The sequence below is a fragment of the Plectropomus leopardus genome, chromosome 15, assembly GCF_008729295.1.
Source record: "Plectropomus leopardus isolate mb chromosome 15, YSFRI_Pleo_2.0, whole genome shotgun sequence".
NCBI classification, from domain to species: Eukaryota; Metazoa; Chordata; class Actinopteri; order Perciformes; family Serranidae; genus Plectropomus; species Plectropomus leopardus.
The window spans coordinates 14,366,012-14,606,742 of NC_056477.1; the positions used below are offsets into that span (position 1 = coordinate 14,366,012).

Sequence of the window (240,731 nt, forward strand, 5' to 3'; positions counted from 1 at the left end):
GAGGGACATCAAAGTGCAGCAGTATTTCATTATATGCAACAAAAACACACTGAACTTCTGTAACACACAGATTTTTCTGGTTTTCTTCAGTCAGTTTGAACTTTTATGTATCTTTTCTCATTAAGTAGGGGATGGTTATCATTTAAAGCTCATCTTAAGAAATGCTTTCCAACAGACGTCATCCATGATGTTCAAATATTCTATTAGTTTCAAGGCTGACTTAAAATACGAATATAGTTACACAAAGAAAGTTATGTAAAATTCAAACCAAACAGATAGATTAGCTAATAGAGGATTCATAGCACAGATTTATGACATTTAACCTCTGGGGACCTGGGGCCTGGGGACAGTCATGAGGGTGTCCTCCCCTATATGATAGTATAGTTGTATAGTATATTTCGACTGTCAATGAAATGTGAGGGCATGTGCATGTTACTCTCGTCATGCTCTGTACAGTTGTTAGCGACCTCTGTATCCTAAGTCGCACTGCACTAATCCCCAAAACAAGAGAACCATTCTTCAATACACAGCCCCCACAACAAGTTAGAGATTAGTCATGGCTGTAGATTAAGTGGACATGTTTCTCGCCTGCAGATTTGCATGTGAAATAAAAATAGAAGCCTGTGTGACATTTAAATAACATTAAGAAGAGAAGAATTAATTATTGGTATTTATTTAACTTTACTTAATTCCTATTTTAGTTTAGTCTTACAAATGTAATAAGTTATGGCTGCTCGTTAATGTTATTGAAATCCCTTTGATGACTGAGAGTTAGACATTATTAAAAGGAGCTGTGTACAACATTCAGAGCATTTATAAAGCAGCAAACAACTATTCGCTATGTAAAGATATGGTGGTTTAATTGCGTACTGGGCAGAGAATGAAGTCATGCTCTCGATGTGTGTATTTTAATCAGAGCTTCTCTGTTCTTTTTTGTGGTAGCTGTGCCACGCACATGCATGTTATTGTATGTGTGTGCATGTAAGTCCCAAAAAGGTTAAAAAGAGGAGAAGCCACATGGTCATATCACATCTTATCATTGGGCACTACATATTCGCAGTGAAATATGGTTTGTGGTTGCCGAAAGGCTCAATAGCATACTATATAGAGCATGGGGATGATTGATTTCTTTCACTGAAGCGTCCGCAGCTGTCCTTGGGGGGATTTAAATATTGGTTTTGAAATAGCCAACAATTACAGACCATAAATAAATGCTTTCTATGTGCAAATGTTCGATTGTATATTGGCCGCCACCCATTTGAGTGTACCCCAGGAAGCTAAAAAAAAAAAAAACGCATCCAAAGAGCACCTGAGTGGACATCATCCCCTTATTTCTAGCACTGGCTGTTTCCGCAGCTCCAGTTACATTGCACGTGTCATACTCCATAGCTCCCATGGGATCAAAGAGTGTGTCCCATCCTTCATTGAGTAGCCATGGTAAGTCGCTGCATGTGTGTCACAACTACTTGCTGTGCTCATACTGTGGTTACTGCTGACAGTGACAGTGGCGTCACAGAGGTGTAGCACCAACCCTCTAGTTTCCCTCCTGGTAACAATATTAGCTCTGTCAGCACTGTTACTCTTGTTATTGAGTGGGCACCGTTAGATGCTACCTGAATGCTGCACACAGCTTGTTTAATATATCTATTATACTTGTGCATATCACAATAATAAATAATACACAGATTCTTTTTTTTTCAATTATGTTTTCTTACAAACTTTAAAAGCGGCCTGGCTTTGACATTTCTTTGATTATATTGTCTAACTACAACACTAGACAATACACAATAGCATACTGGTTATCATATAATCAATATATTTGCAGTAGGTTTCAAAAACCAAGTAGTCCGCACTTATGGAATTGTGTTAATGTAGCATATGATTTAAGTATATAACAGTACGGTCAGGATCGTTATCAATATACTTCTCAGTTGATCAGATCTGAAGTCTGTTTCTAAATTAAATAGCATTACAAGTCTATGTTTAAAAAGGAAGGTGGATACTTTTTAAACGTATATGATACTGACTAGCATATCCAGCTTTATATGCGAGTGGTTTATGACATTATAATGTGAATCCTCAACTGCACAAACAGGCCCATTAACACCTTCACACTCCCATGAAAAAGGATAAATAGATTACATGTACAGTGAGTGTGAACTGTGTGAAATCCTGAAAGATTTGTTTGTTGTGAACACTATATGTTAGGGAGCCAAGTTGAAAATTATTTTCTACTGTTCAATGTGGGTATATATAGCTTTTGTATAGTAAATGGTCCCTACAAAACCTGTAAACTTTTCTTTAAATCAGTACATTTGCTGTTTGTAATTTACAGACAGTGATCCTCCACAGAATGATTAACCTAAAACAAAATCAATTTGCAAAGATGCAGTGATTCTGGGATGATTAATAAAGGACTCATTGTCTAAATTCTTTGTCTTTCTTCTATTATTCATGGTCAAAACAGCAAGAAATCCATCTCACATAAAATAATTACTGTAATGCTTGGAAAGCATTCAAGTATCTGTACTTTATAGAGTAATTCCTTTCTATGCTACTTTATACTTCTTCAAGAAATATTGTACTTTTTATTGCACTACATTTTTTTGGCATCTTAAGTTATTTTGCACATTCAGATTTTTAATACAAAATATAAACAAATACACTATCATTATAGATTAAGCTCCCCAGCAGTATATAAAACAGTTTAAATTAACCTCATCTTTATCAGCCGAAATATTAAATTGATGTGTACATTAGTGCATCAATGACTATAATACAAAAATATGATATACTGTAGATATTAACTAAAGTGGGCCGTTCTGTTTAAGGAGTACTTTTACTTTTAGTACCTAAAGTATGTTCTCATGTTAAAAGTAACATTTTCAAATGCATGCCTTTCACTTCTACCTGTGTTTCTACACTGTGGTGCTGCTATTTTTTGCTTAAGTTAACAGTTAACAGTTTTTCTGGATGCAAGTCAGTGTATTTACAGTGACGTAAACATTCAGCCAGCAGCACCACGAAGATAACACCCAGAGGTTACAGCATACAGTAGAAGCCCCCAGTTGGTGTTTCTAAGCAGATTAATTGACGACAGCCTGTCAGTGTTGTTGCGTAATTATGTGCTAATGACACATGTACTGTGGGCGAACCCAGCGCCTGTTGTCATCATTCTCATGTATTCCAGCTAATTCAGTGATCTGCAGGAAAAAAAACACTACGGATTAGACTTCTTCTTACATGTCATGAAATTCTTGAAATAAAGATTAAATGTGCTACATGCATCAGTCCTGAGAAGATTATTGTCATAATAATCAATATAAAACTTCCACCAGTGCCTTCATGACGTGAGCATCAAAGTCCCCAGACACTGACGGGCATATGGAGCCGTCATCTGGTGGGACGTTACTTCCTAAACCGCTGCAGGCCAACATGATCAACTGCCAACACGAAAGGATTTTTTTGTTTCAAGGAACATTATGCAATAAATAATTTTAAAAATACCTTATGCTTTAGAGAAAAGTTATTACTTTGCTGTAATAACAATCCTTTTTCTTTCTTCAGAGTGTTTATTATTATCATAAAGTGATTTGTCATTAAAGATTGTTCCTACAGATTATTCATTTAAACCACACTCACCAGAGATTTCTGTAAAAAAAAACTGCTGGATTATGTTAAACTTTGAATCCAAATGTCTGGCAGCAGACCACAGTTTGCTTTTTTTCTCTCCTCTCTTACAATCAAACATATTCAGGTACTTAGAGTTCACAGAGGATTAAGTCTGGTCAACCAATGAAGTTTTGAGAGGATTACACAGCAACCTGACCACAAGCGCAGCAGAGAGAGAATCACAGTCAGCGATGACTGTTTCCAGAAAGTTATATGAATCAGCATTCCCCCGAGCAATGAGGGAAAAAAATAATAATAACATGCGATCTGGTGGGGATGACTGTAACGCTGAATAATTTTGGGAGCCCAAATCAACAAGCAAGTGATTTTTGTAAAGTTGCTGCCCGCAGTATCAACTCTCCAGTAAATAAGTGAATCATCATTTAAAGATTAGGAGAATCAGATGACTCTGGAAAGAAATAAAATGCAGTTTACTTGTGCTCACGTAATTCTATGCTGTGTTACTTAACTGTTGCTAGTCTTATGGGTAGTTAACCAAAATGCATTTAAGATTTAGAGGATAGAATACTAACAGCACATTTAATTCACACACACTGTGGGAATGAAGTGAATATTTAACACAAATAAATACACCATTAAGCAATAACAGAATGTGTCTGACTGAAAAATTATGGCTTTTTTTGTTGTTGTTTTTTTGTAAAGAAATGTCAATGACAACAAAACCCCAGAAAATATGTGCTTGCAATGCTACAGCAAGAGCATGGATTTGGAAGATTTAAATAAATGGCTATTTGAATGAATGGCGACCAACTGTGTACTCCCTCTATGGCTGGGTATTGGTACTTGATACATTTAAGGTATTGACTAAAATCCCTCAGTACTAAACAGTATCAGAACATTTACAGTAAAACGATAGTTTGCATTCAATTCTTTTTTGCACCAGGGGTCTGATACCAGACCCTCCTGACTCCACGTGAAATTGGCTGTTCAGATGCTGCTCTTCCCCTCAGCAAATGTTCAGTTCATTGTCTATCTGATGAACACAAGCTAATCAAAGCAACAGTAATTAATATCCTATACTGAACCATTAAACGGTCCGAGGAAACACACACTGACACCAAAACAGCGTGACTCAGTTATTTAACTCATCATAACCGTTAGATGACATTAACCGTGTAATGTTTACAGTTAGCCCAGTCAGCTCACATTATGAACTCTCACAGCTACAGGTACAACCCATACATGTGTGAATTAAAGCACGGTGTATTTGAAAGAGTTGGCACTTCAGCACACTGACACGCCAGCAAAACATTTAGATGTATGGCTATACACTACAGGCAACTCCACATACATTATGGGTATTTAATTAAGTAATCTATTTTTTATATATTAGTACTTATGTTTAAATTTTATTGATATATTCCACACTTTTCTACTTCTTTTAAGACATTTGAATGGGAGCATCTGTAACTAAAGGCAATTTCCACTCGGGGATCAATAAAGTATTTCTGATTATGATTCTTATTCTTTTGGTACCAGCATCACTTTAAGGGTATTGGTATCATATTTTTTAAACAATACCCAGCCCTAATTCTCACTTTGTTACACACACAGTCCATAAATGAGACATAATTTATTTTGCATGAATTTTGTCTGTAGACATGCACACAAACCAAAAGTATGCAATTAAAGTAAACTAGGAGGAGAAGAATTTTTTTTGTCTTTAAAACAAGACCAAGAGTTTACAGCCATGCTAGTGGCTTTTGCTGCAGCTGTACTTTAATACTTATCTGCATAATAAAATGCCAACATTAATGGTGTTATGTTAATGCTTAGCAGATACGCTAAATGTAAGGTTTCTGTAAATTACTATTAAATCCATAGTACATCTGAGCCTGATGATCCAAACGTTTTGGTCTCTTTTTGCTCTGATATGTTATATAATTATCTCTATTATAAAATGAAAACTTTCTGTTACTGTTACTCAGCTAGATGACGTGAACATAAGCTTAGCGACATTCAAAAGATGTTACGTTAAGAGGAAAAAATGTACAAAAGGAAGAAATGCTGCAGCTATCCCCCAGTTTCCCCTGTGGCCTTATTCTAAATCCTCCTTGTGCACAGAATCTCTTTGCAGCTGCTCAGTGAGGGACTGAACAAAAACAGTCAGACCTCCAACCTGGAGCGCATAATTTTTTCAACATAACCACAGGTTCCCCTGAATCACCATCTTTGGTAGAATCAGACAGTGACTCTCCTCAGTGATTGAACTCAGAACCAGCTGCACACAAAAACAAGGTGCGATGTTGGCCTGTGGCCTCAGATCAACCACACATTCATCTTCTACATTAGTGATCTTGACTGTCAGATGTGAAGCCGATTATATAACCCCAGACCCATAAGACTGCGCGCACACACACACACACACACACACACACACACACACACACACACACACACACACACTCTTGTTGATCAGCCACAGGACAATCAATGGTAATGCTGACCACAGCTGCTCCTCCAATCAATTCACTGTACTTAAGACATCACACCATTTGTACACAGCGTGATTTACATGAAACAAACTGACAACAACACTGTATACACATCCAAACATAAGGCAGAAATCAAATACACACCTAAGACATAAAACATTAGAGAAAAACATATTTGTTTTAAAGAAAGAGTGTTTTTACAGGATTAGTGTTTCAGTTTAATCTGGATTAAAGTGGAGCCGTGCGTCACTGCCCTTTAGAAATCGCTGTTTGAATTAATTGAACCGCTCACTTTGAACAGTATAGTACACATACTGTATATGCCACACAAAGACATGGATCGATTTCTGAATGGGCCTACTGGGCACAGGCCCACGGGTCCAAAGTGTTAGCGGCACCCCTGGCCTTCACTTGCAAAATGTCACTCAAATGAACAAATACTGACCAGTAAGACACTAAAAATGAACACAAAGAGAGTAAAAGAAACTGCAAAGAGACACAAAATAACAAAGAAAAAACAAAAAATAAAATAAAAAAAACAAAGGCAAAACAAGCACAAGGAGACACACCATAACTACACAGTGACACAAAACGACTGCAAAGTCTGTGTGTTTCGCTCCTCTGTAAGAGAGGTTGTGTGGCCCTTTGCATATCTGTGCCCAAATTTTAACAATTTGCCCATGCACAGAGCAGTGTATGTCACAAAGATGGTCATCTTTAATGGTTCTACTGACGAGAGTGCCGACAGACCCAAAAGGGTTTACTTTTTGCCGTATCTCAGGGGTGCTTTATTCTATCATTACATTATTTTCATGATTTTGTCAATCAATTTGCTTATAATGACTTCATATCAGTTTTATGTTTCTGTTTTTTGTGCATTTTTAAAAGTACTAATTTATTGGGGTCCTGGGGTGAGTTATAATTATAAAATTCCCCAGTTAGCATTGACAGCAGCTGCACTATGCTTTGATTAAATGAATGGATTTCACACATGGGGATGATGTCACTTTTAATCCACTCAGCTACATGGATTATCCTATCAATCAACTTTTATTTTTTAAATGCAATGTATGTAATTCTGCTCTCCATTTCCATCTGCAATGAGTTGGTGAGTCCCCATACAGGACACTTGGTGTAAATAAACGCAGCTGATGTTTTCACTATCAAAAGGCCCAAGCTGATAATTTGATGGCGACTTTTAACTCCACTATATGTCCTAGATATCTTTAGCTTTTAGTTAATTCACTGCCAGCTTTGCCATCCCTAAAAATCGTAATCCAAAATGAAAACTTTTTTCAAGAACTCCTGATTTCTTTTCAACTGATAAAAAGCATGGCATATTTCCGACTGCAGATTTCTTCCAACACAAAACCCAAACTTCACCCTTCTTCACAATGAGAACTTTTACTGTGTTCTACTGACATTTGTTTACTTTAAGTGATGTAGGACCTTTGGTAAGTGTTATCTGTCTGTAAGTGATATCCCACTGTGGTATTGCTGCATTTACTCAAAGGCTGTACGTCTCCCACACATATCGACTACAGCTGAAATGCAAACCCAGTGAACTCTATTTGTCTGATAATTGAGGAATTTTTCATTAAACACCAAAGTGTCCTGCTTTCTGTGTCTCTACTGCAGCAGGCAACTTGTTATTTCATGAATGTTTGCTTGATCTACACTTTCCAGCCATTAACAGATTTCATTCAGATCCACCAAGGTCATTTTGTTATGCATTTGGCTGCAGTGGTTCAGAATTGTGTGTGTGTGTGTGTGTGGGTGTATGTGGCTGTTAGAAACTAATACTTTGGCAACTGCACAAGATTACATGGTGATCTTGGATCTCCTGAGCTACTTTCAAACCAGATCAGAGCAGAATCGCATAGAAAAAAAACAGCAAAAATAGATAAACAAATAAATAAAGTTGATCCCCTAACACAGCCAATCCAGTTATGCGGACTGTGCTGACTCCACCCTCGACAGCAGTCAAGAGGACACTGAACTAAAAACAGATTGTTTTCCCCAGAAAAAGAGATAACTGGCCAAAAAAAAAAAACCTAAACAAAGTTGACCACTGTCTTGTATTTGTTGATTCATTACTCTCTCTCTGTGTGTGTGTGTGTGTGTGTGTGTGTGTGTGTGTGTGTGTGTGTGTGTGTGTGTGTGTGTGTGTGTGTGTGTGTGTCTGTCTGTCTGTTGGGGTGAACCAGAAGCCAGTGCAGAGTTCCGGCCTTCATGACTTTGCTTAAGCTTTCCAGTTACAGTATGTTCACTGAGGGAAATAAATGTGATTATCAAAGCTGTTCTCTCACTAATGTGACATAACATTTCATCTAAAAATAGAAAAACACTGAGCCCCTTTTGGGTTACATTCCTGACATTTATTGCTTGGATTTAAACCGTCTACGTCAAACAAAGCTCTGGGAGGGGGTTGATCAAATGGCTGGATTTCTCTGATTTGTTTCAAAGACGCTGGAAATGAACGGTGTCCCTGTGGTGAAATGATTGCATTCACCTCAGGACTTATGGACAACTTCAGTCATATTCGTCGCTACCTCTATGAAGCTGTCTGACAGTCTCACATTTATATATATATATATATATCACAGAACTCTTATAAGAGGGCTTGATTTACTACCCAATAATTAATAATAATAATAATTTTCCAGTTTGGTTTTTGTTTTACTGGCTAATTGTGTGTGTGTGTGTGTGTGTGTGTGTGTGTGTGTGTGTGTGTGTTTGTGTCAACAAATGTAGAAAGACCAGTATAAAACAAACTAAAAGGGCTAAAAAAGACAATGTATTTCAGAGATACACAGGGTAGCATCAACAACCATCTACTCTACATTTTATTGTAAGTCTAATCAGAAAAGGTGATATGCCAAAATATCTCACCAGAAGAGAGATGCCAATCCTAACAGGGCTTAATGACAGTTTTATTTTGAAGAAACTCTTATCACTTGGTTTAAATCTTGAGTTATAACACTGCGGTCTAATTGAACACAGTGGCATTCTGTCTCTTTTATACCCCACCACAGCATGAGCAGAACTTTGTAAGGAGGTTTTAAACAACGTCTTGCATCAGAAACTTGGGTATTTCTCAACCTGGAGCCTATTTTTCCATGTTTTTGTGTCAAATTGACTTATGGGAATGATGACTTTTTAAAAACTGGTCTAAGAGTAAATGTCTATATGACTGTGAGTTAACTACCTTAATAAAGGTGTTGAATTTATTGCATATTCTGAACATTTTAAATCTTTCCGCTTTTTAATTAAAAAAAAAAACAACTAATACTGCGACGAATAAAAGTGAACAAAAACTAGACATTAAAACAATAAAAACTTAACTGAAACGAGCAAATTTCGTTTGGAAACAAAGTGAAACTAAACTGAATTGAAGATAAAAATGTAAAATAAAACTAAACAAAATCCAATTTAAAAGACAAAAGTATAATAACTCTGCAGCCATGAAGCTGAAATGTGATTGCAATAGTCTATATATTTATGTATAGATAGTTTTCCTTTAAGTAAGTTTGCTTTCAGTCTGCTCTTAAGGTGTTGTTCAGATGTTTTTTAAAAAACTGTTTTGTTATCGAATGTGGTTTTGTGATGTTTGTATCTATGTTTTTATTATGTGGTAATTTATATGTTATGAGTTTTAGTTAATGGGGATGGAAGCAATGGAGTTTACATTTGTTGTTATATATTTGTATCTCTGATCAGGTACTCCGTTGTTTCAGTTACTAGGCCTGGCTCTCTGTCTCTTATCCATGTACCTGCCCCTTGTGGCTAACTGAGAGTCTGCACCTGTATTTCTGGTATGTCTATTGTGAACCTGTGTCTATTGTGCAAAATCTAAGGGGTCCCCAGATAATCAAAGGGAGACAAAAGAGAAGAATATATAATAATGTTATACAAATTAATGTTTTTTGTTTTTTGTTTTTTTTCAATTTTTGCCTCTTTCTATGTTTTTCTTGTAAAGTATTTTAACTCTTTATGCCTCAAAAACCACTAACATAAAACAATCAGTTTCAGTTGAACTGCTCACAATTCTTGTCAGGAGGGGTCACAAGCAGAATCTACTTCATTTTGAGGGTTTACCAGAAAAAAAAGGCTGTCTTGCATATAAATGCCTTGCTGTTAAACAAGGCCTCGTGCCGATAAACGCAGCCTCTCCACAAGATACATAATATTGGCAGTGTAAAGTGGACATTGTTATGTGACAAGTATAAACAGGTAAAGCTGAAAACCAGTAAAGCAGCCCTTTAACTGTTATACAATGAAAATGTAGGGATATGAGGACATCTACTGGCTGAAGGAGGACACATGACGACCAAAGAGAAAACCAACAGGGAAATGATTGTGATTGTTAAGTAAAGCAACATGACCGAAACCAAAGATGTCAACACAAAAATCTTTGGTTAATGAATTACAGAAAACGTTATATTGATCACAACTAGCCTGACTCTCTCCAGCCTGATTGTATTCATAAAATCAATCGCCAATAAATTATGTTGTTGTGGAACAAATCAGCAGATTTTATTCTTTGTTTAGATATAGAATAAAATATTTAGGGGTAATTTGGTCCAGTAGGTTCCTTTTAATTTTTCAAAGCTTCCTTGACAAATTCATTCTTCCTCCACTAGATGTCAATACTGCTCTGTCTCAGGTTTTCGGTCTGATCATTAATCTGTAGCCCACTGCAAAAGCTGATCATTTAGTGTCATTAGTATATGTTATGTTAATAATTTTTATTTATTTATTCTGAAAACATACAGAAGCAGCTTAACCAACAAATGCAAAAAACAAGCTTTTTATTAATTCAGATTACTTAAACATTTCACAACCCCAATTTCCCTGCTTTAAAAATGTAACTATATCTTCTATATCTTGAAACAACGCTTCAAAAAATGTTGTCTTCAACTTAAATGGGTCAATTAAATTATCTAAAGACGCTGATGTGCATTTGAAATCAAATTTATTAACCCCGTTAGTAAATTGCTTTAGGGGAGTATAAATATTGGTGAGAGCTGCTGAAGCTTTTCTACACCGGAGGATGGCAGCGTCAAGCTATATTTAAATACCCAGTCCACGCGCTTCGTGTTGGTAAAAAAGCGGAACAATTGTGAACTCTTGAAGTTTTACTTAAAATATGATAGTAGGCTATATCTCTGGACGAAACTACAACGATATGTGTGTGACTTCGCAAGACTCTTTTAAATACTAAAGTTGTTTAAATAAAAAAGGAACAACAGGTCAACAGAATACATTTTTGTGCAAAAGAGCACATTTTGAAAGAAGAGTAAAAGGAAGCTGGCTAAAAAACTTGTTGGTTAATATTGTAGATCTGATAAGGATGAAATCATGTCAGTTGTGAGTACAGTTCGTTTTCCGAGATCTTTCAGACAAATGGAAAGCTTTTAATGCCACTGTGCAAGTACAGCGAAATTTAAAAGTGCTACTTCTGAATCAGTGCAAGTATTAAAAAATATAAACAACCGTGAAGATCTGATTCTGAAACGGTTCGTATAGAGTAGTAAAATGTTTCTTTTCCCTCTTTTGAAAAGCAAAATGATCGCAGAGAGCGAGAGAGAGAGAGAGAGAGGGAGACGGATCCTCCTTGTTGGATCCGACTTTCAGTTACACTTTAGCAGTGCAGTGTGTACGCGGGGGCTGAACCTAAACTCCCCTTGGCTCATCGCTGTCCGAAAAACACCCTTTAGATGCCAAACGCACCGACAGACTGTGTTAAATAATGAAAGCTAGAAGAATTAAAACATTTCACTTCAATTTCATCCCTTTTTAACCTCCTTAATGCGACATCGCCTCTCTGTGGAGCTGTCCACCGGAGTGTGGTGCTGAATCAGTTTTTATCAAGTTACACGGAAACCTGTGTGCATTGTTTTCTCTTTATAACAGCGGTTGTTCTAAATTCAAGTTTATTCATATTTTATTTTGTTACTGCGAGGAATTGCAGAGCTTTCGTAATTTATAGACACATCCACTTTCAGACTTAAATTATCAAATTCCACCTGAGCGTAATCAAGTGATGAGTATAGCATAAAGCGGCGCAAGCATCCTCGGCTCTGTCTTAAAGCAACTGGCTGGACATCAGCGCGCACCCGGGATTTTGTATTTAATTAGCACGAAAGATCTTCTGGAGAGCAGCAGGACTGTGCGTCACAGCCAGCAGCGAAGATGGGGGGGTGGAGGGGGGGCCTATGGGAGTCAACAAACTGCAGTGTGTGTATTCCTTCCACGGCCGACAAAACCAGTCCGGCTGATGTGAAATGATGACTTAGCTCACAGTGTTACAGGTGACTGGAGACAGCTAGGAGCGTCTTTGAGCCGAAGGGACGCGGCAGACGGACCAAAAACAGCAAGTGCGCTGATGAAGCCGGTACTGTGAGCTGTAGGTGAATCCCCCAACCTGCGAGTGCTGCCCGGGACCAGCGCGTCACCTGAATGACGGGATATGAGACAATGAAGCAACTAGGGACGACGGGGATAAAACGAGTCCAAGTCACGGGAGTGGAAAAGCGCGTGCAATGACGGACGGCGCAAGGGACAGAGAAGAGGTAACGCAGAGGGAAGTTATCTAGCTCATTAGTGAGGCTGGGAAAGAAAACTAAATAAAAGCCAGAACAGATGTGCCAAGCGTGTGTAATTCTGTAAACAAATCAACTGGGGGAAGCCGATTTTCTCACTGAAAAGACGAGACTTGAGCCGGAAAGGGAGAAAATCATGGAGCCGGAGGGGACCACAGAGGGACAAGCACCTAATTTGGCACAATCTGCCGCCTCCAAACTGTCCCAGATGGGCGAAAGAACTAAACAACTGGGCAATGTAATCCAAGACCCAGAGCGTCAGAAACGGATTATTCTAGTAATAGTCTGTATTGCACTTTTATTAGATAACATGCTTTACATGGTGATTGTGCCAATTATACCCGATTACCTTGAAGGGCTACAGAGAGAAGCGGATCATGCCCAAGTCGCTGCAGCGCACTCCAACTCCACTAACAGCACCATCCACAAAACACCAAAGGGGAACTTCGACCTACAGATTGGTGTCCTTTTTGCCTCCAAGGCAATCCTGCAGCTCCTGGTGAACCCTCTGAGTGGCACCTTTATAGACAGAGTCGGGTATGATATTCCACTTTTCATCGGTCTCAACGTCATGTTTCTGTCCACCCTAACTTTTGCTTTCGCTGAAAACTACGCGACTCTGTTCTTGGCGCGCAGCATGCAGGGCCTCGGCTCGGCTTTCGCGGACACAGCGGGGATCGCTCTGATCGCAGACAAGTTCACGGAGGAGACGGAGAGGAGCAAAGCGCTGGGTATTGCCTTAGCTTTCATTTCTTTTGGAAGTCTGGCGGCGCCCCCCTTTGGAGGGGTCCTCTATGAGTTCGCAGGGAAGCGAGTGCCCTTCCTGATCCTGGCCTGTATCTGCCTCACTGATGGCGTGCTGTGTCTGACTGTGCTGAAGCCCTTCTCGAACCGGGAGAGAGAAAACATGCCAGTGGGCACTCCCATATATAAATTGATGATGGATCCTTATATAGCTGTAGTGGCTGGTGCTCTGACAATTTGCAACATCCCTCTCGCCTTCCTTGAGCCCACCATCGCCAACTGGATGGAGGAAACCATGCATGCCAGCCAGTGGGAGATTGGCATGACATGGTTCCCTGCCTTCTTCCCTCACGTTTTAGGTGTTTATCTCACTGTCAAATTAGCAGCCAAGTACCCTCACCTTCAGTGGTTTTACGGGGCTATAGGTATGGTGTTCATAGGCGCAAGCTCGTGCACCGTGCCAGCCTGTAAAAACTTTGGAGAGCTCATGATCCCGCTGTGCGGAATCTGTTTTGGCATCGCCTTCGTAGACACGGCGCTCCTGCCAACACTGGGTTTTTTGGTGGATGTGCGACATGTGTCAGTGTATGGCAGCGTGTACGCCATCGCTGACATCTCCTACTGCGTGGCCTATGCCATGGGGCCCGTGGTGGCAGGACAGATAGTGCACGACCTGGGCTTTCCGCAGCTCAACTTAGGCATGGGCCTCGCAAATGTACTTTACGCACCGGCACTGCTTCTGCTGAAGAACGTAACGCAGATGAAGCCTTCATTCTCGGAGCGAAATATGCTCCTGGAGGATGGCCCAACGGGGCTGTATGACACGATAAAGATGGAGCAACGAGAGAAGAAGAGAAAGGGCTTGTGTACAACCATCGACGAGAATGGCATTGAAACTTTTGCGCAACGATCGTATTCAGAAGAGGAATCCTCAGGAGGAGAGTACGCGTAAAAGACATTTACCTGAGTGTGAAACTATAAAGTGCCCATGTAGAGTTGTGTGCATCTCATCCAATCCAATCAATTGCATAACACGATTAGGATTGTGTAACGACATAAATTATTTACTGCTCCTGGTGACAATTCCTTCGGGTGTTGTCAAGCCAAGCATCTTCAAGCTTTTGCAGTAGAAAGGCGCTCGCTCGTTCTTCTTAAAGTGAGATATCGTGAATGATTTGTTGAGATAAATGTCTATTCATTAACAGTATTTATCACTGTATCACACTCATATTCAGGGATTATGTGTAAATGTATTTTAACAAAAGAACAATTGTAACGTATGCGTCTTTCAATGTAACCTGTATTAATTTTTTTTTGCCAGAGTTGTGCTGCTAAACTCAATATGCAATACTGTGTGTGTCACACAACGCTGTTAGAGAGATACAACCGATGGAAATGAAGTAAAATCTGCGTCTTGTTGTCTGATTATTTTGTTTATTTTTGAATAATGTACTTCTGGAATGCATAGCCTCATTGTGTGATCTGCGACTGTATATACATGTATATTCATGTACATAATTAAATCAATATTATGTGAATGAGACCGTTTATGGAAATTATTTATTTAGACAATTTATAAAATTAAACATTTATTTTTCCTGAGTGAATGAATCAACACTAATAAAATTATTATGACAATACAGTGGTACTTTGGTAAATTATGGTTATATTAATACTTTTTAAAAACTAACGCATTAATTTAAATCTCGAATACTAAACCTGATAAGGCCTACACTGATGTATTTTGTGATAGTTATTCATTTTAAGGAAACTTCTCTGAACTAAATTTTTTTAAAAAAGTTTTGGAACAAATTATAATAGTAATTTCACGATTATCCGGAGCTTAATACTGTGTATAAACTCAACAGTTTGTCAAAGCACCCGCAGTCCTCTTAAATGCAAATCTTTGCATATAATATTAAATATAGCCTACACAACGCCAATTAAGTCCGTCAAGTGCACTGAGGTGGAAGAAATGTATGCGCACAAACTGCTCAACGCAAAGTGCTATAAATTCGGAAAGCCAAAGGAAGAAGTCCGTGTTGTTCGGCGCAGCGTGTGAGCATCTCAGGCTTTCAGTCGGTGTCTAAATAAGGTGGGCTGAAGATGCGAAGTGCCAAATAAACTTCTCGGCGAATAGCAGGACTTCTGGGAGGAGCCTGGCAGCCAGGAGGGTGAGGTACCCTGTCAGCATCTCTCCTGAGCCAGCGAGGGAGTTGCGCTCTTGCCATGCTGGGGATTCAAAGGTGCTCAAAATGACGAAAGGACCAAAGTGGTGAAATTTAAAAGAAATTCCGCCAGAAATGGATTCAAGTCTAAATGGATAAACTCGTTGCTTGAGACCCAGGACGGGTGGGATTGTTTTGTTTTTTTCCTCTACGGTGAGTAAAACATTTCATTTTATTGTGATGGTTTATTTCAGTTTGGTAAATATAATGTTATTTATGGCCACTTGTTGACATGAAATGCGCAATTTTGTAAAACAATTTTGAAAAGATTGTTGCATGTGAACATCTTCCAACGTGCGCATTCTTGTATTTTTTGGCATGAAAGTGACACATTTTATTTATGAAGCACCATTGTCCCAAGTATTCTTACAGTGGCGCAATGTTTAATGGCGACTGCTGTTCCTTAAACCGTCACAGAGACTGACAGTAATTTTTAAGCGTTTTTACTTTTAACTGGTTGCTGATATCATTTTATTTGTGGACACAGAGACTGTCTCAAAGGCTGCTCTTCTGCACCGTCAACATGCCAGTTCTGGACCAAGAGCCCTCCAAAGATTTAGGGGGCGGAGATGTAAATATATTTTTGATATCTACTAAATGTGTATAGAGTCTATTTTACTAGAATAAGCACAGGAGATTAGTTTGCAACGTCAAAAAAATCAAATTGAAGTAAAGAATATTATTAAAATTGAGACATGAGAGTGACTTAGGATATCAGTGTATGGTATTTTAAAAGAACAATTAATTTGCTTTAACATTACTTAATTTTTTTTGTTATTGTGAGTCAAGAGAAGTGAATTATTTTTAATTTTGGCAATACATTCTTAAATGAAAAAGTCCAACTAGAGTGAATTGTTAGTCATTCAAAATATCTTTCTAACAAATTATACTTATATAAAAGATATAATACATGTGACAGAGGAGAGTTATGAGTTTTCGCACGTTTAAAATTTAGTTTGTTCTTTCCTCACAATGCTCAGGGTCTTCCTAAGCTGCCACTTCCTGCCCTGAAAGACACACTGGACATGTACCTGAGATGCATGAAACACCTGCTCACAGAGGAACAGTTCAACAAGACCCAAAATGTGGTGAAGCAGTTTGGAGCCCCTGGAGGAGTGGGGGAGCTACTACAGAGCAAACTCATGGAGAGGAGGGAGAACAAGGCAAACTGGGTAAATAAAATTCAAACAGCTATGATGTGTGCAAGTCATTTAAAATCCCCAAATAAACTGTTTTCAGCTGGTGACACTATAAGCAGCACAATGAGATCCACTTGTTCATTTATTTTAAAGCTCAAAGTAAAAACATTAAGGGTCAACTGGTAATTTCATATTTTTTTATATGAATTTTATCTATAATTTATAAACACATCTAAACAGAATTTTGTGGGACCATATATCAAATTATAAATCTTTTTTTTTTTTTTTTTTTGTAGACCTACTGATATAAACAAAGCCTTAAAGCCAATCCCTGTATGTCTGACTTTAGGTGTATGAGTACTGGCTGAATGACATGTACCTGAACAACAGACTGGCTCTGCCTGTCAACTCCAGTCCTGTGATGGTCTTCCCACAGCAGAACTTCAGGGCTCCCATCGACTCTTTACGGTACGACACACTGCACAACAGAGACACATGAATCATGAAAATCATCACAGGACGGGATATGAAAGTATATTTTTGCCCAGCAGTGTCTCTTATCAACCATCGTCTACAACAAATACTGTAAATGAACAAACTAATTGCCATAAATTGTAAGAATCAAAGAGCCACTACTTGACACATCATTTCTGATTATTACAGTGTGGAGACTTGAGAAATGACAGTGAACTGTATAAATGACTCAGGCTGATCGATTATCGCAAATTGAACACTTCTTTGCTTCACATTGACAAATAGGGTCATTACCCAGAACACCTTGAGGGCTGACAGGCCAGGCTGCTGTTGGCAAGGTTAACAGGCAATGAGGGGTGTGGTTTGTTTAACATGGTATTGATCTCCTTAACTAGATGATTAACATACTGCATTTATACTTGAGTTTAAATAAAGAACAGGAGTAAATGCAGAGAGTTATAACCTCAAGTACACAGTATGAGGTTGACCCCAAGAATTTTCTAATGTGAAGTTTTTCTCTCCTAGGTTTGCTGCACACTTAATTTCTGGAGTTTTGGAGTACAAGACTCTTCTTGATTCGTAAGTTAATGTACAACTAGAGTTTGATGGTCTTCACATGTGGTTCATGTGTAAATAAAAGACCTGACAAAGTTGTGCATGTTTGTGTTTAGACATTCCCTGCCTGTGGACTATGCTCGGGGCCAGCTGGCTGGAACCCCTCTGTGTATGGAGCAGTACTATCGCCTGTTTACTTCCTACCGCCTACCGGGGCCTGACAGGGACACACTGGTGGCACAGGAGAGCAGCGTGATGCCAGAACCTGAACACATTATCGTGGCTTGTAAAAACCAGGTTAGACACAGCAAAAAAAAAAAGACAAGATGCCTTTACCTAGTTTGACCAAGATCAAATTACTTGTTCTTTCTGGGGCTTTCAATCACTACACATGGTCATCATCGGCAGATAGTTTGCCTAATTGTCATTGAGATGGATCAGTTGACGTGTGAGCTCAGCTCTTTCACAACCTCTCATCTGTGTTGCCTTATAATTTAAGATTGAAAATGAATTCTTAGGTTAAGAAATAGCAGTTTGACAAAACAATCCTAACTAAGGCAACACTTGCAGGCTTTTTTGGGAGGTTTCTACCATACAACATGAACTTCCACATTTTACCTTTGAGCTAACACAGATGAGAAGTCCTGAAAATGTCTGAATGTTTGATCACACGTCTTGCTCTTTGGACTTTGTTGTAGCAATGTTGACTTGCTTTCAACTCTCAGTAACTACTGTTGGCATAACTGATAGAAATAGTCATCAGAACTATTGAGACTAAAGCTGTAATACACCTTAATTATCCTTTAAGTCTCTGATGCACTTCACTAAGCGCATTCCACCAGATATTCCCCCATGTCCCTAAAACAATTCACCTATGTGCTTCAGCATGCAGTACAAATTTACAGCTAATATTAAGGATGAGTGCATTGAATCAGCTTGTTCTGAATGTGAAACTCTGTCTAGTTCTTTGTGTTGGATGTGGTGATCAACTTCCGCCGACTGAATGAAAGAGACCTGTTGACTCAGCTGGAGAAAATCGCCAGGATGGCCGACAGTGAAGAAGAGCGACTCCCACCTATTGGTCTCCTCACTTCAGATGGACGGACAGAGTGGGCCAAGTCTCGCGGTGTACTAATGAGAGGTATGAGACCAAGTCAGGTGGATCTCAATGTTTTCAAGTCTATCTGTCCCACTAAATTGACTTTTCTCTGCTGTATTATGCCCTAGAGTCTACTAACAGGGACTCTCTGGACATGATTGAGCGTTGTCTGTGTCTCGTGTGTCTGGATGACGCCACTGGGCCCGAGCAAAGTGACACAACACGTGCCATGTTGATGCTGCACGGCGGAGGAGTGGCCAAGAATGGAGGCAACCGATGGTACGACAAGCCAATGCAGGTTAGTGAGCACAGGAAGCTAATAAGGCTACTTTAATGTCTGTTTCTTTTACTTATTGCACAGTGTGCCCTGATTTTTTTAAAAGAAAGAAAGAATGAAGTGAGGATGAAGGGTATGTAGATTACTGAGGGATGCTCTATTTCCTTAATTAATGGGGGAAAGTGACATAGCTGAACAAATTTATGTTTCTCTTTCACAGTGCCAGTGGATGTAATTAGACAATCCCATGCCAAATTAACAATTTACATTTAAAGAAATTCTGACAGAAAGTGGACGTTCCCATTGGATTACAAGCTGTCAAACTGATGTCATTAGCATAGACTTTGATGGAGATGTTTTGATGAAGAATTCAGTTGGTTGGTTCTTCCCTAAATAATTTCTTCACTACAGGGTGTAACATGTGGATGACATGTATATGAAGGAACATGTAATTGCAGCACATAGCAGAATGCACAAGTATGGCAATGAAATTGAATCTTAGATAATCTAGCGTTGCAGTTAAACTCAAGAAAACCTCACTGACAATAGCAAGACTGTGTCAGTTTGTTGTAGGAGCGGACGGCTGCTGCGGAGTCGTGTGTGAACACTCGCCATTTGAGGGAATTGTCCTTGTGCAGTGCACAGAATATCTACTCAAATACATGTAAGAAATTAAATGTAAAATGTATGTTGTGATACTTGTTGGCACATGCTCAGAAAATCCAAATAAGACTATCCCACAAAACATGTCAAATTACATAATATTCCCATGTGACTTTAGGATTGGCAGCCCATCAAAGCTGGTCAGAGCTGCAAGTGTGAGTGAGCTGCCTGCACCACGCAGGCTCCGCTGGAAATGCACCCCAGAGATTCACAAACTGCTCGCTTCCTCTGCAGACAAACTACAGAGGTGTGTGCTTACGCTGATTTCTGTATGATCAAATAAATGGAAAAAATGCTTTTAGCTCATAGCAAGATTTATCTTTGTTTGCTCAGGCAGGTGAAAAATCTGGACATGAACGTCCACAAATTCCACAGTTACGGGAAAGAATTCATCAAGAAGCAGAAAATGAGTCCAGATGCCTACATCCAGGTCGCTCTTCAGCTGGCTTACTACCGGTAAGAAAAAGATGATTATAACAGGACTCTTTCTCATTCGCCACGATGACACAGAGCTAAAAGCAAGGTTTTCTCTTTGTGTGTCTCTCTAGATGTCACAGCAGACCAGTGGCAACCTATGAGAGTGCTTCCATACGACGTTTTCGGGAGGGCAGAGTGGACAACATCCGTTCAGCTACACCAGAAGCCCTGACGTTTGTCAAAGCAATGACTGATGGGAAACTGAGCACAAGTGTAAGATGTTAATCTTCAAATTAAATGAATGCTGCTGCAGAGTAAAACTTAGTTTGAAGAATTAAATTAGATTTTTACAGCTTTTTAGAGTGTTTATGTACTTAACCATAATAACTATGCTTACTGTAAATAAAAGGATTTAGTAGTTACTGATTCTCTGTTGTTTTCGTTTCAGGATGCAGAAAAGATGGAGATGTTACGAGGTGCAATAAGTGCACAGACAAAGTACACTATTCTGGTGACTATTCTCTCACCTTGTTAAGATTCATACTAAAATTTTGACTCTGCTTGTGAAAGAAAATATTATAACACATATACTTATTCTCCTCCCAAGGCTATTACAGGGATGGCAATAGACAATCACTTACTGGGACTACGTGAAATTGCACAAGAGCTGAAGATGGAGAAGCCGGAAATATTCAAAGACGAAGCCTATCTCATCAGTAATCAGTTCATTCTCTCTACAAGTCAGGTAATGATATCTGATTTTAAATGTTAAACTGAGGCTACATTTAACAGAAAATGTATTAAAGGGACAATCCACCAATTTTACACAGGTTTATTAGTCTCAAGGAGTGGTGTTCAGCCTGTGAGACAGTTGTATAACATCCTCTGTGGCTCTGCAGGGAGCTTCTAAAGTCTGAATGTCTGACATCAGCGTCACCGTCAGCGTCACAGTGGTTTTTGCTTGAGATGTAAAATTTGTAACAGAAAGCTTGAGCTCCAATTTGGAGGAGTGGGGTTTGAAAGAAGCCAGCTTTAAGATCTAAGAGGGCTCTAATGAAGGTAGAGGAGCAACATTTGATTACTGTCTATCAATTAATGTGCAGATTACTTTGTCGAATAATTGTTTGATCAATGAAAAATTATAGAAAAAATCACAATATCCCAGAGCACAAGGTGATGTTATTCAATGTCTTGCTTTGTTGTACCCACAGTATAGAATCCAAAAATAATCTATAATGTAAGAACAAGAATCTGAAACCATCACTTTTTTAGCATTTTTTCTGCTGCAACAAGCAGCTTTGTTGGCTGGTTAATAGTTAGTTAATAGGCATGTGTTTTCTTTTGATTAAATTATCAATTCATCATTTCATTTTTAAATGAAAGACACTGCTGGGGTGCATTAAGGTGAAGTGTTGAATCCAGCATTCTTGGAGCTTGACCCATAGTGACAAAAAGACAGGATGTCTCGGTCTCTGGTTTCGATTATTCTTTTCTGTTTCTTGTGAGTGGCCCAAGTTTATGAAAGTGCAATACTAAATCACTTCAGTATCCCTTTAATGTGCACTGTAAGCACATACCTATCTGGTTTCTACTAGTGGTTCTATACAGTAGAAACAAGAAAACAACACCAGAGAGATTAGTTTGTAATTAAATTCCTTTACTATAGTCAAAACTGCCCTTTGGTTTTTGTTTTTACAACTGGTGAACTCTCAATAATCTTGTCTCAACCTCACTACCTTCAGCAGTATTTGCTCACACTAGTAAGACTGTCAGTATTCAGTATTGGAGGATTTGTTCTTCCCTCAGGTTCCTACAACTGTTGAGATGTTCTGCTGCTACGGCCCCGTGGTTCCAAATGGATACGGAGCGTGCTACAACCCTCAGTCAGACCACATTATCTTCTCTGTGTCCAGTTTCTGCGAGAGCGCGCAGACGTGTTCGGCAGAATTTGTCAAGTCTCTGGAGCACGGACTCCTAGACATGAGGGATCTGTGCAATAAATGTAACTCCAGCTCCAATCCGAACCAGCAAAGACAGGGTCAGACGCTGGAGACGCACACACAAACAGACACAAACTGGCAGAGCAAAACACCGCAGAGACCAGTGGAACTGAGCAAGAACCAGCAAAAACTGCCACAGGTTCTGCTGAAGACACCAGAGCAGACTAAAGTGGAGGCTCAAACCCAGACGTCATCACAGGGAGAGGCACAAGCTCTGAAGAATGGACGTCAGTGGTAGGAAGTGAATATAGTGGTGGTGTAATTTTAAATGTGTGTAAAAATGTGTTCCTCGAGTCGTTCACAAAATATACACTGTAATTGTGAAACAAAATGTAACATAAAGCTGTTTGGTCGTACACTGTACTGTAAAATGTATGAAGTGCTTATGATAATCTAATGTACTTATTCTTAGAGAATATTAGAGGTGTTTGGTTCTTTTAGAGGACTCTTATTGTTGTAGTCACATATAAGAAATAATATCTAATACATGTCCACTGTATGAAGGTTTTAAAAAAAATCAAGCCAAATTTGAGCTTCTCATTGTTGTTTTGCACTAAATTGAGACAAATCAGCCAAAGAAATGAGTCAATTTCTCGTTTGTTGACGAGCAATCTGTGAGTCTGTGAATTATAAGAAATGGCTGATCATCTCACTATATACAAACTTGCAAATCGCATGCTGCTGTGATTTTCTGAAGATTAAGATACACTGTAAAACTAGAATCTTCTATGCAATTTGTGTTGTCTCATTAGTTGTGTCTCTTGTACCTATATGTATATATGTGGTATTACTTAAATGTCTGTTAAAAAAGTATCTTTTGATAAAACATTAAGGCATTAAGATTATAGTGTATTCTACATACTGGAAAAAACAACCGACCAAGAATTTAGAAGTTATACTGTTAAATTTACCGTTGAATGTTATATGTGATAAAAAAAACTGTGTATTTGTAAATTTGTGATCAGAATATATTTATTAATTTATTTATTTTTGTATCATATAAATTAATGTTCTACAAGGTAAATGTAAGCTTTAAAAGTAAGTATCTGAAACTTACCAACCAGAGGTGATCACTGTGTTTATTATTTTCTAAATATTGTATTTATAAAGGAACACTGAAGATTAAAAGAAAAAAAGTCAGATTATGACTTGTGTTCATTTTGCTGTTTAGTGTAGAGTTAGAGTAGATGAATATCAATATAATGTTTAAGCTTTATTTTTTTTTAAATTGACTCTAAATGTTTTGTGACTCACATATCCACTTACTGAAGCAACTGAGCTGTCACTACCTGCTCTGAATTTATGGACTAGTTACAAATCAGGATACATTTGATTGAAAAAAAAAATCCCATTACTAATTTTGATCAAGTTTGATGCCTTAAATTATGCATTCTTATTTCAGAATTATATATGTATCTTACAGCAACAGTGCTCCAGTGTTAACTGAAAGACTAATTCCAATTATAAGAACTTAGTTTTCTTAATGTAATTTAATTTTGTGACAAAGTATGTCATATTATAGTAGAGTCTTATTTTGTAATATGTGGTATTAAGTCAAATTTATAATAAAGTGTCTTGAATTTAAGAGGCTTTGTGTCATAATTATCAGAAACCTTTTCATTAAGTGGAATTAGCATCTTCTTAAATCTGTTATTAGCCCATCTATAACATAAAAAGTACCATCAGAGTACTGCGGTTTTCACAGACACTTAATATTTCATAATCATTTGGAAACGCCTTTTTTGAGTTATTATGAGCTAATGTGATGCTTATTCTGTAATTTAATGTATCTATATTAATATTAGATCATAAAGCCTTAACAGTTTAAAGTTTAATGAAGCCCTTTTAAGCAGTGGAGCACATGGGATTCCTGCACCCATTTAAAAGAAGAGGCCAAGTAAGCAACAGGCGTATTGTAGGTGACCGTTACCCGGGTTACCACAGCAAACAATGCCGAAAAACGCGCGTGTGGCACTTTGCTACGGACCTTATGAATCTAATGGAGTGGTAGAACACAGAACCTTCCGGCTGCAGGGTCTCCAGGGTATGTTTCTGTTCGAGTCCAGTTAAGAGACCCACATGTCGTCTGCTTTCATGACTTTTTAAAGTGAGCTCAAACATTGTCCGTCCAATATGTCTGCAGCCGCTCTGAGAGCGCGCGGGCACCAGTGCGTCTTGGAAGAGACGCGCGAGTGGAACATGGTGGAGCTCGTGGTCAACGGAGAGGTGGTGTTCAACTGTCACATAAAGCAGCTGGAGTTTGGTGAGTTTGGTTAGCTTTGACGGGACACTACGTGTGACGTTTTTGTGATGTCACTATGATGTTGATCTTCGTCAATGTTTATGCTTTTTTACCGAAGGTGGAGATGGAAAACTTGACCCTGTTTGCAAAGAAGCTGTAACAGCCGTGGAGAACGCTTACTGAAGATAACAAACAAACAAATGTTCGCCATTTTCTTATTCTTATCCAACCCCAAATACAGTTACTTTAGTATCTTTTGTCTTTTTTTTTAGACTTTGCTTTGCTTTCATGAATTCACAGGTGTGCTGATGGTGATTGGTTGACTGCATATACACTAGGTCTACACCACTGCTAAAGTTTTAGCCCTCAGAAATTTGCACAATAACTTTATCTAAGTTGATATTGCAGATCTAAGAAGGAATTTGCATCATTAGCGTGCACTGTGGTGAAACTTGCATCATTAACTAATCTTGTTGGCCATTATTTTTTAGAGGCGGCCTTTGTCAAAATTCATTTTTAAGACATTTATTATTGTTGCTCATATTTGGCCCATGGATGCATATTGTTTAATTAGCACAAAACTGCTGTCACACAGAAAAGTCTATAGTATAATTCCAGCACAGATTTAAAGTTTGATTACTGGGGAAATACAGGATGACATTTAGAGTCCACTGTGTGCACTATACTTAATGAAACTTGGAAGGGGACAGGGTACATACAATGAATGATGCACCAAAGGGGAAAGGTGTGGTATTGGCAGTCAATAGAAGCCTCAATAACAAATTTCTGCCCTTCTGTATTAGTTTACAGAACTTTTTCTGGCCACAAATGGAAAGTATGGAATAATGGTAAATAATGAGCTTGCAAACACACAGTAGTGCCGTGAGGACAGGTGCCAAAGTAAAAACAACAAAAAAAAAAAGCATCTGCAAAATGCAAAAAAAAAAAAAAAAAAAGCAACTTGTAAAGCATGCTCTGCAATTTGCAAAGTTTTCTATTTGTCAAGTACAGACAGTATATTTGTACACAGTAATCAACAGTGGAAATGCCTGTCTATCTTACATATGAGGTGTCTCATAGAGGGGGAATTTGTGGTATCACAGAATTTGAGCTCAACTGAAGCTGTTTAAATCATTCACTTTTGTATGCTGTCAAGCAACATCTACAGCCAAAAATCATGACCAAAGCATGTTCTTAAACTTATATATATTTTATTGCATATTTTATTATTCTCAGTGTAAGTGTGTGCTAATGCTTCAATTACCACACTAATATGTGGATATATTAAATTCATTAAAAAATCAACACACATAAACCTTTTTAAAGCAATTAGATATGTAAAATAATGTTTGTGCATAGCTTATTGTTAAATCTCCCAGCTAGAAGTGGAAAAGGTAAGCTACAGTGTGGTTGCTAAACAGGAAAGATCATTTAAGGGAACATTTCTAAGCACACTGGTAACTAATATCAGTTCTGTTAAATACCTGGGGATTTTCATGTGACTCCCAAGCATCAATATTGCTCTCAAATCATCCAAAGCTTTTGCCGTGTTTATGAGTGTGCATCCCTCAGCCACCGAAGAGGAAGCCGAGCCTTATGTCCTAAGAAGAAAACATGGCTGCGAGTCTCTGTGCCAGCTGGCTCATGTCTCCTGGTGAAGTGAAGTGTGACAATAAACACACACTCCTTCACTAACAGCTAAGGTAGCCAAAGCGAACACAGGCACTAAACCTACTGATGTGTTAAATTTCAAAACAGTCTTCATACCTGTGATATGTGCTTCACATTCATTGTTTAAATACACCAGTTAGTGTTTTGTGTGCGTCTCGTAGCTTCTGCTCTTCATCTACAAAAATCTATATAAATACAACTCTACTACAAATATATACGAGTATCCGGCATGGCAGCAATGGAGGTATCTGCAGTATTAAAGCTACTTTAATAACAGTGATTGTCACAAGTGCATCGTTGCTACTTCACCACACAACTAGGTGATAATTATATTACATATATTTAATGTTTGTGTAATATTTTCTTTTATTTTGAAGGTTTGGGAGGTGAAAAACGGTTTAGAGGCTTAAAAAACTTGTGTCTGTTTCTCTTTACACAAGTTTTTGTGGTGTATACATATTTATTCTGTTAAAGCCCTGATATAGGCCCTGCATTGAACAGTGTTAATTGAATTTGTGCTGATCCGGTAAAGCTGCTACTTATATCGGTCCAAAAACAACCGTATGGTGATCAAGGGTGATGTTGGGATGCATAAATAAGAATGGCAAGATTTCACTAGACTAGGGGCATGGACAGGCACAACAATTTGTGCGTGTTTCCCTTGTCACAGTGGAGGACAAGCCACATTTAAGATACTTGCAAGGCCCAGGAAGGACTAGTGCATTCAAAATTTTTGCCTTTTCTGTAGCTGTGCTACAAAATACTGCTCACATCATCATTATTGCAGGTCGTGGAAGACCAACAGTTATGACTGATCAGAATTGATCAATGGTCACTTAATCTGACACAAACAATTTCCCTCACAGGATTAATAAAGTATTTCTATTCTGCTCTATGCTATTATATAGTGACCATCTCAAGAGACATGAATATTGTGCTGTTTGAACCAGGTCAGTTAGTGTTGCCGATTTATCTTGTACTCATTAGGAGTTAAAATCACGTTAATTAAAAAGGCTTTGTTCCAGATTGTCACAAACCTAAAATTATTTGAAGAAAGACTTAATAAATAGACCATTATGTTTGGAGATGAAACTGCACCTCCAGTCTTGCTCCAATTCTCAACTACGAATCCTTCCCGTGGAAGGCGCTCAGGTTGAAAGCTGTGTCCATGAACCTCTTCAGCTCATTGAGGTGGGTCGACTTGTTCCCCGTCGCAGGAGCAGCCGCAGGGTCACGTCCCACATACCTGAAACAAACACAGCAGGTTTGTCACCAAAACCTCAAAACCAGGGGTCTTCAACTACATTTGATTACGGGCCAGAATTTTTCTAAGCAGACACTGTTGGGTCTTGACTTAAAAATAAATAAATAAAACAAATTTTAGATGAGAGCTATGAATTTATCCCAATTCTTACATGAAAATATACGTCTATGCCACATTCCATGCATTTATCAACCACCTGAACCCGACCTGCAATCAACCAGTTTTATGCATTATAGTAGCACAATTGTCAGGACAGGACGGGTTTCCATTAACCCTCAAATTGGCGCTCTGGTGAAACTGTGAATAAAAAATACTCCTAATGGAAACATCAATTTGAAAAAAATGATTTATACACACACACACACACATACATCTATATATATCTATATATATATACATATACAAATATACATATAACCAAAAACCCATATTTTGCAAAACTGCAATGGGGCATAATGCAACAGGAGCTGGAAGAGGTGTTATTGCATCGCACAACTCTTCAAAAGTTGAGCAGATCATCTGAACGTTTTGAATCCACAATTCCTCTGTGAGGTCTGCAGGCTGCCAGTTGTAGCTCTAAACAAATTGTTCCATTTTACCTCTGTCATGAACAAATCAGGTGACGAGTGAACAGAAACACTTACCAAATGGGCCTCCTGTTGGCCACCACTGTGAGAAAACGCGGCCGGACGTAATCATAGTAACCCATGTTCTTGTGTTCTTCCTGACACCAGACCAGCTCAGCATTGCTGTATTTTTCTGTCTCTGCTCTGACCAGGTCAAAGGGGAATGGAGAAATCTGAGGAGGGATGCCAAAAAATAAGTGGAAAAAGAAATTACATCATTGCATCACTTTCACTTCAAAATCCTCAGAGATTACACACCTGTTCAAGTCTGATGATGGCCATGTCTTTCTCCAGTTTTTGCCGTTTTCTCTCTTTAGCCAGTTCATAATAGACTTTGCCGGTGCAGAAAATCACCCTCTTCACTTGGGCTGGGTTCTGACTTGCAGGGCCCTCGTCTGGAATCAACCTCTTGAATTTAGTGCCTGCCAACATTTAATATGACATGTTACCTTTGTCCACTGCCAAATCCTTACGTCATATTTTACGGAGATAAAGTAAAACTCCACCTTCAGCGAGGTCGTCAAAACTGGACCTTGCATCAGGGTGCCTCAGCAAAGACTTTGGAGTAAAAATGATCAGCTGTGGAGACAGACAACAGATTGATTCCATCATCCGTAACTTCATTGTGCGCTTTCAAAAAACTCCAGAGAAAAAAAAGTTTTAATCTCTTTTCACGCTAATTTGTTGCCACCATATAGCACGCTACATCAGCACTGGGAAAACAAAACATTTCTTTATGAATCAAATAAATAAAATCCTTTGTGCTCAGCCGACCAAGTCCAGAAGTTTTCATAAAAAACAAACAATATTATCCCCTATTGGCCTTCCCGCTAATTTGCTCAGGAAGTCGTTTTCTCATGCTTCACAAAGCATTGCATTTATGTGCGACAGGGGATCAGTTAAGACATTCACCGTGGCTGAAAACTGAGATGCTGAAAAAAGAGCTGTGTGTATACAAAAAAAGGAGATATGTTTTACAGCCCAAAACTTTACACCCACACTAGACCTACTTTAAAGGTTTGAATCAGAAATGAATTATTTGTTCTGTAAATGAGTAGGTAAATACTATCAAAGGTTGTGTATTTCTCTGGACACTGATTACTTTCAAGCATGGTTTGTGATACAGTTTTATATCATAACAGTGATTTTGATAGTATGACTGTCACGATGAGCCAATGAACAACTGTGAAGACGTAACTGAAATTTGTGCCTCTCATGTTTTCATTTTTGAGACCTGGATTACATTCTAGTAAGAGATGTGACCTACTGTTTTCCCAAAGACAAATAAAAAGCACACAAATGATTTCTAATGTCAGCATGTAAATTAGAGTTTTAACGCTCTGGAAATGTCTACAAAACAAGCTGTCTCGTGACCGTCTGGACTTTCTATGGCTGCAGGCTTAGATGCGTACATTCAATGCAAAATTTCAAATGTAAAATCAATCATTAGAAGACAAGTGCAAACTGGAACAAAGTAAGACACACATAACATACAGTGAAGACGATGCCACACTTTACCGGTTTTCTGAATGGCAACAGAATCTGCCGTCTGAGCACATGACAATAGTTTGCAGGCGTGGAGCAGTTGACCACAATCCAGTTAGAGTCATATAGCTGCTGGACTTCAAAATCTCCACTGAACTCCTTTGTAAAAAAAAAACCAAAAACAATTACAAATGAATTATAAAGGTTATTGATTCTGAAAACAGAAATTTAACTTTGGACAAATTTACAGAGTTATAGTGTTGGTTGCAGCAATGTTTTTTCTTATTATTGGATGATAGATGTAGTACACTGTATCTCTCTCTCTCTCTCTCTCTCTCTCTCTCTCTCTCGCACGCACGCACGCGCGCACACACACGACAGGACAGAGAATGTTAATCCCTTAGTATGCGCCTACTAATAGCTTGATCAATATCCCATTTGAAGATGAATCTGGAGAGCTTCTGCTGATACAGCTGGCTATGGTTCCCTCCTTGAATGTTCCCTCACCCTTGGGACCTGAGTAACTGCTGAATACCAGCTCTTTGGAGGCCATAATGAAGAGACTTTTCAGCTCTGGAGAAATTGGCAATCATCACTTGAGCCATCTCTTAAGTGGTCATGACATCAGCATGGCCAATAAAACAGAAGGCTACAGGATGATAACTGCAGCACACGGCGTAACCGCTTAGATTTTCTGCATTAGGTAATGACGTTTCTTAATTTAGCAACCATTTGAGCAATTGTAAATTGCACATGTGAACATACAGGGAAGTGATCAGGATCATCTTTGCTCATTTGCAGGAAGCGTTCAGGTCGAGCTGATGAATGTTCTGGACCCTGAAGACAGAAGAGAACAAAAATGGACGAGGAGTCCCACTAAAACATAAATTCAAAATATATCCGAACTTAATTCTAAACACTATAGAGCAACACAGATGGATTTATTGCCCCATCTCACCATTCCCTCCATCCCATGTGGCAGCAGCAGGACAATCCCATTGTTGCGGACCCACTTGGCCTGCCCCGGGCAGATGAACTGGTCAATGATACACTGGGCTGTGTTGTGAAAGTCTCCAAACTGGGCCTCCCACAGGATCAGAGCATTCGGACTGGCCATGGCGAAGCCGAGCTCAAAACCTGAAGTCACAGTCATCATTGAAAGGAGCAACAAAATGACTTATGAACCACAGCAGGGAGACTCAACTTGCTTTGACCTCTGTCGGAGGTCAGAGGGATCCTCTTCTGGCACTTTTTTATGAACAAGATCTATTTTGTATGCACTCTTTGAGACCTTACTCACATTCAAAAGTATGACAAAAAATTCCCAGTGTGAATCAAATTATTTTCATTTTGAATTAGACAATTAGACCCCACTGCAGGCCGCAACTTAAGTATCACTGAATTATAGCATGCCATGCGGCTCAAGTGGCTTCTTACCAAGCACGCCATACTCTGACAAGGAGCTGTTGCAAACAGTGTAAGGAGCCTGGTTGGTCCACAGGTGGTTCATGGGAACACAGGTGCGTTTGTCCACCTCTTGGTCATGCAGAACATGATGACGGTGACTGAAAAAGGAAAGAGAGACGGATAAGCATGAAACTGGCTCATAGAAAAGAGACTAAAGATATGTTGATGGCTCTGAGTTTAAAGTGAGACAGAGCTGTATGTTGAACTAACAGGCGCACGGTTAAAAATTCCCACTGTTGTGCCAAGTCATCCATTTGTGTGCGGTACTTTAAAGGATTGTGAAGCACCAAAAATAAATCAACGTAATTACATCATCTAATGGAGGACATGCAGTATATCACATTTAGCTGAAATTAATGGACGAAGTGGGGTATAAATAAAAAACAATAACACAAACCCATTTAAGAGGCTGCAACTTATAATTAATTTCATTATTGATTAAAAAATTGATTATCTTTTTTTTACAAAACATTGCCAGATTTGAGAGGCTGGAACCAGTTAATGTTTGTCTTTTTTACATGATAAATAACTTAAATGGTCAATTATCAAAAAATGATTTAATAAATGATTTCACCTCTAGCTTTTACAGTAGAGTAGTGTTGTCATAGTACTACTTTTTCAAACTCTGATACAATGCCTTGAAAAATAGTGATATTCGATGCAATTTTTGATACAGGAAAAACTGACATTTAAGATATTGAATTAATTTTTTTTATTAAAAGATGAAGTACTGCTCCTAAGGGGCACTCTTGCAGTACTGTGCGCGGTCTTAAATGATGGTGTTGAAAACAACTGGATTTAAAAAAATGTTTTAACCCAGTGGATGCAGGGGATTGTAAACACACACAGTGCAGTGCATGTTTTGCTGCTCATAAAGGTAGTCAATGATGAGGACTCCCCCTCTCTCCTCATCTTCAGTCAGTGTGAGACCCAACAAGAGTTGATGGGAGCAAAGAGCCAAGCGTTAACAAGCTCTGCCAGTCCGCTCGCTCCCAGTGTAGGAATCAGTCTTCAAAACCAGCACGATCAGACAATCACTTAAACCCCTTTAACATCACTTTAATGACATCTCCACATACACAGAGACACACACAGTCAGAGAGGTTATGTAACGGTCAGGCGGAAGAACTGCAGGAAATAACCAAAATCTATTGATTATTATCTTGAATATGATATTACCACCGAGAAGACGAGCATGTTTTGAGTCCTTTGAATAATATCCATAATTATGGACTAATGAGGGCATATAATGTATGGCATAATTGTTTTGTTTGATCCTTGCTCCATATTCGTGTATACAATTTCTCTTCAAGAAATCCTTTGATGAATGAACAAAATCAAGAGCATCCAGCATTAATTGAGGTAACACACATAATTTCATTTTCTCACTCCAAAGAGGACCCAAAAACCTCACGAGAATGAGGTCTTTCTCCGGGATTGCCTCATAAATTGCGTGCCCACCTCTTTTTTCTTTCTTTCTGTCTTTACGCGCACACAAAAACACACACACTTCCTCTGCCTGGGGGCCCCATTAGTCAGGGAAAGGGGTGCACGGCGCACGCAACCTACCCAAACACGACGACTGAATCCATTAGCGCACGCTGTTACGTACATCACAGAAACGCAAGCAGGCCCACTCAACTGTAACATGCCAATATGCTCAGCTCCTAAGAACTGTGAAGGGAGACAGAGTTGTGGGGGATACAAAAAAGGGTAGCTGGGAGAAAAAGCAATAAGGGGTGATAAAGCCGATGAAGTATCACTGAAGTACGATGAGAAAAAACATGGACTCTTAAACTGACACAGAGGAGGATTTAAATACACAACAGGTGATACAGAGATGAAGGGTGGATATAGTGTTTGACTGCTGTCATTTTTTTTAGCCAGGCAAATTACCCTGCTGAAGGGGACAGCAGATAGGGAGAAGTAGATGTCAGTGGTAAATGTGCAGCTAAAGAAAAAGCCCTGTAGCCTCTGGTTAGTTAGTGTGATGTATGTCGCTTTGAGCTGAGAGGGAGGGGCAGGGGGGCTGGTGTCAGTGAAGATGGGCTGGTGGAGAAATGATAGGGGACAGACGAGACAGGCACAGTGAAAGGGGGAGCTGGTTTTGTTCATGTGTCACTCGTCCCTCCATACCATGACAACACCATGTGGGCTTCACAGTTCCCAGGAGACTGCGCTGACGTCTTCTGTCTGTCAGACTCCCTGTGCCACCCTCCCCACCCCCCCAATTACTTAATTCACTACATTTAGGTGACTGTTTCTTACTTTTCATCTCTGGTCAGGCAGGCTGACCCTGACAAACTCATCAAAATTGCCCGTTTGATGACAAAATACACCATTTGAGGAAATTTACAGCTGTATTAACACCAAATCAGGCGATGCGGCAAAAATGCCTCTCCTCTCATTTATTTTAATGTGCATAATGCATCGAGGCTGTTGTGGTATGGGCTGCATTAAAGAATTGCAGCAGCATGTGGCAAATAGTTGTAACAGAATTAACTTTTGGAGAAATGCTACCCGACATTAATCTGCGTTGGCCAATCATGTAACTTGCAGACAGTTTGTGTTTGTTGTGATTAAGTTTTGTCCCATTTCTTAATATCGTCTTTGTCGATTGTTGTCTTGTTCTATATAAACTCTTTTGGTTGTTTATGTGTTCCCGTACCTGTATTTTCTTGTTCTGTAATCACTTCACGATAGAAGCACGATAAATAAAACTTAACCAGCAACCAGACTGCCAGACTGCCAGACACCCACAGTACATGGGAACAATTAATACCCTCTCTTTATTGTTAAATATAATGAGTAAAAAACAAAAAAAAAGTCCGTATTAGCTGCTCGTGAGTACTATCCTTCAAAGGAGCACTTGCTTTCTTTGTTTTTGTGCACACGTGTGTCTTTTGTAGCATTAAAAAGAAATTCTACAGATCTATCAAACCAACATAAACAAACTTACTGAATACTAATACTCATTTGCTGAGACAGAGAGATTGGCTCTGCTGGTCTCCACCCTCCACTCCTCCACAAATGGGCAATTTATGTGACACTCCCAAACAACCACACAACCCTGCGGTTAATGTCCACAACATCTGATTTGATGTGAATGGAGCCTAAGAGTTATTGTATGGCTGGCTGACATAGTCAAAATGACTATTAGTATACTGAATATTTTTCCAAATTAATATACTCTATATCATGATATAGCAAATTTATGCAAAATGACATGTAAAACAAACACACACAAAAACTGATTTTCAAAAGGATGAACTGTGCTCCATTGTTAGAAAATTCAAAAAACAAAAACAAAAAAACCCCTTGCTATACACGTAAAAATTTGTCTCTTAATTTTCAATTTGGACAAGTCATTTGTTGAATTTAAAAAATGACATTGTAATTTAATCTCGCTATGATTGAGCTTTAAATTTGTTACCAATTTTATATAACTAAAGCACAGCCCTATATCATAGTAAGTAAAGATAGAGACAATCTGTGACTGAAAAAAGAACCCCAGTTCATTCACTGAGTGGAGAGACTGTGATTCCACAAGGGCTCCTAAGCTATAAAAATGAAGATGGTAAAAATTGATATTCTGTAAAAACCTTTCATTATTCAGTAACTACACCTGAAACTTACTATATACAACCACCTGATAGTACACAGTGGTGGCAGAGGGATTCCTGCTAGTGTCAGAGTATTGATACAAGAAGGCAGAGAGTTTTAAACAAAGACTCATACAGATCCTTTCAGAGGCAACATTGAGTTGTTTTGACATGGACTCACCTAAAGGTGCCTCGTTCTACATCCTGCCCGCTGAGTCGTACATGGGTGCCATCTCTGAGAAGGGAACCAAAGGCCATGTACTCTCCCAGAGCCCAGTCCATCTGCCGGTTTTTCACCAGGTCAGCGCGACCGCGCAGGATTCGAGACACACCTGGAGAACCCCCCCCAACCCCCAACCCCCACCACACACACAAGCACACACACACACACACACACAGAAGAGCAAATGAAACCAAGAGAGATCCTAGGAGAGCACTGGGGAAAGGAGTGTAAAACGCAATGGGCTGACATACTGTATTGTAAATAACATTAAAAACCCTTGTGGCAGTCTTAATTGTTATAACGTGAGCCAAATCAGCTGTGCGGGCCAAACACCTGCTGTTAGGAGAGCATGTGTTTACAGGTGAACTGCTTTAACTGACTTAATATCATCCCAGTAGACTAAAGAAGGTAATTGCAGCCCTGAAGTTGATGTGTTTTAAGGTTCTTTATCATATCTTTTAGCAGCATGTACCCCATCATGTGTGCTCTTCTGTGTGTAGATTTCTAGCACAGCATTTCTTCAGCATTACCATGACCGTTAGCCTGTCTCTCCTCTCTATTCCCCAACTCACCGGGGTGGATCTTAAAATCTTCCAGAGGCACTGAGCTGGCTGTCTGGCCAATGTGCTGCAGAACCTCCTCGTCCAGTCCTGTTGGGACATAGCTCATGCTCTTGGGCTCTCCCTGTGCTGTGAAAAAATCTACACAGAGAGAGACGGCATTACTCCAATAGCAACAGAAAGTATTCACACAAAAATTAATCAAAACAACAAAAACTGAACCTGAATTACTGGAAGGGACCATTTACCTGGCCATGGGGAGTCAAGCCAGTGTCGAATGTGTGAAATCTTTTCATCCTTGGAGCTGGTGTATGCCTCCTCACATATCTTGTCATATTTGGCAACTTCTTCCTGCAGCCACATTTGGTAATGTGTTATAGACACAATAAAAATGCCACATATTGACTGATGCAAAGTTTGTTTACTTCAATAAAGGACTACAGCTGACTAACCAAAACTGTGTGCAGCGAGAAAGAGAGAGAAATATTAGGGGAGGAGAGAAGCCTCCACCAGCAGTAATGGTTCTGCCTTGCTTTTTTACAAATGGGGCTTTTCCAAGAGTCCAGATAGCAGGCCACACAACAGAAAACAATGTCCATCAAAACTCAGGAAGTAGCACGCCAGAGAGGAGCTGCAGTATTTCTCTGACTGACATGTGGTATAAAAAAATGTTCAGAATGGATGTTACGATCAAAGTTTCTGTTTTGGATGAAGAACCTGAGCAATTCCATTGAATGGCACCAGAATCTGCGGTATACTTCAACTTCACTGAGCAATATATACTCTATGTGAGGGATTGTGAGGCTCGGTGATTGAACTGAGGCAGTAAATTGAAACTCAAATACACAGCAGTGCTGGCGCTACACATCTACTCGAAGGCTAGGGTAATATCTAAGTGTGATTTAATGCACATAGTCCAGCGAATGGTGATGCCAAATAAAACAGCATACAGTAGCAGCGACCAATATACAGTATATTTAACAAGAGCAAACAGCATTAGATCACAAACCTCAAATTCCTGCAGCGTCACCACTCCATCCGCAATGAGCCTGTCGGAGTACTTTTTCAGCACATGCTCCTGCCGACGGATCTGTTTGTACATCAGCGGCTGGGTGAACATGGGCTCATCCATCTCATTATGGCCAAACCGCCTGTAACAAACCTGTAAATACACACATAAAAGCCATGTCAAATTGTGGACTTATATTTGCTTTTCCTGTTAAGACTCATCTGTGACACACCAGGTCGATGACAACGTCCTTGTTGAAGGTGCTCCTCCACTCTGCAGCCACCCGGCACACATACATGACAGCCTCAGGGTCATCAGCGTTCACATGGAAGATGGGTGCATTGACAACTCGAGCCACATCAGTGGGGTAGGGCGAGGAGCGGGCCATTCGAGGGTCTGTGGTGAAGCCAATCTGAGAGGCAACAAAGATAACATTAAAGGCCTAGAACTACATGCAAAGTAGGAATGCACAATATCAGAGGCATGTCATCGGTATACACACATAAAGGCTTTAAAAAGAAACATTGGTATCGGCCTATTATTAACATTTCTGTGTCTGTTGATATGACGGGGCACTAAGATGGCGCTTTCATCACTTTAATTAGTTCAAATAGGTCAAATTTGCACTATTTTATTCTGTCTATTGTTAGTGTTGACTAAGGGAGAGCATCATCCAAGCCTGTTAAAGTAGGACTTGATAGTTTTACTTGAAAATGTTACAAAAAAATAAATATGGCAAGTTTTAAATTTAGAAAAACATCATTTGTCTACAAGTGGGCCATCACAATAAAAGTGGGCACAATAATATGTTTATTCCACAACAGGAATAATGTTCTCTGCAATCAGGTGTAAAAAAACATACGTATATCAGTATCGGCAAAAATCTAATATTGTGCATACCAATTGTAAAGTGATCTAAATGATGTCTAGTACAACAAAATGTGCACAATTGTGTTAAACAATTTGTTTAGAAGAGAAAACAAGTATGCACACATCCAAGCAAAATACAAACAAAGAATAACTCAAAGTAGGTCACAAAGGAGGTCTACACACGGTAAGTCTCAGGCACAAGTCCTGCTGCCTGAGGAAGATCTTGTAGATCAAAATGTTCTACAAGAAAAGAGAAATATACTATTTATTCGTAGCCTAACAGTGTGCAGACCTCCTTTGTGACTTGCAGTAAAACAAAAAAACTACCAGCTCATTTTGTTAGTTTACTTGGAATAATGATTTCAAACAACAGAATTATATAAAATAATAGCACCACAGTTATTATTATCGGTAGCTTCAGAAATAGTAATAGCACAAGTATTAATTATGGCAGTATTAGAAATGGCATTACTACCATAACATGAGTAATTACAAAATATATGCATTCTGGTTAGTGGTAAAAGTATCAGGTCACATGTTACAGTCTCTCCAATACCTGGTTGTTGACCACCACATGGATTGTACCATGTGTGGTGTAGGAGGGGAGCTCACTCAGGTGGAAAGTCTCATACACAACTCCTTGTCCAGCAAAAGCAGCATCACCATGAATCAAGATGGACATCACCTAGAAAAAAAATATCACACCATAGACACAGACACAATGTATCTCTATATTCACCAAACACAAAATTAGCCACCAGGCGCATGGGACAATAAGTGTTACCTTCTTTCCCAGACTGTCTCCTCTGTAGAACTGCTCAGCTTTGGCCTTGCCCTGAACCACTGGATCCACCGCCTCCAGGTGGGACGGGTTCGCCATGAGTGACAGTGTGATGTTATTGTCTGTCTCACGGTTTATCCTCTCGTGGTACATTCCCAGGTGGTATTTCACATCACCCGAACCCTACAGGTGGAGAGAAAGGTTATGTCATAAGGCATGAGTTGTATCTCCAAAATGCTTTCTTCTGACACTTTTCCACACTGCCAAACATCTGCAGATCACTCACCTCATCAGCTGCCTCTAATTTGGGGTCAAACTGACAGAAAATCTGATCAAGTTCTTTACGGATCACATTGGCCAAGACATTCAGTCGACCCCTGGAAGCAGAGTTTACAAATCAAATACAGAAGGACAAGAATTATCTGTATGTATAGATTAAGCTAAGAGGTGAGGAAATGTGTACCGATGAGGCATCCCCATGATCATGGACTCAATGCCGGCAGCGCTCGATGTGTCAATCATGGTTTTGAGAGCAGGGATGAGCACTTCACAGCCTTCTAGACCGAAACGTTTCTCTGATGACCACTTTCTTGCCAGAAAGTCCTCAAATCTAGACATTAAAAAGATAGCTAGAACTTAGTTAGAGAGAATGCTGTTTGGGACAACACAATGATGTTTTAGAGTAGTTTAAGAACTACTAAAACATTTAGCAAATGTATGTAATGTAAGTGCCAATAAGTTTTAATTGGGATGATAACACTGCAAAATCATAGAAAAAGCAAACATACAATAAAAAGAGCATGCATTCTAACAATGGGCAGATCACTACCAGGAACCTTCTCTAACCTCTGAGATCATTTATCAAAGATGCAAATTTGCTCACATGAAGAATAGGGTGTTTATTTTTCCAAATATATGCGTGTGCAAGAGTTTTGTTTATGTTAGGTGAGTCTCTGATGTGAGCTATAACTAAAAGTGAAGTATTGAGCTGTCATCAAAGTGTAAGTCAGTGGATGTCTATTTGTTGCTGACCTTGTGGATCTGATCAGGCGGGCCAGCAAAGTCCTCTTCTCAGCATTAGTGAACTGCATGATTCCTGGAGTCTCGAATTTCTGACGAATCCACTGACACTGGTCCACGTTGTTGATGAACATGAATTCGACTCCGATGTGACCACAATAGGATGTCTGAAAAAAAGAGATAAAATTTTAAAAAATATACATGGCATGGTGCAGTGGTATGGTTTCCCCCCTATCATTAGATACATGCATGGAAATAAATAAATACCTCTAGTCTGCGTATGATTTCTTTAAGAGGAAGAGTGGTGTCTCCTCCTCCAATGAAGGTTGTGGAGGGCAGCTGAAAGCTCCTATCCAAATCAGACTCGTCAAGACCGTAGAAACCTATGAAAACGTCATGTGAAACACAGGGAGATTTGCGTAAGACTTTGACGATAGGACAACTTCATGACCTACTGATTGACCCTGACCACATATTCCATGTCTTACCATTATCCCTCCCAATCTTGGCTATCAATAGTTACAGAAATGTTTATATTAATTCATATTCATCAAGCGCAATCATGTTTTTTACACTACCACTCTGTCGAGGAAGGAAGCTGGAAGCCTACAGAGAGGACTATATTAACGCAATTCAACTGTTTTATTCTAAAGATTCAAACCAAATCCTAAAAACCCTAAAAAAAAAATTTTTCAGCACAAAAAGATGTAGAAATGTCATCCTGAGCAGAGAATGACCCAAGCTTCTCCGTTCTTTGTTATTGTAGACAGTCCAGTTGCATGTGTGTGAGAGCCCCTGCCCTATTGGCGAGTTAATCGCTGACGCTCTGCAATGTGCTCACACAGCAATCATGGTCAGTTATCACTGATATCGGGACAACGTTGTCCTAGAAGCATAGCCCCCCTCTCCAGTTACCCCCAGGTTAACAACAGTCTCTGTCAAGCTCTGTCAGCACTGTTCCCGTTGTTGGCACTGTCTGCGCTATTTGCACTGTGTTACAGACTGTGTTTTTTTATTAAATAAAATAAAATTGCTTATGTTAGTTATCTCATTTATGTTTCAGTCTCTACTACATTGCTGTCACAAGTGTACAAGTACAAGTACAAATGCCATCCTTGGTTCCAGCTTCTCCTGAGCGAGGATTTGCTAATTTGATCCAGTTTACAACACAGTAAATTAAACACCTTTTAATGTTTTTTAGACTTTTGGTTGGACAAAATAAGTAATCTGAAAACATCCCCTTGGGCTCTGAGAAATTGGCCATTTTTCACAACTTTCTGACATTTCATAGACTAAATGATTAAGGCATTGATTAAAAAAAATAACCAACAGATTAATTGATTGTGAAAATACTGTAATTATTACCTGAAGCCCTTACTGAGACTGCAGTCTAATAGAAATTGTGCTCTAAATGCTTGTTGGGCTGTAGTTTTATGATGAATATGACAGTAGTGCTCCCTGCTAACTTAGAGAACTACATTGCAGGGACTTAACTTCAAGTGATCCAAGTAAATTTGTTTCTGATGGCAAAACATGAAAAATAAAGCTTGCTTATGAAACTTTTTTTTTTAAATCCAGGATGCATTTGTAGACAGTACAATAGTAGGACACGTGGAGACACAGCATCAGTATCGGCTGTCCCACATAAGTTTCGGTGCTGACAAAGCCCACCTGAGAGGGCTGGTCAGGCTCAAGATTGTAAGCAACATAAGAGGAGACAGGTGCAAATCATATTAGGAACACAGCAAAGACAAAGGGGGCCAAGAATAGACTCTCGTGCTATCAGCTGACCAAATAAGGGGGCATGGAGGTTGTCATTAGCTTTCATTAGGAAGCTTTGGCCCTGGTGACAATACATAATGCAGCGCTATGTCCTGCCACACTGATCACTGATAACAGCAGCCAACAGAAACAATGTCTCTCTCTCTCTCTCCTCTTCACTAGCTATTACTGTAGACTTCGATCGCTTTCTGTGGTCGTCCAGCATCCACCAATCCTCAGTTCACTAAATGAAATGGAGAATGACAAGAGCTTGGCCTGAGATTAATGACAGCATTAGGCTGACCAAAGCATATACAGACTTGGTGGAGAACGTGATGGGGCTTTTTATACTGAAATACCACTTACACTCTTGGGTCTAATCAGTTATGCAACCATGTGCGTGTTTAATGTGTGGATAGATGCACATGTACCGACTGTGCAAACCCTCAGAGGGAAACAGAAATGTTATTGAAATAAAGTGCAGGAAAAATACAAAGCAGATATTTTCATTATGAGGCAAATGAAGCTTTTGAAGTAAACGTACCACTAAGAAGAATATGCTTATGACTGAAAACCTTTAGCGAGACAAGTATCCTGAGGTAATTAGGAGGAAGTACTTCTATAGTAGGAATCTAATCAGCATATATACCGCCTGTGGGCTAACGCTATATACTTTGGTTAGGAAAAGGGGATAAAATAAGGAGTTCAATACAGAAATGTACAATTGCTGTGGACCTGCATTTAGATGATGAAATATTTTATTTTTAACAGATTTTTTTTAAATCATGCAGTCTGTTTCACATGGGTTTCGTGGAGCCTTTTTTTATGAAACTACCTGCAGTGTGAACATATGGCTATGTTCATATTGCAGGGCTTCATGCTCAATTTATTTCTCCATATCAGATCTTTCTGCCCAGACTATTTACATTTATGTTTAAAGTGAGTGATGTGTGCCCGCGCAGTGAAGTATGATATACAAAAAACCATGGATATATGGGGGAAAAAAACATGAATCCCAAAACGACTTTTTTCACATCTGTCACAAAAGTAGACTGGATAACCAGGACTGTGCAATTCATGAGAAAAGCATGAAATTTCCAACATAGTTTTCATGAAGAGGGAAATCAGATGAGGTCAAATCCAAGATGTCCGCCATGCCGAGGGGATTAATGTTGAAATGCATTGAATTTACAAGCCCAACAGTGTAGAAAAAAAACATTAAGGTGTCATTTCAAAGTATCTTGGGGATGCCCATAAAATTAAATAAAACAATCGAGCACAGATGAGTTCTTTGTTAAAAATATGGACCTGTTTTATGTTTTTATAACAGGAGGTACAGGGACAGGAAAGAGCACATTAATAATAATTAGAGCATTGCAATGTGAGGCATGGTGGTTTGAACTGACACTGTGTTGTCAGCCTGAGAACATGTGTCCGACATTTTTCCAACTGGCATTTCTGCACAAAAAATGTGCAGAAATGCCAGTCAGAGCAGTTAACAATAAACAAATGTCTTCAGGGTGTCAACATGGTGTCATTACTAACCTTGATACCTAATACTGTAGTGATCTTATTAAATGGCTATGTCCTGCATATGCACTACCTGTTATAGAAACATGAGAGTGTCTAGATTTTTTTACCACAAATCTTGCTGTGGACCAAATCTGACTGTAAAAAAACAGATTTCTGTGTCCACACTACCCTGAAAAAATCAGATCTGTGTCACGAGAGCAAACAAAAATCTGATGTGTGCCACATTTGCTTGTAATGTGAACTTAGCATGTAAAAATAAATGACTCAAGACATGAACAACTTAATTTATAATTAAGACCTCTGGTAGCTATTTGTGATGTGTGATGTGCTGGGTTGATTGCAGGGGTTGTGAGGCTCACCTAACTTATCGATGCTGGTGATCAGGTCGGAGGGAACGAAGGAGTCCAGGTCAGCCTCCAGGATTCCCAAAGGGTCTAACTGGGCAACATGGTGGCCACGAATCTACTCAAAGAGACAGTGGAGGAGAGGGGGGATAAGGAGAATCAGATAAAAACAAAACAAAGTGACAGGAGAGAATAAAATAAAGCAAGGGGCTTCCATCATAGTGTTGACTGTAAACAGCTGGAGAATAAGCTAACACTCAGTTGTAGGTCAACCTTTCTGAGAAAAGAGCCCCATGGGAGTGCTTTTATGTCTATGTACACACACACACTCACACACACATTCCCACCAGGACTGCAACCTGCTGGGAATAAAAGTGACGCCTTTGCCAAAAGACAGAATTTAATAAATCCCTTGGATAGTTCCTCGAATTAATTTGAGGGCAAGGGGAAATGTTACCACCTGTTTTGCTTAAGTAGTCTCTTTGATATTTCCAGTTTTCAAAAAGCAGCAGGGTAAGTAGGTTGGAGTTAATCTTGCAATTTGCATAACCTCGTGCAGTGACAAACAAATTGTATATTCCTTTTAATACAAGGACACACAGTGTAAACAGCTTTCACTGCCAGTTGCATCTGTTTTGGCAAGTCAAGAGGAGTTTGTTTGATGCATTTTTCACACGTCAGAGATACAAATAGTCAGCTGGTTGTGGCTCAAGGTAGATGACATCTTAATTCTGTACACAGAAACTGCATCAAGATTTAAACGGATGCCTATGAAATATGTGATCAATCTTTTAATCTGTGAATAACATAAATCTACATTATATGAGCTGATAACTGATGTGTGTGCGCAGCTTATAGCTGGGCCGGGTGAGTGTGCAATACCTGGTACGCTCTGATGAGAGTGTGCACGGCCAGGTGGTCCTCCACCACTTTCTGTGCCATGTCTGGTGAGTGGGACAACACTCTGCCCTGGAGCAGAGTGGAGGGGCGTCTCTCGCCCGCCTCACCAGACGGACTGGAGGCCTGGATGTTACGGAAGAATGCGTCCCAAGACTGTAACACATAGAAAGACAGATCCAGTTGAGGCAAGTGCAGGTCAGTCACAAACATGGACCAAAAGTATCCCTGCTGCTTATTATAGGGTGCTAGATAAGGGGATGACAGGACAGTAAAAAGATGGGCAGGAATCCAGGACACTGCAGCTACAGTATATTTGTACATGACCAAGGCAATCGAGCTTGCAGCAAACCCCTGTGCACATTTATTTAGTGCCCATTTTCAAGACCAAGACTGGCAACATAAGTTATTTGTATTTAAGCCACTAAACCCTCTCCTACCACACAGGGGAATTGTAGTAGGGGGAAAAGTAGGGCTGATTACTTAGGGCCAATGAATTGGTTTAAAGACTTGTGTATAAAATATGGTGGAAGCTCTTTGCCCACTGAGCAATTTCATGTTGAAAAGGCGTTAAATTTCTATCATACAAACGTACATCTGTTTGTCTTTAGATTTATTTGTCTTTAGATATTTAGATTCCGGTTATTCAGGGTTGAAAAGTGAAAGTTTAGTAGAAGTCTAGCTTTAGCCCAGATGAAAGAGTAAACTGAATTTGGTTATATGACAAAATAAACATTTCTAATGTAAACGCAGGGGTATGCAGTACTTTTGTTACTTATTTACAGGCTTTTATGTATCTTTTAAAAATATATTTAATGATTATTTTAAATGATGGGCTATATGTGGCCAATAGATCCTGCTCTATTACAGGCCTATAGCTTGGAGATGATGTTTAAATGACATCTATTGCTCAGTTGGTGAGCTCTCATCCCTTAATGGTGCAAAACGGTTTAGACTGACCATGCACTAGGATTTGTGAGCACTTGCATAAACTGTCATGTCTTTCCCCAAGAAAGAGAAATCTGGGTTTCAAATCAGAAAGGAAAGGGACACTGACTTAGTAATAAAAAAATGCACGAGAGGAAGACATGGATCAAGAGAGGAAAAGTGCAGGGCCCACAGAGACAGCTTATGCAAGGGGCCCAGAATTTTGTGCTACAACCCTGCCATGGCTCCCCAATCTGGACATTGCTCCCTCTGCAACAACACTCATAGTCCTCTCTAGTTCACTAATTGTGTGAGAAAATGGCACATGTTGCTGCACACTGTTACCTCGTGGACGTTTTTATGATCTTCCAGCCAGGCAAAGTACATCTCCTCAACATAGCTGGAGCTGCTGGCCAATGCTGAGCCAACAGGCGCAGCTCCGGAGGAGCAGCCTCTCCAGGGACCAGCCGAGCGTCTGGTCGGGGCCCCTCCACATGCACGCAGCCACTGACTCCCCCCAACACACCCACTCCTCAGCACACCCGCTAACGCCCGAAATTGACTCATAGCTGGAGAGAAAGTGGGACAGAAAGTTTAAAAGAGTCAACAACTTGCCTTTCAAACTCACACATCTTAGTATTTTAATTAACAATATTAAAACCCACAAAAAGTATGCATGACTGGATGAGATGTTTTAATATATTAAAGCAGCTCTGAATGTGCAGTTTTTGAATGTCAGCCATCAAACAATATTCCATCTGCTTAAACTGATTATGTAAAAAGCGCATATCTAACTGGGCCTATAATTGCGCACAGACTCCTAATGGATGAAATGACATTTAAAAGCGTATATTTTCAATGGAATTCATACAGATCGAAGCAGCATGTATTTAATGTAAAAAAAAAAAAACACTGCAAGACGAAATAAAACCACGCAACGGCCTGTGCGATTGTTTACTCTGCGCAAAGTCTCTGCAGCTGCAAAAAGCGCGTAACCGCGAACAGCCCAAGTATGAGGCGCTACTACTGCGGCATCGACTGTGCTGCAACTTCCTCACCTTTTCCTGCAGGACGTCTTACAGTCTCCTTCAGACTACAGCGCCGACATCATTGCCAAAGCATTGCCTGTTTCATTCTGGGTCTGTAACTGTTTCCCCTGGACCACTAATCCCTCAACGTCAACATTAAATCCTTATAATCTCCCCTCGACTCTGCCATTGGAAACGCGCGGAATCACGGGAAATAGGACAGTGTTTTAAGATACGTTTGAATTCTTTCGATCACATTTACCTTAGACTGACTTGGTTCTACTGTCATCGCCGGAGGGTGTAGGTAGGACAGGTACCAGTGAAGGTGACGGATCCAGAGTGCACGCACGGTTTTAACACGCCCCCCGCGTGTCAGGTGGTGCTTCCCGTGGAAAGCGAGCCGCATCCTGCAGCCAAGGGTGCCTGTAATGTCTAGGTAACGGACACACACGCACCAGCTCAGGGACACAGAGAGAGGAAAACATAACCAAATGTAATTATATAGTTATTTTTTCTTAAATGTTAAAATAAAAAATATCAGGAAGAAATCAATTGTGTTTGTTAATAGCAGAGATTATTTTTTATAACCATAATACTGTAATCTATGGGTCCTTGCAAACACTTCTTATCCAGACGGGTCATTTTTTACCCTCAAAGTTACATCACACATATGTCTTTCCTCTCAGTGTTAATTATATAAGCCAATTAAACTTTTATAAAGGCTGAACACGAGTCATTTGAGCAAGTGGTTTCAGATTGATGGGCTTCTACCATGAGTGGGTTAAACAATAAGATAATTGGCCCTCCCTCCCTCTCTTTATCCCCTCCACAACTTCTCTCTCTCCTCCTCATCTAGATTTTCATCATTCATACTTGCTGGCAGAGAGGCAACAGTGTTATCAATCATGACGAACAGGCGACTGAGAAGGAGAAAATGGAGAGAAGACGATGCAAGAGGATCAGACACACAGATCTAAATATCAGAGCATCATTATGTGGTTTTTAAACTGGTAATCTTGGTAATGATGAGCAACAGCATACTGTATGTAACCAAACGTTACATATAGTATGAAGAATTTATTCAGTGGGCTTTAGCTCTGGGACAACCCAGTGTTTACCCAAAGAGTTCCTCCCTTTTCATTATTTGCATTTGTGTTTGCTGCTGTTCTCCAGCTGACCTGGAGAACGCAGGGTCAGGCAATTATGAACTGAAATGCCATTTTGTTGTAGTGACTTCGCCGCCTGACAAAGATGGAGTGAAGACCAGTTGCTTTCTGGCGTTTTATTAATAGTATTCATCAATGAAAAGACCTGTGCCGCTGGCTAACATTATGGGCTCTGTGTTAAATTACATCCTGTTTTAGAATAATTACATCACTAGACAGGACGAAACTGGACCAGCAGTTCAGCATTTGAAACATTTCTTGTTTATGGGGAAATTATACAAGTGACAGTCTTTCTAACCTATTTCTGGTCACAAACTGTTGTTGAAATGTGAGTGGAAATATGTCATCATTGACGTCGACTTTGGTTATTCATTTGTAGGATTTGCCTGGCACATTCAGTCAATGTTCAGAGTCCAAATGAATCTTTGATTTAATCCAGGAGGCACAAGTAACCTAAATAAAGTTCAAGTCCAGGTGACCCAGGCTCATGGCAGACATCAACAGTCGGGTCTGCCAAACCAAATTGACTTTGTTTCTAGTCCACAGCTCATTTGGGCAACGCCGGGCTCAGAGCAAAGAGTGGGAGAAGCAGCAGATAATGTGTAATCCACTTACCCAAGCCAAGCCTACTCACCATTTATGGAAGTCCACGTCACAAGGTTATTTAGGACCCCTAATTCATCTAATAAAGCATGTTTGGAGGTGGAATTAAATTTGTCTGAGAGCCCTTGGTACACGTGCTATCACAAGAAATCAATCACATTTCAAATGATTAAATAATGTATGATTTCATGAAATTACGTGACAAATCTGTGGAGCCGAGGCACGGTTACAAACATGCATATCAGAGGGAAATTAATTCTCTCTGATGAGTCTGAAAAAAATATTTCTAGATGATCTTTGAATAATTACATTACCCTGATGTAACAAATACAGCAGAATGGCTTTTTAAAATAATTTTTGGTTATAATTTAAATGAGGCTATGCAACCAAAAACTTGTTGCCCCTACATGATTTTGTTGAGATTTTGCTTGTATTGTACTGATCCTTTGATCATTAGGCAGTAAATCATATTGATTAGAGCAAAGAAATACCATTTTAACAGGATATACTTTAATTAAGAAATTATAATAATAAAGAGTACAACCTACAAACCTAAAGTACAGTAATATGCAATATATTTACAGCCTTTAATCTAATTATGAACCCATTATTAAATAGAACCCGCACTGTCAATCAGAAAATACAGTAAATAATAGAAAACATAACTATATCCTCAAAGCAAATGTTGAGTAAAAATATTAACAAAAATAATACTTTGCGTGCAATTATTTCTTGATATGCTCCCCCTTTATTTGTATATACAGTAGCAATACTGTGCTTCACACTGAATATATCTGAAAATGATTTCTCAGAATAGAATAAAAGGTCTGAGGATGAAAATGAGTTGTTTGTATCTGTTTCATCTGAGATGATTTTCATACCAGTCACATTTTATTGACAGTTTTGACTCATATTAAAATAAGGGTGATATGTGTGTTAAGCATTGACATCCTAGGGGATTATAAAAGAGCAGCATATATTTGTAGAATATTTGATAAATAAATGTTACCCATGCATAGACTACAGTATGGCATCTCATCATCTCTCTACATTCAGGAACCTCACCACAGCCTGGGGATGGTAAATAGAGAAGACAACTCATCCAGAAAAAGTAGCAAACACAATATAGGACAAGATAACTACAGAGGATTATCATGTCCTGGATTATTAATAATGAAAAGTGATCACAACCATGCATATGAGGAATATTTGGCCATATTTGTAATTAGTGTGAAAAGAAAAGAATTCCACATCACGTTTCCACTAAAGAAAGGCCTAACAGCAACCAGGATTTACTATTGCTATAAGTCTCTGAAACATTTCACCACGTTTGGTGACACACTACGAGGCTCCTATAATACCACCAACAAGAAAGGCAAGACTGTGTTTTGGTAGTTTGTGTGTTGGGATCACAAACTTAAAGGGAGTGTGTGAGAGAAGAAGTGATTGTAAGCACAAGGCTGAGAGCACGTTGAGGTTTGTGAACCTGGAGTCTCTTCTACGTGGAGAGACAAGGAGGGACGTCGAGTTCCAGTTCTGTCCATGTTAATGAGAGTCTGATGTTACTGGGGACATCCCAGAATCCTTGGCAGAGTCCAGGGCGTCAGTGGGTGCGGGGGAAGAGACTTTCTCATAGATGAAACTATAGAGACTGACGTCAGGTCGAGTCGTGCGGCAATTCTTGCACACCAAACTGGAATACTGGTTCAAAAGGTTGTACAGCCTCCCTGGGAGGGGAAAATGAGGGAGGACGGGGGAGGGGAATGTGGAAACAAGAGCCAGAGGAGATATGGAAGGATATAAAAACAGGATTTGAGTGAAATAGATAAAAAGGACAAGTGAGTCAAAGAACAAGCACGAGAGACAGAAACTGTAACAGGAAAAAAAAAAGAAGAAAAATGAAAGTGTGTTGGGGCTCATTTATAAATCGAGCACACGTACACACGCACACAAGCCGTGAGCTTTTTCTCTGTAGCTCCACTTTAGGAAATGGATGGCTAGAGGGGAATTTCTCTGAAAGGCTTCAATAAATGTCAGCGGAAGAAAAATGAAAAGAGGGGGAGGGGAGAGGCTGGGGTCAGTTCAGGCAGTAATCCACTCTGCGGCTGAGGCTGAATGGATGGGCTGCAGGACGGAGATGGTGGAATAACTTAACATAGAGATGGACTGCATACTGTTATTTATGCGTACTGTCCCCGTAATGACGCCAGCAAGGACAACCTCCATGGGCTGTACGAGCCACACGAGGCCCACAATCCTAACAGTGGCTGATATCGTCACCATTCCTGTTCATTATGCAATTTAGTGTAAGAGCTCAACAGAGGCAGCGCTGACAAGAGTCGAACTCCCAAGACAAAACTAAAACATTTGGTTTTGCGTGCAAGTCTTACCGACTGTGACTTTCCTCTCTGTGAGAAAAGTGTGTATTTCATGAACATCTCTCATGAGCTGAGCATCTCCGAATGTGAAGTAGGCCATGTCTCTCCCAGCCTCGGCTGCAGCCATCAACTGAATCAGTGCTGAAAAAGAGAGGGAAAATCCAGACAACAATAAAATAACAAATTAGCATCATTAGTAATCGTCAGTTTCAGAACGAAATCATAAATGTGTAATTGACCGCTGAAAATAAGCTGAAGTAATTGATCAATAAGCTAGTTAAGGTGCAGCTTCTGGCAGAAAAGAACACGAGTGACAGGGGCGATTTGTATCAGAAGACTAAATAATCCACCAATGGTAGCAAAGCCTCATCAACAGCACTCAATCTTTTAGCCTTTGAAAATTAGGTCTTAAGACCTTTAAATATTAAACAGAGTTGATATTGATTCCAGATTTAAACACACAAAACAAACATCATTTGCAAAAGGTCTGTAATCTTTACAACAACATAACAGCTTGGTCTTATGTAACTACCACAGCTCAAGTCGGCAGCGGGACTATAATGTAAAATACAGTTATTGCCTTCTAAAAATACCAGCTATGCTAATTCCAGGGCTAATGGGCGGGGGTACCCGGAAGCTAATATCATCCTTAAGTCCAGTGGATCTATTCATAGCGTGCTGCGGAGGAAATTAACAGCTTCAGTTCTAAATGAAACTGTGCACAACAAACGCATGCTGCTCCATTTACATTCATAATGCAGGACATTTATGGGGAGATGTAAGTTTAAGTACAGCACAGCCCTCATGAATAATAAGTATGATAATAATATCAGTTAACAGAAATGTTTAAGTCATTGACCGGAGACACAACTGGTCAAAATTTTCAGAGTGGCAGATGGAGAGGACAGTAAGGGGGCCCCTGCTTGTGAAGAGTGATGTTGTGTCAGCCCGCAGAGACTTGCATCAGCTTGGATTTATGGTGTCCCCTCCCTGTAATCAACTGCCCTTTTAATGGAAAACATAAATGTGTGTCAGCTGATCAATAAAAGGAGGGAAGGAACGGGTGACTGACACCCTGGGAGAGCTACTAATTGAACAGAGGAGTTTAAAAGGGGCCGGCGCCTGTGATGTGTCGTACAGTCCGTATGTAGGAGCACTAAATGTCCATCAGCAGGAGCCTCATTGGCTGATCCTGTGTGGGCTTATATTTACCTCATGCTTGGGGATCCAGAGTTAATATCTTTTGATACCGACTTTTGATTAGGCTTTCTTCAAAGAACATAAAAACATATTATTCATATATCCATATATTGTAAATTCAGTCAATTCACTCATTTAAGGTTAATATGTCTTTCTAAGCCTTTTTTCAAGCCATTGAAAACACACTCAGCAAGCATTTATTTCACTTTGCACAGTGAAGCTCCCCTGGATCACTGAGGTATATGATTTTAAATTGAACAGCTTCCTGGACACTTCTCCAAAATGGAGCCACAGAGGGGTGATGCCAGAAAATGTGAAAATGGTATGCCACTGCGCTTCCACAGGACCTCCAGCAGGCAGTCTGATTAGAATAGTTAGTTTTGTGTGTACAAATAGATAACAAGTCACATTTTACTGCTGAATTCCCTCCAGGAGGGAGAGTTTGTCATTAACTAGTGCTGTCTGCAGATCCTGTCCCATTCTTCTGGTGTTACTGTTAATTTTCCTCTTTGTTTCCCATCTTGCTTCAATATTCAGAGTATCATCTTTTTTTTTTATTTGGACAGCAAAATATAATTTAGATAAATATCATTTTGGTAAGTTGCATCTTTATAAGCTTTTTCAAAAATATAAAGGATTTCTTTTGCCAATGTGGTGTCATCATTTGGAAACCTCTTGCCACTAAAATCTCTGATTTGTAAATACCTGAAATGATCCTGATTCTGCAGATTAAATATGTCTTTAAAGTCCTCGAAGCTCGATACTGTGCCTTGATTAAAGAGTGTGCAGTATGCAGTAAGACCATTTACAGTCCAGTGTCTAATATATATATATATTCAACTCCTTTTCTTTTCAGTTTTTCATGTTCTGCACGCATGCATGTTCTGCATATTCTGCATGTTCTGTTATGTGGGTTTTCGGCAGAAATACCTGTGTTCTCTCTCTTCCCCTCTGTAAGAATTTAAGAAGCCAATTAAGATTTAGAGAAATTACATCAACCACGTGATGCCTCTACTCACAAGTTTAGTTTGAGTTCCATATTTCATAAAATAATATAGTAGTAATATCCTCCATAGATGCAGATTTCTGATACTGAAGAATACAAAAACAGATCTCCCCTACTTTTACCACAATACAGCGACACACTCTAAAGAATGTCAGAACAAGTAATACGACTGTCCAGGGTGAAGGGACCTGTTGAATACCTGTTAGAGGGTGGAGGGGAAAGAGCCCCCCAAATGGCTGGGGCCCTCCCTAGTGGTGGAATGAGCAACCTACATGCACATTTCATATCAGTTAGATAAATTCAACCCAAGTCAAATTACTAATCTGTTCAATCGGTGATTTATAGTATTTCTATGAAAAAAATATAAAAGAATTCATTAATTTCTTCACATTTGTTGCTTTAAACACAGTATATCCATTCCTCGTATTTGGATACACGTTTTTAAATCAGTTAATGATACCTTTGAGCCGTGTGTCCCCACCAAAAGCTCCACAACCCCAGTTGCCTGTGGCTATTGCAGAGAGGTGTTTGCTGTTGGCGTTACTTCGGAAGAATCCACAGTATGCCTGAGGTAAATGCACAGGGAGGATGAGGAGGAAAGCATGGAGGGGAAGAAAAAGACACAAGATATTCAGCATTTTTCTATGATCTCTTTGATGTTTGCACAATATATTAGATTTTTAGTGTGCTGTATTGAGACCTAAAAAGTTGTGTGTTATGTTGTCATTTAAAAAATATAAACGGAAGCCTTTGTAAGTACACGGTGGAAATTACCAGGCCTTGGGCGTATCCCAATTATCACAAAATTTTAGTTGCAATACAGTTGATAACATGTTTTGCAATAAAGCACTAAAACATTTTGTGATAAATTGCAATTTATTCCTTTTTTTAAAATGTAAAATATGTCCCTAAAGGAAAAAATTATCAGCATCTGTTTTATCAAATAAGATAATTTTTCTCAATTAAATAATTTTTTATTTAATAATTTTCTATTGCCCCCGCACCCATAATGCACACAGGTACAAAAAGTTTCCTCAACAGAAAAAGCTGTGGTAAATGACAGTACCTACAACTACTACGTATATGTGTTGTGGAGTACTGGTTCCAGTAACATAAACTGTCAGTAGCCCTGAGCTAAATTAACTGGTGCTACAGATCATTGAGTCTTTAATTAACATCTTTTCAGGCGGTACCTGACAAGATGTCGAAAATTCATCACTTGTCAAAAGCATCATAATGTCCAGCTTCATCCTGTCTGTCACTTTGTGACAATAATGTCTTAAGAAAGTTAGAGACTTCAGGCTTTCGACTGTTTACTGTGCAATCACCTTGTTAAGCTCTCTAGTCATCTTCTCTGGGAGAAACTGCTCGAGGAAGTGCCTGAATCTGAGAGCATCAATGGCCACAATCTCTGTACATCTTCTCTGCCAGTCATCCCTGGGAATAAAAGACAAGCAATGAGAGAGATGGGATTATCAGTGACTTCAAAACATCCTCCGGTCTTTCATCCAACTTTTTCTAACTGACTAAATAGTTCTATGTGAGAAAAAAAATACCTGGGAGTCTCATCCTTGTGGCTGTCCTTCCATTTGTAACTCTCAGCATAGCCAGCATATTTACTGTACTGTTCAGTGCCTGCAGAAAAGAAAAGCCATTACTCAATATTCAGCAGTCAGGGCACACAGTGGGCCTAAATCTGTTTCAGCACCTTCTTTCTTCAATCACATTTAGTGCTTTCTATGCTCCCCATGTGAGTACACAGTATCAGCTTGTATTGGATTGTCATAAATAAAGGCCATTGATTTAATAAGTAATTCAATTTGGGCTTTGAAATGAAAAGCTTTCAGCCATAATGGGAAGAAATGGTAAGAACAGAATAAGCCAACCTTGGCCACATTCACAAAATGCTTACAAAACATTTAACTCCACCAATCATTCATTCACTGATGGGTGAGACACCTCTGTTATCAAGAAGTTAGCCTTTTTATAGTGTGTATTGGTATGTACTTGGGGTAGAAGCTAAAAAGATTGCATCATTCATCATTAAAAATACAGCTGTGCCCAATTTTCAAAAAGATGCCTATTAAAGGCTCCATACATTATGCATTAGGTACGAGGAAGTTTCACTGCACTTCAGTAAAGAGCAGGTGTTAAACATGTGATTAACATAGCCTTAGAGGCTCTACTGCATGTACTGACAGAGTTACGTATGCTCCTCAAAGAAAAGATGAAAAGTATTTTAAAAGCAATGCTAAATGTCATTCTTTGAAAGTATCTCTTGAAGAGCAGTAATTAAACGCTACTTTTACTTTCTCATAATTGACTTCATTTCATTTCAAGCATGTACCATCTGCCAATACTTGAAATCTAAGCGTGAATGACAATTTTTTTTGTGCCTTTCTATGACAAAGTATGACTCAGGCTAATGGCCTGCACTGGAGCAAGGACATAACCCAACAATGACAGTACAACTCTGCGAAAATGAATAATGTTTCTCTGTCGGGTAAAGTTTTGGTTAAGTGAACATTTATTTTAAACATCATGCACAACTGAAAGCCTAGCTAGTTAAGTTAAGTATGTTATACAACACTGGAGACTCCTAACGTCAAACAACAGGCTTCCCATATCACTCCTCTATCAGGAGAGCTGTCCTCCTCCTTCACCTTGATCCTATTTATCCTTGCAACAAACCATGACAGCATCCTGGCTTACAGGCTTCCATCACTAGATTACATTGTGGCCCTCTCCCTTCCGATCCGAAAACGCCCATGGACAATATCTGATGTGACGTGTTAGTTGCAATTGCTCTGGCAAAGCCATGTTAAGACACCTCCAAAGACAAAGAAAATATGATTTATTCAACAGAAGAGAGAAACAAAGACAGAAGAGGAGAGACGGATGTAAAGAGTCCAGAGACAGAGACCAGACTTAAAGAGGAAACACTGAATGCGTGCAAGGAATATTCTGAGAGGTTTAAATGAATCTACGGCCTAACTGGCCCATTCCATTAGTGGAGCGATGACCTTAGTTGGGCAATAAATTCCTTTCTGTCCAAATGTAATAAAGTTAAGTGGAGAGGAGGAGGAGGGAAAGAAGGAGGGAGGCAGAATGATGGGAGGAAGGGAGGGGGACGGTGACTAACCATTGAAGGTGACTTGGAAGGGAGTTGCAAAGGAGACAACATGGTGCCATACAGAAGAGATAATGCTAGGCTTGCTGGGAGGAGGATATAGAACAGGTATAGAAGTAGATTTTAATATTGACCGAACAGAATTGGCTTTGTGTGTATGTGATAGGGATGTCCCAATCCAATCTAAAAGATTGGTTTCTAGGCCAATCGAGCCATTTTTAACTGACTGGGATCAGTTATACTGAGTTATAAAGAGTTCAAACCGATCCTTTATTTAACGTCAGCTGCACAGAGGTGCATGTGGAATGCAGCTGTTGTTAAGTCTCCAACTTTAAGCCATCTGCCTCTCCCTTGCCTCCGTGTGTGTGTGTGTGTGTGTGTGTGTGTGTGTGTGTGTGTGTGTGTGAAAGCAGAGGCTGATCCCTATGATATATAGTGTTATACCCCCAGAAACTAACGACACCACTGCATATTAGACAAAGGCTCCATATGCAAACATCCAAAAAGAGTAATTAATGTAATCAGTGCAAAAGACATAGACACAACAAAAATGAACACTCAACATAATACAGTTCATTGAGCAACAGCTGATCACTGATGATTAGCTGCTGCTCACATCCGACACAAAGTCGTAAACAGTCCCAACAATCTCACACCAACAACAAAACAGCTCGTCTGTGTAGTTTATCCCGCTAATAAAAAAAACTAATGGGTACTGGCAGACGTGTGATGCTAACAGTTAGCCCTGTCACTGTGAGTGACTTTCCCAGGGCTAGGCACAGAGCTCACACATCAGAGAATAAACATTTGGTGCACACAGCTATACAATAAAACGAGATTTCACCCATTTTAAGTATTCAAATCTGCTGTAAAGTTATTGGACAAAATTCCAAGGTCACGCAGAATTCACAAGGATTGGCTGTTGCAACCACACCACTTAACTTTAATGAAGGGTGTACTGTGCAGCTGTGTTATCTGGGAAAATCAAAGTATCAGATCAGGACTCAATATTGGCAGATATTTAAAATTAAATGACTTCGATTGAAGGAAAAAACTTGATCGGCGTATCCCTAGTGTTTGGTGGTATTAGCAGTGCTGTGACCAGTGGTGGGCGAGGTGCAGCTGTGAGGCAGGAAGAAAAACAAGGTAGGATGGTCAGAAGAGGAGGAGGGAGGCGAAAGAGAGGGCAGACTTAGAGAGGTTGACCCAAGCAGAGTGAGTTGGAGGTTGAAAAATAGAGCAATTCTGCTGGAGAGAAATGAAGGATAACTGGGCAGTCGCAAGTGAATCAATGCGATGGATTTACCTTCGGACTGGATGGAAGGACAGGGGAGGTAAAAAATGAATGGAGCCCAATAAACACACAGAACTCAACAAACAAGAGAAAATAACTCAGAGACAAAAACAACAGTAATTTATACAATGTGTAATACTAGAAAGATATGTGAGATGTGTGACGTTTCTATAAAAGAAAGCCAAACACACAAACTACACCACATGGCATGACAATGCATTCATAGTTTGGTAGCGCCATATATCTGAGCCTAGTTGTTCTGTATAGATTTTACTAGTATTTAGTTCCTGCATGTAATTATAATTATATATGCACAATACATAAGGGGAGTAACTTTTTCACACACATAAATTTTATTTCTTGCCAAAAGGCCCCTAATGTCATTTTGCTTTTTTGATCAAAAGTCAGATGATAGATGCTACAATTCTGAACTGAAAGAGACAGGTTTCACTTAGACATTTATGCTTTGGTTTATTCACTTATACTTTGACAGTATTCCAGAATTAAACCCACTGCTGATAGGTAACCTGATAACATTAATGAGGGAAAAGGAGTTAGTTAAATTGCTAAAAGTTGGAGGTATGCAGCCTGTTGCCACCTAACTTCTCATTGTGGCTGCCTAAATATGGTCACTTCTTGCTCCAAAAGGCAAAGATGGCAATGACTGAAATGCCGAACTTGAGACTTCAAAACACAGACCAATGGGTGACGTCACAGTAGTTAAATCCATTATTGTAACAGTGTATGCCCACACCATGCTAACTGGTGTATAACAGCAGAAAAGGAATACATCATGGCAGCATTGGCCCACTCTGACTGCTCTACAATGGCTCCATTCCCTGCACATTGTAAGCTAATAAGCACCATGTCACACCAAGTCTTAACTGGGTGGAAGCCTATAAATAACCTGTCCTAATATCTAGTTTCTGCAAAAGGACATTACTGCATGCATGGGTGTGAGTGCCATTACTACTTTTCCCCCACATGAGCATATATTATAAGAACTTTTATGCCATCTACAATGGCAAGACCTGTAAATTATTATGTATGCATCCATTTTTCAACCTTGTCCAAGTCCAACACACAGTGGTAGTTGCTATGTTAGTTACTGTATTTAGCACATCCTGGGTGATCCTGGACTGCTCTCAAGCCAAGTGGGATATCTAATCCCTCTGGAGTGCTCTGGGTCTGCCCCAAGGCTTCCTCACAGTTTCTAGATGTAAGACTGCACACTCTGTGAAGAAAATTTCTGCCATTTGTACATATAATTTCATTGTTTTGCTAGTCACTGCCCAGAACTCATTAACATAGGATGAGGTTGGAACAGAGATGAAGTGGCCTTCAGGCTCAGCTCCCTTTTCATAACAACAGTCTGGTACAACGCTTGAAACACTGGCGTCCAATTCATGCTTCATCTAAACACTCACACCGCTTGACTTGGGGCAGAAACCTCCACTCAAGTCAAATTTTCTGTATTTTCCCTGTATTTTCTGGAACTACAGCCTTGGGCTGAAAGGAGGTGCTGACTCTCAACCCAAATGTTTCATACATGGTTGCAAACAGCCTCAGTGTGTGCTAGAGGTCACAGTTTGGGAAAGCCACTCAAACTTCATCATTTGCAAAAAAAAAAAAAAAAAGCATAGAGGCAATCCTGAGGTCACCAAACCAGACACTCAGACACTCACCACTTGTCAGCTGATTCTGAGAGAGGGAGAGATTCTACCCATGAAATCACTAACAGAACTGGTAATTGGGGACAACTTTTGGCAGAGCCCAGTTACTGAGAATGCTGCTGGACTTATGGTCAAGAATACAACAATCCCTCCAGTCTGAACATCACTTATGCTTTCCTGAGGAGGCTGAACATTGTGAAAATATGATAATTGGAGCACAATCTTGTAACTAGAAAACTCACCACACTTGTGTTATTGTTTATGTCACTATGGAACACGCTGTCTGTCTGGTCTTCTGATAAATGTGTGCTAATTAGAAATCCTCTATGCAAACAAATCCTCAAAGGACTTTCCAGAGGTCTTTTATTTCCATTAGTTGATCAAACACTTGGATGATTCTTAATTCTTGACCTACCTTGGTATGTAGATAAGTTCTGTGGTTATTTATTTACTCCACTTTATTTTTTGCTCATATTTGACTGTAAAAATGTAAAAATCTAAAGCCTCCACTCTACCTTTGTGGACATTACATGTTTTTTTTTTTTTCCATTTTTCAACCAAGAGATAAATCAGAAACAGCAAAACCACAAGGCAGAAAGAAACAGACTCAAATTAAATAAGCATAGGTGAAATATGGATGAAGCAAAGTCGCAACATACCTGTGACAATGAGGCATTCATTGTATTCCAAGGCTTCAGTAAAGAGGCGAGAGACAATGAGCTCAGTGTTGATGAGGAACCGGATCTCTTCCTGGACTAGTCCATGTCCCATTACTCCTCCACCGACAAACCTGTTTGCAAAGTCCACCTAATGAAACAATAAAATAAGAAAATAAACAAAAATGTTTAAACCAAAATGTCACGGTCCTTCAGTAATATTAACGAAACAAACAAACAAACCTTGATATAACAACATTAATACATTGTCCTGTTAATTCACTGCATTTGTGAAGAACTGTGAGGTTTAGCTACTGTCACTCCCATTATTTGAATAAATGACTGTATTAGTGTCTCCTTATTATCTGTCACCCACTGTGGACCTTTAACACAGATAAATGTCTGAGGATCACTGCACTGCTTCCTGTTTGTAAATAATTAAATCAGGAAATTGTAGCAAAACAACACACATGAAATCATAAGCGATAAAATCTAATATTAATGGCAAGCAGTAATGCAAATTCTGCATGAATGTCAGCAGACCACCAATACTTTTACATATGGCATAAGACTAATCCCTGTGATGGCTCACTTCTTAGTGCTATATCCACAACGACAGAGGAAACACCCCTCTTTTCCTTTTAAAAATACAAGTGGGTGCTTTACTCATCCTTAATATTAGGGTGTAAGGGCGGGAACTGATCCCAGAGGAAGGCCAAGGCTGAGAGATGATTTTACAATGATGTTGTTCTCAATAGAACTAGAACAATTAATCAGTTGGGCCAATATATTGGCCAATATAAACTCACCGCAGTATATATCGAAATATATCTGAATCGGTTTATATGATGAGCATTACAAAAAATATGGAGAACCAAAACGCTCCCTATATGTAAATAGTTGTTTTTTCGATGGTGTTTTGGGAAAAGAAAAGACTATTAGCTGATAGATTTTCTGATCTTTTGAGCCTTCCTTGAATTTCAGGACTTCAACCTAAGAAAGGCACATTTGGCAGGATTATGTTCCCATAAGCAAAAAACATAAAAAATGAACAGTCTAGACCCAATTTGTTAACGCCTTAAACCTGCTGATATCAGCATGTGGGCATTGAGTCATTGTGATATCATGTAAACAATAACATTTAGCTCAGAGCACCACTGTGCATACAGCAGGACAGCCCCACAGAGCCACTCGCATGGCTGCAGCCTGGTTTATCAATGTCCTCTGGTTCAGTGTCTGTAACATTAATAAATGGGGTTAAGATACAAAGCTAAAAGTATTACTGAGATCACTAAAGAATTAAAGCAGCTTGTGGTTATTTCTGGGACTCCTGTTTTTGAGCAGAAAATATTCTGATCCTGGAGCTTCATGCCATGTAAGCCCACTCCTTGTTTTTGTGGCATGGATAAGAGGACAGTTCATTCAATCACAGTGCTGCTATTCAAACAGCCTGTCAGGGGTGAGGGTTCTGCTCACTGGCCCACAGCTTCGTCAGTCTGTGTGACAGTGAGTGTGTTTGTATGTGCATGTTGTCTAACCAGTCGCTCAACTCCTCACCTCCTTCACTGGTTCACCCCTAACCTCACCCCCCTCACCCTTCAATCTCACCTCCTGACAGAATGACAGCCCACTCTGCCCTATCAAAACTCAACACACAGCCGGTGCCCAGCCTGCTGAGGTTGCCATCAATCCGCCTGCAGGACTCCTGCCCCACTGGGTCACCCCAGTGAGATGGCTCACCCTCGTCATCTTTTACTCCATGCACCTCCTTCTCCCTCATCCCCCACCCCAGGGTCTTCTCCTCCACCCTTGCCTCCCCTGAGCTACTCAAGTGTATACATCAGCTGTCAGCCAAAGTAAAAAATGCACCAGCCATCCTGGAGTGGGGAGATGGTGTGAATCAATGCAGAAATAGAGACAATAACCTTACCAAATATGCACAAAAATCATACACCCGGTATTGATTTTCTACAGGTGGTGGACAACTATTCAGACAAGCAGTAGAATCTCTTCAACTTTTGACACTAAACAGAAGCCACGGTGATGGCTGGAGTCATGTTTGTTGAGTTTGACCACAACAACAAGTGCAAAGCAGGCCTGATGCATCCAATCTGGCACTCTGAGCCAACACTGTGAACCGAGTTTGTGGTTACAGAAAATATTCATAGTACAATGATCAAAGGGCAATGGAAAATGTATACCTTGACTTTGTCAGGTTGAAAAAGTAGTTAAACTTGGTGTTAGATGAATAACAATAAACATATTCCTACCTGCAGCATCCCATATCCATCATCCTCAATGGTCCCTTCACAAGTGATATGCAAGCGTTTCAGCTGCGTCTGTGAACTTAACAAAAAAAAAAAAGATAGCAAAACTTTAACTTCTTTCTCCAAAGCGAATTTATCAAACATGCTTCAGCAAAGTGTGCATGTACACACACACAAAAAAATTTGAGAGGTATGAAAAAAATACCTCGATTGGATGTGAGGTAAAATAGTGTTTTGAGGGGAACAAATTTCCAGGTAAATATATTAATCAGATGCTCTGGAGTTGTTTGAATGAAATAAATGAATACTCATGTCCTGAAACCTTTTAGTTACTACTTTAAAGAACATTCTCTGGGTCAACAGCATCAACTTTTTCAAGTCTCCTCAGATATCTTCTGCACATCTAAATTTTGGAATTCACTCACATTATTTCTGGCAGGTTTGGTGAGGCTCTGTGAGATTGGATGGGGAGTGTTTATGTTTGAAGCCTAAGCTTTTGGCCATGATCCTCATGGAATATAAACTGCTACATCAACCATAAGTCCACAAAAGTTAAAGGTGCAGTCAGTGATTCTGAAGAAAGAATGCTGATATTTGAACTCAACCCCCAGAAATATACCAAATACAGATTTAAAGTCCCTTTTGCTTCCACTGCTTTTCTCTTTATACATCCATGTTCTTTCTCCTGTCCTGTGCACAAGCACACAAATCCACTGTTGTTTATTGCTTGCCTCAGTGTTGTGTTGTGTTAGTCTGAGCCACTTTTTCTTCCATTAAGAGACCCAGGGCTGTGTGCTGATTTTTTTCAGTGCACACACAGAATAGACAGCGAGCAGACCATGAGGAGATATTTGTTGACTGACTTTGTGTGGGATTAGAATCGCTAATTGCACCTTAAATCTGTGTTTGGCAAATTTCACTCTCACAATTCCATCTTCTAAAATGCCACCAATGCTGCCATCATTATGTTTCATGGTAGGACTGGATGATGATGATGATGATGATGATGATGATGATGAGCTGTGCACATGAACAGCAAAAAACTCTGATGTTATGATGCTGTTTGAGTGGTCCTTATGCTACTTAGACAACATCAACACAAATCAGATTTGATGAATGGAAGTTGTGGGGACATGGAAAATAGTCTTTGATGAAATTTAACCAAATCTGAAGTGTCATTGGATCTGAAAAGAACATTTACTGACCCCAAAACATAGAATTAACTAATATTTGACAACTTAACAAAACAAAAATAATTAATTATGGATTGTTTTGGGTGGATTATAACAAAAGAAAAAAGGTTAACAGGTCATTAGATCATTAAATTAATAGTAAAGAGTAATACCTTTCCCAGTTTGGAGGACTGTTTAGTGTTTGTCTTGTGAATGTAACAAGACCCTTAGGCCCTTGAAAAGAAAAAGAAAAAAAATCATTAATAAATGTCATTAACTGAAAACATTGAGAACATTACAGAGAAAGCACTGCAAAAACATCCCTGTACATATTTTTAAAGCTTACTTGTCTGTGTAACCCTCCTGAAATAACACAGCAGAGTTTTCAATTTCTCGATTTTTTTTGGTGAAGAACCTTCAAACAACCTAAAAAAGAAAGCAAAAGGGATATTAAGTTAACAGGAGATTTTTGTCCGATACTGACTTTGTTAATTTGAACATGTCTTAAGAGTGTAAGACAAAAGCAAATAACAATTTCTAGTTAAAATATAGTTGTTTTTTTCATATAAAATAAAATGGAATTTGTTGTAGTAGATGAGAAACGTGGATGTTTCACTCAGAGTCATTATCTATGGCTCACTGCGCAACCATGCCACAGCATGTCAGGAGTGAGGTCAAGCTTTTAAACTGGCATGATGTCTCTCCCATCTACCTCCATCCTTCATACAATGGCAATGCCTGAGGCCGTGTTTCAGTTCTTCAGAGTTACCATAAAAACTAGTGTGGGTGGAGGGAGGGGGAGGGGGAGGGGGAGAGGGAGAGAGGGAGGGTTGGGTGGACAGCTTAAAATCAGCCCATACTGGTACTCTCCCTCCATTAAGAGACCTAAGCTGACGACTAATTACAGTTCACCATTCATCTTTCTTCCCCACTGCTTTCTGCCCAGAACAGTAAAGAAGCAAAAACAGAGGGGACAAATGAAATGAAAAGGGTAATGCACTAAAAGGCCTTCATTGTGAGAAAAAAAACAAATTTATTAGGCAATTTCTGCATATCAAATGTGTTTTTCCCCACTATATTTGTAATTTATAATTCTTACACAGTGCTTTACTCATGCACTTTGAAGCCCTACTCCAAGTCCCTTAGTCAGTGTCAATTTGCCATGAGGTACCCTGGAGGACAACCTTCCTGTGAGTGAAACACAGGCAGATGACGATGACATTTTCAGTATAGCTACAAATTACACCTCACTAAAGACAGACGCCTTACAAAATATTCTGCAGCAATTTTCATTTTCAAGGATAGTCACTTTAATTATTTGATTCATATCCACTTAACCTTACGTATTACACAAAGTGCACCAGAAGACGAGATCTCTGACAGTTTTACCATTACCAATATGGCTGTTTTCTTGCAAATGAAGTAAGCCATCTTGTGGTCTACTCAGTTCAGACAAAAAGAGGAAGAAAACAGGACATACAGTATTTCTCAAGAACGAGCTTTTTATTGTTACCTGTTAAATAGACTTCCTATGTCATTTTCTTCTCACAGAGAAAAAAAAAGTCTGCCTTCTTCCCTCTCCCTCGAATCTATCCATCACTTAACGGAGGACAAACCTTGACAGTTCTGCCAAAACAGCAATCAGCAGATTGCTTGCTGCTCTGCTTGTCCAAGACAGAGCGCTACTGTAGCCGATAAGCAAAGTGACGGACACTCCCTCAATTACAGGGGGAGAGGGAGGGCCAGTAACGATCCAGATCCCATTTTAGACTGCACTGGTTGTCTTGTCTCATCTTCTCAGAAACACCAAGACTTTTTTTCCTCTCCTGCTCTCTCCTGTATTTCACTGCCAGCAGAAATGCTGATAGTGAAAGCGGGCCTGCAACCAAGTGCTGGCATGGCTCTGAAACAGCCAGTCCTGGGACTTGAATCAATGCTTACATTATTAGAGAGGCCTCTTCACTTAGCCTACCACCAGTGTTTGATGTGGAGGCAGATATCATAATCCAAACCTTAATCTTACTCTCGCAATCAGTCATCTGTACAGGTGATACAGATGACTGATTGTGAGAGTATGATTAAGGTTTTGATAAAATGAGGGGTTGACGGAGAGAACGTGGACCAAATCACATATGATCAATATGACCATTCCATGAAATGTTATTGCTTAACCCCCAATGGAGAGCAGATGGCCAATTAGGCTCTTGATAGCAGTTGGGGCCCGTACAGATTGCAGGAAATATCAAAATTATATGGTACCAAACCTACTCTTCATGTTCTGCAAAGGGTGGAAGCAAGATCATAACTAAGAAGTGCACTCGGTTAGGAGCAGATTTTCACCATGCAGCCGACCAATCTGATTGTGGACACTCTCGACAATTCTTGTAATTCAAGCAGATTTCTCTTGCTAACAGGCACTGTATGTGAAATATGGATAGCTTACAATGTAGTTGTGAAGATGAATGTACTTTTAATAACTACAACATAGCAACAAAGCTTTGATCCATGTCTTTTATGAGTGGACTTTTAACGGAATTAGTTTGAAGTATAACAACAATACAAACGATGAAAATAGAAAAAAACAACAACATTTAACTAAATAGCCTACATTTTACTGTCTAAAAATACACCAAGTGTGGTATGATGCCATGCCACAGACTGAACAAAATCGGGTTGCACCTAGATTGTGAAGAGCTGGCCAGTGAAATTGTCCCTCCCTGTGTCCTTACCGTCGATATAGTATAAAATATAACAAAACGTTGTTATTAATTCATCTTGTATTGTGCCTGACTTATGTGGATCAAAACATATTAGGTAATAAATTAATCTGCACATGCTCTGGTTCAAAATTAGACCAAACTTTTCTATGGATGTCAGAAGGTCAAATGTGGGTTGCAACAGACAAGGTAAGGCTTGTTTCTTTTAGCTGAGACGATTTCCAAAAAAACTGCAGTCCCTGTCAGTCTGTTAAGAGTAGTGAGTCAGCAGTTAGCGATGTAATATTACGGTCAATAAAACAGGTTTTTCAGCAATTATGAATCAACTCAATCATGAGAGATCCTTGAGCATATTGTCATAAATTTGCACAAAAAATATTAGGCTGATTGGTCAAGTAGTTTGAAAAATGAGCTGCGGACAGACATACACACACCCACACACAACCAAACGCACGATCCCCTCCAGGCTGGACTGAGATAATAAGGTAGTGCAGAACCGACATCTCCAGTTTGTCAGGCAACAACACCAGAAGTGATTACACATATCACTAATGAGGACACATTGACATCTGGACAATGTCCATTGTGTACTGAGGTGCCTTCAGCCCATAAAAACTGTAACAGAGTTGGTAACAAAATCCTATTAAAACTCTGTCACTAATCCCACCTCACACATACACACCATAAAAACTCCCTTACATTTATCAGCTGCCTGTTCAGTATCAAATGTCTTGAGCATAATTAACAAGTCAATGATAATAATTAAATCTTTCTCCCAATAGTGAAAATGGTGGTCCTCATTAACAAAGACAGACAGCAGAAAACTTTAATAACAGACAAACTGAGGTCAATACAGCCAAACCTTCTGCTGCTGTCTGCACACCGACATTTTTGCAATATCTCCCTGCATACCAAGTAACCCTACTCAAGATTATGAGAAGCCAGAGATGGATACACAGGTGTGCCCTTTAAAAAAGTCTATCAAAACAATTTGTTTCAATTAGCCATCACAGGCTTTCTTAACAGACCACTGGTTCTGAGTAGGTAGAATCAGAGAAGACCAATTTAACACTCCTACCCCAAATGTCCTTCCCACACAAAAAGACAACAGAAACATGGTGCTCAGAGAGACTCTGCCCACAGTCCCATCCTCAAGTCTATGAGGTGACAGGGGCAGTTAGAGCTGGCAATGTAATCTTAACCACTTTCAGAAACATAAAAATGCTTTTTGACAAAAAAATCCCCAAATGAAATAACTCAAGCTATAACTGCTAAACAGCAAGATCCAATCAGCTCACCTTCTTATGACCCACTGCATAAGTATCAGTTCTAACTTTTAAGTTAATTTATTAATGTTTGAGTTTAACTGAATAATGTTCTGGATGTCTTTTGTTAATTAACGTTAATGTAGTTTAAGATGAATCATAAAATTATATGTCTCTGAAAGGACCTGTAAACTGGAATACTGGAACTGATACATTTCTTTGTTGCATTGTTTCTTGAGAGCTGCACTCCTTTCCTGCAAGGTAACAGAGGCTGAGTAGTGTCACGTTGCTGCAGAGGGTGAATTGTTACGATGAAATGTGAAGTGTGAAGACGCTCGATGCATGGGCGTTTCTGTTCTGTAATGTGACCAATGAGGTAATAAGTTATTTCTGAATTGAGCTTATTATTTATGCTGACAAGGTAGTAAACAGCCACATAGTTCGTGTTTAAAACATTTGTTATGTCTATGAGACTTTTTTTTATTGAGCTTCGCATTTTATAATTTTGTGTGTGTTTTTGATGATCTCACGGTATGATTGACAACGTGTGCAACAGCATGTTTGTGTTAATAAATGCCCGTAAATTAAGACCAACACCTTGTGTCCGTGACTGAACTGGTGGGGAGCTACAAAAGCTAAATAAGAAACTTCAGTGTCATTGTATGTTCACTTAACGCACTGAATGAGTCGAGTAACAGAATTCATCTATTAGGGGTTTTCAAGGCAGTAGTGCCCCCTTATGGAAATCAGTTTACTTTCCTCTGAATGGTAGGATCACTAAAGATAGAGCTACTAAATCTGAAATCTAACTGTTTGTAAAGAATTTGTACTTAATTGTGAAAATAATAAACACCTTTCACTGTATTTAAAGCACATCTAATGGGTGAGCCTACCAGTAAAACCTGGAAAACACAGGTTGTTCCACAATTATTTAGGACCAGTAAAAAGTATAATGATGCCAATGACTCCAATCATGCTCCTGTCTGACAGCATATCAAGCTTCTTCTTGAAGCATACAGACCAATGAGGCAAACTCAGGGTCAATATTTGAGTCTTAAATCTACTCAGTCTCCTGCTGAAAGACATGTCCTACAAGGGGACTCAGCAAAAGGCTCAAGGGGCAAAACTCATTTTGTGAATACCACACTAATGACTGCAGCTTACTCAATTACCCCAGGAAGCTGCTGATCATTGTTTTGTACCGCTTCAGTTTGGTGCCTTTACCTGTAGAAGTTGATCTCAGGATAATTGCAGTACTCCGACTTGCGGGAGTTGCGTCGGGGGAATGTGCAGAAGAAGGCATTGGCCAGAAGACAGGCTATTTGCTCCTGAGACAGAGTCAGGGAGTGGTTCATCCTTGACTTCAGAAGGGGAATTGGCTAGAGAGAAAGAGAGAGAGAAAAAAGGTGATGAAGAGACCAAACTCTAGAGACTGGAGATCAGAATTGGAAACGGGACAAAGAGAAACACACAAGGTTACATGGGTGCAAGCCTGTGGGTCTGATGGCTAATGTGGGTACATAATTAGTTTAGCAATCTAGCAGGCGGAGAAGACAAGGAGAGTTCCATTAGGTAAATGGGTGGTAGTAATTAAGGTTCTGGTTTTCTTGCTCTCCCCCAGGTTCGTTCAGGCTGACTCACAGGGCCCATCTATCTTCACTGATTAGGGCTAAAGAGCCTCCCAAGGCTGCCCAGTTAGCAGATCAATAACAGCTCTAATAACACACGCATAAACATTAGCCTTGGCGCTTAATAGTGCAAAACAAAGTGGAGAGTCAGAAAGCTTCATTATCCAACCGCAACAAATGATTCTGAAGTGAAATCTGTGCCAGATTTCCCTTTTGTTTTTGGTTAAATCTTGAAATTCTACAACTGGTTTCTGTCTCGAGTAACAAGGAGAGGGGTTTTCCTATCCTGCTCAGTGTGGGCGCTGAATCAAATTAAACTGAGGACTTTGAAATAGATAACTGAATTACAAAAATATCAATGTTGGATTTTTTTTTGCATTGCTATAATTGATGACACAGAATGAAAATGAAGACAAATGTGGATGACATTTAAAAGATCTGTGACATGGATCAGCTCCATTTAATGCGAATAAAAGTGACAGCCCTGTTTCTCAACATGTACTGCTCAGAGGAGGAATGGCTGGTGTGAAAGTCCACAGCAATGGGCCGAATTTTAAATTTCATAACTGGAATTTCCTCAATTGCTCAAGCATAACACATCAGATGGATGACTGGAGATGAGACGGACCTCTCCTCCCGCAGCCCTCTTTTCTAATGAAGCAGTTCTTGATACACACCAAAAAGAGGCATTCATTATAGCAGTTGTAACTCATGAGCCAATCTTGTATAACATCCACCATCTAACCCTTCGCTTCTCCTCTCTGCTCACTGCACGCACTTACAGCCTTCCTCCTATATCTCTTAAAGCTGCAATAGGCAGTTATAATTTGGTGACATAGGGGCAACATTACATAATACCTTTGAGAACACTGTAAATCAAGTGGTCTGATAAAACACCAGAAATCACTTCTCCTTGGCTCTGTTTTCAGGCTTTAAAAAACTGTCCCGTGACAGGAGACTTTGGCCAATCAGAGGTCATTTCACAGGGAGGGCGTTCCTCTTGGCTGCTCTACAAATGCAGATGCTCATGCATGTCCTTTCGGTGAGTGAAAGCCGATGATTCAGTGGTGGAGAAAACTGCAGAGAAGGTGGCTATTCTAGCATTGGTTACGACTATTTACATCTTAAAGCAACCCAAAAGAGGAGGATGGACTAACTGTAGCAAAAGTCAGGGCACGATCTACAGCAGAGCCAGGGGAAGCTTGGCCCCTCTTACTAAGACATGAGTCAACCTGGAAGCATGCTTAGTGAAATATTGGTGGATCTCTAAACTACTGACAAAATGCTATTTTTGCCATGCATTCATATTTTCCTGACTCTTCTTTATCATTAATAATGTGTAAACTTAGGCTATTATTAATGTCTGATTTATGCATAAGGGTTTGTCATCACAAATTCGCTTTAATTAAGACACTTGCCCACATGCTGTTCTTGCAATCACCATCAAAGCGTGGCAGCAAAATATCAAAAACGTTAACTCAAAGATGAAAAAAAAAATCAGTTTTCCATAGCCCTGTTCAGTCTACATGCCAAATAGCCAGTCTGTTAAAAATAAATAAATAGTGAGCTTCCCTGAATGGCTCACGTCATGGCTGTGGCTCATTCAGATTTATGCTTATATAGCGATCTTTTCAGGCCCACAAGTCTGCAAAGAAAGCAGGATGGTAAGCCTCATAGAATTGCTGCTATTTAACGGCATTAGCCTCACAGTCACGATTAGGATGGTTAAAATGAATGACTAGTACTTGTATGAAGCACGTGCGTGTGCCGGTGGTCATCTGGTGGAATGGGTTTAGGACAGACAGGGGAGAGCCGCAGGAGCAGGCTGTTTTTTTTGTTTTTTGGGCTTTTGAAGAAAAACTACCTACCCCAGCTTTAACACTACAAATCTGTTATTGAACCCACTGTATCAAAACAGCTTACCTTTAAATATCCTCCCACTACTTCTGCAAACCCACTCAACATAAACTGTGTGAATATTCAAAAATAAAAATAACTGCACTTACCATCGTACAGAGGCTAGGAGCACTGAGTGCGAGGTCAACCATAGCTGGTAGTAGGGCCTCGAACAGTAGTTGTGTCTCTGAATGGTCGAGATACTGGAGTAGAGAAAAAAAGACATGCAGGGAGAAATTGTGTTAAATGGGATATCTCTGTGGAGCTGACTGCCTAGTTAAGCAGGCAGTTACTCAGAGCCAGCAGTCAGAGTGACTGATTAGATCTGAAGTGACATATTAGTTTGTAACAGCCCTGATTTTTTCAACCAAAATGTCAGGTTTGAACGAAATCTTTTGTTTTTCTTGACAATTAAGAGAGAAGAACAAATGTAAGCAGTGTGCATCTCACTTACATTGGCAATTTTCACCTTTTCCTTTAAAGCAAACATATAGATAAACATAGTAAAAGTTAATAATACTAATAATACTACTAATAATAATGATAATAAAAATACAAACAATCCTACTACCAATAATAATAATAGCTGCCTTGTTAGTTAATCATTTAATTTATTTATTTTATCTTTTTTGTTGTTGTTGTTGTTGTTGTTGTTACTTTTTAATTTTTTCCATCAAATGTCATTAATCTTATTTTATAAAATACAGACTGGTTTAGTGACAACTTATTTTTCGTTAAAGTTCAAACAAATAATACTGCCTTCCTTTAAACAGTTCATTTCAGTTTTTTTCAACTGAAAATACAATAACGTGAAAGTTCAACATGCAATTTCCTTTTTAATAATTGCAATAGTTTCTTTTAGGGGTTTTTATTGTTTTGTTCAGGCACAGAGAAAACATGGCCCTGAAAACTATGAGGAGAAGCCAACAACTTGTGAAATGGTACAATAATCATTTGAAAGTGAGTCTGAGGTCATAACCCAATATCAGTAACTAATATCCAAGAAAGTGTGCTAAGTTCTCTCATATCCAACAAGAAAACTCAGTGTCAGGGAAGGCAACAGAGGTTTATTGTCAGATATCAATAACCCCAACACTTCAGCTATGAAAGAAGAAATAGAAATGCTGCAGAGCTCCTCGCTACACAGATCCAGGCTCATCCCATCAATCTGGGAGCACGCCTGCCACAGCCGAGGCATCCATACTTCAGCCTGTAGCTTACCTCAGCATCCATCTGCAATTCCCTCTAAAATAAACACCCAGTTATTCCATCATAGACCCAGATTTACAACGCAATCACTTATGAGTGTATTGGCTCCGAATGTCACTGTCATAAATCACTTGCCTTATTCTATCAAGGTAAGCAAGGGGAGCCTGTGCTGATTAAATGGACCTTCTGGAGCAAATGCAAATGACCAATTGTGGAGAGAGTGGCAGGGTGGCTTGATTTTCAACAGGAAGTCTTTGGTGGGTGATTTGTCTGGGAGCATTTATATGGCTGCAGAGCAGGTCTCACTAAATGCTGTCAGAAGTAATGAGCTGGCAGACATCATAAAGCGCTCCGGTGGGACTAATAGATGGTAGTCGGTGATGCAGCAGGATGAGGGTGGAAAGATAATCCCCCGGATTTTCCACAGCTACAGCGACCAGCAACACACAGGTTGGGCTGCGCACACAAACTATACCTTTCACATCAATACTTATGACAGAGTTCAAGCAGGAGAGTCCAGATTTACTACTGCATCAGCTAATGATCGATAACACTCTGATCTTCCATCCATTCTGGTCTTTACAAGTTATTTTCATTTCCTGGCACATCAACCTTAAGTTTCAATCTCTCACATTTAAATACAGGTCAATTATGTTTTTTAATGCATGCAGAGAGTTGTTATCTTGAAGCTGAATTGTTTATTGGACCATCAGCTATACTTACTCCAGGACTGCTTTCCTGCTCGGCCCTCAGACATTCATCAGAAAGTGACACGGTGACAGTTTCATTTGGCAGGGGAGAAACACTAAGACAATTTACAGACAAGCCCTAATTTGGATAACTCTGTTTTTTTCTCCCCTATGGCTATTACACGTTGAGCAGAGTGTCAATCACTAGCCCAGGGGCAATATACCTCATGACAATTACCCCAGTGCTGCAAAACTGTTGCTCCATATTTAATTAGGTGGTTGCGGATGAGGAGTACAACAGTTGCAATTCAAACTCGCCACAAACTACAGCGAAAGAGGAGTAACATTTTTTTTAAAAATGGTATGCAGTAAAAACCATTCTGTCAATTATGAATCAATTGGTTTGCCCAAAGAATGGCTGAACAGTTCAGTCTGTGTGATTCTTTACTACATTTGTCTCTGCGTGAGGGACAACTCACTTATGCATGACTGCTGTAGAATAGCAGCTGTTAATCATTCCTGCTCAATGTGCTGGCATGATGCTCTGAATGCTCCCCCATCCTGCATCCATTTACTGATAGAAATGCAACTGATAGAAAGCAGTCTATTCACATTTCTGTATCACTTTTGTCAATCCCTGCACCACGGTTCCTACAACAAAAGGCAAGTTAGATGCAAGACTTTTTAAGACTTATTTAATGCCACTCAAATTTTAGCCTTGTGGTTCTATACCTCCGTGAACCGGTCAAGACTTTCATGTAGCCATGACACTTCATGTGCATTTTCAACGCGGCAGCGTAGAAGATCAATTTAATCATCGCAGATTTAAGGTGGGCACCTAACATTAATGTCACCAAATCAGAATCTGACCAAATGTCTCCCCTTCTGTTTCTGAGTTATGTCGCTGATTCAAGGCCAGAAAAGTGTTTTTGTAGAACATGAGCCCATGTGAACATTTGTGCCAAATTTTAAGAAATTCCCTAAAGGCTGCATTTATGTAAATTGGATGGACAGACAACCCAAAAGCAAAACGCCCCAGACCACGACTGTCACAGGTGCTAAGGCATAAAAACACAAACTGGCATCAATTACTTGGGGTTAAGGATTTTTTTTCCAAATGGTGTAACAAAAGTATGACTTGTTTCAATGTGAGATGACAGAACTGGGAAATACTCGGATTTCGTGCTTCTCACTCTGCATGTTACATTCCACTTCTTTAATTTCCCATCATGTCAAGTTTAAAAACGTTTTGCATAAAATAAACTGAGCCTAATATTCATTGCCTTGTAATGGTTGCATCCATGCAGCAAATCTTGGTAAAAATGTCAGTTTTCATTGAATTTGTACACCCTCGTGTGATAGCTAGCTAGCAGACAGTGAATCCTCTGCTCTTAGCATCCCAGCTGTAAAGTATGAGTGTTATTTTCCACTATCCTGATCTGCGTAACATTAATGTGAGACACATTTGATTTATTTTTCAAATGTATGTTAATAATTATTTGAAGATTTTACAATGCAACATCAGAAACTATTCACAAAATCCTACTTCCTATATCTTAGCATTTTTAAGACTTTGGAAGATTGATTTAGAATATTTTAACAAGAGTTGAGGCCTTATTTTAAAAAGTAATTAATTTAACACCTTTTGAAGCTTTTTAAGTATGCACAGCAACCCTCTTAATTTTGAGTCCTATTAGCTCTGGATATTTAAACCTTGACTTGTCCTTTTCCAGCGAGCACCAACCTCTTTTCCTAAATGCCTCAGCAGAAAAGAATGAGGGGAAATACCATGCTCAGGGCGGTGAGGGGAGCCGCTGAAGCAACGGATGCCGGAAAGGCCGAGTTTCTTGCTGGCTTTACTGAGCATCCTTGCAGATTTAATGGGACCTTTTAATTAAATTGGATTGAGCTATAAAAAGACTTGGGTGGCTATTGATCTACCGAGCTCCCTGCTTTACTCTGAGAAATTATTTCCGAGAGGGAAAAAAAGACCATTTCAGAATGGCCTGAATTTAGCTGAGTAATCAATGATGGGAAGGGATGGAGATCAAGTTTGGATATCAATCTGACTGGACCGTTACAAGTATGAAATGTTCCCGCTTTATTGTAAGAGCTCCATTAGAAAAATGACCTTCTTCCAAAACGCTCTAACCAAGACATGAGTCCACTCCGAAAGAGTCTGATAGTCTGCTTTACTAAATGTAGGTAACCGAATTTGACTTCTAACTAAAAGTGCTTTATTATTTATTCAGAGACTGAATCCTCTTTTTATGTTTAAAGGCCACTTTGGGTTGTAATATGCCTAATATGTCTTTTTTTTTTTTTTTTTGGAATAAAATGTACAATGGCAGTTGACAGGCAGTGCTTCTAATACTACAAAATGTCAGAAAGGAGTTTCTGCAGCAGGTCTGATGATTTACTTGAAAATGCTACATTTCTAAAACAGTTTTAATAAGTAATTCAATAGTAATGAATGACGTGTCAAAATCAATCCCACCTGGGTTTAAGTTTCTCTAACGACAGGTATGAAATTGCAGTCCATAACTGTCTGAGCAGGGGAAAAGAAGTGTTTACAGAGAGGAAAGAGACAGAAAAAAAAGACATTCCCCTGGTTCATTCACAACAGCTGCTGCTGCCATGCTCTGTGCTCATCTGTCCTAACTGAATGAAGCGTATTAGCTCCTGTGAGACTCCCAGGTACTGGGACGGGACGACGCACACTGATGGGCTTGCAGCCAAACAGAGGAAAGCAGACTCCCTTTGTCATAACAACTCTAGTTATGTGTCAGCTTTAGCTGCATTCTTCATTAAGTTAGATTTTAAAGACATAATTAACCATGGTGATAAACAAACACTGCCAGCAAAGTTCACAGTGGCTGAATATAGAAAGTGTGAGACACTAAAAAGGCTGATGAAGTGTTTATTTATATATCAGTGCTCTTAAATTGCTCATATGAAAACCTGTTGTATTGCCAAGAACTAAGAAAAAAAACTAAGGTGCTCTGCTACTTTCAATGGTGTTTCCCACTCAAAGACTTTCATATACTTCATGCTCAGCAAAGATTCATGCCTAAGACACATTTTGACAAAACAGTTTCAACAGCAGGCTTTATGGATGCTGGTTTTATCTTTTATCACATCTTACCTCTGTGCAAAGAAGGTTCAGGGCAGTGAAGTCCCATTTCTTTGCATGGGCTATGTTGTATCTCAATATAGCATCCTGAAAAAGAAAACAAGCATTTGTTTATTTATATAAAACAAAACTGCACAGGAGCAGATTAAAAGCCGGTTTAATGCACTCAAGTATTCACAATCAAAGGTTACATATCTTCCTTTATGTACATAAGCCCTAACACGCTACATTTGTTTGTTGCAAACTCTGCCACCCTGTGGTTGTTTATGGAATAAATTTTGCATATTTGAAACTCCAGTGGCAGTTCAGTTTGAATAATAAACTAGAAATCCTCCAGTAAGAAAGGCATGCTGGCCAAATGAGACGATGCAACAATTATATTATAATGCTCATATCTGAAAGCTAAATTTGAAGTGGCATCTTTTTCTTTCCACCCACACTAAGCTGCCTTTTTTATGGCCAAAAACAATGTTTTCAAAAATGCTTGCAGGGTGATTAACTCTGAAAAAGAGTCTCAAGTCAAGTGCCACAATGATGAGTGCACAGACATGTTCAATACTGTGTTGGAGTAGTTTTAAGAAGCCAATTTCATGTCTCACATTTTTTTCTGCAGTGTCTTAAAGGTCTGTTCAGCTCTACTGAAACACAATGTAAGCAATCATGGAGAGTAGGAGGTGCCAGAACAGAGACCTGAACTGCTGAGACCAAGCAGAGCAAACTGTCTCTCGCCCACTCCTCACCAGATGATGGATGTGATGCACATTTTGTTTGTTGTTTACAAAAACAGGAGGGAAAAAAACAGTTGTTTTAGGTATTTCAGTGGGGACTTCTAAATTAGAGATGCAAATCACTTTACCTGTAAAAATTGTTAAGTGTATCTTAGCGCCTGTGTCCACATAGCATTTTTTTCTGAGCGCCAGCATTTTTTTTCAATTGATGCCAATTAGGAGAGAGTTTATGTAAAAACAAGCAGCCGCCTTGAGATAAAGTGCTGCGGCGAGGGTCTTCTTTTAGAGTGCTCTGGCTTTTTTGTGTGGCCACTCCAAGCATTTCTAATTGAAAACCTCCACTTGAGTCACTGTTGCTCCTTTAGCTAGTGTGCTTTTTTACAAAGAGCTGCAATGAAGCGCCCCCCAGTGCCCTGTGGCTGCTTTTATGCAAAAGAAAAATACAATGTGGACACCTGTCCTCAGTGAGGGATAAAGAGATGTTGAGCCTAATTCAGCAGAGTCCAGCTCTAGCACAGCTGTCTTACCCTCACATCCAGAGAACTTTTGAACCCTCCCTGCAGGGCAGTGTGGATCAGCTCCCACCGACTTTGGACACCACCTCCCTCCTACATGACACAACAAATTACAAATCGGTTTTACTACAGAACTTTCATGCAGTAATTAATACATAGGCATGTTTAGCAAAACATGCAAAGCTATGATGCATTCGTATACCTCAGTCTCCATAGGAAACAGATTCCTCTCAGAGCAGGGCATCTTCACGGACACATCATCCCACGCATCTTTGAACTTGCTAGGGTATGAAACAGGGACCTCTCCCTCTCTGAGGAGATCTGTCTGTAACGGGAACAAAATGACAGTGAAAACAAAAAGTCTTTACAGGTTACTGTTGTGTGTAGATAAGATAACTTTTCAAAAAGAGGCAACAGTTGCCTTTAAAAAACTTCCAAGAACTCAGAACATTGATGTTGTGGATGTTGTGAACAAAATCAAAAATAGCGAAAAGTTCAAGCAGCGTGCACATCCAAAAGTTATAAAATCTAGGTGTTGGACCAAGCAAAAATAGATATGAAAGAATAAATTAAGTCCTCACACTAATGCATGCTCCAATGAAAACATATTAGACTACCTCCACACTTGTGACATTTCGGACATTAGCCCTTCCTCTTGGAAATAATTTCTCAGAGTAAATGCCTTCCTCAGAGGCATGAGCCCTTCCTCTGAGGAAAGTCTAATGCCCATCTCTACTTATTTTAAAGTAGAGATGTGATTTTTCCAGAACAGTAATTAAAACCTAGCATTCTTGTGATTTCAAGGTGTGATGATGTACAATCTAGCTTGGGTGGCAGTGGTGAGTTGATGGTTAGAGCAAGTGGTAGCGACATAGCAGCACTGACAGTGTTCCTGTGGGACTTGTAGTGGATGGCACAGTCTGATAGGAGCTTTACTGACAAGAGGCCCTGAGGGAATTGTGGAGGATGGCTCCACTCTCACACTTTTCCTTATCTTATTCTATCTTATTAAAAAACCAAGTGCAGACCCACCACCCACCAAAGCCAAGTCAGATCTGCATGCACACTATTTTCCATGACTGCAGTATACTTCACAGCATACCACATACATACAACAAACATGGTAGTAGTGGCTTTTTACTCACCCTGACTGCGACAGTGTGGTTAGGCACTGCTTTCAGGTGAGACAGAGGGGGGGCACACTGGGGCATTCGGTTCAGCTCATCTATGGGTGTACCCAGCCATCCTCTGTCAATGTCACGCAAGGTGATTGAAACACAGACCAAAACAGAACAGGTCAGTCTGAAGGGCCCAACACTGACTTTCAAATTTTGTTGACAACCAGGAAACAGCTTTTGGTATTTGAAACTGAAAAGTATGTATTTTTAGTTACTTAATATTTTGAGTAATTAAGATACTATGTAGTTATGTGTCAGCCTAATATAAAAAAATGTTTAAAAGCTGTACTTAAGTAAGCAGAAATAGTAATTAAACAAGTAGTTTAACTTTTTTTAAAAGTAGTTTTTTTAAAGATTTCTTTTCAGAAGAAAATATATATATTTTTTTTTAGCATTTTTTTCTTTGTTAATGTATGACCTGTGAAAAAAGTGGACACTTTTTAATCTCAATTGAGTGGCAATTTTATGCTTGCATGTGTTGTTTTGCCCATATTTTGTTATAATCAAAATTATTTGATTATAGTTTGACCCATGTCAAAGTAGCTTTTAGTTAACTTGATTTCTCCCTATGGGTCGTTTTGCTGTAGTTCAACTTAAAGTATAAAGTAACTGTTAGCTGCAAAGCTGTATTTTCAACATGAAGCATTGTTGAATGCAGCACTGACTGATTTCAGTTCTGCCAGTAGGAGCAATATCTAAATTTTTGCTTTTTGCTGTCTGTATTTCTTATATTTTAAAAAGTGGTTTCCACTAGTGGCAATCAAAGGCTGAGAATTTTTTGCCAGTTGCTTGAAATGGTTGCCAAAAGCTTCCTGGCAATCTTTACTGTTAAGCCCTGTAATACCACGTTATTACTGAACGACATTAGGGAATATAGTGGAGCTTGGACACAACATGAGAGGGGATTAACTAATCACAAAAGACAAAAAGTGGAACACAGAAAATGTTCACAAGTACCTTTCAAAAAGTGCACCTGGCTGGCTCATATCAGATGAGCCACTGTTTCCAGCTATGTCATTAACCGCAGTTCCCACCAGCACCCTGGTGGACTTTTTCTTTGGCCAAACATCCAGAGTCAGAGTCTTTGACAAACTGCTGAGGTTCCTTTGCAAAGCTAGAGTCCTCTGCACAACCACTGCCATCATGATCCTTGTCTGCAGAGCTGTTGACAAACACGGTTTTACTGACGGGGCTGTCCGGACTCAGCATCTCCACATCACTGGGTGTACTTACACCCTTCCTGGGGCTATAACTAAGACAGAGGGTGAGTTTTTGGATTTGGAGAGTGTGCAGCAACACAGGTTTCTTTAACAAGGTGAGGACCAGGCGAACTGGGCCTCTTAGATTTCTGCCCATTAGAACATGGTGTTTGAGAAGTGTGACTTCTGCTGCTTTCAAGAGCAGATTCATCCAGCTCAGCTGCAGACCCACAGTCCATCTGAGTCTGAGATGCAGCCTCATCTTGAGTTTTCTCTGTTAGTGCACAGTCTTCTGTAGTTTCATTCTTTTGGGGTCCACAAAACAGGTCATCTTCTCCATCTGTTAAGGATGCTTTTGGGACATCATTGTTGGCAGCTTCTGGTTCGACTTCTGAAGTCACACTGCGGTGAACAGAAAAAACAACAAAGTGAGAGAAGGTCGAATCTACAAAGTGTATTCTTTACAATCATAGCAGGGCTCCCACATATTTTCATGGTCTAAATTTCAAAACTTTTCCATGACTTTTCAAGGACTCATGATACATTTCACATATAATTTCCACTGGCTGGCATATAGGAAGGGAGAGATGGAGCGTGGGGAGAAAATGAAGAAATGTACGTAATGGTAAACAAAGCACTGTCACACATCGACACATCTAGAGCATTGTTAAGTCAACAGCTAGAGAAAATAAAATTTGAAGTTTTGTTATGTGGAAGGTTATCCATGGAAGACTGATTTAGAAATGTAATTACACACTACGAAATCCAATGCCTTTTATATTTTTCAATTATTTTTTACTAATGATTCAATGACTTTTCCAAGGCTGGAAAATGTGATTTGTTTTCTCACAAATCTCTACAATAAAATACAACCAGATCATACAAGAAACATGTATACAGTACTAACAGTGCAAATATTTCAGAAAAAAAAACAACTTCAACAGTTGCAAGTATTTAGTGTGACCTCCATTTCCACTTAGCATGTCTTGAACTCTCTTGGGCAGACAACATAAGATTTCCATAACTTACCGTCTGGTGGATTTACACCAGGCTGCATTCAAGACATGTCCAAAGCTCAATATTTATTGATTGATTGACCTTTTGTTATGGTTGTATGGTTTTGTTATAGTCATGACTGCTGAAAAGTATCAATAAATTTTAATACACCATACCATTCCTTCTGGAAAACATCTGATTGGAAATGGGTTTACTTTTTACTATGACAATGATCCAAAGCACACTACTAATGCACTGAAATCATATTTGGAGAAAAAAACAGCAAATAAAACACTGACACTAATGGAGTGGCCACCACAGAGTCCAGATCTGAACATCATAGAAGCAGTGTGGGATCACCTGGACAGAGAAAGGAATAACAAACAGCCCATGTCTAAAGACGAGCTCTGGGAAGCGCTGAAGCAGGCTTGTATACCACAAAACTTCAAGATAGTCTGCCCCAGAGAGTTTAAAAGGCACTACATGTAAAGGGGGTCAGACTAAATACTGACTTCACTCTAAAGAGGCCATTTCGTTCTGAGCTTTTTGGTAATTTAGTGCATTAAACATGTTCTCGGTATTCTTTGTTCGTATGCTAACAAAAAGACTAAGAAAATAGATATGTTTATCCCCATTACAACTTTGCTAAAACAACAAATCTGAGGTAGCCTAAGACTTTTACACAGCACTGTTTATTGAAACTTTCTTAGAACTAAGGAGGCAAAATCATGATGCTGCCTTGACTGTTTTACCTTTTTTGAGAATCCATCACTTCATCCATCTTTGACAGGTCAGACAAGATGACTCAACAATAGCTGCAAGAAGAAAAATATTCACATTGAAAGGATGTAACTTATTATATCTCATACATACCTACAAAGTTATGATACAGATACTTACTGCCAGGTGTCAAGTGACAGTTAACTTCACTTTTAGAGCCAGATACAAAGCTTTGTGTCGTTGTTTCTTAGTAGCAATGATGTGTAGTCGATGAAGGAACCGCCGCTGACACCGACTTGGTTGCATAAGAATTAATTTATTACAACAAAGTTCAGCATCCACCAGGCACCATGGTCTGTCTGACAGAAGATTCAGGACCAATGTGAATCTCCCTCTTACAACTCATGCATGTCTCTTATATAGGTACAAGTATCTACACATTTATCAGTCAACATTCCCCACCTATTGTATTTAGTCACAAAAATAACCCCCAAGGGCCACAGTCCATGTCATGTAAGCCTAGTATCAATATTCTACTCATCTGACTCCAAGACACAATCATCCCTAGACCTCTGACCTCCGGATAAGACCCATACAAACAAAGCATAATACACCTCATTTGTTTATGTATGATCTTGAACGGAGGCTAAACTCAAACCTTGAAATTATCAGACTGTGTGTTTATACTTTGTTTGGTCCAATTTCTACTAAAGTGAGGGTGGGCAACTCGACCGGGCTGAGATGTGGTCTAAGCTTTCAATTCAGTCTCTTGCCAAAGATATCAGTTTCAATTCCTGACGGCAGTTTTCAACAAATAAGCACTCGGCAGCCAGCACATCACGAAGCAAAGCTGCTGCTGGCAGGCTCCACAAAGCTACAATTAGCTAGCTAACTAACCCTAACAATTGTTATACTAGGACATTATCTTCACGGCAATACAAAACAAAAAAAAATAGTTACTCAACTATTGGTGGTATTAATTTATATCCTTCGGGTTTTATTAATAGCTTGCTACATCGATGCAGTCACGTCTTACAAGACTTAAAAAAAACAAGTCATGTTGAGCTAACTTAGCTTTGATTGGCTACAAATCTAAACGTTAGCCATTAGCTATTATTCGTTAGCTGCGTTTCTTTTCATCAAGCTAGCAGTGCTATGTACATGAAAACGACAAGACACCACTTACAAGCATGTCCCTCTTTGTGCAGGACTTCGGAGTTAAGTGCATTACATAATTATTTAATTATTTGCAAGTTAAACTATTTATCTGCACACACATATCACAAATGTTGTCGTCCGGTTTACTTTCACTTCGTTGTTGCGGCTGTTTTGCCCATATTTTGTTATAATCAAAATTATTTGATTATAGTTTGACCCATGTAGTAGCTTTAGTTAACTTGATTTCTCCCTATGGGTAGTTTTGCCGTAGTTCAACTTAAAGTATAAAGTAACTGTTAGCTTGCAAAGCTTTATTTTCAACATGCAGCATTGTTGAATGCAGCACTGACTGATTTCAGTTCTGCCAGTAGGAGCAATATCTAATTTTTGCTTTTTGCTGTCTGTATTTCTTATATTTTAAAAAGTGGTTTCCACTAGTGGCAATCAAAGGCTGAGATTTTTTTGCCAGTTGCTCGAAATGGTTGCCAAAAGCTTATATAGGTACAAGTATCTACACATTTATCAGTCAACATTCCTTCATCTATTGTATTTAATTACAAAAATAACCCCCAAGGGCCACAGTCCATGTCATGTAAGCCTAGTATCAATATTCTACTCATCTGACTCCGAGACGTAATCATCCTAGACCTCTGACCTCCAGATAAGACCCTTACAAACAGAGCATAATACACCTCATTTGTTTATGTATGATCTTGAACGGAGGCTAAACTCAAACCTTGAAATTATCAGACTGTGTGTTTTATACTTTGTTTGGTCCAATTTCTACTAAAGTGAGGGTGGGCAACTCGACCGGGCTGAGATGTGGTCTAAGCTTTCAATTCAGTCTCTTGCCAAAGATATCAGTTTCAATTCCTGACGGCAGTTTTCAACAAATAAGCACTCGGCAGCCAGCACATCACGAAGCAAAGCTGCTGCTGGCAGGCTCCACAAAGCTACAATTAGCTAGCTAACTAACCCTAACAATTGTTTATACTAGGATATTATCTTCACGGCAATACAAAACAAAAAAAATAGTTACTCAACTATTGGTGGTATAATTTATATCCTTCGGGTTTTATTAATAGCTTGCTACATCGATGCAGTCACGTCTTACAAGACTTAAAAAAACAAGTCATGTTGAGCTAACTTAGCTTTGATTGGCTACAAATCTAAACGTTAGCCATTAGCTATTATTCGTTAGCTGCGTTTCTTTTCATCAAGCTAGCAGTGCTATGTACATGAAAACGACAAGACACCACTTACAAGCATGTCCCTCTTTGTGCAGGACTTCGGAGTTAAGTGTATTACATAATTATTTAATTATTTGCAGGTTAAACTATTTATCTGCACACCCATATCACAAATGTTGTCATCCGGTTTACTTTCACTTCGTTGTTGCGGCTGCTTCACGTTGACGGCAGGAGAAACTGGACCAATCAGGACGGTTTTAACATGACAAGAGGGCGGGATCATGAGACGGTCTCGTAGCAACTGGGTCGAAAAGGAGTTTCCTGTCGTGCAACCACTAAGGAGGTATTGAAATGAATTGAAATGCTGCATAACAGATAAAAGCTATAAAATAGCAATAAAATGTAAAGTGAAGATATAAAAATCATTTCATATAACAGTACATATATATATATAATGAGTTCAATGTAGACTTGTAATACTTTATTTGATGTTGTGCTTAGTTTTATCCTTACTTATTTTTTAAATGATTAAAACACAATTTAGTTTTCTCTTTATTGCAAGAGTGCTTTGTTTTGCTATTCCTAACATTTAATTCTGGTAATGAGGTTTAATTTTATTATTGTAATTCATACATGAAGTTAGTTTCCAAATGCTTGCACTGATTTTATATGTTCTTGGTAATAATGTATCTATTTTTTGTATAAGGGTCTATGTATATACACATTTAGATATGTGTGTGCGTGTGTGTGTGTGTGTGTGTGTGTGTGTGTGTGTGTGTGTGTGTGTGTACATATGTGTGTGCTGGTACATATATGACAAGCCTTGGATTTCTACAGGGGAGTTTTTATAATAATTTCATTAATGAATACATGAGTAGGATTAAATAGGTTTATACTTCTTCCTACACCTTTTTCCACATATAGGCCTAAATAGAGGCAGGTTGAGGATAAAATGTATTGTCTTTTTTTCTCTTTGTTATTCATATGTTTTTAAATGCTGTTCTTGTTATATTTTACATGTTTGAAATAAAGACATCACTAAAAAAATGTGTGCAAAATGACAAAATATTTCAATAGGAAAGAAGTAATACAAAATTATACAATATCACTGTTCACTCTCACACACTGGTTACTGTTTACAAGACCTTCACCCTTTTTGTCTCTTTTTTTTTATTCATTTATTCATTAAAAAATCTGGAATCAATGTAATTGTGTGTTGAACCTATATTTCTATAGACTTTCAAAGCAGGAACAGGGGGGTTAAGGTGGGAGGTGGAAAGGGATGTTTGTTAAAGAAAAGAAAAATACTGTTTCAATTGTAACACTAAAGGATTTGCACATTCAAATGAAAAAAAAACAGTTAAAAACATATAGAACAAAATGTGAACAATTTGTTTAAAAGTTTATTAAAATATAAATTTCTTGATATTCTTTCTTTTTTTGTCTAAATTTGAACATGAAAGATTATTTGCAACGCAAGAAATGTAATGTAAGCAATACTGAGAGTGCAAAAAAATAATAGTATCATGTGCAAGCAGAATGGTGAATATCAGTCTGCTATGGCATCAGCAGAGGAAGTCATCATATATTTCTTCACGATGGTAACAGCGAAGAGAACTTCTGCGGCAGGAAGGCAGACAGCTTCTCTGCAATGCTCCTTAGGAGAAAGGCTTCACAATCTTCATTGAGATGTAGTTCTGTAAATGTGCGACAGGCATTACAATTCACTCAGATTACAAAATACTGTGGAAAAACAATGTGTGATCGATTAAAAATAAGTATGGAAGTTTCATAGATGTTCATATCAATAAATTATCAGATGGCCGAGTAATCTTACTGGTAGGGAGTAGAACAGGATCCCCAGGAACAAGATAACAAGCAGAAGAATAATCCCTATAATGAAAATCCATTTGAATCTGCGCCACACGATGAATTTCATGGTCTTGCAAGGGCTTGTGAACCAGAAGAATGACGTGTTGGGGCGGCTGTTGAATAAAGAAAGAAATAATTACATAAATTACATAGGTTACGTTAAGCAGTTCATTGAACTACAAAATCATATTTTGTGCATTTTGTATAATTTTATGGACTCAGATTTATTACTTGGGTGGGTCCAGCTTGGGATTCATGTTTGGCTCATCTCTGCCTTTCCCAGCCGGTCTCTCCTCCATCTCCTTCTGCTCAAGTATTTCCAGTGTCATCTCTACTTTACCCTGTGGAGTTTTTAAGAACACATTCTTAAATAGTGACCTGGAAAAAAAACTTTACTATGGACTTTGCTGTGGACATAAACATACACCAAGCACATGTTTCCCATTCTGCTCTATCGCACATGGCCACCAGCCGTGGACAGACTTCTGGGAGAAGAGTGAGTTGGACAGTGGTTTTTTGGAGGATACTGAGCCTGGCATCCCAGGCAGCATCTTCAGGCTGCACTTCTCTGGGGTCTTTGCAGGAGAGATCAGATTAAGAAGGTCCAGCTCAACTGAACCTATAACAGAGATAAAGACAGGAAATATTAATATTTTATTGCAGTTATTCTCTCTAGTATATTTTTTATATTTTAAGACCTTTCCTTTGTGTCATCATGGCATAAAATGTGGTTAATAACAATGCTTTTTCACCTAAGTAGTCATCCAGGGAGAATTTGTCATTGTCCCATATCTGGATGATCAGTTTAGGAGGAATCCTAAATTCAGTTTTGTCCAGATTCCAAAAGTGTTCCTGTAAAAAGCCAAAATCTTCACTTAGATCACTTCCTGTCATCATACCAGCACAACAAATATGTATGGTTATTAACAACAGGATCCAGGATCTCACTCACCTTCGTAGAGACAACACACAGCTGCTCTGCAGGCAGGTAGTCAAACTCAAAGACAAACCTCCAGTTGAAATTTCCATCACCATCCAGGGATCTGTAGTGGACATCAGTCTTCTGCTTTCGGTCCTCCATACCTGGCATCCATCTGAGAAACATGGTCATAGTGAGTTGAAGTTTGTAAATGAGTGCAATGGGTAAAGAATGCATGTAAAAGTCAAGCAGAGCCAGGAAAAGCAAAGTACCCTTTAACGTAGATGTCGCTCATGTTTTCTCCAGTGATGCTTGTTTCATCCAGAATGACGTCAGTTGTGTTCCAAATGATGGCTCGCAAGATGTACCTGTTTTAAATATACCGTTATGTTTGATCCTTAAATGCACTACGATAAAATAGACTTTTGTTAAGTGTCTCTTACTTCTTGGCTTTGCGTGGAGTGATATCACACGGAGGCCCTGGCAAACCAAGGCTCTTGGGGAAAATGTCTACCCACATTTGAATTTTTCCCTGTATTTGTGGGAAAGGGTGATTGTTTTAAACAAAACTATCATACAACAACATTAAAATTTTCCACAGAGGATTATGTTCGTACTTTATCTCTACTGCTAGCTTTTACTCTACTAAAAAAATAAATGTAGTGTTATTGTTTTAACCTGAGACAGGTTGGGTTGGTGGGAGCTGCACAGGGTTCTGGTTTCCACATGCTCTGGAGTCAAGCCCTGCTTTCTGAGGACATGCAGAGCCAGTCTCTCTCTGGCTGGACCCAAGTGTTGGTGGATCACAGTGTTTGCCTCTGCAAAGGGCACAGCAGATAACAAAAGTCAAAGATAAAACGATATTTTACTGTAGGAGATGGATGTTATTATCGATGACATACAAACAGCAAAAATGAGAAGAAAATATAACTGTAGCATACTGATAAAGAATTGTCAAAAGCAGCATGAGTAGGATTTCCCTAAAAATAATGATGTAATTAAAAAATTAAAAAACAACAACCTCTAAATCAAACTGTGGCTCACTTGAATGGCGTGCTGCAAATTCAAAAAAAAAAAAACCTGAACATGACGTGAGCCTGTTTCTTATAAATTGCACTTCTGCACACTGCAAGGCCTGGTTTAAACATGATGTGGCGGTCATCTTGACCTAATAGGCTGCTACTAGCAAGCACTTCTATTGCACTTTTGAATTTGAAATCTACAAGCACTGATTTTCTGAAAACTATACTTTTATCATTTGGCCTGTGTGTGGCGGTATCTGGCGGTGTCTGTATCCGTATTTTTCTGTGTTTGGGATGTTTCTTTTCATTAGCCTTTGGGCATAGTTGTAGCCCCCAGCAAATACCAGCATGTACAATGTGTGGGTGGGACTCTATAAAAACATAGGGACCAAGCGCCAGATCATAAGCACGGATCCATGGAAAGCCACTGAGCCTGGGAGGAGGGGCGATCTTTGAATGTTGTATTTACAAATCACAGCTGACAAATCCTACTCATTCTGCCTAGTTTTCTAAAATTACAGTACCAAAATCTTGCAGGTTGTATTGTTTTCCTGAGAGGGTCAGTGAGCTGCCATCTCCTTCTATGCGCGGAGGAGGGAGGCCTCTCACTCTGGCCACGTTCTGAAGGATCTGGGAGGGCTTGAGCTGGTCTCTCCACTGATTGGTCCCAGAGCTGCAAGAACATTTTAGGTTTCTAGGTTTGAGTTTGAGAAACTGAACATACCAAAGGAGAAGTCCCTGGTCTACGTTCTGGCGTGTACTTTAGATTTTATACTATAATCAGTTTATACTTACACACAGTAAGTCTGTGGCAGGCCACAGCAGGGCCTGAAAAGAGACAGGAGTCTGTTCTCCAAATCGATGATTGTCTCACCCACTTTTTCATCTCTGCTCAGTAAGTCGTAGTCATACACAGCAATCTTCAGATCCTTGTCTTGAGGCAGGAAACAAGACAGCTCAAACATCCTTGAAGAAAACGGAGGACATCAATTAACGTACTTGTTGCTCTTTTAATTCTGTTCCTACAGAAACTTAAAACTCGCCGTAATCATTTGAACCAATGGAAAAAAAAGAAAAAAAAATTCAGTAAGCTGAACACAGAACAAGTTGCTGTCTCACCTCCCAATCTCTGGATTCAAGGTGTTTGGTTTGTAGTTATCTCTGTCATCCACTGTTTTCCTTCCCAATACGATCTTAATGTATGGGTCACACTGAAAGAAGGCACAAAAAATTAAACACCTTTAATAAAAATCTTGAGCATTTTTCTGATTAATTTCTTTATCACCAAATCAGGGGTGGCTGTACAGTTACAGCTTTATATAACACTCACCATGCCATTTGTATCCTTAGGCTGCAGGTCAAGGCAGCGCACCACATAAATTCTAACCAGACACTCCTGAGGTCCGCTCTCAGGAAGCTCTCTGAATTGACGGGGGGGAGCTGGCACCACTGGGTCATCAGACAGTGGGTAAATCTTGAATGAGCCCTGAATATCACCAAAGAGGACAGAATCATTCGTAATTTAACATCCCCTCCGTAATCACATTTGCGCACAAAGTTTCAACCTGTGGTCCTCAACCAGAGCTCCTTGAGGGAGTTTCCCAGAAAAAACAATTTATTTTCACAACACATTTCACTATAGAAGTGAGCCCAATGTGAGTAAGAGTCATAAGAGTGACAGTTTTGATCATAGGTTTCACTTCCTCCATAGTCATGTCCTCATCTGTAGTTGACAATGATACAATTCTGGTCTTAATAACATCCAACAGCCAAATTCTTTTCAGATGGTCTTTCAGGCAAAGTCAAATGCGAGTCTGTGAATGTTTATCAATCTAAGGTTATGTTAACTTAATGTTGTTCAGCTTTCCAGCATATGAGAGAAGTATGAGTCAATGAATCCTTTGATTTAAACTGAAATTCATAAATTATCCACCAGAGGACAGACAGAGGCTATGAGGAGTAGCTGTGCAACAGAAAAAGCAGTGATTGTTCATGTTACGTTTGTTCAGGTTTGATGTACTGCTGATTGACCAGGAACACTTTCTCAAAATGTATCTCCTTCACCTTGAACTCTCCCACCACAGATGGATCATCTTCCTCATCTTCATTCTTTCCTCGCTGAAGTTTGAACGTGGTGCAGAAATCAGTGAGTCCCTGGAACTCTGCAACCTCCTCTAGTTCACTGTTGAATACCTGAAAACCACAAAACAAAACAAAATAACACAGAAGGCAGAACACAAATTACATGTATCCACTGCATTGTCTGCTACACAAAACTAAGTCAAATCTTTGTGATTCTGAGCTTTCAACTGATATACTTTACAGCTTAGGTGAAAGTATCCATAGCACTTCCACTTTTGCATTGCTTTTCATATAAAGAACTAACTAGTGAAACTCCCTTTTGTTTGACTGGTCTTGTCGGCATCTGAGAAAAAAAACCCACTTCTTCTTAGGGTATATACTATTGCAAACTTGTATCAGAAGGAATCAGTACAGCCATAATCCTGCCATAGTCAGCTTGCTGCAACTTGCAAAACTAAACCCAAACAAGGAATCAAGGCAAAGATTGAATCAATTATTGTGCAATGACATGTTCTTACCTGCAATGTGTCGTATCCCTTTTTCAGATAAGGCCTGCACTTTTCCTGATCTCCAACAGAGGCATAGAACTTACTCCACCAGTCTACTGCTTCCTCCTCCTATAGATTTAAAGATAATGATGAACTTTGTGTTTTCAGAGATGCTATCTATCAGTAGAATATCTGTGAAATAAGTAAAGTCTCACCTTTTCTGCTTGAAGCTGCAAAGTGGGAAGCAAACAAAGAAGACTTATCAATAAATAAAAGTAGATGTGAAAATCTTTCCACCTTTTGTGAGCGCATTGTTATTATTTACCTCAGCTTTCATGATGGGACTCTCCTCAATGTCTATGACGATGTCTCCCTGGGCAGCAGCAATCATTGCCACTGCAAAGTCAATCGAAACAGGATACAATAAGCCTTTCCTGCATGCAGCTGAATGTGTGTGGATGTACGAGTGCATGTATGTGTATATACCTCTGGCAGACATGCAGACTTCACTGCTGATGCGATAAGGATCACAGCGGAACCGCTCTAGGCAGTCGATGGTGCACTGACCCACGACGGGTTTCCTACCGAATGGCCGGTGGTCAATGACCTTCAGCACTATGGGAGGGGTGTACATCTCCTCTTTGGGAAGCAGCTATAGGGGAGAAAACAATTACACAGACCATGTAAGAAATTGAAAAATCTAGACATGAAACGTTTACAAGTGTCTCGATTATTATTGAAGAAAGTTCGGGGTTTTGTACCACTTTGAGCAGCAGCACAGATCCGGGGAAGTTGGGGTTCTTTTTGAAGTTCTTGATCACAGCGGTTTGAACAATCTCACCACCACACTCCACTATCAAACTGGGGGAAGAAACTGTGGCCAACTGGTAGGTCTTCATGTTCCTTAAGCCCCAAGTCAAGACCTGGGAACAAATATACACATTAATACTCTTAAAAAAACTAGTATGGGCAGATTAGGGGTCCAGAGTGGTGGTGGGAGATATGTGAAAGGGGGAAGGGAATTCTATGAAACCACAACAGAAATCTTAGGGTTGGGCTGATCTTGTCTGATCATGTAACATGTGTCATGGCAATTGATAGGGGCTGGCAAAGGGTTGTGTACCTCAATCGCAGTGAGCTGGACCACAGGCCTGATTCCCTGGGGAACCATGTAGAGCTTCTCTCCTCGGCGAGGAGGCACAAGTGGCAGATCTCCTTCATCCGCCTGGAGGGCAAAGCATATTATCACCTCCTGAGTACAGTTTGATGAAGTCAAAGTATGTTTACTTTCTTTTGTATTTCTTTACCTTGTTCTTCAGTAGGAGCTCTGCAGCCAGCAGTATCTCCCCAGAACTGCGGCCTTTTTTGGTGACGGGAAACCACAGCAACCTTGGGTTGACGGCCACATTGGGGTTCAGTTTGACTATTGGAGGGCAGGTGCAGCGACCCATAGGTTCATCTTTACCCTTGTAGATAAAATGCAAACACACAAAGACTTAGCAAAGCTGGATTACAACCACCATAAACACCAGTTGCATTTCTAGATAAAAGTCTGCACGCAATTTTATTTAGCGGATTAAATATACAACATACCACTTGATCACTGTCGCACAGCTCCAAAACAACATCAGGGGGGTTGCGGGCAATCGTTTGTGGGTCTCCGTAGATTTCAATGTCCTCAAAGATGAGAGTCTGATCCCATGTGGGGTTCAGGGTGGACCTTATGACCTCTGTAGTCTTGCTCACATGCAAGAATGACACATGGGTGTAGGGATCTGAAGAGGACCAGATAATTATTTGATGGAAATGTAGGACAAAATGTGTAAACCTGTGATGCTGACGTTTTCACCGATCTAACCTGACCCTTGGACCCGAGACCCAACACAGAGACCCATACAGATGCGGATCCATGTCTTAATATTGGTTTTGGGCTGGGTCCCAGGGAATGGACACATATTCTGACTTGAGTCACCTTTTTCCATCTCTCTTGTTTATCATGCCAGTGAATCTAAATTAATTTTGGTGTTCATAGATTCCATAAAATATCTTGAAAAACACTTAAATTATGAAGAATCTACTCATTCTAACCATGTGTGGCATGTCCATATTGATAAAAGTTTAAACATCTATATATATAAGCGTTATCTAAGAATAAGAATCAAAATACCTTTATTGTCATTGTATAGGTATATAAGATGAAATTCAGCTGCACTGCAAAGCTCAATAAAATAAGAATAAGAAGAATTAGAGTTAGAAATATCCTAAACTGGTCGACTGCAGGCATTACAGCAGCTCACATAACGACAACGACAACTAAGTGACAAAATAATCCAATAAAACATAAATAGGCATTCTAAAGATTATTAAAGATTAGTTGGAATAAGTTTGGTAAGAAAAGTACTTTGTATTCGACATAAAAAACTTTCTAAGTAGTATAACAGTGTTTTAATGGCAAATTCAATTTCAGGGCTTATCAGGTCTACAAAATAAGCCCTAGACCTGTTCCAGTTATCAGGGTTCTCACATCTTGGACATGCACCAATTCAGGTCTGTAATATCTCCAGCAAAAAATAGTCAGGTAAATATATATTTTTAAAAACCGGATACAATCGGACCTTGGACCAATTCCCCCAGTGCCAGTAGTGAACAGGTTTGTCATTTTGGATACATTAAATTCTCCACTGTGATGTTTAATGGCTTTTTTGGCAGAATAGTACCTCCCAAGTAGACTTCATTAACTCCTCTTTATCAGGCATGTACTTTGTCTGGTTACTCTGAACCACAAGTTGTCTGCTTCATTTTTACCTGAGAAGCTGTCTTTGTCCATAGCACAGAGATTCCTCGCCTGATACACATACACTCTCAGGTGGTAAAGGTAAGAACCTGAAGGGAGATAACATTTATCAGCATTTTCAACTCTATCGCCTCCAAAAACAATGTAACTTCACAGGACATCTGACACACTGCTGAACAATCCAGAGTCTACAGGGTTCCTGATTAAATGCTATCTTGCATCAAGAACTTTGAAGAAACAATCAGAGACCAGAGTGAGTGACCAGGAATTATTTTATCTGACCCAACTACTTACGGCTAAAGTGGCAGGAAACAGTGGGTGTGTTGGCACCAAATAGTTTGGCTGCATCCGTTTTACTGGCCTTCTCATCAACATCAACCCCCTGTTTACAGAACACAGAGTGAGGTGTTTAAAAGAACAAAATTGAAGAAAATTTGCAGAAAAGAATGCAGAACTAAAATACACTTCCTGAGTGATTTGCCAACATCTGACAGGAACAGGGGAGAATAATGAGAGGATATGACTCAGATGGCATAAAGTAGCAGCTGCTGCCATGACAACTGCCTCGTTGGGGGAACTGTAAGAGTATAACATGTATTCAGTAATGTCTCTCAGGGGACTCACTAGTGCCCCTTCCAGCCTGAAGATGGCAGAGGACCCAATGCAGTCTGATGGGACCATCTTTCTTCTCCATCGGCGGCGGCGGAACGTATCAGAGGAGCGCTCCTTCCTGTGGAACTTCCAGCCAATTAGGGAGGAGTATTCCCAACCCTCCCCTGGTTCTTGCCTCTGTGCAAGAGATGAGGACAGGAAAAGAATGAACAACATAACATCTTTTGAATTGTTTCTCATCTACTACCTCTTCCTCACCTCAGTAACAGCTGTTTTATCCAATATCTTCTTCCGTGGTCTTATGAGTCTCTTCCTGCGATGGACGTGATACATTTTCTCTGCTGCTACCCAAGATTTAGGCTTATCATTGGGAGGAATGGTAACTCCGTATTCCCAACCTATAGTACCAAAAGACACATATAGACCAAATTGGACTCACAGTATTTAAAACATGAGGTTTTGTGTTAGTGTTCATGTTACCTCTCTCATCTACAGCCTTGTTGCTGTCAAAGCTCCACACATCCTCCCAGTTCCATCCAGGTGGACACTCAAACTCTGCTGGGCTGGGAACCTTTTCTCCATTCTTCACAACACAGACACTCGATTTAGTGCTTCAAATAACTGAATACCAATTTTGGTTTGATGTTAATAAACAGAAAATTAAGGACTGTAATTTAAATGTTTAAAAGTGGAAAGCGGACAGTTGATTGTTGAGTCTAATTCCGAGGTAAGGTCGTCAAATATAGATGGTTTGGGTTGAACATTAGTGTGTCTATTTGATGACCTGGGAATGAGACTCAGTAATCAACTTTATTTCTCGTGTGTTACAAACGGCAATTTTAAATAATTTTAGCAAATCTACTTGTTACTTCATAACAATACTGAGTAATTACAACTTAACAAATGCAAAGAGTTTCTTACTTTTCAAATCATTTTAATAATTATGATCCTTAAACCTACATGAACATTTTTTGGCTGCATGAGACTTAATTAAGTCAAATATTATTTCTTCTCCTAGCTCCAATTTGCTCTCCAGCAACTTCTGAGGGGAATATCTGATGACCCAAATGTTAAATGCTCAGGTATGTTCAGCAGCTCATTGCTAACATTGTCCGTTAGCATACCGTGGATTAATCAGCGATTTTTATCCAAATGCAGCTGCTACCTGCTGTGTCTGGAATTAAAGTGATTCAAAACAGTTAAGCTGCATGCCATAAAACCAAAACAAGCTGAAAGATGCTAAAATGCCCCAAAGACCTGAGGAGAGCTGCATTTGGGTGATGGTTTTCTGTTGGTCCATCATTATGAGCAACCACTTCCTCATTACACAGTCATAGGATCCATTTAAAATATTAAGTATATTAGCATTTTTTAAATTTATTTGTGGTATTAGTCGTAATTATTAGTAGCAGCCCAAATTAAAACTACACATCACAACCAAAAAAAGACACATCCGTAAAGACCACAATGTTCAACAACAAAGCAGCCTTTCCTAAGTACATAATGTCACAGGAAACACTGATAACATTGAAAAATAACATGGATAGACAAGGATTTGTCCTGTTATCTTTACACCACATTTTTCACAAAAATGAAATGTGCGTTTGTGTGTGCAGGAGATAGCGACAGGTCGTACCACATCTGTGTAGGGCTCTGCAGCCGGCTTCCACTCCCCACCCGGGAAACGTGTTTCATTCTGGAAAACCTCATCTGTGAACTCGGTGTGGCCGGCATCGGCTTCTGTCAACAGGCTGCAGAAAACAGCAGCACAGCACGCAGGTTGATGAGAGGCTTTGTGACTCAGATAGCAGCTATGTAGGACCGTGATAAACCGAACGTAACAGCTCAGGAAGACGGGCTTCAGAGCGTTAAAATTGTTTACATGAACCTTGGAAGGGGAATGTAAGCACTTTAGAGTTAGGAGGCACTCAGAAAGGGAGGGCGACCTTCTAAAATCAGAAAACTGGCTGGTGCCAAAATTCCTTCTCATTTCCTGTGATTGTGTTCATGATATGGCTGGCACAAGCAATGATTGATGATTACTGTCAATTAATAGATAATAGAGCTGAAATATGAACAGAATTCAGGAGCATGTTCAACTTAACAGTGATAACAGGATGTTTGTACTTGAGACTGTACAAGCCAGGAATCACAAAGGACTGTGTGAGTGTGTACCTGTATGTTATAGAATGAGTTTCTTAAACTTACCATCGCTCGGGGTCGACAAACCAGTCTCCCTCCCAGTCCCATCCACGTGGTGGCAGAAAACGTTCTCGTTTGAGTTTCACCTTTCCTGTCACGTCCGAGGACTTATGGCGACCAACCAAGCCAGTTGTTCCCCACTTCCCTAAAACATGGGCCTGGTTCTCGTACTGTGGACATGTCAGAGATAATGCAACTGAAATCATATTAAATGTATAAGTGTTTTTAAAAGCTGCTTTTTTTAGCTACCGTACCATTTCAGCAAAGACGCTGAAGTTTCCCTCTGAGAAGCTGTTGAACTTTTGCTCATGGGCAGAGAGACCGAGCCACATGTTGATCCGCAGCTGAACAGGGACCTTTTCACCTTTGTTTTTGTCCATGGGGTACTGACAAATAAAAATGATGAGTGTTGAAACTCTTTATGAAATTTACAAGAGAAATATATAATGTAATATTATGTTGGCTGTTTTTCTACCTGCATGAAAATGGTCTGAGTCCGTCCACAGTGTTTGCCACGCGCCTGCTCGCTAAAGTTGGAGTACATGATCTGGTTTGCTGGGACACGAGCAAAAGCTATCCGCTTCTCTCCTCTTAACATCCAGATGATCACATCTGGCATGCTGTTCTGAGGCTAATGGAGAGACACAGTATTTCAATTACATAATTAAAGCTGTGCATGGTAACTTTTATTTAAAAAAAAAGTTTTGTCATATTTGCTGAAACAGTCACTATATTCACACAGCATTAACTCTGATATATAATCTGTAAAAAAAAAAAATCATATTCCCAGCCTATTGCCTTGTAGCGCTTCTTATGGTCTTACTGCACGTGAATAAAAACAACCAATCAGAGCCAATGAGTCTCTAATGCAGCTGTCAGTCATGTCAATCACCTCATGAACTGTGGTCAAATTGTCAAGCTAGGCAGCACTCATCAAATAAGAATCAAGATTCGGTTACTGTCGTTTCTATTTCTTACCTCAGTTTACCAGAAACTTATTTACTTGTACTTTTTAGCTGTAAAATGGGAAAGGTAGTCTGGCTGATGGGCGCTGTGCATTGCTTGGTATTTCAGGTGACAAGCAGTGTTTGACATGATTGACAGCTGGGTTAGAGACCTCTCAGCTCTGGTTGGCTGTTTTTGGTGCACCACGGTCTGATTCTGGTAAATGCCATTAAGCGCAGTAGGAAGAGGTGGAGGGACATAATTTTTTTCACAGACTATCTTCTCCTATCACAAAAAAGTTACCAGAAAAGCTTATTTTTTTTACTGACATGTTTTGGGGTGCTAAATAACATTCAAATCTTTGCTTTTCCTGACCTCCTCTGCCAGCTGCTTGATTCTGTCCAACCACTCCTCAATGTCACCAACAGTAGCCTTGACATCTGTGGCCTCCTCTCTTATGCGACTGGCCATCTCTTTGATTCCGCCCACAGCAGCATCACGCAGGTTTTTCAGCTGAAGATCCAGTGCTGTGATATTGGCCTGGCCCTCCAGCACTGGAAGCTGGAAACTGTCAAAAGTTTGTTATAGAGAGTAATGTTGGATGGGAACAAAACGAGAAATAATAACGCAACAACTTGCAAATGTATTTGACATAAAGGCAATAGCCACACTACAGTTTTCCTGATGATAACTTGCAGTAGGGCATTACTTCATAAAACACACAGGTCGAGTGTGGGATCTGTCTGGTCCTGTCTTACCTGTTCAGGTCCTCAATCAAGTGGTTGATGAGTTTAAGCCAAATCTCTGCCAGACGGCTCTCAGACACTTTGGCTAGTATGGCTGTTTTTAAAGAGGTGAGGTGGGACTCCTATAAAAAAAATCACATAGACGGATAAAAGGAGTTAACTGAGCGGTGATACTTGTGTGGACATGTACAATATGTGCCACTGAGACTTGTTCTCACCAGTCTCTCAGCAATGAAGAGGAGAACGTTGACAGAGTCCAGACGGTGGCTGATGTCTTCCCAGTATGAAGTGAGAATCACTACAGGCTTAGTGTCAGCCCAGGGCAGGTAATAGTAGTGATTACCTGTGGGATACAAAATATGCCTAGTCATTTTAAACAATAGTTGTGGAGTGAACAGCTCACCAAACCTTGGTGTCCATGTGGCTCTCGTTTGGCCTTGTCACCTCTTAAACACACATTTGCAGCATTGTAAACACTATGACTTACTATCTACTGTTACATTAGAGTTCTAATGATATATATCATATATGTATATTCCACTGATTATGATTAATTTGAAATAATTTTCAATAAAAAATACATTTAACAATGCTGAAATACTATGTACTGCATGTGGAGCTCCTTCATTCTCCTGAAGAAAAACCACATCATAAAATGGAATAAATCTTTCAGTCATTTTATGAATTCTTGCAGACTTCTTCTTTTCATACCATCAAACACAGCAAAGCTGTACTGCGTGGTGGACGAGAGGGGCGTGCAGGTGGCATCCATCTTGTTACCATAGTTACCAATGCTGACCTCAAACTGGATTGGCTCGCCTGGCTCTTGGAGCATGCACGCACTGTGGAACACAGCGCACAGAGAGAACTTCCTCCTCCGCTGGTATTTCTGCACTCAATTAAAAACAATGTGGTGTTGTTAGAGGAAAGGGCAGGATTATTTTGTCTCTGCTCTGAACCAGAGACAAAGTTTGCTTAAGACGGAACTACTGATATTTTCTGTAGGCAAACATTTTAAGGGACAAATTGTATTTTTTTGGCACTTTAAGCACCAGAAGTCAAGTGCCATCTAGTTCCATTAAATTGGCGAGAGGGCAGACATCTCTACAGCCGATACCACCAACACTCAGCAACTCACACCAAAACAAACTAGATTAATAAATATCACTACAGGTAAGACCCTCCCTGCAATAACATTGTCATTGTCGTTAAAAAAAGTAATCAAGCAATATTAAACAGATTCAAAACCTTGTGGCCTGTATCTATCATATAAATCCGATTAATTAGGAGACAGCAGGAATAACGGTATGACAGAGTAACAGCACACAGTGTATACCTGCGCCACCAGGATGTCATCACTAGAGATGTCGTCAACATTCTTATCAACCTTTCCATCCAGCTGAGTGGACAGCTCAACAAGGACCCTCCCCCTGTAGGCAACGCCTTCACCCTGCGACAAATCAAAATGCAAAACTTTATGTACACAATGTCGTGCAGGTAAATATCACGTGACCTTATCTACAGATCTGAACGCTCTGTGCTGAGCTGATAGCGGAGTCTTACCTTTCCAATGTTGAGTTCCTCATATGGGTCAGGCAGGCCACTAAATTCTCTTGGGCTACCGTACAGGTTAACATAGCAAGGCCCAAAGGCTGGGAGAAAACCAATCTCTGATCCCGCAGTGCTCACTGAAACATAAAGACACTGTTTAAAAACCCACTTGCACAGCTTCATGACTTTTAAATATAAGGTGTATGAGAACAGATACTGAAACGGAAGCAGACGCTCAAAGCAACATGTTAGAACATGCAGGTGAGCATTTCTTACGTACAGTCAGACACTGTGTTGGTATCAGCTCTTGCATCTGTTTCCATTGGGGAATAAGTAATAAAACAAACATATATATTATGAGTCAAAGTGCAATATAAAAATATAAACCAGAGAGTGACAACAATCATTGCAATAATACAGATTTCATAATTACCTTCAATCTCTCCACCGGAGGAAGACATTTTGCTCAGATTTAAAAATGTGGATCCTATGGCGTCATCCTTTGTTAGGCGATCCCTGCCGAGAGTAAACTGGCACGTTAGGTATTTGTTTTGATATTACTGCCACTTGTGCAGCTGTGTATGAAGATAGTTTTAGCTCTTACCAGTCATAAACTGTCAGCTTTATGCGTTCGCACATGGATGGGAACTACAGAGGCAGACAGAGGCATGTGTTGATTTGTGCTGAAGGTTTTACAGAAATGTGAATCAAGCCCATAAGACACATGACTGCATTTTACTTACCTTGACTTGGAGATTGATGATTTGATTCCACTCTGGATTTGCATTTTTCTCAATGATTTTGGTGCACAGCTAAAACAAAGAACATTCCATTGCATATAGATTCAATTCAATCAGTAGGTAGATTGGAAAAAAATTTTCTTTTTGGTTAAACATGACATACCCTTTTGCCAGCAAAGCTGACTTCCACATATGGATCCACCAAGTTTTTCTTGTCTCCTTCCCCTCCAAAGACCTGTTTAACTGTCTGGATAAAGGCGTCATCCACTGAAATGTGAAACAGGTTTTAAATAGTTGTTTTTCAAAGTGATTTGACTGTATTAAACTACATTGGTTACAGAAGTTTATGGGTCACTTACTCTGTGGCATATCCTCGGCACGGTAGACTTTGAGGCTGAGTGTGGCCCATCGCATTGTAATACCGGCTGGCACCAAAAGATTACTTTCTATGTCATCCTGCTCCTCGCTTATGTCTCTCTTATCAGACTAGAGGTGGGGAGGGGGAGGGAGGAGTTTGTTGTGTTTTTTTGTTTACTTTAAACTGATCTGTACACTGTGTTGAGTAAAAAGAAACTTGATGGCAAAAAAGAAGGTGAACGCACCAGTGGATCATCTCCAGTTCCCATAACGATTATGCTGACTTTCAGGTAACCTCTAGCCCCCAAGCTGGAGTCATCAGGATCACTCAGGAGGAGCCATTTCCTCAGTATGGCATGACCTGGACGTGATTTCATATTCAAGACATTCAGACAACTACAACATAATATATACTAACAAATCTTCGTGTGCGCTTTACATGGAAATACTGACCTGATTCGTCATAGATGTAGCCAACATCCAGCTGTGTAAGCAAGAAAGAATTTAATTACTGAACATTTTTTAAATCTGTCAACCTGCTGGTGATAAAAGCCTCAATTCTGCTATATTGCACTCCCTACAAGAGGGAGCAAATTGCTACAGGTCAAACTTCTGAAATAAATAAAGCAGAGATAAGGACTTAAAAGCCCTTCAATCAGCATACCTTGAACTCTCCCATTAGACTGTCAGCTCTGAGGGAGAAGGAGTCATAAACCTGCCATGAAAAAAACACAGCTTTACAGAATTTCCCACATATTGAACAGTATTTATATATTTACAGAGGAAAACTATCTTATCTACGCACCCGAAGACTAATGCTCTCATCAAACAGTTCTGAGGGCAGCATGTTAACGTTGTAGAAAAACATCTGTGGAACAGAAATTAATGAGTTTCACTGTATGCACAACACATTATCATCTCAGACACACTTTGTTATCGGTGACAAACATTATTAGGACTTACAATTTTTTAAGCTGAGATGCTTTGGTAAAAACTGAGACAGAAGAAAACGCATATGAGAGGAGTGAGATACGAGAGAAAGCTGAAGACACTGCCTTTACGGTCCACTGTCATATCACTGCTGCCGATACAGAGAGCAATGCCCCAAAGGGTTATTAAAGCTGGTAGGGATTAAGTGGCAAAGAGAGAAAATAAGAGCATGTTAAAAACAGACAAACATGAAAAAAGGTAAAGTGAATGAATTCCTACAGGATGTGTTTTTGTTTTTTTATGTGGTGATGGACTCGTTACCTCGTCAAAGAAAGGGTTATTTCCTCTTCTAATTCTAGTCCTGTGGGTCTGTCCGCATACATTCACCTTAACCACTGGCTTGATGTTGTTGCCAGGCAGCTGTCGAGCTTCGATGACTCGAACACGAATCTGAACATTGAAAGCAACAAACAGTGAGACAGCTGAACAAACAGTGAGGCCATTTATTTGCATCCCTTTTGAAAAGGTATATGGGCTAACAAATACAAACTTATTCAGTACAGAAAGGAGCCTGCTTAAATACATTTCAGGACCTATCATGGGAACAAAAATACGTTCCCAAAGAAAATCATAGGTGTGAAATTGCTTGCCCTGATGAAAACCAAAACAAGGTTCCCCTTTTTGCAAAACTGATGATGATTATTATAACTGACTATCTATATATGCACCGGTGAAGCCTGCTGTTATTCATGTGATTAATTGTATAAATTTCACCCTAAACTAGCATTTTTTAAATACACAGGAACAGAGTACTCAAACGAACAATACCTGGAAGTCCTGAGGCTTATTGGCCAAGGCTCTGTGCCTCTTACGACTGAGACGGATTGGCTTCTGTCTGGGTTTCCCAGGCTGATTGGGCGAGGTGGGAGCTCCAGGGTTTCCACTCTGACCTCCTCCCTCAACATCTGCCTCCCCCTCATCTCCCTCATCTCCCTCATCACTGCCTCCTGTGGAGCAAAACCACAATAATCACAATCAAAAAATACACATCGCAATAAGAGAAAAAAAAAACCCTCTCACTGAAATTGGGAGTGTTTGAAATTCGCTAATCTCCTAAAAACATGGCAGACACTTAAAATACCTCGATGACAACAATCAGAAAGTGTGTTCCTTTTAGGAAATACCTAAAAATTGTCGAACCTTACTAGCAATATTAAAAGAGTTCGATGAATGGCGATAAGGGCATCCAAAATGTGCACTGTAGTTTGTTGGAAGACAGTAATCATCTATCCGTATCAAAGTGCTATGTTATCAGGTATAACAGGGCTATGAATAATTTACGTAAAAACCCCCAAAAGAATTTCATTAAGTTGGCGCCACTTGTTAGATATCACGGGAAACCATTATCCAGTTTTTGAGAGGGTGTATTGATGTTTTGACTTTTTATCTTTTTCCTTAATTATTTTCACATTCCTTTCCTGCATGTTTATTGATTGATTAAAATGTATCTTTGTGTTTTTGTTTGCTTATTATTATGGGTAAGAATGGAACAATTTTTCATGTCACCATTATCTTGGCCAAAATAATTGTGATTTGTGATATTAATCCAATAATAATAAAAATATGCTCTTCAAATTACATAACTACATACCGGAATCACCTCACCTTACATTTTGTTACGAAACAAATATTCTGAATGCATCACGTTTAGGACACACATCTTTTTGAGTGAAAAATATACAACAATTTTAAAAAGCAGGGCTTTACAACTGTTTGAAATGGCATCATATCCTTTAATATGAAATATCATTGATTAAGATGTTGTGTGTTGGTTGATTCATATGCAGCCCGTATATACAGTGATCCCGATAGCGGAAATTCATCATGATCAACATATTGTGTTTTTTATAATCTGCAACAAAATTGCATACTTTCCCATCCCTAGTGAAACCCCATGAAAAACCACTTATACAACATATTTGAAGGGGAGTGATGCTTTGTTTTGCTCTTTTGGGGGGCATTAAAAAGATACACTACCAACTCTTTTCATTTCTGATTAACTGTCTACTTACCAACATCTACATGAGACGTGTCTCCATGAGGCTGATCATTTAGGTTTGGAGTAGCGCTGGCAGGTGGCTCATACCCAATGAGCAAATTAATGGTTGACTGAAAAGGGTAAATGCTTGCATTATCAGTTCCTCGCCTCTTACAGTATATCACAGACTAAACAAATTCAGCTACTTCCTGCGGACCTACATAGATATTAGGCATTATTTGGCAGAACTAAAGCTGCCTTAGCTTGTAACTGTGTATTTAAAGTATCATATGTTAGTGCATGAAATTCAGGATAATGTTTTTGTCTAATTGTATTCACCCCAATAGGCTGTTGTTTCTCATTGAGCAGGGGCACGTTCTTGGATGGGAGGGACCTCGCTTGCCCACTGGCCAAGTCTCTTAGAGAGATTTTTGCAGAGCCAATGAACCTGAAAAGCAATCACAAATATTTTCCTTAAGTCATACAATCACAAATACAGCAGTAAATGAATTATTGCATTTGAAGAGAAACAACTGCCTTTGTTTGAAAATACACAAAGGACACATAGCTAAAACAAACAATACAGAGGATGCTTTGGTTCCACATTCTGTGATGAACAGTTTCATGAGAGAATTAGATACAGTGTTTGTGACCGTAATTGTTCGTTGCTCTGGATAGTGGGCGGTTTATACTTCCCTTTTTCACTTCTTCAGATATTTTGACAAACCGTGCAACAGCACCTACTTTTCCTACCAAACAGAAGTAATGTGGTAACAGTGATTAATAATCACAATGGATTTCAACACATTGGATATATTCCAAAATCATCCAAAGCAAATCTAAAAAACATCCACTTTGTTTGGCTAATTTTGGCAACAACGAAAAAAAAAGACAAGTGGGAGCATATTTAAAAAATGCAAACAGGACACTTTGTTGACAAGGGCAAGCGGGTCCCACAGGCAAGCCACCAAGATGACGTGAAAGTGCACAAAAAAGAAAGATGGAAACAATTAACACACCACAGGCATGTGCTGGGTGCACTGTGCCCAGCTGAAGGCTGGACAAATAGAGCAAAGAAGAAGGCTGTCTTAAGCAAACACAAAAGCAGGCAAACTCATATTCATGATTATGCTCTGGCTCTGTTTTTTTGTGCCGTTATTTATTGTTATACAGAGCTTAAAAAATTGGATTGTACCTGGAAAGCAGGGTCAACTGAGGATAAGAGGAAATCTGGTATGGCACTTCACTGTCGCAACAAGAGGCCACATGTAAGGCCGGGTTTACACAGATTAATATTTGTATACATAACTCTCCTACGCAACTAGAAAACAAAACTTAACCCTAAACTTCAAACTTTAGCTCAAGTATGTGGAACTGCTTCACTGGAAAAAAAAGACTTTTCAACCACACTGAAAGAGCCAGATGATGGTTTTCTAAGTTTCCACTACTTGCATATCTCTTTTAAACAAAGCAAACTTAGGATTAAACTTCGCCAAACAAACTGAGCAGTGCATTTTATTTTGATGGCAGCACACATTAAATGTCCCCAGTTAAACTCTGTGAGTCACATTCCTCTTCTAGGTTTTAGACGAGGGGGTGAGTTGGTGACAAATGTTGCCTCCATGTTCAATCCAATACTATTCCCTCTATAATCTGCATCACACTGTGTCTAAAGTTCATTTTGCAGAGCATCACAGGCTGAATTACAACTAGTCATCACAGATGTGCCAATGACAAGCCAGCGCAAGCTTTCTTATTCACCTCCCCCACCCCCACCTCTTGTGGTGCAGGCTGTGATCATGGAAAAATATCCAAGTGACTGCGTGGCTGATGCAGACATCCCTCCACCCTCCCCCACCCCTTGTGCCTGCCCGAGAATAATTTATGTTACACACAATCAGTCACCAGAGTGACTCAGTGAGAATGTTATTACTTGGTCTACCCTCTCGTCTGCGCTGCGGAAAGACAAAAAGATGCAAGTGTGTGCCTAACAAACATATAAACGACAGAAAACTAAGCAGAGTAACAAAGAGAGTCAGGGTCTTGCTTTGGGAAGGTTAAAATGATTTTTTTTTTTTTATTTTAAGGAAACATTCCTGTAAGAGCTGGAGTGTTTTTATTTACCAGCCATGCAAGTCTTAACATGGTTGCACTGAGTCCTGTGGTTGTGAATTTCAGCAAAGCTAGAACACGCATCTCTGCTCCTTAAGAAAAGATCGTAATAACCACTTTAAACCACACTGTTCAAATAAACAGTTTAGTTGTAGTGTTGCTATTTGAAACACAACTGCACTTTCACAGATTTTAATAACACGTCTGCCGTTTGAAAAGGTAAACCTCTGAGGCATCAGGAGGACTCCCCTTATGTAATGCCCTGCACTACAAAGCATAACATAGGTATTTGGTTTCTTGGGAGGGGGTTTCTGTAAAGACCGCCTCCACGTAGTCCTGGGGAGGTTGTTTACCCTCATATGCCCTCCTAATCAAAGGCAGGAGTGTGTTTATATGATCAGTATCATGTTATATTGCGAGGTATAGGCTGAGGGTCATGTATTAATTAAAAACAATGTATTAAGCTCAATATGAAATATGCAAATGTCACAATTTCTCTGTCTGATGCTTGTCATGCACATACTTGTCTTTGCCGATTGTTTCATAGTCTTTGACGACCACGTTGATGAATGAAGACGCATCCAAGGGAGAGCCCTTCAGATCGAATTCAAGCACCTGAAATTACAGGGAGGAGACCTTTACAATCAATTTAAACAACAACACACAGTTAACTGAGGTAATAGCAGCTCTCAGTTGACTTGTAATTCCCCAGTCAGTGCATTACAGCTAACTAATTCTGCACTTACTTCATTCCAGACAGGATTCAATTCATTGTCAATTGCTTTGGTTTTCTTCTTTTCACCTATAAAACACAATGGACAGTATTTATTCATTTGGAAAAAATCATAATATGGTGTTCCAGTATAATTTTATGATGACATCGGTAGACACAAACACTTTTTCCAAAGAATAAATGACTCTTTGCAATCCACTTTTTACAATCTGGTGGAAATAGAGAAACACTTAGTGCAATAAGACATCTAATTTTGTAAATATAAAGATCAAGCCTTGCAGTGAAAGAATGCCGCTGTTGTCTGAGGACAGAGTGCTATTCTGACCTTATATGGATGTAGACTACTTTTCGTTTTGATCATGAATCACTGACAAAATATTAAAATCCAGGAATAGATGGAAACTGCTTAATTGCTAAAGTAATGTCCAAAACTTTAAGGATGACAGATTAAAGTTAAACATTATATGCATGATCAGTGTGGCAGAGAAAATAGTTAACAAAGCATACAGCAGTTTCTCTGGAAAAAAAAAAACGTCAAAGCAATAGTCTCACCTCTGAAGACAACCCCAGCTATAGGATCCGGGTCTCCAAGTTTCTTTTTGGGGATCCCACTGGCGGACTCAACAATGACCCGCAGCATTTTTGACAAAGTCCAAATTTAATCAGAGAAACGAGTCATATTCCGCTGAGAGAGAAGGAGTCCACAGAAAGGGAACTGAAAGGCACAGATGTGCAGCAGAGAGGAGTGGATACCGGAGGGCAGCCTCACTCATGAGTCAGAGGCGTGAAACACACCAACCAGCCCGGTGGAGGAGAGTTAGTACAGGAGAAAAACACAAAAATGACCTGGAATCACAGGCTGGGGTTCTCAATAGCTTTCAAAATAAGGTTTTCATACTTAAAGTCAGCGCTGCTTGGCATCACTTAACTGTGAGTTGATGTGTTCATCACCCAGAGAAATCAGCGGTCCCGTCTGCTTCTCTTGTGCTGCAGCGCCCTCCAGTGGCATTGTAAGGTGCTCATCCTTAGCCGAGATGTGCTAAGTAAGCTTCTTGCAGTTGTTTGTTGATAAATCATAAACACAGCTTACAAAAATATACCATTAAGTCACCAAAAAGCAGCCCCAGGAGCAATTTTCTTTCCAAGTTTTAGCACAGAGCTGACTGCAAATGTGTTTTCCGCTAGCGTTAAAGTTAGTCTCAGACTCGTAGCCTCTGATTTAGCAGTTAAGGGGAATTTAATTTGCAACGCTTAAAGCAAAGGCTGTATATCGAGTACTGTATGTCTAAAAACCCACTTTCAAATTTGTGGAACTTTTTTTTTCCATTCGTGAAAATGCAACAAAAGGAATATGAAGATTTTACTGCATTTTTTACATCTAGACCACATTCAACTGGGTGTCTCTCAAAAAACACTCTACTTAGACAGGCCCCAGTTGGTCTAAAGATTATGTAAAACACAATTTCAGATTTGTGAAACCTTAATTCTAGATGTGAGACTGAACCAGGTCTTTCTTGAAATCCACTGTGCTTAGACCGCTCTTATCTGGACTAGATTATCCCATACAGGCCTAAAGATAAGTTTCAGATTTGTGAAATCTATATTCTATTTGTAAAATTAATACGTATAAGTATATTAATAAGTAAAAAAAAAAAAATTTTTGAAAGTGTGTTTAAATAATAATTTAAAAGTGAGTTTCACACAACGCTAAAGCTTTACTTAAAACTTTCACCTCAACCTCAACTAAACTCTCCCCTTAACTTCTGAATCTGAAGCTAACTTCAGCGTCGTCTCTTCCTTGCTGTTTTCCCTCCCTTCAAAGGTAACGTTAACTTTGATGCTAACTAAATATGACTTAGTGTCATTACAGTGGACCGTTTCAAACAAGAAAATCAGGATTAACATAAAAGTTTTTGAAATCATATTTCACTGCAGTAACGTTGGCTGAGTGTGGTTATCTTAGTCATTTAACGCTAGCAAGTTAACGTTACCTTATCGGCACGTCATGCTAGCCAACACTAGTTACCATTGTACGCTCTTAGCGTTAACTGGTTAGCTAGTTAACTACTCACCCAACTAGCCAAATTACAACGTTATGTGGTTTTATCTTCTTTGTGGATGTTGTGACGCGGATATTTCACTACAGTAGCAGTGTGAGGTTAACTGAGTAACTACACGCTAATAATTAACGAGCACTTTTTGCTAGCAAACACTAACCGGTACCATTTCTACACGATCTTAGCATTAGCTGTCTTAAGTGGTATTTACACAGTTACACTGTGGGCCAAACGTCAACGTTATGCGCGGCCATCTCTCCATTGTCGATGTTATTGGCAAATAAAACCAGCTTCCCATTGTGAAAATAGCTGTTGGATAAGTTGTTGTTCGCTAAGCTAGCCAACTTTACGTATTAGCTTAGTAAAACTAAGTCAACAGTCAACAGCGACTCAATACTATAAAGGTAAGATTTATTACAACGTTATTGACTTTGGACTGCAGTAGACTGTAGATCTAAGTTCATTTTACTAGTTGATGCGTTTGCTAAAGTCAACAACAATACGGAAGGAAGTGAATTTTGATCCATTTAGAGTGTTTATTTTTGAAATGACAAAATTTGCAGACCTTGTAGTATTTGTGTAATATCTGTTTCTCTTCAGGTGGTTGAGATGGCGTCCCCCAAATACAAGGGTTTTGCCAAGAAAAAGTCCATTTCAGAACCTCATGTGATCTTCAGCACTTTGGGAAACGAGAATGACGATCTGAAGAAAACCCTGGTTGAGCCGTCTGGTCAACATTCACAACACAATAAGCTGCTAGAGGTAAACTTTAAACTACTCAGTCACATCATTGGTACTGTTTCTGTGGTATTTACCCAATATTAATCAACTATTCAGAAGACACACACTGTACTGTTTAAAGATGTTGTCAATGAGAGCTGTGTGGGGTTATTTAATGCTGAATATTAATTCACAGTAACTGTGCATTCATAAAACAATATCCTTTTTTATGTCTTTTTCCAGAGAGTCCTCTCTCTTAAAACTGTAAGGCTGGACAGTTGTGAGCAGCTCCCGCCCAAAGACGAGAAGATTGCTTTGCTGAGTAAGAAAGACGAGAATCAGATGGATGCAGTGAGTATGAGGAGAAAGAGAAGTATGTCCAGTAACTCCAGAGAGATTTAAGAAAGCATCTCAACTAGGTGTAAAAATCTCATGAGCAAAGCTACATGGAGGCATGTATAGCATGGCTTGATTTTAATATAAGCGGATGTAATGTAGTGCTTAGGGAAATAAAAACAAACTATGCCTTTATAAGCACTCTCCTCTCGATACTGATATTAATGCAATATGTGCTCAAGTCTCAAGATTAAGTTATTGTGATTATTCAACGCAGGGCTGCACAATGAAATGCAGTTTTATTCCCTATATGCTACACAAGAAGAAAAATAGTGATGTATTCCTGAAGTGCATTTTTTAGTAATGAAGATTACAAGTGCAATTTTTTGTAATAAAATTGCTCCTTACATTCCATGATATTTGGCACTTCCAATGAAATCATTGTTATATGCTTAGCAGTAATTACTGATGTTTTGCACAGCCCTAGGTGCAGAAGCGTAGCACATGGACCATTTTCATAACATACACTTTTGACTTAAGTGTCATATTGTTAAAGACGAGGTGCTTCAGAAAGAGAGGTTTACTATCATGGGCATCATTCAGAATGCATCAGCCAAGGTTACCTCTCACAGAAGAGGCATATTTTCTCAAGAATTGCTATGAAACATACAGGGAGAGCAAACACACATAGGTTGTAACTCTGAAAGAAACAAATACAAAAATTAGAACTTGAGTCAAATTAAACAATTTCTGTCTTAATAACAATTGGTAACATTCTCAGTTAAATAACACATGCTAAACTAAAGAGAAAAGAGTAAGCAACTCCACCAGCAGCACTGCCACTCCATGTGATGATCACAAACGAGTTGATGAAAGGTTGTGTAGGGTTTAAATAGGAAGCGAACAGGTGAACTCAATCAGGTTCATCAGTGAACAAAGAGCGAAAGGAATCAATTAGTGCTGAGAAAACTGGAGGCAAAGGAAGTGAAATTAGTAAGGAAAAGAGATGTCAAAATAAAAGACAAAAGGGATCTTTACTACACAGCAGAAAGTACAGATGTTACTAGTAACATTAACAATGACCTTGCTCTACTCAACTGCCCTACTAAGTCCTGACAGTGGGACTGTGAGCCAACATGCACAATATCAGGACCCTGAAACTAATTCAAATGCATCGTAGTTGCAGATTATTTGATAATTTACACGCCCCTTTCTTGCTGTGTCATGTAAAAATAAGTTCTGTGAAAATAGCTTATGGTTGTGTTGCTGCCAGTGGTACACCACTAGATGGCAGCAATTGTTTCAAATTGTTAGTCTTCGATTTAAAGGAGGACTACTTTTCTTCATAAAACACGCTTCCTCATACAGAGCATACCATCACAGTTACCTTCTGGATATGTGCAATTCACCACACTTGAGGATTCAATGCTCTAAATCCCACATTGCCTGTGTTTTGGGCCTTGTTATGGCGCAATGCTGTGTCTTATTAAAGCAGTTGGGAGAGTTGGGTAATTTCATTCACATACGTGTAAGGCTGTACTCTATATACTGTTGTCAAATAGGACTCTGCATCAGATGAATGGGCCTCAGCCAGCACTGCGATAGAGCTCCAAAATCGCCTCAGTGATGTAAGTGCTATCTTGTGGCCACACATCTGGAAAAAGTCTCCTCTGTTTGTATTTTCCAGTTATAGTTGATCCACCTTTCTGTATCGCTGGTTACTTGAACTTTCTGCTCTGTGTTTGCATTTGTTTCTAAGAGAAGATTTGTGCCTGTTGACAGTATAGATGTCTTACTGAGTTTTTTTGATTTGAAGCCATCCCCCTGGCACAACTCTTTTTCTGTCTTCCTCTGTTATGTGCTTCTCATTCTTGTATTCAATCCCCCCCCTGAGGCCTTGGAGAAGAACAAGCAGTGGCTGGAATATGACCAGCAGAGAGAGGCCTATGTGAGGGCAACTCTGGCCAGAATGTTATGGCTGGAGACGCAGCTGAACGAAGCCAATCAGGCCCTCTCACAGAAGCACAATGAGGACCATTCAGATGGTGAGCCAGAGGGACAGTGGGCAGTGGGCACTCACCACTGGGGCAGCAAGGGGCAACAGACTGTCACAACAAGGTTTCTAAGATATCAAGATTGCCCTGGAGTGGCCTGCTGTTACAAAAACTGCAGCTTGAACTGCATCACAATCGTGTATTTTTCTTTCTATATGGTGCATGTGTGAGGTTGCATCTGACATCTTTGATTGTGTCCTTGAGTTATCTCTTCTTTTGTAACTTTTCATCTCCATCTTTTGCTTCCCTCATTACAGAGAAGGAGCGGATAAGGCAGATGCAGGAGCACTATGAAAGACTCTTACAGAAAGCCAAAGAGCAGCTAGACGTGCTCAGAGAGGAGCTCGATATGTCCCACCAGAACCTAATAATAAACCAAAACTGGTATTAATGCTGCTAAAAATAAATAGAATAGAATAGAAAGTAGGGATGTCCCGATCAAGTTTCCTTGCCCTAATCCCAATCCGAGTCATTTGATATTGAGTATCTGTCAATAATGAGTCCTTATTCAGGACTTGCATTTATCTGGATAATACAGCTGCACAATGCACACTTTAAGTTCTTTTAAGTTATTAAAATCAATCCAGTGTATATGCTTGACAGTTTAATAGCTCTGCAATGCTATATAAGAAACAACGTGCATCCAAACAGTTACCAAGAGTTGTATTTTATTTTATCAAAATAAACTAAACTATTTTTATATGGCTCTCATCACAATTCTACTTCGTGCAGCTTTTTTTTCAACAAAATATAGAAGTGAACCATGTAAAATATGTCTTCAGATATTACTCTCAAATCCACTTAGTGTGCCATTGTACTACATGTACAGAACACTATAAATGAGTAATATAATCACAAATCCACTTCAAAGTAGTCTTACAGCCTAACTTTAACATTACCAGTCGCATCAAATAAACATCAGTCATAATTCCTCTTAATATTACATTGTAGGAAAACTTGTTCACTGAAAATGAACCACAAAAATTTCAATTCCACTTAAAGTGGTGAAGCATCACAATTAAACCCGAACACCTGTGTGACAGCAGACGTAAACAAAGGGTGGGCCGAGCACGTGTGCAGAATAACTGATACAGATCAACTAAAAAATCTGATGATCGGGCCCAAAACCGATGCTTCCAATCGAGACATCCCTAATAGAAATCCTTTATTGTCATTGTATTGTGCAGGATACAATGAAATTAGGAGTACCACTCCTGATTGGTGCATAAATATTATGGTCTTGGTTGAAGTTAGAGAAGGTGAGAAATGATAGTCAACATGACAGCCTGTTTGATGTGCAGGTGCAAGGAGAGGGAGAGTGAGGTGAAAGAGCTCAGGCAACGGCTGCAGACTGTAATTACGAACAGCAAATGCATACCGACAGGTCATCATTGCTCTGACGATGAAGACCCCTGGCTGACTGCTCAGAGCGAAGACCTCCAGTGCAAACTGGATGAGGAAAAGCGCAAGTCTGCTAACTTTGAGCTGCAGGTATGTCTAAATTGAGCTATTCATTCAATAAATACTGTGGAAAAAAATAAAAGATGATCCTTCATCATGAAATGATAGAAAGCAATAATTTTTTTTTAAATCTCTCCTCAGTCGAGTCTCTTTCAGAAGTTTCTGTTAAATCGTCACCGTGCAGACCAGGAGAAGATTGCAGACTTGGAGCGACAGGTATAAATGTATTAGTCATCTCCTTGAATAAATAAGTATTTACTAGAAATTGAAGGACGTTCTTCATCCATTCACTCTAAATATTGACACAGACTATTTACACTTTGAGAATCGTCGGCTCTCGTCCATCAAACTGTCCTTTGTGATTTTGTCATACTTTCTTACTTCTTATGCTTTCCTTGTGAGGGAAACTTTTTGTCCTCACATAAGCAAACAACATAATTCCTTGTTTTGAAAAATAATATTCCCACAGCTACACTGTATTATTGTCTCCATTGTAATGCACACTTTTTACATTTTAGATCAAGATTTCTTCACAAGACCTTGAGGACGAAAAGCAGAATTGTTTGTATTTAAAGAAGCAAATGCTCAGACTTCTGAAGACACAAAAACCTAAAGACCGTGTGACCAAACAGCCAAAGGTTGGTGGCGACTTGATTTTTAATTGCTATATCCCAACTGGATCAGTGATGAACCTTAAAGCTGCATTTATTGAGTTTAGGGGGAGATGGGAAACCAAAACAATAATCTAAAACACATACAAATGCATAGAGCTTGCATTGCACTCAGGTGATAATATTCTGTGGTTGTGCCACTAATGTCTCCTCTGATTCATTGTTTATAGTAAAATTTTGATGAGTCCAGCTTTAAGTTTTGTGGGTTCTAAATAATGAAACCACTTAAAACACTGATTTAATCATCCAGTCCAGTATATTATAACTTATCGATGACTCTTCTCATTAGCGTGAGCAGCAGGATCAATCCTCAGAAGAAGAGGCACACCCACCCTCTCTGTGCTCCAGAGGTAGCCTCATGTCTTCCACTCACAGCAGCTTGCTGAATGAAAGCTTCCTGGAGTGTCCCAGTTGCCAGGCCCAGTTTCCTGCCAGTAACTACAGAGATCTGATGATCCACCTAGAAATCTGTCTAAACTGAGCCGAGTAAAAGAAGAACATCAAGCTCTGTATCTTGTGTAGTATGGATTGTTTTTTACCTACAATGTGTCACCAGAGCTCCACGTTCTCTTAATAAACCCGCTGTTTTGAGTTGTAGAGGTTTTGTTTCTGATTATTTTAAATTAACCCACAAAACTTTGCTTCGATTTAAAATTATTTTTTAGTCCATTTTAGTAGGTTTTTTAGCTATGCTAGAGGCTCTGGAGATCCCTAGAGGGTACACACTAGTGATTTCCTGACTTTTCCTCTAGCGCCACCATACAGTTCACATTTTTCATGTTGAGTGAAATATTTTGAGAACTTCCCAACCCTCAGCTATGGTCATGAGCTTTGGGTAGTGACCGAAAGAATGAGATTGCGTTAGAGATGGGGTCAGGAGCTCAGACTTTCGGAGAAGCTTTGAAGAGTCGCTGCTCCTTTGCGTTGAAAGGGGCCAGTTGAGGTGGTTTGGCTATCTGGTCAGGATGCCTCCTGGGCGTTTGTGTTAGTGGTGTCCTGGGCACATTTAGCTGGTAAAGAGGTCCCAGGGACATGCTGTAGGGATTATACAGCTCCTCTGATCTTGGAAAGCCTCAGGTTCCCCTCAGAGGGACTGGAGAGTGTTGCAGGGTAGAGGGAAGTCTTTGCTTGGCCTGCTGCTCCCACGACGTGGCCTCTGATAAGTGGATGAAAATGGATGGATATTTTGAGAACTATTGAATGGATTGCCTTGAAGTGTTTTACATATATTCAAGATTAAAAATCTACGGACTTTGGTGGTTCCCTGACTTTCTATCTTGCCCCTCCACCAGGTCAAAATTTCATTGTGCCCAATACTTTGGCTTGAGAGCAAATACCTGCCAAACTTATAACAATACCATCGGCCTCAGCTATATTTAGTTCTTAGTCCTGATTAGCAAACGATAGCATGTTAACAGGCTAATCTGAGATGGTGGTAAATATTTTCTGCTAAAACATCAGCATGTTAGTGTTGCAGAATCTGTCTGCATGTGAGCATACTGATGTAAGCATTTAGCTTCTGGCAGTGCTGTGTCTCCTAAAACTACAAGTATGGCTTTATAATCCTAGTCTTATGTTTTAATATTTAAAAAATTGTTGTTATTATTAATTGAGGTACTTTGTGATATATTGCTGTTGTAGGTCTTTGACCTTTCTCTCGTCTCTCACTGTGTGAACCAGATGAATAGCTCAAAACAGCTTGTGTTAGATAATCCTTTTCCTGAGCTATTTAAGGATGTGGATTAGTATTGCTAGCCAACAATATGGGGAGTCAGCGGTCTGTACAGTGGCTGTAGGCTTTGAAAGGGAACGTGACGCCAAAGGTTAACCTACTGCAGACTAACAGCTTAAGAAAAAGATGCTAATATGGTTTAGTCAACTTGCTTTGACTCCCAGGAACTTTTCATATAAAATGTCTTCATGGAAAGCTAGAATATGAGCTTAGGCGGTCTGTGAGGCCGACGTAACAGCCAAGAGGGTGTTTCCCTTTCCGCTTTGAAGATGATCAACACCAGGCATGACAAAAATACTCTCACAGGAAGAAGGGTGTGTGTCAGATAGATTGTTTAACAAATATTTCTTGGTAAATCTCTTGTTTAAGATTTTTCAAACCTATCACCGAAGGGTTTGCACGATCTGATCAGGTAAGGTATCACAACAGAGTGAGTAAACCTGGTAATCTAATCTCACAGTGTAAATAAAAGTAGTGTTTAACTAAGTAGATGTATAAGGCCAATTTGCACTTTAAGCAGTACATCCGTGCAACTGCTCCGTTGATTAACGATAATAAATTGGATTAACACACAGAAAAGTGTTAATCTAACAACAAACAGTGTCTTTCAGTGTTGAGCTACTCCTAAAGAGCTGATCCACAGTGTCTAAGTCTAGCTGTGTTTGGAAACATGAAAATAATGGCAATGACAAAGGGAAAATTGAAGCAGCACGGAATAAAATAGTGAATGGACATGAGTTTTTCCTGTGCTTCATTCAGATGCCTTTCGCAAGAAATCTGAGCAAAAAAGGTTAATTCTCTTTAAAAACAAGGCAAAGGCAATGAGCAAATTGAAAAAAAACCACACAAAAAACGGTAAAAGGTGACAAAAAACAACGTGAAAATTAATGTTTTTCAAAAAAAAATGTGAAAGATAAATATTAGAAAATGTATTTATTACTACTTATTTATCTTTAGCACTTTAGGTCATTTTAGCCGATTTGCTCAGGTTTCAAAGGGTTAACTACATAGTGGAAGACTAAAGCACAAAGAGCATCTTGTCATGTTTGACTCCCTGTCAGATAGCAGGTACAGCAAACAGTGTAGGGGCTAGTTGCCACCCTCTGCACCTCCTCCTCCCCTTCTCTGGCATCACCTCATGCCTGGTCTCTTCCACATTCACTCCTCTGACAGTCTCCAGGAGTGAAATCAGTAAGCGTCTCGGATCCTTTTTCAGCTTATATGGATAATAACTCTCACTTACAAAACTTCACCTATTTCTCCTTCTTCTCTGAGGCGCAACACTCAGATCATGTTGCCACCACTGTTGTCGAGACCTTGGCTATCACCGCCGTCTTCCTGGTCTCCGTGGTAGCAAATGTGGCAGCTGCAGCCCTGGTAACCTGGGAACGCAGACTGCTGGTCAACAAGATAGTCCTGACCCTCAACTTGTTTGTGGCCGACCTGCTGTTTGTCAGCATGATCCCACTGATCGTGGCAGTGCGGTGGACCGTGTCCTGGCAGCTGGGGTATACGGCCTGTCACACCTTGCTCTATGTCATCTGTGTGAGCGGCTGTGTCACCATCACCACTCTAGCCTCCATCAGTGTGGAGAGGGTCCAGGCCATCCTTCGGCTGCAGGCTGTGCCCACTTTGAACAGCAGGATGGTGACTGCCACCCTCTTGTTCATCTGGGCCTTTTCTGCACTCACCTCCATCCCCCTCAGTCTGTTCTTCACTGTGATGGAAGTGGATTTCCCTGAGCAGGTATGGATGAACTGATCGATGAAAGGAATGCCCAGTGACACCGCTATTAATGTGTTTTTGCTTTTTGTTTTGTTTTAATTTTTTATGTCTTTCCCACAGGAGCGTTTACACATTTGCACACTCAAGTGGCCTGACAGAACTGGAGAGATCGTGTGGAACGTCGCCTTCGCTGCCCTGTGCTTCCTTCTCCCAGGATTAATAATTGTGGTCAGTTATGGCAAAATATTACAGGTGGGTTTATTGTATTGTATTGTTTGACTGTCAAAGATGTCAGGAGGTCAAGTTTTTAAGGATTAGAGGGCCCCAGCCACCATTTTTAAGATAATGCTGGAGTTTGTCTGTATTTTTCTTATTGTCAAAGGATAACTTTGGACATTTTTCCATGTTTTTTGTGTCTAAGTGACTAATGGTAGCCACACTTTTTGAAGTCTGTCCAGTATTGAGAGAGAGTGCTGCAGATGGCAAAACTGACTGCAAGGTAACATTTATGGACATTTGTGCTCTGTCAAATTACTACCACTAAAAGTGCTTTTTTTTCCAGTGATAGGCTCAGATGGTTATTTTGAATGTCTGACAGCATAGTGAAAAGGATCTCTATAGAGATAGACCTTTTGATAAAGAGTAAGATCCCTTTTGTTTAACCAGAAACAGCCACACTTTGATTTCATACACGTTGTACTTTTGCTCAACCTTTTTGATGACTGTTCCTTTTATACGCATGTTCTTTGAGTTGTAATATTGTGTGGAGAAACCTGTATTATTCATTCAACAACTAATGCTAACTCATGCCCATTCATTTGCAGATATATTGACTCTGTGCCATCTGTGAATATTAGTCATTTCTCTGTCACTGTGATAACAGTGATGCGTGTGCTTTATTAATTACTGAGGCTGAAAATGGTGCCTTTGTGTGTGTGTGGGTTCAGAGTGTTGCACTATCATCTGTCAATATTGAATTGGACAACCAGTTCCACCAATGCGGACATTGAAGTGATACAGACAATAGAAATTGAAGCCACAAATGGTTTAAGCTGTGGGGAGGCTCTTCATGGATGTCTACATTATATAATGTCACAAGAATGCAAGAATATTGTGTATATTATTTTACTTGTTTTACAGATTGCTAAAAGATGTAGGGTGAGGCTGCGACCCAGAGACAGCCAGCGCGCAGTCAGAGACTCTCCTGAATACCATGTCTCCCGCCAGGATATGAAGCTCTTCCGTACCCTTCTGGTCCTTGTGCTCTCTTTCTTAATCATGTGGAGCCCCATTTTCATCATCACCTTCCTCATCCTGGCCAGGAACTTCCTGGTTCACTTAGATGTCTCCTCTACCATGTTCTTCTGGGTGGTAACGTTCACACTGGCCAACTCTGCCCTCAATCCCATCCTCTACTCAGTCTGCCAGTTCAAGAGTGTGTGGCGCAGGTTCTGCTGTGGCTCTGTTGTAGCACCACTGAGGAAAAGACGTTGTGGCAGTCATCAGACTCAAAGAGGGCATCCATGATTATGATTGTTGTTTTGTCAAATAGAGGATTTAAGGTTACACAAAGCATACAGCACGTTGTCCACACCTCTGGTCGACAATATAGTGTACACCTCTCATAAGGCACAATCGTCGCTTGCTCACTGCACTTCTGAGCTGGTGCTTTAGTCTGAAAAGCAATAACTCAGATATTCTTTAATGCTAATTTTAATACTGAAACACCTTTGAAAAGCAATTATTGTAAAAAGAGTTTATTAATTAAATAATTAATTAATTCATTAATAATAAATATTTGGTTATAACCTGTTCCATAAAATTTGCAGTGTTGAATTTTAATTGTTAAAAATAAGCTAAAAAAAATAAAATAATTGAGTATGCAAGGTGTTAAAAATATGAAAATAACTAAAAATATAAATATAGATTCATACAGAAGTAATCCCACTCATTCAGAAGTATGTAACATTGTTTTTATCTGCTTAAAACCCTGCCCTTTGTCTGTATTTTCTTAATTTCTTCTTATTTTGCTGTGGTTGGGATGTTCCTGGGCACAGCATGCAGATGAGATTGGGATTTTATAAAAAAAAAAAAAAAGCAACCAAGTGGCACACTGTAAGCAGCACGCATCCAACAGGAAGCTATTGAACTCGCAGACATAGCGACAAAAAATGAAATAATAGGGAACATCTTTTGCCAACGATACTGTTTACAAACAGTTACCCATAATTCGTGCATATTATACCTCTAAAAATGAGCAAATCAGGTTTTCAAAAGCTGACAGTAAATAAACCAATAAATTGACTCATCTTACTTCATTTAAGTATTATTGTAAAAACAAAAACGTAGAACACCTTATTATTATTATTTTTTTTAGTCCTGTCATTACCTTTTTGTCATCTAGTGTGGAAGCATGTTCTTGGAAACAGATCATACCAAAGAACAGCACATTGCCTGCCAAAGAGTAATTAAGTGCAAAGCAGCAGTTTACAATCCCACTTAATCCTGTCAATGGTTAAATGTAGCTGCTGTTAACCAGAAGTCGGTTGGGAAAAAGATAACAGGCATTTCTTTCTGCAGGAATGCCTCTCTATTTTCTTATTGCAGTAGCATCGTGTAAAAGCAAACGCCAACAGATTTTCATGTGTTCCTCTTGTAGGCGCTTGTGTTGAGTTGAGTTGAGGTGCTTGAGGAAATGTCCTCAAATCAGTTTTTCTTATAGAAAGCTTCTGAGACACTAAAACAGCTTTCATAAAGTGACTAGCTGCTCCTCTGGTCCTCTTTGCCAGTTGTTATTGTAATGGTATCACCCATATCCTCCCAAAATCATACAGCATGTCTTTCCACCATAATATTTGCTACTTTATAAAATGAATTAACCACATATTTAACTGTTATTTTGCCAAGAGATGAGCCAGTGATCTCAGATTGAGGAAACCCTCTGTAATAAATGCAGTCTTGGATTTTTGCCCTCTTCAACAGTGCAGGTGCCACATAGCAGCTAACATAACCTGTGATGGGATTTGTCCCACTAAAAAGACCGGTGGCAGGATTTACAGGTTAAGAAAGCTCAGGGGCTTTATGACTCTTGCGTCACAGTTATTAGCGCCCCTAGGATCCCCTTACCCAGTAAGCCACAACCTTCTGTTACCTGGGAGAAGGAGGGAGCTGCAGCTTTGGTCCCGTGTCCACAGAGGAGTTATGGAAATGTCTCAGTAGGATCCACACTGCCACATCTTCTGGAGGCCACCCTCACTGCTCTGCTGTACCCATTTGAGAGGAGTATCTTTGTTCAGCTACAGAAAGGATCGTTCATCCAAACTTGAACAACATGGCAGACAAAGACTCTGTAGAAAAGTTCCTGGACAACAACCCACAGTTTGCTAAGGAGTACTACGAAAAGAAAGTCAAGGCAGATGTGATCACTGCTGCCTTCAACAACCAGGTCCAGGTCAAAGACCCAGCCTCTTACAAGGATGTCACTACCATCCAGGAGGCTGAGTTCATATTCGAGCTCGTAAAGGAGATGCAGGGCAACAACCCGATGGAGAAAGCCTTGCATAAAGTTCTCCAGAGGATTGCTCTGCTGGTCCAGGCTGATCGCTGCAGCTACTTTAGCCACAGGGCGCGTAATGGATCACCTGAGCTGACCACAGTCCTCTTCGATGTGACACACAATTCCCCATTTGAAAAAAATCTAGTGAATCCCAATGTAGAGATTGTTTTTCCTACTGACATGGGGATTGTTGGCTGGACGGCAAGCTCCAAGAAACCTCACAACATTCCTGATGTGAAGAAGGTGAGCTAAAGACAAAGAGGATTACTGAACTCCAAAAAACAGAAATAGATCAGGTTAAAAAACAGTTGTGCTTATAGGAACAAATAGGCAAAACCAGGCTGCATTATGCTTGAGACATATTACTAAATATACAGCAGATTGTCTTATCATTCTGTCTTATAAACTCTAGAGACTCTATGTTATCTCTGGAAATATATAATGCAGTTCAGCCCATATGTATGAATTATGATATATATATAATTATATGATTATGTATGGTTTTAGCAAACATTATTAGACCATTTTCAACAGCTCTGGAGCTATAAACTAAAATGATTTATTAAACTCCCTGGAGGACAAATAGAAATCAGTTTTAATTTTCATTTGTTAGATAATTTGTCTCATTACTTAATGGCAGTTTAATAGCGTGTATGAAAAGTGTTTATTTGTTTAGTTTATCTGCATGCATGTATATAGAACAATACTAATTTAGAAAAGTTTTAACATTGTATAGGAGAGGTTAGAAGCCAAAATGGCATATGAGGATACCTCCCCTATTAGATAACAATTATCATACTGAAGTAAAGATTAAAACAATGATTGCATTATTCAGTAACGTTTCAAGATTAAGCAGAATTGCAAAGTTGATAGAAACTTTTTTTTAAGTTTATATGTAAAAAAATGAGATGTGTGGAGTGAAGTCCATGAAGTATTATGCAAATTAGTGACCTTTAGATATATTTTGGATAACTACAATGCAGAAGGTGATTGTATGGATGGAGGTAGGTGGTTCCAAAGAGATGGTCCTCTGTAGGTCAGTGAAAATTAAATAAGGGAAATCTATGAATACAGAAAATAAAAGTCATAGAGGGTCTTGTGATATATGAGTGTGTAAGAAAGACTTTAAAAAAATCTGTAAAGCATAGGCAAGTCATGAGTTCAGTTTATATATATATATATATATATATATATATATATATATATATATATATATATATATATATATATACACATATTAATTTATCTGTAACAGGGAATCACCCTGTTTTAAATGTATGAGCAAACAACCTTTAACTCTTCTTCTGTTTTTTTCAGGACTCTCATTTCAGCGACTTTGTGGATAAACAGACCAAATATACCACCAAAAACATGATGACTGCTCCCCTCATGTCTGATAAGGAACCCATCGGTGTCATCATGGCACTGAACAAACAAGGCGCTGATGAATTTTCAAAAAGCGACCAGGAGGTGAGTTTACAGGTTGTTTTTAATTTTTAAGAATTGATACTGAGTTAAGTTAATTGTTGAGTCTACAGGGTTTTAGGGGGCAGACAAATTAGGTCAGAGGGTACCATCATTGATTGTTTAAATTTAGCCCACTAGCTTCCTGTGTCTGACCTGGATATTTAAAGGTACTCTGGGTCACTGTTATGACAGCTCAACTTATAATCCATTTAGGAAGGCGGAAGCTCAGACTTTTCTTTTTCTTGTCTTGTTTCATGGCATCTTTGTGACTCTAGAGGTCATCCAGGTGGAGATCTGTTGGAGAAAGTGACTGTAATCTGCTGTCAATGAAGAAATTTTAAAAGAAAGTTGTGAATGTGATTCAAATCGGTTGCTTTTTCATTTCAGCTCTTCACTAAATATGTGAACTTTGCTGCGGTGGTTGCTCTTCAAGCCCATACTTCTTCCATGTGGGACATAGAGTCCAGGAGAAGCCAGGTAAAAATAAACAGGAATAAATCCAATTTCCCCTTTTTGTTTTGTTTTTTTTTCCATGAAAAACATGACAAATGACACAACAATCAAAAGTTCTCGTGCAAATCATAAGCTGTGATACTTTTCTTTGCTACAGGTGCTGCTTTGGTCAGCCAGCAAAGTTTTTGAAGAGTTGACGGATATTGAGAGGCAGTTTCACAAAGCGTTGTACACAGTGAGGACATATATCAAGTGTGAGAGATACTCTGTGGGACTTCTGGACATGACCAAAGAGAGGGTGTGTAGAAAAAAAGTCTTAAAAAATAAGCTTAAACTTTAATTAATGCAGTATATGAAAACTTGATTTTGGTCTTTTTCAAACCAGGAATTCTTCGATGAGTGGCCAATCAAACTAGGAGAACAGGAGCCATACAAAGGCCCAAAGACACCTGATGGCAGAGTAAGTCCAGCAATATGTTTGTTATTAGAACAATATATTCATCAATTTGTGAAGATTTAAAAAACAAAACAAAACAAAAAAACAACACAAATCTTAAAACACTCATTTATGTTTCAAACGCTCAGGAAATCAACTTCTACAAGATCATTGACTACTTGCTGGAAGGCAAAGAGGAGATTAAAGTTATCCCGTAAGCATCATGATTCACTGTGGCAACAACGTGTCACAGCTCTATTTGCATATTTTTAACTGGTGGTTTAATAAGACATGCAGTTACTCATCTTCTTTGAACTCACAGCGGCCCTCCTGCTGACCACTGGGCTCTTGTCAGTGGACTGCCAGCATATGTGGCTGAAAATGGATTTGTAAGTTTAACTTTTTAACTTTTTTCCATTTTTTTTAAACTCATAAAAGATTTAAATAAACCAAACACATATGATGACTTCTCTTTAAATCTTACAGATCTGCAACATGATGAATGCTCCAGGAGATGACTACTTTCAATTCCAGGTGAGACATCCTTCACTGACAACTGACAGCAATCAATTAAATTTGCTCTGGGTTTTTTTTTGTTTGTTTTGTTTTGTTTTACAACATATGCTAAAATAATATACATACTCTATTTCATTCATTTGACAGAAAGAAGCAGTGGATGAGACTGGATGGAAGATTAAGAACGTCCTCTCCCTCCCCATCGTCAACAAAAAGGAAGAAATTGTTGGTGTTGCCACTTTCTTCAACAGATTCGATGGAAAGCCATTTGACGAGAATGATGAACAAATTACAGAAGTAGGGGTCTCTTTTATAGTATTTTACTGTTTAAACATACCAACACTATAGTTTTCTAATGTTGTCATACTAAACTCACAAAACTTTGATGTTTTGATATGGGTTTTTTTTTTTTTTTTTTTTTTTTTTTTTAAACAATTTAACTTACTGTAAGCTTGTATGAAAGAATTTGCTAATAGTTTCATATATGTCCGTGTCTCAAGGCCCTGACCCAGTTCCTTGGCTGGTCCACTCTGAACAGCGACACATACGACAAACTGAACAGGACAGAGTGGAGAAAAGAGATAGCTCAGGAAATGCTCATGTACCAGACAATGGCCACACCAAGTGATGTACAGACCATTCTGGTAAGCTGCTGTCCCACTTCATATTACTCCAGACACACTGAAAACAGATTATCAAGCTCCCTTTTAACATTTCCCCACAGAACACTCAAGAAAAGTTTGGCTCGGCACCAGAGGACTGTGACCAGAAGGAGATGTACAAACTCTTGGTAAGCAGCTGGGATTTTGCAGAGTACAATGCTCCTCATAAACAATTTGTTTTTTCAGTATGCTAAATGCACCATTTCCATTGTGCAGAAAACCAAGATCCCTGATGCCAAGAATGTGGAGCTGCATGAGTTCCGCTTCAGTGACTTCCCCCTCTCAGAGTTTGAACTCATCCAGTGTGGTATCCGCTGCTTCTTTGAACTTGGGGTGGTAGAGAAGTTCAAGGTTCCAGCTGAGGTACAGTATATAGAAAAACCTGCCTGTATCCACTACACACTCCCCTCTGCCTGCCTGTCAGGGCAGCACACTACAGCTGAAACACTCACCAGCAGTCGTGCTTTTTGAGTGCTGAAAGATTACATTTTAGTCTCAATCATTATTTTAGTTTGTATATTTCTGATCTGAATTGCTCTATAACCTTAAAGCCCCCTTCCAGTTCAAGTTTGTAGCCATGTTTACATCTCCATAAGATGTTTCCTCTGCCAGAAGACATAATAATCAAAATAGGCAATCAGCACCATGGCAGAGCATTTTTGCCTCCGCAATGCAGTGCACCAATGATAGTCTCAAAAACATGGATTCAGACAGCAAGAGTTTCATACATCACAAACCTACAGAATGAATCCCTTCAATTTTTGCCATGGGGCTTTCCATAACATTAGCATAATGCTGTGGCAAAATGAGAGACATTCTTGAAGAAGCTGTAGCCATGGTCACTAATTTTCTTACAAAAATAAATTAATACATCTGTCACGCTTGAGACGGAGGATCCAAAAGCAGACGGACAAAACGGATTTCAGAAAAAAGAGTTTTATTAGAAAAGTGTGCAGAAAAATAATGAATGGACAGCTGGCTGAAGCTGAGAAGTGATCTGAGTCTTGTGATGTTTTCAGCTGGAGGAGTGGCCTGAGTGACAAGCTGGCAGAGATCAAAAATGGATTTAGCAAAACAAAAACGGCAGGCAAGCAAAAAAGTTGAGGCATATAACTGAGCTGGATTTGGCTTGTAACAAACCGTGTTGGGCATCAATCCGGCAGAGAATGGCTGTAGAGCAGGCTGTTATGTAGTGGCAGGCTTGATTGCAGTCAGGTGTGATGATGATGAGTGTCATCAGGTGTGAGGTGAGGGAGAGCAGAGGAGGGGTGGGGGAGAAACAAAGAAGAGACATGCACCAAACACACAGCAGTGACTAGAATGAAATACCCCCCCCCAAAAAAATTACACTCACGCAGACACACCAGCACAGGGTCGGTTGTGACAACATCATCTGCAAAGAGCAACATTTTCTCCTTCATTTTCTCCTGCTGTATATATGCCTTTTAGCTTCTGCTCTAACCTAGTATTTTTGCATCAGTGGGGGTAACGGATCCTCCTGTTTGGTACCTTTCGATATCTTAAAGATGTTACGTGTGGAAAACACTGCATGCATGAGCGTCACAGAGCCTTTTGCGGTATTGTTTTGGGGTTTTTTGGCACCCATCTCAACAATTTAGAGCAGCCACACTGCCTGCGTGAGCTTGTCAGCTGTGGCCCATCGCCGACTTTTCTGCGTGACATGACTATATTGACACTAAATCACCTTTATTTATAGTATCAATGTCTTTATCTGACATGAGGAAATTCAAATTAATTTGTTTTACTCAATCTTTCCAATTTCAAAATAAAAGCCCCCTGACAACATTTCTTATTTGTATAGCACATTTCATAGAACAGGGCAATTCAAAGTGCTGTATAGTGCAATAAAACATAAAAACATCTTTAAAGTTACAGATTTTATAATAAAAGAGACAATAGATAAGCTATAACAGGTAAAATCAATTACTAGATAATTTAAAATATAAATTAATTAAATTAATTTAAAATCACTATTATGAGTGGACAGAATCCATTCAGGTGTTAACACTAGGCATTTAATTGTGAAATATTGGCACGACCATGTTGTTGGCAATGCAGGAGCTTGCACGGCTTCAGAAATTAGTGGAATATGTGCTTATAATGAATGCTGAAATACAGTACTCTCAGCAGCAGGAAGCTCTACACAGGTGTCTCAGCAACAACGCTGTCAGTGTGAACACTACAAGCGTGCAAGAGGTTGCCATCAAGTGCTGCTCAAGCATGCAATATGTTCCAGGCACTAGACAGTATTCTGTTAAATCCTTATGTTTCTAATGTTAAAAGTACAAATGTTTTATGTACAAAGATGAGTGTTGGGGGTTTAATGATGAGACATTTGTAGAATTCACTGCAGCTCTGTTTTGTTTTTGCAGGTCCTGACACGATGGATGTACACAGTTCGCAGGGGATACCGTGACATCACCTACCACAACTGGAGGCACGGCTTCAACGTTGGACAGACTATGTTCACTCTACTGCTAGTGAGTCTGATTTTTTATACTAATAATATCTGTTTTATCTAAAGAATTCTCTACTGTATGTTATAACACAGGGTTGTCCTCTTTGCTCCATAACAGACAGGTAAACTGAAGAAGTATTACTCTGATCTTGAGGCCTTTGCCATGGTGGCTGCCGGATTCTGCCATGATATTGACCACAGAGGAACCAACAATCTCTACCAGACAAAGTAAGTTTTTTTTCAGTCATTTTCAGGTGACATGAGTGAAAAACATGTTAGAACTATTTCAGCATTGGACTCACGCTGGTTTTGGTGGTCTCTCGTAGGAGTTTATCCCCGCTGGCGAAACTGCACAGTTCCTCAGTTATGGAGCGGCACCATCTTGAGTACAGTAAGACGCTGATGGAGAATGAGGTGGGTCCATATATGTTATTATTTCTGTGTTTAACAGCAGTTGTGGTTTGAAGTAGACAAATATCTGTCTGCAAATGTTTTTCATACTATGCTGTAATCAGGTATATTGAGGGACTCTTGGCTGCCATCTAACTTCTTCTTCTGCTCTCATTTAACAGAACCTGAATATCTTCCAAAACCTTCAGAAGCGTCAGTTTGAGACTGTGCAGCATCTGTTTGAAGTTTGCATAATTGCCACAGATCTCGCACTTTATTTCAAGTAAGGAATGTTGGTTTTGCTCCATCTAACAGGTTGTTTGAAGGTTCTAAAAAAAACACCTTAAAATGTCTTATGGGGTCTTAAATGCCAAAAACATTTTATGTAATCTCTTTCATCCATCTTCTTTTTTACATGACTCAAGCTCTTCTGTGTGAAAGTCCACATTTTTGATGTTGTAATTCTTTATGCCTACCACTAAAGCTAATACTCTCTTTTTACTTTATACTTTCACTTCACTCTTTTCAAAATGTAGATGAACCTAACTCATTCTAAGAAGTATATTCTTACATGACTTTGCACGGAACCACATACATGCACATTATACTATACTTACTTTTTAGATAATTTGTCCAACAATCAGTCTTAAATTTATGAAAATTTGAAACTATCTTTAACAAGTATTAAAAAGCATGAAAGGTGTTACTTTGTAGCAACACTGTAAATGCCTATTAATGGTTTTCAAGGACTTTTGAAAATATCTGACATCTTTCTCATCTTTCAGGAAGAGAACAATGTTCCAAAAGATTGTGGAGGCTGTGGAGGGGATACCAGAGGAGAAAGCCAAGGTCGATTACATCTCCAACAATCCAACCAGGAAGGAAATCATCATGTAAATGCAGATTTTTTTGGTGAACTAGCCACTGGTGTTATGTGACCGTGCTGCTGTCATTGAAATCGATGGTGATGTGTTTCCTGCAGGGCAATGATGATGACGGCCTGTGACCTGTCAGCCATCACAAAGCCATGGGAGGTTCAGAGCAAGGTGTGTTCCCTACTTCAGACTTGTAACAGGATGACAAAACATCATCGTTCTCATTGTTCTGCTGGTTCTTGTGGTTCTAGGTTGCTCTGATGGTGGCAGCAGAATTTTGGGAGCAGGGAGACCTGGAAAGGACAGTCCTTGAGCAGCAGCCTATTGTAAGAGATTTTAAATAACTATGTTTTTTAGTATGTTGTCTGTGTTGTATGTTCTTATAAAGTCATAACAATAATCATATTCTCCTCTTTCTTCTACTTTAGCCAATGATGGACAGAAATCACGCTGATGAGCTGCCTAAGATGCAGTGTGGTTTTATCGACTTTGTTTGCTCTTTTGTGTACAAGGTACCCAGATACAACTAAAAACATCATTCATTAATTATATGTACTAACATGATCTTTATACTTTTCCAATGATTTTTCTCATGCAGCCCTCTTCTCTCTCTCTTTTCTGCGTGTTTGTAGGAGTTTGCTCGCTTCCACACAGAGATCTCCCCCATGTTTGATGGGATGACTATCAACAGAGGTGAGTGGAGAGCTCTCGCAGACGTGCACGAGGCCAAAATGAAGGCCATTGAAGATGAGAAGAAAAAGCTGGAAGGTGGAGACGAACCCGGTTAGTAGTGATACCACTGTTTCAACATCCCTCCGGTTCATAGAGTGCCCCAGGAATTACATTTTTTTGTAGGGCGGCATGAAAGTTAGCATTTCTCTGGTTTCCTCGTCAAAAATCCAGTGGGATGGGGTGTCAGAGGCTGGATGGCTAAAACAGGCGCCCCATGGATGAAAGCAGTGTCCTTGCCGCAGCGGCCTCGGGTTCGACCCCCGTTCAAGGCCCTTATTCTGCATGTCGCCCCCTCTCTCTACCCCCCTTTCATTCTATCAATCTGTCCTATCTTATAAAGGCTAAAATGCCAAAAAATAATCTTTAAAAATAAATAAATAAATAATAAACTTAATAATAAACTCTGGGGCAAACACTGTATGATACTAAAGTTTTATCAAGCAAGATTATTTTCACAAAAGGAACACCACTTTTGTTATTTTTGAGGCCTAAATGCAATCCCCAGAGTAAATAAACTAACATTAGGCTATAAACCAACAACACTACGGTCACATGATCTGTTGTCACCACCACAGCAAGGCTGTACAGCCATGTTTGGCGTAGCTTGGTGTTGTGACTTTTTGTAGTCTCCTTTAGCCACAACCCCCTTTTTTAAGACACAAAACTCAATCAAAAAAAAAAAAACACTGACTTTGAGATGAGGGAACCGTGAGTGCTGAAATGTTAATTCATTTATTGGTTTTAGGACTCGTTCTTGTTTTTTTTAATTCTGTGTTTTCATTGTTAGCTGTCTTCTCACCATCTTTTTCTTTTGTTCCTTTTACATTTCAAGAACCAGCATCAAAGTCAAAGACATGCGTGATCTGCTAGACCTCCAGGACCGTTGGGGCGTTTATGAATGTTTGTCTGGATGTGTATTTGTACAGTGTGTGTGTATGCGCATGTGTTCACAGATGAGGAAATTTTAATGTGAGCAAGAAATATTATTTTTATATTATATAATGTTTAGAGCTTTTATTCTGTGATGCAGGAAGCTGTTTTAATTGGCACAGTCTTGAGCCCATACTGTATGTATGTAATAATGACAATATTTATTGTTATTGTATATATTCAAATAATTGAACTTTGAATTATAAATATTTATAAGAATATTTAGACCACTTTTTTTCTTGCTTCGGACATGATATGAATAGGAACATTAGGCTGCAAAAATGTTGCAGTTTAAACTGTTATATTTTTGGAATAATTAAACTACAATAAAATGCTCTCATTTTGTAGAAAAGAGCTTATTAAACTAAAACTACTAGTTGCATTTCTTAATTGCAAGTAGTGCTTTCAAAATTTCAAGCATATGTCTCTGGCAAATGGGTGAGAGATGTAAGAAGATTTGAGTGAATTGGATTTGGTTATAAGCCACCTCAAGCCCTGAGGCTTTCCTTTTTAAGACCCCTGCTTACATAAAGTAAAAATACTGCCGCCATGCTCATAAGTCGGTGTGTGCAGAGTGCATGTGGCATTTCCAGGACAGGAGGGTGTCATGTGGAGACACTGTGCAGCACACAAAGATAAAGTCACTATTTGTAGGAGAAACACCATTGTCTGAATGTGTTACAGCACATCCATTATGATTTGGTGTGATTTCTTAAAATTGAGATGTTAGGATTTCTCAAAGCAAACCTTGTGACATGGGTAGCATATAGCAGAACAATGTCAGATTGTATTTTGTGATGCACGTTTGTTAATGCAATAACTTCAAATCTCAAGAAATGCAGCTTTTGCTAAGAAATCTGACTGTGAATGTATAGCATTAAATACATTATTATATGTGCAATAGCATCATGTATGAGACATTAAATTCAATAAAGTTTATTTTCAAATCATGCATGCCCTGTGTGTTAAAAGAAATATATTCCATTCAGACTAAAGAAATTCAGCAGGAAGGAAAATAATCATTTTATGCTTAATTTGAGCTGCACCATAACATCAAAGTATATTTGCTGAGGCACATGGATTACTGAAAAGAAAGTTTCCTGTTTGTGACTTACTGCCTCAGTGACTAGATGAGTAACATGCCTGTCTGTGCACTATCCACTCCTGAGCTAAGGAGGGATTTAGGAGTGCAGGACTGACCAAACATCACCATTAAATCAACTGAAAACGTGCCTACACGAGACGTGTATTACTTACTGACTTGGAACTAGATTCAGACATCTGACATTCATTCATCAGATATAAATGGCAATGGAATATGCATGTGTTGTAACTACCCAAGATCTCTACACTAACTTTAATATCACACTTTACAAAGAGTGCATGAACACGAAAATATATAAACTCCTTTGTTGGCTGCAGTTAACAAAGGTGTACATGTGATTTAATGGATCTTTAAAATATGCGAAGAAGCATATCAGTCTCGCATACATCCAAAAATCCAATTTAAGGCAGGTGTTGGACCAATAAAAGACAGCAATAAAAGATGCAGAAAAGTCTGCACACTGTTGCTCCCTTCAGTGCAATTTATTAACACATCCACAAGTGACATGTGTGCTAATAAATGTGTGTACGTAAGGGACCTACAGTGTGCAGACCTTTCCTCTTCTTTTTATTGCTATGTTAAAAGTATGTAAACAAAGTCATGCATGGTGACGTTTGACCTCTGACTGTTTGACATGATGTTTGACCTCACTTGGGATGGTTAGCAGATAATGTGGTGCGTCATAGTTGAAAATCCCTAGAAGATCCCTTGCAGGAAAACATATCGCTGCCTCCCTGCAGCTTCCTACTGTAACTGTAAAAATCTATTCAACAGTACAAAATGTATAATCTTTAACTTATACAGCCTTCCTTTATTGTAACTTAAGGTCCACTTTTTTAGTTATTAAGGTTTAAAGTGTAGATTTCATTTTAACTTTTTTCTACTCTTTTGATATTAAGAAAAAAATATTTTGAATATTCTCAGCAGTGATGGTAAGTTACTGTGTGTCAGATAATTATTATCTAATCATGTAGTGGTAGAGGTATTTTATTTTGGTCCTTTCCCAAAAGCAATTGAACAAATAACATAGAGCCAAGCCATTTGATTTACTGAAAAATAAAAAGGAAAACAGGAAAAATAGATAAAAAAAGGTGTAGGCTGAAGCTTAGATATAGATTTAATACGAAAACATATACAAAAAGGAGAAACAATACAAAACCATGCACATGATGTGCATATTGTCTTGTGTGTCTGCCATAATACTCAGAGGTAATCATCTCCTTGGTGTGAGACTGACAGGTGGCGTGCAAACTTCATAGTTCATACAGGAACCACAGAGTATCTCAGTTACAAAAGCCAGTCAGTCACGTCATGGGAGGTAATCCAGCTTTGTGGACTGAGCAGACACCTTAAGACATCATGTTGGTTCATAGGTCAAACAGCAAAGCAAAAGTGAGACTGGAGCTGGAGGGGCACTTCTTCAATTCAGCACCATGACATGAATAAATCTGTCAAATTATGATTGTTATGTATGAATAGTATGAATATTTATTTCTAATGTACTGTGATTTAAAACCTCACTGATATTGATAATAACTAATTTAAGATTAAAATAGCTTTAAATGAAAAACTAAATCAGAAAGAGAAAATAAAAAAAGACAGATAGGGGATGCATGATAATTTTTATTTAGAAAATCCAAACCGAATACCTTTAAAGAGCTGAGGGCTTATATATCAATCCAGCTCTGACAGGCTCTATATTTCCCTCTAGTGGGGAGATAAGGCCATCAGGGAAAACAGCTTTTACACCTGCAACAAGAAAAAGGTAAACTGCTATGCAGAAAACCTATAATATAGATCCCAAAAGTCAATAATCAGTCAGAAACACCAGGCTCAGGCGTATCAATAGCTACAGACATCGCTGCACTCAAATAGTTGCTGGACAGTGTGTGTTCTATTCTGGCCATGAATGACGGCATTTATGAAGAAAAGACACTACCCATCATCTTGCAGCACAACAATAATATCCTCTGTTCTCCTCTTAGTTCAAAAGCTGCTTATGAGAAAAGACGTCTCTTCCAGCTCCTCCATGTACAAATTTCCCCTCTTTTCTCAACAAGTCTCTTTCTCACTGGTAATAGTTTTATTCTTCCACTCTTCCCACTAAAAGAGGAAAGCAGGAAGCCTCCCAGAGCACAATCCTACCCCCCTGCTTTCATTTTCCAAGCTAAATTGTATTATCAGTTTAAGCAGACACTGGATATCAAATGGTGTAATCAAATCAGCTCCAGAGCACCATGTATTTATTCAGAGACCTTTTCAAACTCCCTGCACATGTTTCTTCCCAGAAGGCTCTGACGCATGCGGCCCTGCCAGGCACAGTGAGTAAACATATTAATCTTACAACTCTAGAGGGATCTACAAAATTAAATGGCAAATAAGAAGACCTTACAGGGCTTCAATGTCATGTCTGACAAAGCATCAGAGAGCAGTGGAATAAAACTGAAAAACAATGTCTTTGTATATGTACATGTGGATACACAACCACGTGTTGATGTGTGCTTATGAGTGTGTGTGCGTGTGTTTATGGAACCCGTTGCAATGTCCTATGCTGGCCAAATGGATCCTCTGGCTGAAATTTAGTAGTTGTTTGTAAATTATGGGTTATGGGTTATCCATTGAGTCTATCATTCATTTCTTTCATTGACATTTTGTTTACTTTTCTCTTGTTCTGTTTTGTGTGTTTTTTGTGTGTTTTACACAAATATATGTCACATCAAATATCAAAGTAGGCCTAGTTACATTTCTTCAAATGAACTTGCATATATGCACCAGTAACTGATGATAATGATGATGATTATTATTAGTTATATTCTTATAGATGTTTTGTGTTGTGTTTTCAACTTTATGTATTTTTCAAGCTTGTATATTTAATCAATATGTTAAGATATAGTATATTTAATATCATTTCATAATGTAATTTTAAAAATACTTATGTGTGAAATGAAATCAAGAGAATGTCATGCAGAAAAACAGGATGTGAGCAAAGACCTGTCCTTTGTGTGTGAGGGGGATGGGGTTTAATTGACCGAGCAGATGTCAGGATGACAGGAGGGCTTCCCCACACCCCTTCATCACAGCCGCATTTTGCATCCACCAGTCGCCATGGAAACCGCGTGCAAACCAGGAAATCAACCCAAAATGTGCAACAAAAAAAAGGAGAACATTTGGAAAAAAAACACACGATTATAATGACAATAATAATACAATACATATCATGGATGGTGGGGCACCCTGAGCCAATACTCCAGCTATATTTTCATGATGACATTTGATTTTCGTCGGGTTTCCCACCCGCTTCCCGCATAGAAAGCCCGTGTGCGTCTGCGCCACCAGGCAGCAATCCGCTGGCTCATGTCAGAGCTTCATTTTATCTCGCTGATTCACGAAAAATTTCACAATTCCGCTGCGTATTGGGCGGACTCCTCCGGGAGCTCGACACGGAGAGCGTTAGCTGAAATCATAGGCGTGGTTTTGGATGGAGATGCTCCGTCTGCTCCCGCTGGGATCCCCACCTGCCTTCACACCGCGTTTGTCACCACGCCAGCTGGTGTTTTCCTGAGCTTGAGCCACTAGAGCGCGAATTTGATTACATTTTGGGGGAATATTGATTTTTTCGTTTAGGGTGGGTGCATTGTAATAACAGCTCTGTGGACGTACGGGGCGCCCGGTTTAATCACCTCCAGAGCGAGAGGCGGCGGCGGCGGCGCACGGCACTTGGCGGAGATAAACAGGAGCGGACAGCGCGTCGCTTGGCCTCCAGCAGCAGCAGGAACCACAGCGGAGACCCTGGTTCATGTGCAGGGCTGATCGACGCGCAGGTCAAAGATGGAAAAAACACGCAAGATGTCCAAACGATCGACTTGGCTTTGCGTACTTGTAGTGGCGTCTGTTTTGCTTGTGGTGGACAGCAAGAGAGCCAGGCAGCCGCGCTGTCCCTCATCATGTACATGTACCAAAGATAACGCGTTGTGCGAAAGCGCAGGACTGATCCCTCGCAGCTTCCCCCCCGATGTCATATCACTGTAAGTCTTATTTTTTTTTATTATTTTATAAAGAAATCATCCGCAGTGCTTTCACAGATTTACAAAACTCATCTCTGCTAGTTGTATGTTGATTTTCTGCTGATGCACAGAAATCCAAGGAGCAGATTGAAGACAGTCTTTGCTTCAAAGGCTAACCAGTGTGTCTTTGCTGTCTGTCGTGTGTCCTCCCTCCAACAGATCATTCGTAAAGTCTGAATTCACTGAAATCCCGAAAGAGAGCTTCATCCACACGCCTGCCCTGCATCTCCTGTGAGAAATCTCTCTGAAGCTTTTTGTTCTTCAGTCTTTGTTGCATGCTGTCAGTCCCCCAGTGAGGTGACCAACGCCATGTTTAAAGACATCTCCCCACTGATGCTATATTAGAATGGTTATTGATCAGAATAGGGAGCTTAAACAATCATCACAATGGAGAATTTTCCTTTTTGAATTTGGTGTTCATATGGTAGAGTAGTCTCTATGCAGGGCAGTCTTGTCTTAACATGTATAAGTGCATATTGTAAATAAGACCTGGTTTCAAGAGCTGATTTATTAATGGGGAATCCCCCCTTTTGAAGAGGGAATCCCCCAATGCTCCTGTCTTATAGGGTGGGTTATTGACTGAGTCACCATGTCCTTCAAAACAAACATGTAAGGCTGCAGGAATCCTGATGGAGCATTGATCCTAGTCTTTGATGTATTTGGGTCACTGTTTTAAAGAAAGAAGGTGATGGTTTTCTATCTGCTGCTAATGAGGGACATCAGCTTGTTATGAGCAGGAATAATAAAAATGTTATGGATGTCTCTGCACAGCCTCTTCACAGCCAACAACCTGGAGTCTATTAACGAGGATGCTTTCCTTGGTCTTCCTCATCTGGAATATTTGTGAGTAAATGATACAAATTTATTCTGGAAGCTGTTTGCAAGAGATGTGCTCCTTTTCTCATGCATTTCAACACCTCTTTCAGGTTCATCGAAAACAACCAAATCAAGTCTATTTCCCCACATGCTTTTCGTGGACTGAAAACCTTAGTACATCTGTAAGTACTGTAATCTGTAATACTGTTTTTTTTTCTTACCCTGTGCAAAAAATTGAGCTATTCTTCTCGAAAAATAGCACTAATACTGAAGTGATGATGCAATTTCTGTTCTGTTTTGACATACAGTCTTATCACAGATTAGTTATTTGTAAGCAAGAATGTAAAGAAGCTTTCTGTTTGCATCAGTAGAAAATGTAATCTGTCTGCAGGTGCAGGCAAGAATTGTTGCCGTGAAATGCTGACAAAGTTTATTACATAATATGTATTGCCACACCAACATTTTTGTGACGCTGTGCAGGTGTTGACATGATTATGAATCCAATCTTGTCACTTTCACATTCAACTTAATGTGGAAACAGACAACTTTCTCCCACCTAGAGTTCCCAAGTTGTGTTATTGTTGCCGCCACTGTTGTGAAGACAACCAAATTACTTCCTGTTTTTCTCAGAGCTGAGCAACCAGTTTCTTTTTTTACCTTGGCTATTATACTGTCTGCCATTTGTGCTCCTGGGGATTGTATCTGAAAAGAACTTAAGGCCCAGACGCACCAAATCAAAATAAAAGAACGAGTAGCAACAAAGGATGACTGTATTGTTGCCTCATGTCGCCTCTGTCAGCCAAAAAGTTGCACCTAAATACATCTCAGAAACTACAGCCAATGGCAAATTACACATACATTCTGTGCTGAGTTGGCTGAAAAAGGCGACAAGGACCGACCAGTGCCAACGGTACAGGACACACTGCAAAGACCAGAGTGACAGATGCTCACTACCGGCCCAACATTGACCTACAGGCGACTATAAGCTTTTTGTGTCAGGACCCGTCACATAGATACTCTGTGGTAAATGGGGATAATTACTGAGAGCGGGGACACAAAAGCACTGTCCTCTTCCTGTTTTGGTTACGCAATGGTTGATGCAAAGCTTTTGTGGTGTAAATTGAGCCTTTCCTGACAGAATTGCGTTGTCAAAATTAGGTTTACAGGTAAACAATATAAATGCTGATGGTGTCATTATTCTATAGCAATTACAATTTGCAATCAACATTTACCTCATAATGATGAAAGTTACAGGTATAGTAAATTAAGCAAAATCTCTTCAGTTCTTCATCGTCAGCAGAACGAATTCCCCATTTAAAAGTTGAGTAAGCCAACTAAGATGTCTGTTGAAAACAAAGACAAGATGATGTCATATTTGAGACAAAGCTCAGAGAAAAATAAAATAAAGCACAACAATCGTCTCAACAAAGAGAAGTAATTCCCGTCTTTTTTGTAGCAGTCAGAGCCTTAAAATGTGCTGAGGAGGCAGCTCTAAAAATAGCTTAATGTTTCCTCAAACTCACAATAAGCAATGTTCTTGCCTTCAGTCTCCAGAGTGGCTATATGTTCCCAAGCTCTTTAATAGATACATTACTCTGCAAAAAAATGCTGCATAACAACATCCACATTTACTGGGAATTCCTCTTACAAATTCCTCTTACAATAAGTGGTGTATTTGATCATTTTTCTCTCTTTTTCCAGGAGTCTGGCCTACAATAATCTGGAAACTCTGCCCAAAGATTTGTTCAAGGGTCTTGAGGCATTGACAAAAGTGTGAGTACAGTATAAATGTCAATCCTGCTTTATCTGGAAACAAAGAGATAAATTACATAATGTTACATAACTGCAAGTGTAATGTATGCTATCGAGGGCGATGCGTTCTTCTATATATAGACCTCTGTATCATTATTCCACTTCAGTCAAGGCTTGAAAAATGTGTGGGTGGTGCTATTAACGCCATTAAAATTACATGCGGCAGTGAGGAAGAGAGATAGTTTGCAATCGATCACCCGCTGAAGATGTTCAGTTCTCCTTTATAGTCCCTCTTAATATTAATGAGCACAAAGTGAAGGCGTGAGGGCCAGAGAGCAACGGCAGTGGTTATACTCCAGTGACTGTTTGAAAATAAAAATCCATTCAAAACGCCCAGAGCATTCCTATTTGATGTCAGTTTGGTGTTTTTTATCCCTTCAGAGACTTGCGAGGGAACCAGTTCACCTGTGACTGTAAGCTGAAGTGGTTGGTGGAGTGGATATACAGCACCAACGCCACAGTGGATCAGATTTACTGTAAAGGCCCGGCCTCGCAGCTGGACAAGAAGATCAATGATCTGGTGCCACAATCCTTCGACTGCATCACCACAGGTGGAGCACAGAAAATACAGATAATTTCACTTTATTTTTCTTTAAATCATCAAGGCCTTCTTGACTTTTTCAATGTTATTTAAAGTATGTTTTTGTTTTTCTCACAGAGTTTGCATCTTATCAGTCCCTGAAATTTGAATCCATATCTGTGGAGGCGTTTTCCTTTGGGAATGATCAGTATGTGGTGTTTGCCCAGCCCTTCATAGGGAAATGCAGCTTTCTGGAGTGGGATCATGTGGAGATGGTGTTCAGAAACTATGACGATATTGACAGTAAGTAAAAGTCAAGGGTCTATACTCAATGTGAGAAATCAAAACAGACTTGGACTTTAACACCAATAACTCGTGACTTCACATGAACATTAGGCCTTTTGACTTGAAAATACTTGATACCTTCTCCCAAAAACAAAGACTAACAAGCATGTTTTTTAAAAGATGTGCCAAGAATCAATTAATTTCCCTTAATTTCCTAAATTCCCAGCAAGCATGGGTGAATTATGAGACAATGGGCACAGAGATGCATAAGACAGAGGAGCAAGTTTTGTGTTTCTTTGTCATCTGTCACAGCTCCTACTTGAAAACTCAAACGCATGACTCAGAAAGCAGAGAGTCTACTGAGGAAAAAACAGTGCAAGGATGCCAAGGCAATTCACAAATTAAGGGACCAGGCTGAGGCAGAATCTAGATCAGAAAGTCACAATGCAGATAAGAAATGTCAGAAACCTAAGGGATGGGGCACAAAGATAGTCTGGCAGACAGCTAGTTAAACTAGACTGCTATATATAGTCAGGAGCTAATGGGGGAACGAGGAGCAGGTGAATGATGATCAGCAGGTGAAGTGAATCTACTGATGAGGGCAGGCAGGGGGAGCGGCAGGGTCTGAAATGACAGCAGTAAGAATAATAGACCCGTTGGATAAACAGTCCAAGTGAAAGAATGATATATTAATTCTAAACCATAACAGTCTCTGTGTGATTTTTGGGGGGGGGGGGGTCTCTTTGGGGCAATTTGGGGTTGTTTTGTGTTGCATTGTAGTTGTTGTGCATCTCTTTCTTTTTGTGTCTATTTGTGGTATTTTTAAGATAACACCAGATGGGTTCTTCATTTGAGGGACATTTTGCAAGTGAAGGTGGGGGGTCCCCCTGATACTTTGGGCCCCTGGGCCTGTGCCCTGTAGGCCTGTTCAATAATCCATCCTTGCCAGCAAATCAACTCTTGATTCCTCAGATGATCCACTTTAAACCAATCTGACAGCATCCAGTCAAGTGGCAAGAAAAAACCATGCAGGACTAATGTTACATCACTAATAATATCATGGCTACATCTTTAAACTTTGTTTGACATTTGGGGTTGCACAAAGAGTGGTTAGTGGATGTTAATATCAACACAGTGAGTTGAGATTATCTGAACAGTTTAACAACTTTTTGACAAACTTGTTTGACAAAATGGTGTATATATTATTAATCTGCTGTTAAACTGGTGAAGAGGGTAATATGACTTTTTTTAAGACTCGAGAGTTAAATTAAGGACTTGGGACTTGATTGCAAAAACTTGAGACTTGCAAAATAATAATGGTTCTGCCTCTAAATATGCTGTCGTGATTGTTAAAGAGCAGGGTTTTTTTTTTTTGAGAAAAGGGTGAGATTGAAGGAGGAGCCACTAGATGGAGACATGCATCCGAGACAAATTTGTTTTTTTCTGCTTTCTCTCTGTTCACCAGGCACATCCACAGTGATTTGTAAACCTCTGGTCATTGACAACCAGCTCTTTGTCATCGTGGCTCAGCTGTTTGGTGGCTCGCACATTTATAAGCGTGACACCTCCGCCAACAAATTCATCAAACTCCAAGGCATTGACATCCTCAAAATCCGCAAACCAAATGATGTTGAGACGTTCCGCATCGATGGAGAGTCCTTCTTTGTCATAGCAGACAGCTCCAAAGCTGGATCCACCACCATCTACAAGTGGAACGGCAATGGCTTCTACTCTCACCAGTCGCTCCATCCATGGTACCGGGACACAGACGTGGAGTACATGGAGATCTCCTCCAAACCTCACCTGATCCTGTCCAGCAGCTCCCAGAGGCCGGTCATCTACCAGTGGAACAAAAGCACCAAGCTGTTTGACAGACGCACCGACATCCCAGAGATGGAGGACGTCTACGCTGTGAAGCATTTTCAGGTCAAATCAGACCTCTTCATCTGTCTGACGCGCTTCATTGGCGACTCCAAGGTGATGCGGTGGGATGGGGCCCTCTTTAGAGAGTTGCAGACCATGCCCTCCCGTGGCTCCATGGTGTTCCAGCCCTTCTCTGTGGGCAGCTGGCAGTACGCAATCCTGGGCAGCGATTACTCTTTCACCCAGGTGTACCGCTGGGATGCAAAGAAGGGCGAGTTTGTGCATTTCCAGGAGCTGAACATCCAGGCACCGAGGGCCTTCTCTCCAGTCTCCATAGACAACCGGCAGTTCTTGTTGGCCTCAAGTTTCAAAGGGAAAACTCAGATTTATGAGCACCTGGTCATTGATCTGAGCAACTGATTGTTTTTGTGACTGGTTGTTTTCTGTTGCAGCAGATCCTGACCAAACTGCAACTACAGTCAGGTGATCCTAACTTGACAAAGGCAGGCATTACTCTTTTTTTAAATCTTCCATTGAAATCAGCGCATGATACATGAAAAGATTAATACATGTGTCTCAACCAAATATATTTGGCTGAGATGCATGTTGAGTTCAATGCATGCACCTCAAGTTAGGATTGGACCCGACATGTTGTCAAGACATTAATGCATGACCAGGGCCGCACACGGGCCGTCCCATCCTGACGAATGCAACACCCACGCTCATTAATCCATTAAATCTCGCCAGTAGGTTCTTTTTTGTGTTTTAAGCTTTTCATGTGACTCAGCAATGTTTATACATTTGTAATCTCATATATTTATCTACAGAAAGTAATGGTACTTTTTAACCTATTAACATGTTTAACTGAACAAATCTGCCAAAATGAAATGTTTACATTTTTCTGTCTTTCCACTTGTACGCTAAAAAGAATTTGTAAATGAAGTTTTTGTAAGTTTAAGAGGGACCATGCCAGTTCGATACATATTTGTTAAGGAAAATGATTTATAATTTGGAAATAATATCAACAGAAATGTGTGAGAATCTACCTGTAAATCCTTGCAACTCACATTTTTATCTTTAATGGTTTGTATAATGTTTAAAGTATTGAAATTACAGTTTTTCATAAGAAGTATGGAAACATTTTGGGCACACACAGGAACTATTTTCACACACTTAAAGAAGCTGAAAGAGGATATTGTTCATAATGCTTTGACTAACATGTATGCCAAATACATCAACTGTGTCATGGTTAGGATTAAGTTATTGACTAATATCATGCTATTTAGAGTCAATAAAGGTTTACATTATTAACTGTCATCGAGCTTCCTGCTGGCACTGTGTAGCGTGACAATGGTTCAATGTAAAATGCCGACACCTGGTCTTCAAAGCAAAACAACATTAACACATCTACTTAATTGCTTGAGGGAATCTTATTAGTTGTGTAACTATGGATTCAGATCTTGGAAATAAAATAAAAATAAATACAAACAAATAAAATCCTTTTTATTTTCTCCAACAAAGTGCACGCCTCAATTCTACAAAGCAGCACATTACAATGTAATGGAATAAATACAATAAAATCCGCTGAATTAAAAAAAAAAAGAAAAAAAAGAAAAAGAAAAACACAAGCAAGGAGATACACAAGTACCTGCACAATCACACTGGTGGCAGGACTAAATCGGGCTCTTTAGAAAGGCTCAGTGAGACAAACTGCTTCTTTTGTGGTGATTGTTTGACTTTTCGTGCATCTTCAATCCTTTGGATGAAGACCTCCCGTCCTCAGCTTTCTAAAGAAAACCGATTTAAACCCCTGCGTTTTTTTTTTGTAATTGAGGACTACCAAACTAACATGAAAGAAACACAGGTGCATACTCTCATGTTCATACACATCACCCTGGAAAACTTGTGCAATTGCAGCAGGATCTCCAAATCACCTACCTACTGCTGAGAGAAAATAAAGTGAACACATTTTCAGTTTGAACCGAAGTCACTACTCAAGTCTATGTGGTGCAACTTAGTGTTTTTTTCCATAGGCAAATAAAATATAACATAAAAGGCAAGGGAACACATCCCTTAATACTCCACAAAATAATTTAGTGCTCTTTAAATAAAATTAAAAACACTATTTTCATATGGTGGCTCTTAAAAAAAGAATTAAAAAAAAGAAAAACTCACAGACTGAAAGGATAATGCTTTAAGAGACATCAATTATATTAGGAAAGAACTGAAATCCCATGAAAAAAGACAGTATTGACAATAAAATTCTGTACAGAACGCAAAATTAATATACAATACAGTACCTGCAGATGTTATGCATACAGTACAATTCTCTTTTTACATAGTTTTAGTATGGGCTCCAGCCTGATCTATATACTGACTTAACACAGGTGGAAAAGCGGCTATTTTAGCTTTCAGTAATTTTAATGGTTATTCAGCGAGGAGTAGATCTTGTAGTAGGCGTTTAGAAAAAGAGATTGAAAACATTATTGCAGGATGGTCATCTTCAGTTGCATACTGCATGTGTTACATGAATGTGTGCTATGACGAGGAGCAGCGGGCTGATGAGAGAGACAGAGGACCGGACGGAAGAGAAAAAAAAGGGGGGGGGGTTTAGCTGTTTTTGCTATCTCTCTGTCACAGAGGTTAAACCTTGTGATATCTCTCTGATCCACTACCCTGTACAGTACATTCGTGGCCAGTATTGCACGTTACCAGCCGAGTCCACCCTGATTCTGCGAGGTGAGGACCTTCAGTGCTGAATTTTTGTCCTGTAAGTCAACACTAATCCAGTGATGAGATGAGACCATAACCAGAGCTCATTGAAGACCGACTGGGACTCCATCTGCCGTCACAGTTTGAGCTCATTGGCAATTTTGCAGGCGATATTCTTAAAGGCGATGGACGTGCCTGATATTCTCTTGAAGCGCACGCCGTTGAGTGAAAGGCGGGGCAGCTTGCACACCTCCATCTCCCATTGGACCAGGTTGTCCTGGCGTGCGTCGCCGTGGACGCAGAAAAGCAGGAAGCGTTCACGCTGCTCATAATCGCAGCTGTTGGCGTCCAGAACCTTTCGGATCTCCCTCATCATCTCGGCGGGCTCCATGGAGGAGGTGGTCTTCATGCTCCAGGTGAAGCGAAGCGAGCGAGGCTTGGAGTCCCGACCGCCGTCCTCCTTAGTATCTCCTGAAGCACTTCTACAACAACAGAAGAAGACAGAATGGAGTGAGGCATTGAAGGAGGTTACAGCTTTTCTATGAAATCAAACCAAATCCAAATGTATTCATAAACATGTTTGAAAACAACAATAGTTGACCAATGTGCTGTACAAACCAACAAAAAGCAAAAACTACAAAAACAATAGACAATGCTGTCAAAGACAATAGAAAAATACAATAACTAACAATAAAAACACAAGCAAACTACGCAATATAAATAATACAGCAGTAACACAAAGAACAGCTTAAAAGAAAAAAACAGACAATAATATATCAAAGTTAAACTCATAGTGAGTTAAAAGGCAGAGAATAAAAATGCATTTTAAGATGGGATTTATAAACAGGCCGTGTAGGGGCAAGCCTAACATCTACATTGCAATCAAATTCTCACCTTGGTGTTTCTGTCCTGGCACTGGCCTCTCCCTCACTAGGCACCCTGAAATAAACCAGGAATACACAGTTACTCCCACGAGCTGATGTCAACATGAGTCCCCCATGTGTTACAAACACCACCCCCATCATCACTGGACACACAGCGGGGGTGTCAGGCATCATGCCAGGAAAGAGTCCACACTCCTGGGTATCAGGGTTCAGCACACAATGAGGTGACTGTGACTTCTCGATGCACATATGACTGTAGCCCCTTCACAACAACCGAATGCATCATCCTGTCTACTGAACGCTACCTTTCCTTAATCCCCACTGATCTGTAAGGAGTGGAAAAGTGGTTCTAAATCTTTGATTCGGCCTGCATAATATGCCTGATCTTTTCTCTGAAGCTCAGCATGAAGACGGGGGAGAGTAAGGAGAGGAAAGCCAGCGACTTGAGAAGCAGATATCGTGGCTTAGCTTAGTACAGGGAAAGCTGGTGAGCCGTGAGGTTTGTTCTCGAGGCGGTGAACACAAGGGGAGGAAGTACACGGCATAACAAGGGTGTCAGTAGGCAAGGATGTGGTGTAGTGGGCAGATACGTAGGGGGTTAAGGAAACACGGGCCAAGGTCATAGTGGGCACTTTTTTTTGGAAAGGGGGGACAGGTGCAGCAAGCGTTGTGTTCTCCTACCTCCGGGTCGACCTGAAAGACAGAGCTCTATGCGGGGAGAGAAGGAGAGAAAGCTGTGAGCCTCGAGCAGATGGGCCAGCGTGAAGGTGATACAAGGAGCTAACTGCATGATGTGGTCCCGTCCTTTGCTTGTCATGATGACAGCAAAGGGGAACAGTGAGGATGTATAATGAGCACTAAGGAGGAGGAGATCAGAGAGTGTGTCTGCGGTAAAGAGGCAGGGACAGCGTGAGAAGCTTTCTTTGTTTTCACTGCTGAAAAACTTCACATCCAAACATCCGAACACAAGTACCCTTGAATGTGCTGATTGTAACTCTGAAGAAAGGCAGTCATTCCCACGTTGTCAAATACCAACGCTTTGGGTTGCTAGTTCGGACTGACTACCGACCCAAAGCATCTAACAAACTGGGGATTAGAATCAAATATGAACTATTTTTCTCTAGAGTTACATACACAGGGTTCCTACAGCTTACAGCAAGTGGAATTTAAGACTTTTTCAGTGTCACTCTAAATGAAATTTAAGACTGATTTCACTATATCCAAAATTGAGGAGGGGGATTAAACGTGGGGTACAAGAAGTATTAAAAACTACAGTGTCTCATTTGTGCAGCCGCTTGTCTCCACTAACCTGCGGACAAACTTGGAGGTGATCTTGCTGATGATCCCAGTGGAGGTGCCCCTGCGCTGCTGAGCAAGAGCCCCTGTATCATGGGACAATGTGGGTGAAGCCGGGGGGCCGTTGTAGGTGGCACTACGCCGGTCTCTGAGCTGAGCTCCGTGAAAGGTACTGCGACTGGTGGTACCACGGGGGAAACGGTTCTTCTCTGGGGTGCTAATACTGTGTGCAGATGGAGAGGTGGAGGGACCCCGCGGAGAGGAGCTGCAGCATAAACATTACAGGACAAATCACTACACATGTCAAAAGATTCTGTTAGTCAGCAGGCCCGCTGTGTATAACTGTAGTATAAATCACATTATCGGTATTACTATCTTTGCCACAAACAGGCTGTTACATAAAAAATACACACAGTTGTGATTGCACAATTATTGCACGTGGGCAGGTGATGATCAGGCTGCTCACCTGGCTTTCAGCTCTGTGTTGTCATCGATGGGGGGCAGTGTGCTCTTTGAAGGATGCCCTGACGATGACATGGACTTGGTGTGACGAGGTCGAGTGGAGCTCATTGCAGTCGATGGGGTGCTTCCTGACACCTCAGTTAAACTGGGGATCAAGGATGAAGATATTTCACCAAAACTTGGTCATTTGTACAAAAGAGGTTTGAATTATGCACTAGAAATTAGACAAAAAGATGACTCAGACAGACTGAAAGACATTGTGTCTGTTTACCTGCTGTCTTTGCCATTGGGAATAGCTGAATAGCGGTCAGTAGAGGATCGTTCACACACATATGTGTTCCTGCGAGTCATTGATCCATTGGTCTGTTTGTGGAAAGTGAGAAAAAAAGTTAAAGCATGTCAGTATTACTGAAGCCCAGTAAAATATAATTTTCTGGACATTTTGTTTTTGTAATATCTAATACTCTTCCCTAGTCAATTTCAGATCATTACATACCACTGTTTAATATTTTTTTACAGTTTGCAAAATATTTCTTGCCAAGTTGCTCATTATGTGGCTTTTTTCCTGCATTTTTGAAACAAATCAAACCAATTTTCTCAGGTTTTAAGTGGTTTAAATTCTTATGAAAGGCATCTGAATGCTGCACAATAAATGGTGATCCAGGTGTTAAAGGGTTAAGCAATTGTGTCCTCCACTTCCTCACCCCCACAGCACTTGTAGTTTTCTTCCTCTCCTGCACTCCCAGTGGTGAAGCAGGTACGTCTCCTTTCGAAGTGTTGAGCTCCAGCCGGCGTGCTCCATCCCACTCCTCCCTATGGTCACTTTCCACACTCAGGGCCTGGCCACGCTTCGTGTACGATACCGCCGGGGGCACAGAAGGACCAACTGGTAGAGACACAAACATATGGGAACATATTTGCAAACTCACCACAGAACATATCACATTCCTAGTGCTCCTGTAACAGGAATTTTCAGACGATAAAGAACAGACAAGGACAGGGCCTTCGTTACAACAGCATCAAGCAAAGCCACTCACAGCCAAGATTTAGACACCACCCAATCAAAAACAACACTCTGCACTGACACATTGTTTCATAAGTCAAACATTTATAGAAGCCAAGGTGAGCGGGTACAATGCAAAGCTGTTCCCTCCTCATGCTTCGAGGCGCTGTTCCACAGGGAGCTGCAGGATGGCAGCCAGCCAGCAGATGGCGCCGGACACATCGGCCCCACATGACATAGGAGGAAGCTGCTACACAACCAGTGCAGTGTTGAGGTTGAGTCACTGATTTGTACATTTGAATAGATTCATTACATTAAGAAAAAACTTAAAGTGAACAAATGAGGTAGTGTAAGTTTCATGTAAACCTTTTTCTTTCACCATAAAAATGTGCTTTATTTATCACTCCACGAGGAAATAATGCGTTTCTAAAGCTTAATTAGATTTATTCAGCTATTTGAGGGTGCTAATGTAGCTGGTAAAGCCTTGCTCAGAGGCACATCATCCGGGTTGATACAAGTATCTCATCAACAATCCTCAGTGACTGAGCGCAACTTCCCCCCACACAGCACGCAGCCAGCAGCACTATCAGAGCTGGGAAGGATGAGGTTACTTTACTTGGCTTCTCTACGACACCACCACCACCACCACCACCATCATCATCCCCACCATGATCACTGTAGCGGCGCTGCTTCTGATTAGCCGAGATGCTGCGTGTGACCTTGGGATGGGCAGGAGAAATGCTGGAGCTGTTGTTGATGTCACTGGTTGGTCGTTGTCGCTGGCCCAGGATGCTGTTGGTCAGAGGTTCACTCCCCTCGAACTGAAACACAGAGACACAGGATGAGAGGACATGGTCACATGACTTAAAGGGATACTTCACCCCCCCTAAATGACCATTTGTGTAACAACTTCTTACACTGTGAATATGTGTAGAAAACTTTCTTGCAAGCCTCCATGGTGAATGAAGAACCACAAAAACTGAGAAAACTATAAGTCATCGGGGTCTGTGTTTAACATCGGCAAAACTATATTAAAACATTCAAACATTACAAACTATCGCACAACTCATGCAGTGTATTCAAGGGCTCATCTATCCAGTCATATGGTCAGTACCTCCCAAACAGACAGTCCTTTTCGCAGAGGAACTGAACTAAAAGCGAAACTCTGTGCTCTGTAAAAAGCCAGACTCCACTGAAAACCCCCCAAATTTTACCTTGCTGAATACTGGAGCTGCTGGCGTCCTCGAACAGGTACTTTGTGTTATTCTGTGACTATGGTGAATGCAAACAAACCCTTTCAAACATCAAAGTCACACATAAACACTAACAAACTCATTTATAAAGGCAGTTGCAGCCCAGAAGCTCCCCTGTTTAACAAAGTAAAATCACTGTTTTCGTCTATGGAGTCTGACTTTGAAGAGAGTTGGAAAGGGGCTGTCTGTTAGTGCTGAGCCTCCGACTGGATAAATGAGACTGAATGAGTTTTTAAACAGAGGTTTTAATACTGTTTTGCTGGTGTTATATGTGAACTCCTTTCATCACTAATTTTCTCTATTTTTGGTTTTTCGTTCAGGAGGAAAGGGAGAAAAAAAGAATCTTATACAAATTCATCAAGCACGGGGTGAGTAACTGATATACAATTGGTCAGGTTGAGGTATTCAAGGATGAGGTATTCCTTTAATGCATTAACTGCTGGCAATGATGTCAAGATGATGCAAGTCACACAAACTGACCTCCGGAGCTTTTCTGCCCAGCAGCAGGTAGGTGGCCATGACATCATCATACTTCTGGCCCTGTAGAGACTCTGTGATCTCATCTTTAGGAAAGCCCATCGTCACCATGAGCTCTGACGGCGGACAGAAGTCAACGTGAATCACACAATCAGTAAACTAAACATGACTTAAAAATTGACATCAACACACACACATAAACTCAGACACACATTTACTTCAGTCACTTTTTGGGGAAATTCCACAGACATGCATTTCCTGGAGACATAATCTAAACAAAACCGTAACCACGGACCCAAAAATCCGTTTTTTGCAAACTGGGGACATGTCTTTTGTCTCCAATTGGACAAGCCATCCCTGATAAACTCGCCTTGAGAATGGTGTGCGTCCCTGAAGGTAACTTAAATCATACCCATACACACACACACACACACACACACACACTCACACACACACCTATTCTGGATGAATCACTGAAGTCCGCCTCTGGCTCGATGTACGGTTTTAGCTCCTCCTCTTCGTGACACACATTCATCCAATGGTCTTTCATGATTTGCTAACAAAGAAACAAGATAATAAGCGCTCATGTATATCCGGTACAATTATTCAACTGTGATTTCAGATAATTAATCATGACTCACGTCCGTAAATTATACAATACAACGGTTAGGTTGAAGGCAAACGGCACAACAGACAGATGAGAAATGAATGACTCCTTTATGAAAACAGCTAGGGCCAAACAACAGCGTGATCAATTGTTATTATTGGTGGAGAAATCTTTATTATTGAACTGAGCCTGGTTCTCAGTGCAGGGGTTGTATTGACTCTGGACAGACTGAGTGTGAATGGAATTGACAACTATATATTGTTTGCAAAGGAGAAACAAGCGTCGCTGATTAGGAGGATGCAGTGAAAGTGGAGCGCATTAGGATTCTGTTGAATTAATCAAGTTTGATTTCTTACAATACTTCAACAAATTCCATTTTTCTTTATTATTTCTAAATGCTCTAATCAAAGAATTATGTAAGACCACTCTTTGATCTCAGATGAGTAATGTTTCCAAATTCCCATCTGACAGACTGTAAAGTGAAGTGTTCTGTTGGTTGATAATTAACAGCAGCAGCAATTATGTGCTTTCAGATGACGCACAACAATCGTGCTGCAAATCATTAGGATTGTCTGTTCGGCTGCTGTGAAAAAACACTTTTGTATGGGGAGCAAATAATTGTGAAGATGCAGCAATGCAAACAGTGGCAATACCTCCAAACTGCCTCGTTTGACGGGGTTGAGCACGAGTAGTTTCTTCAGCAGGTTTTCACAGTCTGTGGACATGTAGAAGGGAATACGGTACTTTCCCCGCAGGACCCTCTCCCTCAGCTCCTACACACCAAAACACAGAGAGACAGATATGAAATGAGACAGATATGAAATGAGAAAAGCAACAAAAGAGCTGCATCGATTTAAAAGACCCAGTGTGTAGGATTTAGGGGGATATATTGGCAGAATTGGAATATAACATAATAAGTAGGTCCTCTTTAGTGTATTATCAGCTGAAAATAAGGATCACTGTGTTTTTATTAACTTAGACTGAGCTGTTTGCATCTACATAAGGAGCACGTGCTTGTCTGCAGAGACTGCCATGCTGTCGGTAACCCAGAACGAACAAATGTAGTTAGAAGCCCCTCTGTGACGAGCAGTGTCGGAAAAAGACTTTTTAACGTGAAATTTCTTTATTCAGTGTTTTTACAGGTTTAAATTACCTCTGTGGATAATTCAGCTAACAGAGTAAACCTCCTGAACGTCTGGATCTTAACTTAGACTAAAAAGGTGCTCACACATTAGCAGGCACTTTGCTGGCCTTCTCCAACCTGCCAAACAGTGTCAAAGAAACACTGATTTGTCACATGAAGGTGTTATATCCCACATTTTGACCTGTTTAAATCACCTGGTCTGTTTGTTTTTTGAGAGAAATAAACCTCTGCAGATAATTCGGCTCCTGGTAAAAACCTCCCAAACAATGACCAGTGAAAAGTCTGATACTCACTCTCCTTTTAGCTCTTTGTATGGTCTCCATTAACTCCTGACAGTTATATCTCTTTCTTTAGCTGCTAAATGATTCATAATATTCACAAGCTAGACATGAACTTTCTTTGACTGTTGTTTAGTGCTTACAGTGTACAGTGGGTTTATTTTATAAGAGATGTTTTAACTAAAAGCAGCTGTCTGCTGTAGCTAAAAACAAAAGGTTGTGGGTCGTAAAACTGAAGCAATACAAAAAAGCATGTAAAAAGCCTGTCTGTCAGTTCACCACCTTGAGCTACTGCTTTTGCATTAAACACAGTCAAATAATTAATTGTTAATATAAGAATATTAACTAGTGCAGCTTTATAAATGGTTATAGATGACTCAGCACAGCTATGAAGATGCATTAAAAATTAGATGCACATTTCCACCTTTTTGACCTGCTGGATTTACTGCAGCTAAAAAATGTATTCCAACACTGCTGCATAATTAAAGCAGTCACACTCAAAACCAAAGAGGAAACTCCACTCATAATTTGGTTATTCAAGTAACCCAGTTTTGGGGTGACACATGTAAACATCCTAACTGTAACAATTCATTTAGCACCTTATATTTGCTGTGGCCTTTGCTGTCTATGTGGAGCAGACTCAAACAGAATTATTAATATATTTTGATTAATAAAAAATGTCTCAGAGAAGCATTTATTATTACCTTCACGATTGGGACTTTCATTTCTTCTCCCTTGTTACAGGGGCAGCTGTGTCCATTTATATTTTGTTTTGGAGGACATATTAAAGGTGTCAGCATTTTTCAGATGAGCTAGGCTGTACAACGTGTCATCTGAATATGTCTAACGTCAAAAATCTTCCTTGTAAACAACCTCATTTGCAGGTGGAGCAAAAGAGCCTGCCATGGTAGACAGGGGTGGACAGGCTGCACACTGTCGGACAGTCTCCCCTCAAAGGAATTTGTGGTATTAAACCTTCCCAGCTGGCCATAAACGTTGTTGAACGTTAATATCTTATTGAACTGAGGTTGTGGCATCTGGTCAAAACTCAATGCCAGGAAAAGTCTAATGCCAACAACGTCAATTTGACAAGGAGTGCTTGACAGGAATACAGACAGATGATGTTTTGTGGGTTTTAAGTTGTGTTGTTAAGTAAGTTAAATATAACATCTTCCAAACGTCTCATGCTAAAGTCATCTTTACGAAGAATATTAATATTTAGTCGAGAGGTACGGAGAATAAAACCCACAGCTGCAAAATGTCATAAATATAACCTGCACAAACAAACGACGTTAGACATTTAAAATATTGTGAACTTAATATTAATTCCAAACAAATTCTGATGTCTTTCTGACATCATATTGACGTGCGGTGCCAGCTGGGTTGTTCTACACATGCAGTTAAAATTCAAACCCAGCTTGCTCTCGCATCTGGCCAGTGGCTGTGTAAAATGACTGACATGTTTTTAGATGATGTTATGCCACAATTACATTGGTCTTCTGTCACAAAATAAATAATAATGAAAAAATAAATGCTTAAAAAAAACTGCAATAAGCCCCCAAAAAAGGACATGAAGTCACGATTATGATGACAAAAAAAAATTCCTGAATTTGTCCATCAAACAGACTTCAATGGAAATGAATGAGAGATGAAGAAAATATTTGCAAGTCGGAGATGTAAGACAAGTTTTAGACTCTACAACCACTTCATTGAAGCCCTTTATCAATTAGTGTTTGTCAGAAGTGAAAACGATGCCAGTTAAGTGCTTTAATCATGGCAACAAATATGGCTAATCTGAAGGTAGACGATTAAATGCAGACCACTCTGTAAGACCTAAAGCATTAGATTCTTCTGTAGCAGTGCCAGAGTAAGTGCACACCTTTAGATTCTGTCCATCGAAGGGCAGTGATCCGCTGACCAGTGTGTAGAGGATGACCCCGAGGCTCCAGACATCCACTTCTGGTCCATCGTACTTCTTTCCCTGGAAGAGTTCTGGAGCAGCGTACGGCGGGGAGCCACAGAACGTGTCCAGCTTGCTGCCCACGGTGAACTCATTACTGAAGCCAAAGTCAGCTATCTTGATGTTCATATCTGCGTCTAACAACAGGTTCTCCGCCTGAGGTGAAGAGAGACGAGGCAAATAAACATCAGCACTGACAGAACATGATTGATTATAGAGGGTTCTCCCAAGATACATGCCAGATACGGATACGACTCCGGAGAAATCAGATATCAGAAAGAGTAAGAGTTTAGATCCTCACCTTTAGATCCCTGTGTACTATCCTCCTCTGGTGACAATACTGAACTGCAGACACAATCTGAAACATAAACACACACACGTATCGAATATTACAATTTTTTAAAATTATTTTCTAAAGATACAAACGACAGCCAAACAATCAAGCAATTCCAAAGATCCTGCAAATGAACCAGCAAGCAAGCAAAAGCGATAGACTGCTGCTGGCTTGCTGAGGGTACAAAGACTGAGGGATGTCGAATGCTGTAAAGCCATTTTGAGGCAAATTGTAATTTGTGATACTGGGCTTTTGAGAGAAAATTAATATCGAAATAGAATTAATATTATTACAGCCCTTTGAGGCATGCTTTGTGGTCGGGCTATAATGAACTTTGACTTGACCTCACTAAACTGTAAAGCACTTTGAGACGCCTTTGCATATGGAATGTGCCATATAATTAAATTTGCCTCGCATCAGATGAAGAAAAACAAATAAACAACAACAACAAAACACAAACAAAACCAAATGACCAAGCCATCAACAATAAAAGCAAACAAAACAAAATGAACAGACAAAATTAGTTTCTATTCAAATTAAGAAAATAAAAATTAAGAAAGAAAGTCATTAACACCAAGATAATTAAAGTTATAGGTGTCGAGATATATGGAAAATGTGTTACAGATAAACAAAAACATTGCCTACTGGGAGCTGAAACTATTATTTTCATTAACTGAAGGTCATTTCCTTGATTCATTTCTTAGTCCACAAAAAGGGCTTTTGACACTTTTTCAGAGGCCATGTGATGTCTTCATCTCTGCACCAAAACAGCAGAGCAAAGTACTAGTAGGTGAAAACCTACAAGTTTGTCTAACATTCCCTCCAAAATCCCAATTCAATTTACGTTCATGACAAAGAAAAGCAGGAAACAGTCTCATTTGAGAAGCAGAAAGCAGAGAATATTTGGCGTTTTTCCTTTTAAAACAACCACACTAATCTTTTAGCAAAATAATTGTCAATTAGTTTTCTGCCACTTGCCTATTTCTTGCAGCTCTACAGCACAAACCACAAAATAAGAAAAAATAGTATTACTGTGATATTTGTTTACAACCATATATAGTTTATCTCAAACTGTAGGGCAATAAACAAACAAAAGAGTGCTTTCATGCCAGCAAGGAAATGCCATTTAATTTGTCTAACTTTTGCTAACATCCTCATAATTGTTAATGTCTTAGTGGCTTTTCTGCTTCCATGGCAGAAAATCTGTGTGCATAACTTTGGTCTCGTAATCTTTATCTGAGATTTATGAAATGCACTTCTCATGCAAGTAAACTTTTCATTCCAAATGTCTCACGCCAAAGTCACTGTAATCGTGTGACACACAGTAAACAGTTGCTATGACAGTTGACAGTTGAAATTCGCCAACATATGCCATATATAGCGTCAATCAAACTGAAAACACACTGTTCTTTGACAGATGCCGCCCACCTGCCTGCTCTCAGCCACACTAACACACACACCTTCCTGGATGTTGATCTCAAACACAAACACACAAGCTGCCCACACTGTGTCACACACAGTTCCTCTGAGTCATCTAAGACCATCATGAAGAATTTGAAACATGAACAGCGTGGACGGGAAGGAGCTGGTCTAATTCTGCTCATTTTCAGGGGAGCAGTAAGGATGAAAACGCCTGCAGCAGGTGGATAGATGCCTCATTGCTCTTGTAGCACCACTAGATGTCAGAGCAGCATCTGTAAGGAAGTTGTTCTCAACCCCCCCTGCTCTCTCAGGCCAAGCTATCTGCGCTTCATCTTTCCTCTGCAGTCAATGACGAAGCTTGATCTTGGCGCATGCAGTCTCCCCTCTGAAAACAGTACATGGAATGACGACAGAGGTGTGAGCGCTGCGATACTGATGACTCACCTGTCTGAACTTGGCCCTGGCCTCCTTCTCCTTCATTCTGCCGTGAGCCACTAGATAGTCAAATACTTCTCCTGGAGTAAAGAGAAAAAAAAACATTTATCAATCAGTATATTCTCATGGATCTTATGGAATTGCTAACTGCACTAATTATGTTAAAGCTAAAAATAGATTCACTGCAGACTAATGTTAGGAGAGCTTTCTGTGATCGAGATGGAGGTAATAATTTAAGGGTTAAATTCACAGGGTGTGGGCAACTATGAAATGTTCTTGTTTTTCAATCTGTGGTGTAAAATCATGGAATATTTTAAAGGTTAAGTTGAAGCAATGTTCAAACATAAATCAATTTAAGGTGTACGAGGATATTCTTTTCATGATGTTCAGTACAGGGGCGAAGAGGAGGTTTCAATAGGTGTTAATTACTGAAAAATTACTTTTTTGTACTATTTCATATTATTTCCTTTTTCTATCTCCTTTTCTGTAAATAACAATGTATATAAGTTTACATATAGTAATATATGTTCTGTATAAATCACATATATTTATATATAGTTTTAGAAAATTCAACTTATTTAACTTAAAAATGGAAGCAAATCGACTATTTTTCAATAACTGATGGAGAAAAGGGTTTGCACTTTTCCCCACTCTTTTTCGGACATGTCTGTATGTTTGTGTATATTTACATGTTCATTCTTTCCTTTTTTACATGTTGGAAACAATTTTCAGTTCAGTTTAAGTTAATATTGCCTTTATATCACATACAGTGATCTACTGTGATCATGTAGTCACTCACACTGTGAGGTCATTTACATAAAAGCATCTAAATGGTGTGTTTTATACTTGAGTAGTTTAAAGATTTGTGCATGGATATTACATTAGCTTTAACTTATATGATCTTGTGTTTTACAAGTTCTGTCTGTATGTGTGTTTATTAAATTGCTCTAAGGAGGATATTGCGGAAATAACAAACACAAATACGTTGATAAAATCAACCAAATGCCACACATTTAGTGCATGTGCATTATTGCTTTTCTCACCCCCACTGGCGTACTCCATCACCAGATAAAGTGTCTTCTCCGTCTCAATCACCTCAAACAATTTCACTGCAGGAGAAATTGGGGAAAGGAAAGAAAAGGAGGCGGAATAAATTATAAATTAGCAGTTAAGAAAAGATCATTTTCCAATAGAGTTTCTACATTACTGCTAACAGAGATAACTAGTCTGGTTATAATTCTGCCACTGCATTAAAACCAATATCTCAGTCTGAAGCCAATGTGTAAAAAAATATAAAGAGAAGAGAAACATTTTAATGTAGCTAAAGCTGCCGTTAAAGGGATAGTTTGGATTTTGTAAGTGGGGTTATATCAGGTACTTGGTCATGGTCAGTGTATTACAAACAGATGTCAGTCGGGACGCCCCCAGTTTGGAGAAGCAGGCAGGAGCACAGCCATAGACGCCAAGTAATGAAGTGCTTTGGATGGGGTCAGCACTAAAACATACTTTAGCCACCTAAAAAAGTCCCTCCTAAAAAAAATCAGTATCAGTTAAAGTGTTTTTTATTGAGAGAATTGGGGCAATTGAGCAATTGGGGGTTTGGTGCCTTGCTCAAGAGCACCACAGCAGTACCCAGGAAGTGAACTGACACCTCTTCAACTACCGGTCCACACACCTTACTTGGTCCAGACGGGGACTTGAACTGGCAACCCTCCGGTTCCCAGGTCAAGTCCCTGTGGACTGAGCGGAGCAGTGGTAGACCCGCAGCTTCTGTGTTCAAATTACTGCTCTTGTCAATGAAGTCTGATGGTTTTCATGAGATCATAGATGTGGAACTGAAGCTGTCAGCAGATTCCCAGTTGAAACAGGCTGTCTGATGGAAAGATAAAGTGGTAAAAATACTCTCAATATAGCATCCACTTAAACTGATATTATTTATGTTTTTTTACGTGGCTGAAAAAGGTTTAAGTTCTGACCCCATCCACAGTAGTGCGTTGCTTGGCTTCTGAGTCGGACTCCAGCCTACTTCTCCAAACTGGGTAGTGGCAACCACCATCTACTGTAGGTGAGACTTGGATTTTGTACCTCACACAGCCCTACTTCAAAAAATCTTCAAACCATTGGGTCAAACATCGATTTCAATATTGCATTGGTGGAAATTTTGCTGTTTTAAAAATACATATCAGTGGATCCCACTCAAACATTATATAAATACATGAATTCATTCACTTTAAAAATGCAGCAGCAGGGAAACTACTACTGTGAGCTCAGATAGAAGAATAATATTATATGACACAAGTTATACTGGTTTAGCTTGCTGTTGAGTGTTGCTTTAATTGGTAATCCTAGTCCAAATTATGTGGGAATATTGCTGCTAAGCCGTAATCAAGCTGCTGCAGGCTCCTTTTTGAACTCACCTATGTTCGGATGATTCAGTATCTTCATTATTCGGACTTCCCTGAAGAGCTGTTGAGACACAGAAAGGGACATTACATGCAGTGACCCTGAGTGTCTGCTGTGTCTCTGCCAGGAAGACACTGTCAGAAAATTTTATCAAGCACCGATTAGGGAGCCGAGCGAAGGGAACTGAGCTACAATAAACTCCAAAGCATCAAAGTGTGACAGGATGAGAGGACCTGAGGATCATGGGACTTCTCTACTGTGTAAAGCGATATGACTGATGCAGCGGCAACCTTGCACTAAACCCTGCCCTACACAGATAGGGACCAGAATTACAAATCTACTGACACACTGCAGTCCAGTCAGCTGGCCAGTCGGCCATCTAAACACCCACACAGCCACTGCAGAGCAGGGCTGAACTTATTTTTTAAAAACAGAACAAACATTCACAAACCCCATCCCTCCGATCCAACATAACAAATGTTTTTGAGTAAAAGGAAGAATTTAGACAAACATCATCTAAAATTAAAAAAACAAGTAGTTATGGCTAAGCATAATAAAAATAAATAATAATAATAATAACTAGAAACATATACACACATACTTGTAAAGTAATGCTTACATGCATAGAGAAGGACTGAACCATTAATCAACATTGTATTAAAAATGGGAGATGGCCACCGCAATTTTAAATCATCGTTTTTTTTATATTATAATATTATTATAGGAAGACGGAGACAAAACCAGGGAGAAAATGACAAAACAAAGGTAATGGTAAACAAAAACAAGCTATGTTGCATTGACAGCTAAAGGGGCAAAAAATGCCATTATGTTACACGTCATGGATGTTTATTCACAGAATATCATTATACGCAAGAAAATTCCATGACTTTTGATTAGACTTAGTTTGACTTAGTCAAACTAAGTCCATGACATTTTCTGGTTTTGTTGTTTTCCCAGACAGACTTAAGAAAGCATTTTACACCATGATCATTTTAATCTATTTTTCAATGAAAAATGACAGAGCAATCATGGATTACCAAAACCATCCAGAGACGCGGACAATTATAAAGCAGAAGCCAACACTGTCAGAAGATGCAAAAGAGGATTATTTTAAAGTGTGCAAACTAAAGGAGCTGCTGAGATCACATGCCACTTGAATTGTAATTCCATGTGACAAATAAATGATTGAGACAAAATATTAATCGTAATTTGATTTTTTTTTTCTCCAAAATCATTCAGCTCCATCACAGAGCAGCAGTACACAGGCTTAGGGGAGTTAGGCATCTGCTACCTGATGTAATCATCTTTGCACGAACATGCAAAAAAAGCAGCATGTTGATGCTTTAGTGCTGCAGTTCTTGAGAACAAAGCAGAATTTGAGCTCCTTTTACAAGATTTATTATGATAAGCAGTCCTTCCTGCAGTTGGGAAAAAGTTCCTATCCAATCAGACAAGAAACCCCTGAAATGAAAATCACATCTTGCAGTCTATTTTCTCAAGCATCATGTAAAACAGCTGAGTGCAGAGTCAGAATGCAGAGTTATTATCATTTAAAACTGTCTCCTCACTCTCTGCTTGGCTGTTTATGTCAGACGAGCTCATGCAGCCACTTAGAGGTGCTGTTGAATCATTTACATTCTGCTGATTCTCAGTCGTGCTCGGGCTGTGTTTGAGTGTTAAATTTCAACGCACGCTCGACTGGGATTCAGCATCTACTGCTACCTGAGACTGAACACAGATTTTGCCGACCGCTGACCGCCTTGATTATAAAGCAAAAAGATCCTCCTGAGGGATGCTGCTTTCATCTCTGATCGCTTTTAAAAATGGACTCTATATGTCGTTATCGGACATGTCAAATTAAAAAATGAGAATGGATTCTGTGGTGGTATTTATGCATGTGTGTATACCAGTGTGTGCGTGCAGTTTTTCTAATGGCCTTTTAGGTCTTACATAAGTGCTGGGATAGTCTATGTTTCTAGGTCATCAAACACAGCTATTATACCAGTGTGAGCTGGCCCGGCTCTGTGGGACCTCTCAGCTACAGTCTGGTTCAGCAACATGCAGGTACTCCCTCTCACTCTAATTCTTTCCTCTGTCTCTACTTGCTCTCCTGCCTCTCTTTTTCTTTCTTTCTGACACCTTTCATCTCATTAGACCCAGCACACACACACACACACACACACACACACACACACACACACACAGCGTACAGCCTATTGTCAAAACATCCCTGGAAAAAGCAACAAGTAAGAAAAGCAACAAAGATTTTTTTCCCTTCTAACAAGTGTTGTCTGTGTAGCCAAAGTCTGATTTAGCTTTTTCCTCTGTGCCATAGAGCTGCATTGTTTTCCAAACACAATTTAAAACACATCCATGAGCCACATTGTTGCACTGGCTTACAGTGAAACTGGGCATTGTAGTTTATTTTGAATTTTTCACAACATACACAGCTGAAAGTACTCACTACAGCACTAAATGTGTATTAATTAGCAGCTGAAATAGTTTTGGCTTGAGATATCGGGCATAGAGATGTCTGACCTCTCTCCAATATGTGGGAATTATGTGGGAATGTTACACCTCAGCCGAGGAGGACACCATTAATATTTACATCTCACGCTGTTATGAGGTTCATGTCCATAAGTAAATGCATGTTCCGGAAACTGCTCACAACAACGTCTGTGGATTATCTTTAATAACCAGGGCATGATTTCTGGAAAGAGACATTGCTATGTTTTTGGTGCTTTGAGCACCACAAGCCGAATGCTGTATAGTTACAATCTAGTTTCTTTATATTCCCACACTCGGCAACTCGCACCAAAACAATCTAGACTGATAAACAGTAGTCCAGATAAGAGGAAAAAATATGTATTGATAGCTTCTTTAAGACGGAGCACCAACAATTTTTTGACCACAGTGAAAATGTTTTTGAAAGGCTAAACACCAACTATATGGACTGGAGACGAAAATGTTTCTTTTTAGATAAAAAAAAAAAACATGTTGTGAATTTTTTGATTACATCTATCTTTCAATAATTTTAGACTTTTAGACTCTGCAGAAATAATAAGTTCAAACAGAATGAACAGACAGGCAGAAAAATGCTGCACAACATTCAAATGTTGATTTAGATTATAAATGTTAACATTATGAATAATGCTTCAAACTATCTGGTAGAGCCCTATTTGTCAGCTCAATAGCTGAAACATTCATTTGGGATTAATAAAGTAATTTGACATTTTTAAGGACTGTGCGCGCATGCAGATTTCACAGATATAATTTGCTGTGGGACAATTTTTTCGTCAACATAAGTCCTCCATTCCTGAGCGGCTCCGAATAACGAGCGTCTCCTGTGTAGCAAACCCTACTCCATATTCATCAGCTGCTGCGTCGGCCTGAGAGGTTCCCTCATGGTAACAAAGTCAATTAGAGTAGAAACACACTGACACAATAACCAGAAAATGTCCCGCAGTACACAAGAATAAACACATAAGTCACAGCCTCAGATATGCATCCATCCCCTCACGTGCTTTAACATATGACGCATCTGTCAAGATGAGACTTTATTATTCTGAATGAGGGACGGAGGACTCGGTGTTTTATCTCATCTCCTCCTCTCTCTGCCTCTTTCTCTCTCTCTCTTGTTTGCGTCATTGCCCTAAAGCCCTTCACATGGGAAGCACGCGTGCAGCCACTTGGAAACAAAAATTAGAACAAATCTGAGAAAAGCGGTCGGAAAACGACGGCAACAAACACAGCCCCTGTCAATAAAAGCTCGATAGAGATGTAGGCACCATAGAGGCTGACAGGAGGTAATGAGTTTGGGATATTTGATCCAGTCTGGTATTAATATCAATAATATCTACAGGCACACAGGGGAGTCACAGTGTGGCATGAAGCAGTTTTTAAAGGTGGTTCTGGAGAAGATTAGCAAGTACTGAATATTTGGGCAAATATATTTTGAGGCAAAATGACTTTCTTTCAAACTGAAATGAACAAAAATGGTCGATTAAGGGGATGCTTTTAGGCAGTGATTGAAGAAAATGATTACAAGAATAAGCTGCAAAAGCAAAATGTGTATCACAAACATAAAAACACACCGTTTCTAATGCGCCTGAATCTCAGATGTCTGTGCCAGTGACCTACTTCCAGCCACCCAGGGGCACCCAGACTCCCAAACTAGCCTTAATTACAGCAGCGTCTCCATGCAGAAGGAGCAGAACAGCAGATATCAGACTGGGAACACTTACAGGAACTGGCTGGACTATTTCAGTCACAACAGCACAGCTGCTCATTCAACATGGAGATTATTGATTGGACGTGTAGCCTGGAAGCCCTCATCCCTCTAATGAGTGTGTGTATGTGCATGCTTTCCTATGCACAAACAGTACTTGAATACCACGCATCAGTAAATAACCGCTGTTTGAAAAAGGAAGACAGTTAAAGACAAAGACATACACAGGAGGATCAAAAGTGTCACGGACATTCGAACAAACTCTCCCGTCCTGCCCTCAACTCCTGCTGAAAATAACCCTCCTGTCTCTCTCTCTCTGCTCCTACAAAAATGTGCCACCTCATATTCATTATCCACAACTTCATTTTTTACCTATTTAAACTCTGTATCAAAGCCCTGAAAACATACATCCCTGAACATGTAAATCTATGCATATCTTAACAGCCTCAATATTTGATTTGATCCATGATTCACCTCAGACAACAGTGCTGTCTGTCTGATCATATTCCACCCATCTGAACAAGACCATAGCTCCTGTAGCCATGGGCTCCACAGCATTTCATTGGCTAATGCAGAGTGGCAGGCGCAAGAAAGACATAAACAGCAGCCATTAAGAGAGCTTGACCCCATGGTGGGCTTTTTGCAACTGACAGAAAACACATAAACAGAGTCAGAATATGTTGTTCTGATTGCCTTGAAACACAGAAAACATCACAGCATCACACTCAGATATGAGATAGTGAGACTGAGGGTTAGCACTGTGGCTCTCAGCCACATTGAAGGAAAAAAAAGACATTTTAATTTTCAGAGAAGCTGCCAATGTTTCTGTCGCTTCATTTACTCTCTTCACTCTCTGCGGCCTGTTTCACGTCACAAACCAAACGGCTCTACCTTTTCCAAATTGCATTTTAACAGCACAAGCTTTAATTTAGTCTGAAACGGCACATCTATCATGTCTGACTTGTCGATTATATAACCTTCAATATTTCGTAGATGTTGTCATTGTTGCAGCGATGAAAACTCTTATTCACAGATTAGAAAGAGACAGAGAGCGATGGGACGGTGGGATGAGAGCAGTGTTTGCTTAGTGAAAGACGGGATTAACGGAGAGGCCTATTTTAGGGCTAAAATGCCTAAAAACCCTGACAACGTCAACATCCCTGACCACAGATGACATGTGATGCATTTCCTGTGGCGGATCTAAGGAGGTGCTTTGGAAGCTCAGCTGACCTCATTTCCTGTTACACTGAAACCACCACAAAGTCACACCAGGGCAGAGAGCGCCAATGGGCCATAAAGGAACAGACCAGAGCTTCATTCTAGCCTCATGACTCACTTTGGGCTCTACAAGCCTCTTTTTAGAATCAAATAATGGGAGGGAAACACCAGACGGACAAAGACAAACTCAAGAAAGTTAGTGATAAAAATGGAAATTTTAAGATCGATTTTATCTCTTTGTCTCCACAATTTGAACCCTGCTCTAAATCTTACACAGAGATAAATCAGAAGCTGTTTGCACGTATGAGTGAATTAATTAATGGCTGCTCACAGGTACAGGAGTGCATGCATGTGTGAAATGTGTCCAAATGTGACTGAAACACAAAAAACAGAGGTTCTGCCAGCTAGAGCTTTCTGCATAAACCAAAGGATCGCCGGCGTATGTCTGCATGTGTCATGCAGGCTTCTGTGAGTGTGTGTGTGTGTGTGTGTGTGTGTGTATGGGATCTGCCAGAGCACTGGCTGTGCCTGCCTACAGTGCCAGATGGTGAGCCCACAGCCTGGCTCCTCTGAGACCATAAAAAGAGAGAGATCAGTGGCATTTTGACGGGCTAACATGAAAGAGTCGCCGCTAACAGTGAGTGGAGGATTGATGTGGCCAGATCAGACCTCTGAATCCTCACTCATCCACACTGACAAACAAACAGTCACAAATAAAAAACAGACCTATTAACAGTTTACAGTGACTTGTGTGCATGGTTTAATCCTTCCCCAAGTTTGCATTTTGTCCAAAATGTTTAATCAGCTCTGAAGAGAAAGAGACAAGGTCAGAGGAGACAATAGATTTTCAGATGCACCAAAGGATCCTTCAACCTTTGCTCCTCATACATGTAAAAAGTCTGAGTCACAGATCTTATCCTCATCTTATGATTAAAAAAACACCTAAAACTAATAAACCACTGAGACTAATAAAAACCAAATTTAACATTTTTAAATAATAAAAAACTAAATTGATGCGAACAAACCCACTCTGGAAACTGCCTGAAACTAACCTGAATTGAAAACAAAATAAAAATAAAAACAAAGGAAAATACAAAAGAATAACAACTGTTTTACTATGAAAACTTTGTCATGGGTGCGAGGGGGGAAAATATCCCTCCTAAGACAGAATTTGTGTTGGATGAATTTGTTCAATATGAAATTGTCTTGCTTCTTACACAGGGTGACCGAATGTCACAATGGGAACAGAGCAAGCAGAGCGGCCCATGAAACCCTCAGGGAACGTAGTGTATCTCAGTCTAGACTTCTTAACATGAACAAAACAAGCAGCCAAAACAAAAGTACTGACATCGGCCAGAGACGCTGACATCACTGAGCAACAAATTTGTACCAAGTACAAATACTACAGTTAAAGGGAGGATATTTATTATACTTATATTTTTAAGATTTTAAATACTTTGCAGTTTGTTGGTGGGTAAAATGATCCACAGTGCTTCTGTAGATCCCCAAAGTCTGTTTGTAACAGGAGCTCCATACGACATCAGAGTCTGATTCAGGTTGTCTGCACACGGCTGTCAACATGGAGGCGGCTGAGCTGGCGGCTAGCAGCAAACAGTGCTAACAATGGCAACAGTTAGAGATAATGGTGTTAACCTGAGGGAACCTAACAGTGGGCGATAAACGTTCTCGACAATTGCTTAAATCACGAAAGCAGCGGTAATTCCAGTATGAGCGTAGTGCAGAGTGGGGGCAAGTAGCAAGCCAGTAGGATTCACACACGGGGACTCACAGGCTCTAACAGGGAGCATGACTTCATTCTCTGGTCAGGACACCATTACTCTACATTACACTACATCTTTATATAGCAAACAGTTGTTTTCTGTGATATATTACTGCTCTGAATGTCATACACTAGGGGTGGGGATGGGGGGGTTGATACAGTATAGTATTGCGATATTTTTGCATGGCAATATTGTATCCATACATGGATGCAAAGACACAAATTAGTCACATTAAAAATACATATGCACCTTTTAGCACCCTACTAGGATAAAAAAAATCAATTGTTTTTTCAGTTCACTGGATACATTATGGTGCAATAAAAATGACTCAAATGAGATGAACAAACAAAAATCTTTCTCTCATTAGATAAAACAGATGTTTAGGGGTGCCCAGGTGCCCCATGTACAGAGGTAACGTCCTCGCCACAGCGGCCGTGGCTTCGATTCTAACCTCGGCCCTTTACTGCATGTCATCCCCTCTCTCCCTCTCTTTCATGCTTAACCTGTCCTATCAAATAAAGGCAAAAAAACAAAAACATAATCTTAAAAAAAAAAAATAAATAAATAGTAAAACAGATGTTGACCAATTTGTATTTAGGGACCTACTTTCTACTTTAAAAAAGGTAATAAATCACAACATATCGTTGTGATTGTCATATACATATGTTATCACAACACTTAGCATACCTCAACATGTTTCATATCCAATAATGTATCATGATGTAAGTGTGGGCCTCTGGTGGTTTAAAACTCTCGTCTGCTGGACTTGTATCTTGTCTAGGCTTATTACTCTAGCCATGAAATATGAAAATCATTGCCATTAATTGCAAATATTTGGCTAACCAGCAGCACTATGATTCCCAAATGCCAGGAATGAGTACCAGTGATTGACTTTATTCTTCCCAGGTAGATTCAATGTCATGGGACTAACCAAGCAAAAACTGCATTAAGGTGGATGTTCCCTTTAATGCATCCATAGCAGAGCTTTCACAAGGGTAGCACAGGACGCTCTGAGTCAATGAGACAATCGATTCAAATCCAGGAGACGACTGCTGCATTATAAGACCAGCTTCTGCATTGCAGATGGCACTCTACTCTATGGCAATCTATAGAACAGAGCAGAGGACTTATAAATATACCAATAAGCACCACAGACAGAGAAACATGTCTATACACTCAGCTACAGATACACAAGGACACGCCAGATTTAACACATGGATGCACATAAACATGCAAACGCAAACATCAGCTTGCATACATGATATTACACCAATACTAGCTCATGCCCTGCCGTGCTCATGCCATGGAAAGCCATAAGACTTCTCCATATTGACCCTCTCAGGTCTACTGCAGCTGACATCTGAAAGGCTCACTGAATAATTGATCAGAGGGTTCCTGATTGGTCTGCAGTCTCACATGATATGTCTGCCCTGCCCATCACCAGGCAGCGGACAACCCGACCCATCGGGTATGTAACCACTCATGACCTAGACAAGACCCAAGTCGGTGAAGCCAGTCAGTACTTTAAACGCCACACACACACACACACACACACACACACACACACACACACACACACACAGACATCTCTAAATGTTCATTATCAGACTGTGCGTGTGCAGATTAGAAACCACACAATAGGCTTCTTAACAAAAGAGCCAGCACAATGAAATTTATCTCAGTCAGATTATTTGAATACAGAACTTGAGGCTTGAAATTCTCACAGCGTCTTCGTGCTGATTGGCTGAAGAACTGCAGTCGGATCCCATTAAGATCTAAGACAATTACAGATTTGCTCGTGGAGAACAATGTCGAGAGCAGAATAACTCCAGAAATGCCCCAATAGTCTTGTTTTACAGATTTACAAGCAGGATTCAAGACCTGAACTAAATTTGTCATTTGTCTCTCACATCAGCCCTTTTACAATTACACTCAGTTTGAGCAGCCCAGACTTCATTTCCTCTAGTAACACTCATTACATTCACTCCACTAATAACAATGTGGGATAGCAGACATTTTGGGAAGCTAATTGTCGTTATTATTTTGTCATTAAGACTGTGTGCTGCAGCAATATTTTCTCACCCAAGTGGTTTACAGAGCAACAGAGCACAAGAGGTACTTCAAGACATCAGCTGCTGCTTATGGAGGTCTGGTAGGTATAATGGTCCTTTATTACAGGCTAATGAGTCAACGCAACGGTTGCTTAGCAATTTGGTCATACTATCAAAAAAAACACCAAGACACCAAAGAGGAGCTATGGTGAGAAATGTAAATAAATGAGTGAGTAAAGTTTAGGACTAATTAGTATATGACTTTTCACACAATAAGGTCACAAAGTGCTTCACGGAAATCAAATAGTGAAAAAAAGGCCATAGAAACAGTAAAAAGTAACTAACTGTAAAACATAAGCAACATCAGACCTTAAAAACACATACAAATTATATATAATTATTATATATATCATGGGACAGCATGATGTGAGTTTGAGTAAGAGAGTCTTCAGATGCTTTAAAAGACGTCAACAGGGACCGCAGAATCTATAGTTACACTCCATACTTATGGAACGCTAACAAAACATCACATCCTTTGTTGCAGAGAGGGAAAACAAAGCATTTGCTACTATGCCGATGATTTGCTGTGTGGCTTTTTGCGCATTCAACAAATGTAAACATCCAGAGTTAAAGGATATTTTTCAGTCTGGACCCTATTTTCCCATGTTTTTGTTTCCAAGTGACTAACGGGAACAACATTTTTTTAAATTTCTCCAGTGAGAGCAGTGGCCAGGCTGCAATATAAACACTCAGGACATGTTTGCACCATCAGTGAACATCCACTAAAGTGTTGGTTTTTGCACTGACAGGCTCAGATTGTTATTATAAGTGTCTTGCAACATTAGGGAAATGATCCCTACAGAGATAGACAATTTTGTTGGAGAGAAAGATCCTTTTTGTCCAACAAGGAACAGCATCAAAATCTTTATTGTCAAACCCACCAGACTCCATTTAAAAAAAAAACCACACAAAACATTATATCATCTTAAAACACACTTCATTCAGAGTTGACAGAAACAAAATAAAACTCACAGACCATCTTAGTTCATTTTTTCACAGTTTAACAACAACCATATCTGGTTTGGTTTAAATTAATCCTCGATTCACCCACTTGCATGTGATATTTTCTTTCTCTTTACATACTTAAATGACTGTTGATTTAAAGAGTTTGGTGATGACAATTTTGGATCTGTTTCTAGTTAAACTAAAATGATCTAACACTTTATCCAAACACTGGGAGGTTGTTTAGCAACTGGTAAAAAAAGTTGTGAGTCTCAAAGGCTCTGTGGCTCTTGAGGCTGCAAATCCCTGCGTGATAATGTTACAGCACATCATCAGCGGCGATCTGAGACTCTAGTTGGGCCCCAGAAAAAGAAGCCTTTCAGGGACCCCGACAGCTACTGCTGTCTTCATACTCCTCTTCTTGTTTTTTCTTTTGTTTCCAGAAAGATATGCCTGTTTTATTGTGCTGATGATTACACTCCGCATACGTATGACAGCAACAGACAGCTAGCTGTCTGAACTGACAGTATCCAGTGAGTATCCAAAATTTACTAATATGAGTTGCCATCAGGGGCCCCTTTTCCAAAAAGTATTTGTGGGCCCCAAACATTAACCCGTTTTGCCTCTCTAGATGGTGCACCTCTGCACATTGTCAAAACAAGAGTAACAAAAGTCTCCAAATGTGCATGGCATCACTAAAACATGCTGGTCTGTCACATCATATTGTTAATGGCTGTAGAGAACTGATATTATGATAAGTTTAAATAATAATATCTAAGGTAAATACATGGGCGGATCATGAGACAGTGGGTCCCTCGGTACCATCCCGCCACTATCGGAGCAAGACACAAACTTTTTGGTGGTTTTGCCTCTTTTGCATGTTTATCCTCATAGTCTTTATGCATTTCCTGTGGTTCTGTGTCTCTTTGTTGTACTTTCATATCTCTTTAAAGTCATTTTGTACACAGTTTCCCACACTTTAATTTATTGGCAGCGGCTTACCACAATGACAACATGTGCCGGCACGTACTGATTTTTTAGTTTTGGAGCTAGATCATTCATTAGGCGCACTGTGGGAATATATATACTGTTCAGTTATTAATTGCACCACAGTCTTGTAGCATATTCTGTGCAAAGACTAAGCAGCAGAAAGCTGGACACAGTGAAACAGTGAAATCAAAACTTAACCGTTCATTGCGGTGGGTGTAAAGTTTGCTTTCACTTGCCTCTGCAGCAGCTGCTCAGTGTGATCTCATCAGCTCTGATCTGATCAACTAATCAATTATTCACCCAGTGACTCAATCTCATAAAGAACTCAGAAAGAGTTTTGACTGTGCTCACGGACCCAATAATTCCTCCAACTTTAGAGAGGAGACTCAGAATGATACAAGGGGACACACATAATGTTTGGTGCTCTGCCATGTTGTGACTCCTGGGGTTTGTTTTGCCCTTGTTTTTTTAAATCTTGAGTTTTTTATTTTACATTTTTACATTTACACTTAAGAGGGAAATATTGGACTTTTGACTTCACCACATTTATCTGACTGCTCAGTTACTTTACAATTAAAAACAGCTACAACTAAAAACAACTAAAATGACATAAAATATGGTGTTTGTTATAAACTGAATTACCAAACAGTTAATAATAGTACAACTGCAACAATTAGTTGATCAATCCATTGGTCAGTTTACAGAAAAAATTAATTGCCAACTATATTGACAAACATTCAATTTTTTAAAATAATTTTGAGTTTTGGGGGAACTTATTTTCCATTTAGTTTATAATTGTGAGATTTTTTTTTTTTAACCAATTGTTTTTATTTATTTTCCACACAACTTGCAGACATATATCAACCAATATCTGTCATCAATATAACATCATAAAAAATCAGGGCAACGTAAAATAGGTATAAAAAGGACATAATAACAAAAGATATATGTATTGGTTTGCCCAGTTTGTAGTTATTTTGTGTTTCTTTGCAGTTCCTTTGCAGTCATTTTGAGTACATGGTTGGTACTTGTTAATTTGAGTGACATTTTGCAGGTGAAGGCTGGTGGGGCTGCTGAGTCTTTGGTCCCCTGGGCCTTTATCTGGTTGGCCTGTTCAATAATCCATGAGTAAATGTAATAGTGCCTCTTATGAGAGTTTAAAAAAGGCAAGTTCCCAGCATTTATAGGCTAAAGGAAAGGACTGCTTCAACCTAGACAACTTCCTCACAACACCCCCTAACTGTGACCAGCCAATGACAGTATTGTGAAGAGTTCTCAGCGTCAGAGCCACCACTTCAAAGACATGATCACGTTTTGTTACAATACTGTCATGATAAACACCGAAACACAATCCTGTTGTTCAGCTGGACACCTGCATTATTTTGAGACTCACAGTAGGTGATGCTACTGTAGCAGCGTCCGCTTTCCCTCCACATGATTTAATCTACCATGAGGATTGTATGAATGTGTGTGTGAGTGCGTTTAATCAGCAGAAAGAGCTGGATTTGGACTTAGTAATCAGGAAACGGTCCCAAACCCTTCCTTGTAATTGGTTATGACTGCTAGACAAGGGTAAGTGACAAACAAACAGGCAGGCAGGGGTATTTTTAGCTGCTCCTAACCACATACCAACAGAAAGTCAAAAGAGGGAGGGGGGCTGGATTAAACAAGCCTTGTGGTCTCTCCTGACTACGTCTGATTACATTATGTAAAACAGCACATCCTGGGTTCAAAGAGCAAACAAGCAGAGCGGTTACAACTCAGGAATGACTAATGGAAAAGCCATGAGCGCTGTAACCAAGACATTAATGTTACCATGTGGCCATAAAAACACACACTCACCTTCTGTAGACTGGTGGGATTCAGCTGGGTTTTGTCTATAATCTTCACCGCCACCTAGAGAGAGAGAGAAGACAGGAGGAAGAAAGGGAGAGAGTGGGACGTAAAGATAAAAGATAAACAAGATGTCAAAACTAATTCTAGTTTTGTATTTGTGTTGTGGTTGTACAGTGAAAGCTTGCGTTGAAATGAACTCGTATCCTCATTATTTCACTATTCTGCTGTGAGGCGGCTCTGTCAAAACATGTCACAGCTGAATCAGTTTAATGTGAACACACCTTAAAGCTCTACTATTCAGTCATTTGTTTGGAGATGAAACTATGATTGGCAAAGATAAGATAAAAAGATGTAATCGTTGATGACGTTGAATGTAAAATAAGACCCATAACACACTATACATGTAAGTGCATACACAGACAGTCTGTCCAACTGTCCCCGTGTTTGACTCTGCGGGTCAGTGATCGACTGTTGGCTCGGCAGATCTTGCTAGGCAGCAGTCTGAACCATCCATCTCAATAATCACCCCAAAGTGCACACTGAAACAGACCTGCTCCCCTCACTTTCTGAGAGCTCAGCAGCTTTCGCAAAACAACTAGCTGAGCCGCACTGCAGACTCACCACCAATAAGCCCGCACATTATGCTGATAAGTGACTGACGGAGCAGTTTTACAATATAATGTAATTACACTGAAATAAAACACACGACCTTTTGTTGTTGCACAAAGTGGTTCAACAATAATTATAGCTTTATTACACAGACTTAAGATTGGCTGAATAAATATGAATGTCACCAGTCTGTAGTCTAACCACAGGACGTTTTTCAGCCTTGCTAAAGAGAGCGCAGGGCTGTGAGGACGGCCCGAGAAGGAGCCGCGTGGCCTGTATGGGCCTCAAGGGGAGATTAGCCACCGGGGCCCTACAGACCATTTCACAGTATTACACATTTTAAATGTGTTTATTCTCTCTTGTAATGTATGTTAATGGAAGTGGCTGATAAGAAATAAACTCCAGGCTGTTTTATATCAATGCAGCTCCAATAGAAGTGTTTGCATGAAGATTTTTAATGTGTTTTGAAGAGGGCTGTCAAATGAATAATTTTTTTTTAATCGTGATTAAACACGGAATTTCAATAGCTGATCACAATTAATTGTAATTTTAATCTCGTGCTTTCAGTTATATTATTTTGCATTGTATTGCTCAGAATTGAATGTTTGCATAATGAATACGTTTATCCTTAAAGGCTGAGTCAGCAATTTTTAAAGCTTGATTCTAAAGGATTGTTGAAATTTGAAAACCCAAACAAATGCGCCCCTCAGTAAGCGCTGCTTAAGATGCTCCAGCAATATCTCAGATGCTATTTACATTTCATTACAATCATGGTCTATCTGGACGTGAAAGAGGAAGAGTAGCTGCTATAGTACTGTGTGGTCACTTTGTTTTTTACCCATTCACAGAGCTAGGACTGTGTGTTTATTTATTTACAGCGTGCACAGAACGGACAGCTAGCATACTGTGAAGAGATTTTCAATGAATTTGACAAAAAATGTGGTGGACTAGAATCACAGACTGCACTTTTTAGCTCAAACGAATGTGTCCACTCACACAAAACAACATTTAAATCCAGAGTTTTCTTAAACATCCATCTTTACTAGCTCGGACCCTCATGCTTCCCGGCCTTTCCCCGTGCATTCCAGCATATCTTGGCATGTTAATGCCTCCTTTTCACCTGCAGAATAGTGTGAAGCTATCAGAAGGACTGTGCATCATTGTGGGAGTCACTCAGAGGAAAAATAGCTCCATAGCGCTGAAACACCACAGGGAACCTTACACATGCCCAAATATTCCATCACTAATTTATATTAACTATGTAATCAATTAGCATGGAGTATGTCTTTTTATACACTAAGTAAAAATCTGGAATGGGACAGAGTATCAGTATAGCTAAAATAAAAACGTCCACATTTCAAATCTGGCTGGGGACCTTTGTTATACGTCATCTCCTCCCTCTTTCTTTCTTACAAACCTCTGACTCTATACAATGGAAGGCTGCGATGAAGCGCTCTTCAGCAAAGCGTTAAGAGATTTCCATTTCATACAAATCTGACATTAAGAATAAACTTAGTACTAATCATCAAGTTGGCAACTAAAAAAAAAACACAGGAAATTACTGAAATTTATATTTGCTGTCAGTATAAAACGTAAAATACCTTTTATACTAACAGCAAATATACATATATATATACACATTTTTTAAAGAGAAAGGCTGGAATTGAACCCGGGCTGCTGCAAAGGCCTTGGCATATGGGGCGCATACTCCAGCAGGTGAGCTAGTGCCCCCCCCCCCCAAATAAAAAAAAAATCTGACTTACAGTTGCTTAAAAACTGTAAACTCGACAAATACCTAGTGAAATGTTCTTTCAAGGTATTGGCTGTTGTTTTTTAGCTGAATCAGGAGCCACTGCACCAATGATTGCTGCTTTTTCTCTCTTTCCCAACACTGTCCTCCATCTCTAAAATGTGTTGCACTGTGAAACAATCGAGAACGCACTTCAGACTGGAGTAAACATTTCTAATTTTGTCTTTTGTCCTCTTGTATGTCCAACTGTTCATTAAGATTCTAACACTGAGATTGAAACCCTGACCTCTCTTCAGAAGGGAGGAGGGGGAGAAATTGCCTTTGGAGATTAATGATACCATGAAAGCATTAATTACAATTTATGATAGCGGCATTGCTGTGACTCCTGCCTTGTGAGAGCTTAATGAGCATGCTTCAGTGGATGCAGACTCTGGCTGTAATCCCAAGCAGCCTGTTAAGGGGAAAACCGGAAAGCAAATGCTGAGTCACGGTGGAGAGAATGCAGGTTATTCAGCCCTTGCAGGGCTTCCCAAGACTTACAAAACAAGCGGCATTTAATTTCAACCAAACTTGTACACTAGACTCCATAATGACAGCAATGTGGTGGCTGTGAGAGGAAAAGAGTCTAGCAGGGAGAAGAGAGAGCGGCGTGAAAGACTGCAAAGTGTGTAGACACGCAGTATGCAGGTGGTGTCTATTTGCAGCCTGTCTTAGGTGGGCAGGTGCACAGACAGACCTCGCTCCCCTCCTTTCTGCTTCCTCCTGTCATGGACAAAACTCAGGCGGAGGTATGCATGTGTGTCGATGTTTGCCTGCAGGTGTCGGATTTGTCCTTGCGTGTCTTCCTATTGTTCCGACTTTGCGTGAGTCAGAGATATTCATTACATTTCCTCTACACTGTACCAATATTTTCTTCTTGCTCTCAGATTGAGAGATTTGATGAAGATGGCATCACATCATATGCCAGCGTCTGTGTGCACGTGGGTGTGTGTGTTCGCTGTCTAATGGATTTGAGGGTGAATAATTCAGTTCCACAGTGACAGAAGGGCAACGCGCATCAACTGTTAATTATTCAGCGCGTTCGTAACACACGGCCCATATGCTCTTCGCCGTGTGGGTCTTGTGATCGCGCGCACATTTCAAACACGTACACGTGAGTTTTCAGCTAGAGGACACAGAGGGGAAACATAGTTACAGCATCTCTTGTGTGCTGAAGAGCTTTACATGTTCCTCTACACTTTTATTTCCCCTTGAGCTCTTTTTACACAATCACAGGGTCATGATCTCTGAGCGCTGAAGGGAACTAGTGTAGCAGAGTGTAAGCTTGTATTTCACACAGAGGAGAAAGGATTACTGTTGCCACTATATCGAAATGTACATAACATGTATAAGACTGTAGATAATAATCTTTTATTGTCAACCCTACTTCTTAGCAAGTGTTCTCTCTCTGCATAGAGTAATATCAAATTAACCCAAGAAAAACATACTCCATCATTCTTTAAACAACCATACAGGTTATACACAATCTGCACATACAATATACAGTAACAGTTTCACCTGTTCATACAATAGAAGTTTTATATTTGTTTCCTGTCTATTCTGTTTGTACAAAATCTATTGGCGGTTCAGTGTCTTATTCAGGTTAAGGGTCTAAAGGTAGAGTGTGTCCTTTAGATTTTTAAATTCTAAAAAGCAACTTTAAATTCTGTAAAAATAAAACCGACTTGATTAGCTATATCCACCTGTTTTTTTTATACCTGCTCGCCACATAACAACTGTATGTTCATGTTTGCTTGTCTTTGTTTAGCGCTGGTGTCCTCCTTTAGTAGTACAGTATATCTGTAGTTGGTTCTTTCAGTGCATTTGTTCCCTACGCTGTGAGTTCACAAAGAGCTACTGAAAACTAGAGTCAAGTTCATTTTATGTGTCAACATTAGAGATGAATGGGTTGAGTAATCGATTATGAAAAAAAGGAGTATTATTACTCTGGCAATGTATTGATCATAATTTGTCAGCAAAAATACCAAAAATCCTCCCAGTCTAACTTCTAAACTGTGAGAATGTGGTGCTTTTCTATGTTGTTGATGATAATAAAATGAAAATCTTTGTGTTTTGGCATGTTGGTCTGAAAAAACAAGCTATTTGATGAAATCATCTTGAGCTCGAGGAAACGGTGACAGCCATGAATTTTCTTATGCTTTATATACTAATGATTAAAAGGATATTTTTCAACCAGATTTGTGTAAATGAACTGTGGTAAACTTCCCTGCATCTAACCAGCATCCAGAACTCCCTGCTCCCCACCCCATGACACATGTTTGCTAGTGCTAGGGCTGTTGCTCAAACTACAGCTTCAACTTCCTTACTTTTGTATGCTCACCACCACCACAGACTCAAAGAGTGTTGAGGCAGATCGAGAGAAAAGCCACCTCTCTCTCTCTCTCAAACTCAGAACAAACTCACATTGTAAAACTAAGTAGTGTCAAATATGAAGATTCTTTTACTGTATTGCCTATTTCTCATTTTAAATGTTTTAAATAATTTTACTGTTTAACTATTATTTGTTACTGACCGCTCACCATATACTTTTCAGACAGGCAACTTGCATTGCTTCGTCCACCAATGTGAGCATTTACTGGACTGGTGCGGTGCAGTGCATTCTGGTCGTTACAGGTTTTCTACCTCTTGAGCAAAAATGAATGCCACAGCCTTTTTTTAATTATTTTCTCTGGTCGTGTGGCACCAATTTCCAAACTGTCTACTGCATAGACGACCTAGTTTTATGAAAAGACCATCCCTCCACCTCTGAAATACTTCTTTAAAAACCAAACATAATCATTAGTTTTTTTAATCTGACACTGCTCTTTATTCAAAATATGACTGCTGAGCCCAAAATCAACCATAAAATCACCAAATTGATTGTCACAGTATTTAACTCTGTCCCACTGTTGCGCATTACACTCTCAAATAAGAACTTTTTTGCATCTTGGAATAATTATTTTAGACAACAAAATTCAGTTAAACAATACCATGATGAGGTGTTATCATTACAATAGAATTTCACTTAAAACTGACAAATTAAATTGATAGATAATAATGCATTATCGCTGCCCCAGTGGGCAGGAGATGAGGGCATATGGTAGAGGCAAATGTTTCCATCAGTGCAGCTGAGCGTGTGTGTGTGTGTGTGTGTGTGTGTGTGTATATGATATGTGTCTACATCCTGTAGCCACCCTCTCAAGCTCATAGAGGACACTCTGTTACCTAGAAGTGACTGCTGATTTTCCTTTGCAAAGCTCTCACTTATGTGTTTCTACAGAGGTAAACCTTTTTTTTTTTTCTTCAGCTGTGAGAAAAATGTTTGCCGGTATGAGTCTTGCTGGACTCAAACTCAGATAGCGTCAGTTTTTAGTGGGTTATGTTCTTTCCACCTGTTCTCTCTCTCACTCTGATCCATGTCTTTGCATTCTGATGAGCCAGCAAGGGCACTCAGGCACAGCGAGCAGCACCTGACCTTCTCTGCAAACAGTGGGCAGCATACCCAATATGCCTGTTTAACATTAGCATTAAAGGACGCAGAGTGGCTCACACTGTTACTGGTTTGACCTGGGACAATATGGATGCCCTCCATACTCACACAATGAAACTTAGAGGATAAAAAGATGCCAGTGCCTAAAAGAAACAGAGATGAGAGGATATCTGAGGTGGATCAGGGCTGTCACTGATTGCTGTGGGTCCTGCTGAGTGAAAGAAAGCAAACAGATCGCAGGTCATCGTTTTCTCCTCAGGGAAACAGGAGCTTTAATTACTGGCAAACCAAAGCAGGATGTCTATCACTCTGACAGGTCAGGAGTGTGTGACTGTGTGTGTTTGTGTGAGTGTGGGAGAGAGGCGGAAAAAGAGAGGGCTTAACCTGACTGAGCGGGGGGAACTAACATGGTCAAGTACACTATATTCATGATGGGAGATCAATCATTTTCCTGAGAGTCAGAGCAGAATCAGTGTCTCATCCATAAAAGCAAAATCTGTCTGTGAAACGGTTAAAGATGCAAATAAATATGTTATACCATGTTCTTGTTGCACTTTTGTTTCCCTGGAGGATGCATAAAATTGTAACTCATATGATAATAAGTAAGTAAGTAGTTGCAGCCCTTATTGTTGAAATGGAGCAATACAAGACTGATGCTGATAAAGCAGGTTTTGGGATGAAGAATGGATTGTAAATGGACAAAACAGTCATATAAAGATGATTTATAAAATATAAAACAAACTTGTCTCACCTCTCGTCCAGTCAGGACATGTCGTGCCAGCTTCACCTTTGCGAAATTCCCCTTCCCAATGGTCTTGAGGAGGCGGTAATTGCCAATATGGGGGTGCTCCTCTGTGGAGGTGAAAGAATTGCGGCATCGTGGCAAGCTGTGGCGACTCGCGGACTTTGTCGGGGGGACTGGGGGTTCAACAAAGCCGTCCACTGACGAGTGCTGCAGGAAAGTCACACGTTGAGATCAGCAACATCCTCATTCCCTGACTGCAACTCTGATTTACACAGACACCAATACAAGTCCTTAAACCTTTCTCACTTTATGACACACTCAGTGATCCCAAAAGGACCCTTTCTCTCGACACACTGGCAGCACACGCACAAACAATGCAGCAAAGTGCTGCAGTGGAGGTTTGTGTGTGTGCCAAAGGTGGGATATTCGCTGTGCAAACAGAGATGAACCTATTAACCCAGATACAAGCAAGGGATCCGATGTTCTTCATGTGCATATACTGTAACGACACTTACAGACACACACATAGTAGTACACTGCATGCAAGCTCAAAGAGGAACTGTGTGGGAGAGAATCAGGTTCCCTCCTCTCGCTCTGTGACACCTTAACCTCAAAAAGACCTAATCAGCAACAAGACAAGACTTCATAACAAAAGAAAGCAAACTCTGAATGTCTGCCTTTGAGAAATACCTATAAAATGTGCAGTGCAGATCAAGAGTGACAGCAATATTACTGGCTCCAAAGCCAAACCCAATAACAACAAGTGTCCCTGTGATATGGCATGTGAAGGTGAATTAGGAGCAGCTTGCTATAAGTACAGCGCTGGCACAGGCTACGCACAGTCTCTGCTGGTCTGTTTCGTCTCCTCCACGACAGCTGCTGATGTCAGTCCAGGTCAGAGATCCCATGATCCTCTGCTCCTGAGCACCACACCCAGCCAGAGAATAAAGCCTTGGTCTGGTTACCCAGGCTCCCCTGCTCCCGTTTCACCGGGGAAACGCTACACCCTGCAGGGTGCGCATCACCTCAGCTAGCATACACCCTGACGGGGAGAGAGCTACACTGCAGGACTCAAACAGTGTCACAGTGTGGGTTTGTGTGTGTGGAGGGACAGGAGGAATTTTTGATTAGATACCAGTCAAAGTCAGCATCGTTGTTTCTAATGCACCACAACTCTATTTTGAATCTCCATGACAGAGCAATATGTGCGTTGTCTGTAAATGTCCACAGAAAAGTGACTCTCCCATGGTTCCCACAGCTTAAAGCAAGTTAGATTTAAGACATTTAAAAACTTTTTTAAATGCCTCTTTGCACAAAATTTAAGACCAATTTTACAATGACAAAAACTTTTTTTTTTAAACATGAATCAAAATACGTTATTCAGAATTAAGGACAATTTTTTACCCAAATGTGCATTGTAAGATATAACATGACTTGGTGATTGTGTTTTTCCCACATGTCATTTCACCGCCTTATAAACAAAATAATGAGTGTTGTTGGTTCAACTGTCCTGAACTGTGTGACGCTGACGCAAGAGGCCTTCAGAGAATTAAACATATAAAAAGTAATTACCACTCATTTCTCAAGTCTTTAAAATGCAACATCATAAAAAAATGATTAAAAGAAATCCTGTTTCCAGGCATCTTAGCATTTTAAGTCTTTTGACAGATGCATTTAAGGCATTTTAAAGCCAATCAAGGCCTTACTTTTAGATTATTGAATTAAATGGCTTTTAAGACTTTTTAAGGACCCATGGGAACCCTGCTCACCCAACTTTAAATCAGATCTGTCATAAAAACCAGTTCATCCTTCAGAGACATGCATGTGCACACAAACACACACTTGGCCTGCCTCCAATTTCTGCAAATTAACCAAGGAGCATCTGGACAGGCAGGTAATTAAATACACAAAGTTTGTCTCACTTGTCCATCCATTAACTCCCTTCCACTGACGTTATGTCCTTCGGGGAGGCCAGACATAAAAAATAACACACACCTGCGCAGACACACACACATAAAAATAAGAAAGCCAGGAGAGAGCTTCTTCTATTTTGCTGCACTTAAAGCCACTCGTCTCTCTGAGTAATAAGCTGTTATGCAATGCAGTTCAGCTGCTAGTGGGCCCTGGGGCTGCATGATGGAGTCTAACAGAGGCAGGCGAGGCTGGCTGGCTACTGCCAGTGCTGCTGAGGCAGTGCTTTATGTCTATGAGACCTAAAGCAGCATTAGACAGTTACATTAGTGCTGATGCATTTCTGAGAGAACAATCAGAGGGCTGATATCATTAGTTATATAACTTTGGAAATGCATTTTTCAATTTAAATTTTATCACCTGAAGATGAATAATCCAGAGAGCCCAAATGAAAGCTCTATTTTTGTAAAAGTGGGAATAACCTTTAAGAGACTGCTTCCAGCTGTTTCCACAGCCTGTAACACAATATAATACGAGTCTGTGCCTCGTCTTGTTTCCAGGAAAAAAATCTGACGAACCTAGATATGTCAGAGCCTGTCAGCATACATACAGCAGCTCTCATCTGGACTCATCTCAAAAGATTTGTATTATTATGCTGTGCTTTGTGAGCGCGTGAGTGTGCGCGCGCGAGCAGCTCGTTCATAAACATTCCGTCACACAGTGAATGAGAAATCTCCGTTTCCTTAGCCTGTTATAAATATATATATAAAAAAACATGTCTGTATCAGTGTCGTGGCAGCAGAATGGAGAATAATAACACGTTCCCTCCTCCTCCACCTCCTCCTCTCCAGCACTGAGCGTGCAGTTACAACAGGGCCCAATAGGTGATGGATGTCACATTGCGATGCTACCAAGCGTTGCTATTGAAAAGTAGGGCAACATCCTCCCCCACCCTCCCTAAATATTGACGTTGTGGACTAGAAAATACCCCCAGTAGCACGAGTGGAGCAACACCATTTTCTCACAGGGCCACATTTTCATTCTCAACATTAACATTCAAGCTCCGCGTGTATCATTAAAGCCAGCATACTGACGCAGTGCGTTGTTTAGGCTAGCCGTATTGTGTAGAGAAACTGAGCACACATAACCAAACTGCACCTTTATTCTAGGTTATTCAGGGCTTTTTTATACCCGTCGGAGGGGAAGAGAAGAGAGAGAAAAAAAGCCGGAGTGCTCATTGGTCGCTCTGCAACACTAGCCCCAAAACCATAAACCTGCACCGAGTAGTGCGCAAAATAGCCTCATAGCTAGGTCGCTTTTTTGTTCCGCGTCCAGTTTGTTATAACACCCGGTGTCTCTGGATAACAAGCACTTACATTTTCGGTGTCACGCTCGTTCACCGTGGGCAATGGCGTTCTGGTCGACATCTTGTGTGCTTCGCAGGCCGCTAAGCGATGCAGCGGGCTGGGCAGAGCAGAGCAGACACGGCGCGGTCCGTCGGTGCCTCCGTCCCTCTCTCTACATCCCCTGTAAACACCGCAAACAGCGGCCCTTTTTACCGCAGCATAGCGCGCGCAGGGCCCACCAGACACGCCAGATTTTCTTTTTGGCTTTGTGCACTTCCCCTCAGGTAGGCTAGTGGCAGACAGAAAAGGAGGAAAGAGAGACTGAGAGAGAGGGAGAGAGAGAGAGGGGGGCAGGCCAGGAAGATGCGTCGGTAGCGGACGGGTCTGCGCAGCGCATCTCAAACCTCCCACCAGGAAGGATGGAGGGATCTCTCTCTCGCTCTCTCTCTCTCTGCCTCTAGGCTACACACACTCTCCCTTTGTCTCCTCTTTATAGCTCATTATTCAAGTCACCACAAAACAGTTAAAGCACACAATTAAAGCAGTGTCCGGCACATTTAGACCAGCTCGGGCGTGTTGCAACAGCCTGCAAAACCCGAAGATCATCATGCAGCATGACAAGGTGGTTTTACAGCGTGACTGAATAAAGCTGCAAATTTTGGCTGGAATAAGAGAAATCAAATAAATACTCTTTGGATGTGTCAACTCATTGAGAGCGGAAATATGGTTTAACAGTGATTTCATGTAGTGTTTGAATATGACAATGTGGTAAACAGTGTCCACAGAGAGGCCTAGTTCAAGGGTGAGGCCTGTGTCACTCTGCAAACTGGACATACTTTGCCATCTGTTGGACAATTACAGCATTACACCCCTCATTGTTCCCTCCAGTCATGAATTATGATTTTTTTTTTCTTCTGAGTGATAATATGCTACTGAGAGACAGATTTTGTGTTTGTCATGAATGAAATCATTACCTGTTTTTTTTTTCTTTTCTGGGTGTAGTTATGATAATGTGACATATGCATGCATGCATGCAGTTGTGCATGCAAAGTTTGTCCACTAGGTGGCACACTGCACCTTCAATATATTGCACATCTGCATGTTTTGACATGTGGGGCCCAAGCAAATAATGCCATCATTTATCTTTTTTTTGGTGCATGAATTAACTTCAGCTTTTATCCTCTCTCTCATAAGTCATGGAAGCACTGACATGTCATATTGTGATCAGGAACAAGCAGTGTAACAAGAGTTAATGTGCATTACTGAATCACTTGTATGGGATGTCACATCTTCTTTGTCCCTGCAGTATTATAGTGGAGTTTCAGGCAGACAGTTGCACCTTCCTGGGTGTTACATGACTGATGGTTTGTCTAACACAGCAGAGAGGCCCCAACCATAACAATGGACACAGCATGACATAACGTATCACAATAACTGATGGATATAGGAGCTGAAAGCCACTGAGAACATTAGGTCTGTTTTTGTGGTTTGGAGGAATCTGGTTTATTTTTGACAATCTCAGCTCCACAACATCCTCTCAGGGAGACCTCCTTCACATCAGGTCAGAGTGCTCACATTCATTGAAAAATGTTTTGTCTTCATAATGTTTTTCAGTGGAGATACCAGAACAATATGCAAAGAGATAAGATGGATTCAACCAAACAAAAGGGGTCCAACATTGAATCTTGGCATGTAGATGGGCATTTTTGGAATTCTGCATCTGATCCCAGTATGGATCAGGTCCCAACATAGCAGATCTTATCCTCACTGAGCCCTAACAACTGGGACCAGCTAAATTATTCTAGTAAGACGCATCCTCTTACTACTAATAGTGTGACAGTTGGTTGTGTTTTTCTCATATCTTTTTTAGATTTGATAACATTTATGCATTTTTTCTTTGTATTCATCTGACTTAATGTATCTAAACCATTTGAAAACTGAGCAAATTGGCTTAATTTCCTACAAAACATGGTAAGAGGGCAACTAGCAACTTAATGAGAAAAACATGCAAGAAACATTTTTTTTCAAAAGAAGACAAATATCTAAAATAATAAAAAAGAAAATTAAAAAAAGAAAAATGACCTCAAGAAAACCTCAATAAAGTGCTATTTATTATTGAAGATTATATCCTTGTCACCTTTTACGTTTTTTTGTCTGTCTTTTCTGTGTTTTTTTCAGTTTGCAGTTTGCGAGATATTTCTCGCCAAGTTGCTCAATGTGTTTTTTCTTGTGATTTTGACGTAAATCTAACTTTCTCAGGTTTTAGAGGTTTAAATGCTAGGAAAAGGCATCTGAATATAGCACAAGAAAACAGTTGATCCAGATGATGAAGAGTTAAACACTTAGAAAGGTGAATTTATCCTTAAACCAACAAATGCAATTTTTTTTTTTTTTTTTTTGTGGCCTTGTATTGAGCGGAGGCCCTTAGTGCTCCCGACCTGAGGTATTCACAGAGCAGTGTGTTCGTGCCTGAGATTTGCATTCTGTACCTGAGTTGCACTGCTGTGGAATGTAATGGGCACTGACACTGGTTTAATGAGTGCATGTACACCCAGGGCCAAATGCAATTACATGCTCTCACAGGCAACCATCAAAAAAGTAGGCAGCTGTTAACCACCATTCATCGCGGATGGTCATGCAGTTAACTGTATTTGCAGGACAGGGGGTGAGGGGAAAGAGTAGAAAGGCGAGAGAGAAAGAGGGGGAGAAACTAAACTCATTATGAGACAGATAGTGGAGTAGCATCTGTCAGCATTGGCACTTTACCACAGCTCTTTTCGCCTGACTCAGTTTCACCAGTGAAAGTCAAGCCACGCTTTCCAGTCAGTAACAATGTTTGCACACATCCTGCAGAAGTGTGGGAAATATCACGAAGAGCCTCTTCAGGAAGGAAGATGTTTTGTGGAGTTTTGCATTCTTACATTCAGTCCCAGTTTGTGCTTCTCATGCAAACCCAATCATCTTAAAAATAAATACAGAGTGATGTTTGAAAAGGTTGTTTAAGCCTTCCTACTGTTCTGAAAAGACTTTTAAAACCATCTCAATGAAACAATATTCTAGATACTGCATGAAAAAAAATATTGTTTTTGTTGGTTCATATTCAAGGAGCCGTGTGTAGCATTTAGTGGCAGCAGTGAGGATTGCAGATTGCAACCAGCTGAAACTTCTCCCATGTGCTAAGCCTGAACTCCCAGTTAGAATCCTTTCAGTGTTCCTCGTTCAGCAGGTTTGTATCGGGAGCTTCATGCAGTTTCTCCAACACTGTTTGGCATGTCAGATATTATGTGTGCTCACCTTTTTGTCTCTGATAATTTAAGATTCAGACATTCAGGAGGTTTTCACCTGAAGCCAAATTATCCACAGAGGTGTTTTACTCTGCTAAACACATGGACCTGGTGATTTAAACTGGTGAAAACACTGAATAAGGCAGTTTCACAGTTTAAAAAAACACCAGTGATTTTCTGAGGCTGTACGGCTTGTTGGAGGTATTTAATTTCTCCTAATATAGCCCCCCAAATCCTACACACTAACTTTAAATTAAAAAAGTACTCAAAATATCAAAATCGATGCAGCTGGACCTGAGATATATATATATATTTTTAACTGTATGCACACCTTGGGAAACAGGTTTAAAATCTTTTTCATTATGCAACTGACAGAATATTTTTCATCTAGATGGCTTAAAGTCTTTGGGGATTCTGGAAATACGCTGTAAGTGTTGTTAAATGATATTTTTTGCCTTTCTTTATCTGAAAACTGATAGCTTTACTCTGGTAATGAAATGTAATGGTGACATGTGAGACACAAACTGGGGTTAGCTCACATTGGATTCATGGTCTTATTCATTTTAAAGGAACATGTGCCAACAGGATTAGGTCCGGTTTGGATAAATGCGGTCAAAGTCTCTTTTCCTGATTACTACTATATATTACTATTCTTACACATGTTGTGGCTCTAATCACTTCTCATCAATTTGAGCTAAAAACATGAAGGTATTACAAACACAAAGTCATCAGCAGAAATTCCTGCTTTAGAAATGTGTTAAGTGCACACCTTACAAGGCAGAGCTTGCACTCCGCTGTCTGCTCTGACAAGTCAATAAAACCCACTGGTATGCTGAACATTTTTGGAAGGCAAGATAGATATGAGGCTGTGGTGGAATTTGATCAGGCAGAGAGCCAGCCTCCTGTTCATTACAGAGCTTTCCAGCAGCAACACACCCTCCCGGTGAGCACACCTCAACCTGAGGAAAAGTATTACTGACTGGCACGTCAACAGCCCGCGCCCACCCTTGGCCTCCCCTCCACCTGCCTGTCTTCATCGCTGTCACACATGCATGTGCTCACACACGCTGCATACACATCATGTACTGTCTCGATTTCTCCCAAGTTGTATTGGGAGGGATGGCAGGGAAGTGGAAACTATGAAAAGGCTTGAAAATCCAGGGCAGATGTGAGCTGACAGGGCGGGAGAGATGGAAGTTGACTGGGAGCAACGGGTGTAAGTGAGAATCTCAAGATTTAGCTGCAAAACTTTGTCTTCTCTGCATGTTTTGTTAGATTGTTTTCTGACACTCTCTGGGAGCGAGGCTGGAAATTTCATACTAAAAAGACTTTAACTCTTGGTTTGATTTCTTTCAAAAACATGAGAAGAAGGTAATGAGCAACTTAACAAGAAATTACCCAAAAAGAAGCAAAAAATTTTGTAAAAAAGAAATTCATGTGAAAATAAGAGAAAAAAAGAATGACAATGAAAAAAGAACTTAATTAAAGAAATGAATGAATGAATTAATTAAAATTAATTAAATTAATTAATTTTACCAATTGAATTGTTATATTTATGAATATTGTTTTTGGGTTATTTTTCCTCCTTTTTTGTTAATTTTCTAAAAATCCTTTCCTCCTCTTTAGAACACATTTTAAGGTAATTTTCTTGTCACCTTAGACTAATTTCTTGCAGTTTGCGGGACATTTTTTGTCTGGTCATTGCTTTTTTCTCCCTGTGTTTGAAAGAAATCAAACCAATTTGCTCAGCTTTCAAATGGTCAAATAGCTTAGCCGATAGCCGATATCAGTCCAGGTTTCAGGGTTAATTTTGTAAGAAAGACATTTGATTTGTCTAATTCAGACTGCTGAAGCCACAAAAGCTTTAGATAAACTTTTGAATACATTTCTATGCTTAAAAAAAACAGGATTTTGTCCCCCATCACTTACTTGTACCTTAAAAGCCCATTAGAAATGTATCTCTTAACAAAAGGAATGTTTACAGCATAATATTTTAAGTTAATCCCAAAGTCATAAATACTTTTCCTCATACTTGTAGTACATGAAACTGCTCACAACGGGGCGCCCAGTAGGTTAGTGAACATGGGTGCTGGTTAGGGACAATGTCCTTGCTGCAGCGGCTGTGGGTTCACCTCAAGCCCATGGCCCTTTGTTGCATGTCGTCCCTTCTCACCCCCTCTTCCACGCTTGCTCTGTCCTGTCAAATAAAGCCAAAAAAATAATATCAAAAACTGCGTACAACAAGGTCTGTGGATTATCTTGAGTAACAGGGTCATGATTTATGGAAAGTGACTTTGTTGTGTTTCAGACAAGTTGAGTTCAATCTAGTTCCATTATATTTGAGAGAAGGCAGACATCTCTACAGCTGATATCTCCAACACTCTGCAACTCACACCAAAGTAATCTAATAAACAGCACTTCTGGTAAGAGGAAGAACATCATGATTTTGGGGTGAACCGTCCCTTTAAGACGGACTTAAAATACTGTGAACTTATTTTTTAATGCAGGTGTGAGGGAGAGGGTAGCATGTATGTGTGTGGGGCCCCCACTCTGGCAGTGACCTTCCTTTTAGGATTATCCCCCTTGAACTTTGTGTTTCCTGCTTCAGCTTGACTTTGGACCAATCAAAGCCCAGCTGGCAGACTCAACCTCCATCATTACAGAAGTAACACTTTAGCCATTTCTTATAATAGTTATAAATAAGGGCTTTATTGATAAGAACTGAATGAATTGCAGTAATTTTTAGATCAGCCCAGTCACCAGGAGAAAATCTTGACATTATACGCTTTTGCAAATACGTCACATTTACATCTGTCATACATATCATATTAACATTTCACAAGTGACGTTAAGTAATATATGAGCTGACTTTGTCATAGGGACTTTGAAGGGATAGCATATGGTGTGTCACCTATAGGTGAGATACTGCACAGCTGCAGACCACTGTTTGAGACCAACAAGCAGCAAACAAGTTGTGCTGGGATTGTGCCCCCAAAGCTGGGTATTTGAAGCCAAAACATAACCACATGGCAACCACAGTGTTTTTGACATGTAAAGTTTCAACATTTCCACCACATACTAACTAACATTTAAAATATCCATGGTTTGCGGAAACATACAATGCCAGCAGTTTTTTGTTGTTGTTTTTGCCAATGGATTGACTAGATGGTTGATAAAGAGAAGATTTTGGTTTCCAGAGAAGATTTTGGTAAAAAGTACAACAGTGTACAAGAAAAATTCAATACATTTTCTGGCACTCTGGCCTTTTCAAACATGCTTATGTGTGACTTATGTGTCACTATTTGTATGCATGGCCCGTCAGCATTCAACTTCTTCTTTTGTTTCAGCAACTATTATGTTTGCTTTGCCAGTGTGTGCATACTCTTCAGTACTGCAACACATCAAACGTCCGCTGAATTAAGCAACACTTCCATGGAACTAGCTGTGGCTTAACATGATGCACTCCAGCTCCAAGGTATTTCCTCTTTTGACCAAGCAGCTTATGATAAACACTCCACTATGTAGAGGGACTCTCAGAGGAGAAATATCAGCTTTTTCCTTTATATGAACTTGAATCATAAAAGGCAAAGCCACTTACTGTTACTGTACTTGGGGATAATTATCATCCTTGTATATCATGTTTTCCCTTGTAATTATGTCATAATTCAAAGGCTTCCCTGGCGAGCTTAAAACGGTTGGGTACGTCATCATGTAACAAACTCTTCTCTGAGGAGCGGGCCTATTAATTGTCAGTATATAATTACATTCATAACACCCCGAGGGCCCGTCTCGTTTAGTCATCTCAGAGTTACTGCTCCAAACTATAATTAGGGAATGTAATCACACAGGTATGGACCTCCAGGATTTATTTTTTCAGCCTGACTGAAGGCTGATTGAAATGACATCTGTGGTTGGGCACCAGGCGGGGAGTGTTTACGACCTGGCACATGTTCAACTGCCACATGCAGTGGCACCGGGCAGCATACCATACCAGCAAAGTTCACAATTTACATACACAAACATGCACATATGGATGGCTAGTTCTGCTAATTTGTTTGACGGGTGTATATTCTTATTGCCTTGAGAGTGATTTCTTGAGTGGCACGCATGTGTGAGTGTGTCTCCTTGTGAATACCCTTGTGTGGTTATGCCACCCTCGTGTGGCACTTGTGGCCAGTGTTAACAAGTGACCTCATCCCATCATGTCTTTCCGATCTCAAATGCCATCCAATAAACTACTCATTTCTCACCTCTTCATGCACTCTCTCCCGCTCTCTTGCGCCATTAAAACACCTCTTACCTCTCTCACTGACACCCACTCTGAAAGAGTTCAAGACAGGAGAACATAAAGTCAAGGCACGCTATGAAGTGATCGTGAATGATTTCCCGGTGAGAAGTGATTAATTACTTGAGTTTCAACAGCATTTTTGTGATGTAAGCCCTGGGGTTAAAACTCGAGAATTTAGAAACCAGTAAATATCTGAGTTCTGCTGAACCTTAAACAGTTTCACCATCTCACTCGCCAGTTTTTGCTTTAATTGTTTTCTGTGTGTTTGTAGTCACACAGAGATGCATGGCTGTAAGGATGGTGATGTCACTCAGCTGGTCTACCACTTTGGTCCTGATCAAAATATGTAAACATCTTAGCAACTATAACATGGATTAGGATGCAGTTTTGTATAGACATCAGTCATGATCCTCAGAGGATGAATCATACTGACCTGGGTGATCCACTGATTTTTCCAGTGGCACCACCATCAGGTCACAGTTTTCACAGCTTCAAATACTTTAATATCTACTGGATGGATTACCATTAAATTTTGTATCAGCGTTTGTTGATCCCAGAAAATATATTCTTATTAATAATTTGGTTATCCTATGACTTTTCTTCTAGTGCCACCATGATAGGTAAAGATACATCTTGGTACTTAGAACATGTACCATTATCTCCATCCCTGAAACATGGACCTAACAGAGGATTTTCATTTTGACAAAGCTAAAGACATCTACATCATAAATTCATGCAGAAAAGGAACACATTTATGCAAAAAAAGAGAAGAAAATCACCAGAATGCTGGGAATTAAGTGTTTGATGCTTAAATTCTTTTCTGGCAGAGGACCCCCAAACCTCTTTTCAGTGGTCCCCTTGCCCTTCTTCACCCATCACCACCCACAAATGTTTTAACGAAACCAATGCCCTTGGGTTGAAATTTGTGGTTTTCGGTGAAATGTCTCCAAATATTAGCATGCTAATATGTTATTTTAATATAATCAGCAGGGTAAATTTCTTTATACCTACTAAACATCAACATGTTTGTCACTGCCTGTAAGCATGCTGATGTTAACATTTAGCCCTAGGCACCACTGTGCCTAATAGAGCCTCTTGGTTGACTTCTGAAAAAAGGCATTTTGACACAACCAGTCAGGTACAGAATGGTGGACTCAAAAAGGCACAGCTCACACAGGGGCAGATACGATTAGGCCGAATTTGACATTAGTCCAAGTCGGTGCACAGGTAATCAAAAAGTTCAGGCAAACAAATCCAAACAAGGAGCAAGCTTAAGACTGAGATCAAAAAGGTCATACATGAGGAGACTTACTAGACAAGGAATGCAAAGACGAGGCGACACTAGGGAACGCACTACAGCTGGCAACATGAGGGAGAAGAGGGATAGAGGGATTATACAAACAGACAAACAGGGTTAACAAGATGCAGGTGAGGCCAATTAGGGCGGGCTGAGACACAAAGAGCAGGATCTGGAAGACAGAGACAAGGTAAAGTACTACAAAATAAAACAGGAAATGACAAAATAAACAGACAAATGAACAAGACCTGTCTGACATAGCTGACCATGTCAGTTTTGTGTTTTTACCTTTTTAATAGACATCACAAAACACAGTAAGATGTGAGAGGTTCCATCTTCTTGATACTGCAAATGTGTGTAATCAAACCGAGTAACCAAACAGGAGAAGCAGCCAAACTGCTCTGGTGCCCTCAGGGGTCCCAAAGACTCATTGGCAATTATTTTGTGGTGACTAAATCAATTGCAAATTTGTTTGTTTTCACTGAATGCACCAAAGAAACCACAAAATCATGATATAAACTGAAATTATAGGTTACCTCAGAGGGAAATTTTGGTATTTTCAACCTGGACCATATTTTCCAGCATTTTTGTGTCTAAGTGGGACACAATGGGAACAACATTTTTTAAAAAAGGAAAGTGGTTCTTTTACTAAGAGAGATTGCTGCAGTTGACAGCTATGAAACAGGCTGCAGTGAAATCTTCAGAGCAATAGCACACTCTCAATATGTTCACTTAAAGTATTTGTTTTTGCCACTGACAGACTCAGATTGGAATTGGAAGTGTCCCACAAAAATAATATTGTGGCCTATAAGAGGTACCCTTTTGTTGAGGTTTTTGTTTTTTGGTGTGTTGTTATCATAGTTGTCTTTTCATTTGTCTGACAACACATAATGGATTTCTGAAAGTACAAATAAATATCTTTATTAAGAAATTAAGCAATTTTCTTTGCCCTTCACTTGATTCTGTCATTTTTTTTATTGTGTCTTACAAAGTCTGGCTCAAGGAGAAGTCTAATTTTCAGTCAGCGACAAGAAGGTAAAGATTTTTTTTCCATAATGTTGTTAAAAAAACAACAACAACAACTTACAATAAAAATCAGATTCTGACTGTTGCAAAAACAAGCACTTTTAGTGACAGTGCATATCCTGAGTGGTTTTTCAAAAATTATTATTCTCTTTAACCACTTAAACACCAAAACAAAATATGGTCCATGTTGAAAAATACAGAAGTTTGCCTGTAAAATAGTATGTGCTTAAATATTTGATCTTGAGGCCTTCATTGTTCTGTAAAATATTGTAAAACAATTTGTTTTCAGATCAACTTACCACAATAATGACTAAGAAATGGGGGACTCAGCGTGTGGCTCACACCTCATTTTTACACCAGGGCCCTTTAATGGGTTAATCTGGCCCTGTTGGTGAAAAACTATCTGTATACTGTATGAATTGTAATGCTGGTGTATTTCTTTCCTAATTAGAAAAAAGCCCCTACTTAAGTACTGAATTTAAGGATCAGCTAACCTCCACCAACTTCTCATTTTTACTGATCGTCTTATATTAAATTCCTTGATTCTGAAATGTCTGCTTGCTTTCTGGAAAATTTGACTGTGTAAAGACGTGACTGTTCAATATGAACAGCTCTCGAAGATTTGATCCCAAACAAGTTTAGTGTAAAAAAAAAAAAAAAAAACAGTAAGAAACTGAGGGCAGTTATTGCATCACCGAGATACTGTAGTGAGGAGAGGACAGAGGGTAACAAACATTCAACTTACTGAACTTTTAAGACTCTTTTCCTTCTCTGTGATCTTCATCCAGTAACTTTGGCTTTGATCTGTTTAATAAATCTAACAATGATTAATGAAATGTTGAGCTACGTGCAGGGAGATTAAGTAAATTATCTCCACCATTACCCTGAGTGGAATATTAATCAAGAACATAACCTGAAAATGTTGCTCCTTTTTGGGAGTTCAGCACATGGTTGAGTCACAGAAAAAGTGGGTGAGCAATGTTTTCTCGCGGGGGTTGAATCATGCATGGACAGCAAAAACACAGAGCTCCAATGAGCAGCGAGCTGAAGATGGGGTTAGGGGAACAATGACACATCGTGTATCATCTTACATGTCCCAACGCTGCTCTGACTAAAGCCCTAGACAGCAGAATGATTGAGTAACAACTTACCATAAAACCCCTCCCAACCAATTTCACATGTAATATGTTGTGTGCGTGTGTGTGTGTGTGTGTGTGCAGGCTTCACATTTGTCCCTCAGCACACATTGACTCAACATACTATATTACAACTATAACCCCTCTGGATCTCTTTAAATAAGATAGATATGATGGCCTGGGCATCATGTTCACTGCATTTATCATTGTTATATTCAGATGAAATCATCCTTACGTTTTTCCCCAAAAGCATTGGAAGAGCAACGGAGCATTTCACATAACCACTGCATTTTCCATTATACAGTATATGAAGTCAGATCTTTTTCATTTTGTTGCTGAGCAGAATCTTTTTCACACATTTCACACTTTTTCATGCAACATGTTGAATAACCCAAGATAAGTGTCATCAATTCAGCATCTGACTAAGTTTCTAACCTTCTGTTCTTGAGTTATAATGTTAAGTAATGGCCGTAAAAGTGTTTTTGCAGAACTTTATGATGTTACAGTAAAGTAGACCTTTGACCTTTTGGCTTTTGGATATACCATTTTCTTACATCTTTTTATCCCATTAGACATTTGTGTGAATTTTTCACATAATCAGCAACTGAGTTAAAAAAAAAACATTTTAAAAAACACCTAATTAGTTCATTCTTGAGTCCAAGTGGATGCTTGTGCCAAATTTGATAAAATTCACTCTAGGTGTTCTTGAGATATTAGGTTCACAGGAATTAAACAGACACAAGGTCACAGTGACCTTGACCTCTGACCACAAAATTATAATCATTTCATCCTTGCATCCAAGAGGACATTTGTGCCAAATCTGAAGCAATTCCCTAATGGCATGAGATACCATGTTCACTAGAATGAGACAGTTGCAAGATCATAATTACCTTGACCTTCGACCTCAAAAATCTAATCTTAAATCCAAGTGGACATTTGCACCAAATTTGAAGAAATTCGCCCAAGGTATTCTTGAAATATCTCATTCATGAGAATGAAATGGACAGACACCCCAAACACATGTTGCTTCTGGCCACGGCTATCACCAGCATGGAGGCATTGAAAAACAGAGAGAAAGAAACAGAACAACTTAGCCCCATTTATCTATCATATTTTATTCAACAATATAGCTCTTCAGAGTACAATCAATATAAGATACATATGACAAAATATATTTTAAATAGAAGAGAAAAACATTAAGGCATTTCAGTGAAGGAAGGTCCTGACAGCATGAATGATAAGATGAATGTTACATTTTTTTGTGTGTTTATACCTCTAAGGCACTATGGCATGATTGCTGCTGAAACCACATAAAAGATGGATAACTTTCTCCCCTTATAGAGTGGTGACAACATTTTTAATGTGGTTTCAGTGCTGTGTGTCTACAGTATACAGTGTTTTAGCAATAAGCCAGAGCAGACACGTGGAGTCACGAAAGGCAAAGCAGGTAGTGAAAGATTTCTGTCAAAAAAGTGTGGTGGCATTGTATTAACACTTTAATAATCCCCTGTGTCGTACATGAACCAGCTAAGGGCAAAGCACTGTAATTATGTTTATCACGCAAGCCAGCCTGGTGCCAGTGTGACTTCTTGACTGGGACCAACATTAGAAAGCCCAGCTGTTCCCTCGGAGAATCGCCGTGGCACCAGTGAGCCGTCGACTGGCCGAGGTGTGTTAGCAAAGCTGTCATTTCCTGTGCGTGTTCTCGAGTTAGAAAAAAAAATCTCTGTTATTGCTTCTGTGACCGAGGGCTGCGAGGATGGCATCACAGAAACGCATAAACAGCTCAACCACATCCACCGAATCTGGGGGCAGAGAACAAGCTCCTTCTCACTCTTTCCCTTTCTCTAATGTTTCACACTTTCACTTGCTTGCATGCATAAACAAAGCCAGGCGCGCGCACACACACACACACACACACACACACACACTCTCACTCAAACATACACACACACACACACACACACACACACACAGATTTGTTACCTTGGTATGTACATGACTTAACTCCTGTGAGGAAAGTCTTCGAGCATCAAGCCTGTTGTCATGCAAAGTTTAGCACTCTCTCAACTAACAGGCAAATTCCCTCCCTTTACACTTCTGAACTGTTCTGGACTTTTCTGGAAATTATTACTCATGAGTAAAACTATACAGAAACTTGCACAAACAGCGTGGCGCAGCAGCACTAACCCCTACAGCATTTATCAACAAAAGCTGTGATTTACAAGCTTGGTCAATTATTTTTGTATCAAAGCTGCTCATATTGGATTATTTTTTTAGTGTACATCTATATATAGAAAATAGGATTGTTCTCTCGTTCTTACACTGATGCACACACAGGTTAGTGTAAGCAGATCTGGTCTGAAACAAAGTGATAGATCCTCACAGTTAGGATGTGTGTCCACTAGGCCTCTTTTCCTGAGTGCCACTGCTCTGTGTCCAATTGTTTTCTAATATGGAAGCAGCAAACAAATACTACAAGTGGAAATGCTTTTTTTTGTCTTTCTTAAGTCCACCTCAGGCACTTACAGTCAAAACATATCAAAACTATTTTATTGTTAAGGGCTGTTGTTAAAACTTGATTTCTCTGGACACTTAAACCCCTCACTCCAATGTTTCCCAGCACCTCGAGAGAAAAAGATGCCCAGTGGTCACGTTACAGTGTCTGTCATGAGAAAGCCTATTGGAACTGTTGTGCTGCTGTGTGAATCTGGGACAGCCTATGTTATAAGTTGTATTGTATGAAAATGTACAGTATGTTAACGCTGATACAGGCATCTGCTGTGTTACACTGCTAATGTTTGCTGAACCAGACATATGTGGGACTGCTGGGAGTTGCGGTGCTCAGAAGGCATATGGCCCAACTATGATGGTGAGCCGCAGCAGTGAGCTGGAGCGATAGTTCATGGTCAGATGGTGAGTGACCATCTCCAGGTCCACAACGTACTCCCTGGGGCCTGTCAGAGGCTTGGTTAGCACCAGCATGGCGCTCACATTGCTGGAACGCTGCAGGAAAATATGATCGTATGAGCATGTAAATACAGATTTTAATACAGTTGGAACACTGGCGTGATACTAACGTCCCGCCAGCTTCAGTTGTACTTTGTGTTTACTTCCTGTTAGCAAATGTTGGTAGGCAAACAAGATGAGATAGTGAAAATGATAAACATTATATCTGCTTGACATCATGTTAGCATTTAGCTCAAATGTGAAACTCATAGACTGTGTAACAAAAATGGATGACATGACAGTTCAATGGATGTACAAAGAGAGCCAGATAAATCACTGGAGCTAAGCCCATTATTTCCCACAAAAGTTGTTCACTGGTGCATGAAGCCAAAAGAAAACAATTTCTGCAGTATTTAATTACCCGCATCTTCCACATTGTGAGGCCCGTAGAGCACTGAGGACCTTTTTTCAAATTTGCAATAACAAAGGCACAGGGATGACATACAGACGGGGGGTAGGGGTGGGTACAGGTTAATTACATAGGTAAAATCAAAGTAGGGAGATTAACTGTAGTTATGCATGGTCAAGATTTGAAAGAATATTGTAGGGAAGATTAAAAATGTCTTAATCATGTGGCCCTTTAAGAGTTCGGGGGTTGTGGCAGACTGAATGGGTCAAATCCTCATAGTAAAATGAATCATTTCCCTGGGGTTTTCCAATGTAACTCTATGAAGTCTTCATGTTAGCGGATGGGACATGGGCCAAACTACTAACATCGGATTATTTGTCCAAAAAATGTTATTTTGTCATTTTAGGTCATTTTTATCATATTTGATGCTCTGAAAAGGGAATTTGATGTCATGCTTGCAATTGGTCAGATAGCGGAAACTCAATAACTGCAGAGATTAATAGTGCGCAGACTCCAAATGATGTCAACAGCGCAAGTTAACAGTAGCCTTATCCAGAATAGTTTTGCTTCTTTTTTGTACAGTTGGAGGAAGTGGAGAGATTTCGTCCATCTTTATAAACAGTCACTGGTGCAGCCTCACAAAGCCACTAGCACGACTGTAGATTTTAAGTCTCACGGTTTGAAATAAGCATATAGCGACTGTGTTAAAGGCACCATATGCTGGTAAAATATCAAGTTGGGTAATTGTACGAAGTAGAGTTAGGATGATTATAGTGTGAAAATGTGAGTAAAACTGAAGATTTTGACAGCATCCTTGTATCACCCTCCAAGAACACAACAAAGAGAACAACAAATTCCTATTGACTTACCCGCAGAAAAAATTCTCCTCCCTCATTCCCAGCTTTGATCCTGAAGGTGTTGTGTGTGTTGGCGTACATGTTGGTGGCCTGAATCTGGAAGATGTCCGCTGGCACAGTCCGGTCCGCCTGGATGCTCATGTATTTGTAGACAATTGACGGCGGTAGACCCTGGCACTCAGCCTGGGACCGGCAGACACAGCGACTGTAAGCAAACACAACAATTAAAATAATCTGAGAAACTGGATTCACTGATAATAATGACACGAAATTACTGGATGATGTTTACTGACTTTTCAGAGGTTTTGGCGTAAGGCGCCTCGCAGGGGTTTCTGGGATAGCAGCGGAAGCCTCCGTAATAGTTCCAGCACATTTCATCGTCTTGGCAGTTATGGGTCCCTGTCTCACACTCATTTATATCTTGTGATTGGCAGAGCGACAGAGAGAAAGAGAGAGAGAGAGGGAGAGTATTGAGCAGTCAAAAATAGCTGGATGACAACTCTAGGATCCCCCTCTTCCAAAACACACACACAAACTCTACACGCTTCATGAAACAGAGCTGTGAAAACACAAAGTTCAGGACGTGCACAGTTTGGGAACAGTGTTTCAGGGCTGCAGCTGCGTCTCCAGCAGCTGTGGAGGTGAAAAGAAACACAAGAGGGAAGCCTGCAGATCTGTAGTCGAGGGAAGCCCCCGATGCAACCTCACACAGGCCCTACTGCAGCCCTTCCCCTGCAGCACCATGAAAATAACCCCATCAAACATGCCCCAGACCACAGGGGCTATTTCTGGCACAGCAACCTGGATTCATCACCGTACGGTCCCTCTGACACAACCAGCCGGATTCATGGCTCCCCCTATAAAGCCTGCACCTGACTGAGGGGGAGAGGAAAAAATAACAGCTCACCCTTTGAGCGAGCGCCGGAGCTTCAAATAAATCCACTTCAAGAAACCAACATCATGCATATAAATTCACAGAGGTGGCTTTGCGGGGCAACACAAAGTTGGTGTGTTTGTGTTGCCTAACCTCTGCATTCTTTCCGTGACAGTACTGGGTGAGAGTGGCTTTCATTCCCGCTTGAGAGGTAGAATAGTGGATGATAGCACGAATGATCGAGTTCCTCTTAACAGATATCTTCAAAGAGTTGAGGAAGAAACGGAAGGGGGGGGGGGGGTTGTGTGAAAACAAAGAGGAGGATAAGATAGATAAATAAACAGACTAAGAAGGGATAAAAAAAAATGATTTGAGGAAATAGGGGAAAAAAGACTGCAGTACCTTGACACAACCTGTTTCCCTGGAGCTGATATCCATCTGGACACTCACAGGAGTAACTTCCTGGGCTGTTAATACACTGGAACTGACACATGTAGCTGGAGAAACTGCATTCATCAATGTCTGTGCAGAAAATAGGCACACACAAACAGAGATAATAAGAAAAAGGTGATGCACGTTGGAAACTGCATCTGTATTTGTGTCTGTATTTCTACCGATCAGCCACATTAAAACCACCATGTACAAATTAAAGTGAATATTATCTCATTACGATGAAACATTCTGCAGGGAAAGCTTAGGTCCTGACAGAAGCATGACCTAGAGCTCATGGCATCGACCTGGCCTCTAAATTCCCCAAATCCAAATCTAATCAAAAATCTGTGGGATGTGAGGATGCCCCACCTCACAACTGACAGGAATTAAAGGATCCGCGGCCAATGCCCTGGCACAAGACACCAGAGGACACCCCTAGAGGTCATGTGTCCATGCCTTGACCAGGATTCCTACAGCTTAAGGTAAACTAAATTGAAGACTTTTTCCACACATTTCCATGTTGTACCGTGGAGGGTGGGGAGTGAACTTGGTCTGCAACAGTGTTTGGGTGGATGGTGCGTGTCAGAAATGCCAGGAGCCAAAGTTTGTAAGTTTGTAACGTGATGATCAATGTTACTCACTTAACCTGTCAGTGGTTTTAATGTTGTGGCTGATCGTTGTATATCTGTGTGTGTTTGAGTTCCTGTGTGTGTCCACCTTGGCAAGAGACTGTGTCTTGTGCCAGTTCGTAGCCCTGTTCACACTGGCAGAGGAAGGAGCCAATCAGGTTGTAGCAGTGTTGCTGACAGGGATTCTCAACATCACATTCGTTCACATCTGGAACAAAGGCAGATGTTGTACATGCATGAATATAATGCAGATAATTCTGGTTCATTACAAACTGGAATTTCTAATTGTAGTATTGGCCATCAATCTGTTATTCATAGCACTGTACTCACAAGAGTAACTCAGATCTCAGCATTAACTGTTGTGAGTAATGTTATAGCAAATAGCAATAATGGGTAACACTATTATAAACCTGAAATTATGCTTAAGGAATGAACTAGACACACAAAAACACTTTTCCACCTTGCTGGGAGCCAGTCATGGGTTTTGATTGATTTTAAACCTTGTTTCAGAGATAAATGGCTCTCTATCACAACACAAAAACATTTTCAACTTTATCTGACTTTCGCAGGAGGTTTTCTGTGTGGGTTCAGGTTGCATGATCCATCTCATGATAGCTCTGAGCTTTCAGGCATAAAACACAACACCTCGTGCACCATTTGTTTTTATAAAGCAGCTCCTGACCTTAAAATATCTACATCCTGAGAAAACTGAGGAATGAGAGTAAACACAGTGTGGGTTAACACTCGTGTTTGGTGAGCGCACACTGAGCTGACATACTTTGCTCTTGATAGTACATCTACTTTGATTTAATAGATTTATTGATGCATTTTTATTACTTGCACTTGTTCCTTTCTTTACCCTTTGTTATCATGTGTACATTTAATGTTGTTATGCTCTGCTGTGTGGTTTTCCTCAACTTGTAAATGCACACTAAAGCAGTAATTCTGCTTATTATAATTAACTCACAACAAGTCACAACAGATGCCCAAATCTTTTAAGAGTGAGCCTGGCAACACCAATACAAAATGTCTGATGAGCACGGGAGGATTATGGGACCGTGGGCCACTGGAAACAGATATACCGAGGGGCCCCAGCATCTCTCATACACAGGAGCAGGAACACAGACTTTATGGTGGCGTTGCATCTCTAGGTGTCTCTGTGGTGTTTTTTTGTCCTCTTGTGGTCCTTTTGTGTCTAATTAAGGTAAATATGTGTCATTTCAGGGTAATTTTATGTATTATTTGGACTTTTGTAGTCATTTTGTGTCTCTTTGTGGTTATTTTGTGTCTTTCTCTGCTTGTTTAGCTAATTTCTGTAGTTATGTTGTGTTTTCTTGCACTTCCTGCATCTTGCATCTTTTTGTGGACTGTTTGTGTCTGCTTGTCGTCATTTTGTGTTTTGTTGTATTTGTTTGTGTCTTATTGAGGTAATTTTTTGTCTTATTGAGATTATTTTTTGTCTGGTTGAGATAATTTTGCATATTTCTTTGGTTGTTTTGTGTTGCTTTTTAGTCTAGCACTTTGAATTGCCCTATTGTATGAAATGTGATGTACAAATAAAGCTTCCTTACCTATAGTCATTTTGTGTCTGTGGTTGTTTTGTGTGTCTTTGTGGGTAGTTTGCCATTTTTTGTATTGATTTTGTGTCTCTTGCAGTAACTTTGCATCTCTTTGTGGGCTGTTTTGTCTACTTGTGGTCATTTCATGTCTTTTGTAGTAATTTGGGTCTTATTTGTGTCACACTGGGGTAATTTGGGGTCTTGCTGAGGCAATTTTGTTTCTTGTAGGTAATTTTGTGTATTTCTTTGGCCCTTTTGTGTCACTTTGTAGTCATTTTGTGTCTCCCTGTGGCTGTTTTATGTCTCTTTGTAGTTTGTTGGCCCATTTTTACAGTTGTTTGTGGCTCTTTGTAGTTCCTTTGCATCTCTTTGTGGTCTTTTTGTGTCTCTTTATGGTTGTTTTAAGTCTCTCTCTGGTCAGAAACTGTTTTATTTGACATTGACATTTTGAAAGTCAAGGCTGGGGGAGGCCCCCTTGACTTGAGCTGCCTCTGATTAACAATGCATTAAAGCGTAATACTTTTATAATTTGATGTCATACACACTGACACATAGCTTATAGAGTACATGTGGCTTGTCAGCAACTTACCAACACAGCTGTGGTTGTTGCTGGCCAACTTGTGACCTGCGTTGCACTCACAGTAGTATGAGCCCGGTGTGTTAACACACCTGTGCATGCAATAGTGGGTCAGGGCACACTCGTCTCTGTCTGCAGAAACACACACACATACAGGAGAGCTGTGAAAGTGCATTGCAAAATGCAAAATCAGTTAAGAGGAGTGTGTTTTGCATCGACTCACCTACACAGTGGTCTCCGTTCTTCTGGTAGCCTGGGGGACACTGGCAGGTGTAGGAGCCTCTGGTGTTGTAGCACGTCTGTTCAGGACCACAAGTGTGTCTACCTGTCGCACACTCATCTATGTCTGCAGTAAACACACAAGCACAGACACTGAGAGGAAGCTGCACAAAGTTAATGCCTACTGTACGCAGGAACACGTGGCAGACAAAGCAAAGCAACATGTCTGGACTACATGTACTCTGTGATCTGTGATGTGTGAACTGCTTTCCACAGACAGTAAAAATCTGTGATCACTAACACCATCACATCACACACATATCGGCATAAACACACATGTTCACACAGAGAGTCGACGATTAAATAAAGAAAGCTTTTATTCAGCAGCTCCGGGTGAAGGGGAAAACACAGATCATATCTTCTGCTACCAGGACAGCTCATTGAAGGGGGAGGTTTGTGTGCTTGTGTGTGTAAGTGAAAGAGAGAGAGCTCAACTGATAAGTCATGTGCTTTTTACCATAATGCCTCCTCGCAATGTTCATCCATCAACCCAAAAGCACACAGATCCACTTTCTATCCCTTGCCCCATCATTAACAAGTTATATAACACGGAGTTTGATGTTGGTAAAAGAAGCTTAAAAATATAAAGCTGCTGCCAAAAAGATGCTACTTTTCCAAATCAAGTCAGCCTGTTTTTACAGCAGTGAAAAATATCTGTACTGCATCACTGGTTGTCTTAATGATAGACATGATTTCAAAGTGCAAACTCAACAGCTGCAGACTTAAATTTTAAAGTAGTAGTGTGTAAGATTTAGGGAGATTTCGTGGCGTCAAGCGGTGAGAAAAAGCAGATTTCAACCAGCTGAGACTTCTGTTGGTGAGATTTCCTTTGGTGTTAATTGTTCTGAAGGTTTTTACCAGGAGCTAAATTATCAGCAGAGGTCTCTTTCTATGTAAAACGAACAGACCCAGTGATTAAAACCAGTAAAAACATAAAGTAGTGTCATGAATAAAAATAAAGATACGATAAAATAAAATAAAATCAGTATTTCTATCTAGACTCAGTGCTTGGTTTGTCTATTCTGGGCTACTCAGAAACATGGCAGTGCAACATGGTGAATTCCACAGACAAGGATCTCCTCCATATGTTGATGGAAGCTTAAGGCAAAAAAAACTATAATGGTTCTTATTTTCAGGTTATAACATACTTATTATATTCAATTACTGCCAATATTTCCCCATAAATACTACACACTGGACTTTTAAAATATCTGGTCTGTTTCCTTTGGAGAGGAAGAGGCCTCTGCAGATAATTTGGCTCCCAGTTCAAAACCTCCTGAACAATGAGCGCTGAAGGAACTTTAACTGAGTGAAGTTTCAGCTGGTTGCAATCTGCAATCATCGCCGACAGGTGCCACTGAAACCCCCCTAAATATTATTCACTGTTCCTTTAAGTTTTCAGCAGAAATGTGAATTTTCCAGCTTGGAATAAAACACATGACATAGCAGTGGAAAGATTCTCCTTTTTATCTTGATCCTACAAACACATTCTCAATTTTGGTTTGTTTGGATTCAGAGCCTTTTTTAAAATGGATTTTCTCACTTTAACTCCCCTCGTCCCCTGCTTTTTTTCTGAACTTCATCTTCCATCTCTCCCGCCCCACAGACACACACTACAAATAGGCCCATACTGTATACTCTCATCCCTGTGGGCCCACCAGCAGTCCTCTTGGGTGGTCTGACACAACCCATCATATGCAGACAGCCAGTGGGCATCAGTGTAACAGCGTGACAGACAGTTATCCTCAATACCACATGCACACACAGGAACGGAGGGGGGGTCACTATTACTGCATTGTAATCTGACACGTGCAGCCTAACAATGGTCAGAAGAACTTGACTGGAAAGTGACTGGAAAACCTATAGTTTAAGTCTGAGCTGAAGTCTTGACAGACATAATTATTATCCATCCTGCAAGGTTTAGATGCACCTGAGACAAGGACATGCATACTCGTGAAGCATGGAGCAAACATGTAGCCTAAAACTGATAAATCAAGCCTTTAACCCTTCAAAACCTGGATCGACATCACTTTTTTGTGCTGTGTTCAGACACCTTTTAAACCTGATGGATTTGATTTCTTTAGAAAACATGGGGGAAAAAGGTGACAAGAAAATTACCAGAAATCTTACTTTTTAAAAAATTATACTATACATACATTACATTATACATTATACTAATATCTTGCAAATTTTTGAGCTGCCTCTTAAGTTTAAAAGGAATCAAGCCAATTCCCTCAGGTTTCAAAGGGTTTAAATGAGTGCAGGAAAGACCAACTTGCAAGTGTACAGATATCTTCAACTGTTAGGATTTTTTTGAGATGAGGTCTAAGTTGGAAAGGATCTCACCCCTCCCTGAGTGCCTTAAATGTCTGCAAGTCCCACAGCCTCCATCATCCAGTGAGACCAACGCCGGTGAGAAATTGGCTTAATTTGCTGCAGAAGATCCCATGAAACAAAAAGGTGCACAGAAGGTAGGTTGTCTTCGCTCCTTAAAGGAAGAAAAGGGAAGAGGGCTAAATTGTGCAAAACTCTATGGGGGCACGGTGATAAGATGTACTCAGTACATTAGGCACAAAAGCAGGGCTTATCTAAAAGGTGCACCTGAGAGACAACAGGTGCGAACTGCATTCAGAGAGGAATGCACAGTCAAGGCTTGTTGCTCACTGACCCGCTTAGTAAAGGACAAAGATAAAAGCAGTGTTGTTTGGGAAAATCCAACGCTCTGATGTGTCTTGAAAGGCATCTGGGAAAGTGTATCTGCAACCTGCACCAAGTGTCAATTAGAAACCGAACTGACCCAGCTGTAACAGCCCAAATGCTTCATCACATGGCTTATAAAAGCCATGGTGTATACACAGTCTCTGTCACTGCTGGGTGGTAGACCTGCAGCATCGAGATTCAGCTCCTAAGGTCAAGAGATCGACTCAGTCTGGATGTGGATGATAGATTTCCTTATGTGGTATGTATGGCCTCTGATACCCAAGTGCATCCTCACTCAGCCGTATTTGTTTTCGCATGATTTGTAGAGTCAGGTTGTATTGATCTGGGTGATAGTCTAACCTCATTCCTTCAGTTAATGATACAGTGTACTTAGGTTAACCCTTTGAAACCTCAGCAAACTGGCTTGAGGTCTTTCAAAAACATAATTTTGCAAAAATTTGCAAAAAAATAGTAAAAAGTTACAGGAAAATTACCTGAAATGTTTTCCCCAAAAAACCTAAACAAACAAGAAAAAGCGAATAGCTGAGGTTGGAATCAACCCAAGGCTGCTGTGGCAAGGACACTGCCTCTGTGCATGGTGCGCCTGCTCTACCAGTTGAGCTACTGGGTGCCCCGTTTGTCTAGCTTTGTAAAAATAATTTTTTAAAACTATTAATGTTTTGAAATTTGCGGAACATTTCTTACCAAGTTGCTCAATGCCTTTTTCCCCATGATTTTGCTCAGGGCTCAAGGGGTTAAATACTCGTGAAAGGCATCTGAAAGCAGCCCAAGAAAAGTGATGTCACTCCTGGTTTCGAAGGTTTAATATTACCAAGCAGAGCATGGACATTTTTATTCTAAACACAGTGAGGCGAAGCAACTTTAAAAACAACACCTAGAGGCAATAGAAAACAATTCAGAAGCAACAGTACTGTAGCAGCTACCCTACAAGCTAGCAAGATAAAGCACAAGTTAACCCTTTAAAGAATAACGGGGTGATGTGATTGTTAGAGAAACAAACAGTTAAATAATGTACTGTACCAATGAAAAATCTGAGTGAATGTCAACAAAAAGTTGAAGCAGGGATCGAGCCCCTGTGAATCACAACCACGCCCACTTACTGGAGGTATTTGGTGATTCATCGAGACTGGAAATGCCCTGCCTTCTGGCAATAGATTCAGACAACACAAGTCTGAGACTCCTAATTCCTGATAAAATAAAGTCCTGTGTGTTGATTCTGTCGCGATGCCAAAAACCAATTAACAAAACCGTGGTGCAATTGTGATGATGTTTTAGTGACAGAAACTGAAATTTGGCAACTTTGCACTGGTACAGACTTTAGAGTCTACAGCCACGTTAGCTGGTCTGACTGTGCTTCAGGCATTCAAACCAATATGACAAATGACATAGAGGCCAAACTGTGTAACTACAACATCCATCACGTGATGCCTTGGAGCCCAAAAAGACATTTTCTCACAGACTTACTATGGGAAAGATACATCTGACATTTTTGAGTGTCACAACCCCTGCAAAATGATTTCACTATCACTTTTTTTACTTGATTTATTTGGCCGGATAACATTTTGAAAGTCTAGAAGAGCCACACAACTGAATCATTGAAGTTAGTGGAGAGTCAAACTGGAAGTAGTGGAAGTCTCTAGTGCACTTGCTCAATGGGTCAAATGATACAAGAAGATCCAGGTAATTTTACATGTGGGAAGTCAATTTTTTTTGGCTTAATGTGCCACTGAGCAATGTTTACGGGATAAACTGATAAGAAAGGCTGGGTCTGTTGTTGGATCAAAGCTGGCCGCACTGGAGGAGATGGCGGAAGGAAGAATGCTGGTAAAACTGGTGACGATTCTTGTTAATGTCTCCCACGCACTACACACCATGTTGAGCAGGCTGTAAAGTTCCTTAAACCGCAGACTAATCCAACCCCGGTGTTCAAAGGAACGACACAGGAGATCATTCCCGCCTGGTGCTTTCAGGCTCTAAAACTCATCTGCCTCTGCGATCCATTGACACAGAGCTCTCAATTATACACTGTGTTGTAATATCTTAATTATTGCCATTGTATTTTAATGTTTTGTTGTATTTTAGTGTATTGGGCTGCTACGACGACTTAATTTTCCCTTCAAGAATGAATGAAATAAACCATCCATCCATCCAATAATTTCAGCATGGTAGTATGTAGCAAAAGTAGGCTTCTGTTTGTAATGTTTACCAGTTTATTTTAGAGCATTTGCTTCACACAAGTCAACACAAGTTTATGGGAATGTCATTGTTTTCGCAGGTATATTGGTTATAAACAAGAGCAAAATGTAACAAAATGTAAACAGACGGTGGCAATAAAACAGTTAATACTACGATCAGCCTCTTGAGTCAAGATTTCACAGGAAACAAGAGGCATTTCTGACAGACCAGCATTGCTGTTCCAAGAGCTATGCAACCAGTGTGGCCTAGCAACAGTAGTCAAAAAGGTTTCTTAATAGGTAATGTTATCTTTGTTCAATCTTTAGTTTGTTTTCATTTCCTTGCTGCTGTGACTGGTTGAAAAGTGAGCAATCCATTGGTGTAAGCAATTATGTTCTTGGACAGGATTCGTGCCAGATCAGATAAGCAGCAAAGTTTGACCAACATGTGACTTTGTTCAGATGAAATTCAGGACAAATCAGAGCCAGAGCTGGTCCACATATGGTTTCAAGACTTGGGCTGAGAATCAGCAGCTGTGGCAGAATTTGCTGTATTTTTGGACCATTGTTGCTGCAATGACATCAGGTGAATTATCTGGCAACAGTAGCTACCTGGGAGACTACAGGAAGTGTCAAGCAAAGTGTCGGTGGTGTGGGGAGAAATCTGCAGCTTGATCATGTTCCAACACTCTCCTACATTAAGTGTAGGACCCAACTGTTAGTTTGAAATAACTGCACATGGCTAACTGTAAATTGTTTAAATGTGAACAATGCAGCAATGCTTCCTAAGGAGGACTGTGTACGGAAAACTCTCGGAGTCATCCTCATTCCCTTTAAGAAAGCTCGGAGAGCTCTAAATAAAAGCACATGTGCTGAACGCAGTCCAAAAGTTCATTCACGGGAATATCTTGTGGTAACTGCTACTTTGTCACTAAACCTTTAAGACGCTGCCAATACAAAGTTCCACAGAAGTTTGCGTGTGACGTGCGTACAAGTGTGTGTGTGTGTGTGTGTGTGTGTGTGTGTAGGTGGAGTGGGAGGGCATCCCACACTGGCTGGCTCTCAGGTCCCATAAAGACTCCACAACTTACCACATGCAGTTCAGTCCATAGAGTTTACGCAGAAAAACAGATTTTACCATCAAATGTGATGATGTGTTGCGTGTGGGGAGAAGTGACTCTGTTTTCTGAGGTCAGATTTTTATTTTCTTGAAAATTTATTTAAAACAGCTTACAAGTTTCCTCTAAAGAGTGAGCCTGAACATCACAGGGAAAGATAAGGCTGTCCAGCAGCAGAGTAGAAGATGTGGAAGGAAAGAATGAGGAGAAAGGGTGGGGGCTTTTTTTTTTTTTTTTTTTTTTTAAACAAAAAAGGGCTTTTTAAGATTTGAAGTTAGATTTACGGCCGTGTGTGCATATGTGATGTCAGAGTTTAAAACTCCTTGCTTTTCAGGGAGATTAATTCTAAATGCCTTGTGGGAGTTGGGGGAGTAACGGGAATGGCGGCAGCTCAAAGAATGTGAGTGTGTGTGTAATGAACGAGTGGGTGTGTGTGCATCAGAGGTCCTGTTTGAGGTGCTCGAACATTAAATGGCCTTTTACAGAACAGGGTGATCCACTATAAAGAGTGTTTGCCCATGTGTTAGTGCGTGCAATACGGGTAAGAAAAAAGCAGCATATGTGTCCAAAACGGGGACTAAAAATCTTTTGGCCACAATTCAGAACAATGTGTTATTTGCTCCAGATTTAAACTGACATGATAGGGCTTGTTGTAATTATCACTTGAGAGCATTTAGTCTTGTTTTCACTGAACCGCTGCAATGGAAAGCAGGAGCTGTTCCAAAGAACAGTTGGAGCCATCCTGCTGTTGGACAGCGTCTCTGTTTCCCTCTGATTATTGGATAATTCAATCTTTGGGAAAGCAGGGGGCAAGATGTGCGATGTTAATAGCCCATAAAATTTCACAATGTCAAATTTATTAGCATGTCATACACCAGCCCCTGAGCGTTTGGTTTTGCTTAACCTCAAACACCTTAATATCACCCCTCCTGGCAAACACTGCACTGCATGTTGTTTCATTTGTATATAATTCCCTCTGCAATGCAGTGTGAAATGCAGCTATCACTGGCTTGAACACGACCTCAGGACAAATGGGAGTGGTGGTGTTTCCCTTTCAAAGCAAGTCCAAACACAAAGCAGATAAGAAATCAAAGAATTCAAGACACTCTTAACTGTATATTCCGTGTATTCCCGTCCGTATTAGGGCATGAAATATTTCCATGCTCTTGCTATTCGCACCACTCCCAAGATTCCCCCTCTCATCGCTCTCATTGTTCAGGAGGAACAGGAGTTTTTTAGTCATGCTGACACTTACTAACTGATTTGTGAGTTTGTTCCACACTCTTCTAAAGGTCGGGCAGAGTCTTGACATTCTTGAAAATCCGTCCAGTGTGCCAGCTACATTCCCGGCTGATAATAATAATCCTTCCTGTTACCCTGAAAATGTCTGGAAAAAAAGAAGTGCTGAGCAACTCTCCTGCTATTCACTCTGCCCACCTGACGTGCCTGTAGTCACACTGTAGCCATGTACAACCTGCAAAAGCAAATCTGTATCGTGCAAGGAACCTGAAATCATGGTCAAAATAAAAGTGTGATAATATAAAATCAAAGGAGAAATAGTGTGAGAAACACGCACCCTGCGATTGCATGCGAGTGTCACCCAGCTGAGCGCAAAAGTGATTTATAGCAGCCCTGTGTCCCTTTCCATCATGAGGTAAACGGAAAGAGCAACACATGTAAGCACATCAGAGGAGGAAGCAGCTGGCCGTTTGGACAGCCACCGGCCTCAGGGAGAATAATAACAACAACATTAAGCACTTACACCGAGGAGGCACGGCAAAGCTGCTTCCCCCTTTGCTCCTCTCTGCCATCGTTGATGTGATGGCAGTGAGGAGCCAGCAGAAAAAACACAAGCAATAACAGCGTACTGCAACAACGCACAGGCCAGAGGAGGGACTGCCTGCACGATGGTCGGATTCATGGAGTCTGAAAGATACTCCAGTCTTCTCTGGCAGCATTACGAAGCTGATGAAATACTGTCACCATGTTATAACTGTAGAAGTAGCATGCAACATTCAGAGCATATCTATGATTCAGAGTCTGAGACGGTATTGGATCCACATGGCTCTCAACATGGAGGTAGTTGAGCTGGCAGCTTGCAGGTAACAGTGATAACAGCAAAGTATTAATAATGTCAACACTTCTGACAGAGCTAACAGCATTAACATCTGGGGGAACCAAAGGGTGGGCGTTAAGCTTCTGTGACCGTTTCACCACCATGAATAGGGATGACATTATCAGCGGTAATAACCACCGTATGAGCACAATGCCGAGCAGAGCAGTGGCAATTAACCCTTTTAATACCTGAGCAACTTGGCTTGATTTCTTTCAAAAAATGGGAGCGCGATGAGCAGTTTTGAAAGAAATGGCAGAAAAATTTGCAAGAAATTATGAGAAAATTACCTGGAAATAATCAACAAGAAAAAATAAAATAAAAAAGAAAATAACCTCAGGAAAAGTGCTCAAAAAATAATAATTTTTTTCTGTAACATAATTTTGAAAATATATAAATAAGAACATTTTTAATATAATTTTCTGGACATTTCCTCCACTTTTTTAAAATCATCAAACAATGATATGATATGATATGAAATTATATGATATGATGGTAATCCCTCTCAACTCATTTTTGGCAGTATAAGGGACATTTCTTCTCAAGCTGTTAATTTAATTTTTTCCCCCGAGTTTTTGTAAAAAATCAAATCAGTTTTCTCATTCCATTCCATTTTCAGAGGTTTAAGTGAAGAATCAAGGTGTCAGTGGATTAACTAGCAAGTCAGAGGCACACACAGGGACTCACCTGCACAAACATCAATGTATCCTCATACAGCTGTTTGTATGATATCTAACAAATTAGTGCGTCATGAGTGACATTACATACTTGACGTAAAGCTACGCAGATTAGGTTTAGGAAAAGAAACATGGTGACAACGCACCGTAAAATAAGTTCACTTGGTTTCTCACAGTCCCGAAGACAAGCCTCCTGGAGGAAAGTCCTGTGTTTGTTTGTTTGTCCCATCCACAACCCCAACCTGCCTCCCTATGTGGACTTTCGATTTTTATTCTACTTCCTTCTTTACTCACGTCAGTGCATTGGTCACTTAATTGCAGCCTTCCCAATAACACAAGTTATATACAAATTAGTGGCTTATGATTATGTGAGTGACATAAAAATTGTGGTACATTAGCCTACTTTTTGTACAAATGGTGCATGAGAACAGCCTGACTAAAATGCACGTGCGGCCAGAACGTCTTCAGAATGCACAGAGAAGCTCAGACTACAACACACACACACACACACACACACACACACACACACACACACACACACACACACACACACACACACACACACAAAGAACGTAACTTTCTCTGCTCAGGACACCATTACTCCACTATATCTTTACATAGCAAATAGATGTTTGCTGCTACAGTATTGCTCTCAATATTGTATACAGCTATTTTAACCCTAAGTAATGACCAAAAAGAAATGGCTGCAAATGTACCAGGAAATTAGTAAAATGTCATAATAAGCCACAAAGAAAAAATGGAAAAAAAAAGAAGAAAATTACTGTAAGAAAGTGCTAAAAATAAAATTAAATATTTTCTGTAGCATCTTAATTTAGTATTTTAAATATATAATTAAAATATTTATGAATATAGGTCTTAAGACATTTGTCCCTATTTTTTATTTATTTCTTTTTTTGATGAAATCTAACAATCTCACTGAAGCCATTTTTTAAAGTCAATTTATTGTCACCTTTTACTGTTTTTTTGTTTGCATTTTGCAGGGTATTTCCTGTCATGTTACTCATTGCCTTTTCCCTGTGTTTTCCAAAGAAATCAAACCAATTCTTTCAGGTTTTTACACGCTTGTGAAAGGACTGATTTCTGAAAAAACTGATTTCTATCTAGGTTCCAGGGGGCAAATGTCATTCTCTGAGACTGATTTTAAGATCCTTCACGTAATGTGTTAGATTTTTTTTTTTAGGAAGTTATTGCCAAAGTTATTTGAATCATATCTTCAATCTTGATTTTTTGGTTTCTAAAATAAAGAGCTTAAAAACTGTTTGTTGCCACAGAGACAGTGATGTCAAAATACATCCAGTAATTAAAGGAGCATTAAAGAATTGGAGACCTCTTTATCAGCAGCTGAAGAGTTGCAACATCGACAGGTGTTCTGGCAAATGGAAAGTGAGTTTTGAACGCCAGAAACCTCAGAGATGTTGATTCGCTGGTATTGACTTTAGAACATGACAATTACTGGATGTTTGAGGCTGATACTGACACCAGTAAGTACTTTAAACATCTTGTAATGGTGATTTAACAGCTGACATTCCTTTTTCTATATTTAACATAAACACAAGTATTGAGTCATAAACTGTTAAGATACTAACATTGTCATCCCTAAAGAAGGCTCGAAGATGCAGTGCTAGTACAGCTGAAACTGGAGTGAGACAGGTTCAGTGAGCTGGACAGTAAAATCAAAGGGCACTAGGACAGTTGCATAGTGATGTACTGATGCAGGACAGTGCAAATCATCAGTCTACGGACAGGTGGAAGACAAGAGCTTAGCTGGTAATAGGAGGGTTCAACAGGCACAAAGGTGGTGTCTTTTTGTTTGAGTAACCCTAAACAAAGTTGGTCCTCATGTGTTTGATCCCACTTCCTCCACAAAATCGTTGTAGAATGTTTTAATTTAACATCCTGTATATCCTGTATCACCTAGTGTTCAAGTCTTCCTTCTCTAACAACATTTTCCAAATCGTGTCGCTTATCTCTGATGGATATTTGCAAAAGCAAACACCAACAGGATAACATCTGAACGGAATTTCCTGTGAAACTATAATCACTCTCTGTGCATCCTAACATCTTTTTACATTGTCTGTGAATGAGCAAAGACCGGAGCTTGTTTCTTCAAGTGCAAATGTCAGGATGAGATGACTACAAGCAGAGCTGCAAAGTATAAACCGTAGAGGTCAAATGGTGCAGCAGCAGCGTCATGTTATGCTCTCTCTCTGCTTGTTCTGCTCTCTGCATTCCTGCTCGCTCGCAGATCGATCCGATGCTTATCTGTCAAAGGTGGTGAGTAATTCCTACCATCACAAAAGATGGGAGCAAACGGAAAAAACAACCACCGCTGACATTCCAGAGATATTCCTCCCAAGTGCATTGCATCTGTGTGGAAAAATGTTATTGCATGCGCTCGGCCTTGTTCGGAAAAGTACACAAGTTCTCTGTCACACAGGGATTAACGGCCTTAATAGAACATATTTAGGAAAGATTTCCAGCCACTGCAGGTGAGGAGCGTCCAGACGAAGCTGAAATCAGTCAGGCATGTAGGTGGTAATGTGGCCTGCATGACCTCAGGAAACCAGACAGGTAAACAGGAGTGGCATGTGCTTTCATGTCCTATATACTGCAGCACATAAGTATCTAATTTAGACATGAAAAATAAATATATAAACTCAAGGCTTGTGAGCAGAATATCAGAAAATGTAAAGCATGTTTGGCCAGTAATTCATGCCTGAAGCCACTGAAAGCACATCTACAAGTAAATTAGTATGAGTACTCATTGTAAATGAGGATCATAAAATCTCTGCTTCCCACTTTTCATCAGATTTAACAACTGATTTGACTACTTTTGATGGACAACCTTCATTTCTCAGAGGAAGTGATCTCACCTCTGCTGAAACTAAGAGTTAATATGCATACACAAGACTACAGCAGGCCATTTGTAGGCATCTCCCGGCAGTAAACAGAGTAAGTATGTGTATGTTTGGAGGGTGGGGGAGGTCATGGAAATGTGAGGCATCATTAAGCTGTCACACACATACAGTGAGGGTTCATAGTGTCTCTGTGTGGCCGGGACTGGAGTACGTCGCCAACTTCCTGTATGTGTCACTGGAACAACACACACTTAAGTTCGAGTTCACACTCAAGGCAAAAGGGCTCTCTTGCCAATGTGCAATATGGAAAAGAATATTAAAGGAGCAGTGTGCAGGATTCAGTGGCATAGTGGTGAGGACTGCAGATCGCAAACAGCTGAGATTTAGCCAATGTGAACTCCTGGTTAGAATTCCTTCAGTTTTCAGGTGGTTTTAACCAGGAGCCAAATTAGCCGCAGAGGTCCGTTTCTTGCCAAAACAACAGACAGGGTTTTCTACACATTCATTTATCTGCGGCAGGCCACTACAATAACAACAAGAGTGTTCAGTGGGAGCACTATTGGAATAAATTACTGTTTGGTTTTACATTGCACCACAAATGCCAGGCACAGTGAAAGTGAAGATTAGCTGTTAATGTGCTTTCTCTAAAAGTCTGCATTCACCACCTCTGCAGCAGCTGCTCCTCTCATCCATTGCTGTAATTGATTAGCTCTGACCAGATCAACAGAACAATTATCCACCTTTTGACTCCAACTCTAAAAAGTGCTGCTGAGGGAAAAAAAGACCTCAGCTGGCGCTGTGTTCACAGATGAAAATAAATGTCTGAACTTAGAAAGGGGAAACAGAATGATAAAAAAATTGACACAAACATGTAAAAATGAAAAAAAGTTAAAAAATGAGAAGTTTGCTGACCACAGTAAAAATGCTGAATGAAGCAGTTTCATATTAAAAATCTAAGTTTTTCTGATGCTGCTCATTGTAGGGCTGACTGACGCAAAAAAAGGGAATGGCCCTATCTAAAGTCAGTGTTTGAGTTATCTATGTAGGGCCCCGCTCCCTATTTAGATATAAATGTCTCTTTCTAATGTAACAAAACATGAATTTTCTGCTTTTCACTTGATCATACACTAAAGAAAACATACTTATTATATTATATTCCATTTCTGCCCATATATCCCCCTAAATCCTACACACTGGACCTGCAAAACCACATTTAAAAGGAAAAACATCAGGGCAAAGTGTATTATATAATTTGTGGTTTGTTTCACTTTAAATCAGCATAAAGAATTATGATAGAATAGAAGCTATATTGTTTTAGAAACTGTTTTTTGTTGTGCTTTGGAAAATTGGCTTCCTTTTTTTCCAGGGCATTTAGCTGATCTCTCCTCTATTCGCCACACACTCAGCAGTAAGTCACCAAAACAACTCGGCAGCAGCAGCAGTGGCACAACCCATGACGTTGGTACAACCTGGCTTGGTCAGAGCTCTGGCACTTTTGTGGTTTTTTAGTCAGTGTCAGCCTTTCATCTTCCCCTTTGCCCTACCTGACTCGGCACTCTAGGTTTCCTCCGCAGAGTGGTGAGTTAGCAGCGAAGGAGCCTGATGCAAGCGCTATTTGATACATTGAGGTTTCCCCCCAATGAAAGTTAATGGGAATTCCTTCGCTAGCAAGATACGTAGCTGTGCGAAACAGCCACTGTGGAACACACACACAAAAAAGAAAAGACAATTCTGTGTCCAAGAACAATTGGCTCATTGTAGCGAGTTAAAGGTAATGACAGAGAAACCAGAGACTGATGTAAACAAAGATTATATCACTCCACCAGCAGAAATATACGCCCATGACACGGCACGAGACGCCTTCCAGTTAAAACTCCAGTCATTTCAAAGCAATAGCTGTGACAGTAACAGCCTATCTTTGTTTAGCCCATGCACTGAAACGGCACGCCAGCGAATGAATAAGTATTTTACCCATGCCAGCTCGCTTATGTGGTTACTTTAGCTGATATGCTGCCATGTTTTACACTCTAATAAAACCTAATTGGGTTCCAATTCAGAGAAACACATAAAGCACCTCACACATATCTTTGCCCCAGGTGTAAAATCAAATCTGTTACTTTCACTGGAGCTCTGTGACCGCAGGCCTCACCACACAGCCACTCACCACAGGCCTCTGCCTATTGGCAAGCCCCTAACCACTGAACACATGTAATTTACAGTAATGCACTTTGCCTTACATTACATTTATACAGCTCACTCTACATGTTCACTATCACCTTCCTGATCTCTCACAGACCAGGAGAGACGTGAAAGCTATAAGAAGTCATATCAGAGATTCTCTCTCTCAGGTGCAGCTGTGAACATCTGGCACAGAAAATATGAAAAAAATGAATATTTAAACCACTCCCCATTCGTAAAGATCAAAGAGTCTTGCCCAAACACAGGATCACACCCACACAATCTTGCGCAGCAACCAAAATCTCAGGCTGGTCACAGCCCAGGGAATATCTCCTGTAAGAGGCTGTGAGTGAGCGCAGAGCTTGCCATATTATTATAAAATCTCTTTGATTTACCCTCTAAGCGGGGGACCTCAACACCCGAAACAAGAACAATTTCTTACATTTTAAGGCAAAGCTGAACTCAGGCCAAAAACATCATGCTGCGAGCGACCGAAGAGTTTAGAAAGCATGACATCACGATGAGAAAGAAAAAAAGAAAGAAGCTTGCAACACATCTGGCAGCTATATGCATGGTTTAGCTGTTGATGACTGTCAGGCAGATGGATGAATGGTTCACCTTTGGAGTGCTGCTTTAGAGACTCTGAAGTCATTAGCAAGCAATTATCAAATACCTACGTAGCCCTGCTAGAGACACATTCAGACACATTCTTCCAAGCAGCAGCATCTGGCTAAGTGCAACAAAAGCATACTACTGATTTTCAGGAAACAAAAAAACTTCTCCATAGCAGCATACTGCAGTAAAAAGTGGTCAGTACAGTAAGTTTTTTATCTGTACCCACATTTTTAAGGTGCAATCTGTCTCACAAAAGCCAACTTTTTTATTGAGAGAGTGTGTCAGCCATCCGTTTTGCACTTCTAGGTCATATTTTGTGGTTACACCTCCTCCTCTCCTGCTGACAGAGTCCAATTTCTCTCCTGAGGAGCTTGTCAACACCACTCGCCGAGATAAGAAGATCCGTCGCCATGTGTTGGTTCAAAGCCGTAAAAAATGAAAGGCTAGTTTTTCAACTTACTTTGAAGGCACTCTGTCTCGTTTTATAGCTGAACAGAAAGAGGGGAGAGAGAGGAGGAGTGCCTGCATGGGCAGCTGATCTTACCTCTGCAGAGGTTCTGCTCATCTGCAGTGTACCCGGGTGCACAGCGGATGGTTCGAGTGGGCTGAGAGCCCCCCTGGTTGCCTGAAGTCCGTGGATTTGATGGTGCAACCGGGACAGCAGGGACAGGGTCTGGCAGTGGCACCTGCTCACCCTCCTTGCTGATGTAGATGACGGCGCTCTTGGGGAGGCAGAGGTACCCACCAAAGTGGTTGATACACTGCATCCCTCCTTTGCAGGCATCATCTAGCAAGGCACACTCATCAATATCTGACACAGGGAGAGAAAGAGCATTTAATGTAGCATTTTCTGTACTCTAATTATTTTAAATTGGTTAAAAAGACCAACTTGTATGGACAATGGATATATAATTAAACTAATTAGCATGAAAATCTGTACATCTGTAATGATGAACTCTTAAAAGCAATTTGTCATTTCTCACCTCTGCACTGCTCTCTAACTCTGTCATACTCATACCCTTCTGTGCACTGTGAAAGACAGATATTGATTTCCATGATACATATTTTAATGTGCTTTTATAACATCATCAGATAAATAAAAACATCCATGAATTCTCCATCAGCAAACAAAAGTACACAGCATCTCAAACATGCCAAAATGTTAATCCCACACAGACAAAAGCTGGCAGAGATGTCTCACTTACTGTGTAGAGGACAGGCTCCTCAGCCTCCTGAGAGAGGACATGTGTGAAAACCGCACAAAGACACACGCAGATACCCAGCATGTCGACCAAACGTCGGAGCAGCACTGTAACGAGACGCAGGAGCAGAGGAACCAAATGGATAGAGCGTGCAAGATCATTTTTCGCTTGACAAGCCTACAAGTTTAATACCAGTTATTACATCATTGATGGCATTGCTTAACGAGTCCCAACTTCTCCCGCTGCTGGCGTGATGTTTATGTTGGCACCGCTCCAGCTAAATCTGCGACTTCGACTAAGTGAAGTGGTTTTTTTTTTCGGCTGTTTTTCTCCAAAAGGATTAGTGCGTAATACGCGTAAAGATCGTGCGTAAACATGCCCTCCTGTGTCAGTCAGTGTCAGGGAAAATGAACGAGTTAATCAGCCATGCATGTTGATTAAAATTCCGCATTTGCTCAAAACATGTCCAACTTAACAAGCTGCCCGGTCAGATGTTACTCTGCAGCCTTGGTTCAAGATACTGACACTTGTTACTGGACAATTCCCGGAAACAAACGATCAGAAACAAGTGCTACTGCCGATTCTTACTTGTTTCAACATTCACACTGTCGTTGTTATCTGATCTGAGAGCTGTGCTGCATGCAGCAGCTTTTTCGTCCAGTGGCGCCGTGGAGACGTACCTGCAATTACCTGCGGATCTCCTGGTGTGCTGAGGAAAACGTCCCCGGTTTATATGTTTTGCTGCAGATCCGAGTGTGCGCGCGGAGCAGGCTGGCCGTAAGTTATTCTGCAGACGGTGCAGTGGATGTTAGATGGTTGTCGGAGACTCAGCAGCACTTGTGATGAACATGCGGCTCGTATAGTATGACATGCTGGGGGCGGTGTACCGGGCAGGTTGAGCTCCGGGTTTCTCTCTCACCGGAGCAGTAAAGGATCAGCAGGCTGCAGTGGCTCCCTCTATAGACTGATAACAAGTCATAAAAAAAGGCAGTGTAATCATCATCGGCTATCAATGGAAAAAAACTAAACTCATAAACAAGCCATTATTACGCCTTACTCGTTATTTTTCTGCACAGAAAAACACTCCCATCAGTCCTAAACAAATTGCTTTGACTTTGACTTTTGCAGTAAACTGAAGCTATAATTTATTGCTATAATGTAACACATTATACACAATAAAATCTCACAAATTGATTTTACAGAAAAAAAAAGGAAACCAGCTGCCATGAAAAATATAAGTTAATATAACAATCTATATTTGTACTTTATATCTAATTGTTAAGTTGTAACAATACAGGTGTAACAGGTGTAATTAAATCAATCTTTCTAAGTGTTAGCAACATAAGTAAACCAAGTATACTTTGCTATATCTGTATAATGCCGATGCACACAAGACAGTCATATCTGTATTTTCTTAAACATGGTAAGAAAACAGAACTCGCAAATCCCCTAACTTCATCTTTGGCAAAAGCCTCTTTGTCATGAACAAGTGCATTCAGACAAACTTGGTTTACTTAGGTTGCTAACACTGAACAAGTTGTCATTTTTAAGTTGTAACAACTTCACAATACTACAGCTTAACACTTAAAATGTGTGGATATAAAGTAAACATGTGTTAAATGGGATTTTTGGGGTCCTCTGCTGGGTCCTCTGGTCCGCTTTGGTGAATTTGTATACACCAGTTTGTGCCTTTTCTTTTTTATTTCACTTTATTATTATAAATAATTCAGAAATTTGTTTTGCGTCCCAACGTCAACCTCACTTAAATACAAAAACACAAATCCGTGTATGGCATCATTATGTTTAATTTTGTTAAAATAAACTTTTGCTCATTTTATGTTTTACTAAATTACTAAATATTGAGGGGGCGTGTCCTTTGCATACCCCCTGGAATCCCCACCTGTTCTTTAGAGCCCCTGTTGTAAGTTTGCAGTGATATTGTCCTTACTTTTGTGTGATTTCAAAACTTTTCTAAGAGAAAATATAAAGCCATACCCCATTTAATTTTTAGGCCTACATCATGAGTCTCCAACAGGGGGTCCTAAGAGTGACTGCAGGGGGTCCGCCAATCATTGTTTGGTAATCTCAGTTTTACATATGTAGTAGAGAGTTGCCATCTTGCTTTCACTTAAGGGGTTCTTGGCCTAAAAAACATTGAAGACCCCTGGCCAACACCATTCATGTACATTATTTTCAGAATGGGCCTTCATAATGTTGGGGGTTACAACATGCAGACACTGTCATGCTGTGTGTATTATATCTACTGTATATGCACAGTATGTGTGCAGCAGGTGTTAAAATCAAATCATGTGTTGAAGACCTCTGTCAGCAACCACTACATTAGCCTCTAATACATTTCATGGTGTTTACAAGATGCCTGCGCTTCAGGAACATCTGCTGGAATTGGCATGGCTTCCTGGATTTCCCATGGGTGAAGAGACAGCAAGCGATTGTGTGTACGTACGCATGTGTGTGTGCCAACAGCTTGCTGATATGAGTGGATAGAAATGGACTTGGCACCACCTTCTTCAATGCTGACCTTCTGACCTTTCCTCACAGGGTGTGGATGACAAGAGGATTGCAGATAGATTCTGCATGCTGTGATACCCTTCAGGTGCAAATTCAAACTCAAACTTTTCCTGGCAAAAATCGGATTTGTCTCTTCCAATACACAAGTCCAGTGTTTAATCTTCAATGTGAGTATTAAACTTGTAATCAATGAGAGTTTAACCAGGTTTAACACATTAAAACTGGGAATTTTAGAGCAGAATTCTGGTCCTGCACTGTCAGGATTATTTAGGTCTGTTTATATGATCACTGAATAAACTAATATAGAATATGGCACAGGAATATACTACAGAATATGCAAATAAACCGTACAGTACCATACCGTACAAACATGGAGGACCCAAAAGAAAAAAAAAAAAACATGCAAAGACTTGACTCTTCACTAAGAGTTTATTTAACTTGGCAAGCTTTTTAACAGATGCACAAAAAAGGCAGAGACACTGAGATAAAGCACTTGATTAATCAAAGCCATTTTGAAACCGTTTAAAGAGATTAATACACAATTTTATCCAAGACTGATGAAAGAGAGGATGAGAAAACATTCCCCTCGGTCCTATTCCTCACTGGAACCAAAATGAGACAGTCATGCTTGCAAATCACAGAGGAGTGGCTGAGGTGGGTGTGTCCCCCACGGGTGCACCTCTAGGTGTGAGAAAGTCTCTGCAGAAATGTTACTGAAGTCAAAGCAGATGATCCTTTTCACAGTGATGTTGCAAAAGACCTGGTCAAACTAATACAGTACATTTAAACAAATGTGCAAAAATGCATTTTGTGTGCACATAAAAAATTAGCCTGCAAGAAAAACACACTAACATTTCACCTCAAAAGACAAGGCATCCCATTTCCAAGATGGGAATATAATACACCAGTATGCATGAAGATACATTTAAATATAAGAGTGATAGATTGGACCTCGGCTTACCATAAATATAGTTTTGAGTTTCACATCTCCATGATCACTATTACCTAATCCCCCAGCCTACATTAGTGACTTAAATGCACTCATGCACTCACAGTTTAATGTGGAGAATCTGTTCATTACGGCTGCTAACAGAGCAAAACTCATACACAAAGAGCTAATACACTGGTGAAGTGCATTTTTTCAGAGCATTAAAAAGGAGCCAGTACGCTGTGATGTTTCTTTCGATGCTGAAGGCAATGCATCAGGTACTGTTGGCTATTGAGCATCAGCCAATCAGTTCCTGATGCAGTATCATCCACATCAGAAAGCTCTTCCTTCACCCCAACATCACTGCAGGGGCCACAAATGCTGAATAGTTTAAACACATTTTGATCCTTTTGCAATATCTCTTAATGGTGAGAGGGGTGATACAAAAATAACCCAAACTCATAAAAACAAGCCATTATTATTCTTTTCATGCTACAATAATTCAATAGCCAATACTGTACAGTACACATCATTGTAAGTCAAGATGGCAGCAGAAGCATCTGGAAAGTGAATTCATGCAAATTCAAAATGGGCATGCATTATGAAAGAGCTGCAAGAGATGAGGCTGCACTTCAAAAGACTGTCGAAAAGAAATTTTTAAAAAGTGGGGAAGGGGGATGCGAGAGAAGGAAGAGCAGACAGAGAGGGTGTCTGTGAAACGCGCTTGTGTAATTGCAGTGACATCTTCATTGAGAGCCCTCCATCTCTTTCCTGTGTGCTCCAAAGGGCGTCGCTGACGCCGGTCGATGGGGAGAGCAGCCGAGGCGCTGTGTTTAGCATAATCCCAGAGGCCATTGTGAGAGCAGCTAGTGAACGACTCACAGTTGCCAGCTGAGATTTCACCAAAACACAGCAGAACACAAGTAGAAGGGGATGAGACAGGAAAAGCAGAGCTGGAGGAGGGGTACGAGTGGGGAAAAGGACTCAGGCCAGAGACAGGAGGATTGGTAGTAGCAGTGAAGAAAAAACATGCAGATGTGTCAAATATTACATTTTATCTGCAGAGTAATATTTTTGATACAATGCTACTGTGTTGGGTGTGACTAGATGGTTGTAGGATCAGGGTGGAGATCTGTGGTGAGCGTGCAGCTTGCACAGCATCAAAGAAGCAGAGTGTGAAACACGTTTTCTTCCAGGTGGACTGCACCTGTTGGCCCTTATTCAGGACTGTAATTCAATAATATGCCCCCTTTTCTTCTTTTAAACAACCACTAACTGTTTTGACTTGTAATAGTGAGGCATAAAAAGATTAAACAGAAGTGCCCCGGTAACATCTCTGCTATTGTGCAATGATCATTACCTTAAGCTAGAGCGTGAAATCCTCTTTGATCACCGTTTCACATAGGCAGACAGTTTTTGAGCCAACCTTTGGTAAACAGTTTGGTCTCCTCATAACAAGCCGCAGAAAACACTAAGATGAAAACTAAAAATGTGTTGCTTGGGTAATGGCAAAAACTTTCTGTGGTTGTGAGCCAGAGAATGGAGATGAAAATGACAGCTTAAGACTTTGTGATTTAGGGATTTTTTTATAAGGCATATTAAACAAACTGCAGAATCTCTCCAGGTGATTGTGAGAATATAAAGCACCATCACAGTTGCCTGCAGAGATTACCCAGTCAGCCTTCAGATTCTTCACCCGTCTCAAACACACATACAAACGCTGTTCAGTAGTACGTATTATATCCATAAGAGTAAATTGGCAGCAGACGGTTAACACCGATCGGGATAAAGACCAAGCTTTGACCCTACCCCCCTACCGGTCCAAAAGGTCCCGTGTTACCATAGTGATAAGGCCACGGCACGTGCCTCCCATTGTTGAGCCGTATCCTCCAGGGTCAGCCGCACACCCAGTTAGAGGTCAGATGTCACCCAGGCCTCTCACTCAGGTCACCACTCACCAGCTTTCAGCCTTTGACCCCAACAAACACTGAAACAAATTGAGAGATGGGGGAGATTGGGGAGGATGAGAAGGTGAAATCAAACATATTTTCTCAATAATTCTGCACAATCACATAACTGCTAAAAACATTCTGACAAACTTGTGTAACTGCTGTGCTTTAGGCGTTTTGGATGCAGATTAGCAGTGTAGGCCTCTGTGGGCAATGTACAGTATGATGGAGAATCACTCCGCATGTTACAGTATGTTGCCCTCTTGTGGTGAAGTAAGATGCTTTCAACATTCACAGTTTATGTGGAAGAGTGGCACAAAAATGTAGAATATGGGGTGTCCCAGTGGCGTCAGGGTTAAGACTAATATCATATAACTACGATGACGTGGTTTTATTCTATTCAAACACCTTTAATTCATTACGTGCACTTTTCTTTCTCAATGTTTCTTGTCAGCATCTGCACTGCAAAGTAGGGGCTAAATGCATTTTACGTCGTATTTATGCTGAGACTTGATGCACTGTTGCGTAAAAAATATAAGATACACATTATAGTGAACGGCCTGTTATCCTTAAGGTCATTTCATGCTGGATTCTAACAAAACATGTAATTGTAAACGTATTATGTCCACATATTCATCATGGTCATGCATAGATCTTGCTGAAAAAGCCCCTTGACCCAACCTTATTGTGTTTAATTAACAAAACACTATCAGCTACTGCAGTTTAACTGACCAAATTAGACATATGTCTACACATTTTGTAAAGTCTTTACCCAGAGGTGCTATCTTTTCCATTGAGCCTCGATGCATGTTGGGATATTCAGGTCATCGAGTTGCAAAGTGTTGCTCGGGCGTTGACAAAAGAAAAATCTTAAGTTTATTAAACGGAACAGGCTGACAGTCCACACTTTGTTAGGCAGTGAATGAACAGAGTGGTTTTGACAGGCCTAACCTCTTAAGCTTCGGGTCCCACTGAGCTCGGCACAGCTAGAGCTAAATGCCATCTGTCCCAACATCATGAGGCCCCCCCAACCTGTCCCCCAACAGTTTAGCATAAAAATCATGCAACGCTGCTATTAAGGAAGAATATAAGATTGTTCTACTCATCTGATATCATTTTCAGTGGAGGCTCACCTTTCAGCCAAACATTTTAGGGCATGTCCAGGTTGAATGTTTTACAAACAATAGCTGTGCTTATAATCCACATAATTTGGTTCTCAAAAGACAAGGTGCAAAACAGCTTTCTTTGAAGACTTTAATAAAAGTTGCTGTAAATACATTTTTAAGTTTACAAGTCTAATGACCTATTAAAAAAAACAAAGAAAACGTAAAAACCTAAATTATCTATCTACACTTAGGTTATGATTTTGCAAATAATGCAACTCAAACCCTATATTTTACCATTTATGTCTTTTTTAAGTAAGAAGATGGCGTAAGGTTTCAGCATCATGTTGGGAAGGTCAAGATCCCACTGCACATTACTGACCTGACACTGACGACCTATTCAAACCACCACTCATTGTTTTCTTCAGTTAGTCTCTCACTGTGACTCATCAATGGCTATTTCAAATTCGTTTTTGAGCAAATTCGTTTTACGCTTTACTGACTTCCACATACAGCACCGAACAATAAAATAATGATATCACCATATGAACTTTAGTCTCCATCCTTTCACAGTGTTGTCTGCTCCGTTAGCTGTCATCTAATATTAGGAGCAAAAAACGACCTTTGTGCCCACTAGCTTTAGCACTTCATTAAGGCCCTGGACCTTCGCTGTACAAGCAATTGTCTTCCTCTAACAAAAAGACTGACGCATTGTATCAGTTGGAGGTAAATTTATCAAAGGCAGCCGATACAATTGACAGAGCAGCCCAAATTATGAACCAGGTCTGTAAGGGGCCTCCTGGTGAGCTATATTGTACTGTTTGTTGATGGTCCAGTTTGGACTGAATGACATGTGGTGGGATTCAGATAGAAAACGGTGTGTGAGAGTGAATGCAGAGAAATGCAGATGTACAATGTATGAGTCTGTAAATTGGAGTGCATATGTAGCCTGGTGTGCATGAGTTGTGTGAAATTAATGTGGGGTTGTGTATACGAGACCATGCTGAGAAACACACGCAACCCGTAGACCTCTCAGAGGTGCACACTGACTAAAAACAATTGGGATCTCCATGAACTGATGTGACATGTGTATTTGTTCCAGGCTTTCCGTTAGAGGAGCCCTACTGTAGAGGTGAAAGGAAAAAAACTGCACTGAAAAAGGGGGGAGAGAGAGGGATAGTAGGATGAGGAGGGGGCACAACGAGGTCTTTGGCAGAGTAAAAGGCTTCACATTGCAACAGTACAAGCTGAACAGAGAGTACTCTCATATTAACACACAGCCATTTAGGCCATGTCAAATATAAGGAGGCAGGATATGTTTTATATTAAACTTAAGTGAACATGTTATCATTGTTCCAGGAATTAGTCTTGCATTAAATGTTTTTTGTCAGTGGCCATGTGCGTTTATTATACACCAGCTGCAACGACTGGTTGATTGTTCGATTAGTTGGTCAACATGAAATTCATCATTTACACCACTTTTTAAGCAAAAACGGCAAACATTCTCTGGTTCAAGCCTCTCACATGTGCTGCATTTCTCTTTTATCACTGTAAAGTGGAGCAGCAATGATTAATTGATTAGTTGTCAACTATTGATTCATCTATTTGAGTAAATTTAAAGAAAATAAAGTCAAAATTTTCTGATTCCATCACCTAAACTGATCATTTTATGGTTTCTTTAATCCTCTATGACAGTGAACTGATTATCTTAAGGTTGCAGACATAACAAGACATTTGAGGATGTCCACTTGCGCTTTGGGACACACCAATTAACATTTTTCACCAATCACTTACATGTTGCAGACTGAACAACTAATCACTGAATCGAGAAAATCATCAACAGATTATCATCAATAAAAATAATCGTTAGTTACAGCTCTATAGTAAAGTGGTTATCTTTGGTTTTTGGACTGTTTGTTAATGAAACAAGATGTCATTTTGAACTTTAAGAGACTGGTGGACATTGTTGAGCATAAATATTTTCAAATATTTCTTACATTTTACAGATCAAATGAGTAATCACAAAAAATAACTGGCAGATTAATCATTAATAAAATAATTGTTGGTTGCAGCCCTACAAAAACAATCTATAATCAGCCAACCACTCTATTTAGACTGGACTCTTAATTTCATATCAAACACTTCTCTATAGTTCTGTAGAGAGGGGTTTTGATTTGCCATTCGTTCGCTGTGGGACTGGCTGCCATTTAGCCCCTGCACTGCAGTCTCAGATGAAATGGGCCGATAGCACATCAGACTCCTGACTGTCCTGACCATATTTACATCCCATCTCCGTTATTGGACATTTAATTCCTCCACACATCTCCTCAATCTTTTATCACCCCCCCCACACACACACATGCACGCACACACACACTGACTACAATTATAATTTCATATGCCCCAGTGTATCAGCCACCCGAGCAATTTTCTGCCATTTAAATGTGAATTTATGTCTCATGTAAATGAGTGGAGAGTCGATTTAGGCCCAGTGGAGGACTGGCCTTTTCCCAGGGAGCATTCTGTTATCGGCCTCTGGTCATTTCAAGGTTCCCGTTCATCACCTTGATTTATCATACGGCACTGAATGAGGCCTCTCCGTTTTATCAACTTCTTGCCTTACCTAAATACAATATTACCAAATTTAAATTAAGTAGCAACTCATTTAAAAAAAAAACTTTTTGGGGAACAACAGAGTGCCGTTAACTCAAAGCATCTCGCTAAAGAAACTTTCATGTATGCTCTTAAAGAAGGGCCATATATGTAAAATAGTTCTCTGAATGCAACTTAAATGTAATTGGTTCTGTGGTATGACTATTTTTGTCTCAGAAAAATACACAGACCAAACAAAATGATCATGCAATATTAAATTCCAGCTATATAAATATTTATATATATATATTTATATAAAATCATCTTGCCTCATAAACTTGAACACTTGGAGATCGCAGCGTATGTAAAAGATATTGCTTTTTAAAATGCTGAGTCATGTTTAAAATGGACCATAAAAAAGTTTCTCTAATGATGAGTCTTCTCTGCTCCTCTGTGAGCTGAAGGAAAAATACTGTAGTTTTTAAAGTGTGGTAACCTACTCTGTTATCTACTGTATGCCCATGAAGGGGTGCACAATGTTAGCACGTGGCTCCCCTCAGGCTACAGGGATGTACATTTTCAAACTTGTAGACCAAAACAAACAAAATGAACTTAATTCATATCTAATCTAAATAATGCTTTTTAACCACACAGTTATGAGTTCCCTGTTAAGTCATTATCTATGTACGCAGTTTCACAGTTTCATAAATGAGGCTCTGTAGGATTATTTTATATTTCTTTAAATGGCATATTTTCAATTGTGAGGATAAAACCCTTGACAAAACACTCTAATTAGTGCATGTTTCACCGAGTCAGTTATTGGCTGTTTTATTGGCCGCATCACAACAAGCAAGCAGTAATATGTGACCTTTGCAAAGAGCATTTCTTGACAACGCAGGCACCGCATCACTTCAGTAAGGCCCCATCAGAGGGCAAGTTCCTTTCTATAATCTTCCTGAAAAAAAAAAAAACAAACTTCTGCAGGTGTCTTAATAGACACCACTACCCCATCCACAGTGAAGCGAAAGATTTAATTCCTTCATAAACTTTTCTCTATTTATTTTTCACAACTCTATACATTTCAAGTGGTGAAACAGAATAAAGTTTCCCCACTTGGAGACAGAATATACTAAATTTATAGGAGTAGTTTTAGAAATGCAAGAAGGTTTTTACCATATGTAAGTATAAGGATTTTTTTTCCCCCGCACATAGAAAGTTGTTCACGTTTTAGTTCAGAGGATAAATATGATGTGAACCTTTCAGCTGATCAAACTATGTGTGCAAGACAAGACCTTGACCGCACGATCAATCACCTGCTCTTATCACATTAACCAGTCCACCTGCTGATTATCACACGCGCTCTCCAAAAACTGTCGCCAGTATTGCAAAATGCACAGAGCCCTCAGCTTACTCACCCTCATTTCTTATCCAAAACCCAAGGTCCTTATGCTCATCTATCAAACACAGCTGGTGTTTGCCCATACCATGGAGCTACACCTAATTTTTTGGTGCACTTGCTGGGTTTAATAAAACGTGTTGTTAAAGTTTTCTACATGAATCAAAACAGCAAAATGAGTTTTGTTAGACAGTACAAAGTAACAAATTAAGTGGTAAGAGGGAAAACACAAGGCATAGCAAGAATGTGCCTGTAGATGTTATTGGTCAAACATGAGGACAAAAGAAACGGGCAGTTCATATGGGGGTGAGGCGCACGCAGAGCTCTTTAACAACTGACATCAGGTACATGCAGGGAAACAAGATGTCAAGCAAGCATGGAGCGGCATTGCTGTGAGGCTAATAAAGGCGTACAGTAGTGGCAGCAAGAAAAGGGCCTTTAATAAGACATGCTGTACTAATACCGTTATTTTAAGACAGTGTGGAAGCCACGGACATTACAGGCTTTCTCCTTGTACACATTTTACTGCAACTAGAGAATCAAAACCTGATAGAAACAGTGTATACGGGACAGATTTATAAGTTACGCCATAAAATTTTACCTGTCGTCATAGTTTAAAAAGACATGGCGCCGCACAAATGTGTTGCTTGAGTTACGGTGCGGGGTTAAGACAAAGTCCAGGAAAATGCAGTGTTGCAGGTAAAGTGCTGTGTAATTCCAGCCCAGAGAAAGGACTTGAGGGACCAGGAAAAGAGCAATGCGGCTCACCATGCATTGGTGATTGATGGTCTCTGTCTGTGCAATAGCTGACTGAGCAACATGTACATCTCTCTTATTCACACACTTAATGGCATGCACACAACCTATAGTGTGCTCCGTCTAACATGTATGCCCCACAAACCATATATATAATGTGCATGCGGAGCCCCCTCTTAAAGTAATACACATCAGGAACGTCATGGTAGCTCATTTGGTGGAAGGAACGTACCATGTAGCTACCTCGTGCGGAGTCCGACCTGGGATCTTTGTTGCATGTCTTCTTTCATCCCTCTCATCGTTTCTTTCTCCCCCTTTCACGATACACTGTTGAATCAAAAAGAAAAAAAAATCTTTAAAATCCTCCAGGAATGTGCATAATATTCACATTAATGGACTTTGTTAGAAATATGGATCAACAATACTGCATGCTGTATGAGCATATTTTCCCTGCGATCCTTGATCCTGTCACGTCTCTGTTGTCTGGTGCCAAGACATGTCTGGTCTGGCTTTTGGCCAGGCTGGGCTGGTCGCCACCACGGCCCCAGCAGCCTAGCAGGCAGGCCTAGCTTAATGCTGACACATCGCTAACATCAGCCAGGGAGAGGAGACCTCTGGGAGATGCTGAAACATCAGCACAGCACCATTTCAGATTTACAGGGAGGGATACACTTGCTCATCTGCGGTAGAATTTAAGAAAATGTCACACTATTATGGGGGACATTATTTTAATAACATCACCTTTAAGGGGTGTATAATTACGTGTATTTAAAGACACACGTGAGGCGGAGACATTATATATTGACAGTGGAAATGCACTAAAAAGGCCACACCCCTACAAATAAACCTATGATCGTTCACATAAAGCCATCATAAAACAATGATCACTACTGTTCCCCAACAAGAAAAACGGATCAAGATATTGATATAGTCCTCGTTTTCAGCGGTTTACATTCAATGCAGCATTAAGGGTGTAGCATGCAAAAGCTACACACACACGACACAGATAACCAGTCTAAGTATTGGATAGATTGGTACATTAGTGGTTCAGATTAGTTATATTAAAAAATGTAATGTGTTTTTCTTAGCGTAAACAAATATTCAAGGCAGGTGTAAATGACAACAGAAACCTTATTGCTATTTTCTTTTTTATAGGCATTTTTAGGGGAAATCGACTGAGCGGCGTCACCATTTATAAAGGTGGATAGCATTTATAATCATTAATCAGCACCTTATTAAAATGTCTGCTTGATAAAGTGTGTTAAAACTACACAAAGAAAGGTTAAAAAAACACTGTATAAGCTAAAACAAAAACTGACACTAGTCAGCCTCTTCACAACACCCATGTTAATTTCGTTCACGTTTATAGGACCATAATGGCTGCCCTTTGTGTTTAGCAAGCCATGCAAATGAGATTGGCAGGAACGAGCATGTGTCATCAATATGCACAGATATAACCAGGAGTGCCACTGATTGATGATGCAAACCTTCTCCCTATAGCCTTGTTTGTGACCTCTGACTCCTTACCCCTCAAGGGGTTAAACTTATTACCCTCTGACTCGTGTGACCTCTGCTGTGAAAGGAGCTAGATTGAAGGATGACCACAGCTTAGGTCCTATTGGCCACTCTCGGACCAAACATTGGCCAGAGGGCTGACCATCCAAACCCTACAGGGATGTGACCCTGGCCCTGCCACACGCTCTGTGGATAATACTATTAACAGGTCAATACAAACCCAAAAAAAAGCAGGTGGGGGGAGAGAACACTGCTTTAACCAAAAAGGATGAGCAGAAGAAAGGGATGAGGGGGAGATATCGTGGAAGGAACAGATTTGCAGGATGGATTTGGGGTTATTTGTCAGGTCTGTTTGAACAAATGGTCGCCAATTTGATTTCCAAACAGGGATGCAATCAACCTGGACAAATTCTGAACACCACTGAAAGACACGGAGAGTGCAGCTGTCCTGAAAACTTCAACATCGCTAAAAAAAAAAAAAAAAAAAAGGTCATTTACAGAATGTGTGGTCATTATTGTGTCCTGAACAAAAGCTACAAAAGTGAGGCAAGTGTCTAGATAATTTAAGAAGTTCTCAGGGGTGTAATCTAAATAATATGCAAGCATTTTAGCCTAGTCATCTCTGTAAATATGTCACATAAAGTGAAAGATATGATACATGCAGAAGTAGAACAAATTTGATCGTAAGATTATGCTGCATATAGAAATAAAATGTCTAGAATAAATATTTTTATCAATATATTAGAGAAATGTTGCTCCTCTACCTTTCGTTGAGCAGAAAAGGGGTGTTTTGGGTGTTTGCCAGTACAGCACGTTACATGAAAGACATGTGCTCACTCACTCACTCACTCACTGACTCACTCCCTCACTCACACACCATGTTAAAGCATTATTAGCCATTTTCGCTGCCATCTCCCTTATTTCTTTCTAACAAAGCATATATTCTGGCTCGACCTTTGATTTATTACGTTTTTATAAGATACACAAATCTACTTTAAAAAAAAAAAAGACAAACAATATGCGGCAAGGCTACAACTCAACCGACTTATAGTCTTTTAATTGTGTTGCTGTTACTGTAACAAATTCTGGGCAATGTGACAACCGTTAACCACCCAGAAAAACTAAAATTCTCACTGTTCATCTCCAACTCTTTCACACGCGCCATCATCACTATCACACCCAAAAACCGCAATACTTTGCTGATATTGTAAAAATGCTGCCATGTATCTCTACTAGACTTAACTTGACTGAAAGCCTCGACCCAAACATCATGAATACGCATATGGCGGGTGTACACAGAGCATTCATAATGCGCTTTGTCTCCCTCCACCCTTAAGAGTTGAGCGCCAATAAAAATAATAAAATGTGAGATTAAATAATCCAACACGGAGCCAAAGCCACGACCCCCATACAATTAGTTTTAAAAGAAGCTTAACGTTATGATAAAATAAAAGCTGAAACACATGCAGCTAATAGAATCCACTGTCCTAAAGTTGTCAGACCTGCGGCTACAGTAGAGCTTGTAAACAACCACGCATGCATTCAGTCTCACACAAACGCACATCTAACACAAACACATAAGCAGCAGAGGCTCACACATTACTCTCAACAATAAAAAGAGGAAATATTCGAGCGAGGAAGGAACAGCAAACCAAAGAAAACTGAAGAAGAATTGGGTTAAAAGGCAGAGAGGAGAAACAAACAAATGGAAATAGTACCTTCTAAAGCATCCATGTGATGAGAGAAGGGTGGGACACCTGCAGAACCTCGCATGGTCTATCCAGAGCTCTTCAGCGACTGCTCCCTCACGGAGCAGAGTGTGTGTATGAGCCAGAGAGAGAGGGAGAGAGTATGTGTGTGTGTCGGTGGCTGAGGGAGGGGATCCTACCCCTCCTCCTTAGGACTGTGCCTCCTTAACAGGATGGAGGGGTAGGTGGGGCCACTGCAATAAAGCAAACACACACACACATACACACATTTTTCTATGGTTGTTATGTCCTCGCCTCTCTCGCTCTTTCCCGCCTCCACACTTCCATCTTTCTGTCTCTTTCCAAGACTTGCTCTCAACCTCCTTCCCTTGCAGACTTGCTCTCATTCCTTTTGCCTCGCGCTTCCCTCTGAATCTCAGTCTGTCTGCAAGGCTCTTACTCTCTCCCTCTACCTTTCATCTCCTACCCCTCCCTACCCCTTGCCCCCATCCCTTCCTCTCTGACTGTACGGTTTTATTAACATGCTCCCATTAATCTAGAGAGGAGAGGGGCATATGCTGTTTCTGGCTGGTGGTCCACAACCTGCTAAACTCCTGGTGTGTGTATGTGTGTGTGTCCCGTCGGTCTTTAGCTTCATAATACTACAGCGCTGAGATTAAGCGGGACAGTCAGAGAGCATGGTGTGTTTGAGAGATGAAAAGAGAGGAGAGGGACAGCAGGGAAAAGGAGAGCGGCGGTGCCACGATCAACAGCAGTGAAGCACACTTTTTTTTTTTTTAACCTTTTTTAGTTCTTCTTGCTCCGGGTCTCTGGTGCCACCACCCCTCCTCCCCTCCACTCATCCGGCCACCAAACACAAATCCCATCTGATTCGGGGAGTAGCCATCCCTACATAAATCATTCCCTTATTCCATTGGCCGCACGTTACATTGAAAGTATTGATTTTTCTCTCTCCCCCCCTGCCGCAGCACTGATTGCAAGGAAACCCTTCACAACGGTCACAAACAGGAAGTGGAAAAACAAACCACGGGTGTGTTTCGATTGACCACAATGGCGGATCCCGAAGCTTTGGTCACAACACCGAAGACAGGACATCTATGCTTTGTGGCACATGGCACACCAAGACAGCATGTAAAATGCAGTAATAGCAGGCAAAGTGCAAGAAATAATCAGTACAACGTAAAAAGCAGATCACAGTGCCACTTCAACTGGGCAAAAACGTGCAGCCATGTTATCACCACAACAACCTCATCACACCAGCATCAGCACGACATGAACCATTAAATACACGCGTTCAGTATTTCCAAATCTGATATCAGTTCACAAACAAGAATAGATTATGTTAAGCCATAGCACCATGAAAACAAGAGCAGTTTTGGAACTTTAAACAACACCAAAACTGTTGAAACAAAAAAAACAAAAAAACAGCAAAGTAAACTATGCCTTTAAATGAACCACTGTCCTTAAAATTAAAACTGACCATCAGAGGAGCAAACACTGCTGTTTCCATGACAGCACAGCTGAGGATACTCTGAACTCTGACCTTATACTCCTGCCTGTGCTCTGAAGCGGTGACCAAACCAAGGGTCAATCAAAAAGAAGGTCAGCAGGGGTCAAATGGTAATGACCCCTCTCTGGTTATGCAACCGCAGCCTCCGAATCAGCCTCCTCCGAGTAGCATCCGAGCATCATTCATCCTAATCAGAGCCATGCACCTTCCAGGGGTACGGGGTGATGCTGCCCCTGTATAATGAGATAGGTGAAAGTCAATGTGATGATGCATGAAAAATGGAGAGCAAAATAGCAAAATATGAAACACTGAAATAAGAACAGGTGATAAAGCTACGCAAGAGATGAAGGATTTCAGTCCATTCTTATAACTGGAAATTAGCTTAAGGTAAATGCTGGTAAAATATGCGCTCACCGGCCAAAAAATGACAGTAATCTATAGAGTGCCACAGGGATGACCTTCTTCTGTAGGCCAGTGTGGAAGTTAGCATTGCCCTTGTTCCCTCGTCAAAAAGCCTATGGGATTTTTCCATTGGGTTTTGGATCATTGCAGAAAATAAGCTCTGCAGTAAACAAATGTTTATGATACTTTGCACAGGAAGATAATCTCCACATATGAATACCACTTTCAGGATTTTTGATACCTACATGGGTTCACCAGAAGTAAAAGGCTAATGTAAGGCTATGAACAAGCTACACTACAGTAACATGATTTAACATTGCCACCACAACAAGCCGTATTCAGCGCGATTCATCTTGATGACATTTTGTTGTCTCGTTTAGCCAATTGTTAGCAGCTGCCTTTTTTAAGACACATAAAAGCTTCAAAGTTCAATGTGCGGTATGTACTGACTGAACAAACTGTTAACCTTATGCCTTATTTCAGGCATCTAACCAGCAACCCATTCAAAACACCCATTGACTTTGAGACAAGGGAACTGTGAGTGCTGAAACGCAAACTAATTTTCAGGTTCAGGACTAATTCTTGGGGTACTCTGTTGAAGCCACAGTGGCAAGTGGACCACAATGCTCATATCCAACCCTGGTTAATACCTTGATTCAACTAGGATTTAGGATACTTTAGGATAGTAACTAGGAGAATTTTGCATTAACGTCAAGTATTCCTTTGGAAGAAGCTCTAAAAGAATACTTTTTTTTTTTACCCAAAATGATGTAATATAACTTGGGATTGACAAAGAGGGTCGTGGTCATGGTTGGTGTAATGATACACATGGTATGCACTGAAAGGTCTGACTACACAATGTAGGTGAGAAGCAACAGAGAAAAAAAATGGTGTAATATTCAATAGCAACAAATTTCCTTTAAGGTGCTTTTGCAGGTAGGGTTGCATCAGTATAAGAGTTTCATGGTAGGATAGCATTTCAGAAAACATTGCAGTATTACAGAATTCTGATTATTTTCAGTTAGACTGACCCATCTAGGAATGAAAACAGAAGGGTTAGATTTAGTTGAAGAAATGCATCACTATAATTAAGACTGGAAGCCATTTTTAATGAAAGTATGAGTAAAAGTCTCTTTTGGAAAAAAAAAAAACTATACTGAAGATGAGATTCTCCGTCCAGATGCATTTTTTTCAATATCCTAGATAAGTGAATGTACGTGATATGACAATCTTTCATACCAGGGTATATCTTAAAACTGGTATATTGCAAACCTATTTGCAGGTATACTGGATGGCTGTGATAAGTCGGCACAAAATAGAGACTGGTTTAATGACTAATAGGATGATTAAACAGTTCAACCCATCAACGATGTGATACAACTGCCAAAACTACTGGATTTGTCTAACAGAGAGTGCAGTTAAAACATATCCCGGGAGGAAGAGGGGATGATCTTAAAGAAAGGATGACACTGTCTTGGGGTAGGGAAACTGGGTTGGAAGAGAAGGGGGAAAGACAGATGAAGGGGTGGAGGGAATGATCAGAGGGGTGCCAGACACAAAGAGGCCAGGCCATGGCCGGTGGCACGCGATGGGCAGATTAACCAGCGTTTCCTCCCCTAACTGAAGCATTAGGACACCTGACTGAGTCCCGCCAATGGCAGCCAGCCAAGGATTTGTGGGGGGGGAGACAAGCTGGGGCTCGCCTTTCAACACTCAGGCTCTTCAACAACACAAAGAGGGGTGGGGTGGTGTTCGCGGGGGGAAAAAATAGGGGGTGATGGGCTGGTGGCTTGGAGTTGGGAGGGGGGGGCTACAAGCCTTGCCCCTCACCATCTGCTGCCCAGGCTAAGTGAGGACAGGGGTAGGGCCAGAGTGCAGGGTGGAGTATGTGAGCACGTGCACGGAAAACACACGTGTATCTGCGTGCACGCACCTGTTAGTGTGTCAGTGGGTGGGTGGGTGAGTGGAATGGCAGATGGACAGGGCATACTCTTGGCACCAGAGCCTCGATGTTAGTCATCCTACGTTAAGGAGTGTCCCCCTTCCCCCACATTCCTAACCCCTGCTACCTAATCCACAGTGCCAGCCAATTCTTTATGTTTTGCTCAGTTTGATTAAGACATCCATGATTAGAGACATTATGGGCTGGGTGAGAGGGTGTGTGTCTGTGTGTGAACCGCTTATCCATGCGGCTGTTTACTGTAATCAAAGCCAAACAGACGCAGACCCTTTTGCCCCCACACCACTTAGCAATATCTGCTATTTTAACATTATATCAGTCACTAATCCTATTTTTTCCATTTCCTTCTTTTGTGAGAGTGATGCAAAAATGCGGATAAGAGAAGGGAAAAAAAAACAAAATGCTACAAGATCAAATATTTATGTACACAAACACACAACTGCTGCCCCAAACAAACTACCCTGTCTCACACATCCTCATACAGTATTTGACACAATTTCCCCCCCATGCCGTGTGTTTATCTGCACATTATCAGTGAGCTATTTCCCCCTGTAAAAAAAAAAAAAAGGGGGTCAGAGCAGCAGACAGTTCAGTCTTGCTGAGCAGTAATCTGAAAATGCCTGTAATCCTCCATGCAGAGCCCTTCTGGAGACCGTGGTTGTAGTGCGGAGAGGTGTAGCCTCGTCTCCGTTTAGCAGCCATGTGTCTGACCAAGCTTGACACGCAACCGGAGCCTTACAGCTGCCAGGACACACACTGAGAGATGAGGCACAGTAAAGCTGCCCCGGTCACTCACTGGAATAATTATGCCATTTTTCGCCCTATACAATGCAGCGTGAGTGCAGGTCACTGAACTTATTCAGCTCAGTGTTAGAACAAGTGGCATCTCTGGGAGCCAATGAAACCATTGGTTTATGAGCATAAATGCAGGGTGTGGACAGGATATTAATAAGCTCCATTTCTGAAACACACTACACTGTTCAGTGATAACTGTTTACTTGTCAACAAGAATCAGTCAGTAATTAGGTGGGTGACACTTCTTTTGAGTAAGCACACGTAAATTTTTCCAAGGGATTTCTGTAACGACGAAGTGGCACTGAAGTTCCTGAAATAAACAGCAAATTATTAGTTAGACAATTTCCACGCGGACAAATGCACTGGAGCTTAAAAATAAGAGCACAGTTTCATTTGTATGGGGCTATTAAGTGCCCTTTATTCTGAGAGCGTTAGGCACCACCTTAAATATAAACTTGCCTTAGGTTCAGAGCTGAAAACACATGGCTCGCTGTCAACAGTGTGGCTTCTGTTGCACGATGTACGTCCCAGCTGCATATCCAGGATGTAGTTTATTCCTGCGACCACCTACACGAAACAGCAGGGCTCATTAAAAGTCATGTTTATGGTATAAAATTTACGTTGATTCCAGTACCGTGGTTTCGTTAGGCCTCTGTGTCTGAGGCTTCAGTACCAAATGTAGATCCATAGCTCCAGATCTGAAAATGTAGCGTTGGCTATATATATTTTTCAATATAAAAATTGGCCTAATAATAATTTAAAAAAAAAAAAACAACAGCCCTGGATCCAATTGGTCATTCCATTCATAATTGTATTTGAGTAAATGTACTTACTACCTTTCCACCTCTATAACCACAAATACTTACATTTAACTATTTTACAGCTCTAGTCAATACATTATGGATCAAATTACGTTTTAAGGAACAAATTCAGAATCCTACCTGATGTTGTTCAATCCAATCATAATTTCTGATATCACAGTTTCTACTATAAATGGTGTCACTTTAGCAAACACATCCTTCAATAGTTAAAGAGAAAAATGCTTAAAATTTCAAGTTTTCTGTAGATTGCGTGAAAAAAAATCTGATAAATATTTTTTGAAATTTTCATTAACCCCACCCCACCTCACACCCCAACCCCCAAAAAAAGGAAAATTACAAAGAAATTAAAAAAAAAAAAAAAAAGAAATACAAAAATTTTGATGTTACATTAATGTGATCTAATGTATTACACGCAACACATTTCCATGATTTTTACTAGTTCTATGACTTTTCTGGCCTGGAAAACGTAATTTTTCCATGACCATGGGACAACATGTTTTTATGGGTAAATTAAGTGCCAGGATGCATGAAAAACATGAACATTAAACGTATCCTCATCGTGAAAAACAAACAAACAAACAAACAAAAACAGAGAAGCATCCCCCTGGACCCTCCTACTGAGGTCTGGGCTAAGCCCCCAATGTCTTCAAATCCTAGAAACGCCCCCACTACAGAATTAAGTTTTACCTGCATTTTAGCCGATGTTACGTTGACAATTTTGTAAGCAAACTGATCTTCTACGTTGGCTTTGTTGAATTCAACCACAGCAAACCGTGCTGCAGTTAAAACCTTGCTGCTGTTAACCGGGACCTCGAGTGGCTGACCGGTCATTACTTGTCCGGTGGTTTCAAAGCGACCGGCCGAAACAAAAACTAAAATACAAAACCAGGCGGACATCCCGAATCCAACAAGTTGTTTTGAGGTCGCTAAAGGGAGTCCAAGTTATCGTTTCTGGGTGGCTGAGTCCGCGTTCAGAGTCCGGTTAAAACACACCAGCTAGAAACTCACACCTGCCTCCCATCTGCTGATTAAAATATGAATGTCCGAACTTCCGTTTCGCACGAGTGAAAAAATAAAATACACAAAGTTAAAAGTTTGGGAATAGGTCTTATTTAGTAATTAAGAGAAATACAGCAACGTTTCGGCGACCAGTGAACTTTTTTTCAGGCAACATGAACAATAATCACATGAAAATACATCATTAAACGCAGGTGTGACCTCATTTGATCATTAAGACAGCATGATTGTTCATTTTTGTCAGCCCAATACAAGCCTAAATTTAATGGGAATAATCATTTTAAGGCTGAAATAAAATAAAATACTACATTCGCAACAATAATATCATTGTTTCATAACCCTATATTTTTAAACCTCATTTCAAAAATAAAATTCCACACTTTAATATCAAAATATAGTTATAAATATACGGATAGAAAAATCACAGGTGTCTACTCTCTTTTATTTACATAAGAGGTGTTGGCAAATGTTTTTCTGAAGCCAAATAATTAAGATGAATGAAGGACACCTGTGTGTGATCAAGTGATTTTACTTAAGTATAAATACCAACATGTAGAAATACTCTCTTACAAGTTAGAGTCTAGCATTCAAAATTTTACTTAGTTGAAAGTACAAAAGTACTGGCTTCAAAATATACTTAAAGTACCAAAAGTAAAAGTACTCTCTATACAAGGGATGGCCATTTTAAATGAATATATTACTGGATTAGGATTATTGATGCATTCATTACTTTAGTGTTGCAGCTGGTTAAGGCAGAACTTATTTATTTATTTTATTAACTTCTGGGTATCTATATCTTATGTGGTATCTTAAAATAATACATCATAATTTATTAGTTGATTTATATTTTTCATTAACAACATACATCCACAGTTAACTTAAGCTCTCAAATAAATGCAGCAGAGGAAAAAGTACAATATTTACCCCCCAAATTTAAAGCAGTAGAGGTGTAAAGTAGCATAAAATGAAAATGGTAGTATTAAGTATGAGTACCTCAATTTTGCACTTAAAAACAGAACTTGAGTAAATGTACTTAGTTACTTTCCAGCACTGCTTACAATCCAGCAGCAGGCAAGAGCATTTAATGGAAAAATATAAAATGAAGCCAGAGGAATATTCTAAAACATTACATAACAAGGCTACTGAAAGTATCAGTGGGGGGAATGATATAACAAAATTCCCAGGACATTTGATATCACTTGAAATATGGATATTTAATAGCACTGCTGTATCTGTCTTGAGCAGACCGTCCTCAAAAAAAATTTGAATCTGTGTGAAAAGGGCACTTATGCGGCAGGCCACCACAAGGCCTACACTGACGTTTTAACAGGCTACAAAATCATCATACTTACATAATGTAATATTTGGAGTAAGCTAAACTCTGCACATTAACAGAAGAAAACTATCCATGCTATGAAGCCTGCTGGTTGCAGCGTCACGCTGTGAGGATGCTTCTCTGCAGCAGGCCCTCAGGGCTCGTGAAGGTAGAGGGTCAAATAAATGCAGTGGAATGCAGATACTGGATGGAGGCCTGCTTCAGTCTGTAATACATTATTTTTTAACAAGACAACAACCCCAAACATTAAGCCAAAAGACAGTTTAGATGTCAATATGTTTAAAAATTTGTGTCAAGACTTGAAAATGGCCATTTACTCCCAAATGCAACTTTTAATAGTGCTTGAGCAGACGCATGGTAAAACCGCAGATTCATCCCTATGCAATCAAGCCTGTGACTGCTGCCAAAAGGGACCTCTAATATTAAATTGAATTCATTATCCAGTCAGTTATTTTGTTTTACATTTGTCCTAACAATTTAAAGATATCTGATATAAATGGCTTTTAATTAAGCAAAAAATAAAAAAAAAATAAAAAAAGAAAAAGAAAAATACATCTTTAAAAAACAATTCTTCCACTGGTTATGTTCAAAACAAATATGCTAAAATCAAGGGATGGTGAATACATTTTTAGGTAGCGTTTTTAATTTTTTTTTTTAGAGTTCTTATTTTGTAATTTAGGATCTTGATTTCTTTCTGAGCTGCCAATTTCTGTACCTCCCAGTAACACACATCACTCTTGAGAAAGGTTACAAGAAATGTGTAAATATCACAGCCTCTAAAATGAATGGGAATAAGCATCAGATAAGATTAACAACTCAGATTTACATCTTGTCTAGTTTTAATCACTGAATTCAAATTTGAGCGACAGCAAGTTTAACAAGTTTCTGAAGGATTGTTTGGATTATGAATTGACAGTTGTTGTACATACAACAAAAAAGGGTCTGTTTTCATCTATTCTGGCTAGATTTTTGACTTGTGTCTTTGTAAATTGTATCACGTAATATTCTGTGGGTTCTATGTTAGTTGCATTCAAATGTCGAGTAACGTCCTGAGCTCAAATTTGCAGAGTCACGCTGATGAGAAGAGCCAGGCAGCAGCGGTGGGCAAAGCAGGAGAAGCATGGTGCTGCTGGATGGGCAGTGGGCTCTGCAAGACACAGGAAGAAATGGGGATTACTGGAAAGGAAGCAATTACAGAGTATATTCTTTGGATGTTTTTCATGTTAAAAATTCAAAATATTCCTTTGTTGCACTTGAAAGCATTTGTTATCCAGAATCCTGACGCATTGTGTAGCGTGGGTGGGAGACAGAATACTGAAGGTGGGTGCAAGTTTCTGTTTGTTTTTGTGTGCTTGGAAGGTATCTCTTCATGACCAGTATGGACAGGAGGAATAATCACAATATGGCTGAAACTAATGATTATGCTCATAACTCTAGGGATGATTTTCTTAATTAATATGTGAATAGTTTATAATGTTAAAATAATTAAGGATATAGGAAAGATTTAGCCAACAAAGCCTCACATCTGAAAAGCTAAAACCGAAGAAGGTTTTGCATTTTTAATTTTGCTTGATAAACACTAAATGATTAATTGGTTATTAAAATGGCCGCAGAATCATTTTCTGTCAAACAACTAATCAGTTAATGGACCAGTTCTAAATTACAGCAGCTAACAGCACTTTATATTAACATACGGGTATACAAATATTGTTTAAAGATAGAAATATCTAACATCATCCTTGAATAAGCCTCTTTACAGAACCTGCAATTACAAAAACCTTTTCGATTTTCTTTTGTTGTTCACTTGTAATGTAACTCTTTGTCCTCTCTAGCGTCTCACTGTTTGACCTGTATATGTTGATGAATATTCCCTTAAGTTTTTAAAAAGTGCAGCTGATTGTTGAAAAAATTCTTGTAGAAAGTACAGTTTCCAGAAATACAAAATATGGTGTCACAGACAAACACACATTGATAGACACTGTACTGTTCATGAGGTAAAAAATCTTCATTATATGAAGGTGCTACCATTAAAAATACTCTGTATTTTACTGTTTCAATAACCATGGTTTGGTTTCAATTAATTGCAGAAACAAGCAGACGAATAACTCATGTAGCTAACTAAATTTAAGGACTTTGTCAGGATTGTTGACAGTAAACAACAATGACAGGTCACTGCATAAGAGCAGCTGGGGGGAAAAGTAGCCTATTACACGGGTATGTGTAACAATACCACACACACAATTACAGGTAAAAGACTAAAGTATTACTTCAATAAAAATACTACAGCATTATCAACAAAGTAAATGTATCAATCAAAATTTACAATCTGATTTTGCATGCAAAACTATTCAGTTTTGAAATAATTAACTTGTAAATATAGCTATGTAAAAAGTAACGCCACAGTATTTCACTCTGACATGTAGTGAAGTAACGTAATAAAACGGTCAAAAATAGTACAATAAGTAACTAAAATATTGTAGTAGCGACAGCAGCACATAAGCACAAAGAGTAACATAACTGCGACAAATTACAAAATATTTATCTCTTCAACGAATTTGTTTTTAAGCTAAAAAAAAAAGCTTTGCTAAAGCTAACGTTACTGTTTCCGGTGTTTTCTTACCGACCTTTAAACTTTTAGGTTTGTTGTGCGAGATTGTACAAGGGCAATCTTTTGTTCATGAATATTAAACTTATATGCATTCATTTAATAATTTCCAATTCATGTTATAATAACGAAATACATACCAGCTGCAGACAGTAAACATTCAACAGCCATGAGCAAACACGGTTCTTCTTCATTGCGCTTCTTTACGGCAGCTGGCACAGTGCAAATGGTACAATACCGCCCCCAACCGACCAGCAGTCTGAACTGCGCCCCCAAAGTCTCTCTCTTGCTCACTACTAATTCAGTATTTTTTTTAATGATATATACCCTTAAAAGTCACACTAGTAATGTTTACATTGAGGTTTGGGACACACAGGAATCAGCATCATTTTTCACCACCAGTGGCAGGTATCAAACATTTACAGAACAGACCGAATTTGGTACAGAAATAAATCCAAATTTCCAAATGTGTAGGTTTCTGTGGTTGTTTTTAAAAAAAAATTGTGGTAACATGACATCATGAGGAGAACATGAGATAATGGAAATATGTTCTTTGTGCACGCATGATAAAGTAACATTATGGAAAGATAAAAGGAGTTATTACCTTAATAGGGCTGTATTGGGCTCATGTCTGAAATATGTAGGTGTACTTCACAGTTTTGAATTCTGTTGAAATAATGTACGTAATTTATAAACTGGGCAGCTCATGGAATCATCAGTATATCATATATATTTATAATTCGTTCAAAATAAGACATTTAAAAGACTTTTTTTTACAAAAAAAACCCATTGTATCACTGTTGAGATTGCTTAACATTGTAATAACATAGTACCAAACTAACTAAAAAAATGGTTACAGGAAAACAAAACATAGGTTAATGCTTTTTTGAGGGTATGATTTATTTAAAATAAATTACTTTTCCATATTAGTTTTTTTTTTTAGAATTTTATCTTAGTCAATTTTGTATTTACAACTATGTACCCATGTCCGTCATTTTGCAAAATGTCAAAAATGATTGATATGCAAAATAAAACAAATAATTCACGTCATTTGTAGTTACTTAAGAAACAACCTTTTTCAAAAGTTGAACTACTTTTCACTTTATTCTAAATAATAAAGATCAAAAGATGAAATTAGAGATACACTGAAATCAAGATCCAATTTTTGTTTTTATTTAAAAACAACATAATATAAACCACACTACACTTTTAAAAAGCCTATTTTCTCCTCTGTACATAACATTTTAGTGTTGAACGAGCATTTTCAAAAATGGCCACATGTGAACAATCAGTCAGCACAAAGACAGGGAAAAGAATTCATTGGAAAGTCAAGCATCATAAATGTTCCTATTTCTAGGCGAGTATGATGTGAACCTGTTTTCAGTAATTAGCTGAAATTGGTCTATACGCATGTAAAGGGGGCTCACTGGAAGCCCAAACAACTCCCATTAATTTATGTCTGAATCTATAAAACACAAAAACAAATCACTCGACCATGACAGGTAGCTCCTTATGAGCACAACACATCCATTAAATTCTGCTTTAAAACAATCTCTTGAACAATGGGGGGAATGTAGTGCTGGTTCATTTTTTCCTCATGGCTGGAGAGAAAACAGTACAAACACAAAAAACAACAGAAATTCATCACCAACTGAACAGCTTGAAACGACATAAAGACTTGGATTAAGCTACACATTTGTCGTTGAGTCCACCCTTTAACATTTTTAGGTTTTGCTTCTCAAACATCTTTGTCTGATCAAGTTTGTCCAACAGGTCTACTGTGAGTGTTTTGGCACAAAATGTGGCTGCATTATTTGTTTTGTAGTCAGATATGCATTAAATACGCAGTTTAAAACAGTTCTCGGGCTGTGTACAGTGAGTTCTGCTGATATTCTGCTGAGTGGCAAAATACAAACTTGCCTAAACCAACTACTGTGTAACATCGGCAAACTAGAAAAATCTTGTTCATATATATATCTACAATAACCATTCGTGAAAACACAATCCAGCTGCTTTTTTTTCCCCCTTTCTTATGGTTTGTTTCCATAAAGCATCTTCACCCCGTGTTGGGGAACGTCGCACCTGAGGTACCTTGAGCACATCCTCCAGAACCAGACTGCGGTCCAGCTTGTTCAGTCAAAGAAATTACGGCAAATAAAGTACCATGATGTTTCCAAGGGTTTTTCTTCTTCTTGAGCCAGAATGTACAGCAGCAGTGTGGTCTCACAACATATCTGCCAGCACTAACCTCCGCCTCGTCACAAACACACACAAACACACACAATCCCTCCTAACAGGCCACTCCTGCCGCTTTTGTCTAAACTGGCTTTGCTTGTTTTGAACTCATTCAGTGCCAATGAAACCACAGCTGGGCTCTCGGTTTGAATCCCTCGTCTCTTAAAGCTGACGTACTTCATGTGCACGACGCTGGGCAATGGGCAAACACTGCCCATTATTTTTGAAAAACTACAGAAAACAGAATTGTCCTGTTTCAAGATAGTGATGTGTCTCCATAAAGCTTCTGCTGCAGAGCAAATATTTATGGTTTGTCTGCAATTTTAAGATCGTCTCTTAACACAATCGGACACAGACCGTTCTTTAATC

General features: G+C 39.9%; 13 protein-coding genes across 16 annotated transcripts; 7 read left to right on the forward strand and 6 right to left on the reverse strand.

The window, feature by feature from the left end:
• Window positions 1-12,397: 12,397 nt before the first annotated feature.
• Window positions 12,398-15,015, forward strand: slc18a3a (solute carrier family 18 member 3a). The gene has a single exon (XM_042502184.1). The coding sequence runs from the start codon at window positions 12,870-12,872 to the stop codon at window positions 14,427-14,429; it is 1,560 nt and encodes a 519-aa protein (XP_042358118.1). The 5' UTR covers window positions 12,398-12,869; the 3' UTR covers window positions 14,430-15,015.
• A 799-nt stretch (window positions 15,016-15,814) lies between these two features.
• Window positions 15,815-22,761, forward strand: chata (choline O-acetyltransferase a). The gene is made up of 15 exons (XM_042502183.1): window positions 15,815-15,858; window positions 16,193-16,306; window positions 16,686-16,877; window positions 17,194-17,312; window positions 17,844-17,897; window positions 17,990-18,170; window positions 18,837-19,014; window positions 19,101-19,270; window positions 19,813-19,913; window positions 20,031-20,159; window positions 20,246-20,368; window positions 20,461-20,602; window positions 20,778-20,840; window positions 20,937-21,074; window positions 22,136-22,761. The coding sequence occupies exons 2-15, from the start codon at window positions 16,229-16,231 to the stop codon at window positions 22,565-22,567; spliced, it is 2,100 nt and encodes a 699-aa protein (XP_042358117.1). The 5' UTR covers window positions 15,815-15,858; window positions 16,193-16,228; the 3' UTR covers window positions 22,568-22,761.
• Window positions 22,762-24,279: 1,518 nt separating this feature from the next.
• Window positions 24,280-24,795, forward strand: c15h10orf53 (chromosome 15 C10orf53 homolog). The gene is made up of 3 exons (XM_042501618.1): window positions 24,280-24,373; window positions 24,473-24,592; window positions 24,690-24,795. The coding sequence occupies exons 1-3, from the start codon at window positions 24,280-24,282 to the stop codon at window positions 24,752-24,754; spliced, it is 279 nt and encodes a 92-aa protein (XP_042357552.1). The 3' UTR covers window positions 24,755-24,795.
• Window positions 24,796-25,557: 762 nt separating this feature from the next.
• On the reverse strand, window positions 25,558-46,060 carry ogdhl (oxoglutarate dehydrogenase L). Of its 2 annotated transcripts, none has more exons than XM_042502270.1 (23): window positions 45,902-46,060; window positions 44,957-45,180; window positions 43,670-43,840; window positions 42,803-42,905; window positions 39,417-39,532; window positions 39,162-39,316; window positions 38,593-38,739; window positions 38,416-38,506; window positions 38,133-38,312; window positions 37,905-38,033; window positions 36,711-36,890; window positions 36,479-36,631; window positions 35,718-35,820; window positions 35,482-35,610; window positions 34,868-35,018; window positions 31,055-31,182; window positions 30,576-30,754; window positions 30,383-30,454; window positions 29,651-29,776; window positions 28,639-28,711; window positions 28,391-28,554; window positions 28,151-28,305; window positions 25,558-27,488 (listed from the first exon to the last, which is right to left on the reverse strand). In XM_042502270.1, exons 2-23 carry the CDS (start codon window positions 45,176-45,178, stop codon window positions 27,365-27,367), a joined length of 3,051 nt encoding a protein of 1,016 aa, XP_042358204.1. In that variant the 5' UTR covers window positions 45,179-45,180; window positions 45,902-46,060; the 3' UTR covers window positions 25,558-27,364. The 2 variants fall into 2 exon arrangements, with proteins under 2 accessions (XP_042358204.1, XP_042358205.1); XM_042502271.1 differs by having other exon boundaries at window positions 45,670-45,934.
• A 1,838-nt stretch (window positions 46,061-47,898) lies between these two features.
• parga (poly (ADP-ribose) glycohydrolase a) lies at window positions 47,899-78,183 on the reverse strand. Its single transcript, XM_042502362.1, has 16 exons — window positions 78,100-78,183; window positions 77,110-77,212; window positions 76,167-76,289; window positions 75,977-76,057; window positions 74,734-74,808; window positions 69,801-69,893; window positions 67,391-67,545; window positions 62,531-62,610; window positions 62,358-62,418; window positions 61,016-61,091; window positions 58,749-58,896; window positions 53,549-53,627; window positions 53,321-53,429; window positions 52,453-52,558; window positions 49,799-49,927; window positions 47,899-49,135 (listed from the first exon to the last, which is right to left on the reverse strand). The coding sequence occupies exons 1-16, from the start codon at window positions 78,126-78,128 to the stop codon at window positions 48,954-48,956; spliced, it is 1,629 nt and encodes a 542-aa protein (XP_042358296.1). The 5' UTR covers window positions 78,129-78,183; the 3' UTR covers window positions 47,899-48,953.
• Window positions 78,184-83,558: 5,375 nt separating this feature from the next.
• On the reverse strand, window positions 83,559-105,462 carry myofl (myoferlin like). Its single transcript, XM_042501594.1, has 54 exons — window positions 105,101-105,462; window positions 104,562-104,617; window positions 104,339-104,430; window positions 102,043-102,151; window positions 101,738-101,834; window positions 100,494-100,672; window positions 99,987-100,115; window positions 99,541-99,603; window positions 99,400-99,450; window positions 99,189-99,219; window positions 98,981-99,096; window positions 98,738-98,864; window positions 98,542-98,645; window positions 98,382-98,450; window positions 98,243-98,286; window positions 98,072-98,154; window positions 97,919-97,951; window positions 97,651-97,775; window positions 97,424-97,537; window positions 96,799-96,976; window positions 96,306-96,430; window positions 96,100-96,209; window positions 95,717-95,909; window positions 94,872-95,027; window positions 94,651-94,782; window positions 94,403-94,566; window positions 93,831-93,945; window positions 92,675-92,777; window positions 92,453-92,592; window positions 92,207-92,371; window positions 91,877-91,964; window positions 91,594-91,671; window positions 90,382-90,563; window positions 90,096-90,254; window positions 89,912-90,013; window positions 89,550-89,711; window positions 89,275-89,440; window positions 89,114-89,184; window positions 89,004-89,018; window positions 88,819-88,917; window positions 88,283-88,411; window positions 87,549-87,704; window positions 87,338-87,429; window positions 87,014-87,184; window positions 86,743-86,891; window positions 85,875-86,014; window positions 85,640-85,728; window positions 85,469-85,564; window positions 85,230-85,371; window positions 85,030-85,129; window positions 84,703-84,896; window positions 84,509-84,618; window positions 84,243-84,390; window positions 83,559-84,102 (listed from the first exon to the last, which is right to left on the reverse strand). Exons 1-54 carry the CDS (start codon window positions 105,186-105,188, stop codon window positions 84,064-84,066), a joined length of 6,168 nt encoding a protein of 2,055 aa, XP_042357528.1. The 5' UTR covers window positions 105,189-105,462; the 3' UTR covers window positions 83,559-84,063.
• Window positions 105,463-105,486: 24 nt separating this feature from the next.
• On the forward strand, window positions 105,487-112,423 carry LOC121954859 (centrosomal protein of 55 kDa-like). Its single transcript, XM_042502592.1, has 10 exons — window positions 105,487-105,558; window positions 107,206-107,367; window positions 107,569-107,676; window positions 109,224-109,289; window positions 109,556-109,706; window positions 109,973-110,099; window positions 111,017-111,206; window positions 111,318-111,392; window positions 111,695-111,814; window positions 112,137-112,423. Exons 1-10 carry the CDS (start codon window positions 105,487-105,489, stop codon window positions 112,326-112,328), a joined length of 1,263 nt encoding a protein of 420 aa, XP_042358526.1. The 3' UTR covers window positions 112,329-112,423.
• Window positions 112,424-114,800: 2,377 nt separating this feature from the next.
• On the forward strand, window positions 114,801-116,831 carry LOC121954860 (free fatty acid receptor 4-like). The gene is made up of 3 exons (XM_042502594.1): window positions 114,801-115,325; window positions 115,425-115,556; window positions 116,445-116,831. Exons 1-3 carry the CDS (start codon window positions 114,801-114,803, stop codon window positions 116,829-116,831), a joined length of 1,044 nt encoding a protein of 347 aa, XP_042358528.1.
• A 1,804-nt stretch (window positions 116,832-118,635) lies between these two features.
• LOC121954716 (cone cGMP-specific 3',5'-cyclic phosphodiesterase subunit alpha'-like) lies at window positions 118,636-127,759 on the forward strand. The gene is made up of 22 exons (XM_042502397.1): window positions 118,636-119,103; window positions 120,178-120,330; window positions 120,715-120,804; window positions 120,938-121,078; window positions 121,166-121,240; window positions 121,366-121,430; window positions 121,539-121,605; window positions 121,703-121,750; window positions 121,880-122,029; window positions 122,233-122,376; window positions 122,457-122,522; window positions 122,611-122,757; window positions 124,788-124,895; window positions 124,992-125,101; window positions 125,200-125,287; window positions 125,446-125,546; window positions 126,049-126,156; window positions 126,246-126,309; window positions 126,390-126,464; window positions 126,567-126,650; window positions 126,771-126,921; window positions 127,703-127,759. Exons 1-22 carry the CDS (start codon window positions 118,636-118,638, stop codon window positions 127,738-127,740), a joined length of 2,541 nt encoding a protein of 846 aa, XP_042358331.1. The 3' UTR covers window positions 127,741-127,759.
• Window positions 127,760-132,100: 4,341 nt separating this feature from the next.
• Window positions 132,101-139,976, forward strand: LOC121954221 (leucine-rich glioma-inactivated protein 1-like). Its single transcript, XM_042501567.1, has 8 exons — window positions 132,101-132,930; window positions 133,129-133,200; window positions 133,741-133,812; window positions 133,896-133,967; window positions 135,487-135,558; window positions 135,979-136,148; window positions 136,256-136,420; window positions 137,868-139,976. Exons 1-8 carry the CDS (start codon window positions 132,734-132,736, stop codon window positions 138,683-138,685), a joined length of 1,638 nt encoding a protein of 545 aa, XP_042357501.1. The 5' UTR covers window positions 132,101-132,733; the 3' UTR covers window positions 138,686-139,976.
• Window positions 139,748-178,285, reverse strand: LOC121954220 (serine/threonine-protein kinase MARK1-like). Of its 2 annotated transcripts, none has more exons than XM_042501566.1 (18): window positions 177,962-178,285; window positions 174,681-174,881; window positions 168,048-168,101; window positions 154,950-154,998; window positions 153,576-153,641; window positions 152,542-152,612; window positions 150,643-150,699; window positions 150,261-150,497; window positions 147,613-147,732; window positions 146,809-146,908; window positions 146,356-146,468; window positions 145,290-145,443; window positions 144,324-144,505; window positions 143,891-143,982; window positions 143,624-143,764; window positions 143,171-143,422; window positions 141,872-141,916; window positions 139,748-141,459 (listed from the first exon to the last, which is right to left on the reverse strand). In XM_042501566.1, the coding sequence occupies exons 1-18, from the start codon at window positions 178,010-178,012 to the stop codon at window positions 141,114-141,116; spliced, it is 2,331 nt and encodes a 776-aa protein (XP_042357500.1). In that variant the 5' UTR covers window positions 178,013-178,285; the 3' UTR covers window positions 139,748-141,113. The 2 variants fall into 2 exon arrangements, with proteins under 2 accessions (XP_042357500.1, XP_042357499.1); XM_042501565.1 differs by having other exon boundaries at window positions 145,239-145,443.
• An 11,772-nt stretch (window positions 178,286-190,057) lies between these two features.
• efemp1 (EGF containing fibulin extracellular matrix protein 1) lies at window positions 190,058-214,147 on the reverse strand. 2 transcript variants are annotated; one of them, XM_042502689.1, is made up of 11 exons: window positions 213,895-214,147; window positions 213,208-213,311; window positions 212,986-213,031; window positions 212,547-212,813; window positions 197,472-197,594; window positions 197,261-197,380; window positions 195,201-195,320; window positions 194,454-194,573; window positions 193,471-193,597; window positions 193,190-193,382; window positions 190,058-191,968 (listed from the first exon to the last, which is right to left on the reverse strand). In XM_042502689.1, exons 2-11 carry the CDS (start codon window positions 213,286-213,288, stop codon window positions 191,807-191,809), a joined length of 1,359 nt encoding a protein of 452 aa, XP_042358623.1. In that variant the 5' UTR covers window positions 213,289-213,311; window positions 213,895-214,147; the 3' UTR covers window positions 190,058-191,806. The 2 variants fall into 2 exon arrangements, with proteins under 2 accessions (XP_042358623.1, XP_042358622.1); XM_042502688.1 differs by having other exon boundaries at window positions 213,885-214,147.
• Window positions 214,148-231,972: 17,825 nt separating this feature from the next.
• Window positions 231,973-234,202, reverse strand: LOC121954926 (cystatin-like). The gene is made up of 3 exons (XM_042502671.1): window positions 233,857-234,202; window positions 232,808-232,915; window positions 231,973-232,658 (listed from the first exon to the last, which is right to left on the reverse strand). Exons 1-3 carry the CDS (start codon window positions 234,064-234,066, stop codon window positions 232,569-232,571), a joined length of 408 nt encoding a protein of 135 aa, XP_042358605.1. The 5' UTR covers window positions 234,067-234,202; the 3' UTR covers window positions 231,973-232,568.
• Window positions 234,203-240,731: the final 6,529 nt, after the last annotated feature.

Coding starts and splice junctions, on each gene's coding strand:
- slc18a3a (XM_042502184.1), top strand. CDS start 12,870: ATGGAGCCGGAGGGGACCACAGAGGGACAAGCACCTAATTTGGCACAA.
- chata (XM_042502183.1), top strand. CDS start 16,229: ATGCCAGTTCTGGACCAAGAGCCCTCCAAAGATTTAGGGGGCGGAGAT. Junction 16,307..16,685: donor TTTTGATATCTACTAAATGT/GTATAGAGTCTA, acceptor CACAATGCTCAG/GGTCTTCCTAAGCTGCCACT. Junction 20,369..20,460: donor CTTCAGCTGGCTTACTACCG/GTAAGAAAAAGA, acceptor GTGTCTCTCTAG/ATGTCACAGCAGACCAGTGG.
- c15h10orf53 (XM_042501618.1), top strand. CDS start 24,280: ATGCCGAAAAACGCGCGTGTGGCACTTTGCTACGGACCTTATGAATCT. Junction 24,374..24,472: donor CCGGCTGCAGGGTCTCCAGG/GTATGTTTCTGT, acceptor ATATGTCTGCAG/CCGCTCTGAGAGCGCGCGGG. Junction 24,593..24,689: donor CATAAAGCAGCTGGAGTTTG/GTGAGTTTGGTT, acceptor TTTTTACCGAAG/GTGGAGATGGAAAACTTGAC.
- ogdhl (XM_042502270.1), bottom strand. CDS start 45,178: ATGAGTCAATTTCGGGCGTTAGCGGGTGTGCTGAGGAGTGGGTGTGTT. Junction 38,034..38,132: donor GAGACAGTCTGGGAAAGAAG/GTAACACTTATT, acceptor TTTTTTTTCTAG/GTGATGTCCATCTTGATTCA. Junction 36,632..36,710: donor AGGACGTTGTCATCGACCTG/GTGTGTCACAGA, acceptor GTGTATTTACAG/GTTTGTTACAGGCGGTTTGG.
- parga (XM_042502362.1), bottom strand. CDS start 78,128: ATGAGCCAGCCAGGTGCACTTTTTGAAAG. Junction 62,419..62,530: donor CAGGAGGGTTACACAGACAA/GTAAGCTTTAAA, acceptor TTTCTTTTCAAG/GGCCTAAGGGTCTTGTTACA. Junction 52,559..53,320: donor TGACTAGAGAGCTTAACAAG/GTGATTGCACAG, acceptor CATTTACCTCAG/GCATACTGTGGATTCTTCCG.
- myofl (XM_042501594.1), bottom strand. CDS start 105,188: ATGCTGCGGGTCATTGTTGAGTCCGCCAGTGGGATCCCCAAAAAGAAA. Junction 88,412..88,818: donor AGGGATACGACACATTGCAG/GTAAGAACATGT, acceptor TGTGGTTTTCAG/GTATTCAACAGTGAACTAGA. Junction 86,015..86,742: donor ATACAACCTGCAAGATTTTG/GTACTGTAATTT, acceptor TGCCCTTTGCAG/AGGCAAACACTGTGATCCAC.
- LOC121954859 (XM_042502592.1), top strand. CDS start 105,487: ATGTGTTCATCACCCAGAGAAATCAGCGGTCCCGTCTGCTTCTCTTGT. Junction 105,559..107,205: donor CAGCGCCCTCCAGTGGCATT/GTAAGGTGCTCA, acceptor GTTTCTCTTCAG/GTGGTTGAGATGGCGTCCCC. Junction 107,677..109,223: donor ACGAGAATCAGATGGATGCA/GTGAGTATGAGG, acceptor GTTGTCAAATAG/GACTCTGCATCAGATGAATG.
- LOC121954860 (XM_042502594.1), top strand. CDS start 114,801: ATGGATAATAACTCTCACTTACAAAACTTCACCTATTTCTCCTTCTTC. Junction 115,326..115,424: donor AAGTGGATTTCCCTGAGCAG/GTATGGATGAAC, acceptor TCTTTCCCACAG/GAGCGTTTACACATTTGCAC. Junction 115,557..116,444: donor GTTATGGCAAAATATTACAG/GTGGGTTTATTG, acceptor CTTGTTTTACAG/ATTGCTAAAAGATGTAGGGT.
- LOC121954716 (XM_042502397.1), top strand. CDS start 118,636: ATGGCAGACAAAGACTCTGTAGAAAAGTTCCTGGACAACAACCCACAG. Junction 122,523..122,610: donor AGGAGATGTACAAACTCTTG/GTAAGCAGCTGG, acceptor TCCATTGTGCAG/AAAACCAAGATCCCTGATGC. Junction 126,922..127,702: donor GGAAGGTGGAGACGAACCCG/GTTAGTAGTGAT, acceptor TTACATTTCAAG/AACCAGCATCAAAGTCAAAG.
- LOC121954221 (XM_042501567.1), top strand. CDS start 132,734: ATGGAAAAAACACGCAAGATGTCCAAACGATCGACTTGGCTTTGCGTA. Junction 135,559..135,978: donor CTTGAGGCATTGACAAAAGT/GTGAGTACAGTA, acceptor TTATCCCTTCAG/AGACTTGCGAGGGAACCAGT. Junction 136,149..136,255: donor CTTCGACTGCATCACCACAG/GTGGAGCACAGA, acceptor TTTTTCTCACAG/AGTTTGCATCTTATCAGTCC.
- LOC121954220 (XM_042501565.1), bottom strand. CDS start 178,012: ATGTCGACCAGAACGCCATTGCCCACGGTGAACGAGCGTGACACCGAA. Junction 168,102..174,680: donor ATGTCCTGACTGGACGAGAG/GTGAGACAAGTT, acceptor CTCTCTCTCTAG/GTGGCGGTGAAGATTATAGA. Junction 150,498..150,642: donor TAGTACACAGGGATCTAAAG/GTGAGGATCTAA, acceptor TCTTCACCTCAG/GCGGAGAACCTGTTGTTAGA.
- efemp1 (XM_042502689.1), bottom strand. CDS start 213,288: ATGCTGGGTATCTGCGTGTGTCTTTGTGCGGTTTTCACACATGTCCTC. Junction 194,574..195,200: donor AGACACAGTCTCTTGCCAAG/GTGGACACACAC, acceptor TTTTCTGCACAG/ACATTGATGAATGCAGTTTC. Junction 191,969..193,189: donor GAGGAGAATTTTTTCTGCGG/GTAAGTCAATAG, acceptor ATTTTCCTGCAG/CGTTCCAGCAATGTGAGCGC.
- LOC121954926 (XM_042502671.1), bottom strand. CDS start 234,066: ATGTCCGCCTGGTTTTGTATTTTAGTTTTTGTTTCGGCCGGTCGCTTT. Junction 232,916..233,856: donor TAACATCGGCTAAAATGCAG/GTAAAACTTAAT, acceptor TGTTTCGTGTAG/GTGGTCGCAGGAATAAACTA. Junction 232,659..232,807: donor TTTTCAGCTCTGAACCTAAG/GCAAGTTTATAT, acceptor TGTTTATTTCAG/GAACTTCAGTGCCACTTCGT.